This window comes from Pongo abelii, chromosome 12, assembly GCF_028885655.2.
Source record: "Pongo abelii isolate AG06213 chromosome 12, NHGRI_mPonAbe1-v2.0_pri, whole genome shotgun sequence".
NCBI lineage: Eukaryota > Metazoa > Chordata > Mammalia > Primates > Hominidae > Pongo > Pongo abelii.
The window spans coordinates 50,282,251-50,570,608 of NC_071997.2; the positions used below are offsets into that span (position 1 = coordinate 50,282,251).

Below are 288,358 nucleotides of genomic sequence, written 5' to 3' on the forward strand. Positions count from 1 at the left end.
GTCTGTAAAAGTTCTGTTCAGGTTTAACATTTTATACATATAGAAACAGAATGGTGATAACCAAATATGTGTGATTCAGTGAGAGGGCACACAAGATGTTTGGTGTCAATAATCAAGAGTCAGTTATAGTTATTTTATTTTCCTATCAATTTCCTCTCTTCTGCCCTTCTAGCAAAACAAAAACAGTCACAGAAAAAGTCTAAGATGAGGAAAAAGTGTGTTAAGTTTGAAGAAATGAACAGATTTAACTAGACAGAAGAATAAAAAATGACTTTCCATCAGCTGTCTTTTTAAGCTACTCTAAATAAACACATTATTTGTGTAAAATTGGTGTGCTTCCCTGAACAGAGTCAAGAGAAATTCCTGACAGTTCCTCTTCACCTGCTACACAAATTGCCATCTTTATATAAATATTGTCTCTGTTAAATCAACAAAAGTTCTTGATTGCTATTATAAGTCACTGGATATTTGGTGTGAATTTTCGGGTAAGAAATTCAGTTTGGCCACTATAGACAGTCCTTGACTTATGGTAGTTTGACTTGCAATCTTTTGACTTTATAATGGTGTGAAAGCAATACACATTCAATAGAAACTGTACTTTGAATTTTGAATCTTGACCTTTTCTCGGGCTAGTGATGTGCAGCAAGATACTCTCTGCTTATGCTAAGCAGAGACAGCAAGTGCAGCTCCCAGTTGCCTCCACAATCACAAGGGTAAACACCAGATCTCTACAGTGTACTGCATTGAGAGATGATTTTGTTCACCTGTAGGCTAATGCAGTTGTTCTGAGAATGTAGGTTAGGTGTATTGATATGGACAGGAGACAGGGAAATACTAGGCATAAGAGGGCAGTTCTCCAGCAAAGGTCTCACTCTCAAGCCTGGAGGCCCACAGCCCTAAGTGGGAACAGGCATTTCTGTTTTCACATGTCTTTCGGCCCCTCATGCACCCCTATTCTGTACCCACATAAATCCTGAACTCCAGGCTCCAGGAGCAGATGAGGAGACAAGGAAACAAGCAGATGAACAGCGTGATAGAGAATGAGAGAAGGGAAGAGATGTCTGAATGCCGAGAGAAGTTTGACTACCGGTGGTGGGTGGGAAGGGAGTTCAGCTGCTGAATGGCCAAACTCCAGGGGAAGATCATCTTCCCACTCTATCCCCCTTCCGGCTCCCCATCCATCCCACTGAGAGCCCCCTTCACCACTCAATAACACCCCACATTCACCCTTCAAGCCTGTGTGTGACCTGATTCTTCTGGGACACTGGGCAAGAGCTCAGGATACAGAAAGCTGTCACACCAGCCCTCTGACCTTGGGAAAAGGCAGAGGGTCCATTGAGCTGGTTAACACTTAAGCCATCTGCAGATGGCAAGGGTAAAAAAGCATTGTAACTCTGGGCCCTCAGGTACCCACCTCTAGACACTACTGCAGGGCTGGAGCCAAAAGCACTCACCCAGGCTTCCTGCACCTGTCCGTCTGCATGCTCCCCCTCCCATCAGGGGTTTGAACAGATAAGCCATGCTCCTTTTGCACATCCTGCAAGGGGATCAGGAAACTCTCCCATTTCAGTATTAAATACGTTTTTTAATTATAGTATGTTAAAGTTATCATAGGTTTATCAGGACATAACCTAATTGTCTGTAAGTCCAGAGCATGGGTAGTCAGTGTCTTCAGAAGCCTAGGGTTATTGTCCTATCTCAATATGGATGGGAAACCATTTTTGTCATTTCTAATGGACAGTGCACTTTTCTACCCCTCATTGGTAGAATTATCTAAAAGACTAAGGAGGGTACATATTCTGTTGTCTGCTGAACAGCTTTTCAGAGTAATTCATGGGAAAGATGGCGGAAGAAAAGGACAGAGGGCCAGGCATGGTGGTTCACACCTGTAATCCCAACACTTTGGGAGGCCGAGGCAGACAGATCATGAGGTCAGGAGTTTGAGACCAGGCTGGCAATATGGTGAAACTCCGTCTCTACTAAAAATGTAAAAAATTAGCTGGGTGTGGTGGCGCACCTGTAGTCCCAGCTATGCGGGAGGCTGAAGCAAGATAATTGCTTGAACCCAGGAGGTGGAGGTTGCAGTGAGCCAAGATCGTGCCACCACACTCCAGCCTGGGTGACAGAGTGAGACTCCATCTCAAAAAGAAAAAAAAAAAAAAAAGAAAAAAGAAAAGTACGAAAAGTATCTTCACTTTCTACTTGAGTGTGAGTCAATCTACCCTTCCCCCATAGCTCCTTGGAGGATAAAAGGAAAGAAAGAAAACTCTCACCACTCATATATACTGGTTAAGCAACCACGAGGGCTACTTTCTATTTTGCTGTGTGTGAACAAATAGTCTGGTGCTGAGAAAAACTGGTTTGTGTTTTCTTTTATTGTACTGCTGTAAAGCAATTTTGGTCTCTAATTGAACATTTCATTCTTCTTTTTGAATTTCACAATTGTTCTTTACCTCAAGTACTTAGGGTAGTCACACTTACATTTTTTGGAGAGAATATTTTTTCATATATAAGTGCTTATCATAAAGAACCTGGTACTTTTCAATACAAGGAATCCAGGCACAATAAGCTGGAAGTGGATACTTTGACTGTGAAAGGGCAATGCAGCACTTGTAAAATAGAGAGGGAGGAAAGGAGGAAGAAGAGCAAACTGACATAATGCATAGCAGATCAGTGTGATGCCTAATCAATGTGGCAAAAGGGTCAAGCCTTCATGGTTGAGATGTGGTTGATAACAGACTTCATGCCTCTCAACAGTCATTACAGAAAGAATGAATATGAACTCTGCTGAGGATACAAAGACACAAAATACATGTATAATAGATTGAAGGCCAAGTTTAAGTGTCACCTTTTCTGTCAAATCCTCTCTGACTACATCAGATCTCCCTGCTCTTCCTCTTCAATGAACGTATGTATTGCTTCCTTCAATGAGACACAATTGAATAGTTAACTATTTTCTTTCTATATTTATTCTTCTTTTCAACACTTTTGAATACCTAATGCTATTAGTTTAGGTAATCGGACCTTACTCCTCAACCAGCTTGAAAGATTTTAAGGACAGCAGCCATATCCTTAAAGAGATAAAATCATGTAATAGAATAATATTAATAGAACTGTGTTAATTGTATAAGGTATCAGTATTATACTTAAAACATATAATCTGCATTTCACGTGTTTATACAATTTGCTCAAATGTTGAAATTAAAATTTAAACTTAGATTTATAAAATCCTGCATCTTACAATTATTCTACCATAAAGAAACACTGAAATTCTACTCAATTGTATTCAGTTCTAGCCTGAATTCAACCCCCTTCTAGTTGTGCAACTGTAGACATTCACTTCCTCTTTATCAGCCTCATTTTTATCATCTATATTATGTATATAATGATATCTCTTTTGAAAACCTCTCATACAGTTGAAGTTTCAACAAAATCATAACCTATGAATAAATGTATAAATTAAAATGTATTATACAGATTAAAGTATGATACCACATATCTTCTTTTGTACCTGCCCTTTATCTAGTACCTAGCACAGTATTGATTGCAATACTTTCTGTTCTACCCCAAATGAGGGTCTGTATTGACCATTTTAATATAAGGGATTGAGTATTTTATTTATATATCTCCCAGAGAATTTGAAAGACTGCAGAAGAAGAGGAAAATTAGGAAAAAGAATGGCCAATTCTTGAGTTACAGAAAGTATTTACTTTTTTAAAAAAACTGAAAAAAAAGTTAATTATAAAAAAAGTCAATACTGGAAATAGCAGTGACACACTGTCTGTTTCAGGAAGGAGACCTTTAAGATATTTAATTAATTCTAGTGATTTTTTAAAAATTTAGTTTCAGGTATGTGTGTGTGTCTGTGTGTATGTGTGTGTGTTGTCTGTGTTTATTGTGTTGAGCAAGTGGGCTGGGTGGGAGAGGGATAGTTTGATGTCTAGAAATAACCACATTAGCAGACAAAATATCTAAGAAACCTATCAGTTCTGCAAAATTCAGTTATTAATACATCAGGGAAGAAAATTTAGCTATTGATTTGGTCAAAGTGGTACTTGCACCCCAGAAAATAATTACTAGAAACCAATATTCTTTGTTAAAAAACATTCTGGAACATTGCCTAATCCCTGTTTCCCGTGTATCCTTTCCATCACCCAACATGTATAGTAATTTAACTTTAATTCATTGATTTTTGTGTTTATTTTGAAGTTGTAATTATGAGAGATGTTAGATTGGTACCCCCCTATAATCCCTGTCTTCTGGCATTCAGACACTTAAATAGTTCTCTCCTGCACTAGTTCTGAGCTTGGCCACACAACTTGCTTTGATGAATGGGACATTGGCAAGTGTAGAGAAAGCACAGATTTGAGAAGTAATTGCACGTTTGGGCTTATCATCTTCAAATCCCTCCCTCCTGAAAGTCAGCCACCAACCTTTAAAGAAGTCAGATTAGATTACCTGAATACCCATAGGAGATACAGCAAGAGAGACACTTTGAAGGATAAGAGGTCATCTTGGAAATTCCAGTTCCAGGAAAGCTCATATTTGAATATAACTTCATGAGTGGCTTCAGGAAAAACTGAGGAGCAGAACCATCTACTGAATTGGGATAGGTAATGTCATTGTTTAAAGATACTAAATTTTGGGGGTGCCTTGTTTTGCTTCAATGAATAGCTAAAACACTAATAAAGATTCAAACATAGATATAACACACATTTCATCCTCTATTTTCATTTAATTGGCTGGTTTTCTCTCATATGTGAGTAGGAAGGTAAGCAGAAAGTAAGGTTTTCAGTCTCTTTTGACCTCACTGTACTGCCCTTTACTACCTGAAGCACAAGACTGTAACTTAGGAAGATTGATGCACCTTCTTCAAGGACTGCAGTAGAGACAGATGGAGGGCAAATTTGATTTTGTTTTAATACTGTTTTTCTTCAGCCTTTTAAGAAATATCACACCAAGAAGTGCAAATAACCATGAAGTTATTTCTGAGAAATTGAGCCAATGTAAAAAGTAAAACAGTATTGGAAAATTATTATGAAATGAGACTGCAAAGAAAATAGCTGAAGGACTCTACTCCTCTTCAAAGTTCCCTCTTATGGTGTAGGGTGGGTAGTAATATTTTCTAGCTTTGTATTTATGATCGACTTTCTCAAACACCTCAAAAACCTTTTAGTGTCTGGTCGACTCTCCTGCACTTTGGATAATCTCCACCTCTGTTACATAAAGGGACCTTACACTCTGAATCTCTTTTCCATCTCCCTCCTTTCTCCGTAAATGTACTCTTGACTCAGTTATCGTCCATAGATGGCACTTTGGGTTTTGGAAGGATTTTCAATTTTATCAGTGACCTCTCAAATTTCAAAGAATCACATTGGGAAACCAGAAGAGGGAAACAGAGAAGACATTTTGAATATGCATCTCAAGAGGTTCTTTGCAATATTTTCCTTGCAGTTAGTTGCAGAGAAGCTTCTTTGTTGTTGAACCTATTAAGCAGACACATGTACCCTTTTCCCAGAGTCACACATTTATTCTGGATCCTTCTACAATCTAAACTTATATCAGTGAGGACCATATTACCTTACTTGACTTGTAATCATTACAACAACTCTGGAATTAGTAAGCACGTGGATTTGCACAGTAGAATCATATAATGTATTTAATATATGACATTTCATATATGTCTTTCTGTACTACCCCAAGTGATGATTTGTATTGACCTTTTTCATATAAGGAATTAATATTATATTTATATCTCCCAGAGGATTTGAGAGGCTGCAGAAGAAGAAGAAAATAAGAAAAAAGAGTGCCCAAACTTGGAGTTACAGAAGGTATTTACTTAAAAAAAAAAGAAATAAAAATAGCCAATTATACAAAAACAGTCAATACTGGAAATAGCAGTGACTCACTTTCTATTTCAATTTCGAGTTACTTGAAGACCTTTTTGTTGTCCAAAGCTCTTGTTAATGTAAAATAAAATAAACCTTGAAAGTTTTTACTTTCCTTTCTGATTATTTTAACCTAATACTTATATTGACTTGGAAATCTGCAAGCTTAAATTACCTAAATAACAAAGATGAAAGTTATAATTACAGTAGTACCTTCTCCTGTATTCCCCCATTCTTAAGACCCTGGAATTGTTAAGGAGACTCATCTGGAAAAGTTACCACTTAAAAAAACTCCTTAGCTAATAGGTATTAGTAAACTTAGTAAACCTTTGGTTTTAGAATAAATTCAGATTTACAGAATAAATGCAAAGGTAATACAAAGAGTTCCTTATATACCCCACACCTAATTTACCAAATTATTAGCATCTTAGTATGGTATGTTTGTCCCAATTAATGAAAGATTATTGATATCTTATTATTAACTCAAATTTGTACTTTATTCAGATTTCCTTAATTTATCCCTAATGTTCCTTTTTCTCTTTCAGGATACAAAGTTAGGCCACTCTAGATGGTGATGGTTTCTCAGACTCTTCTCGTTTTTGATGACCTTGATAGTTTTGAGGAGTACTGGTATTCTGTAGAATAATATTCCGTTGAGATTTATCTAATGCTTTTCTCATGGTTAAACTCTGGTAATAGTTTTTGGGAAGAAGACCCCAGTAGTAAAGTACCATTCTTATATTCTATCAGCAAAACTTACTATCTGCGATGATTCTGTTGATGTTAATCTTGATCACCTGGCTTAAGACAGTAGTTTTCAAGTTTCTATGCCATACATTTACTCTTATTCCCACTTTCCTCTATACTATATCCTTTCAATAAAAATCATTATATAAATTTACAATTAAGGAGTGGGAATTTATGTCCTACCTCTTTGATGGTGACATATCTACGAAAATTACCTGGAGTTTTCTGAGGCAGATTTATCTATTCTCCTTCCGTCTATTATTTATTCAAGCATTTATTTATGTCAATGTCATAAAATTATTTAATACAGTTGCTGCCATGGCATCCATTTTTAGGCTTGACATGAGTTGTTTGAACCTAGTCGTACCCTGTCACCTTTAGCCTAGTTAAAACTTCCCCTCGCCATGTAGTTGTTTGGGGAGATGTAACTCACTTGTGCCTCATTTTATTGACCTCAGGCTCAACACATCCCACAGCTGCTGATCATGATGAAACTTAATGGTCAACACCAGGCATGTAATTAGGCTCCCCCTTTTCACCTGTTTTTTTAAAACTAGCCAATCCACACCCTAAGGGATACCCAAGGCCCCATGGACCTTAATAAAGGCACAGTCCCCCAGGTGCTCACTTGGGCTCTCTCTTGCTCTCTACGGACTGTTTGAGTACCCTGTTGTCTCCGGCCTTCTCTCAGGGGCAACCCTCTGCTCTTGTGGATCTGTGAGTAATAAGTACTTTGGCTATTTCATGTTTTGTTGTGCTGCCTCCTCCGTGTGTCACATAACAGGCACACCCATCCTAAGTTCCTCTCATCCCTAGGAAAGCTCCCTTAAAAAGTGACTATGATGGCTTATGGCCACTCTCAAGAGAGACACCTCCAGACCAAATTAGAACAAAATCACAAGCCATCATAAACTTTTGGATCTTTATTTTATATTTTGGGTTAAGATCCAAAACCACTTTACAGTTTTTGCCCAGATTATTCCAGCTTTGGCCACTGGACCTCTTTTAGTTATCTCCTGAGTCCACTGGCATACTCTCATTGTGTTTTGTTTGGTTTCGTTTTAACACTTCGTTATTTCCTGACACTGTGTGATACTCCAGGCTCATCTTGTATGGTTCTTTTCCAAGTCCTAGAATGAGTTATTTCTCCAAGGAGCCATGCAGGTTTGTTCTATTTAAGGGTCATATTAGAGACCAAATTTATGCACTAGCTGTGCTCATTGCTACTGATGTGTCACGTCTCTGAGCTGACAAAGCAAGGAAAGGTATGTGTGTATATGAACCTTTGTACTTACACATATTTATCTATATGTCCATATGTAATTATTGGCATGTATATTAAGCTAAAATGAGTTCATACTTATGCCTTTTACTTTAATCCACTACTACATGGATCATTCTAGCCTACTTCCTTGCTTATCTGTAACCTCCCACTCCCTGGAGTGTGATCACTGGCTTCTACCAGTTGCCGTTCATTTACTTAATTGCTCGGTTCCAGTATACATATATAGTAGTTTTAGCATGTTACCTCCATGGGAGAAGAAAATAAAAACTTTATTAACTAAAGTGCAGTGTTTGTACAGTTCCATTTGCCTTTTGTCCTGCAGACTCCACTCACTCCTGAAGTTACTTAGGTCAGCACCTTATTATATTTTCCCCTTCAGTGAAGTTGTTGCATACATTTGTAATATATTTAGCTTATTTGGTTGTGTTCTGCATTTCCTTCAGGATCATCTGATCCATAAAGTATGTACATTTTGCAATTTGAATGCATTAAGATTTACTCTTTGTTGTCAATTTCTGTGGGTTTTGACAAATGTTTAATGTCTTGAATCCACCATTATAGTATCATACAGGATAACTTCGTCACCCTGCAAAAAATCTCATGTGCTACACTTATTCAACCTTCACCCTCCAACTCCTGCCAAACTCTTCAATTAACCACTAGTGAGTTTCCCCACTATAATTTTTCCTTTTAAGAAATTTCATGTAACTTGAGCCCTATAGTATGTAGGCTTTTCATACTGGCTTCTTTCACATATGATATTCATTTAGGTTCAGCCATGACTTTGTGGCATGATAGCTCATCTAATTGTATTGCCAAAAATATTTTATAGCATGGATGCCCCACAGCTTGTTTATTCACCTATTGTAGGGCATCTTGGTTGCTTCCATTTTAGGCCATTGTAAGAGAAATTGCTATAATCTGTTATCTGCAGGTTGTTATATGGACACAACCCTCTGATTCAGTTGAGTAAATACCTAGGAGTATGCTAGGGGAATCATATAATAAGACTACCTTTAGCTTTGCAAGCAACTGTCAAACAGTTTTTCAAAGTGGCCGTACCATTTTGCTTTTCCACCAGCAATAAATGAGAGTTCCTCTGGCTCCCGATCCATACCAGCATTTTGTATTGTCAGTGTTTTGGATTTTAGCTGTCCTTATAGGTGTGTAGCACTATCTCATTGTTGCTTACATTTGCAGTTTCCTTATGAAAAATGATACTGAGCATTTTTTTCATATGATTCTTTTCCATCTGTACATCTTCTTTAGCAGATATGTTTTGTAAATGTTTTCTCTGGGTGTTTTTATTTTATTGTCTTTCACAGAGTAGAAGTTTCTAATTTTAATAAGCAACTTACCAATTCTTTCTTTCATGGATTATGCTAGTGGTGTCTTATTTTAAAAACCCATCACGAAATCCAAGATCATATAGATTTTCTCCCATGTTCAAAAAGTCTCATAGTTTTGTATTACATATTCTCTGTATTCTATTTTTGAGCTAATTTTTGTGTAGTATATAAGGTCTGTTTCTAAGTTCATGTTTTTGTCTGGAGAGGTCCAATTTCTCCAGCACCAGTTGACAAGATGATTCTTCCTCATTTGATGTGTCTTTCTCTATCAAAGATCAGTTGACTATGTTTGTGTAAGTCAGTTTCTAAGTCCTCTATTGTTATCTATGCATTTATTTTTTTCACCAATACTATACTGTCTCAACTACTGTGCCTTTATAATAAGTATTAAAATGAGGTATTGTGAGCCATTTAACTTTGTTCCACTTTGGTATTGTGTTTGCCTTTCTATAAAAAATTTTAGAATCAGTTTTTCAATATCAATAAATAGCCTGATAGGATTTTGAGTGGGGTTTCATTGAATCTCTAGATTAAGTTGGGAATAATTGTCAGTTTAGAAATACTGAGTCTCCAATTTGTGAACATCAGTGATCTGTTGTATCTGGATCTGTTTTAAATTGTTTCATCAATTTTTGTAAATAGTATTCATTTTAGAATTTCAAATTTCAATTGTTAATTGCTGGTATATAGGAAACAATTGAGTTTTGTACATTAACCTTGTATCTTGTGACTTTTTAATATTCACTTTTTAGGTTCAGAAATAATTTGTTGTTAACTCTTTGGGATTTTCCAGCTAGATAATTATGTCTATGAACAAGAGCTTATTATCCTTTATTTTGAAATTTGTAGAATTTTACTTGTTTTTCTTGTCTTGTACTAGCTAGAATTTCCAGTATGATATTGACTAGAAAGGGTAAAAGAAGACATTGTTGCCACCTTTCTAATCCTAGGGGAATTGCACCCAACCTTTCACCATTATATATGACGTTAGCTATAGGTTTATGTATATATTCTCTAACAAATGGAAAAAGTTTCTCTCTTCCCGTTTTGCAAAGAGTTTTTACTATGAAAGTCTGCTGGATTTAGTGGGGTTTTTTTTTTTCAGTGTCAGTTGATAGGATCGTTAGGTTTTCTTCATTAGTGTGTTAATGTAGTAGGCTACATTGATTTTTTTTTTTTTTTTTGTAATGTTGAACTAGCTTTACATACTAGAATAAGTTCCATGTGGTTGTAGTGTATAATTCTTTTTCTACATTGTTGGGTTTGATATGACAATATGTGCAGGGTGCAGTGTCAAAGTTTGATAGTTACTGGTTTGTAGTTTTTCTTTCTTTTTAATATCTTTATCTGGTTTTGGTATTAGGGAGATGCTGTCCTCATAGAGAGAGTGGGAAAGAGTTCTTTCTTCTATTTCCTGAAATATATTGTATAAAATTGGTGATAAAATACTTTGTGTTTGGTGGAATTCTATTAGTTTTGCTTCACATATTCTGATGCCATGTTAGGTCCTTGTCCATTTAAAAGTGTTATGTATTCTTGGAAAATTGGTCTCTTTATCATTATGTAATGTGCTATCCTCATTTTTCTGTTCTGAAACCTACTTTGCTTGAAATCAATACAGCTACTCCAACTTTGTTGGTTAATACTAGCACAGTATGGCTTTCTCTACCTCATTACTTTTAATCTATCAGCGCGTTTATATTCAGTGTGTGTTTCTTACGGGCAACATATAGGTAGGTCTTGTTTATTTATTTTATTTTGAGGTGGAGTCTCACTCTGTCACCCAGGCTGGAGTGCAATGCGTGATCTCGGCTCACTGCAACTTCTGCCTCCCGAGTTCAAGTGGTTCTCCTGCCTCAGCCTCAAGATTATGTGTGATTACAGGTTCCTGCCACCATGCCCGGCTAATTTTTGTATTTTTAGTAGAGACGGGGTTTCACCATGTTGGCCAGGCTGGTCTCGAACGCCTGACCTCAAGTTATCTGCCTGCCTCAGCCTCCCACATGGTTGTGTTTATTTTTATATACTCTGACAATCTTCTTAATTTGTGTATATAGAACGTTCACATTTACAGTTATTGTTGGTGTATTTGCATCAATCATCATGTAGCTGCTAACTTGTTGCCAAAGGTCTCTTTTTTTTTTTTTGCTTTCTCTTGTCTTAATTGAAAATTTTAGATGATTATATTTTATTTCTTGTTTATCAATTACACTCTAAAAAATTAGTGATTTCCTCAGTTTACATTCTAACTGATCTAACTCCATTTTCAAATAACACTATTCCATTACATTTGTAATGCTGATATCTTATAATAATTCTTAATTCCTCTCTCTCATTTATTCTAGCAGTATTGTTGGTTTTCTAACTTATCCGTATGTTATAATCATCATTTACATTTATATTTTAAGTGTCTTGTAGGTGAATTGTCTTTTAAACCCTTTTAAAAATAAGAAAAATAAAATATTTTTATCATATATTATCATTTATTCATTTCTGATCTATATTTTTCTTCCATAAAAGACAATCTTTTTGGTTATCAAAAGAAAGTTTTTGTCCTCTCTCTTGACTTTGGAAGGATAATTTTGCTGGATATAAAATACTACTCTTTTTCTTTTTTTGTTCAGAATTCCAAATATTTTATTCCACTTGCTTTTTCTTGCATGAATTATGATGAGAAATTTGCTGTAGCAATAATTATCCTTGTTCCTCTCTAGCTAAAGTGCTCTTCCTTCAGTCTTATTTCATGAGCCTTTTTTTGTCTTTGGTTTACTGGCGTTTAAATATAATATTTAATGGTTTAGTTTGGCATTTCTTCTGCTTGTTGTCCTTTGACATTCCTGGATATGAGACTTGATATATGCATTAATTTTAGAAAGTTTTTTTTACCTCAAATATTTCATCTACTCTCTTCTTTCTCCTTCTGATATTCCAATTATGCATGTGTTACTGGGTTTTTTTGTATATTTTTATATATTTTTTGAGATGGATTCTCGTTTTGTCATGCAGGCTGGAGTGCAGTGGCATGATCTTGGCTCACTGCAACCTCTGCCTCCTGGGTTCAAGCGATTCTCTTGCCTCAGCCTCCCGAGTAGCTGGGATTACAGGTGCCTGCCGCCATGCCCAGCTAATCTTTGTATTTTTAGTAGAGATGGGGTTTAGCCATATTGGCCAGGCTGGTCTCAAACACCTGGCTTCAAGTGATCCACCTGCCTCGGCCTCCCAAAGTGCTAGGATTACAGGTGTGAGCAACTGTGCCTGGATAGCATGTGTTACTTTTGAAATTGTCCCACTGTTTTTGGATGTTCTGGGGTTTTCTATTTAACCTTTTTACCATTTGCATTTTAATCTGGATAATTTCTGTTGAACTATTTTCAGACTCAATGATGCTGTGGAGTTGTGTCTACTGATAAGTCTATCTAAAAGGCATTCTTCATTTCTGTTACATATTCTTTGATTTCTAGCATTTCCTTTGACTCTTTCCTGGATATTTTATCTTTAATTTTATTATCCATTGTCCTTGTGTTATCTGCTTTTTTCCATTACAGCCCTTAAAATATTAATCAGTCATTGTCAATTCCCTGTCTGATTATTTTAACATCTGTGTTATATCTAATCTGGTTCTGATGTTTTCTTTGTCTCTTCAAATGGTGGATTCTTTTTTTTCTTGCCTTGTATTTTTTTTAATAACTAATATGTGTTTTCAGGTCATAGAAACTAAAGTAGATTTCTCTTAAGAAGATTTAAGTTGATCTAAATTTGCTTTGATTAATGCTTTCTGTAGCTATAGTTAACCAAATCCAGATTCCTCTTGTGTATTTGTTTTGGTATTTCCTCTTAACTTTGAGCTCCTATACATTCTCCTCCTTTAAAAAAAAACAGTAGGTTTATTGTAGTTCTTTCAGCTATAATCAACTATTATCACAATGGACCCCTGTTAATGTTGTATAAGATAAAGGGGAGTGAGAACTTTCTAAACTTTTCCAGTGAAATCTGTTTTTGTGTTGGCCTGTGTCTCTGGCCTTTACTTTCATCAGTATTTCTTTTTACACAGCTTTTCCACTCTCCTATCTCCTGGGTGAGACAGGAAGTCTGGGTAGGGCTGAATGGGAGGAATGCCTTTCTTCCCTGGCTCAGTGACATGGCTCTGGTAAAATTATTCCTCTGGAGAGTAGGCCTTTGATAGGAAGAAGAATATAAAATATTGTACAAAGATTACTCTTCTTTCCCCTACCAAGCTGAAGGTGATTAGCATACAAATTTTTAAAAACCTGGCACTTCCATTTGAATACAAACTGAAATTCTTGAAATATAAAATTAAACAATTATTCTTATTATTTTCTTTGATAAAAGAGCTCTCATTGGTCATTTTCTGGAATCCATAGACAAATAATTTAAAAAATAGAAACTTCAGACTCAGAATTTAGGATTCCTTTTAAATCTTGGCTACATCTTCTATCGTCACGTAAAACACAAGACTTTGAGTGTTTAGGATAGGAGATATTACAACATGTTGGCATAAGGATGATAATCCAGCTGAGATGGAAATCTTGATGATATGGTTATGAAATGGGTTGATTGCAGAAGGTGTATTCTTCGAGTCGATACGATTCAGTGTGAAAGTATGGAGGTTTGCCTACAAGAGAAATGGGATAATTTGACTACCATAATGGCCAAGTATAGCATGAATGGTAGATGTAGCTTTGGAAGAGCCTGAAAGTTATATTTGGTTTGTTGCTTTTTCGGTGATGTGAAAAACATACATATTTTTGAAGGGTCAAGAGTTGGGAAGCAGATTTGAAAGTTTAAGAATAGAAATTATTGTTTCTGATATAGGAAAAAATGGCTAGGGAGAATGAGCAGGTTTTCTCGGCAGCAATAAGAACTCACTTGAAACTAATACTTAAAAGCTAAAAATGATGTGTGCTATGGTTGTCTATTTTTCTCCATTTACATTTAGATAAGATGTTTCTGGTATTGCATAGGTGAAAAGTTATCAATCTGGGTTAACTCTGTATACCATGAAAGAATTCAAAGGTAAATGTGTTCGGGGTGAAGGAAAAATACCAGGATGTAGGGATATATGAGGATTCTTCAGGTACTGTGGGGAAGGTCATGAAGCTAATACAGCCATTTGTATGGACATTGCTATTACTTCCAAAGGAGCTGGCAGAGAAAGCCTGTAGAAGAAAACTGAACCACCTTAGTAAAATATCTTGCAAAATGAAAGAAAATGACCTAGTCAGTCAGATGATATAAGAAGGGGAGTAGAGTGGTTTAGCCAGGTGATATCTCAAAAGGAGAGGGAGGGGGCATTAGAATGTGGTGCTGGAGTTTTTTGTTTGTTTGTTTTAGAAGTAGCAGTGGTGTAAATGTTAATGTTTTTTCCTCTATCTGACATTTGTACATCAGGGCAAAAAAGTGTGTATATTTATTGAATATGCAGGAAATGATTGGGTGACTAGAGGAAATTTGTAACTTTAGTAGATTGTCATCAACTGAAGTCACTTTTGAAGACCAGCTTTAAATGTATAACATAGCATGACAGAAATTAAACTGAGAACATATTTTTACTGATTAGGCAAAATGGTCTCATAGAATAAGTAAGAAGTGGGCATATTCCTGGACAGAACAACATCCAGAGGCTTGTTCTGTTAGTCCAATAATAAGATGCAGACAGACTGGGAAAGAAAGTTTATTTCTACAACCAATTACAGGGAGAAGGTCAGAGTAACTCACCAGATGAACTGAAAGTTACAAGTTTGTTTTTGTATATATTCTAAGCCCGATGCCTACGTGTGGGAGTGTACCTACAAACGAGAGTGTTTCATTCAATCTATATCTAATTTTTAACTAGGATCTGGGGTCTGGAAAGCTTTCTCTATAGTCTTGAAAAATTTTTTAATCGTAAGTCGCTCTGGTACAAGGTGTATGTGTAAGAATGCTTTCATTATTCTATCAGACTTGAGGGTCTGAGAAAACCCAGGCAAGGTTCCAATGGGTTTGTTTTCATGTTCCAGACCTCATACTCAGGCAGCAGTTTCTCCTGTTCTTTAATGTTTAACTTATGCCTTCATCAAAATCATAGTAAAGGGTTAGTGGAAACTGATTCTTCTGGTTGCTAAGGGGAACCTGGCTTGCCACAGGTGGGAACGCAAATGGAAACAATCACTTTAGAGAACAATTTTGTGTTAATAAAGAGGTACATTCTCTGAGACCTGTCAATCAAAATTTACAGTCCTGAGAAACCCTGCTACAAGTGAAAGAGAAAGCAGACCCTCTTTCAGATGTTGTTCTGAACCCTTAGGATTACTGAAAAATGAAAAACAACATAAAAGGCAATTATTGGCCTGAATAAACGGTATTATAGTAGTATAATTGAAAGCAGGTAAAGAGAATAATGTACATTTACTTGTGTCACATATAAATCTCTAAAAATTTCATGCTAATGAAGACACCAGTTGCAGGAAAATATATACACAATGATACTAACGTAAGTAAACTATAAAATGTTTCGAGACAATATTCAATCTTAAGATTGTTTATATAGACATTTAGTAAATTTATAATTTCTGAAGGGAAAGATACATAGGAATTTCAAAATGAAGGTTACTTCTGATTTTAAAAGAATGACCATGGGACCAGAACAATGGTTGAAAGTTTTAATTATATCTCTTGGAATACATTTTATTTCCTTGCAGAAAGGAGAGAGGGGAGACGGATGAAATAGAAGTAGGAAAAAGGATGAGCTGAATAAGCAATCTAAAATCTGCCACAAAATGCTGGGTAGGAGGCCTTACCTAGTCTCTTGAGCTACTGAGTTGTTTTGCTTGGAGAAACGAGACCAGGAGAAGTCCTCTTTATCCATGACATCGATTTCTTATTTTTCCTGGATCAACTCCATTTTCTCTGTTTACAAAATACACAAAAAAATCTAGTTGTGCTACTTTTACATATTTTAATTTTGTCTAAATGTCAGAAGTATTGTTTTCTGAAACTATCAAGATCTTTTCATTCCAAATAGTGGTAGCTAAAATAAAAATAGCACACAATTGGGGAATTTAATGTAATAGTTAAGTGATGAAAATTTACTCTGTGCATCCAATGGAGAATGCATGCCAAATTCTGAGATTTATTTTTACTTAAAAACACAAAAACTGAATCAAAAAGCTTTCCTGTAAGCCTATAACCTTACATACTTTTCTGTATAAGACAAGCACAGGATCCTGAGGTTGCAGCTTCTTAATTAACTGCCATGGGAATGTTTACATGTGAAATTAGTCACCAGAGGGAGCCCATATTATTCCTCAAAAGCAATCTCAAAAGACTGAGGACAAATGAAAATATATGTAGAGATTGGGGCAGAGAAGTTCAAGGAGAGTACAGAGTGTTCTTTTACTGTTTCTTGAATTGCAGTTTCCTCCCAATTGCAGGCTTCAGAATGAACTATCTTTGATAGATGCAAAGGCTAATAGCAACAGCATAGAAGGAAACAAAATCCATTTTTTTCCCTTGGTGTCTATTCATCCATTGACCTTCACATTTATTTAACATGAAAATGACTTTTGCACATGCTGATTCAATTTACACAAGAATAAGATGTTTTATTAGGCTCCTGGGTAGGTTAACTGTGATAGTTTCTAAACAATGCGAGTGTCAATAATTTGCCCAATTCTTCTCAAAATGAAATCAATCTTGGCCATATATTTAGTAAGTAAAATTGTCTACACATTTTGGTCTTCTAATCAAGTATGAAAGATAGCAGGGTCTGAAAGCAGAAGAAACTCCTCACTCCAAAACACTTCTCATGGTAAAATTCTATGATTTTAGTATCCCGTGAAATGGGTAAATGGAATCTATAAATGGTTGTCAGTCAATGAATTCAAATTGGACAAACAATGAAGCTCTTTTTAAAGAAAACTCGGGCCAAAACCTCAAGCACGCATTTTGGTACTGTACAATTGAACCATTTTTATGCTTAACTAGACTGAAATGGAACAAAATGCCATATGCGGTATACCCTATGACCTCTACAGGCTTTTCTTACCCAGATTTTAAACTCAAAGAACTGGAGCAAAATCAGATTATTCGTATCTTTTAAACATTATATTTCTGTCACCAAGAATAACTTAAACTGTACTGGAACTTGTATGTCTGGTAAGTCTGCAATAATGACTTGAATTAACTGACCTGCTTTTCCACGTTGCATTCTGTATAAACTGTTTTAAAAAATGTCAGGCAAAAGAAAGTGAGAGCTGGCACTGCTGTGCAAACCCTCAACTTTTGAATCCTAAATGTTAGTTTATTTAACTATTGCTATCTGCTCATTTATTTACTTTACTTTTTTTTTACCATCTGTGATTGGAATAAGACAGTAGCTAAGGAGACTTTATGCATTTAGCCCATTTCTGAATCTATATGTTAAATACATTGTAATGATTATTGGATATGTGCCCTGGATTGAAAGACTTTAACTCCATCCAGATTCTAGTTGTGTGGCCTTGGGGGATGTACTTAATTTCTCCTTTCTTTTTCTTTTCTTATTTTTTTCTTTTTCTTCTTTTTTTTTTTTTTTTTTTTTGAGTCTCACACTGTCACCTAGGCTGGAGTGCAGTGGCACAGTCACTGCTCACTGCAACCTTGACTTCCCATCTCAGCCTCCAAAGTATCTGAGACCCCAGATGTACACTATCATTCCTGGCTAATTTTTTATAGAGATGGAGTCTCCCTATGTTGCCCAGGCTGGTGTTGAACTCCTGGAATCAAGTAATCCTCTCGCCTCAGCCTTCCAAAGTACTGAGATTACAGGTGTGAGCCACCACGCCTGGCCTGTTTTTCTGTTTTTAAACTGGGTTCCTGATAATTCTTACCTCATGGGAAGGTAGGGGGCATTAAATGAGGCATTAACATGTGAAGAATATTGTCAGGAACATGGGAAGTTCTCAATAAATGTTATTTATTATTGCTGCTGCTGATCTTTTGATCATTGCTCTTGGTGGTGGTATATTAGACAAAAAGCCTAATTATGACCATCTCATATTGTTTTTCTCTCCTCAAATTGAACTGACCTTGCTTTATTTTTAACTTCATTTTCTTGGTTTAAACTTCAGACTTGCATGAATAAATGAAATGTTGCTTTTTTCTTTCCAATTAGAATTCTTCCCCTAATGATTTTAAATGTTAGACTTGACCTCCTTTCCAAATATTTGCTTAGGTATAGATTCCAAAGTCATAGCTATCTATCCACTGCTATTAGAATGTGAAATGGGAGAGTATACATGAGGAAGCTTCTGTAACTTCATGCATTTGAAGCTATTTATAGGGAAATGCTGCTGTGGGAATTATATGGGCACGATTAGAAGTAAAGACCTTGATCTCAGTTTGAGGAACATTGGTTTATCGACTGGTGGTAGAGAAGATGGGAACAGTGCTGGAGGTGGCGGGGAACTAGAACATAACAGGATGATATGATCAAGAGATCATGGAATCTCTGAAAAGTTCACAGCCAGGACGTTTTTACTATGTGGCTGCTAGAAAGTGTTGTAGTTGATTGACCAAACTTGTTCCTAATGCAAATTTAAAACAACTAGAAAAGTTACAATGATGTGTATCTGAATTAAATGTGTAGCAATATAATGAATATATACATATAAATTTTTTTTTCAGAAATGCTATTCAAATAATTCTCCTGCCTTGTAGTTGTACATGACCAGAAATGTCACTTTAAAATATGAAACTCTATGTTCTTCCAATCTTATAAACTATTACTAGTAGTTCATTGACAGCACTATAGATATTTGCTGTCTAATTTTTATGGTATAGCATGTTTAAAAAATGATTGTTGTGAAGAGTGATAATGATAACATGTACAGGCAGTTCTCCCTTCTATGGTAGTGCCAGATCATAAACATGCCCATACAAATTAACCTGTGCAAATTGATCATAGCCAATAGAAAAACTATGATTGTTCCATGACCTTAAAAAAATTTGCCAAAACATCAAAAACTCCATACTGTCAGTTGTAAATACCTAGGGAGATTTTTAAAAATAGTAAAACTAGTTTATTTAGCATACTGTAATTTAAAATAAAAGAAATGAAAAATAAAGTAGTTATTTAAAAAAAAATCAAGAATAGTTTGAAAAATGATTGCCTTCCTTTTCATTTTATGACATCTGCAATGGAGTGAGTGCCTTTTCTATGCCTTGGTGAATCAGCATGCTTCTTTTTTTTATTTTCAATTTTTTTATGCTTGAATAATTTCCCAGGGATTTTTTTAATACTTCAAGTTCTGGGGTATGTGTGCACAACGTGCAGGTTTGTTAAGTAGGTCACTGGTCATTAGAGAAATGCAAATCAAAACCATCTCATCTCCAATGAGATACCGACACCATCTCACGCCAGTTAGAATGGCGATCATTTAAAAGTCAGGAAACAATAGATGCTGGAGAGGATGTGGAGAAATAGGAACACTTTTACACTGTTGGTGGGAGTGTAAATTAGTTCAACCATTGTGGAAGACATTGTGGCGCTTTCTCAAGGTTCTAGAACTAGAAATACCGTTTGACCCAGCATGCTTCTTACGTTAGGATCAGCTTCTAACATTTTATTGTTTGTGCTTCCAATGTTATGATATATTTTCAAGACTTTTAAAAACGTGAAGTTGTTTTTGTTTTGTTGTTGTTTGCTAGTGTCATTTCTTCTGGGACATCTTCATTCTTTGTTGCATCCACTTCATTTATGCTGAAAAAGAAGCCTTCAGTAAGTTCTTCTAGCTACATATCTAAAGCAGCAATGTCAATGTTTCCACAGTTAGCTATTGCTTCTATAACTGCATTTGTTTGATTAAAATTTCAGTCACTATATTATCACCCTTATCTTTCCTGCATTTTCATTTTTCTTGGCCTATTTTGATTTTTGTAAGATGGCATATGAATCTATAACTAGGAAACAAGGAGACAACACAACTGTGTGATTTGCTCTCTGTATGCAAACTGAGTAACAGATGTACAGGGCTCAAACCCAACAGACTTTGAAAGAAGTGATTGGTCTTTGATTATAATTCTTAACTGTTTTTTAGGTATTTGTGGACTGAAGAGCTATCAGAAAACTTTGCACTTTTTGCAGTTGTTTGCAGTGAATATACCTTGATAACTAAGGTTTGAATTGTGAAGGTAGGGAACTGGTTTTATCTAACTAAACTGTGCTAATTAAAACTTCGCAAAATTTAAACAATTAGTGCTTCTTGGACTTAATTTTGTTAGCCATTTACTTGCTATACCTATTGGCCCAGGCAGAATCTCAATATGCAGATTTCAATGGTCATAAAATATAAATCGCCTATCTCTAGGATAAATGGATAATATTACCTGCCCTCTCGGATGTCACAACATTTGGAGAGAGATATGAAAAATATAATATAAACCATAGATATTAAACAATATACTAAGTGGTAATTGCTACAACTGAGGAGTAGATGTTTAAACAAAACAGAAATGAAGTGTCCAGAATGTAGTCAACATTCAACACATTTTGTCTATTTTGTAATGAGAAAAATTACTTATGAGTAAATTCTAAGATTCAAAATCAATTGATTTGTTTTCTTTCACCAATTCAGGATAATTATGCTCCAGCTTTGTGAGGAAATAATTTCTCATTTGCATTAAATCTGGTTTACTACTGACTAGTCAAGTTATTTAAGACAGCCTTTGAAGCTGTCTCTCATTACGGTGTACTTGAGCTATCTCATTTTAATTTATCTGCTTTTGAATAGATGCAGATAAAGGATCTCAACACTTCTGAGACCCTTTAAGTGCAAGCAAATCATTGCTGGCAGAGTTAAATTTTTTCTTTTAGGGAAAAAAATTAGTGCATCTCCCTTCAGCTTTTCATTGAAAGACAGTAAGTTTCTTCCTAGTTTTTACCACTGCTGCCTGGAGAGAACTGTTTCTTAGCTTCTCCTTCTGTTTTGAGGTATGAAGTGTGCAAGGCCTGGCAGTATTTACTGGGTCTCCATGCAGTGTAGGCTCCCAATCCTCCATTCTCGTGTGCATTCTGTTTGGCCTGATCATGTGTGCATTTGTCACAGTGCTTGTAATAAAAAAATTAATTTCTTCCTTAGTATATTCTGTGGATGCTTCTCCCTCTGCCATGTGTTAAAGATTTGCCTGGTGTGATCAGCACAGAAATTAAGTAAAATGCCTTCATCTCCCAGAAGGACTGTATTTAATATCTCACATTTAATTTCAGATAGTATCTGAAGCATTTTAAGAGACACTCTTAGCTAATATAAAGAAATGATTTGAAAGTAGTTCCAACATGCTAAAGTTGACTACAGTAACGTAACGATAGTACCAAAAGAAGTGTTATAAGCCGGGCGTGGGGGCTCACGCCTGTAATCCCAGCACTTTGGGAGGCTAAGGCAGGTGGATCACGAGGTCAGGAGATCGAGACCATCCTGGCTAACATGGTGAAACCCCGTCTCTACTAAAAATACAAAAATTAGCCGGGCGTAGTGGTGGGTGCCTGTAGTCCCAGCTACTCAGGAGGCTAAGGCAGGAGAATGGCGTGAACCAGGGAGGCAGAACTTGCAGTGAGCTGAGATTGCGCCGCTGCACTCCAGTCTGGGGGACAAAGCGAGACTCCGTCTCCAAAAAAAAAGGTGTTACATTTTATATACTCAGACTTTTTTAGAATTTAATATTCCATTTAATCCAGATTGTCTTAGATGCTCATTAATAATTTCCAATTGAGATTCTTTTATTTGCAGGCAAGCAAATGAAAACGTAAACTAATAAACTATAAAAAAGTGCAATGTATATTTGTGGAAATAGAAAAATATATTTGAGCTAATGGCCTTATTTACATGGGATACTAAGTAATAACTATATTAAATGTGCTAATATTTAGAAAGACCTGCTTTTACCTAATAGTATGCTAAAAAAGCTTTGGATATAATAATAAACTTAGGCTCTAATTTCAATAAGAATAAATTCTTGGAAAAAATGTACTTGTCAACAAACATTTGAAATGTGCAACACTGAAAAGAAGTGGTGTCAGATGGCAGTTATCAACTTTCCACCTAGTCACGAGAGGTAGGCTGATGCAAGAGAGGGTCGTATCAAATGGGATAACTTTGCAGAGTTTGAATATGGAAAGGAACCTCACCTGAGACACAGGGTGAGTGAGAGGACAGGAGTAAGAGGGTTTGAGAAAGCATTTCAGGCCACAGCAACATTGAACAAAGGCAGAAGGGTGCCAAGCAGAACCGTGCCTTGCTGCACCAACAGTGGTACTGATGGAGCATTACAGTGATGTTGAGCAGAAGGTGAGGCTACTGAGGCAGTCGGTGAAGGCAATTTTGGAATTTTGGATGTACTATAATATGAGTATCAGAGGAACTTGGAACGGGTCTCAGAGGAGAGAGAATCTGAAGAGATGTAGCAATTCAAGGAATGTTGCTCTGTTCCTGTGTTAATTGTCTTAGGATTATAGCTTCCAGCTTCATTCATGTTACTGCAGAAGACATGATTTTATTCCTTTTCATGGCTGTGTAGTATTTCGTGGTATATATGAACCACGTTTTCTTTTTCCGATCTAACATTGACAGGAACCTTGGTTGATTCCATGTCTTTGCTATTGTGAACAGTGCAATGATGAACATATGGTGTATCTGTCTTTTTGGTGGAATGATTTATTTTCTTTTGGGTACACACCCAGTAATGAGATTGCTGAGTCAAATGGTAGCTCTGTTTTAAGTTCTTTGAGAAATCTCCAGACTGCTTTCCACAGTGGTTGAACTAATTCACATTTCCACCAGCAATACATAAGCGTTGTTTCTTCTCTGCAGCCTTGCCAGCATTTGTTGCTTGACTTTTAAATACTAGCCATTCTGACTAGTGTGAGATGGTATCTCATTGTGGTTTTGGTTTGCATTTCTCTGATTAGTGGTGCCAAGCATTTTTTTTTTCACATTTGTGGGCCACTTGTATGTCTCCTTTTGAGAAGTGTCTGTTCATGTCCTTTTCTAATTTTTAATAGGGTTATAAGTAGGAGTTAAGCATTGGGCACACATAGACATATAAGGGAACAGTAGACACTGGACTAGAAGAGAGTGGCGGGAAGGGGAGTTATAAAAAAATTACCTATTCAGTACTATGCTAACTATCAGGGTGATAAGATCTGTACTCCAAATCTCAGCATCACACGATATTCCCAGGTAACAAATCTACTCACATGTACCCTCTATTTAAAATAAAAGTTGAAATTAAAAAAAAAAATCTAGCTAAAAGTACTAGAATAAAACCATAATCCTCAGCAAACACAGGAAAATAAAGACACCACAAGTTCTCACTCATAAATGGGAGTTAAATAATGAAAACACAGGGACACACGGAGGGGAACATCACACACTGGGGCCTGTTAAGGGCTAGAGGGAAATGGGAGGGAGAGCATTGGGACAAATACCTAATGCATGCAGGACTTAAAACCTGGATGACAAATTCATAGGTGCAGCAAACCACCATGGCACTTGTATACCTATGGAACAAACCTGCACATTCACCACATGTATCCCAGAACTTAAAGTAAAATTTACAAAAAAAAAAAAAAAAAAAAAAAAAAATTCAACCACAAAAAGCTATTAGAGTATATTTTTGATAATTTGGGGTTAAAGAGTCACTACTTCTTATGGTTCAAACTAAGGCCATTTTATTTCAAAATATGGACATAAGTATTAGAAATTACACTAAACAAAAATAAACACAAAATATTAAACACAGCATAACAATTTACAGTCTAGTCACATTTTAGAAGTTATTTACTTCAGCTTCCTATAGAAGTACAGCATTTTACTAAGAGGAAAACCACTTTTTCAATCTCTCCTCTTCTATTTTTAAATTTTCTTTTGTTTTATGGTATTACTTTATATAGCAAACAAGATACTTTTTAAAAAAATGCAAATAGAACAAATATTCTCTGTACGTTTCTCCCTGTATATTTATGTACATACACATATTCACCAAGTTTTTAGTACTTTTATATGCCTAGTTTTAAACAAAATGGGCTCATAATTACAGATTTTTTGGTTTCTCTTAGAAAAACATAGCATGTTTTTCCCATTAACTTTCAAATATCATTTGTAAGTACATTTTCTAATCATATTATCACAGAAAGTATAAAATAATAGTGTAAACAAAACTTACTCTCATACCTCTTATCTCCCAGTCCTTTCTTTCAAAACCTATAACTTTTTTGGTATCATTCCAGTAATTTTAAGTGCATTCATCTGTGTAACAACATATTCTTTTACATGAACAAGTTGGTGCACAGTATATACAATATGACTTTACATGTAAAGGATCCTAGATTTTGACAAAATGAAGTAGCTAAATACAATTTAAAAATCCTAGATATTTTACCCTATTTGTGTGTGTGCGTGTGTGTGTGTCTGTCTTACACTTTCTTCTCAACTACTGATTATTATATTTTATAATGTTCCTTAGTATTTAGGTACATCTTAATTTGTTTCAGAATGCTGCAAATAAGTTTATATATACAGTTTTGCTTTCTTCTATATATCTGAATACTTTCATATAAATGAGTTGCTGTGTTATAGGGCATTTTAGATTTTGATATATGGTACCAATTAACTCTCCATGTACATTGAGTCAATTTACACTTCCATTGGTAAAAGAGAGGGGCTATGTCTTCATATCCCTATCTAGATCAGAGATCAGCAAACATTTTCTTCTTAGTCACTGTGGCGGTTAAGTAACTGTGAAATTCTATTCTATATATTTGGCTCTCATTTATTATCTAATCATCTTTCATATGTTAGTCACTTTTTTCTTTGAACTGCCTGCAAATACATTTTGCCTACTTTTTGTTCCATTCCTGTACTCATATTTTTATTTATGTAGTTGACAATACTTTTTAATGTCATAAGTTATTTTTCCTTATGTGTCTCCTTAATTTTGACTTTATTGGTGATTTTTAGCCTTTATAAATGGTTTTCATTTCTTACAAATATGGTCTGTGAATCTTCCATTTTGCAGAATATGCCTTTAGCGTCATGGTTAGAAAATCTAAATCATTTCGTTTAAAATAATTGATGTTCCACGAACTTTTATCGTCTATCTTTCCTCAAATCTTACTTGAAAAGACTGTAAATGAAGACCAAAAAAATGGAAATGAAAACTTCAGCAAACAAGCATTTCAATACTTTTTGGAAGACTGAATTCAGATAAATTAGGATAATTGGTTTAGCAGAAGGGAGTAGACTAGATGCTAATATTCTCGTAAATGGATTATTATGTTAGTGCAAAAGTAATTGCAGGTTTTACCATTTCTTTTAATGATGAAAACTGCAATTACTTTTGCACCAACCTAAAGTAAAGCCTGAAGAATGAGAACAGGAAGGAATGGGTACCTCAGACCTATTATACCTAGACCCAAACAGCGATATACCTCTAGCCTTAACCCTAAAAAGTCAGGAAGGAAACATGGTTTATCCTCAAGAGAATTTAAGTTACAGAGGCCCTACACTCAGGTGTCTCAGCCCAGCAATTGACAAAAAATAGCCTCAAAATGATAAGGATGTGGTCTGTGAAAGTCAACGCTGAGGCCGCCCAGAGTTTTTCCCCATGCTTTGGTTTTAGAAGTGGGGCAACCATCCTAATCTCCCAGACAAGAGGTTAGGGTATTCTCCTGTGGAAAACTAAATTGCTTCAGAAAAAGACCTTATAATACAAATATTTAGGGATTTCCTAATAAAAAGCTATTTTTAACATGAGATCTTCACTTGATGTCGAGAGTAAGTACTGCTTACACACTGGCTTTATCAGGAAGATCTTCAAAATATCACATGTAGGGGGAAAATCATAATTGTGAAGGTGGGGAGGGTTATGGTCTATAAAGGTATTATGAAGAAATTCATCAGAGATAAATCTATTCTACTTTAAATGAGAGCAAATAAGTGTTTATATTTTATAAAATAAAATATGATAATACAGGTTGAACATCCCTAATCTGAAATGCTCTAAAATTGGAAACTTTTTGAGTAACAACATGCCTCTAGTGAAAAATTCCAAACCTGCCTTCATGTGATAGATAATGTATATTACTGAAACTACTGTATACAATTATATTCAGACTATATATATCAAGTATATATGACACATAAGTGAATTTTGTGTTTAGACTTGGATCCCATCTCCAAGATATCTTATTATCTATATGCAAATACTCCAAAATCCAATGAAAATTGAAATTAGAAACATTTCTGGCTCCAAGCATTTCAAATAAGTAATTCTCAACCAGTATATTAATACTATTTAAAAATATATAGGTACAGATCAGAAAAAGCACCCGCACTTGGTGATCTGCTAATTTTTGTTTTAAATGTTATCTAAAATGTAGATAGCATTGATCTGATAAAGTCATATTGATAAAAAGTATTTCTATATAAATATTTTATATTTTCTTAGGCAACTTTTTTTGTTTTTCTTTCTTTTTCATTTACATCTTTGATCAGCATGAATTTCTTTTTTGATGAAAAAACATTTAAAGACCTACCTTTGTCTTTAATTCCAAAAAGTGAGTCAGCTGTATGATGAATACGTTCTAGAGATCTCATGTACAGAATGGTGACTATAGTTACTAATGATACATTGTTTATTTGAAATTTGCTAGAAGAGTATATCTTATGTTTCCACACACACGAACACACACACACACACACACGTGCACACAGCCACACACACACACACAGTAACAGTGTGGTGATAAATGTGTTGATTAATTTAATTGTGGTAATCATTATACAACACATATATCAAATCATCATATTGAATAGCTTAAATATACACAATTTTTGTCAATTATACCTCAAAACTTATTTGTTTTGCCAGGAAATCTCTCCAGATATCCACTTATTTCCTTCAATGCTGCTGCATTGAACCAGATCTTTAATTAAATGTTACTTGTCAATCATTACTTTCCTGATTATTCTATTAAAAAACCATGAGTTTTGTTCACATAGGAAAAAAAGTAGAAATTACTTAGAACATAAAGTAAAAAAGAAGAAGTCCACATCAAACACATGCAGACTAATTCCACAAGGGATAATCATTTCAGTATATAAATTTTCAGAAATTTTATGACTAAAGCTTTTGATAAAATATTCCTTTCTAAAAACCTCATTTATTTTCATTCTCCTGAGATAATCCTTTAAAATACACCATTTTCTTCCATAAAATTGTCCTTCAGGCGTTTAAAAGAATTGTCCCCACTTTATCTTCTTTTTCCAAAAAAAAATGCCCCTCTTTTTTACTGTCTTCTAATTCTGTATGCTTAGAAATAAAATACGTTGTCATTTTTTACTATATTTTCTCATCACTTTTAAGTAGAAATTGTATTTTTAGCTTTCCATTTTTAAATTCATTTAGTAGTCTGACAAACCTTTGTCTGAGCCCGCATACTAAAACAAGTTGGAACTGTTTTATATCCAAATTACGTTGAATTTCAATTTTCTATTTATCATGTTTTTTACCTTTTTGAACTTTCATTATATTCTTCTTGCAAGAGAATATTAAAACAAGGTTGAAGCTCATTTTGTCATCATACCATATTCTATTGATGATACATTGCTGCACCTTTTTTTCGAACAATGAACCTATCCCTTTCTCCTACTTAATGAAAGAAAAAACAAAATATATGTGAACAACGTTTCTAATACTTCACAAACTTTGATTCATTCTGGGTCTGGTCTTTTTTCAGGATCCTGGAATCATTTATCTACACCTTTTTCCATGGATAAAATCCATTTCATAATTTGCAGAATTGCCACAGGGCTTGAGTGTTTGCTTTGGTCAAATTACCCTTTTTTTTTCAGGAATTATTTGCTACTGTATAATGTAAATTTTATCCTTTAGTACTTTTAATATCTCTCTTATTCTATTTTCTCAGTTGAAAAGCCCATTTACTATTGTATTCCAAAAGCAAGGCTTGTAATCTAGATCTAGGTTCAATTCCTAGCTCTGATGCCTGTAAACTTGGACATGCCCTATAATCTCTGTGAGTCTTGGACTCTTTCTCTATAAAATGATGAAAATGATGTGTACCCTGAAATTTGTTCGTAATTTTGTTTGAACTAGTATTTTTACAACACTCTTGGACAAACTAGGTGTACAATAAACAGGTAATGATGACAGCCATGAGATTATATCTTTATAATGTTTAAAAATTCTTTCCCTGCTTTAAAACATATGTGAACTATAGCTCGGTTACTTCATTTTGTGCATGTATATTTTGTATTTTACTAAAAACCTCAAGATGTGATGTAATAATTGCCTTTTGTGATTGCTATTTATTCTTATTGATGTGAATTAGATCCAGATCAACAGGTTTCCTATTTTCCATTTCCACATTTCCATTCTTTTTCTGAAATGTGAATTTGCCAACATTTGTTAGTTGAGATGCTCTGATAAACTGAATTTTCAGTAGACTTACGAAGATTATAGTTCCCTAATTATTACAAGTCTTGTTTCTATGTGGGTGGTATGTTGTCTTTTAAATAAGCATGCCTTGATTGCCACCTTTAAAAAAAAAATTATCCTACTGAGATATTGCTTTTGCAGTATCACATCAAGTCATCCCTAAAACAAGGTCTTTCATTTGGAGAAACAAACTGGATTCTTTTCATGAGTCTGTAATTCTGGTCATGAAATCCATGTGATGGAAGAAAACAATTTCTAGCATTATACTCAGAGATCTAGGAGTAGAAAATTCCACATACATAAAAGAGGTGAAAATATCTTCTATCCCCGAGTATCCTACAGTTCTCTACTTACAACTGTAGAGTTGACTTGAATTTTTGGTTCTTTCGGTTCCATCCTTTGACCCCTTACTGTACCAGAAGATGAAGTGTTTATTCTTGTCAAAGGTGGTTTATCTTAAACTTGGCACATAAGGCTGGTCTGGTCATCATAACTATTTGCCACATGCTAGCTGTGTGACCTTGTCCAAGTAACTTTTCCTCCCCAAAGCCCAGTGTTCTCATCTGAAAGGGATGCCAGCATTCATACATAGGAAATATCATTGTTAACAGAAAGAGGTCCCAATCCAGACCCCAAGAGAGGGTTCTTGAATCTCATGCAAAAAATAATTCAGGGCGAGTCCACGGAGTCAAGTGAAAGCAAGTTTATTAAAGCAAAGGAATAAAATGACTACTCCATAAGCAGAGCAGCCCCAAGGGCTGCTGGTTTACTATTTTTATGATTTCTTCACAATATGCTAATCAAGGGGTGGATTATTCATGAGTTTCCCAGGAAAGGGTGGGGAAATTCCCAGAACAAATGGTTTCTCTTCTTTTTAGACCATATAGGGTAGCTTCTAGACATTGCTACGGCATTTGTAAACTGTTATGGTGCTGGTGGAAGTGTCTTTTAGCATGCTAATGCATTATAATTAGTGTATAGTGAGCAATGAGGATGACCAGAGGTCACCTTTGATGACATCTTGGTTTAGGCAGGTTTTTTTCAGCTTCTTTATTGCATCCTGTTTTATCAGCGGAGTCTTCATGACTTGTATCTTGTGATACCAGTCCTGCTCACCTCCTATCTCATCCTGTGACTTAGAATGCCTAACCTCCTCGGAATGCAGCCCAGCAGGCCTCAGCCTCATTTTACCCAGCTCCTATTCAAGATGGAGTCTCTCGGGTTTGAACACTGGTGCCATCATAATAATTACTTTTAAAAGCTTATTAAAGTCACCTAATAGAGTGCCTGTTAAATATGGTGCTAATTCTTTACTTAGTTTTTTTCCCTTTAATGTGCTGGACTTTCTCTAAAGTTTTAATGAGGAACCAAAGAGAACAAAAGATGAATCTGAATACTTGAGAAAATTAAGATTCCTGGGGTAGGGTCAGGGTACACAAGAATGACAATAGCTAACACATAGGGACTTACTGTATACTTGACATTCTCCTAAACTGTTTCATATATCTACCCATTTCATCTTCAAACAATCCCAGGAGGTAGGTGCCATTATCATTTCTTGTTTACGCCTGGGGAAATGAAGCACAGAAAGATGAAATATCCTCCCAAGTTTTAGGGATAGGAAGCAGTGGAACTGAAATTTGAACTCAGGAAGAATGGGTCTTATGGCTGTGCTCTGAATCATGACACTAAGGTGTCTTACTGTCAAAAGGACCCAAACCTCAGTATTTTAATCTTAATAGATGATTCTCTCAATCTAGTATACCAACAAAAAAATAGACAAAATTGGAATAGGAGCTATTCCATACCCCTAAAAATAGTACTGCTTTGATCTTTCTGTGCCAGGAAGAAATCACTGGCTAAGATCTTTGTGTTCCCAGCTCAGCTGTTTCTTTTTTAATCCTCTCCATTTTGGCAAGTAGACAAAGTCACAAAATACACAAGTGTCTCAATTTTATTTTTTATTTTAAGCTAGACTTCTGACCAGAGTCAGTGACATTTGTAGCTTTTTAATTATACACACATGCCCCTTTCATCTTGCATAATGCTGAGCAATAAAATCAAATGTGCCTTCTTACCTCTAGGTGTCTATTTGGAGCATAAAGCGTTTGTATTATGTGTTAATCAGAACATCCATATTTTGGTGGGGTAAATATGGACACAAAATGCAGGAGTTCACTTACTCTATTGTAATGAATTTTTAGTCCTGAAAAACCCACAAAGGGGTTAGAAAATGTTGGCTATTATGCTCTTTTAGGAAAATATATTGCCTAAGGGTATAGAAGTGCTGACTATTGGGAAACCAAACTGGATTTAAAGGAAGAAAATAGCATGACATAAAGTAACATTAAAATAACTTTTAAGAATTTGATCACGAGACATGGAAATTAAACAAGGAGGATAAGGAGAGCATTACTTGCAAATGAGTGCTTCTGGCAAAATTTAGAGATATGTCGGCTTTAAGAAACAGACAAACAGAAATTATATTTCAGTTGGTGCTTAGACCAAAACAAGCAAACAGAGTTTAAGGAGCAGGTTTGCATGTCTTATTTCATAATCCATATAGCAAAATTTTTGTATTGATTTGGCTATCTCCTAATGTGCCTTCTGATATGGTTTGGCTCTGTGTCCCCACCCAAATCTCATGTTGAATTGTGATCTGGAGTGCTGGGCCTGGTGATTATATCATGGGGGTGGTTTCTAATGATTTAGTACCATCCCTCTAGTGCTGTCTTGTGACTGAATTCTTACAAGATCTGCTTGTTTGAAAAGTTTGTAGCATTTCCCCACCACCACTCACCTGTATCTCCCTCCTGCCACCATGGGTTTGCTTCCCCTTTGCCCTTCTGCCATGCTTGTGAGTTTCCTATGGCCTCCCCAGCCATGCCTCCTGTACAGCCTGTGGAACTGTGAGTCAATTAAACCTCTTTTCTTTATAAATTACCCAGTCTCAGGTAGTTCTTTATAGCAGTGTGAGAATGGACTAATACAGCTTCCCTCCAAATTTTAGTACATTCTCTAATATGTCCTCAAAGGTTCTCTAAGAAATTATTTATCAGATAAGAAGTAATTTATTTTCATAAAATGTAGGAATCAGATAATTTAGAGTATTTCATAATTTTAAATAACTAGATTCAAGGCTATTTTGAATACCAAGAGTTTATTTCAAGTAAGCAAATATTGAAGTAGCTGAATGAAAAAACTATGTAAAATACTGTGCAAATTACTTCCGTTCATAGTATGTGCTCAACAAACATTGTTATTATTTTTCTTCAAGCTGAGTTTTATCTCCAAGTTAACTATTCAGGGTTACTTCTTGTTTTCTTTTTTTACTTGAGCTCTATATTTTTGTCAAATAGAAAATCTATTAATTTATAACTATATGAAACTATCTTAGATTCTGTGGTATAAAACAAAGATTTAACTTAATACTTCTAATAAATAAGTTCAAAGTCTAGTTGAGGACATAAGCTTAAAATAGGTTAAAAAATACATATCAAGGCAGTATGAAGTCATTTCCAAGTGATTAATGAATAATATCTCTAGGAGTTGATAGGAAGGAAAATAAATGGGGTTATCATGATCAGTGAGGACTTTATGATAAGTTTATCATTAACTGAGTCACAAGGATAGGCAAAGTCTACACAAAGAGAAATATTATTCAGTAATGTTACATAGGAAATATTTCATATAGCCATTGAATCTTAAATGTTATTTGAATAATTGGCTTGGAATTTTTTATTCAATAAAGAAGAGGTAGGACGGGATTTAGAATCAGAGATAGAATTTTAAAGGTTTGGGGCCATTAACTATTATATTATGTCATCTTATAAAAGGACTGGATATTCCTTCCTTGCAGATGCTGGTTGCCTTTTACCATGATACATTGTTGAATGTTAACTTGATATATGGTTCTTTTCTCCATATGTGATGCTTTCATACCTCCCATAGAGCTAGGCAGGAAATTGCTGTCAATGCCTTAATATTCTTGCTTCTCCATGGGGTAGACGGGAAAGTTCCATGCGCTAAGAGACTGTGCTTAGAATGGGACAGAGTTATCAAAGCACCACAAAACTCAAAGGAATATAGAAAAGAATTTATAAGATGGAAAAAATGTGATAACAGAAACTAAAAGAACAGCAATAGCAATAATTATACTTGTGTGACTTTCATCAAACATACAAAGATAAAACAGATAATTTTCAAGCTTTTGGACATAGCAGAATATTATATTTTGGCCATTTCTATAGACCATGTCAGAACTATTAAAAAGATTTATGTGATCTATATATTTGCTTCTTACTAATTAAATGTGAATTTAGTCAAAACAGTGAAATCATTAACAGTAAAAACATCTCTCTAAAATTCCCAATACAATCTTTAAAATGTTTTCAAATTAAAATTATAAGCCACACATTTAGCTTATAGTTTACACTTAAATGGACACCTAGCTTACATTTAGGAATACTAAATGTATTTTTGACTTAAATATTTAAGTCATACCAAAAATCATAGCTTAGCCTAGTCTACCCCAAATGTGCTCAGAAAACTTATATTAGCCTACAATTGAGCAAAGTTTATCTTATAATTAAGTATTGAATATCTCATGTAACTTAATGAATACTGTAGTCAAACTGTGATTTAGGCAGAACTGCCCTGAGTAGTGTTTAAAGAGGAAACTGGAGTTCTATCAGATGAGTAGAGTACAGAATAGACAGTATCTATTATCTGCGTAACAAACCACTCCAACATTTAGTGGCTTAAAGCCACAACAATTCTATTATTTTTTATAATTCTTTGTCCTGGACTAGATACAGTTTGTTAGTGGTTCTGCTCCTCATGGTATATGCTAGGGGTAGAATGTCCCAGGGATATTTCGCACTCACATGTTTTGTGCCTCGTGTGTAGCTCAAGCAGCTAGGGGTTTGCTGGTCATCTCTCTTTCTATGTTGCCTCTAACATGTTTATCTTGGGCTCTCTAAAAGAATAGTGATCTCCAGGTAATAAGATTTTTACATGACAACTACATTTCCAAGAGGATTTTTGCAGAAGGGCTGAAGCTGAAAGTTGCAAGTCTTTTACAGCTTGATGTTGGAAGTTAGAGTCACCTCCACCACATTGTCTTGGTTAAAGGAAGCTCTAAGACCAGCTCACACTCAAGAGAGTGGAAAGTAGATTGCACTTATTGATGGGTGCAGTGGTAACAGTTGCAGTCATCTGCCACAGAAATCTAGGCTCTTTTTAGCTGATTATAGTTATGCATTTCTTAAAGCTGGAAATACCTTCTGAGAAAGGCATTGTTAGGGGAATTTCATCATTGTGCCAGCATAAGAGAATTTATTTACCCATACCTAGATGGTATAGCCTACTATATGCCTAGGCTATATGACCTAACCTATTTTTCCTAGGCTACATACTTGTACAGCATGTTACTGTACTGAATACTGTAGGGAATTCTAACACAGTGGCCAGTATCTGTGTATCTAAATATATCTATACATAGAAAAAATAATCCATCACCAACAAAACATTGTTATGACACATGACTGTAGCTGTATAATTAGTATCCATTCCTAATGTAACCTCCTAGTATAAGATACCCGTATTTGCACCTGACTAGAAAGTGAAATGAAAAGGGAACACCCTTTCCTCAAAGGGCACATTGAAAATTGCCCTGACCACTTCTGATTTCCTCTTGTTAGCAGAACTTACTTGGATGACCGCATCCGGCTCTAAGGGAAGCTGAAAAACGTAGTATTCAGGCAGACATGTGCCCAGCTATCAAATCTGGGGCTATTTTTCTATTGAGGAAGGGTATATGACATTTTTGGAAAACTAGAAGTTTCTGCCACAAAACTTAGTAATGTTGAAATTTTATATTTTTCTTAATGTCCACAGGTAGAGACTGTGTCTATTTTGTTGCTGCCTACTCTGTAGGATATTCTTCAGAAACTGCAGTATGAAATAGTGCCAGATGACTGTGGAAAGGAAGGAGGCTTTACTGGAGGGTATTTCCTTTCAAAGGCATACCCAGTGAGAGAACCTGCTTTTTATAAACCTAGTTTCTGGATGGCAAGCTCCCATCCATCCTCTCCTAGGAGCTGTAGGCATTTTCCTAATTGCATGGTGTTCTTGGATAGATATGAGTACAGCCAATTGGGTCTCTGCATGCAAAATTCATCTGAGCTACCAGGAAAATACTGAGCCAATGTGTGTCTCTTCACAGTTTAACCATTATCTTAATAAATCTTGAAAATGTTTGCTTCCTATTCAATACTGACAATCCCTTTTCTTCACACACAAATGACTTGTTATAGGCATTTTATTTAGGGAGAACATGATGGTATCTGTCTGAATAAGAACAAAGTAATTTCCCTCAAAGCATTTGCCAAATGCCTTAGGAACACGTACTCCATCACTGGCCAATACACTCTTCAGTTCTCATTCCCTAAACTCATCCAGATAGTATATGCATCTAAAAAAGGCAAAATAGTTCTGAATTCAGTTTTTTCAATAATTTAAAATGAAGATTAAAAGGGAAAAGGAACCCAGAGGTCACTAGCTAAATTTTATAAATTGATTCCTAATATTATCATGATACTCAACATTTTCTTTACATTTTACCTACATATTTAAAATACTCTCCTTTTTGCTAGTTTCACGATAGTTTTGACAATTTACCTTAATCTTATTTTCCCAAGTTTTCTCACAATAGTGAACCTACACAGACCAACTGTTTAAGTGACTTTTTAGCATCCAAATGAATATTCTCTGCCCTGTGTTTTGCTTTTGAGGACCTGACTAGGTTTTTCTACCTCTGATTTTTTTATATTACGTTAATTCGGTTTAGTTTCCCAGAATCATCTTTTCTGCATGGTTCTGGGTTAGAGTTGTCCAAAAGAATTGACAATACATTTGAGGGAGGGCACTTAGGCAGCAGCTCTTATTCTTGGATGGTCACCAGGGTCACTTGCTGTAACAGGCAGATGCAGAGGTGCCAGTGGGTTCCTGTCCCACTCCCCTCTTCTATGTGTCTACCTTCTCAAACCCCACCCCAATTAACCAGCAGCAGCTCTAGGCCCTCTCAGAAGTTTGGCAATAGACCCACAAAGACAGTGGCTACACAGAAACAAGGTTTTTCATAGGCTTTTCTACCTACTTTTTCTATGGTCTCTCAACTCTCTCCTAGACATTTACTTCCCAGCTCTTTCCAGAATTATATAGTAACTAATTCCCATTGTATATCCCTTGATCATACTGATAGGATTCAACCATGGGTTCAAGTGTTTAAGCTGAAAAAGACTAACTGTTGGTTCTTTAGGTGGTAGGGAGCCACACCAGCAACTGGACTGACTGATTACCTCCAGATGACAAAAAATAAACATTTTGTAAAATTTAAGCTACTATTCATTTACTGGTGTCTGTTACTCACAGATAATGGTCAAAAGTAATATGCAGGCTCTCTAAAACTATTCCAAATAACATAATTTCCCTTAATGCCAAAATTATTCCTATCTTACCCTGGCTAATGTATAGAAAATCAATTTCATAGAATTAACTAGAAGTTCTATATTCAAGAACAATATAACAATATCTATTTCCTCACAACTGTATCCCTAACATATAACAATAAGAGATATATAGTCAAAGACGAGTAAAACACTTATTGAATAATGAAATGAATCCTTTTTGAAAATATAGTCCTTTATGGGTACAACATGGATAATTTGAAAAAATATAGTAAATATTTTACACCTCCAGGTATTTAGTTGCTGAAAAAGGAGTTCATTTTATGAATCACTTAAATATTAATGTGCAAATTTTCAATTGTACTTCCATAGCCTAGAGATTAAAATTAATTCAGATAATAAGTCCCACTGAAATTCCAAATTGGAAGTCATATTCCTTAAAGCCATGTTCTCTACTCTGAAGTTTATAGTCTTCTGAAGAGCAGGGGCCATCAGTTGTTGCAAGGAGTTCATAAATCCATGTAGGCATCAAATATTTTTAGAATATTAAAATGTCTAGTATAACATGAATTTTAAAAAGCATGTGAATGTTACGTGTGAATTAAACAGATTCACATATATTTAAGATTTACTAATACTGCCTTTTTACTATATTCTCTGAATCATTATCTACTAAAATCACAAGTACTGTCATTTCTCTTTACAAATCATTACAGAAAAACTTCTAATCAACTTAGTCATCCTCTCTCAAAATGGTAAAAGTGTATGTGTGTGTGTATTCTCATATATGTAAATACATGTATGAGATTCTATATCAGTACTGGGATACTGCCAAGGACATCATCTGCCAACCAAAAATTTCAAACAAGACTTATAAAAATATAGTTCAGATAAGACCAAATTAAGAAAAGGAAATTGTCTAGGAGTCATTAAATGTGGTAGTGGGGAAAACACTTGGATAATAGGTGGATGGATCATGCATTAGAAATCCAACAACATTTCTAGCGGTGGCAAGGTGGAGGTGATAAAATGGCTGTTGTTAGTGGGCAAATTTCAACCATATAAAGAAATGGCAAAACCTTACTTCAACACAATGGAGCAAGAATATGTTATGAGTCTCCTAATATGATATAATGTGAAATGTATTGGATCATCTGATGAATATTTTTCTCAGATACATTAATCTTGAATCGCCTTTGGCTTTTAGCTCTAGCTTGAGATTAAAAACAAAAAGAGTATCTTAAATCTCAACATGAGGAAACAGGAGAAAAACAACTCATAAAGTGAGATATTCTGTAAGGGTAGACTGGATATTTTCAGCAAATCAATTGCATGAGAAAAAGTAGACATGATAAGCCTTATATACATTAAAAATTACTCATGGACATAACTAAACAACAGTAGGTAGATCTTATTTGGATCACGATTTTAAAAAAATTGCTGGTACTGTGGGTACATAACATACCTTTAATTTTTAGAGATGAGTCACATATGGATGATATCTCTGTGGCAGGCAGAATAATGGCCCTCCAAAGTTGTCTGTATCCTAAATGTCCCTTTCTCAACTGTGAATATGTTGCGCTACAATGAAAAAGGATAATTAAGGCTACATGTGAAATTAAGGTTGCTAATAAGGTCACTTTAAAATAAAAAGATTATTCTGGGTTATTTGGATGGGCCCAATGTAATCACAAGGTCCTTTAAATGTAAAAGAGGTAAACATGCAGTGTCAGGTTGATATGATATAGTCCGGTCAACACCTTGATTTTTATCTGTGGGAGACTCATTTTGACTTATAATTCTGACCTCCAGAATTATAAGGTAATAAATCTTTGCTAGTTTAAGCCTCTAAATTTGTGGTAATATTTCACACAAGCAATGAAAAACTAGTACTCTGAGATTTGAATTAAACATTTTAGCGTAATAAGTTTAAAAATTTAAATAAAGCAAGCATAAGTAACTATTTTCTGCAGGAGGCCAGTTTTAGTCTTTGTATTTTTAGGTATGTTTGAAAAATATACAACTTCTATTTAAAGTTATCAATTCAATATATTATAAAAATTAAAAACTAAATAATATGAAGTGTTGGTGAGCTGTGAGAATATAAAAACTCTCATCCATTTCTCATGGAAAGTAGGCCATGATAGGCAGTCAGGAGATATACAAACAGACTATGTAACTGAAATTTGATTCTGGATATATACTGCAAAGAAAATCTCACACAGCTCCTTTCAAGGGTACGAATGATTATGGTTACTGAGGTATTTTTTATGATTAGGCTCAGTGGGTTGGTAGTCCATTATTAGCAGAATAAATAAGGTCGATTCATATAGAGGAAAACAGCAGTTATGTGCAACAACACAAGATGAGATAACACAAAGTTTTTTACATAAAAGTATACACTCATCAACGATATGCTTTTTAAGGAAATCATGACTTATCTGGAAGCATAGAAAAATAGAAAATTCAGGGTAAACTCATTAGGGATCTGTAATTGCCCAACAGATTTTTCCTGCCTGGTGCACAGATAAAACCAATTCACTGAGACCACAGTATTGCAGTAGAGAAAGAGTTTAATTAATGCAAGCCTGACCAAGTGTAAGCATTAGACTTTGTTATTGTTCAAATCTACCTCCCCGAGAACTCAGAGGCTAAAGTTTTAATAATTTAGTGGGCAGGGACCTAGAGAATGGGTACTGCTGATTGGTTTAGTGTGAAATCATAGAGGTGTGAGAAAGGGTCCTCTTGTGCTTAGTCCACCTCTGGGTGGGGTGGCCACAGGACCAGTTGAGTCATGAGTCATGGGTCTAGGTGGGGTCAGTTACCAGAAAGCAAAGTAAGAAAAACAAATTAAAATGTCAATATTATGTTCTACAATAGTGATTTTATATAGAGGAGCAATTGGTGAAGTCACAAATCTTGTGACCTCAGGCCACATGACTCATGGCTAGTAAGGGATTATAGAAACTATGCCTACATCTTAGCAGAATTTAGCCCTTTCCATAATCCTAATTATGTGGTTTTAATTAGTTTTGCAAAGGTGATGTCAGTCCCTCAAGGAGGGGGTTAGTTTTAGGAAGAGACTGTTGTCATCCTTGCTTCAAAGTTAAACTATAAATTCCTCCTATGGTTAGCTTGGCCTATACCCAGGAATGAGCAAGGACAGGCAACCTGTGAAGCTAGAAGTAAAAAGGAATCAGCCACACTATACTTCTGTCATAATCTTTGCAAATTTGTTAAAAATAAAAGGGATAACAATATTAATTTTTAAGTAGGTACATCTCAATTTCAGAGACTTAAATGAGAATAACTCCCTTCATTTATAAATGGTAGTAGAGCTTTAGCCCCTGAATATTCTTCTGACATCCAGTCTTGCCTGTCTTCTCCAAACCATCCTGCACATTGCACACGGATTTATTTGAAATAGGGGGAAAAATGGATCATATTGTTAAAACTGTTCACTTGTTCTTGGGAAACAATCCAGAATCCTTAGCCTGTCTTCCAGGCAGAGAATTAGCCTTGTGTGCTATCTGTCATTCTGTCCTTTTTCTCTCCACTCCAACCCTCTTTACTTCCTTTCATTTCTGAAGTTTCATGCTCCTCCTTGCTCAAGGCCTTCACACTTTTGCTTTTCCTTGGCCTGTAATTCTCATTCTGCCACCATCTTTTCCTCAACACACAAGTCCTAGGAAACCGTAGGTTATATAGCACCTAACACAAAAACAAAAAGGAAAAAATGTTCTGACTTTCCAGGTAAACTCCATTATTGCACATCTAAAGTACCCTATGTCTCCTTCACAGCCCTTGCATGAATTGAAATAAAACTATATAGTATATAAAGAGTTTGTTTCACTTTCTTTTGGTTTCCGTAAAATACTTCCCATCATGAGCACTTCATAGCAGCAGGTATTCTATATTATTTAAGGGGTAGAGACTAGGTGCTCCTGAAATATTTGCTGAATGAATTTTAAAAATCATTTATGTATCTAAACCTCTATTAAAATGAGTTTAGTCAGAAGTGTTAAGACAGCACCCTCCACTTTTGACAGATGAATTATGCAAAAAATAAGAATAAAAGTATTTGGTAATCATATATATAATATAATGAATATGAATCTATTTTAAGGTTTCTAAATGACATATATTGAAACTCTGTACATGGCTAAAAATGTACATTCTTTTTAAAATTTCTCATTGGTTTTCAAAAAAGGATTATATATCATTTTTACAGGGTTAGAAATTATACACAACACATTTTCTGAGTTCAGGGCAGAATATGCAAGATCAAAAACAACAGAAGAAAAGGCCCCCCCAAAAAAAAAAACACATCTGAAATACCCAGAAAGATGGAAAGCTCTTCTAAATATCTCATGGGTCAAAGAAGAGGTGATTATGGTAATTCTAGTCTATTTAGAAAATTACAAGTATGAGTTCCAAGAAAGATTCAAGAAAAAGAGCACATTGGCATATTTCAATATACTGAAATTAGCAAAATTGAACACAAGTAAAACTTTGAAGGGAGGATACTTCATTAACTAGAAAACAGAAAATTACTAAAATTCCAAACTGTCATCTGTTGTAATATAATTTGCATCAAATAAACAGAGGTCATGAGAAACTTACGTAGAGCAGGTATACAAAAACTTGTTCTGGAAAAGATTCTGTTTTACAGGCCATATATGCTCTTTATGGCAGCAACTAAATGCTGCTGTTATAGTGCTAAAGCGGACAGACAATAAGTAAATACATAGGTGGGGCTTGGTTTTAATAAAGCTTTTCTTCCCTCCCCCCCTTTTTTTTTTTTTTTTTTTGAGGCGAGGTCTCGGTCTGTCACCCAGACTGGATAAATTGGCTCAGTCTCTCAATCTTGGCCCACTAGAACCTTCAGCTTCCAGGTTCAAGCAATTCTTGTGCCTCAGGCTCCCAAGTAGCTGGGATTATAGGCATGTACCATTATGCTCAGTCTAATAAAGCTTTATTTATGGACACTAAAATTTAAAATTTTTTTTCACATCCAATTTTCTTATTTTACCTTTTCCAGCATTTAAAAGTATAAAAATAATTCAAAGCTCTCCAACTATACAGAAACAAGTAGAGGAAAAGGTGCTGTAGCTTGCCAATACCTGACAAACTTTCCCTCTATCAAATATAAACAGTAAAGATGACAATTTGGGTCTGGGAGCAATGCATAAAACAGGAACTATTCTGCAATTAAATTCCACAAGCAGTTGAATTTAGGTGTTCCTATACTTTATAGATGTGTGTTGTCTGACTGACAACACAGCATAAATACAATCTATTCTTTTTTTTTTTTTTTTTTTTCCTCTTTTCTTTGGACCAACATTTTTAACTGGAAGGAGTAAGTCCTGAAGATGGCAGTGGGCTGCAAGTAAAATATGATGTACTGTATTTCACTGATTTTTTTTAAGATTCACATTGTTTCAAATATCAAACATAAAATGGATTTTTATCTTATTGATGTCTTACAATCTTTGTCAGCCAATCAGGAGCCATAAAGTTGTTTTCATTGCCTTCATGTTCACAGACTTGACAATTGCTATTTTTTTCATTGCAATTGTTCTGTGTGCTGCATTGTTACTATATATACTAAGTTTAATTGCTTTTTAAAATGGTATCAGAAAGATTACACTGAGTCATTTTTTAAATGAAATGTTTGATTATGCAGGAGGGTTCAGAAACAAAGCAGCCATATTTATGATTAAATTTATAAAAACTTTTTTGTTCATAATCGTACATGAATTAGTGATGAGTCTTATAATCAATTAAGTGGCAAAATTAATGAAATATAGTAATTAACCTACAGGTAACCTTAAGGTGCCTTTCTAATGTCAACTTAGGGAAAATAAAACTTGCAATATATACATGAATGTGTAGATCATTATCTTTTCTCTTCTCCTGAAGATCATTCAATAGCCACAATTTTTGAAACTTGTTTCTAGCTGTTGGTTCTGGAAATCCTTCTCTCGTCTACGTGTATAAAAAATTTGTTTTAGCTTATACTATTTACATTTAAGTTCACATAAAGATACCAAAATACAGAGTACACATAATACAGAGACAAAAACTGGAAAACCCACTGTTGGGTTCTATAGTAGTCTAGAGTCCTTTCCCTTTTCTTTTTATTTTTTTAGAAATTGTAAATTTTTTTGTTTCTTACATTCTGTATTATTTTATCATTTTTTTAAGTTTCTGAGAATTAATAATTGTTCATACTTACCATGTTTATTTTTTCTCATTCATTGTGTTTGAAATGCTTGTTCCTTAGTGCCGTAAAGAAATAGCACTTGAACATAAATTTAATTTAGTAAAGCAATTTTTACCTCTTGCAGAAAGGGTACACTTGCCAGCAGTTTTGCCACGAGAGTACACTGAACAAAGGAGGAGACAGGGTCATTTATAACCTGACGCATGTACCCTACTGCTGTGTCCAGTTTCCATTGGCTGGAACGGAACCTCACATTCTGTATTTGTCTCGATTGGCTAGCAACTTAGAACCTTTTAAAAGAGGCAAAGGTAGATGAGAACAAAGGAAGGAGGAAGCAACTTGTGGAATGCTGAGAAAGGTAAACACACTTTTAAATAAGGAAGAGGAACAGGCTATGACCTAAAGCTTGCTTGGACCAGTATAAGCATGCCAGGGCAAATATTTAGGCTAAGGTGGGAGCTAAGAACATAAAGTACATTGACTTCTTTATCATGGCTAGCAGATATTTAAGAATGTTAGCACAGGTGTTTGAATAAATTTTGCTTCTATGAGAAGTTACTATTTATTCCTAATTAGACGGGGAGGAAAGTCTTTGAAGAAGAACCTCAACTTTCCTTTTTTTACAATTGACTTGTTTTACCTTTATCAAATTCTTACCTTCTCCCATCAATAAAATCAATCACCTTATAAAGCATGTCATCAATCAAGCTTCTGATGGAAATATTTTCTGATGTTTGTATCCAAGACATCTCCCCTAGGTTCCTCTTGACTCATTTACTCGCTCACTTTGGAAACAGCCAGATAACAATCCCTAATTGTCTTATCTAGTTCAGAGTCAGGTATTGTTCTAGTAAGTTTTCTTGTGTAAGCATATTCCAATAAATGAGTTATATAAATTGTGGATATAAAAATTGTCACTGGATCAGGAAATCTTAGAAAGTATAATAGGATGAATATATTAAAATAGAAAAAAACTCAAAAAGATGAGAAAATGGAGACATCTAAGTAAATGTGTTGCAAAGAAAAGGGACTGCTCTTGAAGTGGAAAACAATGAGACAATTTATGCAGATGTTCTCTATTCATTTGTTTAAAGAATGTCAGATAGCTGCATGTGAAGAACTTGTGAATGTCTGTAGTTATATCTGAGTAAACTATTTAAAGAAATGTAATACTGTCTGCCTGACCAATAAGAACAAACAGTTTAAAACAAATGTTTATTTAGATGAACAACAAAGAGACAAGCGTTTCTACTATAATGGAGACTGTGACTGTGTTGCCAAACCATCACATATGTGAAGGCTGTTGAAGGAGTAGACTGATTACGGAGAGCTGGGTGAGCTCAATCTAGGTGGGGGAAATAATATGATTTTAACATAAGGGACGGTCAAAAGTTACTGTTTTCTTTTTCTTTCTCTTTTATAAAGTTTTGCCTCACACTTCTGTGCATCTCAATATTGCACCCCCAATTTATTTTATCAGAATGTTTGGAGATGTTATTGCAACAGTTCATATGATGTCGGCTGTGTTGCTTTAACTGGATTGGGGCAAGTTATTTTGTCCCTCTGGGCCTTCGCATATTTAATGGTAAAATGAGTGATGCTGCCCAGGAAAAATCTCTAATGGCTAGTGTTACACAATCATGCTTGTGAATTTACCCTGGATGCATTTGGAAATACCTAGTAACACGGGGTGGGGGAGGGAGGTTGGGGAAGAAGTCAACAAAATAAAATTAAGAATTTAAAAGGTTAATAACATGCAGATTTGGGGAAGTTATGGGAAAACAGGTTCTGTGCTGTTGGCCAAAAAGAAGAAGAAAAAAAGTCAACCTAGCATCTGTACTGTTTTTTAGATGGGAACCAATAGGTTAAGTCAAGGTACAACTGTCTTGGACAGACAAAATACCATTTTTCTACTTCTCTCAAGAAATGAAGTTTCCTCTCAGGCTTCCATTCAAGGGAGGAATAAAAACAAAACTCCAAAAATAAAATCATTTTTATAATTTTTTAATATAAGTTGTGAAGGTCCTGCCCTCAAAAATCAGTTTTACCCTTAGGGGTTTGAATCTTAGTTTAGGTGCAAGCATATAAATTAATTGGAAGTAACAGGACTTGAAATGACACTAGATGCAGGGAAGAGCATCTGAGTGGGGTCAAGGGATGGAGGAAATAGATTTCAAGAATCCTAATGAGGCACGAGCTACATGGGAGGCAGAAGACATGGTATTATGATTTTGCTATGCCTCTCTAACCTGGTATAAAACCTTAAAATGTTCAATGCCTACTACTTTTTTCTGTTGAAATAAGGAAATAATACCTGATCTGCCTAACACATGAGATTGTTGCAAAGATTGGATTCTAAATATTGAAGGTACTTTATAACCACAAAGCATTGCACAAATGTGACCAATGAATATCTTATTACATTTACATTCAAGACTCAGGCTTCCACAACTCAATATATATTTCTGAGAATATATTGATTTTCCTGTTCTAATAGCTTACAAGAAACGCAGAAACCAAGTATAACATGTTTTCCCTTCCTTTAAGAAATTTTCACACTTCTTGAGAAGTCAATACATACTATCATAAAATGGATAGTATTCTGAAACAAGTTTGAGTAAGAAGGTGAGTGTAAGCCTAAGATCCACAGTTGTTCACTAAGTGATTAGAAAAATAGTAAATTGTACTACATATCTCTGTGTTCCACAGGAAGCTTAAACTTTACAGCTAAACTCATATTTACAAGGATTCTTGTTTTCTTTTTTTGAGACAGAATTTCGCTCTTGTTGCCCAGGTTGGAGTGCAAAGGTGCGATCTTGGCTCACTGCAACCTCTGCCTCCTGGATTCAAGCAATTCTCCTACCTCAGCCTTCCAAGTAGCTGGGATTACAGGTATGCACCACCATGCCTGGCTAATTTTGTATTTTTATTGGAGATGGGGTTTCACCATGTTAGTCAGGCTGATCTCAAACTCCTGACCTCAAGTGATCCACCTGCCTCGACCTCCCAAAGTGCTGGGATTACAGGCATGAGCCACTGTGCCTGGCCTTTACAAGGATTCTTATCCCCAAAAAACAAAATGCAGAATTCCATAGTATGATCTCCCTTGGTAAATGTTAACAGCATTAACAAGTCAGGCAGAAACCTTACAAAAACTTATACATGATCAGTCACCCACTTTTTTTAAGTCTATATCGTTTATCATTCTTTTTATGTTTAGGCCTTTATAAATTTTAACCTAAAGCAGTATAAAAAAATCTCGGTTATGGACTGTTATTTATGTCTTTCCAAAAATGCACATGTTGAGTCTCTAACCCCCAATGTGATGGTATTAGAGGGTAAAACTTTTGGGAGGTAATTAGGTTTAGATGAGGTCATGAGGGTGGGGCTCATGATGGGGTCTTTTAAGAAGAGGAAGAGACACCAGATCTTCCTTTTTCAGCCATGTGAGGACACAGTGAAAATGTAGTCATCTGAAACCCAGGAAGAGGACCCTCACCAAGAACTAAATCATCAGGCACCTTGATCTTAGACTTCCCGTCCTCCAGATTTTGAAAAGTAGCCTGTTTCAGTCACCTAGTCTATGGTATTTTGTTAGAGCAGCTTGAGCAGGCTGATACAATTACTATAGAGTTTTCTCACCTGAATTTTTTTTCCATTTTTTTTTACTACTTTAAACATTTCAGCTATTCCTCATACTTTCGGGATAAAAGTAACCCCCTAAAACTAAAACATAAGTCTCTTCCTCAACCGACCCTGGACACCTTGTGCAGTCTCATCTCTAGCTGTTCAGCTCAAATATTTTTTGCCGTAGCCGTCATTCAAAACCACATAGGGTCGCACATTCAACTATTTTGAGTGTCCATCTTTGTGACATGTCCTTCCCTATTTCTGCCTTTCATGGCCCAAAATCTGTCCTTTGGTATTAAATTCAAATTCATCAGCATCAATCCCGTTCTTACCAACAGATTTTTAAAAAATTTAAATCAAAATGAGTTTATTTCAACCACTGCTCTCTGCCAGACACTATGTAGGCATTGCTGATAAAGGCTAAATAAAGCAGGCATAGATACTTACCTTCATTGAACATAAAATGTATCTGACCTTCTACTTTATTCTAGTAACAATACATTATCTCAACTTTCACACTTCTTGCAAGTTTATCCCTTACACCAGCAGTCATAACGTTTTGTTTGCCTTTTTCTCATATCTGATACCTAATAAAAGTATCAGTGAAGCTTTTATTAAATAGGTTTTATGATTTTTGTGGATGAAATTGTTAGGAAAGTCTATATGAACTATATTGAATTTGAGTTTTCCTAAAATAGTTAATTTGGATTGTAGACAAAAGGAAGACACTGCAGAATGGGGACATAGCATTAAAAGCCAAATAAGAAAGTTTTAACTCAGCTTCTGGGGCACAGAGTAAAGTGTCCAATCTGACTAGGACCAAGAGGACTGGGACATGTGTTTAATGAGTTGATGCAGAACAAAAGATTTGAAATAAAATGTTCTAAAATTGATGGTAGCAATGGTTACAGATACCTCGTATTCTCAAAACTTAGTATAGATCCATGATCTTCTTTCTTAGTGCATCATTCTCAATTTTCTCCTTATTTCTAACCAAACACAAATTCTAAAATATTTGTGGTTGACCAAAGCCCTGTAAACATTAAGATAGCATAGGTTTAAAAGCCAAGTTTGAATTCAAACCCTACCCTTTACTAGATGAATAAACGTCTTCTCTTCAAAGTTGAGTTTCCCTCATCTTTGAAATGTAGGTAATGGCAATCTGAAGGGCTTATGGTAATATTAAATATTGCAGATACAAAATATATAGAACATGCCCCAGAAATGTGTTCCTTTTTTGCTTGTTTCAATTACCTCCTTTCCATAAATGAAATACTTAGTTAATATTTTGATCTGTTCTGAAGCACTCAGCTGACTCACCTGATAGGCCAATAACAGCTTGATGAATGCCAGGCCATCCTTGTTGTGTTCATCATTTAGAAGTCCACAGTAGATATTGCTAATCAATTGTTTCACTCCTTCCTGCTGAGAGTAGATAGAGCCTTAGTTAGAATGTAGCCCAAGTTGGCATGTGAGTTAAAACATATTTGCAATCCTTAATTAGGTTCCCAAGAGAAAGGCTTAAATTCATAGTAATAGCAGCAAAGATATGCTATTTATATTTGCAAAGCTTCTGGAGACAAGGCGTTTTCCTTTACTTTGTAATGCATATTGGATCTTCTTATTTTAGCCCACACCAGTTAGGAGTTAAAAGTCTAATAACAAAAGGAGCACACGGGAACAGGTTGAGATAGTAGAACATATATAGGTGGTCTCTTATGGTGGTTCAAATTAAGATTTTTAGACTTCATTAAGGTGCAAAACCATCACAATTTTGGCATAACACACAGTTTTCAATAACTACATGAGACATCCAATATTTTATTATAAAACAAGCTTTGTGTTGAATGATTTTGTGCAACTGTAGGCTAATATGTTTGAGCATGTTTTTTAAGGTAGGCTGAACAATATTTGGTAGGTTAGTTGTATTAAATGCATTTTCATCTTACCATATTTTCAACTTACAATGGGTTTATCAGGATGTAACCCCACTGAAAGTTGAGGAGCATATATATATATATATGTGTGTGTGTGTGTGTGTGTGTGTGTGTGTGTATATACTTATATGTATGCATAAGCACCTACTAATTGTATGCTAAATGTAATTTTGTGCTAAGATGACCAAATAGAATAAAATACAAACTGATTGACTTTAATTTCTAGGTAAATTAAATATGAAAGTTTAATGTAAGTCTTAATCAAATTGTAAGGACTAACAAAATGTAGACCTTGAGTTACACAGGCCTAGTATGCTTATAATATTTGGATATATGTTTAAAAGATGATGCCAATATTCTAAGATATAATAATTGCATGAGCAACTGATAATCCTATTTAGGATAAAGAAGATTCTACCATGGACTCGGGCTCTGAGGAAATGATAGTTACCAAAGCCCTAGATATATATCCAGAGATACATATTAGCAGTACAACACAAAGATATTGCAGACAAGTTATGATTTATCTCCATTTAAATGGTGAATATAAAATCCTGTTTATGTGATTTACGGAGTCTGAGAAATGCACATTTCCTTTTGGAGCACTAACAAATGACTGAGCGCTCTGGTCAAGAGAACCATTAATTTAGGAAGAGGATACACTTGATCTTGCTCTTAATCGAGAAACACATTTCCCTAGATTAAGAAAAGAATCCAAGAGAATTCGGAATGCAAGATTGTCTCCCATGCAGAAAAGTCAGAGCAAACCCAAGGCACTTTATAAAAATGGCAAGCTTGGCAGAACAGTACGCAATGCCTACCGTTTCCACAGCAGTGTTCAGGATGGCCAGGGGGAAGAGAGAGAAAGGATCTACTATGTTAATCTCTTGCTTAAAAGTCTCCAGTGATAACTTTTTTCTAAAGCAGAGGTTTTCAAACTTTTTCAAGCATCTGAAGGAGAATTTCTCAACCTTGGTGCTATACATATTTGGGCCCAGATAATGGTTATCAGGGCCTGTACCGTGTATTAGGGAGAGTTAGCAGCATCATTGGTGTCCACCCACTAAATGCCGGCAGCATTTCCACCCCTAGTCACACAATGACTCCAGGACTTTTCCTTGGGAAGGCAAAATTATTCCCACTGGAAAACTGCTGAACTAAGACTCATTCATATCCTCTCCACCTCAAAAGCATATCAATTACACGGCAGAAAAAAAGCAGAGTAGATTTCAAATCACTGTCACATATGGACTCCTTTTACTACCTATGTGCCCTAAGAAACGTATATCCCCTTCTCTTTTCTCATTCGACATGTCTATTACAATTCAGCTCAGATCCCAGTTCCTCTCAAAGCTGTCCCTGATGATGCCAGTTTCAATTAGCCGTCTGCTTTTTTTTTCTCACTCATATATCTTTACTGTTCATAGAACTTGTCATACTGCATTGCAATTTTTTGTTAACTTGCCTGCCTGAGTTTTTAGGCAGAGAACTCCTTAAGGTCAAGGAACCTCTTACCCAACTGTTTATGCATAAAGGCTTATGTAAGTGTTGTGGATAGGCTGACTGAAAAAATTACTGAGAAAATGAATTAATGGGAGATTCATGTCTCTTATGTAATGTGCAACTTAAAGAAATTGGAAATGTAGATATATATGTGGAATATAGTGATAAAATAAGTAAAATATTCAAAGGAAAAAGGAGTTAAAGACCCCAGGTGGGAGAAACTAAGTAAAATTTAGACTGACTGATACTTAAGGAATGCACAGAGAATATAATCACCATCTTCTGTTTCTCCTTTTGTGGCTGGGATTATATAAATATGAGCTGTATGTATAGTAGAAAATGCTGAATCAGTGTAAAGTCATTATGTGGACAAAACTTAAGATGGAAACTATTAGAGTTGAAATAAACATCCACAAATTTCTGACCCAACGTCTTCATAAGAATTTCCTTTATCAATGTCCTTATTATTTTACCAGCCTAGAAAACTCCTGTTGTGAGGATTTTATGTCTGTTACAAATGATCATTTAGTTTCCTTAAGATATTGTGGGAAGGCCATACAAAATTTTCTCTTTATTATTTTAAATATTTCTAGCACCTTCAACATTCTTCTTGTGGCCTGGTTTCTGAGCTCATCAAGGTATATTCAAATGAGCAAATGCTAGAAGTAAATTGTTGTGGTTGTCAATTTCCAGTTTAGGTATTAGTTGTACAAACTAGTAAGTGCCATTTCGAATGTCCAGTATTCTCCCTCCTTATCCATAAAGTTAAAATAGTTGTGATTTACACTCAGATTTTTATAAGAAATATTTGAAATAATGTAAACTTTCAAAGTGACACTTAGCAGGTGCTTAATAAATGTTAATTTCCATGCTTCCTCTTCATTCTGTGCTCCTCATCCTCATGTATTCTCATTTGATCTGTTATGACAAATTATCCTTCAGAATTGTCCTCACCATCCCCTCATACTGAGATGCTCAGAGAACCTTTTCTTCTACTAAGTACTGCTATTACTACAATAATAATTAAAAATAATGGAGACCTTAAGGTGCTTTCTGTAAGTCTGGCTTTTGAGGAAATACTCTAAGGTCTTCTTGCTACCCTCTGTCTTTCAAAGCATGCGTATTTTACTATGTTATGATATTAGGAAAGGGATTCACTTTGTTACAGACATAAGCCCACACCTGGAGATACAGGGGAACTAAAGCTGAGTGTGATCAGGCGGGCGAGAGAGTAGGGGAGCTCCACAATAACAAACTCAGGATTCAACAGGAGGTGCTTTATCCAATAGGGCACAAAGGAGTGGGAAGAGTGAAAAGAAAGGAAAGACAGAACTCTAAACAACTGGACTGTGACCCAGTGAGAGTAAAATTATTACTTCTAAACACAACCTGCTGGAGAACCAGAACTTATACATACTTACCAGCTATGTTGCCTTGGCTTTAGTGGTTCAAATGGTAAAATTTCACAGTTAGAAATTCAGAATTTAGATACTGAACTGTGTATAGCAGAAACTCTAATAACAAATTTATGGAGCACTATGTAAATAGCTATAGTAATACCTGGATATAAAAATGAATAACCCATATAAAAAACTTAAAAGACCACATGTAGTTTCCTTAGAATTCACTATGCTTGCTGAGAAATTAGTAGGCAGATATATACGCTAGGAAAATGTTCTTTTTAACCTTGCAATTTTTTTAACCCTGGAAAAATGTAAAAGCTAAATTAGTTATGTATTGCTATATAACTAATTATGCCAAAATGTAGTGGCTTATACTGGAAACATTTACTATTTTAGTTTCTCTCTGGCTTGGAGTGTCTCATATAATTTCCAATAAGCTGTCCACTGGGCTGCAGTCATCTAAGACTTAACTGATGGAGGGCCTGCTTTCTGATGGGTTACTCACTTGGCTCTTAGCTGGAGGTCCCAATTCCTTGTTATACGGACCTCTCCTCAGAGCAGCCTGTGTTTTCAAGACTGGGAAGCTGTGTTTGCTGGCATAAGTGACCCAAGAGAAAAATAGTAACCAAGACAGATGCCATAGAACCTTTTTATAGCCTACTCTGGGAAGTCACAGTCTGTTACATATGCTTCATTCTATTCATTAGAAACAAGTCAGTCAGTCCACATTCAAGAACGGTAAACATCCCTATCTATCACAATATACATGATCTAAAATAAAGAGTAAGAGAAGAAGAAAAGGGAGAGGAGACTGAATTTTATAATAGCAAAAACATCTAATAGTTCATTCACTGTGCACGTGGTAGGGGTCAGAATCACATTCACATACTGAAACTGAGATTGGTGGTAGAAGCTATAGGTTACTATTTTTTTTCCTTTAAAAAGAAAAGTTTAGACAAGTTTAGCAAGGTTTATCTGAGCAAAGAATGTTTCATAAATTGAGCAGCACGCTGAACCAGTAGAGATTCAAGTGGCTCCATACAGCAACATGAGCAGACACTATTTATAGACAGAAAAAGGAAGCAATATACAAAAACAGCTTGATTGATTACAGCTCAGCATTTCCTTATGTGAGTGTGATGTGATGAGGCATTTGCCTTATATGGACATGTTCTGTCAGTTGAAAGTCTGTGATTGGCTGAAACTCAATTGACATGATTGGCTAAGACTGGGCTGTCTTCTACAAGCACATAGTCTTAAGTTAGGTTTCAGTCTGCAAAGTCTGGAAGCAGCTCTTGCTCAAATTTGATTTAACACTATCAAACTTTTGGCACTCCTTTGATAAGATCTTGGACACGTCACGTTTTTTCACATTTTTTTTGTTTGTTTTTCTGTACAATCCTCAGTTTCCTCATCTATAAACCAAGATAGAATACAGTGATATTTTTTTCCACCTCCAATATTTTCAGAGTTGAGCTGCAAGAAGGGTATGAAAGATTTAAGGTAAGTGCACCTAGATCATGACATTTTAATTTGTTTTTTGTTTTTTGTTTTTGAGATGGAGTCTTGCTCTGTCACCCAGGTTGGGGTGCAGTGACATGATCTCAGCTCACTGCAACCTCCACCTCCCTGGTTCAAGCGATTCCCTTGCCTCAGCCTCCTGAGTAGCTGGGATTACAGGCGCCTGCCACCACACCCGGCTAATTTTTTTGTATTTTTAGTAGAGACGGAGTTTCACTATGTTGGCCAGACTGGTCTTGAAACACTGACCTTAGGCAATCTGCCTGCCTCGGCCTCCCAAAGTGCTGGGATTATAGGCATAAGCCACCGTGCCCAGACAACAATTTCTTAAAAAAAAAAGACAATTGGTAATCGGCATTTGACCTTTGAGTGATGTATTGCTGGGTATAAATATGTATGTGTTGCAGAAGAAAATATACCCAAAAATGTTCAACTCAAATAATTCTCTCACATAGTTCTATGGATTAGAGAACTCAGATGGGGTTATTTGATTGGAGTCAGATCTGAAGGTTTGCCTACACAGCACATAGGAGAAGGTTGACTCACAATTGATGTTTACTGTCACTGGCTGGAGTTCAGGGCAGGCAACAAGACACTCACATGTTCTCTCTAAGTGACTAAGAGTTCTCACATACTGCTGCTGGATTTTCAAAACCCAGGAAACAGAAGATTCTAGGCCAGTTTAGGGCTATACATAGGATTGTCAAAGTCTCACTTTCTCTTTATTCTACTGGCCACTTAGATTCTATGGAGTGAAGTTACAAACCTCACCTCTCAATGAGACAGTTGTAAGGTCACATTACAGAAGGAAAAGAAAGAAGAGAGATGTTTCTGCAGATATCTTTGGAAAATACAATAGACCACAATATAATTAAGAGACAGATATAAGGACCCTTTTTTCAGATTCTGAAAATATTTCATTACAAATAGGAGTCAGTTGTGAATCTTAATGTTGTCTATAATTAATCATTGATTACTGGTGGTGCATGGTCAGGAGAGGTGATTTAGCATCTCTTAGTTTGCAGATTTATGAGTTAAAATATAGCCAACACAATTAGGTTATCAATGTGGTCCACTAAAAGAATTTGGGGTTCATATAACCCTTTGAGAAATTTTCTTGTGAATGTATGTATGTGTTTGTGTGTCTGTGAACATAATCTATTTACTTTCCAAGTACTTAAGTAATTGTCACACAGATTTAGCAAAATTACTAGTGAACAACTTGACTTTTGGTTTCTTGAAATTGTTATTTAAATCAACAGTCAAAATTATAAATCCATAGATAGCAAAGATATCTTATAGTATTTCTATAGAAAGTTAATTAGGCTTCAAGTTTTTATAATTTTCCCTTATGTCTTGGCTATTTAACAAGAATATTTATAGCTCTACATTTGCTATGACAAATTCAAATGAACTTTGCCATTTTTCTTTAGCTATGTTTAAAAACTCACTCTGCAGTATTATTTTCCAAAACTTATAAAAAATTGTGTTGGCTTTGTCAAAAGTAAGGTTGTAACTTCTAGAAGAAAGCTAAATTTATAAGACCATGAAAAGCAGAAAATCTGTAATTAAATAAGGAGTTAACATTAGAATGTTTTAATGCTGCTTTTGCAGATTATTCTTCCTCCTTTATATTATTACATTTTTGATCTATGTTTTGAAATAGATGTGTAAAATCCTTTAAGTTCATATTTGGCTAAGACTATAGATACAGACAGATCAACTCCTTAAATGATGTGGAGGAGATTCCATTTCTAGCAGGAGCAGATGAGATTGGTTTGACCAGCCTTCCCAGAGAGAACAACTAGAAAATTAGACCAAAAAAAAAAAACATGTTTTAAAACATTGGAAATTTATCCATAGTAATAAGAAACTGTGATGCCAAGATCAACAGACGGAAACTTGCATAGCTGACCTTAACTTTTGCATTTTTCTAGGAGATAATTGTTAATACTGAGGATGGTTGCTGAGAAGATGAGCAGGGTATTCGGATTTGTGGGACTGGTGGTACAAAAATTATAGTTCACAGACTACCATGGCATATTAAAATAAGAACAATAACATCAACAAACACAGCAGATCCAGGTAAAGGAATGATTAGACACAAAAAACAAATGAGAATTGTGTTCTGGAAATAAAATACAAGATGAATAATTTCATGAGATAATGGAATGACTACAGAGAAGGATCAAATAGGATATCTAGAATTTTAAAAATATAAGTAAAAATTAAAGACAACTAAAGACAAAATTAAACTGGGAAACGTCAGAAAATAATATCTAAATTGAAGCATACAGATATAATGGAATGACAAATAATAAAAAAGGCAATAGACATAGAAGTCATTTAGAAAAAAAAATTTAGTCTCAAAAATCTGCAACCAGAGTCCCAGAAGGAGAATAAACAGATAATGGGGCAGAAGCAATCCTTGAGGACATTAGATATGAATTTTACAAAAAGAAATATAAAAACCCAGATTCAAAAAGCACTGCAAATCTTAAGCAAACTACAAACAAAAACAGTGAGAATATCGTATTAAAACTGCTAAAAAGCAAAGACAAGACAAAAACATTAAAATTAGTCAGAAAAAACACTGAATTTAGCCTATTTAGATAACAGACTTAAAAGCTGAGAATTCTACTCTTTTCCAAAAAGAAGAATCACAAAAATATTTTAATTTTAAGAGTTTAGTGAGAAGATTTTTTTTTCTGGGGATTAAGCACATAGTGGACTGTGGGTACAAGTCTTAGAAAGTGGTATATATCACTCTGATATGTTATGAGAATCATAGATTACCCCCTGTGGTTTCTGATAATCTAATAGATTTTACTAGAAAGAACACCTTTGATGAAAAGAAAGAAATCATTAAGATTCATGTTGTTATGTAGAGGACACTTAATTGTATACACTAGTATTTCTTTACATTTTACTATATATGATGTTTAAATATCTTGCAGTTCATTAGTTTCAGAAAGAACTCTATTGTTAAAGTAAAAGTATAATTAAGTAGTTAAACATATTAAGCTTGTTTGTGGGAAGCTATGGTTATAAAAATTCTGGATGGTGAATCAAAGCAATCATATCCCCTTGTGTCGAGTAATCTGCATAGCAAGTATCTTAACTGAAAAAAATAGGGTTGAAGAGCTGGTCATGAGAACCCAAGACTATAATGAGATGAAATATACTTCGGTTTTAGATGCAGATTAAAAAACAAACAGCTTGTTATTGAAACTCAAAGTTATTTTCTTATAAAAACCAATTTTTAACTAAGGAAGACATTAAAACTTAGCCAACACATATCTCATGCTGTAATGCAATTTCTTTTATTGTGCTCCCATTTTAATACTTTAGTTTCTGTGTGTAATCACCATTTATTCAAATATTTCTTTTCCATTAGTCTACTCTGCAGCAAATGAAGCAATTAGTGATACAGATATCATCAGTTTCTTCATTTTATAAGTAAAAATTTGAGGCTCAGAGTGCAAGCCCTAAGGTTATGGGCTCAGAAATTTACACACACAGGATTTAGCAGATGTTTTCTTGCTGTAAATCTTGACATTTTTCACAACAAAGAAGGTTGTTTGTTTGCATATTCAAATCACTATTGAATACATACTAAATTTTTTAAAAAGTGAGCGTGGGGCCTGACAACATAATTTGAGACAAGCTACTAGAGCTAAGAGACAGCTAGAACTAAGATATAAATATCATAAGAAAATGTGTTTTCGAGTAAACTTTAAAAATAAACATTTAATTCACTACAAAAATCTAAGTATATATGGCTGGAAATAGGAAATGATCAAATATAGAGACGTAGGCTAATTTCCTAGTAAGTTGTGGGTACTGTGTTAAAATAAAACTGAAGATCAAATTTCTTTGTTTTTTTTTCATTAGAACTTTTTCACACTCCAGATATTTTTGACTACTGATTTTTAATTGAACTCTGACTAGTTCAGTTAAACTGGCTTAGGATCTCTGAGGTGCAGTCAGACTCTAGGCTGGGGCTACAGTTATCTGGGACTGGAGGATCAACTTTGAGCTAATTCATAAAATTGTTGGCAGAACTTAGCTCTCCTCCACAGCTATCAGAGAATTCAGTTTCTTATCAATTAGGCCACAACAGCAACGTTGCATGTTGAAGCTGTTTCCTACAAAGCAAGTGACCAGAGCAAGAGGGAACAAACACACGAGAACCCCTAAGACATTTATAGCCTAATCTGAGAAGTGAGGTGTCTTCACGTCGACAATATGCTATTGGTCACATAGACAAACACTGGTATAATATGGAAAGGGATAGGGTGAAAGTTCCCTGGGGTGAATGATTGAGTACCATGCAGGACAAAGTCAAATCCTTTAAATGAGCTCTTAGGATCCATTAATATCTTCTTTTACATTTCAGTTCTATATTCAACACATTCCCTAAATTTTAGCAGTACATAAATTTTCTAGAATATCTTAATTCAAATTTAAGACATATTTTATCTATCAAACGTATTTAATATAGTATATAATCAATAGAAAAGAGCTTGTTTTAAATATAATACAATTATGAAACCTAAAAAATACAAAGTTTGCTTAATAGCATGCAATTTCCAGACTGGTTTTTCTGACTTGTTTCTCCAGTCCATAAAACTCCACATTATACATTACCTGTCTTTGCGGTCATCTCTGATTTCCACCTATTAAAATGGAAAAACTGTTCCTCTTCCTAGGAAAGGCCAATCTGTTTATTAGTGCTCTGGATTTTATTTGAATTTTATCTTCTCCGATCCTTCATCTATCTCTTGTAATGATTAATTTTGTTTATCAACTTGACTGGGCCACTGATGCCTAGATATTTGGTTAAATATGAGTCTGGGTGTTTGTGAGGTATCAACTTGACTGGGCCACTGATGCCTAGATATTTGGTTAAATATGAGTCTGGGTGTTTGTGAGGTTTTTGCTGGATGAAATTAACATTGGAATCAGTAGACTGAATAAACCAGATTGCCCTCTGTACTGTGGGTGGGACTTTTCCAATCAATTGAAGACCTGAATAGAACAAAAAAGCAGAATAAGAGGGAACTCCTGCTGCCTGACTGCTTTAGCTGGACTTTGGTCTTCTCCAGGCTTCAAATTCTAACTGAAACGTTGGCTCTTCTTGGATATTGAGACTGCTGGTTTTCAGCCTGGAACTTAAGCTGTCAAGTCTCCTAGGTCATATGTATTTGACTTAGGACTGAAACATACATCAGTTTTTCTAGGTCTACAGCTTGCCAACTGCAGATCTTGGGACTTCTCAGCTTCCCTAATGTGAGTCAATTCCTTGCTGTGTTGGTTCTGTTTCTCTGGGAAACCCTGACTAAGACATCTCCTTTTTTTTTTTTTTTTTTTTTTTTTTGCATCGTCACATTCTTCTCTACTAAACCATTTCCACTGGCCAATAAACAAGCTCTAACATCTCTGCCTTTAACCTCAGTTTCTCCTTCTGTTTACTGCTCCACTTGTTCTTACTCCTTAGGTCTACTACTTTGCCTTTTTTTTCTTTCTAGTAGTGTAATGTGAAGGAAATGGGGTAGAAGGAAGGGAGATAGAGATGGTACAGGAATTCAGAGCTTTAGGTGAGAAGTCCAGGTGATGACTAAGCATATCACCTATTTTTAATAAAATTCGAAAAATACAGAAAACGTTCCTTTTGCCATTTATTTGTCTTGTAATTTTACTAAATTGACCTAAGGCAACCATTTATTTCCCTACCTTAAGTCTATAGATTTTTTTTCCTTTTCTTAGAGGAAAGGATACTTAGTATTTCCTGATTCTTCTCCTTTTTTTCTATATTTAAGAAAATATCCTCTGGACAAATAGACAAGTTTTTAAACACCAATATTTTCTAAGTTTGATTTTAAAACTGTTCATCGTAGGATCTTGATGTAGCATGCCAGCATGACCACAAAATATATGTCAGCTCATGCACTAAGATGCCAGTGACATAGGCAAAAGCAAAGAACATGTAAACACACTGACATTTGGATTCAAACAAGTTTGAAAATGTTATTTCCAGTTGACGTATTTTGCCTTAATACAAAGATATCATTGAAAGTCATGTTCAGAGGATGACACTGTTCAATGTAGCAGACCGCATGGGTTGATGGCAGCTGTTTGACAAGTATTCAACTGTCTCTCTAAGCAGAAGTTATGTCTACTTTGTCTTTTGGAGAATGGTGTTGAAATGGCACCCATGTGTTGGGTAGCTGATGATGCTCTTTTTGACTCTGAATATTACCTTTTACCTCTCACTTTTTTTCAAGAGTAAGGTTTTATAGAAGTGGTGGCAAGATGCCAGCAAATGAAAGATATAATGACTATAAGCAGCTTAATAGCTTGACTTACACTTGAGTTTCACTTCTATTGGTAAATGGATGTTAGGGAAAGAACTGGTTCATATCCTGATACTTCTTCAGTATTATCTTTATTGAGTTATCTTGCTATTCTGGTCTGTTTTCTTTACAAAATGAAACAGTACTTACTTCTTCTTACTGTGAGGAATATAGGATATATGTAGTATATAGAATATGTATAAGTATATAGCCTAATCTCATATTTTAGTATATATTAAGCTCAGTAAAATCTAATCAATATAGTTATAATAAAATTTTAAATATTCTTATGTGTTTAATCTTTGCTCAGTAAATTTAATTTAATTTGGCAAAATACACATAAGATTTACCATCTTAATCAATTTTAAGTGTACAGGTCAATAGTGTTAAATACATTCATATTTTTGTGCAATCATCTCCATTAATCTGCAGAACTGACTTCATCTTGCAAAAGCTGAACCCTCTATACCCATTGAACATTAACTCCTCATGCCCTCTGATATAGCTTGAATATATGCCCCTGCCAAATCTCACGTTGAATTGTAGTCCCCATTGTTGGAGATGTGGCCTGGTAGGAGGTCATGGGTCATGGGGGTAGATCCCTCATTTCTTGATGCTGTCCTCATGACAGTGAGTGAGTTATCAGGAAAAGTATGTAGCACCTCCCCCAACTTCTTACCATGTAAGACACTGGCTTCCCCCATTGCTTCTGCCATTATTATTTTTCTTTTCTTTCTTTCTTTTTTTTTTTAAAAATGGAGTTTCGCTCTGTTGCCCAGGCTGGAGTGCAATGGCAAAGTCTCGGCTCACTGAAATCTCTGCCTCCTGGGTTCTAGCAATTCTCCTGCCTCAGCTTCCCAAGTAGTTGGGATTACAGGCATGTGCCACCATGCCTGGCTAATTTTTTTTTGTATTTAGTAGAGACGGAGTTTCACAATGTTGGTCAGGCTGGTCTCGAACTCCTGATCCCAGGTGATCTACCAGCTTTGGCTTCCCGAAGTACTGGGATAAAGGGGTGAGCCACCATGCAGTGCCCCTTCTGCCACTATTCAAAGCTTCATGAGGCCTTGGCAGATGCCACCACCAGGCTTCCTGTACAACAGAACCATGAGCCTTTTTCCTTTATAAATGACCCAATATCTGGTATTTCTTTATAGCAATGTAAGAACGGCCTGATACACCCTCCTTCCCCAAACTCCTGCCAGTCAGTATACTTTGTCTCTCTAAAGCTGACTACTCTTCATACCTCAAATAAGTGGAATTATACACTTTGTCTTTTAGCTAGATTGAGAAAAATGTCCTCAAAGCTTGTTCATGTCATAGCATGTGTCCAAATTATTTCCTTCCTCTTTAAGGCTGAATAATATTTCATGGTATGTCTATACCACAATTTGATTATCCAGTCATCTGTTGACGAACATTTGGGTTGTTTCTACCTTTTGGCTATCGTGAATAATGACTATTTCAGTGAGGATTGAAACAATGGCTCCTCATCTGTATCTGTATCTCTTCAATCAGAAGTAATTAGTAATCAGAGCACAGATACCTGATGTTTGGAGGTTAGGATCCTTATTGTTCACCCTGGCTCCCACAAACCATGTACAGGCTTCCTGTACAACAGAACCATGAGCCTTTTTCCTTTATAAATGACCCAATATCTGGTATTTCTTTGTACAAGCTGCTCCAGGAAGAGGCACACAGCTTCCTACCATGGCTAGGATTGGGGATGAGTAGCCACTACCCAATCAAAAGCTGAAACTCAACAAAATAAACAACTTACTATGCAAGCCATCCCTTGGAAGTAACAAGACTTCCACTTTGTATTTTCTTCATATTTATTCAATTCAGAACTTCAAAATAGTCACATCAAACAGATTCTGCCAGTACAGTTGTCTAGGTGGGGAAACACATTTCTGGGGATTTCCACTCTGCTATCTTCCCGGAGTCATTTTCTCAGTAAATATTTTGGGGAAAAATAAATTTAACAAAAATAAGCAACTTGCATTTTTTTCTTCCCATTTATTTAATTCATTCATTCATGGATTGAAGGTGTGCCATTTGATAGGCCTACAGGATTCTGAGGCAAATAAGTAACACAGCCTTCTAGTTTCCATAAGTTTTTAGTCTAATAAGAAAGAAAGATAAGCCAACAACTGCAATACCATGTGACTAGAACTTTAATTGAACACTGCAAAGGTTCAGGTGACATGCCTTCCTCTTGGTGTGAGGGGTAGATGTCAGGAGAGAGTAGAGAATATTTCATTTAATGCACCATCTCCTACATATGAGTAATTGGTAAAACAAGGATACCCCTCCTGCTGCCTTTCCACTTGGGCTGCTGAACCACCTCCAAGATCCTGTAAAGGAAGCAAACATGTATTAAATGGGGGAAACTGGGTAAACCATTAGTTTTTACTCACAACATCTGTTTAATCTCTTTACCTGTCTTTTTCAATAGTCCACTAACTTAATCAAGATATATCTTTTCTGTTTAATTCAAGTCTTCCTTTCTCGTGCTCATGAATTTATTCATGAATTTATTAATTCTATAAACATTTATTGAGCACCTACTATGCTCCAAGCACAACGCTAGGCATTTTGCTACTATTTGGCAATAGAACGGCAATAAAGACAACTTGCAAATATTCTCTGTACCATGCCACTTGTAGTCTAGTGAGAAATGTAGACATTAAATAAGTAAATCCAAGATGAATGCCATGTTTTCCTTTCTATCTCTGACACAAATCGTACACATGGCAAATTAAATGTTTTTATAGGTTTTGTGTTTTAATGGACTCAAAAAATAGGGTAAGTATGATTCTCTTTAAAAATTCCATTGAATGCTGCTAATTTTGTACCACCAGCCCATAAATACATTATGATTTTTATCCAATTTCTACATCTTGCCTGAGGTGGCACCTTGTCAATTGAGATGGGCCTTTGCAGCTCAGTTTGCTGTATTCTTTATTCTTCCACAAAGGATGGGCATGTAATCAGCTCCAAGCCTCAGTGGCTCCTATTCTTGTTATCCTGGATCAAATCTCCTTTTATACAAGGCTCAGGGATCAGGCCTTCACTGGAGGCAGCTTTGAAGAGCTTCTGACATCTCTGTTTCACAATGTTCCACATATGCTTAGTTTTTGTCCACTCACCAGGGACAGAAACAAAACATGGTATGACATCATGAATGGCATTATTTAGCAATGAGTGAGGAGGACACCCCTAGAGAAGAATGTAATTTTAAACTGGAAAAAAAATAATTAAGATCCATGTGTGTGAAAAGAGCAGCAGCAGATATTGTAAAACACTGGTAAGAAAGAAAGGTGACAGCTGAGAGTGATTCCATTTTCCTCAAGTCTTGCATCCTTACTCAATCATGCCAGATGGAGAAGCAATCTCTAAGACATGAGGTCCTGTTGGTCTCACTGCCCTTATCACCAGAGAACTAGTTTAAAATCTTTCCCAAAGCAGCATAATGATAAAAGTAAATGCAGTGTTTCATTTATTAATCAAGATTTGATTTATCTCACTCATTTGAGACAGCAAGCTGTGGTGGAAAGTAACAGACTTTGGATTACGGAGACATGCTTTTGAATCCTAATTATTTTAATTGCTACCTGAATGACCTTGATGGAATTTTTCTTTCTAAGACTTGGTATTCTCACTTATAAAAGATTAAGAGCTCACATTTATTGAGGCCTTACCTTGAGCTGGACATTATGCTGATCAAATTGTTTAATTGTCCCATTTAATCCTTCTAAAAAAAAATGTTTGCCCTATGTACTCTTTGCTGGTTTCTACAAAAGAAAAAAAAAATAGAAGATAATTTAAGGAGTTTAATTAACTTGCAAAGGTCAGCAACCAAATGTAAAAGTTAGGGGATTGAGTGACCAGGAAGATTTGCCTGAGTTCAAATCCCAGATTCATCATATAAGATTGGGCATCTTTTTAAACCTCCTTGTACCACAATTTCTTCATAGATAAATGCAGGTATTGAAAATAGCTGCATCATATAATGTCTTTGGAAGTAGATACAACAGTATAAGTGTTTTTAGTTTCATTCCTAGAACATAACTGTTGAATATGTTAATAGTTCGAATACTTTATTGTTACTATTTTATATTGAATCAATCAGTGTCTAAGAAATATCTAAATTTAAATCTAGGTCTATTGACCTTCAAAGCCCACACCATACTCACCTACACTGGTGAGTGTTCTTGTTGAGGGTTAAGTGCTAGAGCAATTAGTGGAAATCTTGGCAGTTATTAGGTGCTAAATATTTTGTGATTCCTCCTAGACCCTCTTTATTTTCCCTTCTAGCTGGCAAGAGAATAAAATCTTGGTTTTGATGAGGGATGCACATCTCTTAAGTTTTTCAATAAATTTCTCCAGTTACCATTGTATTCTTCAGGTGTCTGTGTTTTGTTTTGTTTTCCAAACCATTTTCTGGACTTTTTATCCTTATTCTACCTTGTAAATATTGATGATATTCGGGTTTACATACTTGGTAAAATTCCCTTCTCTTTTTTGCTTTCTCATACCAATTATATGTTAATTGCTCTGTCAAATACACAATAAATATGAACTGAGTAAGATACTTCATTCAGAAGGATTATTGAAAAGGGTTGGGGGAAGGGACTATTGTCATAAAAAAATGAGGACTATTGCAGTAGGGAGAACACTAAAACCAGAAAATATGAGTTTATCAAAAGTTAGGGAAAAGGTTTTTTTGTTTTTTTTTTTAATGGGAAAGAGTAAACAAAGATCAAAAGAACCAGATGTGGAAGTGAGATGAATAACAGTGTCATGATTCAGCAGATTAGGGAATGTTTTCTTGAGGCCAGCCTATTGGAAGTGACTGTTAAAGATGGGTTGTATGTTGTCATAAACTAAGATTACTCAAAGATAAAGGACTTGGAGGAAACAATCTTAAGCAAAGGTTGGTTAATAAACATTTTGTTTAGATTGATCAGTGGTGACAAAGAATTTACTAATTCTTTATCTGGCAAAGGATGGAAATTTGGAACAACCTTGTCTGATCTTGTCATAGGTAAATAAGGAAGCATGTTTGAGTCTCATCCAAGTTACTTAGGAAGGGTGGTTCTTGTCAGTAAGCCATTTCCAAAAACATAAAAGGTGAAAAGATTTTTTGACCTTCTGTTTTTCAGGATCACAGGGCTTGGGTCAATTTCAACAATGTCTAATTCAAAACATGATTTCCAGATATGGCTAAGTATATCAGAAAGACATGCTAAAAACTTAAGACAAATTTAACTTAACAGAGTTTAACTGAGTAAAGAATGATTCACAAATCAGACAGCCTCCACAACCAGGATAGATGCAGAGCAACTCCGTGGCTGCTATATGGTCAGATAACATTTATGGACAGAAAAAGGAGAGTGATGTATGATGTAGAGAAAATGGAAATGGGGTACAAAAGCAGCCAGATTGGTTACAGCTCAGTGGCTGCCTTTTTGACATGGTTTGAACAGTTGGCTGCCTGTGATTTGACCACTCTGTGATTAGTGCAAGGGTAGGTTATAGTCGGTTTACACATCCAGTTGTTACAGTTCATTATGTATGGAGAAAACTGTTGGTGGAACTTAAAATATGTAAGAGGGCAGCTTTAGGCTAAACTTTATGTCATTCCAGGGTTGCGATGTCTATTAAATAAACAGTTCTATTCAACATTTCCAAAATTAAAATCACCTTTCCTGCTAAAATTTATATTAGTTTTGGATTTTTTTCTTTTCTTAGTAGCACCTAGTTATCTAAGATAGAAATGTGAAAATGAAAACGAAAAAGGAGAATGGCTTTAATTAATCCAACCCCTCCTGGGCGTCTCATACAGTCAGTTCTCCATAACTACAGGTTCTGTATCCATGGGTTCTGCATTCACAAATTCAACTGCAGATTTAAAGTGTCCATGGGGAAACAAACATAAATCCAATATAATTAAAAATAATACAAATAAAATATAATAGAATATAACAACTACTTACATAGCAGTTACATGATATTAGGTATTATAAACACAGTAATCTAAAAATGATTTCAACTATACAGGAGGATACACATGGTTCATATGCAAACACTATACAAACTTATATAAGGGAATTGAGTGTTCGTGGATTTGGAAATGGGGCTCAGCTTCCTGGAACCAATCCTCCAGGCATATTAAGGGAAGACTGTATTTAACATACGAATTACTATAGAAGTATGTGGAAACAAATGACTAGAGTATTATAATAGCAGGAAGCTCAGTAATGAACAGACTTTTTCTAGAAATATATATTGAACTGGGTATTTTGTAATTTTTATAAAACCTTTTTTTCTCACTGAAAATACAACATGTTCTTATCAAATATATTTAATAAAAAGCATATATACACATAGAGATGTATAATAAAACAAGATCACTTTACACATGTATTTTGTAACTGCCATTCTTCTAGTTAAGAATGTGTAATGCCTATTTTCCAGTGACACAAAATTTAGTGGTATCATCTTGAGATTTCATGCTTTGTTAAAATACAGATGATCAGTATTCTTTTTCACTGGATGTCAATGTCATTTCCAGTTGTTTTATGTAAATATTTGTATAAATATATATTTTTTCTTGAGGATAAATTATTAGAATCAAAAGAAACAATCACTTTACCAATAGTTAGTAAAGTCAAATTATCTTATAGGAAATGACTATCACCTTGCAGGAAAAAGATGCAATTGTCTGTTTCCTTTCACAGTCATCTATAAGTATTGTACTTATAAATATATAATTAATTGGGTGGGTAATTTACATTTATTTGCCTTGCAAGTTTGAGCCTTTACTCATCTTTATTGTCCATCTGTATTTCAGTGTCGTGACTTGATCCACATTCTCATGTAAATGTACATTATATAGGTGGCTACATATATAATTTCCTATAAAGCCAAATTTTAAATCCTAATTCAAGACTGTTGCTCTAGCTAGGACTTCCAGTACTTTGCTGAATAGGAGTAGTGAAAGTGAACATCCTTGTCTTTTTCCAGTTCTTAAGGGAAATGCTTTCTACTTTTTCTCACTCAGTATGATGTTGGCTGTGTGTTACATATGGCTTTCATTACTTTGAGGTATATTCCCTCTATGAGTAATTTGTTAAGGGCTTTTATAAAGGGATGCTGAATTTCATCAAATGCTTTTTCTGCATCTATTGAAATGATCTGTGGTTTTAAAAAAAATTCTATTTATATTGTGCATCACATTTATTGATTTGTGTATGCTGAAACATCCTTGCATCCATGGAATAGAACCCATTTGATTGTGGCATATTCTTTTTGATGTGCTGTTAGATTTTGTTTCCTAGTATTCTGTTGAGGATATTAACAATATAGTTTGCTTTTTGTTGTTGCTTTCTTGCCTAATTAGAGTAATATCAGCTTCATAGAATGAGTTTGGGATGAATCCCTCCTCAATATTTTTGAACAGCTTCAGTCAGATTAGTATCAGTTTGTCTTTGTACACCTGTTAAAATGCAGCTATGAATCTGCCTGATCCTGGCCTGTTTTTCTGGGCATGGAAGAGGAAGTTTTTTATTGCTGATTCAATTTTATGACTAATTATTGGTTTGTTCATGACTTCTCTTTCTTCCTGGTTTTATCTTGGAAGGTCGTATGTTTTCCAGGAATTTATCCATTTCCTCTAGGTTTCCTAGTTTTTGTCCATAGGGAAGCACATAGAAATATCCGATCTTTGTGTTACTGTGGTATCAGTTGTAATGTCATCATTATCATTTCTGAATGTGCTTATTTGAATTTTCTGTTTACCTTTTCATATGTGTTCTGAGAATTCTTTATACATTCTGGACACAAGTTCTTCAATATTTGATGTGCAAGTACTTTCTCAAGTCTGTGTCTTCTTTTTTCATTTTCTTGACAGTGTTTTTTGCAGAATAAAGGTTATTTAATTTAATTAATTTATTTATTTTGAGATAGAGTCTCACTCTGTCACCCAGGCTGGAGTGCAGTGGCGCAATCTAGGCTCACTGCAAACTCCGCCTCCTGGGTTCAAGTGATTCTCCTGCCTCAGCCTCCTGAGTAGCTGGGATTACAGGCACCCACCACCATGCCCACCTAATTTTTGTATTTTTAGTAGAGATGGGGTTTCACCATGTTGGACAGGGTGGTTTCGAACTCCTGACCTCATGATCCACCTGCCCTGTCTTCCCAAAGTGCTGGGATTACAGGTGTGAGCCATAGCACCTGGCTTATTTATTTATTTATTTATTTATTTAAAGGAGGAAATTGAGGCAGTAATAAATAGCCCACCAATTTTAAAAATCCCAGCACCAGATGGGCTTTTTTTAGTTGACAGGCTATTATTCTTCTTTGCACCTCTACCAGAGGTGCAAAGAAGAGCTGGCACTATTTCTACTGAAACTATTCCAAAAATTTAAAAGGAGGGACTCCTCCATAACTCATTTTATGAGGCTAGCATTATCCTGCCATCAAAACCTGGCAGATATACAACACCAAAGATGAAAACTTTAGGCTATTATCCCTGATGAACATCAATGCAAAAATCTTCAATAAAATACTGGCAACCTGAATCCAGCAGCACATCAAAAAGCTTATCCACCACAATGAAGTTGGCTTTATTGCCAAAATGCAAGAAGGTTCAACATATACAGATCAATAAATGTAATTCATGACATAAGCAGAGAACTAAAGACAAAAACCACATGATTATCTCAATACATGCCGAAAAGGCCTTCAATAAAATTCAGCATCTCTTCATGTTAAAAGCTCTCAATAAACTAGATATTGAAGGAATGTACTCCAAAATAATAATAGCCATATATGACAAACCCACAGCCAACATCATACTAAATGGGCAAAAGCTGGAAGTATTCCCCTTGAAAACCAGCACAAGATAAAGATGCCCTCTCTCACCACTCCTATTCAACACAGTATTGGAAGTTCTGGTCAGGACAATCAGGCAAGAGAAAGAAATAAAAGCTATTCAAATAGGAAGAGAGGAAGTCAAATTATCTCAGTTTGCAGATGACATGACTCTATATCTAGAAAACCTCATTGTCTCAGCCCAAAGACTTCTTAAGCTGATAAGCAACTTCAGCAAAGTCTCAGGATACAAAATCAATGTACAAACTTTTCTAGCATTTATATACACAAAAAACAGGCAAGCAGAGATTGAAATCATGAATGAACTCCAATTCACAATTGCTACAAAGAATAAAATACTAGGAATACAGCTAACAAGGGAAGTGAAGGACCTTTTCAAAAAGAACTACAAACCACTGCTCAAGAAAATTGGAGAGAACACAAGTAGTAAAACATTTCATGCTCATGGATAGGAAAAAATATCTTGAAAATGGCTGTACTGCCCAAAGCAATTTATAGACTCAATGGTATTACCATTAAATTACCTTTGACATTCTTCACAGAATTAGAAGAAACTATTTTAAAATTCATGTGGAACCATAAAAGATCCTGTATAGCCAAAACAATCCTAAGCAAAAAGAATAAGGCTAGAGACATCATGCTACCTGACTTCAAACTATACTACAAGCCTATAGTAACCAAAATAGCATGATATTGGTACAAAAACAAACACATAGACTAATGGAACAGAATAGAGAACTCAGAAATAAGACTGAACACCTACATCCATCTGATCTTCGACAAACCTGACAAACACAACGGGGAAAGGATTCCCTATTCAATAAATGGTGCTGGCAGAATTGGCTAGCCACATGCAAATGATTGAAACTGGATTCCTTCCTTACATCTTATACAAAAATTAACTCAAGATGGATTAAGAACTTAACTGCAGAACCTAAAACTTTAAAAACCCTAGAAGAAAATCTAGGCAATACCATTCAAGACATAGGCACGAGCAAAGATTTCATGATGAAAATGCCAAAAACAATTGCAACAAAAGCCAAAATTGACAAATGAGATCTAATTAAGCCAAAGAGCTTCTATACAGCAAAAGAAACTATAATCCGAATGAACAGACAACCTACAGAATGGGAGAAAAGTTTTGCAATCTTTTCATCTGACAAAGGTCTAATACCTGAGTCTACAAGAAACTTTAACAAATTTACAAGAAAAAAGTAAACCCCATTAAAAAGAGGACAAAGGAGATGAACAGACACTTCTCCAAAGAAGACATTCATGAAACCAACAAATGTATAAAAAAAAGCTCAACATCATTGATCATTAGAGAAATGCAAATCAAAATCACAGTGAGATACCATCTCAGGCCAGTCATCATGGCAATTATTAAAAAGTCCAGAAACAACAGATGCTGGCAATGTTGCAGATAAAAGGAAATGCTTTTATGCTGTTGGTGGGAGTGTAAATTAGTTCAATCATTGTGGAAGACATTGTGGAAATTCCTCAAAGACCAAAGATCCTCAAAAATGGCAGAAATACCATTTGACCCAGCCATCTCATTTCTGGATATATACCCAAGGAAATATAAATCATTCTATTATAAAAACACATCCACACATATGTTCATTGCAGTGCTATTCACAACACAAAGACATCGAATCAACCCGAATGCCCTTCAGTGATAGACTGGATAAAGAAAATGTGGGACCTATATACCATGGAGTGCTATGCAGCCATAAAAAGAATGAGATCATGTCCTATGCAAGGGCATGGATGGAGTTGGAAGCCATTATCTTCAGCAAACTAACACAGGAACTGAAAACCAAATAACACATGTTTCTACTTATAAGTGGGAGCTGAATGATGAGAACACATGGACACATTGAGGGGATCAGTACACACTGGGGCATGTCAGAGTGAGGGGGCTGGGAGGGAGAGCATCAGGAAGAATAGCTAATGGATGCTGGAGTTAATACCTAGGTGATGGGTTGATCTGTGCAGCAAACCACCATGACACATGTTTACCTATGTAACAAACCGGTACATCCTGCACATATACCCCAGAACTTAAAAGTTGAAGAAAAAAAATAGCATATGTGACCTAGGCCTTGGTAATGAATTCTTTAGACATGACACCAAAAGCAATCAATCAAAGGTAAATTTTATTTCTTTTTAGAGCCAACTTTTTTTATTTAATTGATACCTTGTATTGCTTGTTGGTTTCAATATTATTTAGTTCTACTTCAATCTTTCTTTTTTCTTCCAGGTTTGCATTCGGTTTGTTCTTAAGGAATAGGTATACTTTATAATTTGAACTGCAAAGTAAACTAATTATATGATAATACATTTACTGAAATATCTTAAAGCCTTTTACATTATTTTTCTTAATTTTTCAAGTTTTATTTTTAATTGACAAAAGCTGCACATATTTGTGAAGTACAATGTGATGTTTCTATAAATGTATAGATTGTGGATTAACATATCCCTCGTCTCAAATACTGTTTTGTGGTGAGAACATTTAAAATTCATTCCTTTAGTTGTTTTAAAATATACAATATAGTAGGCCCCCCTTATTCACAGGGGATAACTTGGAAGACCCTCAGTGGATGCCTGAAACCTCTAATAATACCAAACTGTACATATGCCATATGCCTTTTATTTCTATAAACAAATAGATATAGTAAACTTTAACCTTTTTCCTTTAAGGACAAACTTTGTGGCTTCTCTTTAGCATATCTAAAATACCACGATCACTACTCTTGCACTTTGGAGCTATAAGTATTACTTGAACTACAATATCACAACGAGTGGTCTGATAATCCAGACAGCTACTAAGTGACTAATGGCTGAGCATCATATTTACCATGGATATGCTGGACAAAATGATTATTCATGTCTTGGGAAAGAGAGTGGAATGAGAGATTTCATTATGCTGCTCAGTATATCCTGTAATTTAAAACTTATGAATTGTGTCTGAATTTTTATTTAATGTTCTTTAACCATGGTTGACCATGTATAACTGAAACCAAGGAAAGTGAAACCACACATAAGTGGGTACTAGTGTACATTATTTTCATTGTTTTTAACTAGATATACCATGTTGTACAATAGATCACCAGAACCTAATTCTTCCACTCTGAGCATATCAGTGTTTCCTCTAGCCATGACCACCTTGGCTTGAGTAATCACTATTCTACACTCTCCTTCTATGAGTTCAATTTTTATTTTATACATGTAAGTGAGATCATGTGGTATTTGTCTTTCTGTGCCTAGCTTATTTTATGCAGTGTTATATATACCTAGTTTCATCCATGTTGTTGAAAATGACAGAATTTCCTGTACTTTTAGGACTGAATGGTATTTCATTGTATCTGAATACCACATTGTTTAATCCATTCATCCATTGATGGGCACTTCAGTTGTTTCCATATATTTGCTGCTAGGAATAATGTTTCAAAGAGTATGGGAGTACAAACATATTTTTGACATAGAGATTTTAATTCTTTGCATAGATACATAGAAATTAAATCATGTGTCATATAGTAAATCAATTTTTAGTTTGAGAAACGTTCATACTCTTTTCCAAAATGGCTATATTAATTTACATTTCTACGAACAGTACACAAGGTTTTCCTTTTCTTTACATCCTTGCCAATACTTGTTTTTCATCTTTTTGACAATAGCCAACCTAACAGGTGGGAAGTAATATCTCATTGTGGTTTTATTTGCATTTCTCTGACTAGAGATGTTTGCTGTTTTTTCATTTATCTGTTGGTTATTTGTATGTCATCTTCTGAGAGTCTATTCAATGTCTTTACTCAATTTAAATAGTTATTTGTTTACTTTTTATTGAGTAACTTGAGTTTCTTGTATCTTTTGAATATTAGTTTCTTATTCAAGGTATGATTTCTAAAATTATTTTCTACCTATCTGTAGGTTTTAAGTATCTCTTCACTCAGTTATTTCCTCTACTGTGAGAAAGTTCTCTAGTTTGATGCACTCTCATTTGTCTGTTTTTGCTTTGGTTGTCTATGCTTTAGGGGTAATGTGCACGGTGGCTCATGCTAATCCCAGCACTTTGGGAGGCCAAGGCAGGTGGATCACGAGGTCAGGAGATCGAGACCATCCTGGCTAACACAGTGAAACCCCATCTCTACTAAAAATACAAAAAATTAGCCGGCTTGGTGGCGGGCGCCTGTAGTCCCAGCTACTTGAGAGGCTGAGGCAGAAGAATGGTGTGAACCTGGGAGGCGGAGCTTACAGTGAGCCCAGATCATGCCACTGCACTCCAGCCTGGGTGACAGAGTGAGACTCTGTCTCAAAAAAAAAAATAAATAAATAAATAATTACTACCCAAACCAATGTCATGGAGTTTTGTAAGGTATGCTTTCTTCTAGTAGTTTTACAGTTTCAGATCTTACATTTATACCTTCAATTCATTTTAATTGATTCATATATAAAGGGTAAGAATCCATTTTCACTCTCTGCATGTGGATATCCAGTTTTCCCAATCCCATTTATTGAAGAGATTGTGTTTTCTTGGCTTGTCGAAAATCAGTTGAGCAAAGATGTATAAGTATGTTTCTGGGAACTCTATTTGGTTAGTCAATGTGTCTTTATGCCAGTACCATTGCTATTTTGATTATAGCTTTGTAATATATTTTGAAATTTACTAGTATGATGTCTTCAGCTTTGTTCTTTTTGGCTAAGACTGGTTTGACTATTCAGGGTCTTTTATAGTTCCATACAGATTTTAGGATTTTTTCATTTCTGTGAAGAATGACATTAGTCATTTTATAGAATTGCATTAAATCTGTTCTTTACTTTGGGTATTATAGTATGATCATCTTTACAATATTAATTTTTTCCAATCCATGAACATGGGATGTCTTTTCATTTTTGTGTGTGTGTTTTTTTTTTTTTTTTTACAAATGTTTTACAGTTTTTTATTGTAGAGTTCTTTTGCCACCTTTGTTAAATTCATTCCTAGGTGTGTGTGTGTGTTTGTTTTTTTTTTTGTAACTACTATAAATGGAATTGCTTTTTTATTTCCTTTTTAGCTATTTTATTGTTGGTATGTGGAAACACTTGATTTTGTAGCCTGCTATTATACTACATTTGTTTATTACTTTTGAGGTTTCTCGTGGTGTCTTTAGGTTTTCCTACATATGAGATTATGCCATCTGCACAGTTTACTTTGTCCTTCTCAATTTGGGTTCTCTTTATTTTTTGCTTGCCTGATTGCTCTGAATAGTGCTTTCAGTACTATGGTGAATAAATGTGTTAAAAATGGAAATCTTTCTTTTGTTCCAACTCTTAGAGGACGCTTTCAAAGTTTCCCTATTTAGTATGATATTAGCCATGGGTTTGTCATAAGTGGCCTTCATGGTTTTGAATATTTTTTGTGTGTGTACCCAATATATTGACAGTTTTTGTTATGGAGGGTTTTTGAACTTTAGCAAATGCTTTTTTGGCATTAATTGAAATAATATGTTTTTATTTTTTGATTCTGTAGATTTGATATAGCCTATTTGTTTTCTATTTAATTTATTTTAAATTTTTAATATATTTAGTGGTTATAAATGCAAGTTTCTTACATGTATATATTGTGTAGTGGTGAAGTCTGAGATTTTAGTGCACCCATCACCTGAATAGTGAACATTGTACCCAGTAGGTAATTTTTCAATGCTACTTTCCTCTTACCCTCCCACCTTTTGTAGTCTCCAGTGTTCATTATTTCTTTCTGTATGTCCATGTGTACCTACTGTTTAGCACCTATTTAAAAGTGAGAATATGAAGGCTGGGTGCAGTGGTTCATGCCTGTAATCTCAGCACTTTGGGAGGCCAAGGCAGGTGGGTCAGTTGAGCTCAGGAGTTCGAGACCAGCCTAGGCAACATGGCAAAACCCTGTCTCCACCAAAAATACAAACAAAATAAACAGGTTTGGTAGGACATGCCTGTGGTCCCAGCTACTCAGGAGGCTTGAAGTGGAAGGACTGCTTGAGCCCAGGAGGCAGAGGCTGCAGTGAATCGAGATCACGCCACTGCACTCCAGCCTGGGTGAGAGTGAGACTGTCTCAATAAAAAAATTAAAAAATTAAAATCGATAATATATGGCATTTCACTTTGTTTCTGAGTGATTTGAGGATAAAAATCACTAAATCACTAAATTGTTATTAGGATAAAAAGTCAGCCATAAAGCTATCTGGTACTGGGGTTTTCTTTGATGGGAGATATCTAATTACTGATTAAATATTCTTGCTTGTTATTATCCTGTTCAGATTTCCAGAGTATTCATGATTTAATATTGATAGGTTATATACTTCTAGCAATTTATCCATTTTTTTTCTAGGTTTTCCAATTTGTTGACACAATTGCTCCTAGTAATTTGTTATGATTCTTTGTATTTCTGCTAAGGGTTAGTCTGAGAAGGGTTGGTCAACTTTGTTCAGCTCTTCAAAAAACCATCTTTCAGTTTGTTGATCTTTTTCAGTTTTTTCATTGTCCTTATTTTAGTTACTTCTACTCTGAATTTTATTTTCTTTCAGCTAACTTTTGATTTACATTTGACCCTTAAACAGCATAGGGTTGAATTTCATGGATCCACTAATTTACAGAATATTTCAACCAAATGCAGATGAAAAATACACTACTTGTGGAACGTAAAACCTGCGTATACAGAGGACAACATTTTGTAACCAAGGGTTCTGCAGATCTGACTGTGGGATTTCAGTATGCAGATTTTGGTATACATAGGGGGTCCTGGAACCTATCCTCTCTGTATATCGAGGGATTGTTGTGTTTGGCTTTTTTTTTCCTTTTCTCTAGTTTCTTGAGGTATAATATTAGGTTGCTTATTTGAGATATTTCTTTTTTTCTTATTAAAGGCTTTTAGTGCTATGAATTTTCCTCCTAAAACTGCTTTGCTGCCTCCCATATATTTTAGTAAGTTGTGTTTCCATTTTCATTTGTCTCAACGTATGTTCAGCATTTCTCTTAATTTCTTCTTTGACTCAATAATTGTTCAGAAGCTTATTGTTGAAGTTCTGTTTATTTTTCCATGATTCCTTCTGTGATTGATTTGTTGTTTTATACCATTGTGGTCAGAAAAAAAAATACTTGACATAACTTCAATTTTTTAAAATGTGTAAAAACTTTTTTGTTGCGCAACATATAATCTATCCTGGAGAATATTCCTTCTGAACTTGGAAAAAAATATATTCTGTAACTGTTGGATGAAATATTCTGCCTGTGTTTGCTAGGTTCATTTCAACTAAAGTATGCTTTAAGTCCAATGTTTCTATATTGAGTTTCTGTCTGAATGATCTGTCTGGAGTTGAAAGTGGGTTACTTAAATCTCCTACTGTCATTGTGTCACAGTCTAGGTCTCACTTCACATCCTTTAATATTCATTTCATATATTTAAGTGCTCCAGTGTTGGGTGCATATGCTTCTCTATCACTATGTAATGACCTTATTTTTCTTTTTTTAATCTATTTTGACCTAACATTTACTTGGCCTGTTATAAGTATGGCAGGAGGAGGTATCCCCCTCCTGCCCTCCTTTGGTATCTATTTGCATGAATATTTTGTTCTGTCCTTTCACCTTCAGTCTATAAGTGTCCATTAAGGTAAAGTGAATCTCTTACGGGCAGCAACCTATAGTTACATCTTTTTTTATTTTTATTTATTTATTATTTTATGAGACGGAGTTTGGCCCTTTTTGCCCAGGATGGAGTGCAATGGCACGATCTCGGCTCACCACAACTTCTGCCTCCCGGGTTCAAGCGATTCTCCTGCCTCAGCCTCCCAAGTAGCTGGGATTACAGGCATGTGCCACCATGCCTGGCTAATTTTGTATTTTTTAGTAGAGACAGGGTTTCTCCATGTTGGCCAGGCTAGTCTCTAACTCCCAACCTCGGGTGATCAGCCTGTCTTGGCCTCCCAAAGTGATGGGATTACAGGTGTGAGCCACAGCGCCCAGCCAGTTTGTTTTATGAGACAGAGTCTCGCTCTGTTACCCAGGCTGGAGTGCAGTGGTGCGATCTCGGCTCACTGCAAGCTCTGCCTCCTGGGATCACTCCATTCTCCTGCCTCAGCCTCCCAAGTAGCTGGGACTACAGGTGCCCACCACCACGCCTGGCTAATTTTTTGTATTTTTAGTAGAGACTGGGTTTCACCATGTTAGCCAGGATGCTGTCGATCTCCTAACCTCATGATCCACCCGCCTTGGCCTCCCAAGGTGCTGGAATTACAGGCATAAGCCAGTGCGCCTGGCCCCTGTTTTGTTTTGTTTTAGTAGCCACTGTTTTTTTTCTTTTAATGCCTTTTGATTGGGAAATATAATCAATTTGTATGACTGACAGGTAAGGACTTATTCCTCTCATTTTGTTAGCTATTTCCTGGTTGTTATGTGTACCCTTTGTTTCTTTATTCTCCTCTCTTTTACTGTGTGGTCTGACAGCTTTCTATCATAATATGCTTTGGATCTTATCTTTTGTGTATCATATGCTTTTGCTTTGTAGTTACCTAGAGGATTAGATAATTACCATATACTGAACAAGCTACTTTATGCTGATAAAAACTTAATTTTTGATGGTATATACAGATTCTATACTCCCCCTCCTCTCATGTTTTATGTTTTCGGTGTTACAATTAACAATTTTTATAATTTGTATGTTTTCACAAATTGTTGTAGTTTCAGTTGCTTTTAATTTAGTTTTGCATTGTAACCTTAATTCTAGATATTTAATGGTGGTTTTACTAACCACCATTGCAGTATTAGCGTTTTGGATTTGACAATGTATTTTTATCAGTTTTTTTATTTCATATTTTGATATTATAATTTCATGTCTTCTTTCTTCAGCTTAAATAATTCCCTTTAGCATTTCCTATAATGTAGGTCTACTGGTGATATACTCTCTCACCTTCATTTGTCTGAGAATGTTTTATCAACAATTTTTTCTTTCAGGGTTGTGAATGTATCTTTCCACTCTCTTCTGTCCTGTAAGATTACAGATGAAAAATCTGCTGATAATACAACGAGAAGTTTCGTTTGTACGTAGTAATTCAGTTTTCTGTTACTGCTTTCAAAACTCTCCCTTTGTCTTCAAATTTTGACAATTCAATTATGACATGTCCTGGTTTGGGTCATTGCCATTATTTCTTTGATTGTGTTTTCTGTCTTTCTCTTCTTCTCCTGAAAACAAATATGTGTATGTTGTTTCGCTTGATGATGTCTCATATATCTCTAAAGCTATCTTCACTCATCATTCTTTTTTTTTCTTCTGCTGATCCAGATTAGAAGATTTTCTTGTATCTGTCTTCTAATTCACTGACTTTTCTTCTTGATTTGTCTGCTGTTGAAACCCTCTACTGAATTTTCTAGTTGTTATAGTTTCCTTCACTTCTATGATATCTGACTGGTATTTTTTTGTACTTTACTCTCTATCTTATTGTTGAAATTAATGGGATTTTTTCCTTGCATTGCTCTGCTGTCTTCGGAGGTCATCTTTGTTAAAGCAAACTAAATATGGCCTGAGAAGGACTCTGTGCTTCTATACTTGAGTCCCTGTGGATAAACTGTAACCTACCTTAATAGTCAGACAAAATTGAAAACCTAACTTAGGAGTATGCACCTATAACAATAACCGAGTCTTGGCCAATCCCAGCGGCAATACTTCAACCACTCATAGACTGCTAAGTGTTCAAACTGTGTTTAATAAGACAATGCCAACCTGTAATCAGTCCAGCTGTTTCTGTACCTCACTGCCTATTTCTGTACATCATTTCCTGTTTTTTGTCTATAAATCTTCTACCACATGACTGCCCTGGAGTCTCTCTGAATCTGCTGTGATTCTGGGGGTTGCCTGATTTGTGAATCACTCATTGCTCAGTTAAACTCCTTTAAATTTAATATGGCTAAAGTTTTTCTTTCATCATCTTTATGAGCATTATTTTGTGTTCCCTGTTGGGTAGCTTCATTCTACTAAGGCTGTTTTTTTTAGAGATTTATTTTTTCTTTTATTTGGAATATATTTCCATGTTTATTCCTTTTTCTTGATTTTTCTGTGTTGGTTTCTGCACATTATGTAAGAAATATGTCTCTCCCATTCTTTTCAGATTGTAGTTGCGTAGGAGAATGATCTCAGCAATCTATCTGGCCGGAAATTTTAAGATGCCTCTTCTAATATTTGTGTTTGTCTGAATTGCTTTTTCTGTTTTTGGTAGTCCTCAGAAGACTATGATGTGCAATGTCCCATCAGCACCCAAAGACTGATAAGTTAGAAACCAGTTTCTCTAGATATAGCTGGAAAGCCTGGAGTATAAAGTTTTCCTAGTTCCTTCTATCTTCATAATGAAGCTAAACACAGGTGATTGTCTCTCACTTTGCATTAAGCTGGGGAAAAAATGAGGGGAAGGTCCATATTCGTATTCATATTGTACCATCTGACCCTGAGGAGACAGCTACTGGAAGTTGTTCTGTTGTATGTCCAACCCTTTGTTTTCTGTGGTCTTAAGAGACTCAGAAAGACAAAGTCCTATAGACTCCCAGAACTAGATCATTAAGCAAACAGTCTCATGGGTGGAATCTAAAGTTGTGGCTTTGGTGCATGCATAAAGTTTTCCAGGTAGAATCGCTAGACATGGATTTATCACTGGGGTGAGCCAAAGAAAAGGCTTAGCATGTGCTGAGCTCCCACTCAGGCTGCTAGAGGGCTACTGTTGTGTCCCTGTATGGCTCCCTGAAGCAAGTTAGAAGCCAGGCCATCAAATAGCCTCTGGAAGATCGTATCATAAACCCCTACTGGAAAGAAACAGGAAGTTGTTTTCAAGCCCCGTCTCTGCATTGCTTTTAGGGGACAAGGCTCTTGAACATGTTTGCATGCTCATAAAAAACTGCGACTTTTTTCTCTGTAGTCTGGAGAGACTCACATATGCCTAATTTCCTCTGCTCTTGAAGTTGGTGAATTAACAGCCACACTGTAGTTAGAGTGCTATATGTGTTGTCCAAACCCTCATCTCCACAGAGAGAAGCAGGCTGTTTGGGATTCCTTCCTGATTTTATTTCACACACCGGGGTCCCTGGTCCATGCCTCAGTGTACCTCAGCTTTTTTTGCTGATTTGATACAAATGTTTTCTTAGTTGATAAGAAGAAGCCTCTTAACTCATTTCTGACTCTCTTAGATTGAATTAATATGTGAATAAATGTTTAGTCAGAGTGCCTACTGGTAGAGTCAGGAGCCTTCTATTCTGCCATGTTGCAGAATAGAAATCACCTCAAGCCTTCTACATTATTAACTTCCACAAAAAAACCTATGAGATGAATATTATTTTTCCCATTTGATAGACAAAAAATTTGTGACTAAGGAATGTCAAGTCAACTTCCACAGGTTACATATGTAATAGGTGATAGAGTGTATTAGTTCTCACATTGCTAAAAAGAGATAGCTGAGATTAAGTAATTTAAAAAGAGAAGAGGTTTAATTGGCTCATGATTCTGCAGGCTATATAGGAAGTATGGCTTGGGGCATTTGCTCAGCTTCTGGGGAGGCCTCAGGAAACCCACAATCATGGTGGAAGATGAAGGGGGAGCAGACATCATATACGGCAGGAGCAAGAGAAAGAGAACAAGATGCAACATACTTTTAAGCAGCCAGATTCAGAAGTCACTCACTATCATAAAGACAGCACCAAGGCGATGGTGCTAAACCATTATGAGAAATCCACCCCCGTAATCCAATCACCTCCCACTAGGCCCCACCTCCAATACTGAGGATTATAGTTCAATATGAGAGTTGGATGGGGACATATAACCATACTATATCATAGAACTTAATCAACTTTTGATAAACTCCTTATTGTATATGTTATAAAATGTCATTTGACTTCATACCTATTTAAGAGTTCTGAATAGTTTCTAAGGTTTTTACTTTTTTTTTTCTTATACAGTAACGTACTTTAGACTAGTAGATTTACAATGCAGGGATAAAGAAGTTTGACAAGTAGGACTGAGGGAGAAGAGTCATGATCAGAGAAAATGGATGCTAAATATATTCCTGTGTTACTCTTAGCATCATTGGTACCACATAGGTTTTCATAGCTTCAAAATGCTCAGATTCTAAGCAATAAACTAATGATTGTATCATTTCATTACTTAATATTAGATATGGTAATTTATAACTCTTAGGCCAACACTCCAGAGTTTTCATAAAATATTTACAGAATGATTTCCGTAAGCATATGGTTTTCTGTGATACTAGTTGATTGCCCTCCATGATGGCAACACCCTCAGGCTTTTGCATTAGGTTGACTGAGTGGCCTGACTTTTTAGTGGTTACAGTACCATTTTTTACATTTATCAGATAATCAAATTGCTTAAGAAATAATATCAAGTAGGATTACCCATGATCTATGTCCTGCTTTGGACCAACAGAGTATCTTAGAACCAGACTGTCTGGTTTGAAAAAGACAACTCAGTGATTTTCACAACTATGTATGGTCACCATCTTTCTGATGAGATGGACAGATATACAGGAAATATTAGGATAGATATATTAGGAAATATCTGGGTATAAAAGCAGCTCCTGCTACTAAGTGGTTGATTTTCCTTTCTGTTCTGACAACTGTGGGCTGTGTGTGAGGAGAAACATACATTGCCTTTGCTCTCACCTTCATACTATGAAATTAGATAGATATTCTCTTTACTGCTGGAAGAGAAAAAGTCAAATTGTTTTCTGTCATTCTCTATGATTAAAAACAGAGGGAAGAAGAGAGGGAGGGAGGAAAGAAGGTAGGAAAGAAGAAAAATGATAAAATACCCCATGTATTTGACATCCAAACTAACTTACCTCTGGCATACTGATTTAGGCAAGAGTCACCTTCTATGCTGAATTAGAAGGAATTGCTAATTATCATGTATTTTGAAGCATAAATCAGGAAGCCCCTGAGAAATCCAAAACCATTACCTGACTACATATGTAGCTGTAAGTAATGACTGTTTGTAAAAGACTTTGAAGATGAAAAGCAGTTTAATTGGAGTAACCCTCAATCATACAGAAGCAGGAAACCTAAGTAAATGAAAATATTAGAACATGAATGGATTATTTTAAACTAGAATAACAGGACTTTAAATGTGTGATTTTTTTTCTCTTTTCTTGGAATGTCAGTTAAAGTTACAAAGCTAAAATCAATATGCTAAGTTTCTAAATAGAGCTACAAACATATCCTATGGGACATAAGAAGAAAAGCTGCACTTGGTGGTTTGAGTATCATCTCTCCTGACATACCTTGAGCCTGTGTAAAAAAGAAAAGCTACTTTGAAAGGAATTTGTAGGACTAAATTTCCTTTTGGATTTTCTCTTCTCCCAAGAGAAGGAGGTATGTGCTCTGCTCTTCCCAAATCAAAGAAAGTAGATCTTGCTAAGAGAACTGCTCAAAGACATGGGGTGCTTGCAAAATTAAAAAGATGGGCATTTTACTCAATGGATGGAAAAAAAGAGACCTTTCTGTGGTCATTGGGAATAAAAAAGGGACAAATTGGCAAAGGTTATACATATATACACATCATTATTTTATTTTACCTTGGGACTTAGGGGATTTTGTGACAATAGAAATTTTGACCTACTTCCCCTATGAGCTCTGGTATCAGAAGTCTGACTAGAGCACGCAACAATGGCAGAAAGGAGAAAGAGCAACAAATACTAGACAAAATATATTTTTAATTATTTATCAGAGCAAATAGCCCCAAAATTAACTGACCCTAAAATGTGTTTTTCATAGAACTTAACACCAAACAAACTAGATTAGTTTTATTTTTGTTTTAGAAAGTATACTTTTTGAGATTTGACTTTAGGATATACTCATATTATTTTATAATCCATGTTAGGCATGATCAATAATTTAACCTGATTTCATTACTCACACCCAACTGCTTAGGAATTCATTCCCAAAATTAGTATTTGCTCTATTTTTTCCTTTCCACATTATGTGTATTCATTTTTTATATTTATAAATTTGCCAGATGCAAAAGTAGTAATCTCCACTGTTTTTGCTTAAACAAGTGGAGGTTTATTGCTAGTATGACACATTCACAATGGCAATAAACCTATATCAGCAGAGAGTGATCTTTAAAGACCTTCATGATCAGCAAGAAAACATCTTTCTGCCACTGCACAGTGGTTGGTGCAGCAACTTCCAGAGGGCAGCCAGGAAGGCATTTCAGAGGCTGACTTTCTGGTGGACATGAAAGCCACGGGTCCACTGTTGACTCCTTATTGCTTTGTTAATGTCAGTTTGTCAGTTTTTTTAATAGTGTTGGAAAGCTGGCATTCAGCAATTAGGGTAAGCATATAATACATTTCAACTCTGAAAATGGGGCAATACAATCAGATTCTGGTAGATCTGCAAACAAAATGCAAATATATGGCCTGGGCTACTACTGCTGGTGTTGTACTGACTAGTGATTCTGGTTGGCAGAGGAGGGACTAGAAATTACCTTGCGCGGAAATCTACACAATACCTATTCTAAAGAGAAACAAGGTTTCTTGACTACAAAGGTCATTTTATTACTATAAAGGTTAAGACGTTTGTTCCTTTCTAGAAGTTTATAATGACAAAGTATCAGCTTTGTGTAAATTTATACTTGAGTATGTGTATGTAAAATCTTTGTAACAGGTTTTGAAAATTATAACACTAACACCTCTAAATTTTTTACCTACTGGAAGCAGGAGCTTGACCTAACTTTATCAATTAAATCATCTGCCTCTTTTAGTCAAAACTAATGTGATTTTGTAATTACTTAACATTAATCAGTTTCTCGTAGTGTTTGATGTATTTGAATATTATGAGAATAATGTGAGGTTCTACTTTCTTGCATGGATTTCATGAGACACAATCTTGGGATGCTATTTTAAACCAGTGAAAACATAAGAGTAAGATCCAAAGTGACTTAGGGTCACATTTGGACTTTATTACCTACTAACTCTTATAGCCTCAATTCATTAATGAAAAAGAAATTTGATGCTTTTCAGATTTGTTGTGAGAATTAGATTAAAAGATTTTGTGCTTATGTGTCTGTATAAGATAGCTAATCAAATATTAAATCTGTTAATATTCTTAGTTTTAGATTTATTTTAAATTACCTAGCATAAGGCAAGATATCTTTCTTTGAAGTAAAATTTTAATGAGCTGTCTACTACCTTTTTTCCCTATGTGATCTGCTCTGATAGTTTAAATCAATTTCTTCAGCAAATATTTATTGAAAGTCCATGATGCTAAATACAGTGCTGTTAGTTACTGTAAACATTAAACAGATGAACTGAATACTGATTCCAGATTTTAAAATGTCATGGCCAGGTGTAGTGGCTCACATCTGTAATTCCAACATTTTAAAAGGCAAAGGCTGAATGATCCCTTAAGGCCAGGAGTTTGAAACCAGCCTGGGCAACATAGCAAGACCCCTTCTCTACAAAGATAAACCTGTTAGCTGGGCATCGTGGCACACACTTGTGGTTCTAGCTACTTGGGAATCTGAGGTGAGAGGATCACTTGAGCCCATGAGTTTGAGGATTCAGTGAGCTGTGATTGTGCCACTGTACACCAGCCTGGGTGATAGTGGAGGACCTCGTCTCTTAAAATAGTCAGAATTCAATATGAAAGCTGGGCATGCTGGTTCACGCCTGTAATCCCAGCACTTTGGGAGGCCAAGGTGGGAGGATCACGAGGTCAGGAGATCGAGACCATCATGGCTAACACGGTGAAACCCCATCTCTACTAAAAATATAAAACATTAGCCGGGCGTGGTGGCGGGTGCCTGTAGTCCTAGCTACTCGAGAGGCTGAGGCAGGAGCATGGCATGAACCCGGGAGGCGGAGCTTGCAGTGAGCCGAGATCGCACCACTGTACTCCAGCCTGGGTGACAGAGCAAGACTCTGTCTCAAAAAAAAAAGATTTCAATATGAAATATATTCATAAATATTTTTACTATAAACAAAAAAGGATATTAAAGCAAGAAAGGACATAAAATTTATAATGTGAAAAGAGATTAATTACAGCTGCAAGTAAATATGAAAGAAAAGTTTCTGGAGGCATGTAGGCATGAATAAAGAGGATATATATACAGGAAATTTTAATTACAGAGAAGGGTATATGTCTTAGTCTGTTTTTGCTGCTTTAAGACAATACCACAGACTGGCTAATTTACAAATTTACATAAATTAATGTCTCACATAGTTCTGGAGGCTGGGAAGTCCAAGATCAAGGTGTCAGCAGTTTTGTTGTCTCACGAGCTTTCAGTGTCTGCATACAAGGTGGTTCCTTGAATGCTGTCTTTCCTGAAGGAGAAAAATACTGTGCCCTTAATGTGGCAGAAGGGAGGAGGGCAAAAAAGGATGAAATTTCCATCAAGGTGTTTTTTATAAGGGCATATAATAATTCATGAGGGTGAAGCCCTCAATGCTCAATCCCCTCCTAAAGTTCACACTTTCTAATACTGTTTCATTGGGGATTGAATTTCAGCATGAACTTTAGAGAGGACAAAACATTCAAATCATAGCAGCATAAAAAAGACGAGAGAAAGCCTTGAAGGTAAATAGAAAACAGCAAAGTACTCTTTTTCTCTGAAGGAGATACGTTGTAGAGTAGATTAGAAGATGATATTGAAAGATAAGGTTTGGACAAGATCATAAAGATCCTGAAATGCTCATTTAAGTGGTGGTTTATACTTTTTTCCTCATAATATTAGGCACGAGGCAGTCAGTCTCCAAGATAGTCTTTAATTCTGCTCCCTGCTCTTATTCACTCTTTTGTGTACTCCTGTTCTACACTGAATTAGGGATAGCCTTGTGTGATATACAGTGGAATTACACAATGTGACTTCGGAGTCTAGATAATAAAAGGCATTCTAGCTTCCTCTTTGGTATCTTGGATCACCGGCTCAGAGAAAGCCTGTACCATGTCATGAGAATCCTTAAGGAGTCACATGGAGAGCTCCATGTGAAGAGAAACTGAGGCCTTTATCCAGCATTCAGAAAGCTACGCATTTCATAAGGGAGCCACCTTGGAAGTGCATCCTCCAGACCCAGTTAAGCCTTCATGTAAACCAAACCAAACAAAAACAAATAATCCAAGTCAGTATTTTTACAACTGCTAAGACTTAACAATAATCCATCTGTGTGCTATGATACATATACACACACTCACACCTCAATCTTAGCTCTAACATTGTATGGTGTTTTTTTGTTTCTTCTTCTTTTTTCTTTTTTTTTTTTTTTGAGACAGAATCTCACACTGTCGCCTGCGCTGGAGTGCAGTGGCATAATATCGGCTCACTGCAACCTCCACCTCCCAGGTTTAAGTGATTCTCCTTACCTCAGCCTCCCAAGTAGCTGGGATTACAGGCGCCTGCAACCACACCCGGCTAATTTTTTTGTATTTTTAGTAGAGACGGGGTTTCACTATGTTGGCCAGGTTGGTCTTGAACTCCTAATCTCATGGTCTGCTTGCCTCAGCCTCCCAAAGTGTTGAGATTGCAGATATGAACCACTGTGCCCATTGTATGTTTTAATGTTATACAGGAAGTTCCTGGTAGAAATTGAGAATGGAATATTACGTAAAATCCTTTCTAGGACAGTTTTTTCCCCCCCAGTGAGACCCAGAGAACTATAATATATATATAAGATATACATTATATACATAAATATATATGAAATATATATAAATATATTATATATTATATATTTTATAAAATATATATATTTTTATATATTATCTGTAATATATAAAAATATATATAATTGTGTTTGGAGAAAAATAAAATAAAATACAATGATTAGAGATGGAATCAGAGAGAGAAGGAAGGTTCTCCGGCCTGTCATGAATTTTCTATTGCTGTCTTCAAGTTTCACCAATATCTTGGTGGTAACACTTAAGAATGGTAGCTTTAGAAGAGACCAGAAAAATGGGGCACTTATTTTACCACAGCTCTTCAGGTAGTCCAGATCCTGCTGAAGTTGGTTAGATACAATTAGATTAACACTGTATCTGGGCTGATCCTCAAGACATGTCTGGAACCCAGGAAATGAAAGAAAATGATATATGGTGAGCACTAACCTATATGACAGTACTAAGCCAAGTGGGCAAGTATGCATTGTGAGACAGAAGCATTAGTGTTTCCTTCTTTTTTTTTTTTTTTTTTCTTGAGACGGAGTTTTGCTCTTGTTACCCAGGCTGGGGTGCAATGGCACAATCTTGACTCACCACAACCTCCGCCTCCTGGGTTTAAGCGATTCTTCTGCCTTAGCTTCCCAAGCTGCTGGGATTACAGGTGCCCACCACCACACCCAGCTAATACTTTGTATTTTTAGTAGAGACAGGGTTTCTCAATGTTGGCCAGCCTGGTCTCGAACACCTGACCTCAGGTGATCCACCCGCCTCAGCCTCTCAAAGTGCTACGATTACAGTGGTGAACCACCATGCCTGGCCTAGTGTTTCCTTCTATCACCTGTGGAAATCATACTATCATGTATCTATTATGTGGTCAGTCTTCAACAGTAGGTTTGACTGACTCAAAACCTTGGCATTCTTACACCTCCAGCATAAAGTCCTTGATATTCTCGCAACTCTAGCATGATTCTTCTGTTTCCTAAATCCTGGCTGTTTTCTAGGACCCAAGTAGCATTGAATTTTCTTAGTTCTGAGTGTCAGACTTCAGACTCAGCCTCTTCCATAAGCCTGAAAAATTTCTCTATTTCTATATTTACCTTATCCAATGTGATATTTTAATTTTTAAAAACTCTTTGCTAAAGCATAAAATGTTTGATAGACATGATACAAGGTCTTACTGAAATTCATTTGAAAGAGCCCCTTAAAAGTATAAAATAACCATACTTCTCTGATTAGCCACTAAAGCACTATTTCCTATTTTTCCGACTTTGACTACTTTCACACATCTAATTATGAGGTACAGGAAGATTTCTTGTGTGTAGAGCTCAATAGGAATGGTTTAAGGATGCTGGGAAACCAGTGCAGCTGTCATGGTGACACCTCTCCAGCTGTGAGGACAGAGAGAGTGGGATGGGAATAGTCTTCCCTCCTTGGAGCTTTCAGATGCCTGGCAGCAACCAATCTGTGCCCAGAATCCTAGGGGCAAAGAAGAGGAAGTAGCTAGGTAGCAGCCTAATAACATTTTCCTTAAGCCATCTGGTTCTAGAATGTGATACGCAATGCTTGAGGAATATAGAGTAGGCAGGAGAAATGAGGGCTTTTAACATCAATAAGAAAAAAAAATTCAATTTGAAAAATGTCCTAACTCACCTTTGGCTACCTTTCCTAAGCCCTCTTTAAGCCAACCCTGATTATTATTTAAAATATAACATTTTTACAGTAAATATATTTGATACTGGTAATCATATTAGTAACAGCAGTGGAATCGAACAACTGATTTGTAACTAGAGATTTGGTAATAAGGGAAGAAAGCCTTTGTATTTTGAAATAATCGTGACTATCTGTTAAAATAGTACTTCCAGGTTTTGTCATCATCCACCTCCTCATCACCCTTTTCCCAACCCCCAACCTGGGCAGGCCCTGATATAATCCCCTTCACTTTAATCAGGCAACCCTTTATAGAATGAAACTTCTTGTTGAGAAACTGCAGTTCTCTGTTTCAAAGAGCAATGGTGTAGACTGCATTTCCTTGGATCCTCTTGGATCCTCTTGTTGTTAGCAGTGGTAGTGTTACATGACATTTCAATCGACTATAACAAGGTTGCCCTTTTCTCCCTCCCTGCCCCTGCAAGAAAGGCGCTTGAGGGGAAAGAAGGTCAAATATATCAAGTCTACAAAAGTTTCAGACATATTCCTAATGAATATACTTCCAGATTATTTTGTCCATTATTTTCATAGTTTACTTTTGAGTATTAATGATAAACTATTACCCAAACATTAACTCACAATGATTCCCTAACCTAGGCTCTTGTGGAAGTAAACAAAAATGATCCCGGGAACTCTTAGGTAGCTAAGTGCACTTTTGTTAACTGAAGACTTACGAATCTTGATATTATTTGGATATTTGTCCCCACCCAAATCTCATGTGGGAGGTAGGGCCTGTGGGGAGGTGCTTGGGTCGTGGGAGCAGGTGCTGTCTTCCATATTGAGTTATCACAAGATCCGGTCATTTAAAAGCATGTGGCACCTCCCCACCCACCCTTTCTCTCACTTGGTCCTGCTTCTGCCATGTGATGTACCTGCTCCCCTTCGCCTTCCACCAAAATGTAAGCTTCCAGAGGCTCCCTAAAGCAGAGCAGATGCCAGCACCATGCTTCCTATAAAGCCTGAAGAACCATGAGCCAATTAAAACTCTTTTCTTTGTAAATTACCCACTCTCAGATATTTATTAATAGCAATGCAATAATGTCCTAACACAAATGTGCTCCTTGTATGCAGAGAATCCAAGAGAAAGGAGAGACATTCATTAGAACTGTGTGTGTATAGGGAGATGTGAGCATGTGGATGTTGGCATGCTTATTTGTGTTTGGGGAGGCAGGCAATTTTAGGAAAAGAAACAAGCGTAAATTGGGCACTGTATAATAATCCATCATTAAGGTCACTGGTAGAATTTCAGGGTAGTTGCAATCTTGATGAAGTCATAGATCTTAACCTCACTCAGTTTTTTAATTAAAACAGGTGTCATGCATGTGCAGTAAAAGTTAGAGAAGTCTTTATGTGTGAGTGCTTTGCAAAGTGTAAAACACATTAATAATGTTTTTAAGAAGCTATTATGTCTATTATCCTAAAGTATATATCCATCTTCTCTAACATTCAAATCAAATCCAAGAAAACAAAACAACACAAAAATATTTACTTTGAAAATCCTGGTGAACTTGTCTCTTCTCTAGCTTATCTTTGACTTCCCGCCAGAAAATTCACTGACTTAACATAAGAAACTTAACTTTAACCTTACAGGATTCTGGCTTAAGACTTAAATATATAAACTATTTGTTGAAGATATCTCCATAATTATGGGATAATAAGGTCTCAGAAGACAAGGATATTAACATCAACCTCATTCTATCTTAGGAGCACTGACTCAGAAGTTAGGTTGGCTAAATTTGAATCTTGTTCTTACCATTTGCTCTTGTATAATCTACCTAATATTTCCTTGCCTCAATTTTTGTCACCTGTATCTGAGAAATAAGAATTATTTCTAGGATTCTTGAAAAAAATTAATACATGTAACTCAATAATAGTGTCTAGTAAATAGTCAATTCTCAACATTTAGATTTATTATAAATTAAGTCTGTTTTCTACAACTTTTGAGTCTTTTCAACCTCCTCACCTTATGATCAATAGTCATAAGAGTGACATCAATATGAGTTTAATCCCCCTAATTCTTAAATTATTAAGGTTTGAGCAATGGTATTAATGCCCTGGTTTCCAGTTATTGACTTTGGCTTTGTAAAACACATCTATCTGAAGTATCTATCCAATAGCAGATGCATCTGAAGCTTTTCTGCATTAGTTTCTTAGATTCTGCTCTCCTAAGATGGCTGCAGATTTTCTGAACTGGTTCAATGCCTTTTTTCCTCTGGAATTTTAGCTTCACAAATTGTAGATATGATAAATCTATAAGAAATAGATGAGGAAATTAGAGGGCAGCCAGAACTTAATATGGTGCTGAGCATGAGAGAGTCTGAGGAAAACAGGATGAATTGATTAAAAAAATAAAATGCTCCAAATAATGTTTATGAAGGCAGTCAGAAGATTGTTTTATGAGCTCCAGGAAAACAATCTGAAACAGAGGAAGGAGCAAAGCAAGTCTGCAAGTGTGGTATTATATGCCAAAGAATTAGCAAAGACATCTTACCTTCACATTCTTTAGGAGCCGTCTCAGTGATTTAACATGTCACAGAGATTTTAATGACACAGTACTGCAGCTTTAATTAATTTTTTCATCCATATGCAAGCACTCAATTAAAGCTCTGCCTCCTCCCCATATGCTCTAAGACTTGCTAGTTACATTTCAATTTGATGCATTGGTGCAGTGGTATAAGGTTAGGAGTGGTTTTATTTACAAATGAGGTCAAAAGAATAAAAGATTTTTTAAGAATCTGAGTTGCTTAGTACAATGAGAAAGACACAAAACCTATTGCATCACTGGATCTCAATCAGGGATGATTTTCCTTCCCTTCTCTGGGGATATTTGGCAATGTCTACAGACACTTTTCATTATGACAACTGTGTCAGTCCTACTAGCATTTAGTGGGTAGAAGGCAGGTATGCTGCTAATCATTCTTTGGTGCACAGAACATCCTCTCACAACAAACTATCAGGGTCTTAGCAGTGCCAACATTACTACTACCCTGTAATAAGTAGTTCTTTACTCTGTGAAGCATTTACTCTGTACTGAATAAGCCCCATTATTTCTAACAATATATAAATAATAACTGTCTATTTTTAAATTTATTTCACTGGAAATCAAATGATCTAGTTGAGTTCAACTCTATAATAGGGCGAGGCAGGAGGTAGAGTGGGATAGAAGGAAGGGTTAGGAGTCTGTTTCTATCTCTATCAAATAGATAGTCTATATTAGAAATGAGAAATGGGGAAAAGAACACATTTTCTTATGATTTGATAATGAACATTTTGAAAATAATTGTAAGGAAGACAGAAATTCATGTTGAGGATGGCACCATTGCCTGCAATTATAACCAAAAGATTTAAGAAGGAATTGAAATTTTGCTTAGTACGTTTCTAAAAAATACTGTTATTTTAGTAGTCTTCTGGCACTTAAGTTTTTTTAAAAAAAAACTTTATATTTCTAGAAGGCTGATGTCACCTAAATATTGTCAGTGTAAGGAGTTACAGTTGAAGAGAATCAGCAAGAAGGGCTCCTGTTTCTTACTCACTATTGCCTTTGCACTCAGTATCTCTATGAATGAAAAGTGGGTGAATAAAATCTGACAGCAGATATAAAAACTTTCTATGAAGACAGATAAGATCGAACAAAGACAGATATATGCTTGAAAAAACTCTTCAAAATATTAGATCAGGAGTTTTTTCAGATATCTGAAATAACACATTGAGGCAAATACAAAGAAAATACTTTTTTGTCCCAATTTACTAGAAAGACAAGTAGAAAAAAGAATTCTAAAGCCTGTGACTTAAAAATTAGTTTATATAAGATTCTGCAAAGCTTGAATCATGCCCAGCCTCTTTTTTATCTTCAATGGTGCAGAATGCAGAAGATATAGACTCCCCACAAGCAAAGTCTCTTCTAGGGAAAATAAGAAATTAAGGATAAACACTTCCCCAAATTCCCTCCAATTTTGTTTATTTAAAAAAAAATGATAGATCTTCTTCTGTATAGGAGGAGGTCAATTTTAGAGACTAGTTCCACCTTAATGAGTTAATATCTCCAGTTTCAACCACTGCTCCTTATGAACCTTCCTGGAATCATGGGTTAGCAGTTTGGTTTTTGGGCTAAAACGTTCCCGAAGACTAATAAAATAACTTATATCAGTACATGATTTAAATTAACTCTAAGATCTCACTTTATATTAGATGATCTTCCCATCTTTATTTTTTATCCATATTGTCTAAGTTAATATATATTATATAATCTTATATACATTAAGTGGCAGAAATAATCCCAAGCTACAATGTCAACTATAGAGACATGCCCTTTATTTGTGCATGAACCTTCTAATTTTATCAAATTCAAAGGAGGAATTATGTAAAATTTATAAAAGTAAAAACTATCAAATTTATCTTGGAAGGTGAAATCTAAAGAAAGTACAAAAAAGTTCAATATTTATTATATTATGCATCAATCAATATAGTCTAGTATTACTGAGATACTCAGTTAAATTTCCTTCAAGTTTTTGTCCATTTCAGCACCTGTCAAGTTGAATGAATCACATATTCCATGCTGTTTAAAAAGTCTAAATATTTAAAGGCATACAAGATTAACACATTATTGGCCCTAAATTTCAACTGATAGACCTTAGAGCAGTTACCCTAAGGAAAATGACTTTCCCTGAAGCCAATACTTAGTCTAATCCAATTTATGCTTTTCATTGCCAAAGAACATAGACTCCATAATACAAGACTAGACTAAGAAACATTTTGTTTATATTTTCCAGTACATGCACCTGTGCCAGTTTTCCAGAGCTTATGGCCTGTAAAATTTTAGTAAGTTAAGAGAAATCACTTATTAAGAGGTTAATCATTGCATTGAGAATGAAAGATACCTATAGGGGAATAAAATACTGGGGTGATTAATGGTGATATTTAATATTTATTTTTTTCTTTTCTGGATACATGTTGAGATTACACTTTCTGGCACTCTTGTGGTAGTGTAGCTCCATAAGAGTGGTCATGGTTAATAATTTGTGAGCAAGAGTAATGTTTGTCACTTATGGGACCTTTATTTTTCAGTATAAAATTACCCTTTTTCTGCAAGACTCTTGGTAATACTCCAGATAGCAGGTGCTCTATCAGCCTGAGTCCCAGAGTAAAGAAGTAAAAAAGAAAACTGATTTTCGAGGCTGGAATAATGCTCTCCATGTTTTGAAGGGGCAAAGCCTTTGTCAAAACTATTGTTTGTGTTTATTTGGGAAGCAGATAAGGTACTGTAGTACACAAATTTATAGCCCCCTAAAGCTGTCAGCGTTCAAATCCTCAGAACCTGCAAAGAGGTTACCTTGAAGGGCAAAAGACTGTGGATGTGATGAAGTTAAGTTTCTTGAGATAAGGAGATTATCCTGGATTATCCAGGTAGTCCCAAAGTAATCAGAAGGGGATTTATAGAAAGAAAATGGGGGTAAAAATCGGAAGGGAAATATGAAAAATGCAGAAGTTGACATGATGCTCTTTGAAAATGGAAGAAGGGGGCACAAGCCTAGGAATGTAGGTTACCTCTAGAAACAAGAAAAAAACAAGAAAACAGATTATCTCCTGGAACCTCCAGTAAAAATGAAGCACTGATTTTAGTCCTGTAAGAACCATATAGAACTTCTAACCTCCAGAAATGTAAGATAGTATATTTGTGTCATCTAGCTGATTTGTTCTTCTTTGACAAGATTCTAAGCGTGATGGAACATCACGAAACACATGGATCCAGAAAGTACTTTCCAGGACCATGATGTAAACCAAGGAAAGCAGATAAAGATGAGAGAGTATTAAAGCCCATAGAGAATCAAGTTTCTTAATCAAAGATTATAGTAAAAGCAGCTGGGATAATTAAGAGGCCAAGAGGGAGATGAATAAGCTACCTTTGTGAGACAACCACCAATGCCACCAAGACATTCTGTGTCTCAAGGAGTAGATATATTTTTTAATCAAACTAAATCTTATGGTTACTAGAAGATAAACATTAGTGTTAGTAGCTCTTTGATCATTCTTTGATAGTCTTTCAGCTCATTTTTTGGTAGAGGAATATCAGAGTATGGTGTGCCAAGCCAGTAAAGCACACAACTGACCTTGTCTACTGTTTTCAGTAAGATGCAGTAACACACCACAGTGATGCTGGTACCAATAACATAGTACATGTGTGTAGATGCATTCACCAGTGTATATAATTGCCTGGCTCACTGTAGGTTCTCAATACATTTTTGGTGGCCACATGTATAACTTGTTTGACTAGAGAAGTGTGCAGTCTCTCAGGCTGTGTATTTTATTTCCTGCCAGATTGTTTCCAATTGCAGTCATAAGGCTGCACTAAAAAAAAAAGTGAGAGAGATTTGGCTCTATCACATTTCTTTGCTATAGTGTTTAGGTGCTGGTTTTCGCTTAACATACATTGAGAACAGAATTCAAATTGTTGACTGAGCAAGACAAGCTCCTATGTGAGTGGAATTTTTGGTTTTGCTTCATTAGGAGTGGGCGATTTTATTTCTCAGTGCGTGCGATATAGGGTTGTGATGCCATAATGATGCCTTCAGTTTCCAGTACTGTTAGGGATTATTCTCTAGAGTACAAGTCCCATAGGCAGAGATCACCTTTGCCGAAGGTTTTTTCTTATTTTAAGTTTCAGGGTACACGTGCAGGTTTGTTACATAGGTAAACATGTGCCATGGTGATTTTTAATGATAGGTTGGCAACTCTCAGTTATTGGAAGGATTATTTGTCATGGTGCAGCCATGAGTTAGGGTAGACAAATATTTTAATGGAGATGATCATACTTTTCATGTATGGGAATTGTTCAGTTGTAGCCAAAATCCAGTGTTATTCTGTAGTCTGTATTCAATATCATGTGTCCCCTATCCATAAGCATTTTGAGTTTAAAAAGAAAAAGATGCTGCCTGAGATACAGTAACCTGAAAAAAATCAAAATCTTTAATACTTTCAGATTTGGGGGATTTGCTACACAAAGCATGAGCCATGGAGGGACATCACTACATGGGAGCTTGTTAGAAATACAGAAATATATTTAAATCCTACACTGTGTTAGTGTGTTCTTGAATCACTGTAAAGAAACACCTGAGACTGGGTAATTTATAAAGAAAAGAGTTTGACTGGCTCATGGTTCTGCAGGCTGTAGCTTCTGGTTGGAAAGATTCCAGTCGTGGCAGAAGGTGAATGGGTGCAGGTGAGTCACATGGCAAAAGCCAGACCAAGGGGGTTATGGGAGGTGCTACATTATTTTAAACAACAAGATCCCATGTGAACTAATTCAGCAAGAACTCGCTTATCACCAAGGGGATGGTGTTAAATCATGAGGCATTTGTCCCATTTCAACATGAGATTTGGAGGACACAAATATCTAAATCATATCACACACCAAACTACTCCGAATCTGTATTTTAACCAAATCCCCAAGTGATTAATATGTACATTAAAATTTGATAACCATTCTTTTATACTTCTCATTCTAAGCAGTGACATTACTAATGAACATTGTATAAATGCACTCAACCACACAAAACAAGACACAAGAAAACTAGGTACTTTTATTCCAAGATTCAAGGCTGATTTTCTAAATGTTGGCTTAGAGGTGCTACTCTCAGACCAGAGGCCAGTGCATTCCTGAAGAAGCATGATGACTGAATGTAGACTGGGATTTCTCTCACTAATTGCTAGAAAGTGTTCATCTCAGTGGGCTAAGGAGAATCACCAGGTATGAGAGGTTGTCACAGACAAACTTAAAAAGCCATTTTCTTAACCTCCTTGTTTTGGACTAAAGTGAATTGAGTTACTTGCTTGGGGCATCAAATTAAAAGGAGGTGTGGAAAACTGAGATCAAGATATATAATATTTTAATGTAGCACCTTGTCCTCACTTGAATCACCCTAATCTTGGCCCTGACTGAGATGCTGACATGTCTAAAATCTCATTTATGGAAAGATCTAAAGATAAAACTTCCACAAATGTGGACATTCTTACTGACCTATGCATTGGTGTTACTATTTTAAAAAAAATACTTAACAATAATAAACTCTGCTGTCAAAATTCTCCATTTTTTTGCTAGTGAAAATCTAATAAACATTCTCTATATAATGCTTTTGAATCTTTATGGAATAGTAGACATTGGATTTAAAAATGTATTATTTAATGATTTAGCAAAGAAACCCTTTTAGATACCAGGTTTACTGCACTGTTACATTTTTAGTGTAACAAGTAAATCTTCTTTTAAAAAATTTTCCTAAAGATCTTTGTTCTTTTAATTTTCTAGAGTAGAAATATAGGTGAGATCAAGCCTGAGTGTATCTAGAAATCTAAGAAAGCAGTATTTAGAAGTGAAATTTAGGGTAGAGTTTACTGTTAAATGGTTGAGTGGTGAGTCCCCAGCCAATAGAGCCACAGGACTTTGATAAAACAGGTGATTGTCAAGAAGATGCTTATTTCACCAGCAGTGAGCATGCCATAAATAACCACACACATGAGAGGTAGAAGAAGCAAATACTATTGCTGCATGTCTTGGTCAATGATAGATCCAGGAGAATTTGCGAAGTTTTGTGGAACAATCAATACTATGATGTCATTGTAGAAGTCAGTGTACACTATGCTTAATTCAACTGCTATCCGAAGTAGATCCTGAGATGCTGAGTGTATTAGTCTGTTTTCATGCTGCTGAAAAAGACAGACCCAAAACTGGGAACAAAAAGAGGTCTAATTGGACTTACAGTTCCACATGGCTGGGGAGGCCTCAGAATCATGGTGGGAGGCAAAGGCACTTCTTACTTGTGGTGGCAAGACAAAATGAGCAGGAAGCAAAAGTGGTTTAAACCCTGATAAAACCCATCAGATCTCATCACACTTATTTACTATCATAAGAATACCACAGGAAAGACCAGCCCCCATGATTCAGTTACCTTCCCCTGGGTCACTCCTATAACATGTGGGAATTCTGGGAGATACAATTCAAGTTGATATTTGAATGGGGACACAGCCAAACCATATTAGTGAGGCAAAATTTTAGTGAGGTACATATATTGACTCATTTATCCTTATTTCAAGAAGGCATATGTTTTTCATCAGTAGGCATGATGTAGCTCAGAATGTGAACTGACTTAACATCACTGCATATATAGTCTTTCGGAGAGACCAATATTGTAATTCTTATTTGACTCCCCCATTTTTCAGTGACCCACCCTTTCTTTCTTCATGGACAAAATCTTGCCTATTGTCTGGTATAATGACACTTCACTGTGAGGCCTTAAAACATCTTTCTAACTTTATCTTCTGCTGCGGGAAGTCAGGGACCCCAAACGGAGGGACCAGCTGGAGCCGAGGCAGAAGAACATAAATTGTGAAGATTTCATGGACATTTATCAGTTCCCAAAATTAATACTTTTATAATTTCTTTGGCCTGCCTTTACTGCAATCTCTGAACATAAATTGTGAAGAGTTCATGGACATTTATCACTTCCCCAATCAATACCCTTAAACTTATGCCTGTCTTTACTTTAATCTCTTAATCCTGTTGTCTTCATAAGCTGAGAATGTACATCACCTCAGGACCACTATTGTACAAATTGATTGTAAAATATGTGTGTTTGAACAATATGAAATCAGTGCACCCCGATAAAAACAGAATAACAGCGATTTTCAGGGAACAAGGGAAGATAACCATAAGGTCTGACTGCCTGCGGGGTCGAGCAGAATAGATCCATATTTTTCTTCTCACAGAAAGCCTATAAACGGATTTGCGAGTAGGAGAAATATCGCTGAATTCTTTTCCCAGCAAGGAATAATAATAATTGATAACACTGGGGAAGGAATGCATTCCTGGGGGTAGGTCTATAGATGGCCGCTCTGGGAGTGTCTGTCTTATGCGTTGAGATAAGAACTGAAATATGCCCTGGTCTACTGCAGTACCCTCAGGCTTACTAGGATTGTGAAATTCCAGCCTGGTAAATTCTAGTCAGACCAGTTGTCTGCTCTCGAACCCTGTTTCCTGTTAAGATGTTTATCAAGACAATGCATGCACAGCAGGACATGGACCCTCATCAGTGATTCTAATTTTGCCTTGTCTTGTGATCTTTATTGCCCTTTGAAGCATGTGATCCTTGTGAGCTACTCCCTGTTCGTACACCCCCTCCCCTTTTAAAATCCCTAATAAAAACTTGCTGGTTTTGTGGCTCAGGGTTGCCATCACGGTCCTACCAATATGTGATAACACCCCCAGAGGCCCAGCTGTAAAATTTCTCTTTTTGTACTCTTTCTCTTTATTTCTCAGACAGGCCAACACTTAGGGAAAATAGAAAGAACCTATGTTGAACTATTGGGGGCTGGTTCCCCTGATAATCCATTATTTCCCAGTCTAAAATCTTCACACACGTAGCAATCAACTCATTGACTCTGCAGAATCTGATGTTTGTGTTTTCATAACAAAATTGCTCTTTCACAATATTCTATACTTATTTCTGAAATCTTGGTCTGACCAAGGCTTTTCCTCTTCCAGCTACAATTTTCTGACCATCCAAATACAAGGTGGTCTCATTCTCCTTTCATTTCTTATATATGAGCATTCACATAAGTAATAAGAATTTATTACCTTTTCAATAATGACATATTTTACTGTAATTTTGCTATTTTTTTTCCTAATAAGTGTGCTATATGCTTTTTCAACTGAAATGGAACACTTTCAAAGTTAGTCACATAGTCATCTTTCTTTATAATCTCCAAAATACATTTTGGGCTACAGTAGCACTAGGCTTTTCTCAGATCTTCAGCTCATAGAAATAAACCTCCATCCATCTAATTGACTCATTTTCCCTTCCCCTGCTATAAACCCATAAAAACTGAATTCCTTCCCCTGATGCCTTTCTCCTCCTTACATTCTACATACAATTTAGGTTTAGAATTTATTAATTAGATATTTCACTAAATATCTTCAAATGTCTTCCTTTCTATTCCCATTATCAGTATACTTAACCAACCACTTCCACTGTTTCCAGGGACTATTCTAATAGCTTAGAAATCAGTATTTTCCCAACCCATTATGCACACTACAGACAAAATGGTCATGTAAAAAACTTACTTGTTTGTGTCTTCTCTGATTTGTTTGAGCAATGTTTTATAATTCTCATTATAGAGATCCTTCACCTTCCTATAGTCCTACGAAGCTGTATTCCTTGGAAGAATCAGTATCATTAAAATGTCTATACTGCCCAAAGAAATGTACAGATTCAATACTATGCCTATCAAACTACCAATGATATTTTTCACAGAACTTGAAAAAATTATTTTAAAATGTATATGGAACCAAAAAAAAGAGCCTGAATAGCCAAGGCAATCCTAAGCAAAAAGAACAAAGCTGTAGGACTCACGTTACCCGACTTTATACTACGAGGCTACAGTGAGCAAAACAGCATGATATTCGTACAAAAACAGACACACAGACCAATGGAACAGAATAGAGAGCTCAGAAATAAGGCCACACATCTACAACCATCTGATCTTTGCCAAAGCTGTTAAAAACAAGCAATTGGGAAAAGACTCCTTATTCAATAAATGGTACTGAGATAACTGGCTAGCCATATGCAGAAGACTGAGGCTGGACTCTTTCCTTACTCAAGATGGATTAAAGACTTACATGCAAAACCCAAAACTATAAAAACCCTGAAAGACAACCTAGGCAATACCATCCTGGACACAGGAATAGGCAAAGATTTCATGACAAAGAAACCAAAAGCAATCACAACAAAAGCAAAATTGATAAATGAAATCTAATTAAACTTGATAATTTCTTTTGCTGGGCAGCTCTTAACAGAGTAAACAGACAACCTGTAGAATGGGAAAAATTACTAAGAAACTATGCATCTGACAAAGGTCTAATATTCAGCATCTATAAGGAACTTAAATTTATAGGAGAAAAACAAAACGTGGGCAAAAGACATCTCAAAAAATGACACACATGCAGCCAACAAATATATGGGGAAAAAGTTCAATATCACTGATTGTTAGAGAAATAGAAATCAAAACCATAATCAGATACCACCTCACACCAGTCAGAATGACCATTATGAAAAGAAACCCATATCCACTGTTGGTGGGAGTGTAAATTAGTTCAGCCATTTGTGGAAAGCAGTATGGTAATTTCTCAAAGAGCTACAAGCAGGACTACCATTTGACCCAGCAATCCCATTACTGGGTATATACCCAGAGGAATATAAGCCATTCTACCATAAAGACACATGCATGCAAATGTTCACTGCAGCACTGTCCACAATAGCAAAAACATGGAATGAACCTAAATGCCCATCAATGAAAAATTGGATAAAGAAAATGTGGTTCATATACCCCGTGAAGTATTATGCAATCATAAAGAACAAGATCATGTCTTTGCAGGAATGTGAATTGAGCTGGAGAATATCATCCCTAGCAAACTAATGCAGGAAGAGGAAAACAGATACCACATATTCTGACTTACAAGTGGAAGCTAAGTAAGAACTTACGAACACAAAGAAGGAAACAGACACTGGGGTCTACTTGAGGTAGGAGGGTGGGAGCAGGGTGAGGAGCAGAAAAGGTAACTATTGAGTGCTGGGCTTAATACTTGAGTGATGTGATAATATGTACAACAAACCATCACATGTACCCACAAACATAAAATATTAAACTTATCAGAGCAACTACATATATAAAGCAAATATTAACAGAACTGAAAGGAACAAAAAATAGCAATAAAATAATAGTAGAGAATTTCAGTACTCCCACTTTAAACAATGGATAGATTATTCAGGGAGAAAATCGGTAAAGAAACAGCAGATTTAAACAGCCTATACCAAATGGACCTACTGGATACATACAGAATGTTCTCTTCAACAGCAGCAGAATACACATTCTTTTCAAGTGCACACAGTAAAAAATTAAAAGGAAAAACAAAAACCTACCAAGTCAAAGTGCACACACAACATTCTCCAGGATACATCATATGTGAAGCCAATAAACAAGTCTTAACACATTTAAGAAAATTAAAATATTGAATACAGTTTCTGACCACAATGGTATTAAACTAGAAATTAATAAGAGGAAAACTGGAAAATTCTCAAATAGGTGGAAATTAAACAATAAACTTCTGAACAACCAGTGGGTCAAATAAGAAATTAAGAAAAATAAAATGTTGAGACATAAAAATAAAAACATGACATATCAAAATGTATCGGATGCAGCAAAAGCAGCTCTGAGAGAAGTGTATAGTAACAAATGCCTAAATTAAGAAAAAAAGAATGATCTCAAATAAGCAACCTAACTTTATAGAATAAAAAACTAGAGAACAAAGCAAATTTAAAAAAATTCAGTAGAATAAATCCAATAATAAAGATCAGAGCAGAAATTTGAAAAAACGGACTAGAAAAACAATAGAAAACATCACGGGAACTAAGGCCTTTATTGATAAACTTTTAGACTAAGAAAAGACTAAAACAAAATTATAAATGGAAGACTTCACAATTGACAGAACAAAAATGCAAGAGATCATGAGATACAAGGAACAATTATATACAAACCAATTAAGAGACCAAGAATAAACGGATACATTCATATTAATAGAAGCATGCAACTTAACAAGCCAAAATTAAGAAGAAATAGTAAATGTGAATGAAACAATAACTAATAAGGAGATTGAATCAGAAAGCAAAAACTTCGCAACAAAGAAAAGCCCAGGACCTGACCACTTCACTGGCAAATTAAAGAATAATTTAAAGAATAATTAGTACCAATTCTTCTCAAACGTCTCAAAAAGCCTGAAAAGGAGGGAAAATTCCCAATTCTTTTTACAAGGCCAATGTTTCCCTGATACAAAAGCCCAAAAAGGACACCACCAGAAAATTAAATTACAGGCCAATATCCCTGATGATCATAGATGCAAAAACTTCAAAAAAAATTCAGCAAATTGAATTCGGCCACAAGTAAAGAGAATTGTACAATATGATCAAGTGGGATTTATGCCTAGAAGACAAGGATGATTCAATAGATGCCAATGAAATATGATATACCACATTAACGAGATGAAAGATAATATCTTAATCTTAAGATGAAATATAATTTCCTTAATCTATTAAGATTATCTTAATAGAAACAGAAAAAGCATTTGACAAAATTCAACATTTTTTCATTATTTAAAAAAACTTTCAACAAATTAGATACAGGTGGAATGTAGCTCAACATAATGAAAGTCATGTATGACAAACCCACGGCTAACATCATACTCAACAACTAAAAGCCAAAGTCTTTTTTCCTTAAGATCAAGAATAAGACAAGGATACCCACTCTCACCACGTTTATTCAATATAGTACTTGAAATACAAGCCAGAACAATGAGGCAAGAAAGAAATAAAAGGCATCTAAATTGTAAATAAATAAAATTTTCAGTTTGCAGATGACATAATTTTATATACAGAAAATTTTAGATGTCACCAAAACACTATTATACTGATAAACAAATTAAGTAAAATTACAGGGTACAAAATCAACTGCCAAAATTAGTGCCCTTATGTACTAACAATGAACTATCTGAAAAAGAATTTTTTTAGAAATCCAATTTACAAAGCATCAAAAACAATAAAACCACTTAGGAATGAATTTAAGAGGGTAAAAGAAAAAAAGCTGTAAGCTGAAAATTAAAGAACTGACGAAAAATACTGAAGACACAAATAAATGGAAAGATACTCTGTGTTCATGAATTGGAAGACATAATACTGTTAAAACAGCCATACTACCCAATGCAGTCAGTACATTCAGTGCAATCCCTATAAAAATTCTAATGGCATGTTTCACAGAAATAGAAAAATATTCTAAAACCTGTATTGAACTATACACATATAAAACACAAATAGCCAAATCAATGTTGAGAAACAAGAACATAGCTTAGGGAATCACATTACCTGGTTTCAAAATATACTGAGTTACAGTAATCAGAGCAACACAGTACTGACATAAAAACAGATGTACAGGCCACTGGAACAGAATAGAGAGCCAAGAAGTAAATATACACGGTTATTGTCAATTGATATTTGACAAAGTTGCCAAGGCCTTTGAATGAGGAAAGAAAGAGTCTCTTTAATAAATGGTGTTGGGAAAACTGAGTGTCTATGTATAGAAGAATGACATTGGACACTTCACTGTTACACCTGAAACTGTAGAAGTAGTAGAAAACAAGGGAAAAGCTTCTTGACATTTGTCTTGGAAATGATTTTTTGGACATGACCTCAAAAGCACAGGCAACAAAAGCAAAAATGGACAATGAAATTGTATCAAATCAAATAACTTCTGCACAGCAAACAACAGAGTAAAAAGCCTATGGAATGTGAGAAAATATTTGTAAACCTTACTTCTGATAAGGCATTAATTTCCAAAATAAATAACAAACACACATCTCAACGTCAAGAAAACAACCCAATTAAAAATGGGAAAAAGACTTGAACAGATATTTTCCAAAAGAAAACATATAAATGGCCAAGAAGTATATGAAAAAATGCTCAACATCACTAATCATCAGGAAAATGCAAATTAAAACCACAATGACATACTGCCTCATACCTATTCCAATGTCTATTATAAAAAAGATAAATGATAAAGTCTTGGCAAGGATGTAGAGAGAAGAGAACCTTTGTATGTGGTTGGTGGGAAGGTAAATTAGTACAGCCACTGTAAATAGTATTGAGGTTCCTTTAAAAATTAAAAATAGAATTACCATGTTACCTAGCAATCCTACTCCTGCATACATATCTAAAGGAAATAACGTAAGGATGTTAAACAGATCTCTGTATTCCCATGTTCACTGCAGCATTATAACAGCTAAGATATATAATCAGCTTAAGTGTCCATGAGCAATAGATAAAGGAAATGTGATGTATATATAACATATTATTATTCAGCCTTACAGAAAATCCTGTCCTATGTGACCTCATGGCTGAACCTTGAGGATATTATGCTAAGCAGAATAAGCCAGACAAAGACAAATCCTATATTACCTCACTTATATGTGGAATCCAGACAAGCATAGAGTAGGGGGTGGGGGAAGGGAATGAGGAGTGATTAGCCAAAGTATATAAAGTTTCAGGTAGAGTGAATAAGCTCTGGTGATCTATTTGTGCAGCATGGTTACTACAGTTAGTAATAGTAAATTATATTCTCAATTACTGAGGAAATGCTAAATGTTCTCACCACAAAAAAATAAGAGGTGATGAGTAAGTTAATTAGCTTGATTAAATCATTTTACAATGTATACATATATCAAAACATCATATGGTATACTGTAAATATATATACTTCTTGCTTGTCAATTATACCCCAATTGGATTAGTCATTATAGAGTTTTAGTTTTGCAAGAAGAAAATGTTCAGTAGAGTTGTTGCACAATAATGTGAATGTACTTAACATTACTGAATTATACACTTAAATATAATTAAGATGGTACATTTTATTTTGTTTTTTCCAAAATTGCTTATTTGATTGTTATATCTGTATTTTAAAACAATAAATGGTGACTATTTCTCCTTCCAATGAAAATATAAAGTATCTACATTTCCTGGTACAACAGACATGGAGTTGTCTATGTGTTTCTTTAGCATTACCTTCTGATACTCTCTATCAAATGCTTCGTGTTCTAAATTTACTAGCTCTCATTAAGCTTCCTGAGTGAGCCAATATCCTTCCAACCTCGGGGATTTTAAATATTTTATTCTTGTCACCTATAATACTTCTCATGAGCAATCTCATTTACCTTTTTGGCTAGATCCTATTAATTTATGATAGGTCAGGTTAAAAGTAACATCCTCAGGCAAGCTTTGACATCTCTGAGAACAAGGCAGGAACATATATAGTTTATTCGCATGTATTACTTCTTTTTCTGCATGTATGAGTATGTGTATGTGTAAGAACGCCATAACAGCTGGAGCCCTTGAAGCTCTGTCTTTGCTGACTGGTTAACAGAACCAACACTTTCATTCTTAGTCATTATGAAATATGAATGTGTACATTTCTGATACTAACATTAGGAGTGAACTCATGAACCAAAATAGAATCATCAGAACATTTTAACCTCCTGGTCATAGTCTGATTAAAGGATGAGCATGTGACTCAATATAGAAAAGTAGTAATTAGAAAATCCCTTGTGATACTTTCTGGAATGATCATGAGAGAAGTCAACTGAGATTATGAATTATGTGTTAAACATAAACCTGGAAGGTAACAAATGCTATGGCCATTTTGTCTATGTACTATAGAGGAAGAAGAGCAGGAATATGGAGAAAATAGGGTAAACTTTGGAGAGTATTATTTTACTGGATCTCACCATAGCTGGAAGCAAAGGTTAACTGTACATTTTCTAGAGAAGTGAGTGAATAAATGACTTTCCACCCTTTTCCTTAATTTTAAATAGTTAAATTTGTTTCACTTTTTATCAAAGTAATCATAATATACTATTTTGGTGTCCCGAGTATGTAACCAAGTGCTGAGCACCTAGAATCTATTCAATCTATGCTGTTAACTGAGTAAATGAATAAATGCGTGAATCAAAAGATTTACGGTATCTATAGCAGTGATTTAACAGAACTTGTTATTCTGATCATATATATGGAATAACTTTCAAAACAGTGATTACAGTAACTTTAATATCATGTCCCATTGATTACATTCAGCTCTTGGCTTAAAAAACCCAATAAGGTCACAGTTGGAGATGGAGACTAATAGAAGGTTCAAGACCTAAAATAACAGGTCAAAATAAGAAATAAAAATCTTTAATTTCTAGTGTGGATTTTCTAGATAGTATTAAGGTATACAGAGTATTGATCAGTGAATAGTTCCCACATGCCATAATTTGAAAATATTGATATATTCTATCTTATATAGCCTTTTATATCAAGTGGATAAAGGAGTTTCAGCAAGTATGATTTCTTTAGTGAACTTAATATTATAGTCCAATACTGCTATGTAGGTGCCATCTATTGAAACTTCATAATGCTTAATGGCTTATGTTAAAAAGAAGTTTGTGTGGATGATAGAATTACATGAAGAATAGCATGCTAAAGGATGCCTAAATTTATCACACTCTGAAGCAAATGAGAAAAGTATTGGCAGGTGTAAATATGAGAGGGGGGAATGGGTGGATTTCTGGTGCGTGGAATCAGAATTTCCAATAGCTTCTCATTCCCCAGGGTTCTTAATACTAGCAAAGTGCAAAGCAACCTCAAGGATCATGAAATTTTTTCTGTTTAGGGGAGCAGAAAAGAGTCTACTTCAGATGTTTGTTTTATAACTGATAGAATCTATATAGAAAAGCTAAAATCACATATTTTTCTATTTATCTATTTCTATTCAATTAAAAACATTCCATTGCAGATAGAACTATGAAGAATCTTTTATCACGAAGGCTAATAAGTTTCCTCTGTAAACTGACTAACAAAGGCAAAATAGTAGGGAAGCAAATCTCCAAGTAAATCTCAATTTATCTATCGTTTTCAAGAATCTGGAGGTTGCAGAGTAGCAAGCATTTAAAAAAATATATTATTGTGATCTATTTTCTGAGGCCAAGAATATTGAAGAGTTTGACAGGAAAATACCTTAAGCTCTTCCCTACTCCCCCAAATGCACTTTTACGTTGGTTCTACATGTGCCTGTTGGTGCATAGTTTTGATAGAATTTCAGGGTCCCTGAACAAATAAACTGGTCCACACAGAGTTCAAAGCTGTGAAACCCTCATGGCAACAAATGTAATCAGCTGGTTTCAAATGAAGCTGAATCCCCAATATTATCATTCTAGCTAGGTGTCTCTATGTGATTGCTAGAATATCAATCCAATTCTTTCTTGTTCTCTAGAAAAATGTTCTTTATTGTGTTAGTGACAAAGCTGAATAGATTTTGAAGCCCTGTGTAATTTGACTCTGTTTCAACCATTAAATACCAAATGTACTTTCTTAGCCAAGTCACTCTGAAGTTTAGTTTTCTCACATGTAAGATGGATGTACTAATCATTACCACATTTAAATTTCTATTAGACAATGTAAAGAATGAACTAGTAAACTGAAAGATCTGTAGAACTTATTCAGAAAGCAGTAAAATATGATGGGATTAAAGGGAGATTGAATAAAAATATCTTTTGAATATTAATAGATCAAGAAGGAAAAAATAAATGAAGTTTAAAGGTGCTATGGAAGATTTAAACAACAAAATTAACATGGGATGCTGATCTTTGTATATCACCCATTTATATTCTTTTTTTACAACTCAGACTATAAAAATTGATCACAAGCTAAACCACAAAGCAGCTAAAATACACCTTAAATCTTATCTTACCAGATCATATTCATTGTTTGTTATAAAATTAAATTAGAAATAATAGAGGGAGAATAAAACTCTCATGTTTAAGAATTAGTAAGATTTCTAAACAACTTTGGGATCAAAGATAAAATTTTACATACATATTTTTAAATATATATTCTATTAATGTAGTCTATTACATTGATCAATTTGCATATGTTAAATTATATTGCTGAATTTGTTAGTATTTTGCTGAGAAATTTTGCATTAATATTTATAAGATATCTTGGCCTATAATTTTATTAGCATCCTTGTCTTAGATCAGAGTAATGTTGGCCTGATAGAGTAAATCGAGAAATATTTCCTGCTCTTCAGTTTTCCAGAAAACTTAAAGATTGGTGTTCTTCTTTAACTGTTTAGTATAATTCAACAAAGAAATAAGTTCACCAAAAAGCCCAGGTTTAGGGCTTTTTTTTTTTTTTTTTTTGGTCAGGAGATGTTTGATTATGAATATGAATTCAATCTCCTTAATAGTTATAGATTTATTTAGATTTTCTATTTTTTCATGAATCCCTCCTACTGGATTTTGTTTCTAGAAATGTGTTCATTTTATCTAGATTATCCAATTGTTGCTATGTGATTGTCCAGAGTCCTATTTTCTTTAGAAACAGGAGTAATATACACATTTTCAATTCTGATTTTAGCAATTTGAGTCTTTTCTTTTTTTTAATACTAGACTAATGTTTCATTCATTTTGTTCATCTTTTCAAAGAAATAACTTTTGGGTTTATTGATTTTTCTCTATTTTTCCTCTTCTGTTTATTTTGTAGTGACGTGTTTAAATTTCTTACTTCCTGTTGTATATATACATGTTACCATGTGGATCACATTTAACATTCTAAAGCTATAATATTCTATATTAACTTTATATCAACTTAACATGAATAACATGCAAAAACTTTGCAGCTTTGTACTCACCTCTTTTAGTCACTTATGTGATAGAATTACAGTGGTATACACTGCATGCCCCCAAACAAATGAATAATTCTTTTAAATGTATTAGTCTTAAATTATATTTTAAATAAACACAAAATGTGGAGTTACAAACTAAAGCTATAACAAAACTAGCCTTTAAAAATATTTTAATGTATTTATTAAATTATGTAGAAATCAAAAAGTGAAAGTACAAACCATTACAATAACACTAGTTTTACAATTGCTCATGTTCTTACCTTTGTTGACATCTTTATTTCTTTATATGGCTTCAAATTACTGTCTAGTGTTATTTCATTTTGTAGAAGTCCCTTGAAACTTTTCTGTAGAGTAGGTCTAGTGGTAATAAATTCCCTCAGCTTTGTTCATCTAAAAATGTCTTAATTTCTTACATTTGAAGGACAGATTTTCTATGGGATTCTTGGTTGACAGCATTTTTTGTGGCTATTTTGTTTTGTTTTGTTTTTGTGGGGTTTTTATTCTTTTAGCACTTGGGAGATTTTCGAGGTCCAATGTCTTCTGGCCTTCAAAATGTCTCATGAGAAATCTGATAATGGTATTGCTGATCTCTTGTATGTAAGTCGTTATCTTGCTGCTTTTAAGATCCTCTTTTTGTCTTTATCTTTCAAAAGATTGATTATAAAGTGTCTTAGTGTGGGTCTCTTTAATTTCATTTTGATGTGATTTGAATTTTTTTAATGTTCGTACTTGTATCTTTTTCATTTAAGAGGTTTTTAGCCATTATTTCTTTGAGTATTTTATACCATTTTCTTTTTCTTCTTCTTCAGGGATTCCCACAATGCACATGGTGGTCTGTTTGCTGTGTCCCACAGAATCTGTTCCTTTTTCTTCCAAAACTCAGTTTCCATTGTCTTATCTTCAAGTGCACTGATTTTTCTCCCTGTTCAAATATGGTTTGAAATCTGCATGACATAAGAAAATATGAAAGTTGTGTTAAGAGAAGAGAGTAATTGTGGGAAAAAAAAAATCAATGATTTTCTTAGATAAGAAAGGGAGCATTTTGCCCTACTTGGACCTAAGATTGAAATTGTTTACCATACTCAATTTGTACAAGCCTGATAATATATTAGATGATTGCTGGCCAGGAGTAGAGGCCCATGCCTATAATCCCAGCTCTTTGTGAGACTGAGGTAGGAGGACTGCTTGAGGACAGGAGTTCAAGTATAGCCTGGGCAACATTGCAAGGCCTTGCCACTCCATCATCCACCCTAAAAAAAGGATAATTACTTACAGTAATATAGTATTACATAGAATAGTATGAGTCATACAGGAAAAGTGTCAGGTGCAAACAAAAGTAGAATTGCCAGCATTCTATAGTGTATCTTTACTGCTTTAATAGTTGCCTTTATGTGTTAGACACATCTTCATCTACACTAGTATGTCTTCTGATATGAAAAACCAAAAATGGAGTAAATGAATAAACAAATGGAGTGATATCTCAACTTTGGCACTTACTATGTTCCATAGAAAGTTTTTGGGAGGAGACTATGGGGTTGCTACATCTGTCTTTAGTACTGCTATACCTACCTCTGTGCAAAACACCGCAAACACACATAAAACCCAAAATAAAAACATGGCTTTTGATCCATTAAGACCTGGGCCTATGCTCTGTCTCCACTGGCATCATTACTACCTATGTGAGTTTTATAAATTTTTTTTCAGCCTGTCTAGTCTCAGTTTCCCCATACAAATAATGAAGTGTCTTAGTCAGCTCAGCTGTTATAATGAAATACTATAGATAGAGAATGGGGTAGCTTAAACAACATAAATTTCTTTTTACTCTGAAGATTGGGAAGTCCAAGATTGGGATGCAAGAATGGTCAGGTTCTGGTGAAGGCCCTCTTAGTGAGTGGCTGATTGCCTTTTTGCTGTATCCTGACATGGCAAAAAAAAAAAAGTGCTGGTGGGGGAGTGAGCAAGACAAAGTATCCTCTCTTGTCTCTTATAAGGACACTAATCCCAACCTGAAGACCTCACCCTCATGATCTCATCTTAATGTAAGTATTTCTTTAAAGCCCTGTTTCCTAACAGCATTACATTAGGGGCTAAGGCTTTTATATTAGTCCATTTTTCACACTGCTGATAGAGAAATACCCAAGACTAGGCAATTTACAAAAGAAAGAGGTTTATTGGACTTACAGTTCCACATGGCTGGGGAGGCCTCTCAATCATGGCATAAGGCAAGGAGAAGCAAGTCACGTCATACATGGATGGCGGCCGGCAAAGACAACTTGTGCAGGGAAACTCTCATTTTAAAACCATCAGATCTCCTGAGACTCATTCACAAGAACAGTGCAGGAAAGACCCGCCCCCATAATTCAATCATCTCCCACCGGGTTCCTCCCACAACATGAAGGAATTGTGGGAGTTACAATTCAAGATGAGATTTGGGTAGGGAAACAGCATAGCCCCTCCCAAATCTCATGTCCACACATTTCAAAACCAACCATGTCTTCCTAACAGTCCCCCAAAGTCTTAACTCATTTCAGCATGAACTCAAAAGTCCACAGTCCAACATCTCATCTGAGACAAGGCAAGTTTCTTTCATCTATGAGCCTGTAAAATCAAAAGCAAGTTAGTTACTTCCTGTATACAATGGGGGTATGGGCATTGGGTAAATAGAGCCATTCCAAATGGGAGAAGTTGGACAAAACAAAGCGGCTACAGGCCCCATGCAATTCCAAAATCCAGCAGGACAGTAAAATCTTAAAGCTCCAAAATGATCTCCTTTGACTCCATGTCTAGAATCCAGGTCACACTGATGCAAGAGGTGGGTTCCCATGGTCTTGGGCAGCTCTGCCCCCATAGCTCTGCAGGGCACAGCCTCCCTCCTAGCTGCTTTCATGGGCTGGTGTTGAGTGTCTGCAGCTTTTCCAGGCACATGGTGCAAGCTGTCAGTGAATCTACCTTTCTGGGGCCTGGAGGATTGTGGCCCTCTACTCACAGCTCCACTAGGTGGTACCCCAGTAGGGACTCTGTAGGGGGGATCTGACCCCACATTTCCCTTCTGCAATGCCCTAGCAGAGGTTCTCCATGAATGCCCTGCCTCTGCAGCAAACTTCTGCCTGGCCATCCAGCCATTTCCATGTATCTTGTGAAATCTAGGTGGAGGTTCCCATACCCCAATTCTGGTATTTTGTGTACTTGCAGGCTCAATACGGCATGGAAGCTGCCAAGGCTTGGAGCTTGCATTCTCAGAAGCCACAGGCCAAGCTCTACATTGGACCCTTTCAGCCATGGCTGGAGTGGCTGAGGCACAGGGAACCAAGTCCCTAGGCTGCACATAGCATGGGGACCCTGGGCCTGATCCAGGAAACCCTGTTTTCTTTCTAGGCCTCCAGGCCTGTTATGGGAGGGACTGCCATGAAGACCTCTGACATGCCCTGGAGACCTTTTCCCTATTGTCTTGGGGATTAACATTCAGCTCCTCATTACTTATGCAGATTTCTGCAGCTGGCTTGAATTTTCTCTTAAGAAAATGGGATTTTCTTTTCAATCACATCGTTAGGCTGCAAATTTTTCAAACTTTTTTACTCTGCTTCCCTTGTAAAACTCAATGCCTTTAACAGTGCCTAAGTCACCTCTTGAAATGTTTTGCTGCTTAGAAATTTCTTCTGCCAGATACCCTAAATCATCTCTCTCAAGTTCAAAATTCCACAAATCTAGAGTAGGGGCAAAATGCCACCAGTCTCTTTGCTAAAACATAACAGGAGTTACCTTCACTCCAGTTCTCAATAAGTTCCTCATCTCCATCTGAGACCACCTCAGCCTGGACCTCATTGTTCATATCACTATGGGCATTTTTGTCAAAGCCATTCAACAAGTCTTTAGGAAGTTCCAAACTTTCCCACGTGTTTCTGCCCTCCAAAGTGTTCTGACTTCTGCCTGTTACCCAGTTCCAAAGTCGCTTCCACATTTTCAGGTATCTTTTCAGCAATACTCTACTGATATCAATTTACTGCATTAGACTGTATTCATGCTGCAGATAAAGACATACACGAGACTGGGCAATTTACGAAAGAAAGAGATTTATTGAACTTACAGTTCCTCATGGCTGGGGAGACCTGACAATTATGGTTGAAGGCAAGGAGGAGCAAGTCACATCATATGTGGATGGCAGCAGGCAAAGAAAGAGCTGCTTCAGAGAAATTCCCAGTTTTAAAATCATCAGATCTTGTGAGACTCATTCACTATCACAAGAACAGCACACGAAAGACCCATCTCCATAATTCAGTCACTTCCCACTGGGTTTCTTCCATGACGTGGGAATTGTGGAGTTACAATTCAAGATGAGATTTGAGTGGGGACACAGCCAAACCACCTCAGTCTTCAATTTATGAACTTTGTGGAGGATGCAAATATTCAGTCCATTAAATAGTGATAACGTATTTTAATGCAATATAATTATATTACAAAATATATAATATGGGATTTTAGTAAAGATTAAATGAGACAATGCTTGTATGGGATTTTAGTAAAGATTAAATGAGACAATGCTTGTAAGTCACTTAGCCTGGTGACAAGTGCACATAAAAATCATTTAACTACTATTTTTCTCATTGTTATAAATAGTAGTAGCAGTAGTTCTGTGAATGCTTTGTAATCACTTAATCATTTTAGACTTGTAAGGCATTACGTAGGGTCTGTTACTTACAGTGCAGTGTTCCTATGGCCTAAGTTTATATGCTCTTCCATGCTAGCTAGCAAATCACTTCCTATGATCTTCTCAGTGCTGACCATACAGGCATATTATATTATATACTGATTAATGTATATATTTATAATTTAGTTATGGGGATAAGCAGGTTGGTATAATAAACCAGCTCCACTTTGTTCACAGACATAAAGTTTTGAGGTGGGGGTTGGGGAGTAAAGCAAATGAAGTTTAGCAAACATCAGTTACCAAATTCCTAAGCAAGCTGAAGGTTATAATCTTCTCAAGACATTTTCCACCCACCATCAATTAAGGTGCACTGCTTTGACCTCTAAATGGGAAGTCAAACTGACAAACCGTCACCCTAGAAGAACAGAAAGCCATGGAGATAAATTAGCTTTGTCTGACCGCTGCATTAGCCCCACAAAAGTTGTTAAAATGTTTCTGGAGTTAGCGGAAACTTCCACTGACCTAACCAGTGAACCCAAATCCAAAAATCCTCCTAATCTGCTGAACCCTGAACCATAAGCATATGTGTGATTTTTTTTTATAATTGTTTTTAACACAATCATATTTAAAAAATAAATATTATCAAAAATCATTCCCTAATTCAGATAGTGGTAGCTTAGTTTATATATTTTCTAATTTAATGGAGAACTATATCACAATACTTTAAAATGCACAAACGTAAAGGAGAAGAGACAATTTAGACTGTGGGTAAAAAGGAAAATAAGCTAATCTTTTAAAATTTTCCCATAGATCTTCCACAAATAGGTGGATAACCAAAGTGAACAGGAGCAGAACTAGCCTTAAAAGCCAAATAGTCAAACACCACATGTTCCCACTTATAAGGGGGGAGCTGAAAAACGAGAACACATGAACACAGGGAGGCGAACAACACCTACTGGGGCCTTTGGGAAGGGATGGCGCAAGGGAGAGAGCATCAGGAAAAATAGCTAATGCATGCTGGGCTTAATACCTAGGTAATGGGTTGATAGGTGCAGCAAACCACCATGGCACACATTTACCTGTGTAACAAACCTGCACGTCCTGTACATATATTCTGGAACTTAATAAAATAAAAAGCATGAAATTTAAAAAGCCAAATATCCCCTTATCTTTATAATGTAAAGATTTCTACTGAAGGAACATTTGTCAAAGCTATGTATAATTTACTTCTAATCTTTTTCCTAGTGCTTTAGAGAATTTTAAGGCTTTTCCTGGTTTAAAGATTATTAAGTAATATACAAGTCCTATTTGAATGACAAAAAGTTAGCAATTAAGTTTTCACTGGGTAAAATTTGAGCATGATTAAATTTTCAATAGTGTCCATGAGCCAAAAGCTGCCACAAAAGCAATTGATAAGTTCTGGAAGAAGAATAGTAAAAACAGGAAAGAAGTATTGAAAAAGAAGGTTAGAAATTGATAATCTTTTCAAATGTTTGCTAGGACACATTTAAAATCAGTTGAAAAGCAGAGTTTTAACCATTGTAAGTAGATGTAGGCTGTTGTATAATTGGTTCCATTGAGATATTGTGATCAGGTAAAGAAAAAGAATGTAACTCAGGAGTTTTGGAGACCTTAATGACACCTACTATGAAGCTGAAATTGCCATCTTCAGAGGTGACAGGATCAAGAAAATGTAAAAAAAAAAAGTTGTTATAATGAGAGTTATTGAGTTAACATTATCAGGAGATGGTGGTGACGATGATATTGGTGGTATTTTTCAAAATAACCAACCTAATATATTAGTAGACATTAATAAATATTTATTTGAGTATAGGCTTATGCTGAATTCAAGAAGAGAAATGACTATCAGTTTGGAGAATAATCTGGGGGACATGCAAAATCCTCAGTTTAAAATCAGTTCTGCTATGGACTTGCTCAGTAACCTTACAAAAGACGCTCATTCCTTATTTGTAAGGCAAACAGCTTAGACTCCAAGGTATCTAAGGATTTCCTTTTTTACTTTATTTTGGGCATGAGGTCCTTCTTAAACTTGGGGTGGCCACTAGAGAGAAAGAGGATTTCACATGGAAGGGTATGTGTATGTATTTTGCTTTTGATAAGATGTTAATCTTATATAGAAACAAAGAAAATGTTTAATTCCAGACATAGGAGAAAGATTTTAAACATTCACATTAGGGTAATCAACTCGAGTAAAGAAAAAAAAAAGCAGCATCTGCCACAAAAGAGCAAACCCTGATCTTTGCTGGTCCTTTCTTATATACAGCAATGTTTATGGTATATGTTATTAGAGGAAAAATTGCATTCAATCTAAAAAATTATTATTTACAATGATATATAAGATCAAGTATGTGGAGGTCATGGTTAAAACTATGTAATTTGGGGCTAAACTGCTGTTGTTTAAATTGGAGTTCTGCTAATTACCATGTGAAACTGAGCTAATTATTTAACCTATTAATTGCTTGATTTCCTCATTATTAAATGAAGCATATATCTACTATGCAACACAGTGATCCCACTTATAGATAATATCCAAATATAAATGAAAAAAAGTCTCAGTAAATATATATTAATATAAAAAAGTCTGACACAATATTTTACTCTGGCTTTATTCATAATCACCAAAAAAAAAAAAAAAAAATCCAAATATCCATTACTTTGTGAGTGGGAAAACAAACTCTGGTGCATCTATATGCTGTGATATTATTCAAGAATTCCTTTAAAAATGAATTACAGATAACATCCAAGGAGGTTTGCATTGATAACAACATGGATAAATATCAAATGCATTATGCAAATGAAAAATCTAAAACTAAAAGGCTATATGTTGTATGATTCCATCTATATGGTATTACAGAAAAAGCAAAAGCAAAAGGACACAAAGCAAATCAGTGGTTACAACAAGCTCTAAAAGAGGAGAAAGGATTAATTCCAAAGATAGCAGAGAACTTTTTGGGGTAAAGAGACTGCTGACTGGACTGAGATTACATGACTTTATGCATTTGCCAAAGGTTCTAAAACTTTACCCCAACAAAGCATGACTTGTATGGCAATGAATTATGCTTCAAAACACCTGGAAAAAAAGTGACATGGTAGACCTACTTGATCAGGTAGTTGTGAGGATTAAGATAATGCATATAAAAATATTAAGCACTCGACAAATGCTATCACGGGTCCTTTGTAATCATAATGATTAATACTTTTCAAGTGAAAATTATTTCAAAATAAAAAGCCACTCTTTTGATTATGTCTTAAGAAAATGAAGGGCATTTTGTTTCCTAATAGGTTAGTTTGCAGTGAGACCAACCTGTTGCTAACACATTAAAGATAATCACAATACTTTCAGGGCTGTGTTTCCAAGAAAAATTTCCTTACTGAGGCTGCACATGAGTTTTAGTGACAAATGAGATAATCATGAGAAGAAATAAAATGACAAAGAATGTTGCTTGCTTCTCAGAGACAATCTTTCTTTTACAGTCCCCAAGCCTCTAGCCCAGAGACCAAGATAAGGACACTTTCTCCATTTTCCCAGGGCTTTGCTTTCTTTTGCTTCTATTTCTCACCACCTATCAGCTGCCATCTTCAGTAGAAACCTATACTATGTGTAGTAGACATGAGATTGCCTACCCCACATCTGTGTCTCATGCCTTCCAGTTACAGCCCAGTCTACACATCTACCTAGTTTTAGCAAGAATCTTGATTTGTTAAGCCAATTAAACTCATCTATTTTACTCAGTGCATGGTTCAGAGGTGGGTGATAATTTGATATTCCCCTGGTTATAGGTAGAGATCAGAGGAGAGTGTAGCAATTTTTCAGTAGTTCAGAGGAAGCTAGAAGATCTCTGTTTCTGGGCATTGATATGTATGTACATGGATAGATCCTGCAAATGCCACTATGAGGGAAGCCAGCTGAGATGAAAGCCAGCCTGACCCCAGTCTTTACTATTTCAGTGGCTGAAACTTACTTTGTTGCTTAAGCCATTTGGAGTGATGATGATGATGATGATTACTATTATTATTATTTTACAGGTAACTAAAATATCTGAAGCAATACATTTATTTTTCCTTTTACTATTTCAATTTTCCATGCCCACTGAAGTTCACAAAGAGCTCAAACCCAACTGATATGATAAATTACGTACATTAAGTCCTTAAACATTTTTAACAGACCATTCATAAGTCTTAGACTTTTTAAATGTAAATTTCATAAAATTTGGCAGATCTTATAAAAATGTTTTTAAAAAGCCATGAAAATGTCTACAAATACTATATTATACAATTTTTTATGGCTATTCCCCATCACAATTTCAAAATAGTAAAACACATGTAGTTCTCCACATCTGCTTTCTGATATCAAATACATGTTTGAAGGAGTTAAACGTATATAACTTTGGTTCATAAAAATTAAAATTTCTTACATTTTTATTAAGGATACCCAAACTGAGCAAAATTCTGATCTGATTTCACTTAATATTTCTCTTAAAAGTTTGGAATTTGTGCCAGAAATTTTAGTTTCTTGGGGTTTTTCTGGAGTGGAAATAAAAAGTTCTCTTCATTAATAAAAATAAAATGTATTATTAACAATAAATTAATTATCGTAGAATATCCCAGATTTTTTTCTTTTTTTACATCCTATCACTTCTGAATTTTTAGCAAGACCTCTGTATTTGCAAAACTTTCTTTCCTCTGACCTTACTTATACTTGAAATCTTACCATTGGAACATTTTCTCAATTAGTGTGAATACTTTTTCATTAGAAAGCTAAATACCCCATGAAAGAGTTAGCACCTTGCTTTTTTACTAGTTTTTAAAATTCAGTGCTAATGAATTTATCAGTTATTTCCTTAGATTAAGTGTTAAGTAATTAAGAACAAGTGAAGACACTGAACATTTGCTGAAACAGAAAAAAGGGAAGAAACAAACATAGATGCTCACAGTGAATAAATAAGTTAGGGAAAATAGAAAAAGAAAAGAGTAAAGGCAAATACTCCACTCCCAGGGTTTTCATCCTTCATCCTTTGGAAAATCTTGCTTCCCTGTCAAAGGAACCCACCAGGGGACCTCCAGGGAATCTTTCCAAGTGATCAGTGTTTTAGGAATAGAAAAGGTGTGAAACCTTTTCTTACCATTATAGGAGTCACAGCTCACACTCCTAAAACAAAAGACAGGTTAACAAGAGAAAAACATAATAGATGTATTTAACCAAAGTTTTACATGGCATGGGAGCTTTCAGAAGTTAAGACCTAGAGAAAATTGTCTATTTTTATGATTAGGTTTGATGAAGAATGGACATCCGTGTAGGAACACAATTGAAAAAAAGTAAATGATCTAATGGTGACAGGCTACATAAAGACATTCAGCAAGGCCTCTTTTCAGATTTTTCTTAGTCTTTCTGTGTGGCATTCCTTCTCTTGGGTATACGGCAGGACCCTGTCTAGAATAAAGGTTCTATGGTCTACTCTTAGACAAGGGAGATCAGATAATTTCTTTGTGGCCAGCTTTTACACAGAAAGGTGGGAGAAGTGATGCTTCTCCCTCAGCCTCCTGAGTACCTGGGACTACAGGCATACACCATCATGCCTGGCTAATTTTTAATTTTTTTGTTTTTGTAGAAATAGAGCCTCACTTTGCCCAGCCTGGTCTTGAACTCCTGGGCTCAAGTGATCTTCCCACCTGGGACTGCCAAAGTGCTGAGATTACAGGCATGAGCCACCATGCCCAGCCTCAGTATCTTTCTGTTAAAAGTACTCAGCATGTCAAAACACGATACTTGGGTATCATTTACTGAACCTCAGCAGTGTGCAAGATATAATTAGTGTGTGCAGAAGAGGAAAGATAAATCCTTGCCTTTGAAAAAATTAGCTGTCAAAAAAAAACTACAAACAAGAAACCAAATATATAGATTAAAATAAGTAAATTATACAAACTACCAAAAGAGGAGAGAGAGGAGAGAGAACCAGAAGATATCCTAAAGTTTGCCTAGTCCAGTGGTTCTCAATCTATGTACAATCCCAGCATCGATAAATACAAATATCATACACCTTCACTTAAGATTCGAATTTCAAATGTTGCTAGAATAAATCAAACAGAGACTCTTCCCTGCTTTATTTCTACCATACACAAACTTTCCTGAAATTCTCATATTACAACTCTCCTGTTCCACGGCATTTCCTCCATCTCTAATTTCAGAATAATCAATATGATTCTACTGTATCATTTTCAATTTAAAGAAGAGAAAAAGCAGACCGTGGACCCAACTGTATCACTGTGAAAGATATACCCAAGATCATCTAGATAGCAAGATACAGAACAGGAAATAAATCCTGTTTTCCTGATTGCCATATAGTCAACTTCTAGGTTGTGAGTAACAGACAGAACTACAAAAACATTCTAAGAAGTGAAAGACAGACTGATTAGGAGTACCCCCAAGTTAGACCTCCTGGTTCACATCAGGGTAACTGATGTGCTGTTCTGGGATATCAGGTAAGTGGGTAATTCCTAAATTCTAAGGGGACAGAGGAAACAAGGATCAGACATGGACAGATTTGAGAAGTCTTCTTTAAAAGTCTAGGTCAGGATCTCTTATATTTTCCTAATTAGCTAATTCAGTTGAAGTCAAAAGTATAATTTGTGATTACAACGGTAGAAATACAGAATTTGGTATTAATAGATATTTTATTCAATCTTAAGTTTATTAAGATATAAAAATATTTTTTTCTGACCAGCTAAGATCCCACTATATTAAGGACTTGAATAGTTCAGACATGAACATCACAGGCATCAGTAGCTAATAATTATTCGTTTGAACCTTATTTGGCATATGGTCTAATATTTATGTATAAGGTCCCTCTGCTGAAGTCATTGTTCCATTTTCATTTGTCATTTACTCCATCCTATAGACTGCATGAACATCAGCGTCAAAGTAGATCAAGCAGTGCTGCTAAAAACAAATGAATATAGTTGTGTGTTGATTTCGGATATTAAGTTAGAGAAAGAGAAAATGTGAGGTTGAAAGAACATGCAAAATGGGATAATCTATTTGAATAGAAACTTCATTCTTTTTAACAATCTTTTAGTTGTCTAGGTTTTTTTTGTTTTGTTTTGACTATGAAATTTCCAAAGTATATAGCAAACGGCTGATTACATGCTTGACTATACAGAGCTCTATGACTGAAGAAATTGAGGGTGTGAAGTTTCTGTTCTCTGGAGGCTGGAGATGCAGGGTGATTAGTTGTGACATTTTGAAGGGTGTGAATGGATTTAGAAGAAGAGTATAATAGACACAGATTGCATTTTCGGTTAGCTGCCAAATGGTTACAAAATCAGGAACCATCAACCAATGTATTTATCTTTCATTCTTCTAGAGATCAAACAAGAGTAGGAATATTGCATTAATTTGTTTAAAGGGTGATTGACACTAGATATTTTAAATAAATATCACAATTTCAGGGTGGACCATGACTTCACTCAAATGTAGACCTTGTAACTAAATGAGAAACTGATATTTTGTCTGTAATTTGGATATTTTTTGTTTCCCAACATTTGGGATAGTAGATGTCATGTGTACCCAAAATAAAATTGACTAGATACTTGGATGTTTTAAGGATTAGATTTTTCTCCCACCTGAAAGTCTTATTTTGATTACATATCACAAAATAAGTATGTTGCTTGATAGCTCAGGTACTCAAAGTAGCACTGGCTCATTGAAAGATTTAGCAATAGATCCCAGAAGCCCTATTCTTATTATTTACAAAACTGAAGCAGTTTGAAAACACTTGATTTCCTGTTAAATCAAAATCCTCCTGGCATCTAGAGATTTTCTAATCTGTTTGTGTTTCTTGTTTTGGCCCACATAATTGACTCAGCTCTCTTCTTAACTTCAGTTCCCCAGGTTAGTACTATGATTTCTCCAACTAATTTGGCCAGCTTTCTGAGCTGCCAGCTGGTACCTAGCCTGGCCCTAAGAGCTTGGCCACGGTGGTCAATATTCAACAGAAATAAGTCACAGAACATTAACCTCAGACAAGATAACTCTGTTATTCTGATGCATTGAGACCAAACAGGATGACACATTATTATATAGGAGCACAGCCAAAAACTAGAATTGTACAATGAAAAAACTGAACAAATATGTCTTTCTTCCACTGAACATAAGTAACTGCTTCTCCTTATCAATTACAGCGTTAGTCCTACACTGCACCTACCATTCCTAAATAAAAAATTGATGTACCTAATCATAAAATTACCCTTGTCTTTGGTTTGGATGCTATCAGAAAACAAGACCTACTTCTTTAGTCCATTCTCAAAATCACCTAACACCAAGTTTTATAACAAATTCCTCCAGACACTGAGGAATTTATAATTATGTTGTGACTACTGAAGCAGCCATCTTTAGCTCAGTGCAGTTTTGAAGGTCTAAAATCTAGACTGGAAAGCAATACAATTAAATGAAATTTAAAACTGTTCAGTGATTAAACTCTTATATAACAAGGCATCCAGAAAGGTATGTGGCTGAAGTTCTGGTTAGCACTGTTTCACTACAGATAATCCATTTTATTATTCACACAAGAAATGCAAAAAGAAGCTATCTAGGTATAGTAAATGAAACAAATGGGTTGCTATATTTGTGAACAATGGAGTAGGTGTAATTTATAGATTTACATATAAATAATAACTTTCATGTCAGGGGGATTCTATGTAGACACTTAACTACTTATTTATGGGATAATAAATCTTCACTTAGACTTTGTACTTAAATTTGGGAGAATGTCTTCCAGATGGTGGCATTTCCTATGATAGTCATGGGTTCATAAAACACCCACCAGAAAAGCTGGATTAAAATGAAATATGGTTCAAACAACCATGTGGTTATTTTGCCAGGACAAAACAAAAATTATTGTGAAAATGCTTAGGTGACAAATAAGAGACCTCCTCATAACAGGAGAAAGCCAATGAGAAACATTTTTAATAAAATCCTTAGTAACATTTCCTCTTTCTAAAAAATAGACCTGTTTTAAGCTTTACAAAGTCTAAAAGTATCATAAATATTATAATTCTTAGTCCTGATAATTTGGATTATAAATGATACTGACTGGCCTGAGGAAAAAATCAGGTATGATTTTGTTGTTCCAAAACAAGAGGCCCATATTTATTTAAATAGATAACAAAAAGTATAATAAATATTCATGGCAGTTCTTGGCATAGGCCTACTTCTTTCCCAAAAAGAATCTTTGTTGCTGACTTACATTTACTCATTCAGTCATGCATTTGTCAAATCCTTTCTGAAAGCCCAGTGAGAACCCAGTAGGTGAGGTTACAGAGTTCAGTCTATAAGGAAAGTCATTTGAGCCAGTTCTAATAGTGAGCATGCTCCTTAACTTATGTAGGCTGTCTCAGCTTCTTCCTAAGCAAGTGTCCCATAGTAGTCCCGGTGGAGGTTCAGCTGAGATGGGAGAGGTCACGTAATGGGGAGACACCAACAATTGTAAATTAGAAACCATTCAGGCTCACATTGCAACTACCACCTTAGACAAACAATTTCTAAAAAGTAATTCTACTCAGTGCAAAAGGTCACTTGCATATGCTTCTGGAGGGAGATGCAAAACAAGAGCATTTCCATAGAAAATGAAGATTATCAGCCTCTGCAGTAGAATAAAAATCCCAGGATTGTTTTCTTAAGCCAGCCATCAAGTGATAGTTATTAAAAACTTTCCTTAAAACAAACTACCAAAAAACTCCCACTTCTGATTACCACTCTGAATCAGAGAATAGTGCTTATAAACCAATTTATCTAAATGAATTACCTAATCAAGCCTTTTAATTATTAGAACAACTCCAAAACTGAGGCAGAGCCAAGTTCAATATTTTTGCCTAAGGTCAGAATGCCAGGAAATAGTTGACTTGAGATTTGAAACCAGAGACCACACTCTTTAATCCTTGTTATGTTTTGTGATATTTCAAGGGAATATGATTAAGATTGATGGATAAAATTTACACAGAGATACATTTCAATTCAAAATAAAATGTACTTTTAGCAAATTATAGTGCTACATTAATTGAGCATAGATTTTTGATGTCACAGCTTCATATCCTTAGGTTTTAGGTCCTGGGAGTATTAAAGCAGAAATTAGCTAGTCATTTCTCACAAATGGTGTATGTGGACCTGAGCTGTTTTATCAATGATGATAAATTATTGCAGTACTTAAAGGTTAAAACTCTCCAGAAGATCTCCTGGCATCATTTCCTGCCACAAAAGTAAAAGTCAAAATTTTTCAAAGACAAGAATACCACCCTGAATTCATGAGAACTCAGGAGAGAAGAGAAATCCACTGGGAGCACAGAATCAACAGAAGCCAGAATTAGTAAGAGGAATGGTCATTTCAAATTGCACCACTTTCTTTCCCAAGCAGGCATAATGATGCTAACATAATTTTTCTGGACCCAAGGTTTCTGAGGTGGGAGAAGAAAATTGGAGGTGGATGCTCAATATCCCCACCAGTTGGGAATCTTTGTGAGAAGCCCACTTAAGTCTCATTCCACAAGAACCATTATGAGTGCTGGAGGGCTGGAACACCTAGGATAAATTGGGGACAAAAAGCAATGATCACAGCAACTGGTATGTGGATCTTAGTGACTGCTCTGTGTCCCTATCAGCCATCCTAAAGAGACTGGTAGCTGCCATAGTTCTTCATGGAGCATGATCTTCAGGAAGACCTGAATTCCTGGCCAGATTTTCCACAAAGCCTGGTTGTTAATGTGGAAACTATCTCCGAAATAGAAACAACTAAAAAATTTGCAATTGAGTTTCAGCGCTTGCATAAATATTCCCCAGACAATGAGGAAACAATAGCAAGGCGGCATTCAAGTTCTGGTTCTTACTATAACTTTCCCTAGGCAAGAAACAACAGTAGCACTACTGTGTAATTTCAGTGCATCATTTAAGTTCTGATTCTCACTATAAATCTTACTGAGCCTGGAAACAACGGCACGCCAGCAATTAAGTTCTAATATTAAGTAGTACAAGCCGAACACCATGAAAAAAATGACTGCAAAAGCTAGAAAAGTTTTCTTTCTCCTCAAATTTGCAGGTATCAATGTGAAAATGCAGGATGGTGAAAAATAAGGGAAATATGATATCATCAAAAGAATCCAACCGAGGTCCAGTAACGGACCTATAAAAGTTAATGATATATGAATGTCTAACAAATTTCAGAATAATCCTTTCGAAGAACTTCAGAAAATCACAAGAATATACGAATAACTCTAAAAAAAAGTGGAAAACAATCCAGGAACAAACAAGAGAAACTTGAAAAATAAATAGAAACAATTTAAACAACCAAATATAAATTTTAGAAATAAAGAATACAATATCTAACCTGAGAAACGCATTAAAAAGCTTCAACAGTATATTTGATTAAGCAGAAGAAAGAATCAGAACAAAGACAGAACATATGAAATAACCCAATCAGCAGAGCAGAGAGAAAAAAAGAGTAAAGACCTATAAGAATTATGGGACACCAACCTCTACATAATAGGAGTTCCCAAAGGAGATGAGAAAAAGGCTTAGAAAGCATATTTAAGAAAATAAATGGCTGAAAAATTCCCAAATCTGGAGGAAGACATCAGCAGCTAAGTGCAGAAAACTCATAGGTCACCAAAAATCAAAGACAATAAAAAATATTTATAGCAGCAAGAGAAAATAAACATACCACATTCAAAGGAGCCCAAATATGGCTTTTAGCAGACTTCTGTACAGAAACTACATAAGGCCAGGAAAGAGTGGGATGATATGTCTAAAACGCTGAAGGCAAACTACAAATAAACTGCCCTCCAAGAATAATGTACCCAGCAAATCTATCTTTCCAGCATGAAAAACAGATAAAGGCTCTTGGACAAACAAAAGCTGAAAGAGTTCATCAACACCAGTCCTATCTTAGAAATGGTAAAGGGAGTTTTACCATATGAAAGAAAAGAATGCTAACATGTAACAAGAAAACATCTGAAGGCATAAAACTCACTGGTAAACATAATAAAGACGAATATATGCTAATACTGTAATTGTCGTATATACATTACATCTTAAGTATGAAGACCAAAAGACAAAACTATTAAAGACAATACTTAAAATAATTGGTTAAGAAAAGGGCATTATTTTAAAAATATATATTTTTTACTTTTCTTTGTGATAAACGTTGTCATTATGAGGTCCAAGTAACATGTTATAACTACAAGAATTTTTTATAAACCTTGTAGTAATTACAGAGCAAAAGCTAGTAATAGGCACACACAGTAAATGGTATAGAAGAATCAAAACATACACATAGAGGAAATCATTTAACTGCAAAAAAAGGCAGAGAAGAAAAAGAAAGTACCTACAAAACCAGAAAACAAGTAACAAAATGGCGTACTAAATCATTACCTTTTAATAATAACATTTAATGCAAATGAATTAAAGAATTTAATTAGAAGAAATAAAGTAGCTGAATTGGTTAAGACAAAACAAAATAACAAAGATCCAACTGTAAGTTGTCTAGAAGAAATTTATTTCACCTAAAAAGATACATATTGGCTGAAAGTGAAGGAAAAGGAAAAGGTATTCCATGCAAGTGGAAACCAAAAAGGAATAGGAGTATAGTAGACATAATAGACATCAAGCCAAGAAAGGTATTTAAAAAAAGACCAGGCCATAATCTCATGATAAAGAAATCAGTATAGCATGAGGATATAACAATTTTAAATATATGTATACTCAACACTGGGAAGCTTAATATGTAAAACAAATATTAAGAGACCTAAATGGAGACACTGAATATAACACAATAAAAGTAGGGGATTTCAACACCTCACTTTCAGCAATAGACAAATGATTCAGACAATATCAACAAAGAAATATCAGTTAAACTGCACTCTAGACCAAATGGATCTAACAGATGATTACAGAACATTCCATCCAACAGCTGCAGAATATACATTTTTCTCAGTAACACATAGAATATTCTCCAGAATAGTCCATATATTGAGTCACAAAACAAGTCAGAAAATTTTAAAATATTTAAATTATATCAGGTATCTTATATGACCTCAATAAGGTAAAACACAAAATCAGTAACAGAAGAATATTGGAAACTAAACAAATTTATGGATATTAAACAACATGCTCCTGAACAACAGATGAATCAATGAAGAACTTTAAAGGTAAATTTTAAAATTTCCTTAAAGTAATTGAAAATAGAAACACAACATACAAAAACTACCGTGATACAAAAAAAACAGTTTTAAGAGGGAAGTTTATAGAAATAAACACATCAAAAAAGTACAAATATCTCAAAGAAATTAATGATTGCATCTCAAGGAACTGGAAAACCAAGAACAACAACAACAACAACAAAACCCCACAAAATTAACAGAAGAAAAAATAATAAAGAAAAGGGCAGAAATAAATAGATGAAAAAACAATCCCAAAGATCAACAAAACAAAGAGTTGATTTTCTAAAAAGATAATATCAACAAACCTTTAGCTAGACTAAGAAAAAAGAGAAAATTAAAATAAAATCACAGATTAAAAAGGGAACATTACAACAGACACTATAAAAATACAAAAGATCATAAGAATATGAACAACTATCTACCAATAAATTCCAAAATCTAGATTAAATGGTTAAATTTTTGGACATATACAACATACTAAGCTTAAATCACAAAGAAATAGAAAAATTGAACATACCAACATTGAGTAACAAGATTGAATCAGTAGTAAAGACTCTCTCATCAAAAAAAAAGGACAGGACCTGATGGCTTCACAGCTCAATGCTACAAACATTTAAAGAACTAATATTGATTCTTCTCAAACTCTTAAAGAATTAAAAGGAGAAAATAATTCCAAACATACTCTATGAGGTCGATATTATCCTGACGTCAAAACCAGATAGAGACACAACAACAACATTACAGGACAATATCTTTGATGAACATAGAAGCACAAGTACAAAATAAAATACTAGCAAACCAAATTCAACAACACATTAAAAAGATCATTCAATATAGCATCAAGTGGAATTCATCCCAGGTATGCAAGGATGTTTTAACACATGCAAATTAGTAAATGTGATACATCCCATTAAGAGACTCGAGGGAAAAAACCCAAATGATTGTTTTAATAAATTCAGAAAAAGCATTTGATAATATCCAATGTCCCTTTCAAATAAAAACTCACAACAAATTGGGTATAGAAGAAATATACCTTAAAACAATAAAGGCCATATGTGACAAGCCCACAGCTGACATTATACCCAATGAAGAAAAGTGGAAAGCTTTTTTCTTTTTTTTGAGACAGAATCTCGCTCAGTCGCCCAGGCTGGAATGCAGTGGCACGATCTCGGCTCATGGCAAGCTCCGCCTCCTGGGTTCACGCCATTCTCCTGCCTCAGCCTCCCGAGTAGCTGGGACTACAGGCCCCTGCCGCTGCGCCCCGCTAATTTTTTTTTGTATTTTAAGTAGAGACGGGGTTTCACCCTGTTAGCCAGGACGGTCTCGATTTCCTGACCTCGTGATCCGCCCCTCTCGGCCTCCCAAAGTCCTGGGATTACACGCGTGAGCAACCGCGCCTGGCCGGAAAGCTTTTTTTCTAAGATCTGGGACAAGACAATGATACCCATTTTTGCCACTTTTATTTAACATAGTAGTGGAAGTTCTAGCTAGAGCAATTAGGCAAGAGAAAGAAGGATAGGGCATCCAAATTGGAAAGGAGGAAGACAAATTTTCCCTGTTTGCAGATGGCATGATCATTCATATATATAAAAATATATATGATATGATATAAAAATATATGAATAATGCCATCTGCAAACAGGGAAAATAATTTATGTGTATTTATTCAATATATATGAATATATATGTTATATATTGACATGTATATATACAGTTTTAATAGTCTTTAGAGTTCCATATATTCATATCACATAAATATATATTTCATAGGTATGAAATATAGTTTTCATATGTATATATTTATATGAAATATATATGAATATATGTGTGCATAAATATGTGTGTGTGTGTGTGTGTATATATATATATATATATATATATGAAAACTCTAAATACCACACAAAACTATAGGATTTATTACAGATTTATTATTCCTTGTTAAATATTTGGTAGAACTCACTAGTGAATCTATCTGGTTCTAGAATATTGTTTGTGGAGATTTGACTACAAGCTGAATTTTAAAAATAGTAGTTTGTCATTCAAAGAATTTGTCTATTTTACCTAATCAGTTGATTTTATTGGCATACATTTGTTTATATTAGCACTTTATTTTTCATATCTGTAGATTCTGTTGTTATGGTCCTATCTAAATCCAGGTGTTGCTAATAAGTGCCTTCTCTCATACTTTTCTCATTATGACTGGAAACCTCTCTATTGATCAAACAATTGGCTTTTGCTTTCATTTTTTTCTCATTAGGGTTTCTCTGGGTTGTGTTTAAACTATTTTGGCTCTTATTCATATTACTTCCTTTCTTCCATATATTTTTCTAGTTCATGAATTTAAGGCCTGCCTTTTTTTAGTAACATGCTATAAATTTCCCACTAAACATTTTTTAGTGGCATTCCATGCCTTTGATATGTTGTATTTTCATTTTTAGTTGAAAATGCTAATTTTCTTTGTGAATATTTTTTGAGCTGTAAGTTCTTTACTAGTATAATTTAGTGTACAAATAAATGGAAATTTTTCAGAGCTCTCTTGTCAATGATTTCTAATTTAATTTTACTGTCATCAGAGAACATTATTTGCATGAGTTGAATCTGTTTAAATTTACTAAAACTCTTTTGTCTTAGAATATGATTCTCACTTTGTAAATGCCCTATGTGGACTTGAATATTCATTCTATTGCTGTTTCATCAAATGTCTTACACATTTAAATCAGGTCAGGTTTGTTGAAATTGTTATTCAAGTCTTCTATATCTTTAGGTTTTTTTATTTATTGTGTTACATTAATTGCATACATGTTCAGAATTTGTATGTTATCTTAATAACCCAACACTTGATTGCTATAAAATGATTTTAAAATCTCAGATAATTTTCCTTGCTTCAAAATCTATTTTGTCTAATATTGATGGAGCCATTCCAACTTTCTTTTGATTAGTGTTAACAAGTGTTTTTTTCCCCAGTTAATTCACTTCTAGCCTATTTGTGTCTTTATATTAAAAGTATGTTTCAATGTAGACTGCATTTATTGGGACCTTATTCTTCAATCAGACATTCTCCAATGATTATATATGAGAATTGATGTGGTGAGTTTCAATACGTCAACTATTTGTTTTCTACTTCTCTCTCGTTTTCTTCTGTTTTTGTGCCTTTTAGGTTATTTTGTTAGTTTTCAATCTCTGCTAACCTAACAATAACTCTAATTTAATGTGGTTGCTTTAGAGTTTACAATATACATCTTTATCTTAGTAATTTGACCTTTAAGTAAGATCATATCAATTCAAATGTAGTTCAAGAATCTTATAATAATGCACTTCTGTGTCTCAATTCCTAGCCTTTATACTATTATTGTCATGGCTTTTTATAATATATATATGTTATAAGTTCCAGAGTACATTTCTATTTTTGTTTAAGCAGTCAATTATACTTTAAAGATATTTACCTCATACACCAAAAAACTAAATAATTATCCATGCTGTTACCGTTTTGTGTGTACTTTATTCCATTTTGTTTATCTAGTAACAGTTTTTTTGCCTGGAAGACTTTAATATTTTTCAAAATTGGTGTTTTCTGGTAATATATACTTTCAGCTTTTGTATGTCTGATAATGCTGCTATTTTACCTGTCTTTTAAAATGATATTTTTGCTGGGTATAGAATTGTAAGTTTTAAAGTTTTTAATTTTCCCCTCTAAAATGTTGTTCTACAATATTCACTCTTGTTGCTTCTTTGAAGATTTTTTTAATGGATTTCTGCTTCTCAGTCTGAGAAGTGAAAAGATTGAAATGTATCACTCTAATCCTTACAACAAGACAAAACATGAAGAACTGAATATCAGCAACTTCTTAGATTTATAAAAGAATTGAGGTTACAGGTCAAGTAAGTGCCCTGAAAACTGTAACAGCCATATATAGAGAAGCACATATTACCAGAGTAGAAACCACTGCAAGAGGGAGCGCCAGCCTTGGGTATGAATGCTTAAAGGATAGTTGACTAACTGCTGGTAATGGACTGTGGGCTAGCTCAAGAGATAAAAATTCCTGGAACCCTGACCTTGAGAGCTTCCCCATACGTTTTTTGAGTTTTACCTTCAGGAGCTCCACCAGGTTCTAACTGTAAAGATGTGAGATAGATCCCTCTCTGCTTCCAGCAGGAAAGGAGAAAAGTAGCTAATTTAAAAATAAAACCAAAACAGTTGGTAATCCTTAAAAAGGGTCTGTGCTCAAAGGAAACTCTTTTGCAGAGCCTAAACAATGTGGAGAATTGAAGTCCTCAACACTAGACCTCACTAACCTTCAGCATGAGGAAAGAGAAATACCCAACTCCAGCTTCCTCTGCCTTCAATGTGGGGGAAAGGAAATGGCCATCTCCAGCCCCCTCCAGTTTTTCACTCACTATGGGGTAAAATTTAAAAGATGAGAATCATTTAGAAAGGTCATTGCACTCGGGCAGAGAATTATTATAAGACTGATACTCAATCATAGAATTATAGAATGTTTCCTCTCCCCCACATTTTTACCACAACAAAAATTGGATTCCTGTAGAATAACAGATTACAGCTGAAAATAATTGCAAGACTCAGCCTCTATTTAAGAAATCCCTACAGAAACACAAAATCAACAGGGCAACAAAAAGGACACTAGAGTAAATTTTAGCCTCTGACACCTGCAGATACAGCAAATAGCAAAATGAACCTATCTCATAGCAGATAAACATAAAGCATCACTGTAAAGTTCTACTTACCTCTGTTCCTTTTAGGCAATATATCATTTCTGGCATTCAGTAAAAATGTACAAGGCATGTTAAAAGGTGAAAACAATAGTCTGAAAACATAGGACAAGCATTAAAACCAAAGTTAGACATGAAGGTGATTTTGAAATTATGAGACCAGGAAATTAAAATAAGTATTATACACTAAAGAATTTAATAGAGATTGACTACTAAGAGGTAATCAAAAGAAACTGATAGAAATTGTAAACTCCATAACAGAGATGAAGAATAACTGAGACATCAGACACAGACAGGAAAAGAATCAGTGAGCCTGAGCAGACAGCAACAGAAACTTTACAAAGAAAATAATGAAAAATATGAAACAATACCTAAACACTCTGAAACAATTACAAAGGTGTGCCATACATGCAAAGGGAATATAAAAACAAAAAGGAACAGAAGAAATATATTTGAAGCTGTAGTGGCTGAAAACTTTGCAAAATTATTGACAGACACAAAACCGTATGTCAGGGAAGCTCAGAGAATGCTAAGCAGGATAAATATCAAAAAATCTGTACCTAGTCATGTATTCAAACCATAGAAAGTCAAAGACAGAAAATCTTTAAAGAGGGCAGGGGTGGGTTAGGGCGAAAAAAACCTTACGTGTAGGGTACCAAGTTTAAAAGTTAACATCAAGCTTCTCTTCAGAAACCATGAAAGCAAGAAGAGAGTGGAGTGAAATGTTCAAAATGTTGAAAGCAAACAAAACCCCACCTTCTAGAATTCTATAAGCAGCAAAATTATTCTTCAAAAGTGCAGAGGAGATAAAGACTTTCTCAGATCTACAAAATCTGAGAGAATTTGTCACTAGTAAGTCTGCCTTGCATGACATGTTAAAAAGCTCTTCAGAGGGAAAGGAAATGATATAGGTTAGAAATTCAAATCTGCATAAAGGAAGGCCACTTGAAAAAAAAAAGGTAAAATAAAAATTTTTTTGTTCTTATTTTGAACACATAATAGTTTGTTCAATATTTTGTTGTCATTATTATTTTGAACAGTTATTTATGATTAAGTGAAATGTATGACAACAATGTTGTGAGGGACAGAAGGGAGGAAATGGAAATACTCAGCTATAATTTTCCTGAACAACCTAAGAGGTAGTATAATGTTATCTGAAAGTAGACTGATATTAGTTGTAAATGTATATTGCCTGCTTTGAATAAACAACTAAAAGTAAATTATATAAAATGCTTAATTAAAAACAGAGAATGAAAAATATGGCAGAAAAAGGAACACGAACAACAAATAGAAAACAGTTACAAATATGGTAGATATTACACAACTATGTCAATCATTTAAATTTAAATGTTCTTGATGTATATAACACATAATAGACCATCAAAATGGATACCAAATATATGCTATCTACAGTTACCTACTTTAATTATAAAGATGCATATAGATTAAAGGTAAAGAGATAAAGAATATGCTATGCTAAAATAAATAAAAAGAAATCTAGGGTAGCTACATCAATTTCAGACATAGCATATTTCAGAGCAAGTAAAATGATTTAGGGATAAACAGGAACATTACATAATGATAAAGGGATCATTTATTTACATAGACCATTGTTAATGTGTTTACACCTAACAACAGTGCATCAAAATTAGTGTTGAAAAACTGATAGAAATGAAAGGAGAAATAGAGAAATCCACTATTATAGTTGGACAATTTAAGCCTTTACATCAGTAACTGACAGATTCAGCAGGCAGAAAATTTGGAATTATATAGTTCAATTGAACATCAACTGAATCTAACGAAAATTTATAGAATATTTAATTTTAATTTTTTTAAGAGACAGTGTATTACTATTTTGCTCAGGCTGAACTCAAATTCCTGGGCTCAAGTGATCTTCCTGCCTCAGGCTCCTAAGTAGCGGAGACTACAGGCATGCACCACCACACCTGTCTCTATAGAATATTTCATCCAATAGCACGGAATACACATTATTCTAAAAGTTTATATGGAGCATTCACTAAAAGAGAACACATTCTAGACCACAAAATACAGCTTAGCAAATTTAAAATAAAAATCATATAAAGTACATTGTTAAGACCATAATGAAATTAAAGTAGAAATCTATAACAGATAAAAGCAAGAAAATTCCAAAGTGTTTTGTTATGTGGATATGTAAAGAACAGACTTCAAAGCAATAAATGCGTCAAAGATGATATATTAGAAATTTTAAAAATATATTTTGAACAAAATGGCATTAGAAATTATCAAATTTTGTGTGATATACCAAAAGTAATGCTTAGAGAGAATATATGATAATGTTGAATACATATACAAAAGGTGAAAAATCTAAAATCCGTGCTTCAATATTAACTTGAAAATGAAAAGAAAATGGAATTCAAAATAAGCAGAAAAAAGAAATAAAAATTACAGCAAAAAGTGGTGAAATCGTACACAGGAAATCAGTATAGAAAACCAATTAAACCAAAAGCTAGCTCTCAGAAAATATCAATAAAATTGATAACTCTTTAGCGTAGCCAAACAGGAGGAAAAAGACAATGATTATTAATATCATAAATGAAAGAGAGCCAACACAACTGATCCCATGGTTGTTAAAAGAATAATAAAGAAATATTATTAACTCTAAGCCTCAAAATTTGACAAGTTAGATGAAATCAAATTCTTTGAAAGAAATGACCTACTGAAACTGACACAAGGAGAAAGATAATTTGAATAGGTCTATGTCTATTAAAGAAATTGAACCCACAATTAATAACCTTCCAAAACAACAACAAAAAACAACAGGCCAGTTGGTCTCACTGAATTCTGTCAAATATTTGCAGAACAATACTAATTATCTACAATTTATTCCAGAAAAAAAGCAGCCGAGAGAATAATTTGTAACACATTGTGTGACTCCAAAGTTACCCTTATATCAAAAGCAAGGAAATATACTAATTGGGAAAATAATTCTATACAAATATCTTTCATGAATATACACACAAACATCCTCAACAAAATATTTATTAGCAAATTGAATTGAACTAAATATACATATTTTATATATATAAATAATTATATACCACAGACAAGTGGGATTTAGGCCAGGTATACAAAGTTGGTTCAACATTCAAAAGTCAATTACTCTAACACATCACATTCATAGGCTAAAGAAGAAAAATCACACCATAATATCAAAAAATGCAGAAAAAGCATTTGACAAATCAAATACCTGTACGTGATCAGAACTCTCAGCAAATCAGGAATGGATGGAACTTCATCAACTTGATAAAGAATATCTACAAAAAGCCCTAGAGCTAATATAGTACCTAATAGTGAGAAACTAAGTGTTTACCCCCTATAATAAAAAACATATTCTATATTTTCACCACTCCTATTCTACAAAGAGCTGGGCATTCTAGCTAATTCAATAAGACGAGAAAATAAATAAAAGACAAAGACGGAAGGAAGAGAAAGAAGAAAGAAAAAGAGTCTTTTTCACATATGGTATTATTGTCTACGTAGAAAATCACAAATAATTGACACACAAAAATCTGGAGCTAAAAAAAAAAAACAATGATATAGAAAAGTTACAGAATACAAAGTTAATATACAAAAGTCAATTGGTTTCTTACATGGCAATAATAAATTGAATTTGGAATTAAAAACAAAATAGTGTTCACATTAGCAACAAAAAATGAAATACTCCCATATAACTTAAAAATGTATAGTGCTATATGAGGAAAACTATAAAACTATGATGAAAGAAATCAAGATTTTATACAAATGGACAGTTATTCCATATTCTTGGATAGGAAGACTATATTAAGATGATAGTTCTTCCCAGCTTGACCTACACATTTAACACAATACCAATAAAAATCTCAGCAATTTAGTTTATGGATGTCAACAAACTGATTCTAAAGTGTACAAGAAAAGATAAGACGTAGCAAAGCCAAGGAGGCAATATTGACTACATGACTTCAAGACTTTCTATAAATCTATGGTGATCAAGATAGTATGTCAATCATGAAATAAACAAATACATGAATGGAACAGAATAGAGAGCCCAGAAATAGACCTACACATATATAGTCAACCGATTTTTGACAAAGGCAATTCTATGGAGTAAAAATAGTCATTTTAACAAATGTGGAAACAAGTGAAAATCCGCATTCTGTGTGTGTGTGTGTATGTGTTTGTGTGGAGAGAGAGAGAGAAAACCTTCCATAAAAGAAATTACCTCAGAATGAATCACAGATCTAACTTCAAAATTCAAACTGTTCAATTTCTAGAAGATAGGAAAAAATCTAGCTGACGTTAGATTGGACAATGACTTTTTAGATACAAAAAAACATAATTTATCAGAGAAAAAATGACGTAATAGTTCATTAAAATTAAAAAGTTCCACTTTTCAAAAGAACAGATGAAAGTAAAAAGAATTGCAACAGACAGAGAAAATTTTTCAAATAACATCTGATAACTGGTATTAGTATTAAGGGGTCTTAATACTTAAGGAAACAAACAATAAACAAATGGCAATAGATCTGAACAGACACCTCTAAGGAAGACATACACATGGAAAGCAAGCACAGAAAAAGATGCTCAGCATTGTATGTCAATAGGGAATTGTGAATTAAAACGTCATGGAGATGCTACTACACACCTATCAAATGGTTAAAATATAACACTGACAACACCAAATGCTGGCAAGGATGTGAAGCAACACATGTATTGCTGGTGGAAATGAAAAATGATACAGTGGAAATGCCAAATGACACTATTTGGCATTTTCTTACAAAGCTAATCCTGAGTTTACCATATGATCCTGCAATCACACTCCAGATGTTTACCCAAATGAGTTAAAAACATATATCCACGCAAAAACCTACACACAAATGTTTATAGCAGCTTTGTTCAGAACGTTCAAAAGGGAATAAATAAGTGAATTGTGGTACATCCATACCGAGGAGTTACTCAGCAACAACAAAAAAGCTATCAAAGAGGGAATTTAAATGCATAGTGCTTAGTCAAAGTATCAAATATGAAAAGTAACATACTGAATAATTACACTACATGACATTTTGAAAAGATAAAAGTGAAAAGATCAGTGGTTTCCAGGGGTTCACAGTAAGGGAAGTAGAAATGAACACGTGGAACACAGAGCATTTTTAGAGCAATAAAACTATTCTGTATCATACTGTAATGATGAACACATAACACTGTGCATTTCTGAAAAACATAGAACACAAAAAATAAGCTCTAATGTAAACCATGCAATTAGTTAATAATCAATGTTGGTATATTACTTATATTGCAAGATGTTAATAATAGAGAAACTGGGTATATCTCTGTGTTTGTGGAGGGGGGTGTGTATGACAACACTATACTTTTTGCACAGTTTTTCTGTAAACATAAAACTGATGGCTCGTGCTTGTAATCCCAGCACTTTGGGAGGCTGAGGCGGGTGGATCACAAGGTCGGGAGTTTGAGACCAGCCTGGCCAACATAGTGAAACCCTGTCTCTACTAAAAATACAAAAAATGTATAGTGCTATATGAGGAAAACTATAAAACTATGATGAAAGAAATCAAGATTTTATACAAATGGACAGTTATTCCATATTCTTGGATAGGAAGACTGTATTAAGATGATAGTTCTTCCCAGCTTGACCTACACATTTAACACAATACCAATAAAAATCTCAGCAATTTAGTTTATGGATATCAACAAACTGATTCTAAAGTGTACAAGAAAAGATAAGACGTAGCAAAGCCAAGGAGGCAATATTGACTACATGACTTCAAGACTTTCTATAAATCTATGGTGATCAAGATAGTATGTCAATCATGAAATAAACAAATACATGAATGGAACAGAATAGAGAGCCCAGAAATAGACCTACACATATATAGTCAACTGATTTTTTTACTATATTATAGTCAAAAATATAAAAAATTAACCAGGTGTGGTGGCTCGCGCCTGTAGCCTCAGCTACCTGGGAGGCTGAGGCAGGAGGATCACTACAACTCAGGAGGCAGAGGTTGCAGTGAGCTGAGATCCTGCCACTGCACTCCAGCCTGGGCAACAGAGTGAGGCTCCATCTCAAAAAAATAAAAAAATAAAAAAAAATAAAGTATAGTCTATTAAAAGCTTTAAAAAAAAGTTATTAAAAGAATTGGTATAACAGATGGGATTTTTATTTTATGTTATGGAAATAAACTTATGAATTTTATTTTAAAAACTGCCTATATAGTTTCATACATGAATCATTTATCTTAGAGTTAATTTATGTATGATTTTGCTTGTGTAGTCTGAAGGATAAAGCATGTGGAAGAAGAATGAGAGTGCTTATCATTCAGAATGTTGTTATTGCACCTTACTGACCACTACCCTGCTACAGTTTCTAAATCCTCATAAATTTCATTTGTTATATTTCATATATCTAATAGCTGATGATTACCTAACCATCATCCCTCTCTGTTTCCACTAGGAGTTCCATTATAATAGTTAAATAATGAAATATTAGAACAGGTTTTAGCAATATGAAGATAAAATGGTACTTAGAATCTGATTTTTTTAGAATTTCTACTTTATTTGGCATTCTAAGTATGCTTTCTCTCTAAACTACTTCAGGAATTTAAAATTATAAATTCCATAAGAATAAACAAAATGTTATAAATTATCAGTTCAACAGTTATTAACAAGACACCAAAAGAAAAATACTTGATATTGATTTGCCTCTTCCAGTAAGAAAATAAATATTATAATTCTAATGCATTACTGAGTCTTGAGATATGGTGATATCACTTATTCCCTTGAAGGGACTCAGAGTCTAAATTTTATGATTGTAAAAGTGGTCTGGCATGTTTGCTGCTTTGTAGATATATTAAACTTGTTAGAAGTGGTGGTCCTTAATGCAGATGAATCCCTCTTGGGCCTTATTCTGGTAATAGAAGTAGCTGCTGGTTGATATTGCATATGTGCACACAAATGGATTACTCAGTAGACAGCTAACTAACCTAGAGTTCAGAGCATTTGGTATTGAATGTAGTGCTGTATTAAAATAAATGTATTGTATTTTAACTCTGTATGGTTATACACTGAATATATGTAATTAAAATAATAATTACTATGTCTTGAGTCCTAACTATATTAGATATTTTACTCACACTTGACATATATTGTCATACTTAATATTCATTAAAATGCCATGGGGTAAATATCACTATCAGAATTTTGTGAATTAGAACTCTAAGGCTTATTTAGATTGCTCAAAAGTTCCACAGAGAGTAAGTAATAAGCAGCTGAGCAAGAATTTGAGCACAGTTTATTTGACTCAATTATTCATGTTCACAACAATTATATGCCGTTAGAGCAAAGTCTATTGGAAGAGGAATATTGAAAATAAACACACATGAGGCATATTTTCACAATGCTGTATAATAAAAAACTTCCCCAAATATCTTGATATGCAATCATCATAATTTCACTCATGTGTCTGTGGGTGAACTGGGGTATGGCTGATTTAAGCCTCTACTGTACTAGGTTCCAAGCTGCATGGTAGATCAAGTTCTGCTTTATGTAACTCTCAATTAGACCAGACTTTATTTGAAACATGTTCTTATGGCAAAATGCAGGGACTTCGAAAAGTAAACACAGCTGCACAGCCATTTTAAGCAAGCTCTACATTTCATTGGCTGATGTAGGTTACTGGCAAAACCCAATATCACTGACAAAGGAAAGTACCATTGTGGTCAACAGGGAGGTGAATATTTGCTATGTCATAATAGAATTAGCATGCATGTGTGCACACAAATACATACCACCATCACCCAATTCAATAGGCATATATTGCATATGAGTGTCTTCTTCCTTTCTAATCAAAGATTTCTGTTATTATTTAACTAAATCCACTGAATCTTCCACTGTTTCTCTGGCATTTAGTTGGGTTCATTGAGTATGAGATTCCAGTTCCAGCAAGCATCATATTTGTAACTGCAGTTCAAAGACAGAATTCTTGCTGCTTGCTGGACTTAACTGCACAACTATATTTTTGAAGGAGAAACAACTTATCACTCTTAAATGACTTAGTCTTATAATTTGAGGAAAAAAAAAGTAATGGGGTGAAGACAGATTCACACTCAAGTCTGAATAACTAATATCAGAGATATAGGCCAAAACCTTTTTGGCAATTAGCAAACCTGGCTGTTTACCACACAATTCACAAGCATTAATATATTTGCTAATCTAGTAAGAGTCTATGGAGTTTGATAATTTGATTTTTTTTAACTTTATGACTTTAGGACATAAGCCTTGTGGTTACATACGAAGATATATAGGTATTGATATATGGTATGGGGTTATTCAAACTAACAGATAAAGGCGGGGCTTTCTCAGTTTAAAGCTTTTTAGAATTGATTTTAATATGTCACGCTTCTGTGTGTCTGTAATCCCAAAATTCAGGAGGGGAAGTACAATTTGAGATTACAAGTTCAGGGTCACAGCATGATGAGCCATCTTCTTGCAGTGAGAGAAATATTTGCTTCATAAAAGCATTGAATGGTTTTAAAAGTCACATGGCAAACAGATTTGTCTTATGCAAGTGAGAATCAATTTAGAAAAGCTGCCCGTGCCTTCTCCACTACCACATGTTCAGCCTTACAAACTTATTTCTTAGTACTCAAAACAAACATTTTGGAAGATTCTGAGATTATTTGACACATTCTCCTCATTTTGCATTGCCATCTGGATGCAGAATCCAAAGCAGCACCATTTTGTCAAGAAAGCTATTCCTGGGAAACAGAAAGCTGAAGTTGAATTGAAGAATGCTCTGGTTTTAATGCTTAGTCTGACTTCATCAGAATTCCAGCCGGAATTCTTTTCAGAAACCTCAGAAGTCAGTCCAAGCTTAGTCATTTTTCAGCCACATGCTAGGGTAGAGATTCAATTCATGATTTTTTTTCTTTTGTTATTCAAGGCAAGGAAGTTACTAAGGACACTTGTCCTGTGTCTGCCATTCACAGGGACTCTGCAAAACTACAATAAGAACATATGAAAATAGATAATGCTGGAGTGAGATTATTATATTGGCGAAGAGAGAGGACAGATTTTTGCTTAGAAAAGACTAAAAACTTGTTACTACCCATTCTGAGAAGGATTTAAAAAATCAAAGCTAATACAGTTATGAAGGAGACGAAAAGTATGGACACAGCATCATCAAGGTCTGGAAGATGTGTTAAGGAGTCAGAGAGAAGCATGGCTATTCATACTTAAAGAATGTAGATTTGACCTAATTATATTTCCTATCAACCAGCAGTTGCATACCTAAAATTTATCATAAAGGCAATTTAGGCTGACATTGAAAATTTTTAAGAATGACTGTCATTTCTTTGTATCTCCCCTAGAAATTCTGTTGAACATGTTTTTCCTCAAGTCGAAGCTACACAATTCAGTACCCATTTTCAATTGTCCTGTACCTATCTACACAAACACACTTGCATCTATTAAGAATTGCCAGGTAGTGGTGCCCTAAAATTTATATTGTGGTTAAATATTATTCCTTAGCCTTTTCCAACTGGTATAATGATACATTTATCAGAGGTATCTGAAACACAAAAATCCCAATGAAAAACTGACTTCTGTCCTTCATAAAAACTTGTCCAGTCTCTAAAGGCTTTTAGCCTCCACCCAAGCCCTATCCCCAATGGTAAAGGTATAGAACACTCTGTCTCACGCATGCGTGCCCACACGTACAACCACACACACGGCTTAAACAATAATTAAATTATTGGAAAAGAGTGCTTTGCTTTCTCTTTCTTGGGTAATCCATGTTCAAAATAACCATTTTGTAGCTAGATCCTGTTTGTCATTTTGTTTCTATGCTGCCCATTGTTTTTATCCATTAAAATCAACCAAATTCATCTCTGATTAATGTTTCCTTAATTGGGAGTCCCACAGTAGGATTCCAGTCTCCAGATAAGAGCCTTTAATCATTCCAATTATAACTGCTGGGAACCTCCTTCCTTCAAAAATAATCCTCCCATCACCATCTTCACAGCTGCAGAACGGGACTTTTCCTCTCTCTGATGCTTTGGAAAACAGTATTTCAGATATTACCAATCCTGAAGATTTAGTCATACCTGGTTTACACTAAGCTCAATGTAAAGTCCATATCTAAGTATTTTTATTTCTGCCAAAGGGATAATGAAATGGGAAAAGTTCCCTTGTCCCCCTCACAGGTCATGTGATGGGGCTGTGGCTGGCTTCTTCAGTTCCCTGCTGCTCAGACCTCTATGGGAGCATATAGACAGGCAGGCTGTGGGGCTCCAAGCCCACGGCAGTGTATAGGAGTGAATATTTACAGCTGAAGCCCCAGTGGCCATGTGTTACATGGTGCTCTTTTAGTTTGTCGTCTATAGGCAGCTCGTGTTAACCAGCTCAGTTAGACCCTCTACCTTGTTGCAAGGACAGAGGGCTTTCTGTATCCCGGGTTCTTGCCTTGGGTGTACTAGAAAAATTGGATCACACGTAGGCTTGGAGAATGAGAGCAGTTTTATTGAGTGGAAGTAGCTCTCAGCTGATGGGGGAGCCAGAAGGGAGATGGCTTTTCCCTGGCGTTGGGCCCCTGGGCAGCCCCAGCTCTCCTCAGACTGCTCTGGCCAAACTCCACCTCCTCCCACCAGTCAACGGCCTGCTGGCATGCCAGTGTCTGTCTGTGTGCTGTTCTGTAGGCATGCTCCCCTCCACATTCTCTTGATGTCCAGCCGCTGTCTTCTTCCACTGATGTGTTCCTCTAACCATCCAGTAGCTTCTGTCTCTGCCTTGCTAGGGTCTTGGGTTTTTATAGGCCCAGGATGGGGGCATGGCAGGAGAGGGTGGTCTTGGAAAATGCAACATTTGGGTTCAAAGGCAGAAGTGCCTGTCCTTACCTAGGTCCATGGGGGTAGAGCCCTAGCCAGGGACCATGCCCTCCTCTACCCAGAACTTCCCTTCCCCCTTCTCTATCATTTAAAGGGACCACGCTTTTCCCTTCCCAGCACTCCTGTATCAATGACGTCGCCTTTATTTAACATAAACATGTAAGCTACAAGACTTACATACAGTGACTTATAGAGCCATTAAATGCTGCCTTCCCATGGAATGAAGTCCCTTTTCCTGGTGTTTCCTGTCAAGGCTTTTTCTTTTTTACTCCAGATACCACCGGAAGCAATGGGATTGATAGAATGGAAGTAGCAGCAAAGAGCCCCCCGAAATTTGAAGGAAAGAACCTGGAGTACCTCCTTACGTGCTATGGAACCTAAGAAAAGACAGTTTACAACCTCTTGCATTTAAAGAGCATACCAGTAATACCTTATTTTTTAAAATTTATTTTTTGTTTCAATAGGTTTTGGGGGAACAGGTGGTGTTTTGGCTACATGAACAAGTTATTTAGTGGTAATTTCTGAGATTTTGCTGCACCCCTCACCCAAGCAGTGTATACTGTACACAATGTGTAGTCTTTTCTCTCACCCTCTCCCATCCTTTCTCCCGAGTCTCCAAAGTCCATTGTATCATTATGATTCTAATGTACAACTTGCTTTTACAATGAACTAGCCTGTGTAAAAGCTTACGTTGTAAAGTTGCATTAAGAAAGTTTCATATATTAAATGTAAGATAAAATGATTTTGTTTTAAAATTCACCCCTTATTAGTTATAGCTTTCATAGCAGTATAAATGCAGAGTCTTAATATGAATTAGAAAATATGAATTATAGCTCTGCAAAGATGATTAAAATCATTGTTTCCATTTGCTTCTATCTAGGCCCTGTTGTAGCATGAGGAATCCCACCTGCCTCATTCTCTCCTACTTGAACAGATGGATCATAAAAGTGTGGGCTCACCAAGGAAAACTTAGTCTCATCCCATTACATCTGATGGCCATGGGAGAGATACAAAATAGACACTATCCAATTAATAGACTTATAACCATCCAAGAGAATGGTTCTGTGGGCCTTGCTGGCCAGCTGGGCTTATCCTAGGCTTTCTCCCAGTAATTATAGTAATTGCTGACCATCAAATATTACACATATGTGGGCACTAAGAAGTGTATCACTTATGGGTGCAAAAAGGAGGTAGATCTCTGATTAAAAAAAAAAAAATGTTCCTTACAGTTTCTGTAAGTCTTAGTTCGAAAAAATGGTCACTCTCAGACGTTAGGCATACTCATTGCTCCAGGGATTTCATGTTTTACAATTTAAGAAACATCATACACATGTGAAAACATATATCTGCAAGTATGGAAAATTCATTGTGATGCAAAATGATTTAAAACAAAAAATATATCAATGAAGGCAGGATTAATAAACTATGGTATGTATATACAATGAAATACCTAGAGGTCCGTTAATAATGAGTACAAGTGAAGTTACTGGCCTATAAATTTTTCCATGAAATATATCTGACTGAAAAAGCACATTGCATAATTTCTTATGATCCAAGTAATATAAAAGTCTAACTCATATGTAGATATCTAGAACTCACCAAAATGTTAATGATAAAAAATTTTAGTGACTTGATCTACTTACTCTCTGTAGTTTTCAGTATATTTGCATTATTTAAAAGGAGTATATGTCATATTTACCAAAAATGATAAACCTGATTTTAACATCATGCCAAACTACATATGTCTAAACAAAGAAAACAGATATAGTCCATTCATTCAACATGTTTATGTGCCTGATATGTCATAAAGGCCAGTTTCTCTTTTTTCCCCCTCAAATCTGTCAAGGAAAAATGTGGTAGAATAAGATAATGGTAAACATGTGAAATAGGATAAATAATAAACTATTGGAAATATTACATATATAGATATTATGGAAATACTGAGTTGCTTTAAAAAGTTTCTAAAATCTTAATTTGCTACCACTTGCTAACGGTAACACATAGGGTATAGTTCAGCACATGTCTGTAGACTACACTTTTGAGTACCACTGTTCTAGAAATAATGCCACATATCTACAACTATCTGATCTTTGACAAACCTGAAAAAAACAAGAAATGGGGAAAGGATTCCCTATTTAATAAATGGTGCTGGGAAAACTGGCTAGCCATATGTAGAAAGCTGAAACTGGATCCCTTCCTTACACCTTATACTAAAATTAATTCAAGATGGATTAAAGATTTAAATATTAGACCCAAAACCATAAAAACCCTAGAAGAAAACCTAGGCAATACCATTCAGGACACAGGCATGGGCAAGGACTTCATGTCTAAAACAACAAAAGCAATGGCAACAAAAGCCAAAATTGACAAATGGGATCTAATTAAACTAAAGAGCTTCTGCACAGCAAAAGAAACTACCATCAGAGTGAACAGGCAACCTACAAAATGGGAGAAAATTTTTGCAATCTACTCATCTGACAAAGGGCTAATATCCAGAATCTACAATGAACTCAGACAAATTTACAAGAAAAAACAACCCCATGGGCAAAGGATATCAACAGATACTTCTCAAAAGAAGACATTTATACAGCCAAAAGACACATGAAAAAATGCTCATCATCACTGGCCATCAGAGAAATGCAAATCAAAACCACAATGAGATACCATCTCACACCAGTTAGAATGGCAATCATTTAAAAAGTCAGGAAACAACAGGTGCTGGAGAGGATGTGGAGAAATAGGAACACTTTTACACTGTTGGTGGGACTGTAAACTAGTTCAACCATTGTGGAAGTCAGTGTGGTGACTCCTCAGGGATCTAGAACTAGAAATACCATTTGACCCAGCCACCCCATTACTGGGTATTACAAATCATGCTGCTATAAAGACACATGCACATGTATGTTTATTGCAGCACTGTTCACCATAGCAAAGACTTGGAACCAACCCAAATGTCCAACAATGATAGATTGGATTAAGAAAATGTGGCACATATACACCATGGAATACTATGCAGCCATAAAAAATGATGAGTTCATGTCCTTTGTAGGGACATGGATGAAGCTGGAAACCATTATTCTCAGCAAACTATCACAAGGACAAAAAACCAACCACCACATGTTCTCACTCATAGGTGGGAATTGAACAACGAGAACACATGGACACAGGAAAGGGAACATCACACATCGGGGCCTGTTGTGGGGTGGGGGTTGGGTGAGGGATAGCATTAGGAGATATACCTAATGTTAAATGATGAGTTAATGGGTGCAGCACACCAACATGGCACATGTATATATATGTAACAAACCTGCACGTTGTGCACATGTACCCTAAAACTTAAAATATAATAATAATAAAAATAAAAAGAATTAAAGCATGATATTTTTTAAAGGATATCTAGTTAAAATGCTGAGGTTAAAAAAAATCTTAGTGGCTTAAAATAATAAAGCATTCTTACTGAATTATTCAAGGCTGTGATCCTCTATCTTACAGCTTAAGCCACTTTGGATACTTGGCCTCCTCATCCTCATGACACAGGAAGAGAGATATGGAGGAATACTACTTCTCTGCCTCTTACAGTAAGGAATGCAGATCATTATTGTTGTTAGTGCATTAACCAGAATTGATTATATGATTCCAATCTAAGTACAATTAAAAGTGAGAAGCATAGGAAAGAATATGGATATTTGGTGATCACTAAATTTATGGAGGAGTCATTAATCTAAGTTACCTGACACGATCAAGATCAGAAAGCTGATAGGGTATTGAGATTAAAACTTGAATTTTTTAAATTCAAAATTTAGTATATATTTGTATCAATCAGGGTGTATTAGGTTACAGCTGAATTAAGAAACTGACCCTTACATCTCAGGAACTTAATACATAAAAATGTATGGCATACTCCATTTTGCGACTGGGCCATCTTGGTTTGGATTTTCCATGATGACAAGGACAAGAGAGGAGAGTGCCTGGAGAAGTTACACCCATCTTCTATATTTTGTCTTAGATGTGATACTTGCCACTGCCTCCCAGAGGTAATTGACAAGACCTGGTCACATAGACTCACAACTTCAGGGGGCTGGGCACTGAGGAAAAGCACATGTATGTCTCATGAACAGTATATCGATACATGTACACTGAATAATGTTCAACTAAAACTGGCTCTCAATAATTACAGTTTGGAAATTTCTACCTTTTCAGATGCAGCTATATGGAATGGTTGGATGAAATTTGGAAATTTTCTACTTTATCCCTTATATTTGATTCCTGAAATTAGGTGACTGTCAACCAACAGCCAATCAACCATTTTCCCTAAATTGTTCAATCCTGTAGAAAAAAATAAAATCAGTCAAAACTATTAGGTTATTTAAAAGACAGACAAATGTGTCCATCTAAAATCTATATAGATATCTTTATATTTCCATAGGTTTCTGGGGAACAGGTGGTTTTTGGTTACATGAATAAGTTCTTTAGTGGTGATTTCTGAGATTTTGGTACAGCCATCACCTGAGCAGTATATACTCTACCCAATTTATAGTCTTTTATCCCTCACCTCCCTCCAACTATACACCCAAGGCCCAAAAGTCCATTGTATCATTTTTATCCATTGCATCCTCATAACGTAGTTCCCACTTATGAGTGAGAACATAAAATATTTGGTTTTCCATTCCTAAGTCAATTTACTCATAATAATGGTCTCCAATTCCATCCAGATTGCTGCAAATGCCATTATTTTGTTCCTTTTTATTGCTGAATGGTATTCTATTGTGTATATATTCCAAAATTTCTTTATCTACTCATTGATTGATGGGAATTTTGAGTGGTTCCATATTTTTGCAATTGCAAATTGTGCTGCTATATACATGTGTGTGCAAGTGTCTTTTTCATATAAGAACTTCTTTTCCTCATGGTAAATTCCCAGTAATTGGATTGCTGGATCAAATGGTAGTTCTACTTTTAGTTCTTTAAGGAATCTCTACACTGTTTTCCATAGTGGTTGTACTAGTTTACATCCCCACCAGCAATGTAAAAGTGTTCCCTTTTCATGCATGCCTACCAACATCTTTTTTTAATTATTTTTTTATCATGGCCATTCTTGCAGGAGTAAGGTGGTGTCGCATTTGGTTTTGATTCGCATTTCTCTGATCATTAGTGATGTTGAGCATTCTTTTGTATGTTTGTTGGCCATTTGGATATCTTCTTTTAAGAATTGTCTAGTAATGTCTTTAGCCCATATTTTGATGGCATTGTTTTATTCTCACTAATTTATGTAAGTTCCTTGCAGATTGTGGATATTAGTCTTTGTCTAATGTGTAGATTGTGAAGATGTTCTCCTGCTCTGTGGTTTTTCTGTTTACTCTGCTGATTGTCTCTTTTGCTGTGCATGAACTTTTTAGTTAAATTAAGTCCCACCTATTTATCATCGTTTTTGTTGCATTTGCTTTTGGGTTCTTAGTTATGAAGTCTTTGCCTAAGCCAATGTCTAGAAGGATTTTTCTGATGTTACCTTCTACAATTTTTGTGGTTTCAGGTCTTATATTTAAGTCTTTGATTCATCTTGAGTTGATATTTGTATAAGGTGAGAAATGAGGATTCAGTTTCATTCTTCTACATGTGACTTGTCAATTATCCCAGCATAATTTGCTGAATAGGGTGTCCTTTCACCACTTATGTTTTTGTTTGCTTTGTAAAAGATCAAGTGGCTGTAAGTATTTGGCTTTATTTCTGTGTTCTCTATTCTGTTCCATTTGTCTATGTGCCTATTTTGATACCAGTACCAGGCTGTTTTGGTGACTATGGCCTTACTGTATAGTTTGAAGTCAGGTAACGTGATGCCTCCAGATTTGTCCCTTTTGCTTAAGTCTTGCTTTCCCTATTATGCAGGATCTTTTTTAGTTCCATATGAATTTTAGGATTGCCTTTTCTGGTTCTGTGAAGAATAATGGTGGTATTTTGGTGGGAATTGCAGTTAATTTGTAGATTGCTTTTGGCAGTATGGTCATTTTCACCACATTGATCCTACCCAACCATGAACATGGGATGTGTTTCCATTTGTTTGTATCGTCTACAATTTATTTCAGTAGTGTTTTGTAGCTTTTCTTGTATGGGTCTTTCATGTCCTTGGTTAGGTATATTCCTAAGTATTTTACTTTTTGGCAGTTATTGTAAAATGGGTTGAGTTTTTTACTTCTCAGCTTGGTTGCTTTAGGTTTCTAGCAGAGTTACTGATTTGTTTGCATTAATTTTGTATCCTGAAACTTGGCTGAATTCATTTATCAGTTCTCGGAGCTATTTGGAGGTGTCTTTAGGGTTTTCTAGGTATAACAATCACATCATCAGCAAACAGCACCACTTTGACTTCCTCTTTACCGATTTGGATGGTTTATGTCATTCTCTTGTCTGATTGTTCTGGTTAGGACTTCCAGTACTATGTTGAATAGAAGTGCTGAGAGTGGGTATCCTTGTCTTATTCTAGTTCTCAGAGAGAATGCTTTCAACTTTTCCCCATTCAGTCTTATATTGGCTATGGGTTTGTCATAGATGGATTTTATTACATTAAGGTATGTCTCTTCTATGTTGATTTTGCTGAGATTTTAATCATAAAGGATTCTGGATTCTGTCAAATGCTTTTTGTGCATCAATTGAGATGGTCATGTGAATTTTGTTTTTAATTCTGTTTATGTGAAGTATCACATTTATTGACTTGTGCATGTGAAACCATCCCTGCATCCTTGGTATGAAACCCACTTGATCCGGTGGATTATCTTTTTGATATGCTGTTGGATTCAGTTAGCTAGTATTTTGTTAGGGATTTTGGCATCTTTATTCATCAGGATATTGGTCTGTAGTGTGTTTTGTTATGTGCTTTTCTGGTTTTGGTTTTAGGGTGATGCTGGCTTCATAGAATGATTTAGGGAGGATTCCCTCTTTATCTTCTGAAATAATGTCAATAGGATTGGTACCAATTCTCTTTTGAATGTCTGATAGAATTCAGCTGTGAATTCATCTGTTCCTGGATATTTTTTTATTGACAATTTTATTATTACCATTTTAATCTCACTGCTTATTATTGGTCTGTTCTTCCTGGTTTAAGCTGGAGGGTTGTATATTTTCAGGAATATATCCATCTCCTCTAGGTTTTCTACATTATGTTTAAAGGAGATCACAGTAGCCTTGAATGATCTTTTGTATTTCTGTGATGTTGGGTTGTAATATCTCCTGTTTAATCTCTAATTTAGCTTATTTGGATCTTCTCTCTTCTGTTCTTGGTTCATCTTGCTAATGGTCTATCAGTTTATCTTTTCAAAGAACCAGCTTTTTGTTTCATTTATCTTTTGTTTTTGTTGTTGTTTCAATGTCATTTCGTTCTAATCTGATCTTGGTTCTTTCTTTTCTTCTACTGAGCTTGGGTTTTGTTTGTTCTTGTTTCTCTAATTCCTTGAAGTGTGACCTTAGATTGTCTATTTGTGCTGTTTCAGACTTTTTGATGTAGGTGTTTAAGGCTATGAACTTTCCTCTTATCACGGCCTTTGCTATATCCCAGAAGCTTTAATAGATTGTATCACTATTATTGTTCAGTTCAAAGAATTTTTCAATTTACATCTTGATTCCATTGTTAACCCAGTGATTCTTCAGGAGTGGGTTATTTAATTTCCATGTATTTGCATGGTTTTAAAGGTTCCTTGTGGAGTTGACCTCCAACTTTATTCTACTGTGGTTGGGGAGAGTACTTGATATAATTTCAATTTTCTTAAATTTATTGAGACTTGTTTAATGGCCTTCCCTATGGTCTACCTTGGAGAATGTTTCATGCACTGATGAATACAATGTATATACTGCAGTTGTTGAGTAGAATGTTTTGTTAATATCTGTTAAGTCCATTTGTTTTAGGGTAGAGTTTAAATCCATTGTTTCTCTGTTGACTTTCTGTCTTGACCACCTGTCTAGTGCTGTCAGTGGAATATTGGAGTCCCCCACTATTATTGTATTGCTGTCTATCTCATTTCATTTCTTAGATCTAGTAATAATTGTTTTATAAAATTGGGAGGTCCAGTGTTAGGTGTGTACATATTTAGGATCATGGTACTTTGGACAAGGCCTTTTATCATTGTACAATGTCCCCTTTTGTCTTTTTTAATTACTGTTGCTTTAAAGTTTGTTTTGTTTCATGTAGGAATAGCTACTCCTGCTTGCTTTTGCTGTCCATTTGCATGAAAATGTCTCTTTCCACCCCTTTACCTTAATTTTCTGTGAGTCCTTATATGTTAGGCGAGTTTCTTGAAGGCAGCAAATACTTGATTGGTGAATTCTTATCCATTCTGCCATTTTGTATCTTTTAAGGAGAGGATTTAGGCTATTTACGTTCAATGTTAGTATTGAGATGTGAGGTACCATTCTATTCACTGTGCTGTTTATTGCCTGAATACCTTGTTTTTGGTTTTTTTTTTTAATGTGTGTGTGTGTGTGTGTGTGTATGTGTGTGCTGTTGTTTTATAGGTCTTCTGAGATGTATGCTTTAAGCAGTATTTCAAGGATTTATTTCAAAACTTAGAGCTCCTTTTAGCAGCTGTTATAGTGCTGGTTTGGTAGTGGCATATTCTCTCAGCATTTGTTTGTCTGAAAATGACTATCTTTCCTTCATTTATAAAAGTTAGTTTCCCTGGATACAAAGACCTGGGCTGATAATTATTTTGTTTAAGGAGGCTGAATATAGGGCCCAATCCCTTCTAGTTTGCAGGGTTTCTGCTGAAAAATCTGCAGTTAATCTGATAGATTTTCCTTTATAGGTTACCTGGTGATTTTGCCTCACATCTCTTAATATTTTTTCCTTTGTCTTGAATGTAGATAACCCAATAACTGTGTGCCTAGGCAATGGTCTTTTTGTGATGAAGTTCCCAGGTGTTCTTTGAGCTTCTTGTATTTGGATGTCTAGATCTCTAGCAAGTCCAGGAAAGTTTTTTCTTGATTATTTTCCCAGATAGGTTTTCCAAACTTTTAGATTTCTCTTCTTTTTCAGGAATGCCAATTATTCTTAGATTTGGTCATTTAACATAATCTCAAACTTCCAGGAGGCTGTATAATTTTCTTATTCTTTTTTGTCTTTGTTGGATTGAGTTAATTCAAAAATCTTGTCTTCAAGCTCTGATGTTCTTTCTTCTGCTTGTTTGATTCTGTGGCTGAGACATTTTAGTGCATTTGCATTGCTATAAGTTTGTCCTTGATTTCCAGAAGTTCTGAATGTTTTTCACTTATCCTATATATCACTGAAGATTTCTTCCTTCATATTTTGTGATATGGTTTGGCTGTGTCCTCACCCAAATCTCAACTTGAATTGTATCTCCCAGAATTCTCATGTGTTGTGGGAGTGACTGAGGGGTAGGTAATTGAATCATGGGGGCCAATCTTTCCAGTTCTATTCTTGTGATAATGAATAAGTCTCGTGAGATCTGATGGATTTATCACGGGTTTCCACTTTTGCTTCTTCCTCATTTTCTCTTGCCGTCATGACATAAGAAGTGCCCTTCACCTCCAGCCATGATTTTGAAGCCTCCCTAGTCATGTGGAAATGTAAGTCAAATTAAACCTCTTTTTGTTCCCAGTTTTGTGTATGTTTCTATCAGCAGTGTGAAAATGGACTAATACTGTACCTTGGTACCGGTAGAGTAGGGCATTGCTGAAAAGATACCCAATAATGTGGAAGTGACTTTGGAACTGGGTAACAGGCAGAGGTTGCAACAGTTTGGAGGGCTCAGAAGAAGACAGGAAAATATGGGAAAGTTTGGAACCTCCTAGAGACTTGTTGAATGGCTTTGACCAAAATGCTGATAGTGATATGAACACTAAGGTCCAGGCTGAGGTGATCTTAGTTGGAGATAAGGAACTTGTTGGGAACTGGAGCAAAGTTGACTCTTGTTATGTTTTAGCAAAGAGAATGGTGGAAATTTGCCCCTGCCCTAGAGATTTGTGGAACTTGGACTTGAGAGAGATGATTTAGGGTATCCGGTAGAAGAAATTTCTAAGCAGCAAAGCATTCAAAATGTGACTTGGGTGCTCTTAAAAGCATTCTGTTTTAAAAGGGAAACACAGAATAAAAGTTCAGAAATTTGCAGCCTGACAATGCCACAGAAAAGGAAAACCCATTTTTTTGAGGAGAAATTCAAGCCGGCTGCAGAAATTTGCATAAGTAGCATGGAGGCTAATGTTAATCATCAAGACCATGGGGAAAATGTCTACAGGCCATGTCAGAGACCTTCATGGCAGTCCCTCCCATCACAGGCCAAGAGGCCGAGGAGGAAAATGTGGTTCCATGGGCCAGGCTGAGGGTCCCTGTGCTGTGTTCAGTCTAGGGACTTGGTGCCCTGGGTCCCAGCCACTCCAGCAGTGGTTGAAGGGAGCCAATGCAGAGCTCAGGTTGTGGCTTCAGAGGGTGCAAGCCCCAGCCTTGACAGTTTCCACATGGTGTTGAGCCTATGGGAACCTGTGAGTCAAGAATTGAGGTTTGGGAACCTCCACCTAGCTTTCAGAAGATGCAAGGAAACATTTGGATGCCCAGGCAAAAGTTTGCTGCAGGGGCAGGGACTTCATGGAGAACCTCTGCTAGGGCAGTGCAGAAAGAAAATGTGGGATCAGAACCCCACACAGAGTCCCTACTGGGGCACTGCCTAGTGGCGCTGTGAGAAGAGGACCACCGTCCTCCAGAATCCAGAACAGTAGATCCACCAACAGCTTGCACCATGCACCAGGAAAAGACACAGACACTCAATGCCACCCTGCGAAAGCAGCCAGGAGGTAGGCTGTACCCTGTCAAGTCACAGAGGCAGAGCTGCCCAAGGCCTTGGGAAGCCATCTCTTGCATCAGTGACCTGGATGTGAGACCTGGAGTCAAATAAAATCATTTTGAAGCTTTAAGATTTGACTGCACCATTGGATTTTGGACTTGCCTGGGACTTGTAACCAGTTTATTTTGGCCAATTATTCTCACTTGGAATGGCTGTATTTAACCAATACTTATATCCCCATTATATAAGTAAGAAGTAACTAGCTTGCACGTGATCTTGGCTCACTGCAAGCTCCGCCTCCTGGGTTCACACCATTCTCCCACCTCAGCCTCCCGAGTAGCTGGGACTACAGGCTCCTGCCACCACGTCCGGCTATTTTTTTTTTTTTTTTTTTCAGTAGAGACAGGGTTTCACCGTGTTAGCCAGGATGGTCTCAATCTCCTGACCTCGTGATCTGCCCACCTTGGCCTCCCAAAGTGCTGGGATTACAGCCATGAGCCACCATGCCCGGCCACTAGCTTGCTTTTGATTGTGCAGGCTTATAGGTGGAAAGGATTGTTTTGTCTTATATGAGACTTTGGACTGTGGACTTTTGGGTTAATATTGAAATGAGTTAAGATTTTGTGGGGACTGTTGGGAAGGCATGATTGGTTTTGAAATTGGAGGACATGAGATTTGGAGGGACTAGGGGTAGAGTGACTGGTTTGGCCGTGTCTCCACCCAAATCTCAAGTTGGATTGTATCTCCCAGGATTCCCATGTGTTGTGGGAGGCACCCAGGGAGATACAATTGAATCATGGGGATCATTCTTTCCCATGCTATTCTTATGACAGTAAATAAGTTTTATGAGATCTGGTGGGTTTATCAGGGGTTTCCACTTTGCTTCTTCTTCATTTTCTCTTGCCACCACCATATAAGAAGTGCCTTTCACCTCCTGCCATGATTCTAAAGCCAGGTGAAAATGTTAAGTCCAGTTAAACCTCTTTTTGTTCCCAGTTTTGGGTATGTGTTTTTCAGCCGTGTAAACACAGACTAATGCATCTTTATAATTTTTTTATTTCATTAAGTTGGACTTGACCTTTCTCTGGTGCCTCCTTGATTAGCTTAATAATCAATCTTCTGAATTCTTTTTCTGGAAAATCAGGGATTTCTTCTTGGTTTGGAGCCATTGCTCATGAGATAGTGTGGCTTATTGATGGTGTTAAAGAAATCCATTTTGTCATATTACCAGAATTATTTTTCTGGATTCTCCTCCTTTGAGTAGGCTATGTCAGAGGGAAGATCTCAGGCTAAAGGTCTGCTGTTCAGATTATTTTCTCCCTTGGGATGATCCTTTAATGTAGTACTCTCCCCATTTTCCTTCCTGAGAGCCAAACTGTGGTGATTGTTATTTTTCTTCTGGATCTAGCCATCCAGGGGGCTACTGGATTCTGGGCTGGTTTTTGGGGGGGGTGTCCACACAAAGTCCTGTGATGTGAACTGTGTTCCAGTTTCTCAGCCAATGTACAGCAGCACCTGCTTCAGTGGAGGTGCAAAAAGAGTGAAATGGACTTTGTGAGGGTCCTTAGTTGTATGATTGTTGTTTATTGCACTAGTTTTGTGCTGGTTTGCCTCCTGCAAAGAGGAGATGCTTTCAAGGGAGCATCAGCTGTGGTAGTATAGGATCAGGCACTGGGTGGAGCCCTAGAACTCCCAAGAGAAATGACCTTTGTCTTCAGTCACCAGGGCAGGTAGAGAAAGACCATCAGGTGGGGACAGGGTTAGGCATGTCTGAGGTCAGATTCTCCTTGGGCAGGGCTTGCTGTGGCTGCTGTCAGGGCTGGGGTGTCCTTCCCAGGTCATTGGAGTTATATTCCCGGGAGGATTCTGGCTGTCTCTGCTGTGTCATGCAGGTTTCCAGGAAAATTGGGGAAGCCAGCAGATACAGGCCTTACCCAACTCTCATGCAACCCAAAAGGCTGGTCTCACTCCCACTGTGTCCCACCCCAACAGCACCGAGTTTGTTTCCAGGCAATGGGCGAGTAGGGCTGATAACTTGCCCCAGGCTAACAGCCTCCCAGTTGAAAAAGCGAGCAGGGCTTCCAGGTTTCACGCCTCCTTGCCTGCTCACATCTATACTCTGGAGTCACCTCCTCCCCCAAATTCTGTCCAAGAAACTTTATGTTTAGTTGGAATTGTTACAAAGTTCAGCTGGAGGTTTCCTTTTCCATGTGATCTTTTCCCAGTTCCTCTGGCAGTCCTCCCCAAAGAACTCTGAGACAATGTCAGAAATGTCTTTTGTAGGGACCGAAAGTGCCCACAGGATTCTTCCTGCTGTTTCCTCTACTCCTGAATTTTGCTTGACTCTCTAAGTTATCTCAGCTCTAGGTAAGGTCAGATCCTTCTACTGTAACCTGGACCTTCAGACTCCCCAGTGAGGGTGTGTGTCTGGGGGCAGATGATCCCCCTTTTACACTTTCACACTTTGGGCTCTCACAGTATTTGGGCTGTCTCCAGGGTCCTGTAGGAGCAATCCATTTCCTTCAAAGGATCTGTAGATTCTCTCAGCTTTCCTGTTATGTTCCTACAGTAGTTCTTGGAGCAAAATTTCACAGTGGGAGTCTCCACACGCTGCTCTGAGTGGGAGCTGCAATTTAGTCCTGCCTCCTTTCTGGCACATTCCTCATATCATTTATATTACATTCTTTAGGTTTCTAATGATAAAAAGGGAAATAATGACATGCCTAACTATAGTTCTTTTTTTCTATAAACTGAAAATGGATATATCTTTTGTTGGCTTTAACATGACCTAGAGAATATGTGTAGGGCACTTACTTGTCAGAAACCCCTTTAGTTGAATCAGATTGTACATGAGACTTAATCCCTAGAGAATCCCCTGAAAAGATTACTCAAAGAAAGTATATTTAATTAACCAAAGAAAAAAGAGAGCCATCTGTCTTAGCTGATCTAGACATCTTGAAGTATGAAGCCACAGGAAGGACTAGGTATTTCTTTAGACAAATATTAGCTCAGAAGTACAATACTCAAAACCATATGCTTGATTTAGATTACAGTAATCACACAGGACTATCTCTCACCTTGAATATTCATTTTCCATCAAAAATGTAAGTTCAAAAATAACAGCAAGCTGATGTAGGAAAATGGTACCTACAGGTATACATGTGACATCAGATCACAAAACTTGTCAAGACCTTATAAAAGCGTGTGATGGTTTTCAGTCCTCTGCTTATCAAAATTCTATGTCTGTGGTGCCCTCCACCTGTCTTGGCTGGTGTGAGGATAAAACTATCAGTTCTTTAGTAGCATATGTTTTACTTCTCAGATGTTTGTTTATGGGAAAAATTAATGTAGCATGGAATTTGCAATTAATTTTTACACTGTCAATGACAGGTTCTCATAAAATGCTTTGCATTGAAATATGGAAACTGATGGCATTAATAAGGTTTATAGATGCTCATTCTCAGGGCTGCAAAAAGAGGCCAGATCAATAGAGTTTACCTGTAAAAATTGAGCCATTTGACAAGATTCCCAAGAATTTTGCAATGGGCCACCTCTTTGGTAACTTGAATATTAAGGAGTAATTTATGGCAGACATCTTTGATACAATTTGGCCATGGCGGTCACAGAGTGAGCAAAATAGTTACTTTTACTGATTTATGTGTGTCTACAATTATGGGGAGAGCTTCGGTTCATATTATATTGGAAAATTGCTCTGTACTTGGTCTGAAAGATACATATATGAGTAAGGCATGGTCCCTGTTCTCCAGGACACTAGTTACAACAATGACTCCTACACAAGTTCTAATTCATCAACTTGAGTTAGATCTAGGCACCTGCATTTTTTTTTAATAGAGATGAGGTCTCACTATTGCCCAGGTTGGTCTCGAACTCCTGGGCTCAAGCAAGCTTCCTGCCTTAGCCTCCCAAAGTGCTGGGATTACAAGCATGAGGCACTGCTCTTGGTGGGACCTGCATTTTTTTTTTTTTTCAGTCCTCATATATGTTGTAACTGTTAGATAAATAAGCTTTCTCATTTTTTAGCTAATTCCATTTTTATTCTTTAAATGTACTATTATCTCCACCTGAAGTGAGTCCCTCCAGTTTTTCACAGCCTACACAACTTAAAAAATCAATTTATGTAATATTTCTCATGACTCCTCAGATCACAGTTCCCAACATTTTCTGATCATCATTTTGTTCTCTAATTGGGGAAGATATATACAGAAGTAATTAGTGCTGAATACAGGACTAATTGTACTATAATAAAGTCATAAAATTCAGTGAGAATACAAAAGTTGGGTGTATTCTGACTTGCAAGTAATTTTAATGGGCATCTCGACAGAGTGAAGACTATCCAGACTTTGAGAGTTGGTGTAGATATTCTCAATTTCCTTTCTATGTCTAAGTACTACACTTCTGTTTCTTCTCCATGTCTGGAAGCCTGACTGCATCTTTAAGGGTCTTTTCAATTCCAGATTCTTGTTGAAGTTAACTGATTGGGAACACTGGCATGAGATCAGACACAAGAGGAAAGGACTTACTATTTATTCTTCCTTCCCTGTCACACCATGGATTGATGACTAGTCCTACTATAGGTCATAGCTGCTCTCCTACACTTGTGGTTTCCCTGGGAATCTAGCCAGTACTACCTCTTTCATCATTTTATATTAATATTCACCTTTTTAAAAATTATAATTCAATGAATTATAATATATTCACAGTTATACACCCATCACCACTCTCTAATCACAGAACATTTTTATCATCCTTAAGAGAATCTTTCTCAGTAGTCACTCCTCATTCTCTCTTGCCCCTATCCTCTTTCAACCATTAATCTACTTTATTTATTTATTTTTTTTTTTGAGAAGGAGTCTCACTCTGTTGCCCAGGCTGCAGTGCAGTGGTGTGATCTCGGCTCACTGCAACCTCTGCCTCCCAGGTTTAAGCAATTTTCCTGTCTCAGCCTCCCGAGTAGCTAGGATTACAGGTGTGTACCACTATGCCTGGCTAATTTTTGTATTTTTAGTAGAGACAGGGTTTTCCCATGTTGGCCAGGCTGGTCTCAAACTCTTGACCTCATGTGATCCACCCACCCTGGCCTCCCAATGTGCTGAGATTACAGGCATGAGCCACTGCACCCGGCTCTTCTTTATGTTTTTATAGATTTTCTATTCTAGACATTTCATATAAATAAAACCATGTAGTATATGGCCTTTTGTGTCTGGCTTCTTTCGCCATGCATACATTTCTTAAGGTTCATTCATATTGTAGCCTGAGTCAATATTCTTTATGTCTGAATGATATTCCATTTTATGGCTATACCATATATTGTTTAACCATTCAGCAGTTGACAAACATTTGCATTGTTTCCACATTTTGGCTATTATGAGTAATGCTCCTATCAACATTCATGTAAAAGTTTTTGTGTGGAAATATGTTTTAAATTCTTTGGTATGTACCCAGCAGTAGAAATCCTGAGTCATAGAGTGAGTTTAATCCTGTGAACAATTATCAGACTGTTTTATAAAGGGGCTTCATCATTTTACATATTCACTAGCAAAAGATTCCAGTTTCTCTTCACTCCTCCCAGGATTTGATATTATCTGTCTTTTGATCCTAGTGTGAGTAAAGTGGTATATATCATTGTGGGTTTGACCACAATATGTATTTCCCTATTGATTAATAACATTGGGTATCTTTTTATGAGCTTATCGGCCATCTGTATATCTTCTTTATAGAAATATGTATTATATCCATTTTAAATTAGGTTATTTTTTTTTATTATTGAGTTGTTAGTTCTTTAATATATTGTAGATATTAGATTCTTATTGGGTAAATTATTTGTAAATATTCCTACTATTCTAGGACTTACATTTTCACTTTTTAATAGTGTCTTTGAAGAACAAAATTTTTATCCTGATAAAGTCAAATTTATCTTTTTCTTTGTTGTTTTTGTGTGTGTGTCAATCTAGGAAATAATTACATAATCCATGTTAAGATTTATATCTATATGTTCTAAGAGTATTATTATTTTAGCTCTTAAATGCAGTTCTTTGATCAATTTTGAGTTAAATTTTGTGCATGTTGTGAGGTAGGATGATTTTGCATTTGGATATCCAGTTGTCCCGGCATTATTTGCTAAAAAAGAGGGTTCCTTTCCCATTTACTTGTCTTGGAAAACTTTTTGAAAATAAACTTACCAAAAACCTGAGTTTATCTCTGGACTTTCAATTCTATTCTTCTTGGTCTATATGTCTATCTTTATGTCAGTACCACACTGTTTTGAAAACAGTAGTTTCGAGGTAAGTCTTAAAATTGAAAAGTGTGTCTTTCACTTTTTGTTATTTTCAAGATTATTTTTGCTTTTCTGGGTCTTTGCATATCTGTATGACTTTTAGGATCAGCTTGCAAATTTCTACAAAAAAGACAGTTAGGATTTTGATGGGATTGAACTGAATGCATACATTAATTTAAATAACAACCATACAAGCCAGAAGAGACTGGGGGCCTTATTTTAGCCTTCATACAGGAAAAAAAAAAAATGCCAGCAAAGAATTTCATATTCTGCCAAACTAAGCTTCAACTAAGCTTCATACACAAAGGAGTAATAAAGTATTTTCCAGACAAGGATACACAAAGAGAATCTGTCTCCACCAGACTGACCTTACAGGAAGTGCACAAAGGAGTTCTAAACATTGAAACAAAAGAACAATACTTGCTAACATAAAGGTACATATGAATAGAAAGCTAAGAAATCCTATAAAGCTGTTACACAATTAAAACTACAAAATAGCTAACAAAACTATGACTGGAACAAAATCTCACATATCAATATTAACCTTGAACATAATAGGCTTAAATGCTCCATTTAAAAGATACAGAGTGGGAAATTGGATTAAAACAGAACAAAGCCTAACCTTCTGCTGCCTTTAAGAGATCCATCACACATGTAATGACACAATATGTTCAAAGTAAAGGGATGGAGAAAGATCATGCAAGTGGAAAACAAAAAAGAGCAGGTATTGCTGTTCTTGTGTCATATAAAACAAACTTTAAATAAAGCAAAAAAAGACAGAGAAGGGCAATTATATACTGATAAAGGGTTCGATTGAACCAGAAGATTTAACTCTTCTAAATATATATGCATTCAACTTCAGAGCACCCAGATTTCTGTAACAAACATCGCTAGACTTAGAAAAGAGATCAAAAGACATAATCATAGTGGGGAATTTCAACATCCCACCATTAGCACTAGGCAGATCATCAAGAAAGAAAATTAACAAACTCTGGACTTAAATTGGACTTTTGAACAAATGAACCTAATAAACATCTGCAAAATACTCCAACAAACAACCACAGAAAATATATGCTTCTCATCTGTGCATGGAACATTCTCTAAAATTGACTACCTGCTAGTAATAAAGTAAATCTCAAAGAATTCAAAAAAATCAAAATTATATAAAGCATCTTCTCAGACTACTGTGGAAGAAAAAAAATCGGTGAAAAAGAGGAAATTTCAAAAACTACGTAAGTATATGAAAACTAAACAACTTGCTCTGGAATGACTTTTGATAAATGGTGAAAGTAAGAAAGAAATAAGAAAACTGAAATTAATGAAAATAGAGATGACATACCAAAACCCCTGGGATACAGCAAAATAAGTATTAAGAGAAGAGTTTATAGCACTAAATGTCTACATGAAAAAGATAGAAAACTTTCAAATTAACAACCTAATGTCACACCTAAAGGAACTCAAAAAAACAAGAAAAAAAAACCAAAAAACCAAAGCTAGAAGAAAAGAAATTTAAAAGATTACAGCAAGACTAAATGAAATTGAGACCAGAAATACTATACAAAGAGGAAACAAAATTATAAGCTTAATCTTTGAAAGTATAATCAAAATTGGTAGACTGACAGCTATGTTAACCAAGAAAAAAGACAGACAATTCAAAATAGCATAGTCAGAAATGACAAAGGTGATATTCCAACCGATACCAAAGAAATACTACAGATACTTGGAGACTACTATAAACCTCTCTAAGTGTGCAAACTAGAAAACCTAGAGAAAATGGATAAATTCCTGGAAATATACAACCTCTCAAGATAAAACCGGGAAGAAATTGAAATCCTGAACAGATGAGTAGTAAATTAGTAGTAAAATTGAATCAGTAATAAAAATAATCTCCCAACAAAATAAAGCCCAGAACCAGACGAATTCACAGCCAAATTCTGACAGAAGTATAAAGAAGAGCTTTTACCAATCTTACTAAAAATATTCCAAAAGATTAAGGAGAGATTTCTCCTTAATTAAGTTTATAAAACCAGTATCATCCTGATACCAAAATATGGCAAGGAAAACAAACAAACAAAAAATAGACCAATGTTCCTGATGTGTAGAAATACAAAAATCCTCAACAAAATTCCAGCAAACCAAATGCAACAGCACGTAAAAAGATAATTTATCAAAATCAGTTGGGCTTTATTCCTGAAAATGCAAAAGTGGTTGAACATACACAAATCAATAGGGGTGATTAACCACATAAATAGAATTAAAAACAAAAACCATATGACTATCTCAATAGATACAGAAAAAATATTTTATGCAATCTAACATCCCTTCATGATGAAAAGCCTTCAACAAACTAGGCATCAATGGAACATACCTCAATGGAACATACCTAACAATCTATGACAAACCCAAAGCCAACATCATACTGAGTGGGCAAAAGTTGAAAACATTTCCCGTAAGAACTGGAACAAGACAAGAATACCCACTCTCACCGTTCCTATTCAACATAGTACTGGAGTTCTAGTCAGAGCAATCAGGCAAGAAAAGAAACTACTAAGTTTCCTACCAAGTAGGAAAAGAGAATGTTGTGTTATCTCTGCTCACTGATGACATGATCCTATGCCTAGAAAACGCCAAAAATTCTAAAAAACTACTAGACCTGATATACAACTTTAGTAAAATTTTAGGATACAAAATCAATGTGGAAAAATAAGTAGCATTTCTCTACACTAATAATGTTCAAGCTGAGAACCAAATCAAAAACTCAATTTACAATAGCCATACACAAAGATTAAAAATCTAGCAATACATTTATCCAAGGACGTGAAAGATGTGTACAAAGAGAACTATAAAACACTGATGAAAGAAAGCATAAATGACATAAACAAATGGAAATTCATTTTGTGCTCACGTATTAGAAGAATCAATATTGTTAAAATGGCCATGGTGCTCTAAGCAATCTATAGATTCAACACAATTCCTATCAAATTACCAACATCATTTTTTGCAGTATCATTAAAAATTCTAAAATTCATAGAACCATAGAAGAGCCAGAATTGCTAAAGCATTCCTAAGCAAAAGGAACAGAGCCAGAAGCATCACATTACCTGACTTCAAACTATACTACAAGCCTGTGGTAACCAAAACAGCATGGTACTGGTATAAACATAGGAACACAAGTCAATGTAATAGAATATAGAACCCAGAAATCAAACCAAACATCAAACACCTACAACCAATATTCAACAAATTCAACACAAATAAACAATGGGGAAAGGACACTCTATTAAATAAATGGTGCTGGGAAAACTGGCTAGCCACATTCAGCAGAAGGTAACTAGACCCTTATATTTCAACATATACAAAAATTAAATCACGATGGATTAAAGACTTAAGTGTAAGACTTTGAACTACAAAAACCCTAAGAAAACTCATAGGAAAACTCTCCTGGACATTGACCTAGGCAAAGAATGCATGAGTAAGACTTAGAAAGCAAATGCAAACAAAAGTAGACAAATGCGACTTAATTGAAGAGTTTTTGCATAGCATAAGAAACAATCAACAGAGTAAACAGATAACTTACAGAATGGGAGAATATATTTGCAAATCTATAAGGAATTTAATCAATAAGACAAAACAACATTAAAAATCTATAAGGAATTTAATCAATAAGACAAAACAACATTAAACAGACATTTCTCAAAAGATGACATACAAGTTGTAAAGAAACATGAAAACATGCTCAGGATCACTAATCATCAGAGATATGTGAATCAAAACCACAATGTAATACCATCTCACAATAGTCAGAATGGCTATTATTAACAAATCAGAAAATAACAGATTTTTGCCACAATGCAGAGAAAAGGGAATGCTTATACATTACTAGTGGGAATGTATATTAGTTCAACCACTATGGAAAACAGTACAGAGATTTCTTAAAGAACTACAAGCAGAACTACCATTCAACCCAGAAATCCTACTATAGGGTGTCTACCCAAAGGAAAAGAAATTGTTTGATCAAAAAACACTTGCACTGATGTGTTTATAACAGCACTATTAACAATAGCAATCTTAGTGTCCATCAGTGGTGGATTGGATTCAGAAAATGTGATATAGATACCAAGATATACTGTCCAGTTATAAAAAATGAAATCATGTCCTTTGCAGCCACATTGATGCAGCTGGAAGTTTTTCTAAGTGAAATAACCCAGAAACAGAAAATCAAATATCACATGTTACCACTTATAAGTTGAAGTTAAACAATGGATACACATGGACATAAAGATGGAAACAGCAGACACTGGGAACTGCAAAATGGGGGAGAGAGGAAGAGGGGCGAGGGCTGAAAAACTACCCATTATGTATTATGTTTACTATTTGGGTGAAGGGTTCACTAGAATCCCAAACTACCACCATTGTGCAATATACCCATGTAACAAACCTGCACAAGTACCCCCAATTTATGATTTTAAAAAAATTAGGTAATACACCACCTTAAAATGAAAAATTTCAATCCATGAATTTAGGATGCTTTCCTACTTATTTAGCTCTTCAATTTCCTTCAATAGTGTTTTGTGGTTTTCAGTGTACACATTTTGCATTTTTTGGGTTAAATTTCTACCTAAGTATTATTTTTTATGTTGTACATAAAATTATTTTTAATTTCACTTTTTGATGGTCCATTGCTAATATATAGAAAAATTTTATTTGTTTATATTAATCTTGTATCTAGCAACCTTGCTGAAATTATTTGGCCTGATGGTTGCATGTGTATTTCATACAATTTTCCATGTGTATTTCATGCCCTTTGCAAATAGAGATAATTTCACTTCTTTTCAATCTGGATGTCTTTTGTTTCATTTTCTTGCTGGCTTTATTACTCTGACTAGAAACTCAATGTCAAATAAAAATGGTAAGAGTGGACATCTTGTCCTGTTTCTGATCTTAGGGGGCAAGTTCAGTCTTCCAACATTAAATATGCCCTCATCAGGCTGAGAAAGTTTGCTTCTATTTCTGGCATGTTGAGTGTTTTGTTATGAAAAACTGTTGATTTTACCAAATCTTTTAAAGTCTCTATTGAGATAATTATGTTTTTTTACTTTTATTTTATTAACATGGTACTTTACATTGATTTTTATATGTTGAACTTACCCTGAATTTCTTAAATATACCCACTTGGTTATTGTGTATAATCATTTTTATAAATTGCTGGATTCTATTTGCTAGTATTTTGTTAAAGATTTTTGTGTCTATATTCATAAAGGATATTGGTCTGTAGTTTTCTTGGTTTCTTTACCTGGTATAGGTTATTGGATAATACTGGCCTCATAGAATGATTTTAGAAGTGTAAACTTCTCTTTCATTTTTGGAAAAGTTTGTGAAGGATTGGTGCCAATTATTTGGTGGATGTTTAGTAGAATTCACCAGAGAAACCAGCTGGTCTTGGGTTTTTCTGTAAGAGAATTTTCTTGATTTTTACTTCAGTCACTTTAATTTTTACACACATATTCATATTTTCTATTTCTTCTTGAGTTTCAGTAATTTATGTCTTTCCAGAAATTTTTTCATTCAATCCAGTTATTTAATTTTTTTAGATAACTTGCTTATAATTGTTTATAGTACAGTCGTCCTTTAATAAACACTGGGAATTGTTTCCAGGACACACAACTCTCCCTACCCCTGTATACCAAAATTCACATATATTCAAGTACTGAAGTAGGCCCGGGGAACCTGTGTATACAAAAAGTTTGCCCTTTGTATATATTCGGGTTTAACATCCTGAGAATACTGTATTTTCAATCCATGTTTGGTTGAAAAAAATCTACCTGTAAGTGAACCCATCAGTTCAAACCTGTGTTGCTCAATAATCAACCAGATTGCTTTATAATCCCTATTTATTTCTGTAAGGTTGGTAACATCATCTTCTCTCTCTCTTTTTTTTTTTTTTGAGACAGAATCTTGCTCTGTCACCCAGGCTGGAGTGCAGTGGCACGATCTCGGTTCACTGCAACCTCCACCTCCTGGGTTTAAGCGATTCTCCTGCCTCAGCCTTTTGAGTAGCTGGGATTACAGGTGTGCACCACCATGCCTGGCTAATTTATGTATTTTTAGTAGAGACAAGGTTTCACCATGTTGGTCAGGCTGGTCTCAAACTCCTGACCTTGTGATCTGCCTGCCTGGGCCTCCCAAAGTGCTGGGATTACAGGTGTGAGCCACCCCACCCGGCCCCCTTTCTTTCTCTATTGTAGTAATTTGGTCTGCTCTATTTTTCTTGGCCAGTCTAGCTAAAATTTTATCTATTTTGTTGATTAAAAAAAACAATTTGATTTTGCTGATGTTCTTGGTTTTTCATCAGCTATTTATTTCCTTTGCCATTATTTTCAATCTAATATGTATTATTTATTTCTTTCTGGTTACTTTCTGCTTATAATGTTCTTTTTCTGGTTTCCTTAGATGGAAAGTTAGGTTGTTGATTTGAGATCATTCTTATATTTATTACAGACACTTACAGCTATGCATTTCCCTCTAACCACTGCTCTAGCTACATCCCATAAGTTTTGGTATGCTGTATCTTCATTTTTGTATCTCAAAAATTTCTAATTTCCCTTGTGATTTCTTATTTGATTCACTATTTAGTAGTATGTTAATTCTCACATATCTGTGAACTTCTCTGACCCCTTTAAACTTAGGATTAATAAGTAATTTTGGCTATGAGTATTCCTGTTGTATAAGTTATTTCTCCTTTCCTCGTCTTATTCCAAACCTTTAGAAATATTCTCAAAATTTTAGTAGAGACAGGGTTTCACTGTGTTAACCAGGATGGTCTCGATCTCCTGACCTCGTGATCTGCCCACCTCGGCCTCCCAAAGTGCTGGGATTACAGGCGTGAGCCACCGCGCCCGGCTGCCAACTTGTTTCATAGCATTATATAAAATTTCTAACTTATTTTTGATGGTTCTTAAGTGTATATGACATTGTTTAATTATTACCCTTCAGTTTGGCATTTATATTGTTTACAATTTGTTAGTATAATGATGCTGTTAAAAGCAAATTTTGCATTTTATTTTGTAGAATTTAGGATTATTTTCTCAGAATACACACATTGAAATGAAATTACCTAGCCAGAGGGTAATAATATTTAAGACCCTTGACATATACTGCCAAATTATTTTACAAACATGCTAATCTCCATTGCAATATAAGTGTATCATTTCATATCGATATAAAATGATAGTGGACAGGTGGGGGTATTCACCACTATACCAATGAGGAATAAAATAATAGTTGAGTTTTAAAGTCAGAGGTCAACCAAATATTTTCATTGTACTTTCTATGTACAGAAATAAGAATACTTTTTATGTACAGTAATAAGAATACTTTCTCTGTATAGTAATAAATAATGATCTGAAAGCTAGAGAACTACATGATACTTATTCTTGATTAAGGGTTTGCAATATCATGAATTGCTAAAAAGTCATATAGTATATACTGTGTGTGCTTTGAAGGGCAGTGCATCATCCAGATGTTTCTTATAGTATTCTTGACTCCATGGTACTTTATGTAATTCATGGCAGCGTATTTCAAGTGCCAAATCAACGGTGGAGTCAAATCCTATGGGGATTCACAACAGTGAACAGGCATGCTGATTTGACTTTGTTTTGTACTTGTAAAGATTTACGGTAGAAAAGAAGATTAATTTGGTTATTAATTTGGAATATTTTGCAGAAAGCATAAGGAGACTATCCAGGGAGACAGAACATTGCAAATCAAAACGCAGATGTAAAACAAAGCTAAGATTTGGGGACAGGTGGATAAATTAAAGCAGTTTTTCAAAGTATATAATTCATATAAAAAAGAAGGGGATAGGTTAATCCAGCCCCCATTGGATTTACCTCAAATTAAAAACCTCCTCAATTTGAGCCTGTAAGTGTGCATGAATATCCTGTTTCTTCTCTTGGAGACATGCTAGGAAAGCCCTTTTTGAAGTTGACTGTGGCTGTAAGATTTGTATGAGGCAATGATTTACACCACATGTGAACAGAAGATTTGTGAATCAGAGTACAATCCTCCACATTTTTGTTCTTTGCCTTGCCAGATGAAACCTCATTTAGCCCATGTTTCTGAGTGACTACTCATATTAGTTTGATAGGGTTACCATAATAATTACCAAAGACTGGGCGGCTTAAACAACAAAAACATATTTTTTTCTCACAGTTTTGGAGGCTGGAAGTCTCGCATCAAGGTATCGGCAAAGTTGTTTTATCTAACACTTCTCTTCTTGGCTTGTACATGGCTGTCTTCTCCACGTGATCTTCTTTTTTCATCTGTCTGTGTCCTAATCTTTTCTTTTTTTTTTTTGGAGACGGAGTCTCGCTCTTTTGCCCAGGCTGGAGTGCAGTGGCGCGATCTCGGCTCACTGCAAGCTCCGCCTCTCGGGTTCACGCCATTCTCCTGCCTCAGCCTCCCGAGTAGCTGGGACTACGGTCGTCCGCCCCCACGCCTGGCTAATTTTTTTGTGTTTTTAGTACAGATGGGGTTTCACCATGTTAGCCAGGATGGTCTCGATCTCCTGACCTTGTGATCCGCCCGTCTCAGCCTCCCAAAGTGCTGGGATTACAGGAGTGAGCCACCGTGCCTGGCTAATCTCTTCTTATAAGGACTACAGGCATATTGGATTAAGGCCCATCTATGTGACTTCATTTTACCTTAATTACTTCTCTAAAGGAACTATCTCCAAATACAGTCCCACTTTGAGGTATTAAATATAAATATATAAATTTATATAAGTATATAAGTATAAATTTGGTGTAATGCAATTCCACCCATCACACTGACATTAGGTGGACTCATTGCTGACCCACCAGACAAGTAATATGAACAAAACTTTAACACTTTTTTGTACACATTGAGTAGGATTTGGATGCTTTACTTACTGCAGAATCATCTAGGGAATACTGAACGATATATTTTACTCAATAATAGTATCTTATAGGTCAATCTGTGCTAAGAACAGTGAGCAAAAACCCCACAATATTTCTGCTCTAGTAGACTTGCTTAAAATTTTAGTGTGTAGGGGTAACAACTGCTAAACAGAAAAAGTCTGATTGGGTAGATGGGGGGTTAAAAGCTTTTGTTATTTGTTATTCCAATTTGTTAACAAATTTGGAATTATGAACTTTTTTGAAAATTGATTCATGCATCCATATTAATTATATATTAAAACAATTTATATAAAAGTAATTGAAAACTATAAAACACTTTAAAAAGGTATTTACATTGTTGCCCTCTGTTACACAAATTGTGTATTTTATAAAACTAGGGCTTTATCTGTGGTGAATCTGAGGGCCAGAGAGCTTAATCAAATTATTTAACTTCACACAGCTAGATGGGAGAAAAATGTTAGGCCCATGAAAATGTGTGTTTCCAGACCTTGCATGTTTTTTCTAGTTCATCATTGCATTTTCACTTGATTTGTCTGACTCCAACTTCAATCTGAAGACAGCGAGTCCTTGCTTTAAATTCCTGAAGGATAGATGAACTCTTCTGCCCATGGACAATATAATTCTCCTTCTGTCCTGCATAATTAAGCACATAACTGGGTTTCTATTTCATATCTCTTAAATACACATTTTTTTGGTGTAAACTAGAGAACCCAATGCATCTAATCTATATGTTCTTCTGATACATAGATATTAATTCTTTAAGCTAAATTTCTAAAATATCTCGATTGACAAGAATTCACTTTTTACATCCTGAGAAGTTAAAGCATTGATAGACTTCAGCATTTTATAATTATAACTAACTTGATTTCTTTATAAATATAAAATTAAACCAGATATTGGCCTTTTTCTTTTTGTGTCTGTGGAATTGACAGGTTATTTTTTTGCCTTTATGGAAAGATATAATTATGAGATTATTAAAATCCTACTAATATATGTGGACACTCTACAAGATTAACAGTTTCTCTCTCTGTAGTAGTCAGTTACATGTTTTCCAAAGATTTTGCCTCTACCTGTGAGCAACATCTTGTATATTATACATGCCACCTGACAGTGTAACAGCCTGGTAGAATCCTGATTCAAAGATGGCAGTACAATAATAAAAAGTAGTCCAAAATATTCAATAAAAGAGAGAAAAGTAAATGAAAAATATTTGTTTCCTGTATACTTGAGCTTGCATTAGGAATTCTATAAATAATTTTTTACGACCACAGAGGTCAAGAACAGAACTCATTAATAAACATACAGAAATTCCAAATAACTAGGCTTGAGCTGCCTCACCCCATCCAAAAAAAAGAGAAAAAAATATTTAATTAAGACAAATTGGTATTTCCTGTGATTGAAAATTAAATGTAAGGTTGAAGAGATAAAGAACTTAATAAAGACTGTACTGTTTTGATTCTGGAAACAATTTGTAAATTAAAGTGAAATTCCCCCTATTAAATTTAATACATTATCTTTTACTGTTCTGAAGTAAGTTTATTCTCTCCAAATTTTGTTTATGGTGAAAGAAACAAAGATGTATTCATCATTACATTATCATATTTTCTATTTTCAAGTTCTTCTAGGAAGTTTTCAGAGAAACTCGTGGGCCTCTTTAGGTGTGCCCAGAACTTCCTAATAAAGGAAGCATCAGTAAACTTCTGAGGTCCATGAATAAGTGCTAGCTTATAGGTTATATAGCTACATCTGAAGGCTGATTAATGAGTTCTATTTTTTTTCCAATCATTTTCTTCAGCATTAAAAAAAGATCACATTTTTAATATGAGTAATTTTCCAGAAATTGGCACACTATTTTAATTTGGTAAATATTAATATCTTCCCTTAAATTAATTCAGATCACGTGAATCATCTAAAACCCAATTGATTTTGATATGTAGGTACAACATACATACATGTGATTAGTTTTGTTGATGTGGGTACTTTATTTTCCCCCCAAAAATTTAGACTACAGAGAGATTCTTGAGGTTTATACTATCAGATGTTCTGCAATCGTCTCAGGCCTCCCATAGTCTTGGATAGGTGGTCCTAATAACACTGTTTAAACCTCTTTGAGATTTAGTCCCCTCATTTTTAAAATAGAAATGATAAATCTTATTACCTACATACAGACAGACAATTTATTTCATAGAATTATCTTGTGATTTTTATCCCTTTTATCCTTTCCTAAATTAAACTAGTTTAGTTTGTGGATCCAGTTATGCATTATGGAGTCTCCAGAGTCGTTCAAAAGAGCTATATCTAGCTCATGTACCTTCTTTGCGTTACTTGATCTTATCATATTCCCCTATTAATCTCTGTAGCTGATCTTACCTTCCTTGTGAATCTTTATCCCACCGAGTAGATGAGAGTTAATTTCCCCAATCAAAAGCATCCTATTCTGTTGTAGTTTATATAATTTAAGTTTACATATTTAGCCTATTGAAAGCTTTCTCTCTCACATAATTATGGTAAATAGGCTTGAATGGATGATTCAGTGTATTTAGAGAAATTACTAATCTCTGAGTTCTGTTATCTTCTTTTAGTCCCCTTCATGATATCTGAACACATTAACATATAAGGACTTAACATATCTTGTAGTTGTGGGGAAAACAGGCTTGTATAAGGATTCAGTTTTTCTTGATTTTCACTGTTCTCTATTGCATATTGAGTAATTTGGGGTCATCCACTGGATTACTTAGTCCAAGGAATTTCTTATGATTGCTAAGCCACACCCCTGGTTTACTGGACCAGAATCTGAGCCTCTTTCAGCAAATTCATCAAAGATGCAGGACCCTGTGCTGCCCAGCATTCCACACATAGCTGAGAAAAAGCCAGGGACAAGGCATCAGTTTCATTTACACAAACATTTCACACCTACGGCACTAAACCTAGGCTTCTCAACCCTATTAGAAGTAGTAATTTGCACAGTTTCTCTTAAGGCTTGGGTGCCTTGGTCTGCAATGGTTTCAGACATCCCACAATCACCTGAATCTCTCTTCTTTCCCACCACCCCAAGAAAAAGGGAGGATATGTCTGCTCCTATGTGCCAGTCTCCTTCCGCTTCCATCAGATCTCTGATCTAGCAGGGGCAGATTCTTTACACACTCCACATTTTCTCCAGGAGCTTATCTTTCCTGGTAGGTGTAAACTCCAAGACGTAATATGGCCTGACATGAATGCCATTAATTAGATTTTAAATTTAGTATTTCTTATCTTACACTTTCATGTTAGCTTAAAAAAAAAAACCACTATCAACTATCAAAAGCCGTCAATTAAGTCAATGGCGTAGTAACCTCTTTTTCTTCAGAGACCCTACCTTCTCCTTCTCTTTCCTGGAGTGATAGTGTAATAGCTCAGCCTTAGGAGCATAAGGTTCTGAGAAAACCGATTCAATTGTGAAATAAAGGGAATAAACAATCTGTAGATTCGCACTGGCATTTTCATGATACTAAGCAATTTACACATATAAAATGATCTTGTATAATTCACGTGGGTTTTTATAGAATATAATTAAATGGAGAGTAAAAAAGAGCTTGAAATTATTATACCTAATAATTATATACATCTGCATGATTCATATGATAGCATAATTTAATGGGAAAAAAACTAAGAGTTATGTGATCTGCTTTCTGGGTTTGTTTCTGCTTTGCAGTTATCTTTAAAGGCAAAACTGCTAATTCAATAGCTGATAATTCTAAAACACTGCTTTAAAAAGCTTTAACATGTGCTTATGAGAATAAACTTGCTTCTCTTCCATTTATCAGTGAGTCTTGTCTCACTAATTCTAGGCTTGTACCAATTTTCTTGCATGTAGCATTACCTACTTGTGTCAACAAATGGGCAGCTCTATCTGACTTTTTTATTACGTGGCCATGCACACACTGGAAAATGTTATTATTTTTCAAAAATCAACTTGAACTTGGTATCTGTTAGCAGATGTCTTGGAAGATCAGGTTGGAAATGAACTAAATGATGAATTCTGACTAATTGTGATGCAGGAAGCAGAGTAATGCATGCAGATTGTATACTGCATAGTGAGTCAGCAATTTTGTTTATTCCTACTCATGTTCCCTGAACTTTTTTCATAAAATGATTGAACACTAGACATATATACTTAACCAGTATGAAAGCAGATGTTAAAAAAGCCGAAGAATATTCTGCCTACAATTGATCATTACCTAAAAAGACAGCACAATATCTTAGCAGATTGCTGTAAGTAATTAAATTGGTATACCTTCATCAATCAGCACTCCAATATCTCTGGAATAGATTCAGTTTCATTGGTACATGTCACATATGAAGGGCAAACACATTTCTCTGACCTCAAACTGCAGGGCATCTTTGCCTAATATTGGTGGCACCATTTCAGTATGTCAAAGCATTATATATTTATGGAACATTGTCAAAAACTGTTAAAACTTGAGCAAATCACTTGATCTTGAGCTTCCATTTTTTTTTTTTTGGGGGGCCAGCACTCTTTTCCTTGAGTTCTTACTCTGTGCCAGTCACTGTTATGTTTCACATGGATTATTTTCACAAGAACCCTAAACTACAGGTATGTAGTATTTTCTCATTTTATGAAAAAGGTAATGGAAATTAAACATATCTATTGGTTAAGAACTTAGAGTAAATAGATAAGCTCAGTATAATTCTAGGCAGTCTGACTTTAGAATTTGTTTTCACTACCATTATATCAGGCTCTAAGATTTCTCCTTGTTTCAATATTTGGTTGGACCATGGATAATAACATTTTGTCTAGATATCTTGCAATAATACCAGAACTACTCAGATAGATAGGGAAAGACTTACGTCTCAGGAAGCTAGCAAAGTTTACACCCAGGAGCCAAATCTGGCCCACTGACTATTGGAAATTAAATTTTATTAAAGTATAGCCATGCCCTTTTGTTTAGATATTATCTAGGGTTGCTTTTGTGTTACAGTCACAGAACTGAGTAGTTGTAATAGAGATTGGACCACAAAATAAAATATTTACTATCTGGGTTTTTATAGAAATTTAATGACCCTTATGGACTTTATTGCTGGCTTTTGAATCACTTGAAGTATAAACCTTTAGCTTTTGAATGTAGTCAAAGATTTTTAGACCTAGGTGGGGTAATGGGTTATGAGAAGTATCCAGCAGGCGATATACATATCACGGTGATTTTGGAGATACCAGGTAGAATACCAGGGCTAGAGGGAGATGGAGCTGGGAATCAGTGAAGTTGCATTCATTCATACATTACAACAAATTTTTAAGGAGTGCCTGATTTTTGACAAGGTTGGCAGTGGGTATTTAAGGTAGCATGGTGGAGAAGACAAAAATGTTTCTTGACTTCCTGTGGCCTAAGGGAGATCACTGAAAATGAGGGAGTACCTATTCATTATAATTCCTGGGGCTGACCATTTAAAACTACTTCTATCTTTAGTATTCCAGCTTGTGGAAGCAATGCTGTGTCCTTTCCTCTCTTCTCTACACTTCATACTCCTTCATTAGTGTTGTTTTCCTTTACAGATACTGTGAATTCCCCTCTATCCCCCAGCTGCTCACCGTAATTATTGCTCCTATTCTTGGCTGCTTCCCACCGTACTGCCCTGTTGTTCTGAGCCTAGGAATTTCACAAGGAGTTGAAGTGAAGCTGAAAGAGAAAGAACATCACAACAATCAAACTCACTGAGAATTATAGAATTATAGGATTAGTGCCTGAGAGTGTGCAGTGGATGCTATATATCTGGAATAAAGCAAAGAATTTGAGGAAGTGTCTCACGAAGCTTCACATATAAAATTACTTCAAATTACTTGGGAAAAGAACACTGTCAAACCGAGAATTGGTAAGGGCCTGAGAGGCAGAAACAAAGAACTTTAGTCTGAACTGTGTGGGGCTCACAAATATCTGAGCTTCTGTAAATTGATGGAGGATGGGATTCAGATATTTTTAGTAGTGAGTTATGGAAGAGAATGTTATATTTATTGCATATCAATATTTCTCTACCAATTTCTCTCCAGCTCTGCTCCTTGCCTATCAAAAAAAATAAAGAAAATCAATTATTTTCACGTGGACCAATTCTAAAACCATTGAAGCTCATGAGAATCGTAGATAACATTAGATCAAATCCAGGATGTAAATAAAGTTGTTTTTCTCTTTTCTCTCTGCATCCCCACTGTAGGTACTTCCTCCTGACAAATGTTCCATGTTCTAATTGTTATGCTTTGCTTCTACAGGTCTCTAAAACGGCTTTTCTCCTCCAAATCATCCCATTGCATTATCCTTTATTCTGTATCTGCTTTTCAGGCTTTATAGACTTGATTGTTTAAACAAATTCATTCTTAGCATCTCCTTCTCACCAACTGCCTACACCTGATCATTCACTTACGGCCCACTTTAAATTCATCACCATTTCCAATGTTGTTACTCCTGTCCACTGACTCTGCTGGAAGGAAATAGCACATAATTACTTGAATAGAGGGAAAGGATTCATCTAGCAAACATCTCAATGTTCCAGAGAGTTTGTTCAAACACCGATGACTGGGCCGCAGAGTTTCTGATTCAGGATTTCTGGGATGAAAAACAAAAATGAGAATTTGAATTTCTCATTTCTCAGTTGAGTTTCCAGGTTATGCTGATACTGCTGGTCTGGGGACGACAGTTGGAGAGGTGCTGCTGCAGGCCTTCAGGCTGTGTTTGCTGCCTTCTCCCACATTCCTTTGACTTTGCTGTCAGAAATAACTTTTAAATTCTGATAACATCAGCCCCTGATCACACTCCTAAGACAGAATTCAGAATAGACTGCTTCCCATGTAGGATCTCTAATAAATCCCAGCATTTTGTTCTAGTATCTCCTACTACTAATGATGCCCTCAGACCCCATCTGTCATATACTGTAAATTAACACCAAACTAATTTCAAATCTCTAGAGACTCCTTGCTTGGTCTTTCCATTGTCTCTACACATGCTGATTTCTTTTGTCTGCATGACAAACTGGCTCTCAGGCATTGGTGTACATAGACAATGTAATGTAACCTTTCCTGTAAAGCATTCACACTTACCCTGAAAATATTAGATACTTCATTCTCTACAGTTCTTGTATTTACATATGTTAGCCCAATGATGCCATTGTGTTGCAATCATTTTCTGGTTTGTCTTTCTCTAGGAAGGGATTACATATTCCTTTAATGTGCTAATATTGATGGTTTAATTGTCAATCTAGGTCTACATAGCCTTTTACCTGACACGTTTTAGACGCTGTCTCTATATAAACAATTATGTCCTCCATTATGACACTTTATCCCAGGTCAGCACTGTGGGCCAGATCTTTCCTTTCTTCTAAATGCTTCTTCTACAAATCTTAAAACTAACCAATGCATTATACTAGCACTAGGTATAGGGGGCAGAGGGCTTTTTCATAGCCTTCAAAACCCCATTAGAAGGGTCGTGGCTATACACCCCATGTAGAATCAACCTTAGAATAATGATATGATAATACTTTACAATAATGGCATATTTACTATTATTTCATTGAGAACTTTTTATGTGTTTGGAGATATCACAATTTATAGCTCGCAAATCTTCAAAATAATGTTATCATATGAGTACTGTTGTTAGTTCCATATTACAGATGGAAGAACGGAGAAACTAAGGTTTCCAGTATCGTTCAGAGTGTAAAAGGCAGTGGGTGATACAGGGTGAACTGGTCCAATTTTAGTACCCTGGATGAAAGGACCACTATCTCTCTAGACATGTGTTTAAATTCCACCCTTGCAGATTAACTTGTTTCAATATTTGCAAGGTTCCCAGGACAATTATGTATCCTTGAATTTAAAGTAGATTCCTTTCAAGAAGTACTTTTTCCTACATTCTGCATACAAGGGATGCCTTGTCCCAACTGCATATTGTAAGGCTTCTCAGTCGAGTGGCAGTCCAGTGTAACACACCTGTGAGGCAAGACTAGGTCCTTGACCCTTGGTTCTTGAGCAGAATTTGTAGTTTGGTTGAAGCACTGGGAGAATGCTCAGTCGAGTGGCAGTCCAGTGTAACACACCTGTGAGGCAAGACTAGGTCCTTGACCCTTGGTTCTTGAGCAGAATTTCTAGTTTGGTTGAAGCACTGGGAGAACGCAATTCCTTTTCTACTGCCAGAACCCAAAAATAGATGATGGAGCTTCTGGAAGACCTAAAATAGATTTTATGATTTAGAGGATCCTACAAGTCATGAAGTAGATGAAGTGAATGCAAAGGAACATGGAATAGAATGAGAGAGTGCTAGAATACAGGATATTCAATTGAGGATGTTCTGCTAGAATGATGATCTTGATTAGACAAAGGAACTCAATTTATCTAACAGATTGTATCCTTTCACAACAAAATTAGAGACGGACCTCATTTTGTCTTTGTGATCACTGTACTGCATTATTGTATACTTATTTGTATTCTTCTCTGACACCACTTAACAAAAGGTTTGATTTTCTCATCTAATTCTATCAGTATTCAAAACGCAGCCACATTAGCCTCTTTAAATTATGTAATCAAAATTATCTTTAAAATAATGTTCACCTGTTCAGTTAAGCATCTTCCTATAAATATTTATATGGTGAGTACTGTGGGTAAGTCCATGGACCAGGTACTTATCACAGATACGTGGATCAATAAGCCTCAGTCTCACTCCTAAAGAGTTTAACATTGAACAAAGGAGACTTCAGAGGATTTGATGTACTAAAAAAAAAAGTTTCAAATCAAGACAGTCAGTTGCCACGGGCCACAGTCAAAATCACTCCCTTACCTCCCTTAGTACTTGGGAATGATCCCTGAGAAGGGGACTGACATGACTGGACATACCTATGAGGAAGATTAGTCAGGAGTTCAGTGTTTAAGAAAATATAGCCTAGGAGGTGTGACCTGCAAAGAGATGGTATGGAGTAGAGTTCAAAAACTCAGACTTGTCTTATTTCAAATCCTAACATACTTTCTTGCTGTGTAATATGGAGCAATTTGTGAAACTTTTCTGAGCTTTATTTCCTTTACTGGTAAAATGAAGATACCGTCACCTCCCTCACAGTGTTGCTGTGATGATTCATATGAATTAAAGTGATTGGCAATTACCAAGTATTCAATGGTTGCTTACTATCAATACAATTGCACTATGATTATTTCATTGATTAGTGTTGGGGGAAGAAAGATATACATATTAGAGACATCATATATGTAGAACAAAAAAAAAAATACACTTGCCGTGATGTGAAGAGAAGTGGAAGAAGGAGGTGTCAATGTGACTTTAAAATATTGATTCTTGGTGAAGGGGAAAAGACAGCATCATTAATAAACATAAGAACCACAATGATTCCTGCTCCTTAAGCCATCTCCTGGCAATATAACTAACACTAACAAAATACAAAGAAGGTGATTCAGATTCAGCCTTTTATTAACTCATTTTCAGGTCCACGTATCCCCAAACAGGGAGCTCAGAACTCACTGACTCAGGAAGAGAGCATGACAGCATACCAACAAAATTATGCTGAGTGACCCTGTTTTAGGGTCAAAGCCACAGCCACTAAGGAAGCCAAAAAAAAGTCATTTGTATTTTTTTTTTTGGCAAATTACTTGTATCCATGTTTTTACTTTTCTTATTATTCATTCCTAACCTGTTAAATTCCCAGACTTTGCACATCCGATTCCAAAATATTCCTCCTCAAAGATGTTTTGTTGATAAATATGTCCTAAAGAATTCAATATTATGGACTTCTGACTGTAATTTAAGTATACAGCAATTTAGACAACACATTAAAAAATAAATAACAATATAACATACTTCATAGTCTTGAGGGAAAAAATATGAAATCTATGTTTTAGTAACTTTATGACTAATTAAAAATTAAGTGATTCTTAGCCACTTGATTAGTAGCCAAATTCACTTGATTAGTTTGTACTTCCCTGGGCCAAAGGAAGGGAATCAGTGTCAGCCAAAATTATAATTGACACCTCTTCAACACACAGGAAGACTTAATGGCAAAGCTTAAGCTTCCTCCTATATGAGATTATATGGAGTTGATTGTAAAAGCTACAAATTAACAGATGAAGCTACAATTACTCTCATTGCACAGAGAAAAATATACCTTATAATAACATATGTAAAGAAAATGGGTTTATAAAAATGGTGAAAAAAAGGTCTGTGTAAAGTAGCACAAAGAGAATATAAATTCTTGCCTTGACCTAGAATCCATCTGCTTCTGTGTGATGAACACCCAGGCACCTGCAGAGTACCCTTCCACTCTAGGAACCAACAGTGATAATAAGCCCACATAGTGATAGTATTTGATTAGAAAACCCTACTAGGCAGCTGTGTTGAACATGTCAAAAAATGTGTCCTGGACGTCCCTCCTGTGCATCTCTTATTGAAGCCAGATCTTATCACCTGCTCTTTTTATATCTGCGTCTCTTAGAAACGTAGGTTCTTCGGCCTGTTTCTTCCCATTCTGTAACCCAGCACTGTGGAGATGCTTGTCTATATCCAGCTAAATGACTATGTGCTGTTCTCTAGCCTTGTCTTTTCTGGTTCTTTGCTATGGATTGAGCTCCATGTTCATTACATTGTGCTTTCTTTTCAAGGAATTTTCTTGGGTTGGACCTTGATATTCCCATCAACTTGGCATTTTCAAAGCTGTATTTTCCCTTGCCCTTAGATTGCAAGGGCAATGTTTAGCTTGCTCTTTTTATTTGGCTATTTTGTTTGTTTGTTTTTGTGGGTTTTTTTTTTTTTTTTTGGCTAGGTTCAAGTTGTCTAGGTTCATATTTGGACATGGCATAATTTTTAAGTATTTGAGAGCTATTTTACTCAGCCCCTAACAGTCCCCACCCACCTCCCAAGTTCACATTCGCTCCCCCTCCTGTTCAATTTGATCCCTATCACTCTTAGGATGTTCTTCTGAGGCCCATTAAGCAAAAGGTTATCCTTAGCATTTAGCACTAGAAATTAGATGAAGAAGAATCAAAACTATTTCATGTAAATGAACATTTTGCTACACCACTACTCTGAATTTTCTGGAAACAAAATCACATTAAATGGCAAGTCACCATGGAGCCAAAGGAATCAAATGATCTGAAATAAAGCTTTCCAGAAACATCAATATTTGAAAATAAATAATAAATCATCAATTCAGGTATAGTAAGGATTCTGACATGATTCAAGTTTTTCTAGTTAACAGATCTGGATAAATGGTATGTATTGACTCTAAAGGATCCCTGAAATTTAAACAGGCAGTTTTGGCCCAGTGGTTATTTTTAATTCTATGGTAATTATATATTAGATATGAAGAACAGAATGTCTCTGTGAGAAGGTGGCGTGTACATGCACGTCAGGGACCGAGTGCATAAGCATGACCTCATAAGGACAGATACAATTTCATTGTGGTTAAATTTGCTAAACATTAAAACCACATACCCATTATTAAAATAACCTAGGGTTTACTTGTGGGCATTTAGGTTCCCTCTAATAGCTCCAACTTCAATGAACAATGCCAGAAAGTTTAACATTACATTAACCTAAATTCATGTGATACTTACATCTTGGTTAAAATGCATATTTTTTAAAATTATTCATATATTTAATTCCAGATTATTTTATGAGCATGAGATTTACTGAAAGTAGAAGAAAAGTGAGAACACAGCTGAATAAAATGGCTATCTTTTTTTTTTTTTTTTTTTTTTGAGACGGAGTTTTGCTCTGTCACCCAGTCTGGAGTGCAGTGGTGCCATCTCGGCTCACTGCCACCTCTGTCTCCCAGGTTCAAGCAATTCTCCTGCCTCAGCCTCCTGAGTAGCTGGGACTACAGGCGCCTGCCACCACGCCCAGCTAATTTTTGTATTTTTAGTAGAGATGGAGTTTCACCATATTGGCCAGGCTGCTCCACTGGCTATCTTAATAGTGTGGAGAAAGAAGATGGGGAGAAGAGGTGCAGAAAATGGAGTTCACAGCACTATACATTATTATAAACAAGACCTAATCCTCCTGCCTCTTGACCTCACCAAAAGACAAGCTCCTTCTGTGAAAATAAAATTACCAAATATTTTTTCTTTAGTTGTTTTCTATTCATCATTTTGCTCTTCTCCTTTCCAGACCCTAATGCTAATATTCCAGAATCAGCTTGACTTTTATTACAGATTCGTTATCTTTTGAGTCAGTCCATATTACTGTTGAACTACTCTAGCTTTGGAATATTATTTCTTAAATTAAGCTAAAATTTGACTCTCTTCTCTACTCTTTTCCTCTGAGGCAATTCAGAACAAGTCAAATCCTCGTTCTTGAGAGTTTTTCAAATAATTGATGGAACTGCCATGTTTTCCCGTAAGTCTTACCCTCTAGATATTTATTATTAATATTTTCCTGAGTTTAATATGACACTAAAACCCAGGTTGGCAGGCTCTTCACCAATATTGATCAAATCAATCTATTATTTTGGCATCATGCAGATATAACCCTATTAGTTTTTGAGATCAGTATGTTTTCTTCTTCAGAACTCCTGCCTAGAAGGAAATATTGCAGGCTGAGAAGGGTTTTAAACTTTGAGTGCAATCTTGAGATTATCAAGGGAAGTGGTAAAATCAGTTTTTCAAAGATTTTGAAGTTTATGGAGTCAGAAGAGCATAATATAGGAACAGATAGTCGAAAGTTGTAAGTTTAGTTATTGACCACAGAAAAGCAAATTTCAAAGATAAAAATAAAAACTTTTTAACTTCCTTAAATTGACTTCTCAAATTATTCAAATATATTTTGTGAGAAAATCTGTGTCCAAGTGATCTCATTGTTCAATTCCCACCTATGAGTGAGAACATGTGGTGTTTGGGTTTCTGTCCTTGTGATAGTTTGCTGAGAATGATGGTTTCCAGCTTCATCGATGTCCCTGCAAAGGACATAAACTCATCTTTTTTATGGCTGCATAGTATTCCATGGTGTATATGTGCCACATTTTCTTAATCTAAGTCTATTATTGATGGACATTTGGGTTGGTTCCAAGTCTTTGCTATTGTGAATAGTGCCAAATAAACATACATGTGCATGTGTCTTTGTAGCAGCACGATTTATAAACTTTGGGTATATACCCAGTAATGGGATTGCTGGGTCAAATGGTATTTCTAGTTTTAGATCCTTGAGGAATCACCACACTGTCTTCCACATGGTTAAATTAATTTACACTCCCACCAACAGTGTATAAGCATTCCTATTTCTCCACATCTTCTCCAGCATCTGTTGTTTCCTGACTTTTTAATGATTGCCATTCTAATTGGCATGAGATGATATCTCATTGTGGTTTTGATTTGCATTTCTCTGATGACCAGTGATGATGAGCATTTTTTCATGTGTCTGTTGGCTGCATAGATGTCTTCTTTTGAGAAGTGTGTGTTCATATCCTTTGCCCACTTTTTGATGGGGTTGTTTTTTTCTTGTAAATTTGAGTTCTTTGTAGATTCTGGATATTAGCCATTTGTCAGATGGATAGATTACAAAAATGTTCTCCCATTTTGTAGGTTGCCTGTTCACTCTGATGGTAGTTTCTTTTGCTGTGCAGAAGATCTTTAGTTTAATTAGATCCCATTTGTCAATTTTGGCTTTTGTTGCCATTGCTTTTGGTGTTTTAGTCATGAAGTCCTTGCCCATGCCTATGTCCTGAATGGTATTGCCTAGGTTTTCTTCTAGGGTTTTTATGGTTTTAGGTCTAACATTTAAGTCTTTGATCCATCTTGAATTAATTTTTGTATAAGGTGTAAGGAAGGGATCCAGTTTCAGCTTTCTACATATGGCTAGCCAGTTTTCCCAGCACCATTTATTAAATAGGGAATCCTTTTCCTATTTCTTATTTTTTGTCAGGTTTGTCAAAGATCAGATGATTGTAGATGTGTGGTGTTATTTCTGAGGGCTCTGTTCTGTTCCATTGGTCTATATCTCTGTTTTGGTACCAGTACCATGCTGTTTTGGTTACTGTAGTCTTGTAGTATAGTTTGAAGTCAGGTAGCATGATGCCTCCAGCTTTGTTCTTTTTGCTTAGGCTTGTCTTGGCAATGCAGGCTCTTTTTTGGTTCCATGTGAACTTTAAAGTAGTTTTTTCTAATTCTGTGGGGAAAGTCATTGGTACCTTGATGGGGATGGCATTGAATCTATAAATTACCTTGGGCAGTATGGCCATTTTCACAATATTGATTCTTCCTATCCATGAGCATGGAATGTTCTTCCATTTGTTTCTGTCTTCTTTTATTTTGTTGAACAGTGGTTTGTAGTTCTCCTTGAAGTGACCACTTTACAATAGCCTTAGTTCTTAGTCTAAGCTCTCTCTCAGTTTTGCGGTCATATGCATATCTTTCCCCTTTGTTATTATTTGGTTTTCCTCCTTTAATTTTGAGGAGAAAGGGAAGTTATCACGGGTGACAGAGCAAAACCAGATAGAAACATTTTAATAAATTAAGACATTGAAGTTATAGAAAAAGAAGTAATCAATATTATCTAAAAGACCAGAGTTGGTTGGTCGGTTTTTTTTTTTTTTTTTTTTTTTTACAACGAACATCAAACTATATGCAAGTTTTTCACTTGCCTCTAGAGTACAGCCAGGAGTGCAGAGGGGTAGGGGTTCCAGAGGAGGTGGGCAAAGAAAGGCAGAAGATGAAGAAAGGATTCCAAAGCACTATCTGCACTGACTGAAAAGAATCTCAGGGAAATAAGACAATTTTATGTCATTTTATGGTTGGCTACTAACTTGTTTCCTTTTTGTAATGGCTTATACCAGCATTTCTTTCTATGTATAAAAAAATTATGAAAGAACTAAAAATCAAAATTTTTGCTAGCCTGGACATGCCTATCTTCAGAATCACTGTTAAGGCATCAGTCAGGAAGAAAAAGTTACTGGAAGTAGGTGAAGCCGTCATAAAGCCATGGTGGACAGAATGGAATGCAAATCATCTAATTTCAAGCCCAGAGCTCTTTCTCATATATTTTATCTGTGTTTCTAAAAATGATAATATATTCCATGGCATTTTGTAAACTATAAAATACTAAACAAATCCACAGAATTAGTTTGTTGATATATCAGCTCTCCAGAAATAATCCCTTAGCTCCAAACACTGCATTATGCATTCAGTTTGGTCACTTGGTGGGCGATATATCAAATTCCAATTTATAGTTGAATGTTTCATTTAGAAAAACACAAAAACAGTGGCAAACTGGAAAACTGTCTTGCAAAATATGTAGCCTGACTTAGTCTTATTTAATGAAATTATACCATGCTTATCTGACAAATATTCCCCAACAGAAAACACTTAGGGAAATAGATTTATAGCTCAACTATCCTTGATCCAGCTTGTTGAAGGGAACTTTTAGCCTTCAGGGAGTAGAGTCAGATGTAGCCAAACTTTGGCAATACTCATCAGGCTCCTTATAACCTGTCACAATCTCCCTTAAGCCCTGGCTGCCAAGACTGCACAACTAAATTTATATTCAGTAACTCTATTAGCCAAAGCATTTGGCATATTTACATCCCATTCCCTCTATATATTTGAACTTAACATTACATTCAAGTGGTCTTATTCTAAATTTCCCTTACTGTAAGCAAGCTCAAAAACCTTTAAAGGAGATGGCCGGGCGTGGTGGCTCACTCTTGTAATCCCAGCACTTTGGGAGGCCGAGGCAGATGGATCACGAGGTCAGGAGATCGAGACCATCCTGGCTAACATGGTGAAACCCTGTCTCTACTAAAAATACAAAAAATTAGCCAGGTGTGGTGGCAGGTGCCTGTAGTCCCAGCTACTTGGGAGGCTGAGGCAGGAGAATGGTGTGAACCCGGGAGGTGGAGCTTGCAGTGAGCTGAGATCGAGATGGCGCCACTGCACTCCAGCCTGGGAGACAGCGAGACTCAGTCTCAAAAAAAAAAAAAAAGAAAAAAAAAAAACGTTTAAAGGGGATATAAATTAAAACTTCAATAAACAAAAATTAAATGAGTAAATACAGTTTTCAGGAGAGCGACAAGACCTGTCTATTACAATCATATACAGTGGTAGTTAGAAAAGGTCCTCACCTAAGAATGTGCTCAAAGAGTAGTTGTGAAAGGGAAGGAAGGGAAGAAAGAAGAAATAATAAAAACTGATGCTTTTCTAAAATACAAATATAGCCTTCATACCCCCTGAAGTTTTATTGAGTTTGAGGAGCTATTCCAATTGTCTCATATATTTTTACCTTATTTAATCCTCACACTAACATACCAGTAGACATTACTTGCAATTTGTTCGTAATAACGATGATGAAATTGTGAAGTAAAGGACCTCTTTCAGAGTCGTGGTAGAGTCAGGATTGACTATGGTGCTGTTTGACTGCAAAGCCCTTTTAAAATAATTGATTTCCAAAAAAAAATTAATGAAGATCATTATAGGTCAGGGTACTTTGGGATGGTTTCCTGGAGAAAATGACCCAAATTGTGAGGGCAGGCAGGATGTTTTAGACAGGAAAGCAGCATGATTAAGAGAGGCAGGAGTGTGGCATGCAGGTGTGTGCACCAATAAAACTTGGGGTAACAGGCAGACAGAATAATAAGTAATCCCAAGAGTGGGTCATTCACCTGATTTTTGTCAGATTTTATTATATTGGTGCATGAATTAAAATATGACTACTATTTTCTTTAAATGACACTTTTTTGTACTTGAATAGATTTATTTATAAACACTGTAGCATATCCACAAACAGAAACATGTTTTAATAGTAGGAAGCCATAAAATAAACTGAAAGCAAAAAAAGGTTTTGAATTCTAGCAAGGTATTGTCTACCAGCCTAAGATTCTGAGTCTGGAGTTTGCTTTTCCTTTTAACAGAAAATAATTATGATAGCAATAATGGGTAATAGAATTTGAGAATTTATCATATGAGAATGACTGTTTTTTGAGTGCCTTATGCCTGTGTAATGCCATATTTGATCATAACAACTGGTTAAGGTAGGAGCTTTTATTATCCCTTCTTTAGGAATAAAGAAACTGTAAAATGAAGAGTTTGTAAGTAGTGGATAGAAAGATGTTAAAGATGTACTAGCCATTAACTAAGTCTTCCGACTCCATCAACTAAAACAGCTGAAAGAACCTGAGAAAGGAGCTGACCTTCCAGCCACAACATTTAATGTTGTGCCCAGATAATACCTCTGGTCAGATGTCTCAACACTTAATCTAATCCGTCCTCTTACCAGTGGCACCTCCTTCATACTTGGGAGCATTAAGGGTGGGATTATACTACTAAAGTTATAACATCCTGTCTTTTGTGAGACAAAGAGTGGCATCATATCTGGTGTGCAAACACATTCGTATGAGTGGGTGTAGGGAATCAAGGACAGGTAGCTTGAGCGACTGTATACTTCTACTGATCTAAAGTTCACATTCCTCAGGAAACAGAAAGAAAATAAAGTATACAGGAACTTATAAAGGGTAACAGAAGAGAACCCCAGTAACAATTGTATGGATTTTTCTTATACCAAAAATGAGCACTGGGGAGATAGTTTACCAATTGAACAAGGAAATCATTCTTAAACATTCTGAAGTGACTTAATAGCATTCTCCCACCCCCACCTTTTAAATTTTTAAGTAATTTCTACAAAAATGCCTTTTTACTCTGATTTATGAAAAGTGTTTGTGTTTCTTTATAAATATCATTAGAATAGATTCATGTAAGATTTATGAATCACAAGGGTCCTGAATTGCAAAGGTGTGCAATCTTGATCAGTATCATGTCTGTGACACCATCACACAATTCGATTTACTAATGAGGAAAGGAAATGTATTAAAAAGCCCTCACTGCTTCTGTCTATTCTGAAAAAAAGAATTTGCAATGCGTCCTAAATCATAATCCCGAGTGGTATTGCAGTCTCCAGAGAAGAAAAGCACATTTTATGGTTCATGTGAGAGGAGCAATTCTTTCTGGGGAAAAAAAAAAGACAGTAAAATGCAAGTTTTCATCTTCCTAAGAAGAGCTGGCCTTAAACAAATGATATTTTATTAGTTGTGATATGAGGCCAGGCAAAGAGAATAGCTTGGTGACGGAGAAGGCTGCTTACCTTGTATAATTTGATATACACCAAAGTATATTATACAAAATGTCCTTTTGGTGTATGTCAAACACATCTTACCGTCGTGCCTTTAGACATTTATTAAATATAAAAGTGTAATAGCTGAGATATAATGCACTGAGCGTTGTCAGCAAACAGTATACTGCCATGGGAAAATTAGCAGCTCTGGGGATGATGCAGTCATTGAACAGGCACAGGAAGTAAGAGATATGGTTAGCATGAGATACTGCCGATCAGAAAATGCATAGGAAGTTGTCATACTGAAAAACATTGAGAGTACTACAACAGCTTTGTGGAGAAGAAGTGATCACTGAGAGGGAGAGAGGATACAGCTGGGCTGAAAACCATATTTATCCATCTTATATCTTTGTTAAGGGTACGGTCTGTATACTGTATGTACAGGCAATTAGACAGTTAATTCAATCTATGTAAGTATCAAGGATAGGAAAAATTCAGTCTCCATAAGTTATTTCTAGAAATAAGCTCTGCTAAAATTATTTTAGAAATATGTACCTACATAATTCAGAACCCATTTCTGTCAGCTAGCAAGGAGAATTATGAAAATGATAATCTTTTACTTATGTAAGTGAGCAATATTCACACACAATAATGGCTTGTTTCCTCCTGGGATAACTGTTCCTTATCCTCCAAGCATAGAGCAAGTTTTGTACCTACTGAGTCAGGTTTTACTCCTTTGTGCTATGACTGCAAACTTTTCTTGTTTCTATCATATCCTTAACAATTCAGCCTTATCATACAAAAAACAATAACCACAGAACAAGGCAGCCAAGTAAATGGTTCAAATATGAATTGTTACAAAACTTTGGAGCAGAAGTAATTTAAATCAATATGGTGTCCGGGAAACTTCACCAAGGAGCCAGTTAAACTAAGCATTGAGGAACGGGCATGGGATGTAGCAGAGAGAATACACCTGACTGCATTGATTACATGATCAAATGCCTAACAGTGGAGAAAAATAATGTCAAAAACTCCCTTTTCCTAGTTTATTTTCTTGATTAATATTCCCAAAGCATTTTTTAAAGTCTGTTTTTTGAAGTTTTTTTTTTTAAACTTCACAAATTAGAAAGCAGATCAAAGCAGAAGAAAAGACAAAACAATATGCATAAGTCATCTGGGCACTTGTGTTGCTAAGGCAACAGTTTCATACATGGAGGGAGGGAAGAAAACGTTACTTACCAGCAAATGATTGAATCATATCTACCTCTAATAAAAATGTGTTAGCTTGAGCTGTTCAAACCAATAAGTGCCTACAGTGCTGTGAATGTCTTCACAATTGTTTTGTGGATTCAGCTTTCTCTAACAAAGCCCAATTGATTTTATGCTAGCAACCAACAATTTGGTTTTCTTAATATACTCATATTGGCAATGAATTCTTACAGCAGCACCTTTCATTTTCTTCACTAGATAGATATAGGCAAGCATACAAGGGCATGAATATTCTAGACAGATCTATTCTTCTAACACCTGTTGAAACTGAAAGAAGGAGCATGCTTTCAAAAAGAGTTTTCCCAGCCTGGACAGTCACATACCTAACCATGGTGATTAAACCCACATTCAGTACTTTCCCCAAAGGTCTGTAAATGTCGGTATAAGTTCCGTAAACTGAAATACATTGCTGTAAAGTTAAGAGAATATCATTGTTAACGATGCCCCTTAGTGCACTTACAATTTCCTTCTAAGAGTTATTGGCTGAGGGACATTCCCAAGCCATATGGACATATATTCTCTAGTCATTATGGAAATTCCAGTGTGAGCACTGGTGTTCTCAAATCCTACTATGGGCTGCATGAGGGGCATAGAATGTCCTCAGTTTGCCTTTCTTTAAAAAAAAAATCATCTTCAGAGAGGACCAATGTGGCATACAAAATGAACTTCTTTTAATGCCAAAATTTCTTGGGAATGGTTCTGTACTACGTTTACGTTTATTTTCCATTTAGGCTGGATCATTAGGTCTTTTAAGTTGCCGTCATTCAAGACATTTTTATAACTTGGTGCCAGGTGGCTGCTCCTGGAAAACTCTTGGTCCCACTTTACACCTTAATATGCAAATTCCAATCATCAAGATCTTCAAGCAGTAAGAAGAATCAGCTCATGAATTTGGAAAAGGAAGATACTCCAGGGGGTTTTATCACAGAACAAGGCACTTGTACTCTAATGGAACAGGTCGGAGTGTTCCAAAAACTGTTCCAGATTCCCTATTAAGAATCCCATCAACAAATCCTACGCATTGCTGCTCAAGTTCCGCATTCCCTGTGAACCGGCCCGTGAGAATATCTATCCCACAGTAGTCTTTCTTATCTGAGCAGCTCCTATGTTTATGTTTAGCATGCTTGATCCTAACCCTATCTATTTCATGTTGGAAATAATTGAATCAATTTCTTTAGAGGAAAATTCATGTGTTTCTTTGGCATGCCCAACACCAAAATCTAATCCTAAAGAAATGTTTAAGAATGTAAGCCTTCTGTAAGCAATTTACCAACTAGTAAATGATATATAATTGTGTGTGTGTTTATACATCTCTTCTCCCCCTCAAATATAATTGCAGGAGAAATTTGGGTGAATTTTCAAGTTTACAGGACTAGAACCTGGCAAAGACAAGGCTTGAAGGCAGACAAATTATTTATAACTTCAGAGGGAGAAACCTAATAGCTATCTCATTAACTTTTGGAAAACCCTTGCATAACTCTGATATAAAATTGTGACAATATTTTGATACTTTACCCTTGACTCCTATCTGCAACCAATTGCCAATTTCTGTTAAATAATGGTATTATAGTCACCATTTACTGAAGGTCTAGGTGCTGGGCATTGTAATATGGATATTACATCGGTTGTCATATTTGATAATTTAAAGCAGGCTTCTGATGTAGGTAATATTATTCTCATTTTGCATCTGAGAATCTGAGGCTTGGAAGAGTTGAGATTTCTTCCTGTGTTCGTATTGCCATTAAGCCAAGGATCAGGGGAATCACCTGAGGTGTGTCTGTCTCTAAAACCTGAGCTTATCCCACTTTGCCACACTGCCTTGAATTCTCATCTTTTCACTATCCTATTCTTTCCATCCTCCTCTCATTTTATCAAGCTTTTGTCTCCTACCATTTCTGGACAGTTATCATTACACCTTGCAGGACTTGACGTATCCAGTGATTCATTATCCCAAAGCTCCCCATTGTCTGGGCAATTTCTCTAAAGCACAGCTCAGCTTCATTGCCCATTTTCCTAATAACAAGTTTTTAAGTGGTTGGTTCACTGATATTTGGTGAATACAATCTAAAATGTTTACCTTGATATTAAAGACCAATCCTAATGTTAATTCCAGATGCAGTTTTCTACAACACCATTCCACCTCCAAATTCCATTCAAACAGTAGGGCATATCAGGTATACAACTTGTGTGTACTTTGCACATCTCCTGCCCATTCTGATATCACATCTTCCATCTGCTTTCTTCCAAATATGCTTAATGACAAATCAATCATGCTTAAAATATCAGTTTCAATCCCTCCTTACTCATCTCACCGCAATTGGCAATTTTCTGCCATAATACTTGACTTTCTCCCCATAATACTTGATCTATTTTTCAGTTATGAAATGTATTACCATTTACTTTGCAACTCTTTGCACATGCATTATTCAATCCATGCTGAGCAGATTGTTGAATAACTGAGAACTTTGACTCTCCTGCCCACACTTATATTTCTGAATGTAGCTCATCTTACCACCTGACTTGTTTACCTTCTGTCTCAAGTTTAGCATACTCACCACTTGACTTTGCTTGCCTCATCCAGTTAGGCCATTCTGAGTATTGATTGCTTAGACTATGAACTTCTAGTTCACTCTATAGTGACAAACTATCTTGGCTTTCCTGGGACTGTACAACTTTCCTGGAATTGTCCTCATTTTAGCCCTACGTGATTATGTCTGGGGTAACTTTCTTAGTCCCAGGTAAACTAGGATGGTTTGCTGCTTACTTTTATCCAATAATTATGCCCTTCTCCCAATGTGGCTTTTAGTCAGCTGAGTGCTTACAAAATTCTGTTTGATTCATAACTTCTATTTTACTTTTCTAGACTACTCATACTATTGGATTCTGTATTCCAAACTCTGCCAATATGAACTGCTGAAATTTTCCCAGAGCCTGGTCCTTTTTTTTGCTTCCACAGTAATAACCTAGCTTCTTATCTTTTCTGTATTTTCAGGGATGATACTTTGATTTTGTGTGTGTGTGTTGTTGCAGCTTTGTTGATGTTTTATCAATTCTATATAACTCCAATCAGGATATTATTTTTGACATTATGCCGATCATAAAGATCTTTCAACTATGGGCATGGTAATCTGTAGTCTAATTTATATTTATTTCCAGAGTTCAGAGTTCCAACTTTAATGTCTTATCTCCTTCATGTTCTTTTCTCTTGAGGAAGACTGCCATATTTGAAACTTAATTCTAAGAACAGGCTTTCAACAGGTTGGCTGATGTCTCTCAGTTTCAGATTCATCATCTGTAGAATGTTAATAAAAACTTTCTATTGGCTCCTTAAAAATAATTAAAACTGGTGGAGAAATATAAATACATATTCCAATGTCTAGCATGCTATAAGTGCTCAATGAATCATAAATTATTATTAGAAAAGCATAAATCAGCGGAGGTGTCACTAACAAAAAGAGAAATGTCTAGTTTTCCAGTGACGCTGACTGCATTGCCAAACACCCTGAAGTGGCCTTTGAGCACTGGGCTACACAGGCCATGAGGGAGCCAACATCTGTGATAATGAAATGGGAGGGAGAGCAGTCAAGAAATCCCATCTCCTTGGCTGGAGTAATCTCATGCCCTCTCTGCTGATGATTCTTTTGCACATCAATTTTCTTTTTTGTTTGACATAATATATTATGATGAAGCTCACCCTGAATTCTATTGTAAGGTGACACAAAAACAAAATTGCTCAATCAACATCTAAAAATACCGCCTACAGACCCAGGACTAGGGTAAGACAAGTAAGATACTTGCCTCAGCCACATGATTTAAAAAGGTACCCCCAAAATCAGTAATCAAATAATATTTAACACAATTTTAAAAAATCAAAATTATTGGAAAAATTACAATGAGCAATAAGTTAAATTTTAAAATGTAGACATAGTATAATTGACTTTTTTCTTTTGCAGTTTCCAAAGTCTTCTCACATCCTTGATTCCAATACAAATACGGAAAACAGAAAATCTAGATTCATAAAGATACAGTTAAAAGTGATTATATTAAGTACAAGGATGGGAAATATTCTCAGGGTGACCTCAGCTCACAATTCTATGTATTTGGTTTCTGGGAGATAAATTATAGGAATCTTTTGGTAGGCTGTGTGGTGATTGTTGTCTCAGAATTAAATAACAATAGCAACCCCTCTAAATTAAGGGGGACTTAGGAAGGATTCTAACATTTCCCTGGGATCTGTTGCAGACACAGAGCTCTACATGTATCATCTTATTTGATCCTCATTACAACTTATTACTATTTTAAACACCAGAAAACTGAAATTCATGAAGGTGAAACAACTTTCTCAAATGGTAAGTGGCACAGACTTATCAAGATCTATCTAACTTCCAACCAACTGAAGTTTTCTCTACCACCTTTGAGATTATTCATGTCTTCCGGTAGTTGGAATAGAAGATGTCTAAGTAGACTAGAGGTCTCCTCTCATTTTCCCACTCTCTCTCCCTCATATTCTTCCTAGTCTAGTGGGCTTATAGGCCTTGGCAAATGTCATTGTCTCTCCCAGTATGTCTTCCCCTCTGTCTCCCATCTTATAACTTAATTCTTCCAAATACCCCATTAAGCAGATATCCAAAAATTCTGGACCATATTTCCTCATGGATGCCTACTAATTTCATAGAAGTTATTTTGTATTTCTTTCTAAATATTCCTCCAAATATCTCAATTAATTCTGACAGGCAAGACATCTTACTATTAATTCATTAACCTTTTCCTTTTATAACAAATGCAGTGCTATGGCACACTATAAGTTTAGTTTGGAGCTTAAATGATTTAATGAATCAATTATTCAATACTTTTATGATATTCTACAGTAATTTACTTGGATATTGAACAAAACTGTTTTTTTCCTTATCATAGAACTTTGCAGAGAATATTTGACTATTTTAATATTCTACTTAACGGGACATGATATCTTTATTTTGTCAAAGAAGATTTACTTCATCACTGGAATGAATCTCACCAGGGCCAGGAATTGTAAGCAGACTTGCCAAGTGACCTCAACTAGCTAAAATGGCCTACTCTTGGCCTTCTGCCACAGTGCAATGATGACATAACCATTTCAGAGAAATGACTTATCATGTGAAAAGAATCAAAGATTTTAGGATCCCAGGATGTCATTTTGCAAATTATATTCTTGAATGCTACACCTATGCCCTGTAAAGTTCTGAGAGAGTTGAATTGTCTTTGGAGAATGACAGATTGCTGCCTTAGGACAATTTACTCAACAGTGATAACACTAAAACTGAGATGGTGGACAAGCTGGAAAATAAATGATCATTGAATAAATGGCAATGATGGGAACATTGGCCTATCTTTTTTAGGAGACATTAAGACTCATCCCAAAGAGCTTGAATATTCTGGAAAGAGACTAGTCAGTCTCCACCAAACAAATGACAAAGAACCATACACTTTTTTTTTTGTTTTGTTTTGTTTTTTGTTTGACGCAGAGTTTCACTCTTGTTGCCCAGGCTGGAGTGCAATGGCACGATCTTGGCTCACTGCAACATCTGCCTCCCAGGTTCAAGTTATTCTCCTGCCTCAGCCTCTAGAGTAGCTGGGATTACAGGCACATGCCACCTTGCCCAGCTAATTTTTTATAATTTATTTTTAGTAGAACAATTCTAGACTTCAAATTGGATCTGTGAATGTTCTGATGTAATTTGCCCATTCCTCCTAGGTCTTTGGCTTATTAGCGAGACTGGATGACTAGCTTTCTAGCATAGATCTGAATGAAAAAATGCATCCTTACCATTATGTTGGGAAAAAAATGTAATAGATTAAGCTTGTGGTGATGACTGTAATGGTAAAGGTAAAAAAAGAAGTACAAAATCTAAAAGAAGATTAAGAGATTTATTCAGCAGTTTCTATCTTGTATTGAGAGAGCAATTGGTCGTGACGTATCTGATCATGAGTTTTATCTACACCTAAGCAAGAAAACAAACTTGATTTGGGAGCAATATAGTATGCAGAACTTACTTAATTCCAGGGCATCAGAAGACTTCATATCTAATTGTCAGCAAAGGGTACTCAATAATAAAATGATGCTGTAAAAATTCATTTATTTGTTCATTTATTCTTTCAAGAAATATTTATTTGATTGTTTACTATGTACCAGGCTCCCAACAAGCAGGATAAGTAGCTGAGTTCTAAATTCTATGCAATGAGAGGCTGAAGAGGCTGTACTACACTTCTTGTCTCTGTCAAGGCTGATTTCTATACAAACTTGTAGGTAAAGGTCACTAATGGACTTGGAAGAAGAGGTAAAGAAGCCAACAGAGAAAGTGAATAGGGATGGGGAGTGTAGGTGTAGCAGGAAATAGTCCATTAGATATTCTAGCAATTATTGAGGTAAACTTCCTCATTTGGGTGAACACATTCTTCATTTGGGTGTTTCACTCCAGCCCTTTTATTGAGTGACCTGAAAGGCTGCCAGTTTTGACGGGACTCCAGAACAGGAGAAGGCTCTGCAACAGGTCCAGGTTGCTGTGCAAGCTGCTCTGCCACTTGGGTGATATGACCCAGCAGACCCATGGTGCTTGAGGTGCCAGTGGCAGATAGGGATGCTATGTGGAGTCTTTGGCAGGCCCCCATAGGTGAATCACACCAGAGGCCTCTAGGATTTTGAAGCAAGGTCCTGCCATCTTCTGCAGATAACTACTCTCCTTTTGAGAGACAGCTGTTGGCCTGTTACTGGGCTTTCGTGAAAACTAAACGTTTGACTGTGGGTCATCAAGTCACCATGTGACCTGAACTGCCTATCATGAGCTGGGTGCTTTCTGATCCATCTAGTCATAAAGTGGGTCATGCACAGCAGTGTTCTAGCATCAAATGGAAGGGGTATATATGTGATCAGGATCCAGCAGTTCCTGAAGGCACAAGTAAGTTACATGAGGAAGTGGTTCAAATGTCCATGGTCTCTCACTTCTGTCACCCTGCCTTCTCTCACTCAGCCTGCACTGATGGCCTCATGGGGAGTTCCTTATGATCAGTTGACAGGGGAAGAGAAGACTAAGGCCTGGTTCACAGATGGTTCTGCACTATATGCAGACACCACCCGAAAGTGGACAGCTGCAGCACTACAGCCCCTTTCTAGGACATCCCTGAAGCATAGCAGTGAAGGGAAATCTTTCCAGTGGGCAGAACTTCAAGTGGTACACCTGGCTGTGCACTTTGCATGAAAGGAGAAATGACCAGATGTGTGATTATATAATGATTCATGGGCTGTAGCCAATGGTTTGCCTGGATGGTCAGTGACTTGGAAGAAGTGTGATTGGAAAATTGGTGACAAAGAAATTTGGGGAAGAGGTATGTGGATGGACTTCTCTGGTCAAAACCTGTGAAGATATTTGTATCTTGTGTGAGTGTTCACCAACAGGTGACCTCAGTAGAGGAGGATTTTAATAATCAAGTGGATAGGATGACCCGTTCTGTGGACACCACTCAGTATCTTTCCCCAGCCACCCCTGTCATTGCCCAGTGGGCCCATGAAAAAAGTAGCTATGGTGGCAGGGATGGAGGTTAAGCATGGGCTCAGCAACATGGACTTCTACTCACCAAGGCTGACCTGGCTATGGCCACTGCTTAGTGCCCAATTTCCTAGCAGCAGAAACCAACACTGAGCCCTCGATATGGCACCATTCCTCGGGGTGATCAGGCAGCTACCTGGTGGCAGGTTGATTACATTGGACCTCTCACATCATGGAAAGGGCAGAGTTTTGTCCTCTGGAATAGAAACTTACTCCAAATATGGGTTTGCCTATACTTCATGCAACGCTTCTGCCAAGAACACCATCCATGGACTCACAGAATGCCTTACCTACCATCATGGTATTCCACACAGCATTGCCTCTGACCAAAGCACTCACTTTGCAGCTGAAGAAGTGTAGCAGTGGGCTCATGCTCATGGAATTCGCTATTATTATGTTTCCCATCATCCTGAAGCAGCTGGATTGATAGAACAGTGGAATGGCCTTTTGAAGTCACAATTACAATGCCAACTAGGTGACAATACTTTGCAGGCCTGGGGCAAAGTTCTCCAGAAGGCCATGTATGCTCTGAATCAGCATTCAATATATGGTACTGTTTCTCTTGTAGCCCAGATTCACGGGTCCAGGAATCAAGGGGTGGAAATTGAAGTGGCATCACTCACCGTCACCCCTAGTGATCCACTAGCAAAATTTTTGCTTCCTGTTCCCAAGATATTATGTTCTGCCGGCCTAGAGGTCTTAGTTCCAGAGGGAGGAATGCTGCCCCCAGGAGACACAACAACAATTCCATTAAGCTGGAGGTTAAGATTGCCACCTGGGCACTTTGGGCTCCTCCTACCTTTAAGTCAGCAAGCTGAAAAGGGATTTACAGTGTTGGCTGAGGTGATCGGTCTGGACTATCAAGATGAAATCAGTCTACTACTCTACAATGGAGGTAAGGAAGAGTGTGCATGGAATACAGGAGATCTATTAGGGCTTCTCTTAGTATTACCATGCCCTGTGATTAAGATTAATGGGAAACTACAACAGCCCAATCCAAGTAGGACTACAAATGGTCCAGACCCCTTGGGAATGAAGGTTTGGGTCACTACACTAGGAAAAAACAACAAAAAACAAAGCAAAACAAAAAAAACACACACACAACCTGCTCAAGTGCTTGCTGAAGGCAAAGGGAATACAGAATGGGTAGTAGAAGGAAGTAGTCATCAATACCACCCATGACCACGTGATCGGCTGCAGAAAGGACCATAACTGTCATTAGTATTTCCTCCTTCTTTTGTTAAAAACATGTTTGTGAATGTGCACACTTGTACGAAGACAATATCTTCATTTTATTTTCTTTTTATAATGTGACAAATGATTTATTGACTTCATATCAGCATTTAAGTATTAACTTTATGTAATAGTATTTGGGTTGGGGATTGGTGCATTTCTGGTTGTACAAAAGATAGTTGTATTATGTTAGGTGTAATTATGACCTTATTGTCTTTATTTGAAGATTATATATGATCTCAGGAGCTGTGTATGGCTTCAACTTGACAAGGGGTGGACTTGTGATGGTTAATACTGAGTGTCAAGTTGATTAGATTGAAGGATGCAATATTGATCTTGGATGAGGGTATTGCCAAAGGAGATTAACATTTGAGTCAGTGGGCTGCGGAAGGCAGACCCTCTCTTAATCGGGTGGGCACCATCTAATCAGCCACCAGCAAATATAAAGCAGGCAGTAAAACTGGAAGAAGCAAGATGGGCCTAGCCTCCCAGCCTACATCTTTCTCCTGTGCTGGATGCTTCCTGCCTTCAAACATCAGACTCCAGGTTCTTTAGTTTTGGGGCTTGGACTCGCTCTCCTTGCTCCTCAGCAAGTAGATAGCCTATTGTGAAACTCTGTGATCATGTAAGTTAATACTTAATAAACTCTCCTAATATATATATATACATATATCTCCTATTAATTCTGTCCCTCTAAGAGAACCCTTATAATACAGGAGGCCTCAGGAAACTTACACTCATGGCAGAAAGGGTAGCAAACACATCCTTCTTCACATGGCGGCAGTAAGAAATACAGAGCAAAGGGGTGGAGGAAGCCCCTTACAAAACCATCAGATCTCATGAGAACTCATTCACTATCACAAGAACAGCATGGAGGTAACTGCTCCCATGATTCAATTACCTCCACTGGGTCCCTCTCATGACACATGGAGATTATGGGAACTACAATTCAAGATGAGATTTGGGTGGGGACACAGACAAACCATATCAATCACAAAGGTCAAGATGAGATTTAGGAGACTGTTTTTGCTGGGATAAATGACTGCAATAGTTATCAAGCCTGTGAAAGGTTTTCAAGTGTTTTGAATGCAAAAATCTTTCCTGAAAAACTCTTTTTAGGAGCCCACTATGTATAATACTTGGGGCTCTCTTGCGTACAATTTGTAGAATGCCTACTTTTTGTCCCAAATCCCTACTGGCTTCTAAGTATTCTCACTGGTTACTCCAAATCCAAATATAACTATTGTAAAAACAGTATATATCTATAATGTCTTAACTGATTTCAAATAGGATACTTATACTTTTAATATCTAATGTTGTCACCTGCCTGTCTAGTGTTACCTTCCAGGACAGTGTCAACACACTCTACTTTGTTTTTATAGTGAGTTTGCTTTCTATGTTTCAATATCTGAATTGTTAAGTAGGGCTAAGTCAGTAGTGCTCACCTTTTTTTTTTTTTTTTTTTTTCCAGATCAACCGATCAGGCAGATAAAGGCACTCTAAGTGAATGGAATATTAGATCCATCAGTTTTTAGTAAAACAAAAACAAAAGCAAGCAAACAAGCACAACACACCAGGTGAGAATTGAGACACCATACAAGAAATGTACATCTACATTGGAGAATAAAACTGACTAAGCAACAACTGAACTGTGTATATTGGATTTGTGAAAATAGCTATAGACATTAAAATTGAGTAAGAAAAAAACTATACCACTAACAACTTACAAAGTACATTTTTTGTAATACTATATAACAATAATGTTAAGTATAGAGAAAACTGTAAATATATCTTTGTTCTACCTGCATATCTTCTCTTAAGAACCAATGTGTTTTTAGATTATATAGTGCTTTATAGTTTACTAAGTATATTTAATTCTAAGAAAACCTTGTAGTAATATAAGTCTTATTGTTACTACATTATGGATGGGGAAATCAAAATTAGAGAAATTAATTTGGTAACCAAGCCACAAAATTAATGCATGGTCAATCTGGGAACTAGACTGTAAACTTTAATTGTACAGATCTTTTCAGAATTCTTTTGATTCTTGGAAGAAACAGAGGGTAACATCAAAGGAGAAAGAGCAGAAAGGGTTTGAAATATAGAATCCATAGTTTTAATCATAAATTTCCATGCCAACTATAATGATAAACACATTTGCAAGATTTAGAAACATTAAGGTCAATATTTTTACTAATAGAGTATTTAAAATCAACTAGAAAAGCAAGCAAAAACATGCACAGGAGGTAAATTCACCTATTTTTCCCACAATATCTATTGGTGGTAAATAGAGCTATGTGCTTTTTTCTTTTAACAGGAAACCAAATAGATGCTGATGGAGATTTTTAAAAACTCTCAAGATCTGTCAGTGGTCAAGTGGTGGAACCAGGATTTGAGTCAGTCTAATTCTAAGCATTGAACTTCTAAAAGCTATGCTGTGATATCTCTGCTGTAATACAATTCCTCTCCACTTAGTTCCCTGAATGGTAAAATGAGGCATAATATGTGTGAAGGTTTTTGTATAACGTGTGACTGGGGAATGCCACTGACATTTATTTCACAGAGGCCAGAGAAATGCTGACCCCAATGACTTCAAAGTCCCTTCTTGACTCTAGCTTTCTGTGAGTGAATTGATTTTTAATATAATATGTATAAATGTTAGACATTCAAAATGCATTTGCAAAATCCAAAGTGTAAAGTTCAGTGAATTATTTTGTTTACTAATATATTTGAATCCATATTTGACAAAATTTCTTAGATTTTAATTTTTAAGGGGTTTTAGTACATTTCTGATTAATTTTTATTTAAATTATTCTCTACTATAGACACATTAGCATCGCTTGTCTCACCAAGCCTCGTTACACTATTGTTTAAAAAGCTAATAACAGTTTTTTCTTTTTCTTTTCTTTTTTTTTCCTTTTAACAAGCCGGTCATCTGTAAAAAAGGCCCTTGTGACTCCAGAGATTGCAACCATCCTCAGGCCTTCTAGAAGTTAACAGGAGGTTTACAAATGACCTTTAGCTTCCTTCAACTAGGCTAGCAGATGACATAGAAGCTAATATCTCCCACTCTGTTCCCTGTGATTGGATCCTTGTTTACATCTAATAGAATAATTGGCATCCCCAGTTTGAAAGGGTCAAGGAAGTCTGAGAAATTCTGAATGTGTCAAACTGCCAAAAGGTAGGGATTTTCTCCTTAACCTCTTCAAGTAACTGGTATTGAGCATCATATAGGGTTTCCCAAAAGACTTTGAAGTGATTCCCAGGGAATTTTCTTCTGTTTTACAGGTAACCAGATGATGTCCTATATATCTAGTAAACCCATTTTCACACTACATTAGGAATGTATCAAAGCAAGCCAAATAGCTTCTCAACCCAAATGAAGGAATCTAGGGAAGATTTCATGGCTGTGCCTTGCTTTCTGTCTCACATAATGACTTATAATAACATGTCAGTATTTCTCAGAGCTCCTGTTGAGTTTACGCTTTTTTTTTTTTTTTTTTTTTGCTCATTTTCTATTCCAGAAAACAATAACAAACTCCTTAATCTCCGCAAAGCAATAACTACCACCTCACTAGGTTAGCACTGAATCAAGTTTTATCACTAAACTGTGGAATTTTCAGTGTTGGGTACCCAACTCCAGAGAAAAGTATTGAAAATGCTAAACTGTCACAGAAGTAAATGGAATATTATATGGAGTAGTATGTTTTCTGCTAAAGAAATCTCATCTCCATTTCAGAGAAAAATTAACATAATTTCAGCTATCGATCAACTCTATTGCAAAGTTTCTCATTTACTTATGTCAGTGTCTTTACAAATGGCATCAATTTAACTTGACTAATTCTTTTAAGCAGAAAGATGGGGAAAAATAATCTATGGAACAAGTGACTTGGCTGCTTCCTTTCATAAGAGCAGCATCTTTGTTGTAGTTCTTCCCTTCTGGAAAATTCATTCTCTTTGATTAATTTTGGTGTCAGTGGTACTTTGGGCAGGTGCAAATGCAGAAAGATCACTATGGAGGGTTATTACCGCAAGTGAAATCACCAGGAGCAGGGAAAGTGGGATGTCCCTCATGTCCACAGTTTTTCCCTCTCTGCCAGAGAGCTGAACACTTCCTTTTACATTTCACTTGGCTTACTCATGCCCCAGTGCCTGATGGCTTCATTTGCATTTAAACCTTCACCTAGGGGAAACCTGGAGAAACTACACATGTCCAATTGTAACCATTTTGATGAAAGCATTGGGGCTTTATAAGAAGGGTAAGCAAATAGCATGCAGGCCAAATCTATTCCACTGCCTGTTTATGTGCAGCTCATGAGCTAAGAATTGATTTTACAGATGACCCTCTGTAATCTATTTGATAGTAAAGAACACTAACATTGAAGCCCAATTAAGCAAAATGTTATCCACCCAAAAAGAATTCAATTCTCCTCACTTATAGATGTGTATTACCAAAAAATTACTCAATTCTTGTTATATTCTGAATTTGTTAATAAACATTCAGTAAAAATATGGTTTAACTGTTGTTACAAACACCTACGTAATAGCCTCATTTTTTTTCTTGGCCCCAAAGCCTAAAACATTAATTTACTGTCTGCTCTTATATAGAAAAATTAGTTGACCCCTGCTCTAGATGTCAAACAGAAACATCTGATACCTTACAAATATACTAAATCTGCCCTTTACTCTTCATCAATTAGCATAATGTATCTTGGGCAGGTGGCAGAATATCTCCAGTTATTCATATAATAAAAAGTATTTTGGCTACTTTTATCCAAGAATGGACTCAATCAGTATTTGAAATATTTATTTCTATAGAATAGTCAGAAGCTCAGTGTTGCACTTGAAGTTCCCCCCTGACCTCTTGGGCCTATATCAGGTGGTAACTGACTTTGGTGATGAGCTATGATTACATTATCTTCTATTTCACTACCTATGACATCCTCTTTTCACCTTCTCCCATTCACTAAGTGGTCCTCTTTCTGCAGGATTGAGAGAGGAAATACTCAGAGGTAAGTCCAGAAAATGTCTGGCGAGACTCATAGTCTTTGAGCTGGCTTTCCCCTTGGCCACTGCTTGAAGCTGTATCTGCCTTTCCTAGTGCTTTCCTGGATGACTCAGAGTTCTGCTTTTGAACACCTCTAGCTGGTACCACCTAGAAAATGGCCAAAGTCTCTTTTTTCGGTTGTCTGCCTGCTATCTCCCCTCAGCCTCTAATGAACCTCTAATGAATTCACCCTTTGCAGAAAAACCTCTCCGGCTTTTAAAACTTCCTCTGGCTAATACACCTACCACATCTGGTTCCCTAGAAACATGAAACTGTGACCTGCTTTCAGTCAAAGAGCATTTATTTTCCCCAAATAATCTTACAACCTGCTTCCACAGACCACTTTAGCCAGCCTCACAATGGTAGTCTTTTTCTTTCTACTTTATTTATTTTGTAATGCTCACGTCTCATGAAAGTCCACTCCAAGAGAACACACGATGCTCTCTAAAAAAATCTCCTGTAATCTTTTCACTAAGACTGAAATGAGAAAAAGCAAATCCCCACCTTTTCCATGGGAGAAAGATTTACTGCATACTTAGGACTCTCCCCACAAAAATATTCTCTTCCCCAGCTACTTGAGCTTAATAATCTTAGGCTCTCAACGTGGGGATTAGGCTAATCGTTACTGAACTGATTTTAGGCTGTTTTACTAAACCTACATAGATGATGATCACCATACATCTATATAAATACTCACTCTGTTTTGGCATCTGTGGAACTTAGCTGAAATTGACACAAAAGTGAATTTCATTTTTAACATTCAGTTGCACCAGGAATTCATTAACTGCTACCTACCACAGTTTACATTTAGAAAGGAATCCTGATAAAAGCAACAAAGAAATGAAATATTATTGGTAGAACTTGAAACATCAGATCATACTATATTATGGTTTCAATGAGTATGACATTTCATGTGTTCCTTCTATCCAGCTCCAACAAATATATTCAAAAAGCAATTTTTGCTTTGCTTCTTACTGATACAGTTGGTTCCACTTGTAGATAAATCTTCAGTGAAAAAAAAGTTTGATGACAAAGGATATCGTACATGTAAAATTGGTAGATAAAATAAAAGACATCCAGTTAAATTGAAGTTTCAAATAAACAAAATCTAATTTGGGGGTATAAATGCATTCCAGGCAATATTTGCGATATGCTTATTCTTTAAAAAAAAAAAAGCTGTTTATCTGAAATTTGAATTTAACTAGGCATTCTGCATTTTTACTTGCTAAATCTGTCAATGTTATTTACATGCCAAACACTCTCCCTTTTTCTTTGGGATTTACAGAAGTTAATAAATGACAAGCCCACCATTAGCATTTGGCCAAACCTGGGCAGAATCCTCATTTTGTAGTTCATCAGCCAGACAATTCCATTGTTTAAATCAGTGTAAATATAACCAATGAAGGCAGTTCTTGCCATAGTAATATATAGCTATCTAAGGATGTTGTGTGTAGATTCTATATTTTGGATGTGAAATGACCTCATAAACAAGAATAAGTTACAGGGGTGGTGAAATTAAATATTTGGCTCATTGTTAATTGGACAGATCTGTTACTGATTTACTGTGCAGTTTCAACTCAGTGCAGTCTGACTACAGAATTTATTATTATTTTGTAATCACTGTCTTTGATGATGCTCTGTGGCAGGGCTCTCGCAGCACAGGGGGAGAAGACAGGTCACATTTAGAGTTGACTTTAGAATGTGGAATAATTTGCATTCGGCTGTGGGCCCTAACATGAATTCTAGGCATAAGACCTATCCACTCAACTTATTAATTTATGTTTTTTGTTTTACTTTTTCTCAATGTTCCATATATATTCTCTTATTTTCCCACATTCATGTAGAGACTATGCCTAATTACCTCAGGGAAAAGCTGAAAGCACAAATAACAGGATAGTGTCCGAGCTTTCATTTTCAGCAGTGATTAGCAATGAAGGGAAAGGCATGACAGAAGTCAGAAAGAGAATAACTTGAGAAAAAGAGAATTGAGAGCAGAGCTGTCCCAGAATTATAGCAGATTCTTCCAGACTGAGGTCACAGTCCACCTAGCCCAGAGCCTTGAGGTGCTGACAGATCTTCCATCTACCCTGCTAGTCTTCTTAGACTCACCCTGAGGTAGGACAGCAGGTTTTGGCCACAAGGAAACAATGTGTCCTGGGAATGCTAAAAACTAGGTCCTTCTTCCTCCTGACTTTGCTAAGCCACCAAGTTCGCTAATACCCATGACTCATCCACCCACACCAAAAACACCCTCAGAATCTCAATGTTGTTTTGCTGATAGATTTCCCAGATGGAAAAAAAAAAAAAAAAAAAAAAAACAGGTTGAGTCAAGAACATGAGGCTCAGTTTTTCAAGGAATGTTACCTCACATTCATTATCTCTGAGTACAAAGACAGTAACACGTTTCTTGACTCATAAAGTTGAGACTCAGCCCTGTGCTTCACCTGGGAAAATTAGCCCATGAATCCCAGCTTTTTTTAGTTTGAGTGTCATAGCTAGGGACTTCATATAACTTAGAGTAGGCAATTGCTAGAGAAAAAACTTTAACTCCTTTTTAAAAAGCATTATATCCTGACCTTTAAAAAGTTATTTACAAAAATGTTTTTTAGAGACTAGGTCTTACTCTGTTGCCCAGGCTGGAGTGTAGTGTCATGATCATAACTCACTGCAGCCTTGAACTCCTTGGTTCAAACAATCTTCTTGATTCAGCCTCCCAAGTAGCTAAGACTACAGGCTTATGTCACTATGTCTCGATCTTTTAATTACTTCATCAGACTGTTTCCGTGTATAACCTCAATATATATTGCAATGAAAGGAGGAGCTGCTCTGAGTATTGGATTAGCAGACGAGCCAAGGGGTTGCAACTTGTCTTCCTCCTATAAACATCCACCCATCTTGTTATCCTGTCCCCTGGGGGATTTACAATGCCTTGTCTAAAAGGCCCTCCTGAAATTTTTAAGAAAATTGTCATAGTATATTTTTCATAGGGGAATATACATCTAACAATGGGTAATTAACTGTTCATTCATCCTGATAACTATTTTAGCTTGCTGTTAATCATATGATTTCCTAACCATCTGCTTGCCTTTAAACATAAACGTGATTGTAGATGAACAATTCTGGAGCTGGTAAAGACATTTAAAAACTTGATAGTATAAAACATTGAAAGAAATTTTTTTTGTTCATAGCTTTACAGGGAGGGAGATTGTAAAGAACATTCCTACATTGTTCCTCTGTTTCTATATTGTGTTTTTATATTGTAAATAGTACTTCTCTGTGGAAGAAAATTTAAAGCCTGTATTCTCTGTTCTGTTGTCATTCATTTCCTTTTCCAAAAGTAAATTCATTGTTGAGGCCCATATTGACGTATAGCCACATAGTCAACTACCATTTTTCAGTATTTCTTTCATCCAGTATTTCTTATACTATTATAAGAACTCTTCTCGCCCAAACTTTGTATGTGTATTAGAATAAAGGGAGGAAATCCAAAATTGGGATATGATGCTGTAAAATACCTCCTGAATGTGATCAATGGCCCTTTTAAGTCAATTTTCTTTCTTTACCTTGCTTAAACCCATATTTTTTTCAATTTGCTGCCACTGTATCATCTCAGTATCTAATATCCAATAGGTATTTAGTGGTTGAGTTTTAACTATTCATCTTCAAAAAAGTGGTTCTGTTATTCTGGATACGGAAAGATTAGTTTAATATTTGATTGTTGCAAGCATTCCTATTTTAGAATCACAGAGAAGGAAAGTCTAAATGAAAAGGCAACAATGGTAGAATTTTCATCACTGGCATGTAACTGTTGGGGGTAGAGAAATATACTGAGTCCAAATTACCTACCTAATATCCCAAGTATGGAATTCCTTAAATCAAAAAGTCCTTAAATTTTTTATGATTCCAGTATACTCCTTTAATACTAGACTTTAAAAACAATTCCTTGAAATATTTTTGCCATAGTTACAATTTTCTTTGTGTTTGTTACATTATCTGCAAACACAAAGAACTGTATATGCCACAATTTAAAAAATCACTATGCTGATTTTTGTGTATATCATTTCCTTGCTTTAGTTCATAGGGATGCTATATAAACACCCCTAAAAACATAGCTTGGTTTTGTGTGTTTTTTAACTTTATGCAAATTGATTCATATTATATATATTTTATGTCTTTCTTTTTTCACCTAACATTGTAAGATTACCCACACTTTTTTTGTAGATAAAATTTCTTTACTTTCAGTGCAGAAGTATTGCATTGAATGAATATATGGGTTTATATTAATATATAGCTATGGGTTTTTTTCTATTTTTAGATATTAGAACAATGTCATTCATGTATGTATAAATAAATATATATACACACACATATATACTACACGAGTACAATTATTTTCATGCTCAGAAATTTCTTTTTTGGTATATACTTAGAGGTGGGGAGCCTGGTATATTAATTTTCTATTTCTATGTCAAAAATTATCACAAACTTAGGGGTTTAAATCAACAAAAATTTCTTATCCCACAATTTTACAGGTTGGAAGCCTGCATTCACTCACCTGGGTTTGCTACTCAGGATATTATAAAGCCATAATCAAGGTATTAATTGAGCTTGACTTTTGGAAGATTTTGCTTTAGTTCTTGGTGGTGGTAGGACTGAGGTTCCTAAGGTTGTTAGGAGCCTCTCTCAGGCCCGGGAGACTAGTCACAGTACCACGTCATGACGTGTATGTATTTTTACAGCAAAGAACATCCCTGTTTTAAATCTTTGTCATGCTCTGAATCTTCTTCTGCCACCTGCTGGAGAAGACTTTACTCTAATGGGGTCACGTGTGATTTCACGACCCACCTAGATAATCTCCCCATCCTAAGAATACTGATTAGTAAATCTAAACGCATCTGTAAAATCCCTTTTGCCACGTAAGTTAACATAATCACGGGAGTAACAGTAAGGACCAAAGGTCATGAGTTATAGGTCATGAATTCTACATCTAGAATTCTGCCTACTATAGCAGGGCAATAGTGTTTGTATATCTTCAAATTTACCACATTAATTCCAACTTATTTTCTTTTTTTTTTTTTTTTTTTTGAGACAGAGTCTCACTCTGTCGCCCACGCTGGAGTGCAGTGGCCTGATCTCGGCTCACTGCAAGCTCCGCCTCCCGGGTTCATGCCATTCTCCTGCCTCAGCCTCCCGAGTAGCTAGGACTGCAGGTGCCCGCCACCACGCCTGGCTAATGTTTTGTATTTTTAGTAGAGACAGGGTTTCACCGTGTTAGCCAGGATGGTCTTGATCTCCTGACCTCATGATCTGCCCACATCGGCCTACCAAAGTGCTGGGATTACAGGAGTGAGCCACCGCGCCCGGCCAATTCCAACTTATTTTCTAACATGATTTAACCAATGTACACATCCAAAGACAACATATGAGACTTTGTATTGCTCTATAGCATCATTAGTACTTGGTATTATTAAACTTTTTAATTATTGCCAAACTGGCAGATATATCTTGTTAAATTTTGGGGACCATTTGACCACTATTTATTTGTATTTAAAATGTTTTCAAACTCCCAGAAAGGTTGGGAGACTGGTATAAAGACCTTTGTTAGTCCTAATCCATTGAGAAGTACCTTATTGACACGGTATCTCATCATCCCCAATTACTTCATTTATTTTTTCTATAACCAAGAACATTCTCCTATATAACTGTAACCATCTAAATGAAGAAGCTGACAATGGTTCATTACTGGTATGTAATCTATAGACTGTGTAAAAATTTTGCCAGTTATCACATTAACGTCATTTATTGAAAAAGATCCAACCCAGGATCAAAAGCTACACTGAACTGTTGTATTTATTTTGACTCCTTTGATTTGGAAGAATTCTTCAATCTTTCTTTGACTTTCATGATACTGACACTTTTGAAGATGACAGGCAAGTAGTTTTGAACAGTGTTCCCCATGTTTTCTCATGATTACCATTCAGATAATACATTTTTGAAAGAACATCCCAGAAGTATCATTATACTCTTCTCATTGCATCCCATTGTGTGGTCTACAATTTTGATTTGCCCATTACCTTCTGAAATTAACAGGTGACTTGATTAAGGAGATATTTTCCAGGTTTTCAAGTGAAACAAAATTACCCTTCTTTTCCCTTTATAATTAAAATGCATTTTTGTGAGGAAGTATTTTGAGATAGGAAAATACTGTTCTTCATGAAACTTTCACCCACCATTTTTTGCATCTACAGCTATCTCTTGGTACTCCTGGAAGATTGGTTCCAGCACTCCTGTCCCAATGCCAAAACCCTCTGAAGCTCACGTCCATGACATAAAATGTCATAGTATATGTATATAACCTATATGTATCTTCTTATATATTTTAAATCATCTTTAGGTTACTTAAAATATCAGTACAATGTAAATGCTATGTAGTTATTACCCTGTATGCTTTTTAAAATTTGTATTTTCTTCATTTATAATTTTACTTGTTTTTATTTTAAATATTTTCCACCCATGTTTGGATGAATATCTCCAGATGTGAAAGCAGTGGCTAAGGGAGGATGAATTGTATTGATATTTTTTGACCGAAATAAGTTTTTACTATGTTGGCTGATAAAAGCTGAATTTTAAGTTTTATTATTTCTTCTTGATTTACTATTTAATATTCACCTAAAACCAAACAAAATTTCATTGTTTTACATTGTTGATGTTAATAGAATCTTTCAGTGTTTCACTATTAATTATGATGGTTGTGAAAACTCTATCAAATAAAGGATATCTCCTAACTCCAAGTTTCCAAAAATTTGTTTTGTTCTCAAAATTGTTTGCGTTAAAATTATGTTGAATTTTTTCAATAGGTGTTTTTTCTACATAATTTGATATTGTCATGTTGTATCTTTTTATCCTTTTATATATTACATTGACTAATTTTTAATAATAAATCAAACTATGGTAAACCCATATTTGCACAATAAATTATGCTATTTATGTATTACTTGATTCATAATATTTTGCTTAAGAATTTTGCAGCTATGTTTATGAGTAAGATTAAACAGATATTTTCCATTCTTCTGTCATTTTTGACAATGTTTTATAGAATATCCTGGCTTCACAAAATGAGTTCTGAAATATACACTCATATGTAGTCACCTGGAAGTTTATGGCAAATACTGCATTCATTTTTATATGAATGTTAAATACAACTTGGTGATGATGTCAGCTAAACATAGGTTTTCAAATTCTGCCTGTGTCAATTTTTGAAAAGTTTTATTTTCTAGAAATTTTTTCAAAGTTTCAATTATTGAGTTATTCAAAATAGTATTTTAACATCTTCAGGATATGTAAGGTTCTTTTCATTCATATTATATACTTTTCTTAATCAAATATGAAGATCAATTTTAATAATCTTGTCAAAGAATCAGTGTTTGGTTTTGTTATTAATTTCCATTATATTAGGAATATCTTTTTTTATTAACTTAGGCTCTTTAAATTTTCTATGTTCTACTTATTTTTCATTATGTTTCTATTGTGTTAGATGCTTAACTCATTGAGTTTCAACTTTTCTTCTGTTCTTATTTGTAAAACAAGGTAATTATATCCTTACTGTGGCAGAAAAAGAGTACTTCCATAAGTTTCATTCTTAATATTTTTCCTGTTCATCCAAAAATATTGGTTGACTTATTTTTATCACTTGAAAAAATTTAACTTTTATTTTAAGTACATGGGTAAAAGCACAGGTTTGTTATGTAGGTTAGTCTGTGTCATTGGAATTTACTGTACAGATTATTTCATCACCTAGGTATTAAACCTAGTATGCATTAGTTATTTTTCCTGACCCTCTCCCTTCCCTCACCCTCTACCATCCAAAAGCCCCAGTGTGTGTTCTCATCATTTAGCTCCCATTTATAAGTGAGAACATGTGGTACTTGGTTTTCTGTTCCTGTGTTACTCTTTTAAGAATAATGGCCTCCAGTTCCATCCACGTCCCTGCAAAGGCATGATCTTATTCTTTTTTATGGCTTCATGGTATTCCACTGTGTATATGTACCACATTTTCTTTATCCAGTCTATCATTGATGGGCATTTAGGTTGATCCCATGTATTTGCTATTGTGAACAGTGTTGCGATAAACATATGTGTGCATGTGTCTTTATAATAGAACAATTTGTATTCATTTGGGTATATACCCAGTAATGGGATTGCTGGGTTGAATGTTATTTCTGCCTCTGGGTCTTTGAGGAATCACCACACTATCTTCCACAATGGTTGAACTAATTTACACTCCAACCAATAGAGGATAGTTTCTTTTGCTTTGCAGAAGCTCTTTAGTTTAATTAGATTCTATTTGTCAATTTTTGCTTTTGTTGCAACTGCTTTTGGTATTTTCGTCATGAAATTTTTGCCTGTTTCTATGTCCTGAATGGTATTGCCTAGGTTGTCTTTCAGGATTTTTATAGTTTTGAGTTTTAAAGCCTTTAATCCATCTTGAATGAATTTTGTATATGGTACAAGAAAGGGGTCCCATTTCAATCTTCTGTATATGGCTAGCCAGTTATCCCAGCACCATTTGTTGAATAGAGAATCTTTTCCCTATGGCTTGTTTTTGTTAGCATTTTTGAAGCTCAGATAGTTGTAGGTGTGTGGTCCTCTTTTGGGTTCTTTATTATGTTACATTAGTCTATGTGTCTTTTTTGTACCAGTACCAATCTGTTTTGGTTACTGTAGCCCTGTAATATAAAGTCAGGTAGCATGACGCCGTCAGCTTTGTTCTTTTTGCTTAGGATTGCCTTGGCTATTTGGGCATTTTTTTTGGTTCCATATGAATTTTAAAATAGTTTTTCTCTAGTTTTGAAAAGAATGTCAATGATAGTTTAATAGGAATGGCACTGAATCTATAACTTGCCTTGGGTCATATGGCCTTTTAACAATACTGGTTCTCAAGTTAACAAACTAACACAACAGAAAGAACTAGAGAACAAAGAGAAGACAAATAATGGGATTGTTGGGTCAAATGGCATTTCCATCTCTAGGTCCTAGAGGAATCGCCACACTGTCTTCCACAATGGTTGAACTAATTTACACTCCCACCAATAGTGTATAAACATTCCTTTCTCTCTACAACCACACTAGCCCCTGTTATTTTTTGACTTTTTAATAGTAGCCATTCTGACTGGTGTGAGATGGTATCCCATTGCGGTTTTGATTTGCATTTCTCTAATGTTCAGTGATGTCGAGCTTTCTTTCATATGATTGTTGGCCTCATGTATGTCTTCTTTTGAAAAGTGTCTGCTCATGTCCTTTGCCCACATTTTTATGGGGTTGCCTCAATTTGTTTAAGTTCTTTATAGCTGGTGTATATTAGGCCTTTGTCAGATACATAGTTAGCAAAACTTTTCTTCCATTTTGTAGGTTGTTTATTGATAGTTTCTTTGAGTGCAGAAGCTTTGCAGAAGCTCTTTAGTTTAATTAGACCCCACATGTCAATTTTTGCTTTTGTTGCAATTGTAAACCAGCTTGGAAAACATATTTCAGGATATCATCCATGAGATCCCTAACAGAGCTAGAGAGGCCAAGATTCCAATTCAGGAAATGCAGACAACTCCAGTAAGACACTTCGATAGAAGATTATCACCAAGACACAACCATCAGATTCTTCAAGGTTGAAATGAAAGAAAAAATCTAAAAGGCACGTAGAGAGAAAAGGCAGGTCACCTACAAAGGGAAGCCCATCAGACTAACAGTGGATCTCTCAGCTGAAATTCTATAAGCCAGAACACATTGAGAGCTAATATTTGATATTCTTAAAGAAATTTCAACCCAGAATTTCATATCTAGCTAAACTATGCTTCGTAAGTGAAGAAGAATTGAGACCCTCTTTAGACAAGAAAATGCTGAGGAAATTTGTTATCACCAGACATACCTTACAAGAGATCCTGAAGGAAACACTAAATATGGAAAGGAAAGACCATAACCAGCCACTACAAATACACACTGAAGTACACAGACCAGTGACACTATAAAGCAACCACATAAACAAGTCTGCAAAATAACCAGCTAACATTATGATGACAGAATCAAATTCACACATATCAATACTAATATTAAATGTAAATAGGCTCAATGCCCCAATTAAAAGACACAGAGTGGCAAGCTGGATAGAGAACCAAGACCCATTGATATGCTGTCTTCAAAAGACCAGATACCAGAAACATTTGATGTGTAAATTAGAATAGAGATGCTTATAAGTTACCCTATTGAGATGTTCAGTAGGTTTACCAAAACTTGACTCAAAATACTGGGTATCTATAAGGTCTGATAAAGTATAGCAAAGGAAACTTTTAGAAACTGCAAACATTGGTATCTTCAACTTAGTTATCTGTCACCATGTCTAGAAAGTGAGGCTGTAACATTGGAATATTTGAGCTGATTACAAAGATAGAGAAGTGAATATTCCAAAAAAGAGTGTCAATTAATTAATGGCAAGTCCATAAAGCTAAAACTTTATACTATTAACTTATTTATTTATTTATTTATTTATTTATTGAGACGGAGTCTCGCTCTGTTGCCCAGGCTGGAGTGCAGTAGCGCGACTCACTGCAAGCTCCGCCTCCTGGGTTCACGCCATTCTCCTGCCTCAGCCTCCCGAGTAGCTGGGACTACAGGTGACCACCACTGTGCCCGGCTAATTTTTTGTATTTTTAGTAGAGACAGGGTTTCACTATGGTCTCAATCTCCTGACCTTGTGATCCACCCACCTCAGCCTCCCAAAGTGCTGGGATTACAGGCATGAGCCACCACGCCTGGCCACTATTAACTTATTAATATAGCCTAATTTGTTATTATATAGTATAAAATAAGTTATTTTAATTTTATCATGGAAGCTTTGATAAATTAAACATTTGTATGTTTTGGGATTTATTTGTAGTAGCCATATATATGCTACCATTCTACAGATACCACGCTGGATAGATTTAAGACTTATAATCAACAAGGTATGATTATTCAAAGTCTTGCTGATCAAGCCTGAATATTAGCACAGAAGTTACGGAGGATCTAAAAAAGCATGAGGTTTGGATTCATACAGTCCAGATATGGCTTATGTATTTAACCATTATATGTTTAACTTCTCTGAGTATACATTTTCTAGTATGTAAGAACTGATAAAAATATTTAATTATAGCAGTTTTGTGAGGCTGTTAAAGCATACCGTTTCTATGTAGTGTCTGATGCATTATAGGCTCTCAATGTATACTTATGTTTGGTTTCGGTTTTACTCCAGATAGTAGGTAATATTTGTTCTCAAATGTTTTGAAATATAAAGGGAATGCTTCTAGATCCATAGCTTATCCAACTTGGAATGAGTTAATAAAACTCTTCTAATTTTGTCAGCACTCAGAGAGGTTAATTGAGGAAAACAGTCCTCAAGCAGTATTTTTTGCTGTTCATTATGCTGCCTATTTTAATAGGGCAGGACCAGGCAAAAAGAAGAATTAGTGTTAGTGATGGTCTGAAATTCAAGACAGCATGAGATTACACTGAATATTTTTTCAGTAAATAATCTGGAAAGTTCAGACCACAACCACAAAGTACCAAATATTTATGAAATGCATTAAGCAAGTGCTTGCAATTGCTGTATGATTATTGAGAAATGCAAAGCAACAGGACTTGGGCTGGTAGTAAGAAATTAAGGATAAAGTGCTAAATAAAGTGTGGAAATAAAGGAGTGGAGGAGCTAATACACTGTTGTTCTTTTGAATACAATATTTGATCTGACAATTAAAAAAGAGTGCTAAATGGCATAAACAAACTCTTCATTATGAATGCATCATTTTCGTATATTTGACCGATAGGGATGGGATGCTGCTAGCAAAATTCTGATGGCTGGTTTAACGCACATATTTAGGGCAGTGCTGTTGAAAATGGATGCAGTATAGTTATAGAAAACCACTGTGAGGGAGGCAATAAATAGTTGAAGAGGCAAGGGAAAACAAAGCTGCATGGAAACATTTAGCTCATGAGGGGGATCACGAAACATGGCTTGGTCAGCATTCATACTGAGAAAGGCAAAAAATGATCAGGAAGTTAGAGATGAATGAGTATCTTAGTTCACAAGGATTAAAAAAAAAATGAAAGGACAGTGAGATAGGAAAGTTTGAAGAGCATTACCATAAAAGAGGTGACCCTAGAAGGCATGGGGAATAAATGGTTGTTAAACACAAAAGAGTTTACAACCTTCACCAAATTAATATGCTATATAACTGGCATTGATCTCATAGGTGCAAAAATCAGCATGGGTAGATTTTTATTATTAGGAATTGTAGTACAGAATTCAAAAGTCTTTTATATATTTTTATCTTAGGATTTTGGTGGGTAAAACGCTGGCATTGATTCACCCAATTCAGGAAAAAGGCACCAAGAGACCTGTGAAGGCCGCTTGGGATGAAAACACAAATTTTAGTGAGCAGCCTAAATTCTATATTTAAAAATTATAGCAGTCTTCAATCAAAGTATGCAAGACTAAGAACCTAGCGTCTTAGATAAAGTAATGAAAAGTCCCCTGGTGGGCCTAATGACAGTGAAGGATCTGCAGCTGGGGTTCGGTGGGGTTGGGAGGGGGTGGTGGTAGAAATATTAGATATAATGGCAAAAGAGTAATGCATGCTTTATGTTCTACCATTGGACAATGTGACACAGAGAGAAATATGACCAGAGAGAAACAGAGAGAAACAGAAATATGCAACAGGGACATAATGCAGTTAAGCAGAGCAACTATGAGCATCAGAAGCATAACCAGAAATTCAAGGTTTGAGATTTGGAATCTGGAACTCTGGCAGAGGTAACCTTATGTCAGTATGGAGAAATCACCAAGCTTAAGGGAGCCTTTGATTTCAGCATTAGGATAACTCTTTCTGGGAATATTTAACATTAAGTCCTATCATATCACAGTCTAAAATATTATATACCCTCTTTAAGAAAGTAATCTGGATGCTTTATCAATTAGTGTTTTCTATTCTTGGTACATGTTTTGCTTTCCTAAATTTCACTCTTTTCTTCCAGGTGACTTGCCTATATAATTTGGTACAGTATCAATTATCCCTGCTATAACAACTGACCCCAACACTTTTCTCCTCTATTCTTACTTGGAAACTTGTTGCATAATTATAAACACCCAACAGATTTTCTGCAAGTCTAAATATGACAAGATGAAACCGCTGACTTCTTTCAAACACAGTTGATCCTCATTATTCATGAAATCTATATTTGTGAATTTGCCTACTCACTACAATTTATTTATATCCCCAAAGTCAATTCTCCTGGCACTTTCATCATTCGTGGGCATGCACAGAGTGCCAAAAAATTTGAGTCACCTAGTGTACGTGTTCTTAGCTGGTGTCAAAAAGGCAACACTCTTCTTATTTCAGCTCTCATAATATAAATGTATCCTTTATTGTGGTCTATTTAGCCTCACAGTTTTCACATTTTCATGCTGTTTGTTGAGGTTGTTGTTTAAATTGGCCCCCAGTTGTAGTGCTGAAGCACTGTCTAGTATGCCCAGCAGAAGACAACTGTGATGTGCCTAACAGAAAAGAATTATGTTAGCTAAGCTATGCTGAGGCATGAGTTACGGTACTGTTGCCTTTGAATTCAATGTTAATGAATCAAAACTGTATATTAAACAAGGTGTCTTTAAACATAAACACACAACAAGATTATGTGCTGATTGGTCATTTTAAATGTGGTGAATAGATGTTCAAGGAATGTAACTATTTCCACTAGGAACAATGCCTCAGTATTTGATAATTCAGTAATCTTGGTGACTTTATGGAACTATTGCAGATAACCAGAATTGATTATATATTACAGTTACATTAATTGTCTTCATTTTTGGTAACTTTGGTTTTGGTCCTCTTTTTCATCACACCGTGGATGAATGATCATAACAAAAATAAATTCTAGTTGTAGCCAGAAAATAAAATTATATATGTGCCATATATATGCTATATACATATATATGTGTGTGTGAGGCCCAAAAGCAAAATGAATGTTATAGTCTGAGTTCCTTAAAGATGGGCAGGCAAACATGAACTAAGAAACCTACAAGAAGAATGCAGCAAATGGAAATCAAATTTAAACAGCAATCTCAAGATCTGCAGGGGCTTCAGCACCAAGTTAAAGATGGGTAGAAGGTGATTCTGACAACAGTCATCAAGTGCGTCCTGCCTATGGTACATCACCCTGCCTTCAAGGCAGTCGGTGTGAAGACCTACATCACTCTTGATGTCCTTAGACTTGTATCTATTCTGCACTGTCAATTTTTTGTATGTCAGTAGTATATCTTCTGTCATCTCCAGCTTTCCTTCCTACCAAGCCTTGTCCCCTCTAAATGTGTTTCTATTAAAATGTTTCACATTGCCAAATATTTGCAGTTTGACCCTTGAGCCCTCCCTGTAAGAAGCCAACATTGTAAGGAGCCATGACCATCATTTTCTCTGTTCATATGTAAAGATACCAGCTACCTATATGTAGCATAGGATGGCTATGACAATGTTAGGGATCTGTGAGAAAATATTTCTGCCTATCTGTGGATTCTCATAGCTTTCATGCCTAGCCCCTTGGGGCTTCCCGATTGCCTGTTTATATCATGTTTCCAGAGAATAGATAGAAGTCAAAGCTCATTATTGATTATCTCCAATCAAAGGTATCTTGTCTGCAATCCCTAACCCTGTGTGGTGAATTTTATAGTCTGCTCAAAGGAAATATCTAGGGAAAGTCTAGATTGCCCTGTGAATTCCAAACTGTGTTCTGGAATGCTGAAACCATGTGAGGCAAAAGCTGTTATGGAGCAAAAGCTAACGGATCAGAGTTTGTAAAGATCTTTTAAATTGTATATCCTGGTACTAAGCCATTTTTTTCTCTACCTACTGACAATATTACAAACAAATACAATTCATTCTAGAGATGGAAATAAATGTGAGATTCCATTTTAATTGTTCCACACAACAACATGTGAACTTGGAATTTTTCAGTGCTAAATTGTGATAATTTGTTAGTACTGTACAATGGAACTTCAGCATCAGAACACTCATGCATATGGGTAGTAGGAGGTGATTTCATAGACTTGATAGGGCTGCAGCTTCAGCCCAAATAAGTAAAGATTAGATGTGTAAATGCCAAGTAAAAGATAATGCTGGGTGTGCAGTCAGCATGGACACATGCATGATGTGGGACTAAAAATATTTTCTGAATGCTACATTATGGCTTCCTGGGGAAAAGATGGGATTTATGCATAGGGGCAGATATATAAGGTAATTACAGAAACTTCTACTTGATTTAAGAGATAGTCACTCTGTTTTCTTAAGTAGATAAAAATATGTATCAGGCAAAGTAAGAACAGATTGGAAAGGTATAGGAGGAAGACTAAAAACAGAGCAACAAGCTGAGATGGTTTCTTAACCATTTCAGGTGTCCAGTCTGGAAAAAATGATACCCTGGCCCAATAGTTCTCATTGATTGAAGCTCCTGGGAACTTAGCTAAAATGTTTGGTATGAACTGGCATAGACATTTGCTTGTTTCTAGGTTCCATGGCCAATAATAACACCTTGAAAGTATTTATGTCATGGCTTCTAATCTCTCTTACTAAAATAAGCTCCTTAATGGTTTCCTATTCTTATGTGTTCATCAATTTATCTTCTGAAACCCCAAATCAGATGATGTTACTTCCCAAATTAGGTACATTATTTGTCCTGCAGCTTCATTGCCTGTTGAATGAAATTCATCACCCTTGGCATGCCCTGTGAGATTATTTACTATTTCAAAAAAAAAAAATTCTCTGTCATCACTTCTTGTTAAGAGCTGTATGCTAAATACACACTAAATTAGTATATTTCCTGATTATGTCATTCTTATCATGAATTTTTGCCTTTCCAATTTTCATTTCTTCGGTCTATAATAACCTCCCCTCCCCTCCCCTTAGGCATCTTGAAACATTCATGTCTAATGAATTTTCTAATGTTTTAATGTCTTTATTCATGAATTTTATTTATTTATTTTTTTGGAGACAGAGTCTCGCTCTGCTGCCAGGCTGTAGTACAGTGGTGCCATCTTGGCTCATTGCAACCTCTGCCTCCTGGGTTCAAGCGATTATCTTGCCTCAGCCTCCCAAGTAGCTGGGACTACAGGTGTGTGCCACCACACCCAGCTAATTTTTGTATTTTTTGTAGAGGCGGGGTTTCACCATGTTGGCCAGGATGGTCTCGATCTCTTGACCTCATGATCTGCCTGCCTCAGCCTCCCAAAGTGCTGGGATTACAGGCGTGAGCCAACATGCCCAGCCATGAAATCTTAATTCACTTAAGTTGAACTAGTTTCTACTCTGTGTCCTCAGAAGCAGCATACATGATTAAGAAAATTGACTTTATATTTGGACAGAACCACATTTAAATATATTCTATTTATCAACTGTGAGATTTGGCTTTATTGTTATCCTGGTTCTGTATCTCATCTATAATAACATCAATATATCATGTGCTTTGTGAACATTAAATGAGATAAAACATGACATGTGGGATATTAGATATATTTCAATAAAATCGCTAATTGTAACATAACAGGTGTCTCACTATTGTAATCAGTTTTTAATAACTTCCCCTATATCTGTATTACAGAATTATAAAAAGAGAGTTCTTTATTTTTCCATGTCTCCTAGTTTATATCACAGCATCTGTCACACAATAGGCGTTCAACAATTTTTTTTTACATCAATATGTAAAGTTCACAGAATTACACTTAACATGAATAATCTTATTTATAAAGTTAGAAAAAAAAACAAAGAAAAAGGCTTCAGAAGCCTAGTTCTCTATTATTTGTTCTTTAGTAGAATGTTCTAAGATGTGGTTTAGATAATCTGAGTCTTAAGACTATTTTCTTAGTCTTAAGAGGTCTCTGACCAAATAACAGTAGACATAGCACACTAAGTATTGTTTTTAATAACTTATAGTTACACATTAAACTCAAGGATTCATTTAGTAAGTGTTTAACACAGCATTTTCTAATATTACATGACCCTTATCCCTATGTTTGTGTGCATGAGTTGTGCCTAATCCCATCCACAGAAATAGTTTTCAAAGTCACATTCGTTGAGAATTTGTCACTGTAAGGTCAACTCTTTTTCAAATAAAATTCTTAGTTGAATCAGCTTTATTTTTCATCTAGATTTTAGTAAGTTTTTCTTGAGTTAAAAAAGCCCTTCTTACATCTGGATTTGGGTATTGCTAGCCTATGTTACAGGAGTATCCTGAAGAACTTGTTCCAATAATCATTTGTACCTCTCTACTTCTCACAATTTTTTGTAATTATTAGTTCCAAGAAAATTCTGTAAAGAACTATGGCTTAAAGTAAATTAGCATCAAAAGAAAACAGATGATTATTTGAAGAGATCTAACAAAGCTTTATCGGTCTTGAACACAAAACTAAAGACTATGAGTGATGTAATTAACTAATATTATTGCTAAGATTCTATACAAAAGTTTTTTTCTTAAGGAAAAAAACAAAAACTTTCTTATCTTTTGTGTGTTACTATGAGACATTTGTCTTATAGAAGTTATGTGTAAGGGATAGCACTGAACTAACATGATGACGTTTGAAAAAGAATTTTACATTCTCAACATGTTCCTTTTCCTTTTGATGTCTTTTTAAGAAAGCTACAAACTATCTACTCATTTTGTTTTCCCACAGAAAAACAGTGAAAACTTGATTGAAACTCAAGTTCTTCATAATGCTAAGGAGGCGCTTTGCATGAGAAGTATACCTGGAACCAACAAAAGCCACAGATAGAGAAATTGCTTATTCTTCAGAGGTAGATTCATGAAGATTATCCTTCCAGATGATAAAAACTTTGCCAACATTTTCTGTTCATGCTATAAATGACAGGATTATTGGAGGAGATGAACTGGTAATGGGGGAAGCAATTTCCATTTGAGAAGGTATAAGCGCATTTGAGATTAAATGATCTGAACCTTGGCAATGCTCTACTTTTTTCTCTGCAGCAAGAGCAGAAACAGACTGACCAACATGCATGACCTACAATGGCAGTGTTAGAAATGTATTCTTTGAGATTGTGAACTATAATTTAGATGTGTTATTAGAAACATGGTATTACCAAAAACTAAAGGTAATTATGGCAATGTGCATTCATTGTTGTTTACCAAGCAGTCTTGTTACACAACTGGTGAGTCTGGTAGCTTGGCAGGTGTCAACCCAATGACCATAACTAAGGAGAATTTAGCAAGGGGATTTTATTATTTATAACAAGTAAGGGGATTATCCCAGGGGTAATTTCCAAAGGAGTGTCTTCCTGGACCTGGGGATTAGGTCAGGTTTTATAGGGTAATGAGGCATGATCTGATTTGATCTTGCAATGAGGTAATGTCAGGTCACATGATCTGACTGGATTCTGCCATGGAGTGATGCCAGAGCTCCTTCTCATTGGATCCTGGATCCTGCCATGTGGTATCTGCTCTTAACTCAGTCTCCAATCCTCAGACTGAGCATTTAGGTTCCCACTGGAGTTGCACCCTTGGTTCATCTGGGCATGCTCAGGGTACATGATCTTAGGGTTCATGGCAACTAAAAAAACAACTGAAAACTTTGTTACATAAAAGTTGAACCACATTGGTTTTGTGTGGCTAGCCTCTTTCATATTTGATTATCTATAGCATTTTATTGATGAGCAGCAAATGCTTACTAAAATATTAGACTAGACGGCAAAATAATTCCATTTACACATTTTTTATTTGAATTTTTCCTATGTCCCCAACATAGGAATCCTATTAACTTACATATAAAAAATAGAATTTCAAAAATGTGGATAGAAATAAAACCATATGGTTGTTTTTTTTGATTGTTTTTGTTTTTGAAAAAAAAACACTGATTCACTTTTTGTCCTCAGGTAAGTCCCTTCAGCTTAATGAGAACCGTTGTTCTCACCTGTATTACTAATCAGTCAGAATGCAGTTTTTATAGCATACACATTCAATAAACTATGTCGAGAATGAGTTTTTTTAGTGCTTTAAAAAACTAAAATAGAGCCAATAAATGTAAAAGATAAATGTTTGCAAGCTGCATAAAAGTGTGATTTTACAAAATGTATACAATTCCCCATCATTAGCCTAGCACTCCTATCACATTTTTTTCTTCACAGTAATGTCATATATATTTTTCCTTCAAAAATCTATAATTAATTTTATGAATGCCATTACAACAAATGGTATAATTACTCATTAGAGTTGTAGGCAACCATTTAAAAAGCCATTAAGAGTTAGTCATTGTCCTTTATTTGATTTGTTAACTAGAAAATTATTAGGACTTTTTCCCAGAGGCAAAATTAGGGGGTAGAAATGTGTATTGTAGTATCTATTTTCATCTTCTGATTAAAAATAATTTTTAAGGTCATGTCTTCAGGGAGGAGATTTCCCATTCTATTCTTTTAAACCTGAAATGACTTAGTACTCACAAGCCCCATGAAGGTTCTTGCATAGTACCAACTATGTACTATTATTAGAATTCCTCCAGAACTTACTCACAGCTTTATAGAATGAGAGGCAACAGAATATCTTATAGATTATGTTTAAACTTCCTTGTTACACATGTAAAGAAACAGAAGGACAGTGAATGCCTTGGAAAATTATTTATTTACCAAGATGTTCTTCACATCCCTCTCAACTCTAGAAGTAACTGCCTTACTCCTATTCCTCAACTTGAATATTTCCTGTAATTCCTATAAATAAACCAGATTGGTCTCAGTCTTTCTTTTCACAATGCTATTCTGGAAATTAATGTAATATAACAATATACACACTCCCTCCACCCCCACGCACACATCTTATATTCCTAAACTATCCACATTACAGACTGTGCATTCCTAATGTGAAAGTCTGAAATTCAAAGTGCTCTAAAATTTGAAACTTTTTGAGTGCTAACGTGACCCCCCTCCCCAGTGGAAAATTCTGCATCTGACCTTGTGTGTTGGGTTGCAGTTAAAATGCAGTAAAATTTTTGTTTTATTCATAAAATTATTTAAAACATTATATAAAATTACCTTCAGGCTATGTGTATGATATATGTAAAACATAAATGAATTTCATGTTTAGGCTTGAGTCCTATCTCCAAGATATCTCATTATATATAGGCGAATATTCCAAAATTTGAAGAGAAAAAGAAACCCTGAAATGCAAAATACATCTGGTCCCTAAGCATTTTGGATGAGGAATACTCTACCTGCATATTCATTTTCCCAGGTCCAACACATGCCCTATCTTTCCATGGTGCCTTCTCTAATCATTCCAAATACTGATCTCCTCTTTCTTTCAATATTTGTAGTCTTGTATGTTTTCCTAATAGGAAAGAAAGAAAACATACAAGACTACAAATATTGAAGAAATACTCATTTATTACATATTTGTTCTGTTTGAATAAGTGGCTTATTATGTTTGACACCATGTATTATTCCTGGCATCATTATTTTGTACTGTTATTTAATCTTTTGTTTTATAATATTTGAAGGGACTATGCCAAAAATAAATCTAGGTTGTAAACTTCTTGAGGGAAAGGACCATGACCCCTGTAATACAATGTCACCTGGATATAGCATACTATAATGCACATAGTAGGTCGTTAATACCAAACTGTTGGCTGACTGGCAGCCAGATAAGTATCTACCCTTATCTTGATTGGTTTTACCAATGTCTGTCTAGTAACATTTTGGTTTTCTATTTTGTGAACAAGGTTAAATGAACCTCTTAAAATACTGATAAAAATATCAGAGAGGAAACTGCAGGGACAATGGGTCTTACTGGGTCTTTCCTTAATTCTTTTGGCTCACCTGCCATACAGCCTATGTTCACGTTTTTCCCCTTTCCATCTCTTTTTTCCTCAGGATAGTTTTTGTAAATATATACACATACAAAATTTATGTCTTAGTGATGTTATCCATCACTGTAGAATCGTTTTGTCTTTATTGCTGTAAGTTATCTTATTCTCATTTATTTTGATATGTTCTTATACCTTTTCACATAAAAGAAAGACTAAATAATGTTATCTGCTTACAATAAATCTAAATGCTATTAATATTTCTCTACCTGCTCACTTCAGGAAGAGTTTTACAAAACACATATGACTCAATCAGAAAAATTAACACTTTCTACTTTACCAGACACATAGAGAAACATGCAAAATAGGGTAGAAATAAACAAAAACATATATGTCAAAGCTTATATTTATATATCAGATGAACCACTAACAAACTAAAAATCATAAAAGAACATTTTCTTGTCATTTTCTAATTATTTCATGTAATGTATACCAATATTCACTTGTAAGTGAGAAATTATTTTTTTTTTCAAATGGTTTCCTTATGCCAAAGAGAAATTCTCGTCTGTAAAGTGGGGAGATTAAAATTTTGACACTAAAGAATACTACTGGGGAAAAGAGAGGGGTGTGGGATGAAAGGAAATTGAACCAGCTGTACACCTATAGGTAACCAGTGTAGATCATTAGAACACAGGCTTAACACTGCAAGCTGATCTGCAAAGTGAGGACATACCAGTGACAACTTTGGAATCTGCATCCAGCCACAGGTAACAGATGTATTGTACCAGACTCAGATCTAGATTTTGTGACGACTATATAATGAACTAGAAGTTCAAATTAGAGAAAGAAACAATTCAAAATCAGAAGAAAGGTAAAAGCAAGTGGCCACATGATCTCATTAAAAAAGAAAAAGGTAAATATCTCAGTAAGTACATCTGGCACACATAGTCAGAGGAAGCCAAGAAACTTGAAATTTAATTTGAAATGAGATATTTTTTAGTAAGAAGGATCATATCAGCAAGGCAAGGAGATAATATTTTAAAATTTTTGTTTTGTTTTCATGAAAGAAAAAAATATGATATTAAAAATCTAGAAAGTTCTTTCTTCTATGACAATTTTTATTTTTTTTTTTAATCCAGCAAAACACAGCTCTGTTCCTTGTGTGTAGTGTTCTTTATTGTTCTTTTATAAAAATGTAAAGTTCAGGCATGAGGGTTCACGCTTGTGATCCCAGCACTTTGGGAAGCCAAAGCAGGCAGATTGCTTGAGCCTAGGAATTTAAGGCCAGCCTGGGCAACATGATAAAACCTCCTCTCTACAAAAAATGAAACAATAACAAAAATTAGCTGGGTAGGCATGGTAGTGTGTGCCTGCAGTCCCAGCTACTCAGGAGACTGAGATGGGAGGATGGCTTGAGCTTGGGAGGTTGAGCCTGCAGTGAGCTGAGATCACACCACTGAACTGCAGATTGAGTGACAGAGTGAGACCCTGTCTCAAAATAAATGAAAGAATAAATAAATAAAAATATACTGTAGCTCTTTCAAGTCTGGTGGTGAAGAATGTCTTATTCAGTTTTGTATTTGAGGTTACACCACTGGTATATGGATCAAAGCTTCAACTATTCGTAATTTCTTCGCTGTATATTTCAGTTATGTCAGATATTTTTTGGCACTGCACCCAAAGTCCCAGCTACTCGAAAAGCTGAGGCAGAAGGACCACTTGAGCCTAGGAGTTCAAGACCAGCCTGGGCAACACAGTAAGATCCTCTCTCTTAAAAATTTTTTTTCAGTTTCATAAATCTCTGCTATATTTATGCCATAGATAGATAACAGCATATGGTAATCAGTTACATCTAGGACATGTTATAGGAACTAAAAGCTGATTAATTTACTCATTAGTTATTTCACAATTTAAAAATTTATTAATACTTGTACAAAATTATCTCTCCTAAATGTAAACAACCAAAGTTATGTTTTAGAGCAAATGGCCTTTATTGTTTTCATATATGTTAAAAATTATAAACATTTTGTTATCTTGTATATTCAAGTTTTATTTATACACTCAACATTTTAATTCACTGGATCATGTCTGTAATGTGTTATTATAAATATGAATATCTATAGTTTTATGTCTTCAATCATTTTAAGAAGTTTTTTCTTTATATATTGCTTGAAAAAATTATTTGTTTTTCAGTACACTGTTTCTAGAGATATTTTATAACTCTTTTATCAGAAATATGCTTATAAACATTTATAAAACATTCTGTCAAAGAGGGTTGTTGATAATTTGTAGAGTTTTCCCACTTTAGTAGTATAAATATTATACCATAGCTGATTTCAATCTACCAGTGTGACATAACTAAATGCACAGCTTGGTACAGATGTGCAAATTGGCGCTAGTACATCATTCAATTGAACATTTTTTGTATAAGGATGATCTTTGTTGTAGAATGTAAATATCTATATCTACCTCTGATAGTTTATTTAAGGTATATCATAAAAGAAGAAACACTATGTCAACTAGTTTATCATTTTTAAAGCTCTTTATCAATACTTTTGGAAGTGTACTAAAATACATTCTCATCATTGTTTTATGATATGAATTATTTTGTAGTTCCTTACTCTGATGAATCATACTTAAAATTTAAACAAAAAGTGTGTCCTATCTAATGGATATACATGGATCTCATTGTGCTTTTGTTTTTTTAAACCTGGGGATGAGAGGGAAGTCAATCATTATGTTTTATATCAAGGATTAGACAGGAAAGTCAGAAGTCTGATGATGGAAGGGATGAGAGAGAAAGAAAGAGATGCAAAGATGCTATCCAGTTGCTTTAAAACTGGAGGAAAGGCCAGGCGCAGTGGCTCACACCTGTAATCCCAGCACTTTGAGAGGCTGAGGCGGGCGGATCTCGAGGTCAGGAGATCGAGACCATCCTGGCTAACACGGTGAAACCCATCTCTACTAAAAATACAAAAAATTAGCCAGGCATGGTGGCGGGCGCCTGTAGTCCCAGCTACTCGGGAGGCTGAGGCAGGAGAACGGTGTGAACCCGGGAGGCAGAGCTTGCAGTGAGCCGAGATAGCGCCACTGCCCTCCAGCCTGGGTGACAGAGCGAGACTCCTTCTCAAAAAAAAAAAAAAAAACAAACAAAAAAAAACCTGGAGGAAAGCCCTCACAAACCAAGGGAGATAGCAAACCTCTAAGAACTGGAAAAAAGGGGAATAGATTATTCTGTAGAGCTTCAAGAAGAAATACAACCCTGCTGACTCATTTTACACTACTGCCTCCCTGAATTCTATGATACTAGAATTGTATTCATTATACCACTGAGTTTGTGATAATTTGTTAAAGCAGGTATAAGAAACTAATGCATGCTGTCTACAAGAAATTAACTTCAAAATATTGATATAGCGAGGTTGAAAGTAAATGGAAAGTAACCATACAATAATTATTCAAAATAATTATTTTGATATAGGATAAGCTATTTTAATATCAGAAAAAGTACACATTAGAGCAAAAAAAAAAAAAAAAAAAAAATGCCAGAGTCAGAGTTACATTATGTAATGTAAAATGTTCCACCAAGAACACAGGTCAATAAAAAACATATATCCAAACAACAGTGATACAAAATATATAAAGCAAAAAATGATAGAACTGAAAGAAGAAATAGACTAATCCACAATTATAGTTGGAGACTGCAACACCCTCTCTCTTAATAATTGATAGAACAAATAGAAAATCAGCAAGGATATAGAAGAATGAAACAAAAACACTATGATGTCAGGGGTCCACAAAGAAAATTCGCAGTCTTGCTGATTCCCTAGAAGGACTTAACAGACTAAAAAAGCTGTTACACTCATGTTTATATTTCCAATGAAATAATACGTATTAAATATGCAAGAAATTTTTTTCACATCTTGACAACTGTGAATAGTGTTGCAAAGAACGTCAAAGTGCTAACATCTCTTTGAGATCCCGATTTCAATTTTTTGGGATAAATACCCAAATTTATCCAAAATGCTAATAAATGCATTGCTGTATTATATGGAAGTTCTATTTTAATTTTTTTAATCAACCCCCATACTGTTTTCCATAGTGGCTGCAGCATTTGGCACTGATCACCAATATTATATAAGGATTCCAATTCTTCCACATCCCCACCAACACTTGTCTTTGGCTTTGTTTTCTTCTTCGGTAACAGTCTTTCTGACAGGTATGATGATTAGTGACATTAAATATCTTTTCAGAGGGGGAGGAGCCAAGATGGCCGAATAGGAACAGCTCCGGTCTACAGCTCCCAGCGCGAGCGACGCAGAAGACGGGTGATTTCTGCATTTCCATCTGAGGTACCGTGTTCATCTCACTAGGGAGTGCCAGACAGTGGGCGCAGGTCAGTGGGTGAGTGCACCGTGCGCCAGCCGAAGGAGGGGCGAGGCATTGCCTCACTCCGGAAGCGCAAGGGGTCAGGGAGTTCACTTTCCAGGGGTGACAGATGGCACCCGGAAAATCGGGCCACTCCCACCCGAATACTGTGCTTTTCCGACGGGCTTAGGAAACGGTGCCCCAGGAGAGTATAGCCCGCACCTGGCTCAGAGGGTCCTACGCCCACGGAGTCTCGCTGATTGCTAGCACAGCAGTCTGAGATCAAACAGCAAGTCGGCAGCGAGGCTGGGGGAGGGGCGCCCGCCATTGCCCAGGCTCGCTTAGGTAAACAAAGCAGCCTGGAAGCTTGAACTGGGTGGAGCCCACCACAGCTCAAGGAGGCCTGCCTGCCTCTGTAGGCTCCACCTCTGGGGGCAGGGCACAAACAAAAAGACAGCAGTAACCTCTGCAGACTTAAATGTCCCTGTCTGACAGCTTTGAGGAGAGCAGTGGTTCTCCCAGCACGCAGCTGGAGATCTGAGAACCTGCTGACTGCCTCCTCAAGTGGGTCCCTGACCCCTGACCCCCGAGCAGCCTAACTGGGAGGCACCCCCCAGCAGGGGTACACTGACACTTCACATGGCCGGCCAGGTACTCCAACAGACCTGCAGCTGAGGGTCCTGTCTGTTAGAAGGAAAACTAACAGAAAGGACATCCACACCAAAAACCCATCTGTACATCACCATCATCAAAGACCAAAAGTAGATAAAACCACAAAGATGGGGAAAAAACAGAGCAGAAAAACTGGAAACTCTAAAAAGCAGAGTACCTCTCCTCCTCCAAAGGAACGCAGCTCCTCACCAGCAACGGAACAAAGCTGGACGGAGAATGACTTTGACGAGCTGAGAGAAGAAGGCTTCAGACGATCAAATTACTCCGAGCTACGGGAGGATATTCAAACCAAAGGCAAAGAAGTTGAAAACTTTGAAAAAAATTTAGACGAATATATAACTAGAATAACCAATACAGACAAGTGCTTAAAGGAGCTGATGGAGCTGAAAACCAAGGCTCGAGAATTACGTGAAGAATGCAGAAGCCTCAGGAGCCGATGCGATCAAATGGAAGAAAGGGTATCAGCCCTGGAAGATGAAATGAATGAAATGAAGCGAGAAGGGAAGTTTAGAGAAAAAAGAATAAAAAGAAATGAGCAAAGCCTCCAAGAAATGTGGGACTATGTGAAAAGACCAAATCTACGTCTGATTGGTGTACCTGAAAGTGACGGGCAGAATGGAAACAAGTTGGAAAACACTCTGCAGGATATTATCCAGGAGAACTTCCCCAATCTAGCAAGGCAGGCCAACATTCAGATTCAGGAAATACAGAGAACGCCACAAAGATACTCCTCGAGAAGAGCAACTCCAAGACACATAATTGTCAGATTCACCAAAGTTGAAATGAAGGAAAAAATGTTAAGGGCAGCCAGAGAGAAAGGTCGGGTTACCATCAAAGGGAAGCCCATCAGACTAACAGCGGATCTCTCGGCAGAAACCCTACAAGCCAGAAGAGAGTGGGGGCCAATATTCAACATTCTTAAAGAAAAGAATTTTCAACCCAGAATTTCATATCCAGCCAAAGTAAGCTTCATAAGTGAAGGAGAAATAAAATACTTTACAGACAAGCAAATGCTGAAAGATTTTGTCACCACCAGGCCTGCCCTAAAAGAGCTCCTGAAGGAAGCGCTAAACATGGAAAGGCACAACCGGTACCAGCCACTGCAAAATCATACCGAAATGTAAAGACCATCGAGACTAGGAAGAGACTGCATCAACTAACGAGCAAAATAACCAGCTAACATCATAATCACAGGATCAGATTCACACATAACAATATTAACTTTAAATGTAAATGGACTAAATGCTCCAATTAAAAGACACAGACTGGCAAATTGGATAAAGACTCAAGACCCATCAGTGTGCTGTATTCAGGAGACCCATCTCACGTGCAGAGACACACATAGGCTCAAAATAAAAGGATGGAGGAAGATCTACCAAGCAAATGGAAAACAAAAAAAGGCAGGGGTTGCAATCCTAGTCTCTGATAAAACAGACTTTAAACCAACAAAGATCAAAAGAGACAAGGCCATTACATAATGGTAAAGGGATTAATTCAACAAGAAGAGCTAACTATCCTAAATATATATGCACCCAATACAGGAGCACCCAGATTCATAAAGCAAGTCCTGAGTGACCTACAAAGAGACTTAGACTCCCACACATTAATAATGGGAGACTTTAACACCCCACTGTCAACATTAGACAGATCAACGAGACAGAAAGTCAACAAGGAAACCCAGGAATTGAACTCAGCTCTGCACCAAGCAGACCTAATAGACATCTACAGAACTCTCCACCCCAAATCAACAGAATATACATTTTTTTCAGCACCACACCACACCTATTCCAAAATTGACCACATAGTTAGAAGTAAAGATCTCCTCAATAAATGTAAAAGAACAGAAATTATAACAAACTACCTCTCAGATCACAGTGCAATCAAGCTAGAACTCAGGATTAAGAATCTCACTCAAAACCGCTCAACTACGTGGAAACTGAACAACCTGCTCCTGAATGACTACTGGGTACATAACGAAATGAAGGCAGAAATAAAGATGTTCTTTGAAACCAACGAGAACCAAGACACAACATACCAGAATCTCTGGGATGCATTCAAAGCAGTGTGTAGAGGGAAATTTATAGCACTAAATGCCCACAAGAGAAAGCAGGAAAGATCCAAAATTGACACCCTAACATCACAATTAAAAGAACTAGAAAAGCAAGAGCAAACACATTCAAAAGCTAGCAGAAGGCAAGAAATAACTAAAATCAGAGCAGAACTGAAGGAAATAGAGACACAAAAAACCCTTCAAAAAATAAATGAATCCAGGAGCTGGTTTTTTGAAAGGATCAACAAAATTGATAGACTGATAGCAAGATTAATAAAGAAAAATAGAGAGAAGAATCAAATAGATGCAATAAAAAATGATAAAGGGGATATCACCACCAATCCCACAGAAATACAAACTACCATCAGAGAATATTACAAACACCTCTACGCAAATAAACTAGAAAATCTAGAAGAAATGGATACATTCCTCAACACATACACCCTCCCAAGACTAAACCAGGAAGAAGTTGAATCTCTGAATAGACCAATAACAGGAGCTGAAATTGTGGCAATAATCAATAGCTTACCAACCAAAAAAAGTCCAGGACCAGATGGGTTCACAGCCGAACTCTACCAGAGGTACAAGGAGGAGCTGGTACAATTCCTTCTGAAACTATTCCAATCAATAGAAAAAGAGGGAATCCTCCCTTACTCATTTTATGAGGCCAGCATCATCCTGATACCAAAGCCTGGCAGAGACACAACAAAAAAAGAGAATTTTAGACCAATATCCTTGATGAACATTGATGCAAAAATCCTCAATAAAATACTGGCAAACAGAATCCAGCAGCACATCAAAAAGCTTATCCACCATGATCAAGTGGGCTTCATCCCTGGGATGCAAGGCTGGTTCAATATATGCAAATCAATAAATGTAATCCAGCATATAAACAGAACCAAAGACAAAAACCACATGATTATCTCAATAGATGCAGAAAAGGCCTTTGACAAAATTCAACAACCCTTCATGCTAAAAACTCTCAATAAATTAGGTATTGATGGGATGTATCTCAAAATAATAAGAGCTATTTATGACAAACCCACAGCCAATATCATACTGAATGGGCAAAAACTGGAAGCATTCCCTTTGAAAACTGGCACAAGACAGGGATGCCCTCTCTCACCACTTCTATTCAACATAGTGTTGGAAGTTCTGGCCAGGGCAATTAGGCAAGAGAAGGAAATCAAGGGTATTCAATTAGGAAAAGAGGAAGTCAAATTGTCCCTGTTTGCAGATGACATGATAGTATATCTAGAAAACCCCATTGTCTCAGCCCAAAATCTCCTTAAGCTGATAAGCAACTTCAGCAAAGTCTCAGGATACAAAATCAATGTACAAAAATCACAAGCATTCTTATACATCAATAACAGACAAACAGAGAGCCAAATCATGAGTGAACTCCCATTCACAATTGCTTCAAAGAGAATAAAATATCTAGGAATCCAACTTACTAGGGATGTGAAGGACCTCTTCAAGGAGAACTACAAACCACTGCTCAAGGAAATAAAAGAGGATACAAACAAATGGAAGAACATTCCATGCTCATGGGTAGGAAGAATCAATATCATGAAAATGGCCATCCTTCCCAAGGTAATTTACAGATTCAATGCCATCCTCATCAAGTTACCAATGACTTTCTTCACAGAATTGGAAAAACCTGCTTTAAAGTTCATATGGAACCAAAAAAGAGCCCGCATTGCCAAGTCAATCCTAAGCCAAAAGAACAAAGCTGGAGGCATCACACTACCTGACTTCAAACTATACTACAAGGCTACAGTAACCAAAACAGCATGGTACTGGTACCAAAACAGAGATATAGATCAATGGAACAGAACAGAGCCGTCAGAAATAATGCCACATATCTACAACTATCTGATCTTTGACAAACCTGAGAAAAACAAGCAATGGGGAAAGGATTCCCTATTTAATAAATGGTGCTGGGAAAACTGGCTAGCCATATGGAGAAAGCTGAAACTGGATCCCTTCCTTACACCTTATACAAAAATCAATTCAACATGGATTAAAGACTTAAATGTTAGACCTAAAACCATAAAAACCCTAGAAGAAAACCTAGGCATTACCATTCAGGACATAGGCATGGGCAAGGACTTCATGTCTAAAACACCAAAAGCAATGGCAACAAAAGCCAAAATTGACAAATGGGATCTAATTAAACTAAAGAGCTTCTGCACAGCAAAGGAAACTACCATCAGAGTGAACAGGCAACCTACAAAATGGGAGAAAATTTTCGCAACCTACTCATCTGACAAAGGGCTAATATCCAGAATCTATAATGAACTCCAACAAATTTACAAGAAAAAAACAAACAACCCCATCAAAAAGTGGGCGAAGGACATGAACAGACACTTCTCAAAAGAAGACATTTATGCAGCCAAAAAACACATGAAAAAATGCTCACTATCACTGGCCATCAGAGAAATGCAAATCAAAACCACAATGAGATACCATCTCACACCAGTTAGAATGGCAATCATTAAAAAGTCAGGAAACAACAGGTGCTGGAGAGGATGTGGAGAAATAGGAACACTTTTACACTGTTGGTGGTACTGTAAACTAGTTCAACCCTTGTGGAAGTCAATGTGGCGATTCCTCAGGGATCTAGAACTAGAAATTCCATTTGACCCAGCCATCCCATTACTGGGTATATACCCAAAGGACTATAAATCATGCTGCTATAAAGACACATGCACACGTATGTTTATTGCGGCATTATTCACAATAGCAAAGACTTGGAACCAACCCAAATGTCCAACAATGATAGACTGGATTAAGAAAATGTGGCACATATACACCATGGAATACTATGCAGCCATAAAAAATGATGAGTTCATGTCCTTTGTAGGGACATGGATGAAATTGGAAATCATCATTCTCAGTAAACTATCGCAAGAACAAAAAACCAAACACCGCATATTCTCACTCATAGGTGGGAATTGAACAATGAGAACACATGGACACAGGAAGGGGAACATCACACTTCGGGGACTGTTGTGGGATGGGGGTAGGGGGGAGGGATAGCATTGGGAGATATACCTAATGCTAGATGACGAGTTGGTGGGTGCAGCGCACCAGCATGGCACATGTATACATATGTAACTTACCTGCACGTTGCGCACATGTACCATAGAGCCTAAAGTATAATAATAATAATAATAATAATAATAAATAAATAAATCAAAAAATCAAAAAAATAAAAAATAAAATAAAAAAATAAATAAAAAATAAATAAATAAATATCTTTTCAAATACCTATTGGCAATTTGTATGTCTTCTTTGGAGATATGCCTGTTTAAGTCTTTAACCCATTTTAAAATTAGATTATAAGTTTTTATTTTAATGTTTTGGGTTTTCTGTTTTAGTATTGAGGGTTTGAGTTTCTACATATTTTAGAACCATTTATCACATATATGGCTTGCAAATATTTTCTCTTACTCTATAGGTTTTGTTTTCACTGTGATTTTTTTCCATTCCTATGCAGAAGCTTTTTTAATTTGAGGTATCCTGATTTGTCTATTTTTGCTTGTGTTCCCTGTGCTTTCAGTGTCATATTCAGGAAAACACTGTCAAGAACAGTGTCATGAGTCTTTCCTTCTATGTTGTCTTCTGAAAGTTTTATATGGTCTCAGGTCTTACACTTAAGTCTTCACTCTATTTTGAGTTAATTTTTTGAGTGATATAAGAAAGAATCCAATTTCATTCTTTTTTCAGGTGGATATCCAGTTTTCTCATAAACATTTCTGGAAGAGTCTATCCTTTCTCTATCGTATATTCCTGGCTCCCTTGTTGAAGATCAGTTGATCATATATTCCTGAAGTTATTTCTGAGCTCTATTCTGTTTGATTGTTCTACTTATCATATCTTTATGCCAGTCCTATACTGTTTTCATTACTGTAGCTTTGTAATACATTTTGAAATCAGGAAGTATGAGGCCTCCATATTAGTTCTTTTTAAAGATTGGTTTGGCTATCTGGGGTCTTTTGGGATCCATATAAATTTTAGAATTTTTTTTGTATTTGTTAAAAAAAATACCACTGGGATTTCAACAGGTATCATATTTAATCTGTAGATTAATTTTGGTAGTATGGGCATTATAAATTATTAGACAGTGGTTGCCAGAGGATGGAAGGAGGGGAAAAAGAATCAATAAGAGTAAAGTTTCAGTTAAACAAGATGAATAAGTTTTAGAGATGTTCCACACAATATTGGGCTCATAGTTAATAATATTGTATTGTATTTTACACTCAAATTTGTTAAAAGGGTAGATCTTAAGTATTCTTACCACTAAAACAAAACAAAAACAAATCCTCATCAAAAGGCATTGCAAATTATTTAATCTTTAGTTATGTAAAAACAGTGAACAGCTGCATAATTGTTTTTATGTATAACTATGAAAATTTTATTTTTAATATCTACGATACCTTTAAGCAGCCTGTTTTTTAGCATTTTTCAGATTGTTTTCCATATATTAACTCATGCTTATGGTGTAATTTATATAGAAAGCTACTTTTTTGTTGAGTAATTTTTTTAAGTTCTGTGTTTTAATTATTTTTTGGTTTTATATTTATCATAATTAGAAACTCTTCTGCCAATTATCTGAATTTTTAAGTTTGCTGGTTTTTCAGCTTTTCTTTAGAGAGAAAAAGTAAAAGCCTTTCCTATTGTGAGAGTATATATTATTAAATATGTGATTCAAAAGAAAATAAATCTTAATGTTTACAAAGAGCTAAGGAAAAAGACGCCCAAGATAAAGCCCATGAGAGACCAGGTGCAAGTTTCTAGCTGTCTCTCTTAGAAGAATCACAGTTTTGCCTAACCATGGTAGGCAAAAACACTAGCAAATGTTATTAATCAGGGAAGCTCAGTGAGTCGTGGTATTGGGGTTTTTATTGGGAGATCGCTCACCCAGAGCAAAATAGGCATTCACTACAAACTTCATTGCTAGGAGAATGTATCTGATTAAAAATATACCTCATGGCCCAATGCTTCAGAAATACAAAAACCTGCTTGTCAGGCAGAATATTCCAAGGACTCAGAGCTCATCCCCGGGAGATAGGCAAAGCCAGTCCTGAACACAGGCCTTAATTAGAAATGTGCATGGTTTGGGCAACCTAGACCTGCTAAGTTACACTTTTCTGCATAAACATAACAAAAATATATTTATAGAACACCCAACAAAAGCAGAATACACATTTTTTTTCAAGTGCCCACTGAATATCTACCAAGATGGACTATATCCTGGGCCACAAAGCAAATCTTCATTGACCAGAATAGAATCACACTAGAGATCAATAACGAAAAGATAACAGGAAAACCTCCAAATGCTTGGAAACAAAACAACACACTAACAAATAATTCATGAGCCAAAGAGAAAACCTCAAGGGAAACAAAAATATACCCATAGATATGCTTACGTGTCAAACTGAATGAAAATGAACCCAATGGAAATGTTGTATAAGCCACCCAGTCCATGGCATTTTGTTACAGTAACCAGAGCTAAGCCAACACTCAAAACTCAACAGTAAAAAAATCAAGCAATACAATTATGGGCAAGAGACATAAAGAGACATTTCAATGAGGATGCTATACAAATGGCAAATAATTATATGAAAATATTTTCAATATCTGTCATTAGGAAAATGCAAATTAAAACCACAATGAAATGCCACTGAACACATAATGGCTAAAATTTTAAAAAAGTGACAATACCAAATTCTGACAAGGGTGTGGAAAAACTGGATCACTTATACATTGCTCATAAAAATGCCAAATGGTGTAGCACCTACAAAAAATAGTAATTTCTTAAATAAAACAACAAAAAGCTAAACATGAAACTACCATACGACCCAGCAATTACACTTATGAGCATTTATTCCATGAAATACTACTGATAGATGAAATGGAACTACAGATAGACTTGAAAATGCAGATGAATGTTTAAAGAATTATGTGAAGTGCAAGAAATATCTATCCCAAGATATAACATATTTTGTTATTCCATTTATATAACATTCTTGAAATGGCAAAATTATACAAATGGACTACTGATTAGCAGCTGACAAGTGTTAGGGAGAGGGTAGGTACAGGAAAGCAATGTTTCTTACTAGGCATATCTATACAAAGATAAAGGGAAGAATTCTTATGGTGATGGAAATGCTATCTTGGCTATATGGATGTCAATATCCTGGTTGTAACATTGTACTGTATCTTCCCAAGATGTTACCATTATGAGAATCTGAGTACACGGTACATAGGATCCTTTCTATTTCTTACAACTGCATGTGATTCTACAATTGTCTCAAAATGAAAGTTTAGTTAAAAAATAGAATTCTTATATAACAGAAACTGACACTCATTCGAAATATCTACAAAGTTTATACAAAACGAGAAAATAAATCCATTTTTTAAAAAGAACTTTGTGTGGCATATTTCAAAATATTATCAAAGCCCACAGTAGAAAAACTGTATGCCATTTCTCCATGAATGTCTAATGGAAAGACAATGTCAATATCATTAAGAAGTATTTCCACATTAATTTCTAATTTAGAGTAGTAAAATCACATCACCAATTGGGATTCAATAAACTTGATAATGTAATTTTAAAATTCATGTAGAAGATCACTAGGCCAATAAGAAGGGTTGTCAGATATATTAAGAGTTAAAATGTTTATAGTAATTAAAGCAATATTACATTCATAAAAGGAGGGACTAATCTCATGAAATACAATAGAATAGAAGCCCAAGAAACTATGAATTGTTTGGTGTATTACAGAGACTGCATAAAAGGAAATGGGAAAAGAATGGACTAGCCATTTAAGTGTCCTGAGTTATTCAGTGCATACATACATACATATATATATATGCATATATATAAAGCAATTAATGAATCAGATAATATATCAGATAAAGACATAAACATACACCCCCTCTACCCCCAATTATAGTGGAAGTAACATCTGCATGTAAAAAATGGAACTTAAAAGGCTTTAGAAGAAAATACGCAACAATTTTTCACTTTGAGTAATGAATTTTTTTTAACAGGTAGTATTTGTTTAAATAAAATGCTTTGAAGAATTCTGGATAGGGTTAAAATCTTATCCAAGGAGTACATTACAAAAAAAAATTTCAGAGTTATTATTTTAGTTTAAGGCAAGCACCAAAGCTACCCCTGTTAATTATGTACAAAGGTTAATGTGGTAAAAACAAGCTGTGGATATATTTAGATAATTAAATATTGTATTATATTCAGTTTTCCTTTTGGAGATATTCAGAGAGCAGGTTTTTAAGGCTGGGATGAAAATAAGCAATGGATAAAAATAGGTAGGAAAAAGCAGATCCTGTGAATAATTGAACTGAAATCAGCCAATTATTTTGATTTCCCCAATAACAATAAAAATATGTTATTAATTGCAATTTTTCATTCTTCTTCAATACAACCTCAGGAGACTCTTTTAAACTTCACGTCTTATTTTTTCTCAGTTTACTAAGGGTTAACTTAGTTACAAAAGTGCTGCACTAAGAGACAAGATGCCCATCGTCTAGCTGTGGCTGTGTTCCTAATATTTTTCCTGTGATAAGAGGCAAGTCATTTGTTTTTCAGAACTTCAGTTTCTTCATTTATAGGGAAAAAGTTTGTGATACTTCATTGGTTCTAACCTAATAAGTCCTAACACTCTCTTTTTGCCTCAGATTTATGGTGAAATTGCTTTATCATGAAATCGAAATAATAAAAATGTAACATGCATGTATTTTTAAACCATCAATATAACACTAACAATACTATAAAGATAAGATAAAAATAAACATTTATAATGATAATAATATATAATTTCTAAAGCTTGAGTACATTTAAAAACTCCCTTTAGGGGAAAGTACTGAAAGGATTTCCTAGATGTTTTCCAGTCCAAAATCTTATAATATGCATTCAAAACCTTTACCCTTGATATCACCACAATTATGCTGCATATATATATATATGCATCTATTAAATTTCTCTAAGAACAAACTTTTAATAATCCTATTGTATTTTTTTCTATTCTTCAATTAATACTAATTACAGTTTTGTTCTATGCATTTGTTGATGTGTGCTCAGAGAATGCAAACTGAAAAGCAAGGGAAAATATCTGTAAGATGATAAATTTGCTGAAAATATCTTACTCTATGAAATTAAAGTTTTTCAGAACTATAGATTCTCCCAAATGGCAAGGGTCTTCAAAGCTTATCTCTTGATAAACCCACACTATCCTAGACCACACATATATTCAACTTCCTCTTGAATGCATTCAGAAATGGTGAGCTTTCTAATCATGGGCTTTCAGGAGACGACAAATCACCCTGAACTCCAGAAATATGATCTTTTTTTTTTTCAAACTCAACACTTCCATGTGATTTTTGAAACCCTTCAGCAGAGAATGCTCCCTCAGTCCTCCTGGACATGTGGTCAGTCAGAAGGCAAATAACCACAGTTAAGCTGCCTTGAGGAATTGAAAATGACAGGCTATACCTAAATGTTCCCTCTTCTCCTGAATACATTTTTTCCCCTCTTCATGTTTAGCAACAGAGACTTGTATAATAAATGACTATATGATGTATGTCAACTCCTGAGCATTAAATTATGGCTTTTACCACAGGACTTATCATTCATAGAACATATAAAGTACCCAGAAGGTACTTCCTGTGAGCAATACTGCTTGCTAGTGCTGAACCAAATTTAAATCTCCCTAGACTCACAATGAAATTGCTTGTTCACCTGATGATTTTATTCAACTAATGATTTTGCAATATCACATTCAATTGAATAATTATACAAGGAGAGATGCTGAATGCCTATCTTTTCTAGATTAGAATAATTTATAAGTGCAGTTTTCCTATTCCAGTAAGCAGTACCACCTTTTAATGAGACATAAGCACAACAGGGCAACATAATGATATGGAACAAACAAGAGAAAGACAATGGATTTTAGGCAGGCAGAAATGTTACTGGAATATCTGCTAGGAAAAGGATTTTCATTATCAGAGAACAATATATCCAGAAGAGATCTTAGGACAATGCTCAAACACGTATTTATATTTATATATTTAACAATAAATAAATGGAAGTGTAGGAAATTGACATGCTTCTCATTTTGTATGGATGATTAGTAGCCGAGCCAAGTCTAAAAATTTTACATCAGGGCTTGGTTTCCTCATGAAATAGGCTGAGACCTGTTCTCAGAGCATGGATAATATGGGCATTTATGTCCCACTTGAGAATTTATGGAAAAAGTTATCTTTTCTGCCTTTTTTCCCATTATACCAAAGCCCCCAGTATGTTCTCCTGTTTTTGCCACGCTCCTTCTTTAAACTCAGTTTAAATCTGACAGTCCAGTGCTATTTATGAAGCCCCCTGGGATGCCAGATGGCAGAACTCTTCATCTCTCCTATGGGTGCTTGGCCATGGGCCATAGGTTATTCATTTCTGGTCTTTAGCTCAACTGTGAAATGAGAATTGGTTATAACATGCTACTTTTGAAATAGCAGCACCTATAATTTAAAATGGCCTTAATATAAGTGTACTAGTATAATTAATTAGGACAAAGTAGAAATATTTTACATTGTTTAAATGTTTATGGTTTTAAAAATATCTTAGTCACAAGAAATCTAGGTGCTTTTTTAGAAAAAAAAGATTTAAGTTTTGTATATGTATGAAAACTATAAATAGGAAGCTATTTCAGAACCATACTAATCATACATTTAAATCAGATAATCAGCTACATATTGTGCCTTTGTGTATACAGTGCTTCATATCAGGAGCCCATAACACATGATCTTTGATTCTATAATACCATTTAATTGCATACAGAAAGAAAAAACATACTTAAAAAAACTAAGTAATTGGTATTATAGACTAGTGGTTTATAACCTGTGATTTATGTGTGTGGATGTTACTGCAGGGATCAAGACTGGGGGGTTACTTATGGCTAGGTTTTTCCAATCCCCACTTCACCCAGAGCAGATTTTTTTTTATCTAGTTTGTGTATAAAACAGGGCCTGATTTTTGGAGGTGAGAAATAGTCTTTACTAAAGCCTATCAATTATTATTGAAACTTTATAATCCAGTCACTCTGGGGGTATCTGTGTTTCCTAGAGGAAAAAGGATTATGTATACATAACACTAAAATATTTTATTAATCTCAGGACCCATATAAGTCTCTACTATGAGATGTAGCTAAAATGGCCCCAAAGGAAGAAATTAGGAACTACACATTGGATCAGTGATCTGAATTGTGGACATTTCCCCAGTTTCAACAATGCCAAGATGCAGAGCACAGCATGAAGAAGTGGGCCAGAGAAAGCATTTCACAGATGCACAGCACACAGAGATTTAAAGCAAGGCAGTACTGTGCTGTGGTCAGTGGCTGAAGAGAGTGACCACCAGCAGGAGAGTCAGTCTGAAGAGGGGGCAGAGGTGTTCAGAGAGTATTTACCAAGCAGTAGTGATGCTCCTATGTGAGAAACGAAACACTAACTAATGCCATCTTATTTTTTCCACTACAGGCTAATGAGACCTAAGAATGTTCTGGTTGAATGTAATGATCAAAAGGGTTGTATTGCTCTGTGACTTGATATAAATTTTTGAAGACTAGAAAAAGTGGTTTTCTTTGAAAATGATGATGATTATTTGCTTCTAACAATGATAAGAACATTTGGAAAATGAGAAATTTTTAAAACAGTTTTGTCAATGCTGTTATTTTCTTAGTTAACCATGGCTTCTCTCTAGTCATAAACTACAATATATCATAAGTGGTATTGCTTTAAAGGTGACATTTTTACCCCAAATCTCCAAACAGCAAGACTGAATAAACTTCTAAAATTTTGGCCTGTCGTTGATCTGCATTCTATCCTCAGGCACATAGTTTATTAAGTATGTTTTTTAGAACATATGTTTTAATCCTTCTATGTCTTATTTTTATAATGGAGATGACTGTTATGAGGCAAATTCAAAAAAAAAGCACTTAATTCTGTGATTACTAATTCAATAAGTATAAAATAAGTCATAGCAATTGCTATTTTGTACTGAAAAAGAAAATCAAGTCTTCACTGAGGCTGTCTGGGTGGGACAATTTTAAAAAGGCATCTTCATAGACACTTTGAAATCTTACCACAGAGACAGATGTCAACTTTGCATAAGAGACACTCAATTTTGTTTTTGTTTCTTTCGCAATCAGCAGAACATGGAAGTATTAATTTTCTAATGAGTCTCATGCTGTAACCATTGTCTTCCACACATGTATATTTTAGGGTATTTCTTAGGATATTTTTATCATTGAAATAGGATAATTCCTGATATTTAGAGTTTATGCGGTTAGCTTAATGAATTTCTGTAGGATTCATTTTCAAAACATGAAATTCGTGAAATGTTAAAGCATGTCTCATTTATTTCAGAAAATGAACCACCCTGGTGTTGAAATTGCATAGTCACATCAGAAATGTCACAAAACGGACCATTTTCCTGTAATGTATCACTTTTCTGTTTAGATTGAAAGTGATAAAAGAGGGCAAAGCAAAATAATAGATGATATGCTTCATTCTTACTGCTTTTTTACTCTAAAAATTCCCCAGAGCCATCTGTTATCACACGTCAGGTTGTTGCAAGTGAGTGACATTTTTCTTTTTTATTTGAGAAGAAATTTATGGAAGTGCCGAGCAAAGTTAATTTAAAAACATATGGTGATATTAATAAAACACCTATTTAAATACTAAATCCTGATTATCTTTTGCATTTATGGACTTGGATTAGGTTTCTAGCTCTATAGTGTAAGCTTCAGAATAAGTCTTACTGCTCAAAGTAAAGTGGAAACTTAGACTGTGCAAGCAAGGTGAGATCAAAATTGTACCAATTTAAAAATATATATTTCTAGAACATTAAGCATATTCTCCCTGGAAAGTAGATTGAGGTTAACATGTAGCTTTTTCTAATTTTAGTAATGTATTTGCCTCTTGTCTCTTTCTTGTGTTTATATATATATCCTTGAGCACTCTAAAAACTGACATCGATGCATAAACATATTGAGTAAGGGAATGTGCAGTTAGAGATAAAGAAGAGCTTCTTTCTATTTAAGTTAGACCTGAAGTATTCTAGGGGTGGTTGATTTGACAGGTGAATGTTTTAGAGATTAAAGAAGATGATTCTTTTACAACATCTCCAGGATGTGAATGTAGAGTATTTTTTTTGTATTTCCTTATTAGAGAGACATGGTTGGTTAGACTTAACTAAACATAATTTATTTCAATTACATATAATTTAGTTCCTTTCCAACCACAGATTGGACTCCAATCAAAGCTGACTTATATGTAAGCAGAGTAGGTGGCCCCTTTGTGAGATATTATTTTAGAATCTCTAAGAAGCAATTATATACACAAACTTAGTGATGCCAGAAATTTGTAAAATGGGGATAATTATTTTTGTACCAAAATTTGAGTTAATGTTTTAAATAGATAGAAATAGAAAATTAATGACTCATCTGAAGTAAAATATTATATATAACATAATACTACTAATGTTGCTATGATTACATTCACATGAACAGATAAATTACTATTAAACTAGGTCATATCTAAGATCGAATTTTGTAGAAGGTATGGAAAGGCAGCCTAGGGGCTTATCAGATCCCTAAAGAGGGGATGGGGAGGATGGGCATCTAGGAGGAAATAGGCAGAGAACAAGAGCATCCATGAGATAGTAGCAGATTGTATTTAATGTGATTCTGGATGCCAGCTTTTTACATAAATAGCAAACAAAAAATGTGGACTTGAATTATTTTCTCTGTGAAATCCCAAATATTAATTCATCTCAGTCCTTTATATCACAATTGTCAGTAATATTGTATCCTATGAGAGGTTTTCAAAGAATTGCTTGTGAATTATACCCCATCAGCTCTACATGTCCCAGCCCTACTGGATAGTGTTTCCACTAAGATAAACATTTTGTCAAACTGGACATTTCATACAAATACAATTGTTTCCTTGGAGAATAAAGTTGTAATAATAATACTATTAAACCATTATCAGGAGATGTAAAATGCCATATAGGGAACAAGAGGGCACATAGCAAAAGGAAGAAAAATAGAAGTATGTAAAAGTGGAAGAGAGCTTCCACATAGTGACCAGTCTTCTGAATTTGCTTTATCCATGACTGATTGCACAATAACATTCTAAACATATCCACGGCTGAATTTTGCCTTTGAACTGTAACATTCAAGTAAAACAGCACGTACACACATTCCACAATTCCAAAGTTGAATGTCTGCTTTAGCTCTTATTTATCAGTTTTATCTCATATGTGATGATGAAAATACTTTCTAATTGAGCTCTTGAAAGGATTAATCTTATAGATACTAGCTCACTGCATGTCAATTAATATTAATATGTATCCAAGTGCTATTTCCTTCCATATTTTAATGTTATTTCTCAGGCAAAGTTTGTTTGCCATTTTCCACTCATATTATTTTTCCAAGGACAGAGAGAAAAAAGGCACCCATGATACTATGGTTTCTGACTAAATCTGGCAACTCTTCATGACAAAAGTCAAGCACAGAGCAGTGACTCAGGTGCTCCCAATTTGGAGATATAAGTAGCATAGGTTTTGAGCCGGAAGGAGTCAGCTTTAATTCCTACTTCTATTTCCTTGGGTAAAGAATATGTTTCCTCTGAGTTTCTGAATCATCATTTTTAAACTGAGGAAGATGATTCCTACCTTATAGAGATATTCAATTAATAAAAGTTGATAATTATTCTAAACATTTAGAATGCTGCCTAACATGAAGCACTTTCCTTTCATTCACTTGGAAAAATGGTATATCAGAGTTATGGAGATGGCTTTTAAAAACAAGTTTGATTTTTACCAACTCACTTAATGCTTTTAGATTTAATTTTCTCTATTATTGTAAACACTGACAATACAATAGTGCATGCTCTTCCCTAATCTATCATGGCATTACAGTTGAATCAATGAGACAGTAGATGTGCATGATTTTAGAAAAGCTCAGTGTTGTACTCATATGGAAAGTGATTGATATTATTTTATTTCTCACTGAGCTTTGGTTCAAACTTAATCATAAAAGCTGCTGACTTTATAAAAATAATTGTTATCAATTTAAAAACTTAAATAATGGTTCCTAAGAGATGCATGTTAAAATATTTAGATTTGAAATCTCAAGTCTACAACTTAGTTTCAAATAGTTTAGCAAAAACCATCTACCTACCTACCTATGCAGTCATCTATCAATAAATGAAGTTCATGTGGCAAAATATTGATGACAAATTATTTTAAAAGAGTGCAAATATTTACTGAAACAATTTTGACTTTTTTATAAGTTTGAAATTTTGCAAAATAATAGTGTTGGGGAAGCATGAATAAAAGTTACCTGTCTTTATTTGGTTGATAATTAGAACATTTTGGATGACTAGCTATTTAATCTTAATCTTCTATCATGTTTGTACCTACTGTGTGTGTCGCATACATTTATCATCTTATTTAACCCCTACAGTCCTAGAAGGAAGACATGATCACATTTTCCAAACGCAAAAACTGAAATCTCAAGAGGATTGATTGTCTCATAAGCAGCAGGGCCACATTCTACTGAGAGAGAGATAACTTAGTAAGGAGAAAGTCTATGTCAAACATCTTAAATTTTTGAAAATAGTTACTAAAGTTTTAAAATATAATTTCAGACTCAATATTACCTCTTAAAGAATACTATTGCAAAAAGTAAATGTCTATATAACAGATCAGATGAAGGCCTATAAAATACGTTTACTAAATCATTGTATTAATGGTCATCTCTTCTTATTCATGTTGCTCTATTTACCAGACATCCAAGTGTGATTCTCAGGAGATGTAGAGAATAGGGTAGGTGGACTGAGTTGTAGCTGAGGGTTGTTTTTGTTTTCAAAAATGTTTTATCACCTGGTAGTGAGGACTTACATCTTTCTTTCTTTGCTCAGTCATCTTTATTGAAAGTAAAGCAGAAGGAAATTAGGGCTATGGTACAGATATAACATCCTAGATCAAGAAATAAACAAAAACACCATGAGTGCTTCTGCTCCTGCCCTCTCTCTCTCTATCTCACACACACACACACACACACACACACACACACACACAGAGGGAGGGAGGGAGAGACAGATCTACTTCCTGATCTGGGTTGTAAACCATTTTTTTTCTACAGAATTTTCTTTCCAATTATAGGAAACTAAGAATATACTCCCAGAAATGACAAATTTTAATGTACCTATTTATGATACTGTGAAGGATTTATACAATAATCCTGCCTAACTTGAGATTCCTTTTTTCCACCTCATTCTTTATTTTGTTTATTTTGGCAAGTTATTCCAGAATTTTAGAAGGTCAAAAAACCAAAGTCTTAAAGAACCAGGTAGGAGTACAATTAAGACATATTTAGAAGCTATAGCAAATTTAAAAGTACAGTAATGGTGAAGGGATATACAAAGAGATGAAGGGAATAAGATTCAGAGTTCCCAAATGGTGTATCAGAACTCCTATTGGTCATCTGGGTAAAAGAACGAACTATTCAATAATGTTTAGATAATAATGGTATGTGTGGAAAAATAAATCTAACTTCTGTATTTCTTATAAAGCCGAGAAGAAAATTGTGAAAAGTAAAAGATTAGCAAAATATTCTCTAAGAATTATTAACTTTTTCATATTTTGTCATTTCTTTATGATTTGCCACTGATATTTAGATTAATGAGAAGTGTAAACACTTTTAACTCAAATTAGGTCGTTAAGGTACACTTGATTTTTAATAGGACTTGCTATTTGTATTCCCACTTCGTTTGTTAAAAATGAAAAATTTAACTTGTGCTAGAAATTAAGAGTGTTGTTAGGATAGAAGCAACTTAAATTATGTGACTAAAATAATTAACATGGAATAATTATATGCAGATATGTTAAGTATGATTTCTGAAATTATACAATAGAGGAGTCATTTTAGATTCCACAATGGAAACAATTAGTGAACTGTTTTTGAAATCTATTGCCATTGAGAACTGCTTTATTCTAACTAAAATACTCGTTTCAAACCTCCTCAGTCTTTTGCCCACGCTGAATATTATTTACCCAGAAATTTCTAAATCAACCTGAAATCTCAGTAAGACATATATCTCAGCTCAAATGCTACTTTATACTTCAATCCAGTTTCTCTGTCACTGAGATATACATGCAGAGAGAGAGGAGATAGAGATATATCCACACATACACATACATATAATTAACACTTTTCACATCTTATAATGTAAGTTTCTTAAGCATGTATTAGCTTAAGTGCACTAATATTCCTAGAAAGCATGTATTGAAACCAGCCTCCCAACGGAGAACTCATAATCAGGTCCATATTTGAAGAATGAAGATCAAGAATAGCTGAGGTTGAGGGATGCTACTACAATCCTAAAAACAAAGAACTTTTGCAATGAGGTGCCTAATCTAGATGTCATGATGAATCACATGAAATATCAGCATGATAGCATAAGTAACTGAAACTATAGCAGGCAAGGGTACTTAAGATACAACCAGCAATGAACTTTAAGTACACTAGATTTCAGCTATAATGTACCTTATGTCTGTGGTTCAGAGGGAAATTATCAAGTGAGTTTATGCTAAGGTCACAGAGAAATATCCTTATATAAAGAACCCAGATGGAATACACAATTTCACAATTCTGAAGATATTATGTTATACCTATACTGTTCACTAAATAAGGTCACTTTGGCAATGATTGGATTTTTGTATACTTTCAGTAATTGCATTTGAGCTGATAATAGTCACTTGTCTAAGTAAGGATAGTCTGCAAGTCAAAATGTCTTCCCCCTTACGTGATATTGCCTAACATGAGAAAAGCAATTCTCCAAACAAATGCATACTTTCCAAATTAAGCCTGAGTAACAAAATTAATCATGAGGATGATGCTGATATAATGATGATGGTGGGGATGATGATGGTGATCACAGTGATAAACTTGGGACTTTCCTGTATTCAAGGTATTATGTACTATACATACTTGGTCTCATTTAATTATTACAAAAATTCTAAAGAGATAATCACATCACTAATTTAGACAAAGAACTAAGACTTTGAAAATTGAAATAACTTGTGCAAGATTTAGCTGCTGATAAATGTCAAGGGTAAGATTCACACTTTAATCTGTTGGCTTTCAAAAGTCATGCTTTTTTATTACGCTATACTTATTATGCTGTCTAAAACTGGCACTAGTCACAATAAAACCCAGTTGTCACTTTTTCCCTTAAAACAAAGAAAAACTGAAAGGAAGGTAAGTATTTGCTGCACAGGTACTAGGACTCTTCCTTTTGCACCATGACCATCTCTTCAAGTAGCAGGGATCCCATATTTTGTTTCAGGGATGAGTGACTATGAGTATTCTGAATCATTGTCAAGAGGAGGAACCACACAAATGTAGATGGGGCTCAGCAACTCTCAAGGAATAAGCGGGCCACACGTCTGTAAATTAACCTACTATTATTAACAAGTGATAACCTATTATTATTAAGATCTGTATTAACAGATATCGATGGAGAGGATACCCAGTGGATATAGCTCCTTCGTGGAGATAGCATATGATGAATCCTTGAAAGATGAGGGACAAGTGATATTAAGTGTTGGCTCAGCCTCAAGCAGTTTCTATACCTGTCCCCCTGTAGCTGGTTGCATCCAAGACCATTAGTCACCAAGTTTTTCCCAAGTAAACCATCACCTTTCCCCATCTTAACCCAGGAGACTTTTGTGGATGTCCCAGATATTGGTTACTCTGGGCCTTTGGTTTTCTTTTCATTCTGTGGTTCATCACAGATTCTAAGATGTAGGTGTTTTTCATGTTTTAACATTTTTAAAATCAATAGGCACCTTTCAATCTGTAGAGTCTTAAAATCAGCTACACCGTGGTGATGATTTAGTTATCAGTACACATGTGAACTTTTTCATAGTTGTGCATGTTGTGATATAGACTTAAGGTATAAATTAGAAGAACTTTTTAAATGAATTTAAATAACATGGTAAGAAAATATTGTCATAAATTAATTTGCAGAATGTTTTTCTTGATGTACACAAAACAATGGCGTGACATAATCTATAACATGTCAGTATACAAAGAACAGTACTATTAAGGTACAAACTCTACAATTTGCTTCTTTCAGTACTTTCTTATTTTTATTTGCAATAGTCTTGCCTTTCAGTTAACAGCTTCATTGAGGCATACTTTACATAACATAAAATTTCTCCTTTTCAAATTTACAATTCAAAAATTTATAGTAAATTTAAAAAATTGTACAGGTATCAAAATTTACTTAAAAGATATTTTCACCACCCCAAGAAAATTTCTTATGTTCATTTGTAGCTGATTCCTAGTCCCCTACTCAAACTTAGGCAATTACTTTTATAGACTTGTCTTTTCTGTTAATTCCATATAAGTAGAATAATAAAATAAATGGTATTTCATGTCCAAACTCTTTCACTTAGCATAATATTGAGGTTTCTTTTGTAGCTTCCGTCAGGATCAATGGGTACCTTCACAACTGGGATAATTAGCACCACACCATTCTGTGACAGGCTGTCATGCTTCTATGCCTCAAGAACAGGTGGAAAGAGCATAGGCTTCACAATTAGAAGTAATTGCGTTTGAACTTTGGCCCCTGGAAAATGCATTTACTTTTATTTTTATTTTTTAAATGGAGTCTTGCTCTGTCCCAGGCTGGAGTACAGTGGCAAGATCTTGGCTCACTGCAACTTCTGCCTCCCAGGTTCAAGCTATTCTCCTCCCTCAGCCTCCCAAGTAGCTGGGATTACAGGTGTGTGCCACCACACCCAGCTAATTTTTGTATTTTTAGTAGAGACAGGGTTTCACCATGTTGGCCAGGCTGGTCTCAAACTCCTGACCTCTTGATCCACCAGCCTCAGCCTCCCAAAGTGCTGGGATTACAGGCGTGCACCACCATGCCCAGCTGCATTATATCTATTTAAGCACAGAGTTTCTTCATCAACAGAATAGAGAAAATTATACCTGACTTTCAGGATTGTTGTGACAATTAAGCAAAATTAAGCCTTAGTCTGATCTTAAGTAATGAAAGTTGTAACTATATTTTTGAATAGGATTTGTGATGAAGAGAACTTTGTACCAGAATTATCTTATCTAAGAGGACCAAAAACAAACAAAATGCAGTAAGTAATTTAAACAGCAATTTCTCTTCTTCTACCCCTATTTATATCTTCCCTAGTTTCTATCACTTTCTTTCACCCTTTCAAGAAAATTCAAAATTCTGCCACTGCCATAATCTCTGTTGTTTACCAAAAAAGATATTCGTGCTTTTTTCCTCTTAAGCCTCAGACGTTCTTAAAAATTGAAAGTATTTTTGAACAGGTATGAGTTAGACTTATTTAAATGAGAAAAAGCTGAGGGAGTTAGCAATATTTGCCTTGAAGGAGAAGTGATGAATAAGAAGCATGCAGCTGTCTCTAAATATATGTGAAGGGCTGTCTCAGGAAAGGGAAATTATACTTGCTTTGACTCCAACCTAAATGAAAAGATTGCAGAATGGTAGCCTTCATCCCAGTATTAGAAAAAATACTTTGTATCATTTAAAAAGTATTTATTATTTGACTCTTCTCATCATGTATTCAGATTGCTCTCCAATAATCAGAAATGTCCAACATCAGAATGGGCTGTCTTAGGACAGTAGATTCTTCATCATTGAAGGTCAGCTGTAAACAGTGGTTAATCATTTAAAAAGCAGTATTTCTTGAATGGCTTGGAAGACAAACTTACTTAATGGTAGTCCAGTTCTTCTCAGTCATAAAATCCCAATTCTACGGGGCTTTCTGTAGAAGATTTTAATGGCCTATACAATGGAGTTACAGATGGTGGAATCTCAGGATGGCAAGAAAAATATTTTGGAACATGAGTGTTTCCAACCAACTGCTTTTTTTTTTAATTTTTTCCCTGGCAAAACTATCAAAATATGAAACCTGCACCCCCAGAGATATGTTTATGTTACAGTTAACAAAAGGGAAGGCAACTATTTCTGAAAGTGAATGTTTTGCTTCAAGAATCTGAAATTAAATGTATGTATCTCAAGGGAAATAGAGAAAACCTATACAGTGTGGACATCTGTTCTATTTTATTTTATTTTTCTGCTAATCATACCAATCTCTTCTCAAAGCAAAACACTTATTCATTTGGGGGATTCACTTTCCTCATTTCCATGTAGGTCTCAGGAGGCTATCATTTGAGTGTCTTGTCTTTAGAAATAGGAATGCAACCTAATAATTGCTAATCATTATACCCTTCCCCCTTGTTTCTGCTTTCACAGCAATTGATCAAGGGATGGTTTCATTATCCACTGACTCCCTGAAAGTCTCCCTTTTCTCCTGGTTTATAAAACTCAGGTAACATAACCCTTTATTTCTTTAGGTAGCCAAGTTTCCCTTTATAAAACCAGGAAAAAATAAGGGCAAAAGTCAAGAGGATCTTGGAGAGCAAATGAATAACAGAATAAAAAAAAATTTAAATTATGTATTTTGTATTTGTGATGTTTCAGAGGCCAACTTAACCCCTTTTTTCCTCAGGTAAATGAGTTAATGCATTTTCAACTCTTTTCCACTTAGTTTCCTTGGAATAGATATCTTTCAGATGCAGCTTGCACTCTAATACAATGCTACCAGTGATGAAGAATATTAACTGTGTTAAGATGGGATGGCAGGAAATGAAAATTTCTTTATTCCTAAGGAATTGAATGATAATAATGATGCTTGTTATTGAATCATGTTTGAACTATCAACTCCTGAGCTTTCAAAGACCTTGTTAGAGATGCTTGAGTTTTAATAGCCAGAAATTTGGAGTGTGTAGGCTGCTTCTCACATCCTTTCAAAACATCCAATAGAAAACAGAAAGATTCTAAGTGAACACATTTGGGAGCAACAGGGAGGACCAGAGTTTTGATAAGATATGGACATTGAGGACAAAGATAAAAATGGGAACCTGATTTCCTTGGGTCCTCCCAAATATCTCCTGCTGAGCACCAAATTATGTAAAAAGGCAGTGATTCAACTGAAAGTTCCTTTCCTTGGGGGTGGGGCAGCAGAATAGCAGACACGACTTGCCAATGCCTTGCTGCTCTAGCCAAATACTTCTTTCACTTTATGTCTGAGCAAACTACAAACACAGAGACATTTGGTTGAGATCTAAGCACCTATCATTGACAAAAGACCAAAATTGCAAAAAAAAAAAAAAAAAAAAAAAGTAGGATATATGTTTAAGGTCCATTACCCAATAGGATTTCTGGCTATGATCCAATGGAGTACACTAGAATTGACACATAAGGCAGCTACAGTGCTTTCAGTGTTGGGTTGACCAATAAAACCCAAGCTTGTCAATAGTAACATCACTAAAGTAAGAGAAAGATGAGCTATCTGTACTATATGATATCAACATGGCAATAGGGAAGACTCATTTAAGTTATCCTCTTTTCCCTCCATTATTAGAATTGTGTTGTGATTTCAATGATCATTGATCCATTGATATCAAAATCAGATAGAATAAATCTGGATTATAGATCCAGGATTTGGTGCTAGATGTGGTAACTGAATATCCCCCTGTATGTTTTGTCTTGGGTTAAGTGCATATTTTTGTTATATTCAGAACAGATGTATTATAGAAGAGGAAATTTTTGAAAATATATTTATAAGAAAACAACTAGAAAATCCATTTTAAGTACAGATTTTATTTAATGTATCTCACAAAAAAAGACATTTATATTGCTGGAGAAATTTACACTAAATGCCAGTAATTATTCTTTAATGAGAGGATTTCAAGCATTCATCTGAAAGTATTCTGGTGCAAAAAAAAAAAAAAAGTTGCATTACCCTTAAAAATCAAACAATTTGGCAAGTATTACTCCACCGACAAAACTCAAGTTATGTTTCCCAAAAAAAGGCACAAAGAGGTTGTATCTTTAGACATGTGAATTTAAGTGTTTGGCAACAATATTACAGAAAACGCACACAGTTTCTAAGGGATATATGATTAAAGAGTGTGAAAACAATAAGACCTGTGAGAGAAGGCCAACAGAGTCCGGATGGGAAAAAAAAAATGAAGAATTTGTCTATGTATAGCAAAAGAGAAAACTTTCTGAAAACCAACTGAGATGGGACAATTGCATGCTAATTGCCTACCAATTACAAACAGTAAAATGATGTCAATGAGCTCCCTAAATTGCTGTTATTTTCTGTTTTCACTAAGGTTTTAAAATTATCCTTTTATTCCATTCACAGTTCTTTGCTGGCTACAGAATTTTATTACCCTCTTCATCCCCAAACACACACACTTTTTTTTTTTTTGAAATTATAGTTCAAATTCAAAAGCTTAGTTAGGAAAGAAGAATTTGAAGAACTCTGACAACTTCTTTTAAATAGAAAATTTTCTCACTGAGCAGTTTAGTCCATTCAAGATCAACCACAGCAAAGCTTTCCCTTAATGATCAATATTGTTCTCCACTAAGGCCCGGACCTCATCAGAGTAATTAGTCCTGCTTGATTGGAAACTTTCTTCCAAACAATTGTTTGAATTTTAATTATTTGCTGTCTAAAGGTATAACATCTCTGCCAGTAAATGTCACTACTTACGTAGATAGTGGGTGAGATTCAAGCTAAACCTAAAAATTTTTAAACAAAATCAGAGGCAGTTAATTTCCTTACAAATGAAGAATTCCAGGAGATCATCCTACTTGCCATTTGCTTCTATCACTATCACCATTTCTTCCCACTCCCTGGTTTCATACTGAGACTCTCTCCTGACTCAAGTTTAGCCAGGCTCCTGTGAGCTCTCTTTTCTACCAAGCCCTGCATTATGGGTTTCCTTGTTTCTTTCTTGTTGTTTTTTCTTTGAAGGCAAGAATCTTGCTAAGTCAGTTTAGGGAGAAGGGAATCCCCCATTCTGGATATCTCATCCTCCTAGATATCTAATCAAATTCCTCAGCTCCCACCCTTAATATCTAATCACTCTGGACTGTCTTCAGCCAGAATCCCCCCTTACTTCCATTGTTGCTCTTGGTGATTGTTCATCTGCTGACCTCCACTCTGATAGCTGGCTGTAAATCCTTGTTTGTTCTTACAGTATTTAGAATTAAGCCCAGTCCTATACTGGAGACTCTTCTAGCATATTGCAATAGTCCCTGAATAAAATCTCTTTGTAATGTCTAACTAAAATACTTCTCTGAATTTCTTTAACAATCTACTGAATGCTTGTTTTTTCCCCTGGTCAGTAAAACTAAACAGCCCCAAGCATGTACTACCCATGTATAATCTTCCCCTCTACTTCCAAATTCAATTTAAAAGTCTATATTCTTAAAGATAGTAAAGGGGCCCAGAATAAGCCACTGTGGCATAAAAACTATTTGAGCTGAAGGCATTTGAGTTTCTGAAAATTCCCATCTGCCTAAAAATGAATCCTCCAAAAGAAATCAACTGTCATAAATCTCCTCCCGTGGAGCAACTATAATCTTCTCGAGATAAGAATTCATTCAGCACCACTCTCAAAGAGACACTGTCACAAAACTATCATATCCCTCATCTATTCTCCTAAGGGCCCATTTACTTTTACAAAATGTCATTTGTTATTCCATAGGTGGCCTTTCTTCTCTCTTCCAAGTCATGTGTTTTTCCAGCAGTGCCCCTTGTCCCTTTCCATCCCTTATTAAGATATGAGCCCCCAATTCTAATCACTTTGAATCACATTTCTTCATGAACTTCCATGCAAACATAATCACATCTTTTTTTTTCTCTTGTGAATCTGTCTTTTGTAATTTTAATGCTTAATGTCTACACTTCCTAAATTTAAAAGGGTAAAGAGAAAGCTTTTTCTCCCCTAAATAGTATTTCAGGGCCAAACACTCCCCATAACATCCCCACATAGCCACAGCTAGAATCCTATCATAATGATTGATTGATAGATAGATAGATAGATAGATAGATAGATAGATAGATCTTATTTTATTATATTTATGCTACTGGGAAGTGTGGGGCCCTCAGTTCTTAGTCTTCTTAGAAGAATTTGGCCAAGAGACCAATTAGTAAAGTAAGCAAAAGGTTTATTAAGGAAGTCAGAGTATGCTCCAAGAGAGGAGCAGGCTAACCTAGCTGGGAACTATAAGAAGAGTTCTGCATTGTGGTTTTTATAATGTCAGGCTGCTTATTTAAGTTCCCACCTCTGCTGTAAGTCTCTGCTTTGTCTTTGTCTAGTTTCTCTGTCTTAAGACAGCTTAATGTCAGTTGATGCATGTGCATGGGGCCTGGTGATCAATATGAATTCTACCCAATGGAAGCACAGCTCATGACCACCACCCCTGGAAGGTCATATAGCAGTTAAATCTGTACTTATTGTGTCTCCATACCTCTTAGGAATTTCCCTTTGCCATTCTTCCTTTCTTGTTAGTATGTAGCTACATTCAGACAGGTTAACTGCAGAATGAGTCATTTTGGGGCATCTTAAGGGCATTTCAGAGCATTCCCTTCTGCATACGTATTTCCCCTCCTCTCTGCTCATATTTAGCATGCATGTTTCAGGTGGTCTCTCCAGTGTGAGATTTTTCAGAGCTTTCTCCGCCAGGGCCTCCCTTTCCTGCTCATGTCTAACTATCTGCTTACTCTAATGTTGATAAGGTACAAACTGTGTTTTTCTTCTTCCAATAAACTCCGAGTTTAAACATAAAAATTGTGTCATATTTATCGTTAAATTTCCTTTATTTCTTATAGAGTATATGAAACAAAGCATGCTTAATATCTGTTGAATGAAATACACAAATAAATGTATTTCTTGTCTCATAAAGGGACTGTCAGCACAGTCAAAACACTGCCCTATCTTCTAAGTTCCCTGATTTTAACACTGAGATTTGATAATTGTCAGTATTTGATCAACACAACATGGTATCTAAAACTTGCAACAATCCCAAAATCCTCTTAAGGATTTGTAGATTTTGTAGATTAAAGATATATGTGAACTATGTTATTTCATTTTATTATCTAGAGGATGGAACTATGAATGAACACATTTAATAAAATCATCTTTGACCAGTTGCTGTGATTTTTTTTAACATAATAATCCAAATCTTGTTTTCTTTGTTACACCTAAGATAAACTGTTTTTTTTTTTTGTCTACTTACAACCACCTTTTCAAAAATTGTAACAGTGAGAAAATTATTACTGTGAAAGGGATCTGACCTTACCAACTCCATCTTGCTTCTAACCAGTAGGATGTCCTTGTTCTAAGTTCTAGGATGTCCTTGTTCATTCTTGGGCATATGCCAAACTAACTTTGAGAGAAACTTATAGTTTAACTTTGAAACAAAGATAATGTTAAATATGAATTCTAAATTTCTCTTCAAAGAATATGTCAGTATGTTCAATTCTTTGCCTTCAACTTTTAAACTTAATTTCCTCATAAAACAACCTTTTCCGATTACCTGCTCCACCCTGACTCATTCTCCACCTTGACTCATTCCGATTACCTACTGCACCCTGACTCATTCTCCACCTTGACTCATTCCCATTACCTACTCCACCCTGACTCAGTCACCACCCTGACTCATTTCATAACCATTTTTCCTGCCAAACCACTCACTCTCTTTAAATTAGTCAATCGGAATTAGTTTAGCCTGTGCGGTCTAACCCTAGCCAATAGGGGAATGACACAGCTGTAAGGACCATGTGTGTCAGGAATAAGAACCCCTTTCCCTCCCTTGTCCAGGAGTGCACTCACCATTGCTCCATCTGTAAGGCCACACCCTTCTATAGAAGTACCTTGCCTTGCTGAGAATTAAAAAGAAAATTTTATATTTCAGTGCTATTGCTTTAGCAGCACCGAAACTTTATATATAACAATTTGGGGGCTCACCCATGATTACATTCCCCTCAGGGGATGGTCTCTGTTTCTCTCTTGTGAGGAGACACGTCCTGTCCTTTGTGGCAGCCTCAGGGGGGTAAAATCAGAACCCACCCAGTGCAAGGAATAACCTGAGCTCTCAGCAATGCAAAAAAAATAAATAACAAAAACAAAAACAAAAAAAACTGGCCAGCAACCTAGCTTAAAGGATCCTCACATACTGTGGTGACAACTCTGTGCACAGATCAAGGAAAGAGAAGCTGTGGGAGCTGGTAAAGTATTTCCTTGGTGGTCAGGACCAAGGTAAGAAAGTCACGGCGGCTTTGGGTGGGGGGCGGTGCTGAAGTACTCCTTGGTCAGGGTGGCTTAGAGGTTAAAAAGAGGTGAGACATCTCCACTGTGGGGGGATTGAACCTCACATGAAACTCCAATAGTAGAAAAGGCAAGAAATTTCCAGTGGGGGAGATTGAGCCTCACCCCAAAAGGTGAGAAATTTCCAGTAAGGGAAATTGAACCTTCAACTTTACCCCAAAACCATCAAGATGGGAAATACCCCAAGCAAGACAGGAAGCAAGGGGGATAAAGATGGTAACAAAGATATCTCCCCCAGATAGCCCCCGAGGTCTCATGCTAAAACACTGGAAAGATAATGAAAGGACTAAACATAGGAAAAAGCAACAAATGATAAAATATTGCTGTTTTATTTGGACTCAGGGACCCATCCTCAAACCCTCAATCTTCTGGCCACAGTTTGGGTTGAATGAGAATGTAATGTGTCAGCTTCTAATCCGATATGTTAATGATGTAAATCAGTGTCTCAAGAAGAACCAGGCTATGCCCTTTGTTGGAGGCAAGGACGTGCCCTCCTTTTTCCCTTAAAAACAAATAGGGAAAAACCCAATCTGGCACCTCAAAATGAAAAGTCAGAGGAGCCAGCTGTCATGCCTAAAGACTGCAGTTCATGGGATCCCCTAGACTATCTTCCCCTACTCAGTGTCCCCAATCTTTCCCCTCAGACAGCCACTGCTGCCTCAGATCCCATTCCAAATTTCCCCTCTACTCATGTTATCCCTCCTCCTTATAACCCTGACTCTTGGGAATTACCGTCCCACCAGCCTGTTCCCTCCAACCTAAAGACCGCTGTCTAAGAGGACTCCAGTGTGAGGTAGAACAATATAAAAAAGTATTCAGAATTTCCCATTTCCCTCTATATCTAAGAGGTGAGCCCCAATCCTCTTCCCTTTGAAAGAGGTACCACAAGGAGGGGGGGTGGCATTGGCTTTGTAAATGCTCCTTAACCAGTTCAGAAGTCCAGAATTTTAAAAAGGAGCTTAAACTGCTACTAGATGACCCTTATGGAGTGGCAGACCAAATTGACCAATTCTTAGGACCTCAGTTATACACTTGGGTCGAGTTAATGTCCATCTTGGGCATCCTCTTCTCAGAGGAAGAAAGGGGTACGACTCATAGGGCTGCTATGGTAGTTTGGGAATGTGAGCACCCTCCTAGTGAAAACGTTCCTGCCACGGACCAGAAATTCCTCCCCACTTGAGCCTTGGTGTGACAATAACAACGCAGATCACTGGGAAAATATGCAGGACCTAAGGGAGATAATAATAAAAGGAATTCGGGAATCAGTACTCCAAACCCAAACTCTTTCTAAAGCATTTGATATACAACAGGAAAAAGATGAAGGGCCTATGAGATTCCTAGACAGGCTGAGGGAACAAATGAGGCAACAAGCAGGCCTCAATTTGGATGATCCCCTTGGGCAAGGAATGTTGAAACTCCAACTTGTCGCTAAAAGTTGGTCAGATGTTTCAAAAAACTTACAAAAGATAGACAATTTGGAAGACCATCCCCCAAGTGAGCTTCTCAGGGAAGCTCAGAAAGTATACGTGAAAAGGGATGAAGAAAAACAGAAACAAAAGACAAAACTTATGTTTTCTACCTTCCAACAAATAGTTCCAAACCCACGTACTTCTAGACAGAGCTTCCAGGGAGCCAGAAACTATAAAGGGTCCGAACCCTCTTTTAAAGGACCCCACCCTCCATCTGGAGGACCAAGGTCCTCATCTACCAGGCCCCCTAAAGAGTATAGGGGAGCACGGGTAAAGAATCTCAGAACTAAGAGGGAGGAAGAACAAGATAGTTGCTATAGATGTGGAAGAACAGGCCACTTCAAGCAAGGATGTCCTGAACTAAAAAAGGAGAAAGAAGCCCCTCCAATCATGACTTTCGAGGAAGAATAGGGGGGTCAGGGGCTCTGTCTCTTTTATCTTGAGTCCCACCAGGAGCCCTTGATAAATTTGGAGGTGGGACCTTAACATGAGCTTATCACCTTTTTAGTCGATTCAGGGGCTGCTCGCTCCTCTGTTTGTTTTTCCCCATCTAAAATTATCTCCTCCTCAGAGGAACTTTTAGTCTCTGGGATAAAAGGGGAAGGATTTAGAGCAAAAATTTTAGAAAGCACAGAAGTTAGATACCAGGATAGCTCAGCTTGTATTCAGTTCTTGTTAATCCCTGAAGCCGGAACTAATTTACTGGGGAGGGATTTAATGTTAAAGTTGGGCATAGGTCTACAAGTCAGCCCAAGAGGATTCCTCACCTCATTAAACCTACTCACAACTACCGATGAAAAATATATTAATTCTAATGTCTGGTCCAAAGAAGGAAACCGAGGGAAGCTCCAAGTCCCTCCTATCCACATCAAGCTAAACACCCGGGGAGAAGTGGTAAGAAGAAAGCAATACCCTATTCCCCTAGAAGGTAGGATAGGGTTAAAACCTATAATCGAAGGCCTTTTTAAGGACAGGCTTCTCAAGCCCTGTATATCCCCTTATAACACCCCAATACTGCCAGTCAAGAAATCAGATGGGTCATACCAGCTAGTACAGGACCTTAGAGTGATCAACCAAATAGTCCAGACTACCAACCCCATTGTCCCCAAACCTTACACCATTCTTAGCTAGATTCCATATAATCATCAATGGTTCACTGCAATAGATTTGAAGGATGCTTTTTGGGCATGTCCGCTGGCTGAAGATAGCCAAGATATATTTCCTTTTGAGTGGGAGGATCCCTACTCAGGGTGGAAACAACAATATCAATGGACATTCTTGCCCCAAGGGTTCACAGACTCCCCTAATATTTTTGGCCAAATTTTAGAACAGCACTAGAAAAAGTTGTCATCCCAGAACAAATATGCCTTCTTCAGTACGTGGACGACATTCTTATATTTGGTGAAGATATAGAGAAGGTAACTGACTTCTCTACACATATTCTTAATCATCTGCAGTTTGAGGGGCTATGAGTCTCAAAAAGAAAGCTTCAGTACGTAGAGCCTAAAGTTAAATATTTAGGCCGCTTAATAAGTACAGGCAAGTGAAGAATAGGGCCTGAACAAATTGAGGGAATCATGTCCCTACCCTTGCCTCAAACTAAACAAGAACTCAGGAAATTTTTAGGGTTAGTTGGATACTGCCGCTTATGGATTGACTCATATGCACTGCACAGTAAACTGTTACATCAAAAACTTGCCCAGGAGAGGCCTAACCATCTCCTGTGGGCTTCTGAGGAAGTTGATCAGGTTGAGAAGCTGAAAGAAAGGCTCATAACTGCCCCCGTTTTAGCCTTACCCTCCCTAGAAAAGCCATTCCACCATTTTGTTAATGTGGACAGTGGGGTAGCTTTAGGAGTGCTGACTTAAGAACACGGAGGTCACCAGCAGCCTGTAGCCTTCCTATCAAAGGTCTTAGACCCAGTCACTTGTGGATGGCCTCAATGCATCCAGTCCATCATGGCTACGACGATACTAGTCGAGGAAAGTGGAAAGTTAATCTTTGGAGGAAAATCGACAGCATGCCTCACCAAGTTAGAACTATCTTAAACCAAAGAGTAGGGAGACGGCTTACTAACCCGAGAATCTTAAAGTATGACCATTTTGTTAGACAAGGATGATTTAACATTGACCACTGATAATTCACTCAACCCAGCAGGTTTCCTAACAGAAAATCCAAATCTAAGGAGGGAACACACATGTTTAGATTTAATTGATTACCATACGAAGGTTCAACCAGACTTAGGAGAAACTCCCTTCTGGACTGGACAGCACTTATTCATGGATGGTTCCTCCCGGGTGACTAAGGGAAAAAGACACAACGGGTATTCAGTGACTGATGGAGAAACTCTTGTAGAAATAGAGTCAGGAAAAATGCTCAACAGTTGGTCTGCTCAAATGTGTGAGCTGTTTGCACTCAGCCAAACATTAAAGTACTTACAGAACCAGGAAGGAACTATCTATACAGATTCAAGGTATGGCTTTGTAGTGGCCCATACGTTTGGGAAAATTTGGACTGAATGAGATCTCATTAATAGTAAAGGTCAAGACCTTGTTCACAAGGAGCTGATCACCCAAGTATTGAATAATCTTCAGTTGCAGGAAGACATAGCCATTGTCCATGTTCCTGGACACCAGAAAAGTCTTTTGAAAGTCGAGGAAATAACCTAGCAGATTAGGTAGCCAAGCAGGCTGCTATATCTTCTGAAATGCGTATTTTTTACTTAACTCCCTACCTCCCTCCTCCTACCATAACCCCCATTTCTTCTCCACCAAAAAAAGAGAAACTAATAAAAATAGGTACTAAAGAGAATTCAGAAGGAAAGTGGATACTGCCAGACCAGAGAGAAATGTCTAAACCCCTATGAGGGAAGTATTATCCCAGCTACATCAGGGGACCCACTGGGGACCCCAGGCCATGTGTGATACCGTTCTCAGAGTTCATGGTTGTATAGGAATTTATACCCTTGCCAAACAGGTTATAGATAGTTTCTTAGTATATAAGGAAACTAATAGACATACTATAAAAATATTACCTCTCAGGGGAAGGAATCTGGGCTTAAGGCCATTCCAAAATATCCAAGTTGATTACACAGAAATGCCTCCAATAGGCCATCTAAAATGTTTACTAGTGATAGTAGACCACCTCACTCACTGGGTTGAAGCTATTTCCTTTTCAAATGCAACAGCCAATAATCTAGTTAAAGCCCTAATTGAAAATATAGTACCCAGGTTTGGACTAATAGAAAATATTGACTCAGACAATGGAACTCATTTCACCACACACATTATTAAAAAGCTATCCCAAACATTAGACATTAGATGGTAATACCATACTCCCTGGTACCCACCTTCAACAGGGAGAGTAGAAAGAATGAATCAGACTCTAAAAAACCACATAACCAAATTAGTCTTAGAAACTCGATTGCCATGAACCAAGTGTCTTCCTATCACCCTGCTGAGAATTCTAACTGCACCACGGAAAGACATTCATCTTTCTCCTTATAAGATGCTCTATGGATTACCTTATTTGCACTCCACTGCTGATACTCTTACCTTTGAAGCAAAAGATCAATTCCTTAAAAATTATATACTTGATATATCTTCTACTTTCTCTTCTTTTAAAACTAAAGGTCTATTAGCACAGGCACCACCCTTGGAGTTCCCAGTACATCAACATCAGGCTGGGGATCACGTCCTCATCAACAGCTGGAAAGAGAAGAAGCTTTAGCCAGCCTGGGAAGGTCCTTACATAGTGCTCCTAACTACTGAAACCACAGTCTGCACAGCAGAGAGAGGATGGACTCACCACACTCAAGTCAAGAAAGCACCGCCCCCTCCAGAGTCATCGGCCATAGTCCCAGGAGAAAACCCTACCAAACTAAAGCTAAGAAGAATTTAACTCTCTTTCCTCTATTACTCTTTCTTCTTTCCTCACTCTATCGCTGACCATCTAGTTATTAACATAACCAAGTCAATTTCACTCCAAACTATTGCATTTGATGCTTGCCTTGTTATACCCTGTGGGGATTGGTCAAGTCAAAGACAGCTCTCTACTTCAGAACAGTACCTCTGTCCCTCCTGGCTCTCCTCAGACTGGGCATTAGTGAATTGGGACCATTTAATCTGGGGAGATTTCGATAAAGACCCCCTTGGCAACCAAGAGTCTTGACCCCATCCCTGATGTAGAGCTTTTATGCCATAGTTGGTCCAACCTTCTGTGGACCACCAAAAAGCAAAGATGGATTGCCCCAACCGGTTTTTGTAATTTCCTAAAACCATACATTAACTGTCAGCTAAACCAGGTGCAATCCTATACAGGTTATTATTTTGAGCCCCCAAAGTTCTTCTCCTTTTCTAAGCCGGTTTCCTTCTTTAAGCCGGTTTTATGGTATGGGGGCTGAGGTTTCAGGAATAGACCCTATTGGATTCTTTGAAATGCATTTCTTCGATCCCCTGCTGCCTGCACCTGCCTCTTAGCCTTTTTCCAAAACCTCTCACAGTGGAACCATTGTTCCTTCTCCATCTAATGACAAGGCAGAGATAGCGATGGTAGAAGTTAAAGACTTAAAACAAACTTTGGCAATTGAGATGGGATACCAAGCTGTAAATGCCTGCCTGGCATGGATCAAGTATTCTGTCCTCACATCAAACAAAAGCAATTGTTATGCTTGTGCACACAGCAAGCCAGAGGCCCAGATTGTCCCCTTTCCACTAGGGTGGTCCTCCAGTCAACCGAGCATGGGCTGCATGGTAGCTCTTTTCAAGGATTCTACAGCCTGGGGTAGCAAGTCATGCCAAGCTCTCTCTCTGCTATAACCCAAAGTCTGACAACCTGCGGGTTAGCCCCCAAGGGCCATCCAGCTTCCATCTCCCAACACTAAGTTCACTTCATGTCTCTCACGACTGAGAGGAAACAGTGTTCTTTGGAGACCTGAAAGGATGCAGTGAGCTTAAGAATTTTCAAGAGCTTAGCAATCAGTCAGCCCTTGTTCATTCCTGAGCAGATGTGTGGTGGTATTGTGGTGGACCTTTACTGGACACTCTGCTGAATAACTGGAGTGGCACTTGTGCTTTAGTCCAATTGGTTATCCCTTTCACCCTGGCATTTCATCAACTAGAGGAAGGAAAAATAAGACATCATAAAGCAAGAGAAGCCCCTTATGGGTCCTTCCACTCTCACGTCTATTTAGATGCAATTGGAGTCCCATGGGGAATACCAGATCAATTTAAAGCCTGAAATCAAATAGCTGCAGCATTTGAGTCAATATTTTGGTGGGCAAAAATTAATAAAAATGTAGATTGGATAAACTACATCTATTACAACCAAAGGCAATTTATTAACTACACTAGAGATGCTGTTAAAGGAATAGCTGAACAGTTAGGGGCTACTACCCAGATGGCTTGGGAAAATAGGATAGACTTAGACATGGTATTAGCAGATAGAGGAGGAGTTTGCATCATGATTATCAATGTTTCACCTTCATCCCAAACAACACTGCCCCTAGTGGAAGTATAACAAAGGCATTGCAAAGTCTGACTGCTTTATCCAATGAGGTAGCCAGCAACTCAGGGGTAAATGACCCCTTTGTAGGATGGCTAGAAAAGTGGTTAGGTAAATGGAAAGGAATAATAGCTTCAATTCTTACATCCCTCATAGCCGTAATAGGTGTACTTATTCCTGTTGGGTGCTGTGTGATACCATGCATCCGTAGGTTGGTACAGAGGCTCATAGAAATGGCACTTACTAAAACCTCCCTTAACTATCCTCCACCTTATCCAGAGAAGCTTCTTCTTTTGGAAAATCAAGGACAACAACTAAGTCAAGACATGTTAAATAAGTTTGAAGAGAAAGCTGTAAGAAAAATGTAAGAGGAGGAAGCTGTTAAATTCTAAATTACTCTTCAAAGAATACGTCAGTATGTTCAATTCTTTGCCTTCTACTTTTAAACTTAACTTCCTTGTAAGGCAACGTTTTCCGATTACCTACTCCATCCTGACTCATTCGCCACCCTGACTCATTTCATAACCATTTTTCCCGCCAAACCACTCACCCCGTCACTCTCTTTAAATTAGTCAATTGGAATTAGTTTAGCCGGTGTGATCTAACCCCAGCCAACAGGGGAACGATACAGCAGTAAGGACCACATGCATCAGGAATAAGAACCCCTTTCCCTCCCTTGTCCAGGTGTGTGCTCACCATTGCTCCATCTGTAAGGGGGCACCCTCCTATAGAAGTACCTTGCCTTGCTGAGAATTAAAAAGAAAATTTTATATTCGAGTGCTACTTCTTTTGCGGCACCAAAACTTTATATGTAAAAATTATAACTTCCTTTTTTCAAAATAAACCCCTTTCTTATCTGAGACCAGATTGCCTTTTTAGGACTAACAAAATAGCCACAAAATTAGAAATTACAGTTTAGGAGTCATGAAGCTAGAGACTCCAAGATTCTAATCCTCCCCCAATTGCTCCTAGGGATAACATACCTAGTATAAAACCTCAGATTGGTGATCAAAATATTTTTCAGCCCCTGCATGTTTTTCAGGGTCTGATATTTTTCACCAACTTATTCTCAAAAAACTCCAGTCTCAAAATATTTGGGGAGACCGATTTGAGTAATAATAAAACTCTGCTTTCCTGTTCAGCTGGCTCTGTGTGATTAAAAGTTTGTCTATCGCAATTTCCCTGTCTTGATAAATCAGCTATATGTGGGCAGTGGGCAAAATGAACCTGTTGAGAGGTTACATCTTTATGTTTCTTTCACTTGCCTCTACTCTTCCTAGAATGCAAAATTCACTAAGGCAGTAACAGGTATGTCTTCTATAACATTATACTCTAATTACTTAGTAGTGCATATAGAAGCTGTAATACATACAGCTTTAACAAAAAGAGTGAATAAGGAATAATTATTAATACTGATTACAAGTTATACTGCAAGAAATGTAACACTCTCGCAAGACTGTTTTTCTCCATTATTTCTCATGCATCTTCCTACAGTCTTACTGACTTACTGGACCTATGCTTACAACTTGAAGATGTTGGGGCTCAGAAAATGATACCCTAAAAGTATGGCATTTGGCATGCTGAGACCTTGAACTAAAATGGGAAGGCCTCAGAAACTATCTTAGAATCAAGAACTTTCTGACCTCTCCTATCTCCCCACACCAGCACATTTTACTTTGATATTCTCTTATCTGCCTTATGATCAAACCCTCCAAAAAGAAGACAATTGCCTTCTATCCCCTCCCTGAAGTTTTATTATCTATCCCAGGAAAACAGACTAAGAAATGTAACCACACCTAGATGGACATTGTTATAAACTATTTCTGCCTCTAGGACTCATTCAAATTTCAAAGAGAATCATTTACAAGCTAATTTCTGTTTCCCAGGTCTATTTATCTTTCCCAAAGTCATTTTCTACAGCTCTAAAAATTGTCACATTTCCCTCATCTCCCTTTCTCCTGCAAAGAAGGATCTCACTGAATAATTGGGTAATCATTTTTCTGCAATTCCCCTCTGTTTATATGCAATAAATTTATTTACATTTTCCTATTAATCTGCTTAGTGTCAGTTAATTTTTAGTGAACCTTCAGAGGGTAGAAGGAAAACCTGCACTTCACCCCTATAAAGAATTCTTATGCCACAGAATCTGCCTCATTACACACTCCTCCCTTTGGAATTCAGGCACAACTGACCAGCATTAACATTAAAACAGAATCTTAGGCCAGGCATGTGGTTGCTTATGCCTGTAATCCCAGAACTTTGGGTGGCCCAGGTGGGTGGATCACTTGAGGTCAGGAGTTTGAGACCAGCCTGGCCAACATGGTGAAACCCCATCTCTACTAAAAATACAAAAATTAGCCAGACGTGGTGTCAGGAGCCTGTAATCCCAGGTACTACAGAGGCTGAGGCAGTAGAATTGCTTGAAACTGGGAGGCAGAGATTGCCATAAGCCGAGATCACACTGCTGCACTCCAGCCTGGGCAACAGATTGAGACTCCATGTCAAACAAACAAACAAAAAACAAAAAGCAAACAAAAAAACCAAACATATCTTAAGACTGACCAAACAGACTCCTTATAGCAGCAAGATACATCATATGACAGACAGCAGGCCCTGAAAAAAATCAGAGTGTTTTACCCTGAAATATATTTCTTTGATGTATTTTAAAATGCCCTTGCAAAGCTGTCTTACAGGAAAAAAAAGTCTACATTCTGTAGATAATTCTCTTCCCTTTCCATGTATTTTCCTGATCTAGGAGAGATTAACTAAGAGCCTGGAAACTTTTTAAGTCTCACAAGAAACATTAAACATCTTTTCTCTCTGAAGCCTGATTCCTGGCAGCTTCATCTGCATAAGAAGCAGCTTGGTCTCCATAACCCCCCCCCCCATCTTAACTGAGACATTCCATTCTATTGGTGCCAGGTCTTTAGATAATAACTTAACTCTCTCAGCCAATTGCCAATCATAAAATATTTGAATCCACCTATGATCTGGAAGCTCCCCATTTGGAGTTGTCCCCCCTTTCCAAACCAAACCAGTGTATGCCTTACATGTATTGATTGACATCTGCCTGTAACTTCTGTCTCCCTAAAATGTATAAGATCAAGCTGTAAGCCAACCACCTTAGGCACATATTCTCAGGACCTCCTGAGTCTGTGTCATGGACAACCTTGACTAAATAAACCTCTAAATTGATTAAGAGCTGTGTCAGATACTGTTTTGTTTATAGTATCTAATGCATATTAGGAAAATCATTGTTATTATCTATACATTTTCAGTCACATTGTCTGAATTAGTTTATTTTGCAAGAATGCAGTGGGGTAGGGATTCTTAATTTCAGAGTAGAAAACTGAAGTCTGCATAGTGTAAATAATTTAAGACCATAAATCCTGTGAATCTTACTACTGGAATTCAAATATTTTAATTATAGTTTGCTTTTAAAGCAGTTTAATGAGTTTCCTCCTTCTTGTAGAACATAAATTTTGATTCTGTAATAAAACAATAGGAAACTGAAGAGATTTTTTCTTCATCTAGGAATTGGGGAGTTGAAGGAAGAAAAAACCTGCTAGGTTGCAGCTTAAACAAGTTGTTTTACCAGCTGCATTTCCTACAGAGAGTCCAATTCAGCAAAATAAGTGAATTTTGTTTCAAGATAAGAGTTTTCCAGTGTGATTAAACTTGAAAAAACTATTTCAGGAAAATAACTATTTTACATGAGTGTATCTTCCAAAGGAAGTATCAGTCAGGCCCGTTGCAGCCTAAGCAGTTCTATCCTCTTAAGAAAATATAAATAATTGATGAAGGAAACAGAGTAAACAAGGCTACAATGAATTAAGTAGCTATTTGGGAGCTGTCCTAGTTTGTTATCCTTGCTAAAGTACAATGAAAGGACACAGTGAGGAATTAGAGTGAAAGCAAGCAGAAGTATTATAAAGAAATTATACAAGAAAATTCCAGGCAGATTAGAAAAGACTCTAAAATATGAGGAGTATAGGAAATGTTCTTGCCGTAGGAAAGAGATGTGTAACTGGGATGAGGGGCTTTTGGTCAACAAGCTTATCATGCCACTCAAAAGTAAGGCAAGACATGGCACCATGAACTAGCCTACAAAAAATATCAAGTTGAGAAAAAAGACATACTGCAATGAGAATTTTTAAAGACTTAAAGAAAATGAATTTTCTAGTTATGTCCTGATTTAACATCTATTTCTCCAATGGCCCATAAGGAATAAAAAAAAACCTAATTTTACTAAAACCCACAGAAATGACGTGTTAAGAAATACTTTTTAGAAGTGACCTTTATATGTTTTTCTTAAATGTTAAAGTAGTGAGAACCAAGAGTAGGGAGGAATAATACTACCAGTTAGAGATGAGTGTCTTTTTTTAATATATGATTTTTATGTTTAAACATTTGCCTATATATGTCTGTTTAAAGGAGAGTATATTGTTTGTGAGCATATCATATCTTCCCTTGACAACATGTAATTATCATTCCATCAAATTATTAATATTTTTACTTGTACAAACTGTTAAAAGACCAATGAGATCTGCAGAGGCCAAAAGAGAACTTTATTTTCGAATAGCAATCTGCAGATTAGGGGACACAGTCTTTGGTGCAAAATGAAAGTGTGCTCCATGAGAAGGAGTCCAGGAGTAGGAAATTACAAAGGAATAAACCACAGGGGAAAAGAGAAAATTCAGGGGAGTCTCAAATCACCAGTTTCTAATTGAATGGTTTCAGGTGGTCAGTAGGTTGACATCACATGGTCTGTTGGTCAGTTGGGGAATTTCCACCTGCAGTCTATCTCAGCACCAACAACAAGAACTGCTTTGGGTTGATTGCAGAAATGGTGGTCTTGTGACACTTTTACAACATCTTTCAGAGAACACTATATCATTCTGCCAGCATACAGGGCATGTGACCACTCTCCCACCCAGATACAGCTGCCTGGTTCTGCTTTTTAACTTTTGAGTCACTGGGGCATAATTTGACATAACTTTCTAAATTATTTCACCTTATGAATGAATTTGTTTCATAAATATTTCTCTTATTAGGTTATGTCAGATTTTCCCCTACAACAAAAATACTTTCATATAAATCTGCATAGACATCAATGATTTTTTTTAAAATCTGGTTAAATTTTCAAAATTCTTGGGTTCAAATAATGCCTATTTGGACATGTTACACATCTTGCCTATTGCCCTTCTAGTGTACCTAATCTCTATCCACACTGCATCAATGGCTGGCCTGAACTCTCCTTAAGTTGATACATGCAGGTTACACCATTACTTTGCCCTCATTTGATAGCATCTAAGACAAATAATAAAACCTCAGACCACTGGTCTTGGAATACAAACAAGAACAACCATTTCTACTCTCCTCCCCACCGCTCCAAACTCTGGCTCATGTGTTTAAAGGACCAGCATTCACAGTCTGTGGTCAGTCCCTGAATTATACAATTCTCTTTCAAAGTTTGGGAAGAGAGAATGATAAGAAGTTGAGGCCTGAAGAGAGACTGGGATAATTTAGAATTGGAAGCAGAGACAGGTGGTTAAGATCTTCTCCAGTATCTGAAGAGATCCTTAGCCACAGAGTGAATGTCAAATTAATGCAGAAGTTGTTGGAAAAGTTTCAAAGCCAAGGTTCAGATGGGACATGAGTTAGCTGTGACAGCTTCTGTAGCACTAGTCTTCGTGCCAAAAATTTGGTAGAGCAAGATAATCCCTGCCAGTGGATTAAATTAATTTATAGGACTTTCCACGAACTCTCACGTGTTCATTGTCACCCCCTTTTTTCTGCTCTCCTCTACCTGCATAGGAAATTATGGAATATTAGGCTTTTGGATTCAGTGTTAGTTTCTGGGTAGTTTGGAAGTTCCAGAAAAGAGGAAAAGAATAAATTTGGGGCAGGTAACCAATGAAACCCACTTTGCACAGCACTCAGAACAGTCAATATGTGTGAATATTTTTAGGTATCATATCAAAGCAATATATATAGCATTTTAGAGAAAAACTGAGTAAAATTATGACACTTTTGTATTTTCTCCAGAGTGTTCTGTGTTAGTGAGTCCCTTACTCACCTTGAGACATGACAATGTCCCAGGTTACCACTTGGAAAACATATTCAGATTTAAGAATTCCATCTCAACTCTTGGTTCACCCATGCCATCTGCCTCTGATGGTGAACACCTTCATGCTAAATACTTCCAATGATGGAAGTATTTAGTGGAAAGAAACCAACCTCCAGGTACAGTGCTATCTGAGCCTCCCTTGAAGAACTGAAATAGGTATAAAACCCTCCCCCAAACATCCCCTGGTGTGGAAGCTAATGGCTAGAAACTCCCATGGGAGGACTGGCTGTGCATTAAAAGATGAGTCAATATATCCTGAGTCACTCCCTCAGGTCCACATGTTATCTGTGGATAGAAATCATCTTCCCTATATTTACAACACCCACCACAACACCACTCACAGACAAGCAGATGAATAAATGTGAATTGGGTTCCCATTAGAGGCAATTAGCTATTTATGTTAGAAAAAAAGGAGTCTAATCAATTTGGAAAAAAGGGTAAGAAATTAAGTTGTTTGTCTTTTATTGAGAAGATTTCAAGCATAGTTTAGCAGTTTTACATGTCTAGATTTTCACACTTCGACTTTGCTAATGAAGAGCAAACCTTATGTTATTACATGATTTTACATAATATTCTTTCTTTTTAACTTATACGGCTACATAGTAGGTATATATATTTATGGGGTAAAGGAAATGTTTTAATACAGACCTACAATGCATAATAATCACATAGAGAATGAGGTGTCTATCTCCTCAAGCATCTATCTTTTGTGTTACCAATTCAATTATACTGTTATTTTCAAATGTACAATTGAGATATTATTGACTATAGTCACTCTGTTGTGCAATCAAGTACTAGGTATTATTCATTCTATTTTTTTGTACCAATTAACCATCACCAACTATCCCCAGCCCCTTTTTCAGACTCCGCTAACCATCCTTATACTGTCTCCATGAGTTCAATTATTTTAATTTTTAGATTCCACAAATGAGTGAGAACATACAATGTTTGTCTGTGTTTGGCTTATTTCACCTAACATAATGATCTCCAGTTCCACCCATGTTATTGAAAATTACAGGATATCTTTTTATGGTTGAATATTACCCAGTTTTCCATATGTGACACATTTTCTTTATCTATTCATTTATGAATGGACACATAGGTTGCTTTCAAATCTTGGTTATTGTGAACAGTGCTGCAACAAACCCGGGAATGCAGATCTTTCTTCAATACATTATTTCCTTTCTTTTGGGTATATACCCAGCAGTGAGGTTGCTGGATCATATGGTAGCTCTATTTTTCATTTTTTGAGGAAGCTGAAAGCTGTTATCCATAGTGGTTGTATTAATTTACATTCCCACCTACAGTGTATAAGGGTTCCCTTTTCTCCTCATCCTTGTCAGCATTTGTTATTGCCTATCTTCTGGATAACTGAGGTGAGATGATACCTCATTGTAGTTTTGCCTTGCATTTCTCTGATGATCAATGATCTCAAATACCTTTTCACATGCCTGTCTGCCCTTTGTATGTTTCCTTTTGAGAAATGGCTGCTCAAATCTTTTGCCTGTTTTTTAATTGGGTTATTAGATTTTTTCCTATAGAGTTGTTTCAGCTCCTAATATGTTGCGGTTATTAATCCCTTGTCAGATGGGTAGCTTGCAAATGTTCCCCCATTATGTGGATTGTCTCTTCACTTTGTTGTTTCTTTTGTTGTACAAATGCTTTTTAACTTGATGCGATCCTATTTATTCATTTTGGCCTTGATTGATTGTGCTTGTGGGATATTACTCACAAAATTTTTGCCCATACCAATATCCTGGAGATTCCCCCCAATGTTTTCTTATAGTAGTTTCATAATCCGAGGTCTTAGATTTAAGACATTCATCCATTTTATTATGCTTTTTTACATAGTGAGAAATAGGGATCTAGTTTCATTCTTCTGCATATGGATATCCAGTTTTCCCAGCACCATTTATTGAATAGGCTGTCTTCCCCCCAATTTATGGATCTTGGCAGTCTTGTTGAAAATGCATTCACTGTAGGTATGTAGATTTGGTTTTGGGTTCTATATTCTGTTCCATTGGTCTATGTATCTGTTTTTATGCCAGTACCATTCTGTTTTGGTTTCTATAGCCAGGTAATGTGATTCCTCCAGTTTTGTTCTTTTACTTCGAATTGTTTTGAATATTCTGAGTCTTTGTGGTTCCATGTAAATTTTAAGGACTGTTTTTTCTGTTTCTTTGAAAAATTTCATTGGTGTTTAGGTAGGGACAGCATTGAATCTGTAGATTGTTTTAGGTAGGGTGAACATTTTAACAATATTGATTCTTCCAAAACATGAACATGGAATATCTATTTTTTGGTGTTCTCTTCAACTTCTTTAATCAGGGTTTTATACTGTTAATTATAGATATCTTTCACTTCTTTGGTTAATTTCTAGGTATTTCATTTTATTTCTAGCTATCCTAAATGGGATTACTTTTTTGATTTCCTTTTCACTGTTGGCATATAGAAATGCTACTGATTTTTGTATGTTGAAATTGTATCCTGCAAATTCAGTGAATTTGTTTATCAGTTCTAATAGATTTTGGGTGGAGTTTTTAGGCTTTTTGAAATATATCATATCATCTGCAAACAAGGATAATTTGACTTCTTTCCAATTTGGATGCCCTTTATTTCTACCACTTGTCTGATTACTCTGGTGAGAACTTCCAGTGCTATCTTGAATAACAGTGGTGAAAGTGGACATCCTTGTCATGTTCCAGATCTTAGAGGAAAGGCTTTCAGTTTTTCCTTATTCAATATGATGCTAGCTGTGTGTCTATCATACATTGCATTAATTATATTATGTTCCTTCTGGACCCATTTTTTTTTTTGCTTTTTATCATGAAGGGATGTTGAGTATTATCAAGTGCTTTTTCAGTATCAATTGAAATGATCCTATGATTTTTGTCCTTCATTCTACTGATATGATGTATCACACATTGATGGATTTGCATATGCTGAACCTTCCATGCACCCCTGGCATAAATCCTACTTGGTCATGATGAATGATCTTTTTAATGCATTGTTGAATTCAGTTAGCTAGTATTTTGTCAAAGTTTTTTGCATCAATATTCAGAGACAGTGGGCTGTAGTTTAAGGTGTCTGATTTTGGTGTCAGGGAAATACTGGCCTCATATAATGAGTTTGGAAGTATTCTCTCCTCCTTTATTTGGAGTAGGATTGGTATTAGCTCTTCTTTCAATGTTTGGAATAATTCAGCAGTGAAGTCATTGGGTCCTGGGCTTTTCTTTACTGGGAGACAATTTATTACAGCTTTGATCTTGTTATTTGTTATTGCTTAGTTTAGGTTTTGGATTTCTTTGTGGTTCAATCTTGATTGGCTGTATGTTTCTAGGAATTTGTTCATTTTTTGTAGATTTTCAAATTTATTGACACATAGTTGATCATAGTAGCCACTAATGATCCTTTGAATTTCTGCAGTATTAGCTGTAATGATTCCTTTTTCATTTCTAATTTTATTCATTTGGATCTTTTTTTCCTTAGTCTGGCTAAGGTTAAACCAAATTGGTTTAACTTCTCAAAAAATGGACTTTTTATTTCATTGACCTTTTGTATTGTTTTATTTCATATTCACTTATTTATTCTCAGATCTTTATTTCTGTTCTACTAATTTTGGGTTTGGTTTGCTCTTGCTTTTCTAGCTCTTTAAGATGCATTGTTAGTTTATTTGATGTTTTTTCTCTTTATGTAGACATTTGTAGCTAGAAAGTTCCCTCTTTGTACTGCTTTTGCTGTATCCCATAGGTTTTGGTGTGTTGTGTTTATTATTATTTGTTTCAAGACATTTTAAATTTCTGTCTTAATGTCTTCATTGACCCACCAGTCATTCAGGAGCATGTTTAATTTCCATATATATAACTAGTTTTCAGAATTCCTCCTGTTTTTCATTTCTAGCTTTATTCTTTTATGGTCAGAGAAGATACTTGATATTATTTCAGATTTTATGAGTGTTTTAAGGCTTGCTTTGTGACCTAACATATAGTCTATCCTTGAGAGTGATCCATGAGCTGAGAAGAATGTGTATTCTGCAGCCCTTGAATGAAATTTTCTGTAAATATCTATTGGGTCCATTTGGCCTATAGTACAGATTAAATCTGATGTTTCTTTATTGATTTGCTGTCTGGAAGATCTGTCCAATGCTGAAAGTGTAGTGTTGAAGTCGCCAGATATTGTTGCATTGGGGCCTATCTCTCTCTTTATCTCTTATATATTTGCTTTACATATCTGGGTGTTCCAGTGTTAGGTGTATATATATTTAAAGTTGTTATATTCTCTGGCTGAATTCACTCATTTATCATTATATAGTGACTTTTTTTATACTTTAAGTTCTAGGATACATATGCAGAAGGTGCAGGTTTGTTACATAGATAGACACATGCCATGGTGGTTTGCTGCACCCATCAACTCGTCATCTACATTAGATATTTCTCCTAATGCTATCCCTCCCGCAGCCTCCCACTCCTCGACAGGCCCTGGGGTGTGATGTTCCTTGCCCTGTGTCCATGTGTCCTCATTGTTCAGCTCCCACTTATCAATGAGAACATGCGGTGTTTGATTTTCTGTTCTTGTGTTAGTTTGCTGAGAATGATGGTTTCCAGCTTTATCCATGTCCCTGCAAAGGACATGAACTCAACATTTTTTATAGCTGCATAGTATTCCATGGTGTATATATGCCACATTTTCTTTATCCAGTCTATCATTGAGGGACATTTGGGTTGGTTCCAAGTCTTTGCTATTGCAAACAGTGCTGTAATAAACATACGGGTGCATGTGTCTTTATAGTAGAATGATTTATAATCCTTTGGGTACATACCCAGTAATGGGATTGCTGGATCAAATAGTATTTCTGGTTCTAGATCCTTGAGGAATCGCCACATTGTCTTCCACATGGTTGAAATCATTTACACTCCCACCAACAGTGTAAAAGCGTTCCTATTTCTCCACATCCTCTCCAGCATCTGTTGTTTCCTGACTTTTTAATGATCTCCATTCCAACTGGCATGAAATGGTATCTCATTGTGGTTTTGATTTGCATTTCTCTAATGACCAGTGATGATGAGCATTTTTTTCATATGTTTGTTGGTTGCGTATATGTCTTCTTTTGGGAAGAGTCTGTTTATATCCCTTGCCCACTTTTTCTCGTAAATTTGTTTAAGCTCTTTGTAGATTCTGGATATTAGCCCTTTGCCATATGAAGAGATTGCAAAAATTTTCTCCCATTGTGTAGGTTGCCTGTTCACTCTGATGATAGTTTCTATTGCTGTGCAGAAGCTCTTTAATTGATCATATTTGTCAATTTTGGCTTTTGTTGCAGTTACTTTTGGTGTTTTAGTCATGAAGTCTTTGCCCATGCCTATGTCCTGAATGGTATTGCCTAGGTTTTCTTCTAGAGTTTTTATGGTTTTAGCTCCTAAGTCTTTAATCCATTTTGAGTTAATTTTTGTATAAGGTGTAAGGAAGGGATCCAGTTTCAGTTTTCTTCATGTGGGCCAGTTTTCCCAACACCATTTATTAAATAGGGAATCCTTTCCCCATTGCTTATTTTTGTCAGATTTGTCAAAGATAAGATAGTTACAGATGTGTGGTGTTATTTCTGAGGCCTCTATTCTGTTACATTGGTCTATATATCTGTTTTAGTACCAGTACCATGCTGTTTTGGTTACTGTACCCTTTTAGTATAGTTTGAAGTCAGGTAGCATGATGCCTCCAGCTTTGTTCTTTTTGCTTAGGCTTGTATTGGCTATACAGGCTCTTTCTTGGTTCCATATGAAATTTAAAGTAGTTTTTTCTAATTCTGTGAAGAAAGACAATGGTAGCTTGATGGGGATAGCATTGAGTCTATAAAATACTTTGGGCAGTGTGGCCTTTTTCATGATATTGATTCTTTCTATCCATAAGCATGGAATGTTTTTTCCATTTGTTTTTGTCATCTCTTATTTCTTTGAGCAGTGGTTTGTAGTTCTCCTTGAAGAGGTCTTTCACATGTCTTGTGAGTTGTATTCCTAGGTATTTTATTCTTTTTGTAGCAATTGTGAATGGGAGTTCACTCATGATTTGGATCTCTATTGGTCTATTATTGGTGTGTAGGAAGGCTTGTGATTTTTTGCACAGTGATTTTGTATTCTGAGACTTTGCTGAAGTTGCTTATCAGCTTAAGGAGATTTTGGGCTGAGATGATGGGGTTTTCTAAATATACAATCATGTTATCTGTAAACAGAAACAACTTGACTTCCTCTTTTCCTAATCAAATACCCTTTATTTCTTTCTCTTGCCTGATTGCCCTGGCCAGAACTTCCAATACTATGTTGAAAAGGAGTGGTGAGAGAGGACATCTTTGTCTTGTCCCAGTTTTCAAAGGGAATGCTTCTAGCTTTTGCCCATTCAGTATGATATTGGCTGTGGGTTTGTTGTAAATAGCTCTTATTATTTTGAAATACGTTCCATCAATACCTAGTTTATTGAGAGTTTTTAGCATGAAGGGTTTTAGTTTTTAGTTGAATTTTATTGAAGTCTTTTTCTGCATCTATTAATATAATCATGTGGTTTTTGTCATTGCTTCTGTTTATGTGGTGGATTACATTTACTGATTTGCATATGTTGAACCAGCCTTGCATCCCAGGTATGAAGCCAACTTGATCATGGTGGATAAGCTTTTTGATGTACTGCTGGATTCGATTTGCCAGTATTAGAGGTAGCCAAAACAATCCTAAGCAAAAAGAACAAAGCTGGAGGCATCACGCTACCTGACTTCAAACTATACTAAAAGGCTACAGTAACCAAAACAGGATGGTACTGGTAGCAAAACATATATATAGACCAGTGGAACAGAACAGAGGTCTCAGAAATAACACCACACATCTGCAACTATCTTATCTTTGACAAACCTGACAAAAATAAGCAATGGGGAAAGGGTTCTGTTTTTAATAAATGGTGTTGGGAAAACTGGCTAGCCACATGCAGAAAACTGAAAATGGACCCCCTTCCTTACACCTTACACAAAAATTAACTCAAGATGGGCTAAAGACTTAAACATAGGACCTAAAACCATAAAAAAAACCCTAGAAGAAAACCTAGGCAATACCATTCAGGATATAGGCGTGGGGAAAGACTTCATGAATAAAACACCAAAAGCAATGGCCACAAAAGCCACCTTTGCTCCAGTTCCCAAAAAGTTCCTCATCTCCATCTGAGACCACCTCTGCCTGGATTTCATTGTCCATATCATTATCAGCATTTTAGTCAAAGCCATTCAATGAGTCTCTAGGAAGTTTCAAAATTTCCATGTTTTCATGTCTTCTTCTGAGCCCTCCAAACTGTTGCAACCTCTGCCTGTTATCCACCCAGTTCCAAGGTTGATTCCACACCTTTGGGTATCTTCTCAGCAGCACCCCACTCTACTGGTACCAATTTACTGTATTAGTTTGTTTTCATGTTGCTGATAAAGACCATAGGCAAGACTGGGCAATTTACAAAAGAGGTTTGAAATGGACTTATAGTTCCAAGGGCTGAGGAGGCCTCACAGTCATGGTGGAAGGTGAAAGGCATGTCTCAAATGGTGGCAGACAAAAGAAAACTTACGCAGGGAAACTCCCATTTTTATAACCATCAGATCTTGTGAGACTTATTCGCTGTCATGAGAACAGCACAGGAAAGACCTACCCCCATTATTCAATTAACTCTTACCACATTCCTCCCACAAGTGGAAATTGTGGGAGTTACAATTCAAGATAAGATTTGGGTGGGAACACAGCCAAACCATATCAGTGTATGTATGTCTTCATAGGTGAAACATGTTTCTTGTAGGCAATAGATCATTGGTTCCTTTTTTTAAAAAAAAATCTATTCAGCCATTCTATGTCTTTTGATTGGACAGTTTAGTTCATTTACATTTACATTTAATGTTATCATTGATAAGAACTTACTCCTGTCATTTTTGTTATTTGTTTTCTGATTTTTTTCTTTCCTTCCTATCTTCCTTTACTTAAGGTGATTTTCTCTAGTTACAGGATTTAGTTTCCTGCTTTTTATTTTGTGTATCCATTCTATGTTTTATTTGGTTTATGGTTACCATGAAACATTCAAATACTATATTACTAGTCTGATAACCACACTGTTGGCCTAACCAACAAAAAGGAAACCAAAAATTATGCCTTTACTTCACCCCCCCACTTCTTACCTTTTCCTTGTTTCTATTTGTTATTGTACTATACCTTAAAAATTGTAGTTATTATTTTTGATTGGTTCATTCTTTAGTCTTTCTACTTAGGATAAGAGTAGTTTACATACCACAGTTACAGTGTTCTAATATTCTGTGTTTTTCTGTCTCCTATTACCAATGAGTTTTGCACTGTAAGATTTCTTGCTCATCAACATCCATTCCTTCCAGATTGAAAAACTCCCTTTAGCATTTCTTGTAGGACAGGTGTGGTGTTGATGAAATCCCTTAGCTTTTGTTTGTCAGATAAGGTCTTTATTTCTCTTTCATGCTTGAAGGATATTCTCACCAGATATACTAGTCTAGGGTAAAAGGTTTTTCCTTCAGTATGATAAATATGTCGTGCCACTCTCTACTGGCCTGTAAGCCTTCTATGAAAAGTCTGATGTTAGTAGTATTGGAGTTTCATTGTGTGTTTTTGTTTTCTTCTTACTGCTTTTGTGATCCTTTCTTTATCTTTGATCTTTGGGAATTTGATTATTATATCCCTTGAGGTAATTGTCTTTGGGTTAAATCTGCTTGTTATTCTATAACCTTCTGGTATTAGAATATTGATATATTTCTCTAGGTTTGACAAGTTCTCTGATATTATCCCTTTAAATAAACTTTCTACTCCTATCTCTTCCTCTACCTCCTCTTTATGCCCAATAACTCTTAGATTTGCCATTTCGGGGATATTTTCTAGATCATATAGGCATGTTTCATTGTTTATTTTTTCTTTTATCTCTTTTGACCCCATATTTTCAAATAGCCTGTGTTCAGGCTCACTAATTCTTTCTTCTGCTTAATCAATTCTGATATTAAAAGACTCTGATGCATTCCTTCAGCATGTGAATTGTAATTTTTCAACTCAAGAACTTCTGCTTGTTTCTTTTTAATTATTTCCGTCTCTTTGATAGAATTCTGAACACCTTCTCTGTGTTATCTTGAATTTCTTTGAGTTTCCTCAAAATAGCTACTTCGAATTATCTGTCTAAAAGGTCACATATCTTTTTTCTCTAGAACTGGTCCCTGGTGCCTTATTTAGTTCATTTGGTGAGATCTTATTTTCCTGGAATGTTTTGATACTTGTACATATTTGTCTGTGTCCAAGCATTGAAGAGTTATTTATTTTAGTCTTCGCTGTCTGGGCTAGTTTGTACCCATCTTTCTTGGAAAGAATTTCCAAATATTCAAAAAAACCTTGAATGCTGTGATCTAAGCTGTATCTGGGCACCCCAAGCCCAGCAATGCTATGGTTCTTGTAGACTCATACAGGTACTATTTTGATAGTTTTAGTCATAATCCAGGAGAATTCTCTAGATTACCAGGCAAAGACTCTTGTACTCTTCCCTTATTTTCTTTCAAACACAGAAGAGTCTCTCCCTCTGTTCTAAACCACCTGAAGCTAGGGGTGGAGTGACACAAGCAACCCTGTGGCCATCATTACTATGCCTGCACTGGGTCAGACCTGAAGTCAGTACAGTGCTGGGTCTTACTCAAGTCCTGCTGTAAACACTACCTGGCTATTGCTTATTTTTGCTCAAGGCTCTGGGGCTCTACATTCAGCAGGTAGCAAAGTCAGTCAGACTTGTGTCCTTCCTTTTCATGCAGTGAGTACCCCCAGGTGCTGGGTGGGTCCAGAGGTGCTATCTGGGAGCCAGAGACTAGAATCAAAAGGCTTAGAAGTCTATCTGGTATTCTATTGTTCTGTGGTTGAGCTGGCACTCACTCCACAAGATGCAGTCCTTCCCACTTCTCCTTCTCCTTTCCAAAGGCACAGGAGCTCACTCTATGGCCACCACCACCACAGACCCACACAGAGTATCGCCAGCCTATCACCAATGTTCCCTTAAGTCCCAAGGGCTCTTCAGTCAACTTGTGGTGAATACTGTCTGGCCTGGGACTCACCCTTCTGGGCAGTGGGCTCCCCTCTGGTCAAAAGCATGTCCAGAAATGCCATCCAAGAGCCATGTTTTAAAATCAGGGAACCCAAGAGCCTACTTGGTGCTCTATCCTCTTGTGGACATTGTGGTCCTAAGGTGCAAGGCAAAGTCCCCTTTAGCCTTCTTTCTGCTTTTCTCAAGTGGAACAAGTCTTGCCCCATAGCCACTAAATCTGGGAATGTGCTGAGTCTCACCTAAAGCCAGCAAGTCTCAGAGGCTCACCCACGGCCCTCAACATAGTATCTGGGTATCACTGCTGGTTATTCCAGAACCAAAGGCTCCTCAATTAGCAGATAATGAATGCTACCAGGACTTGGTCCTTTCCTTCAAGGCAGCAGGTTCTCTTCTGGCCCAGGGCATGTCTAAAAAGGCCTTCCAGGAGCTAGGGCCTGGAAAGAGGGCCTCACAACTCTGACCAATACTCTATCTTGTGGCCAAACTGGGGGGTGGTCAGTAGTTCCAGACTATTTTCTTTTACCTCTTCAGCATCTCTTTCAGTGATACAAAGTTAAAAAACCAAGTACTATGAGTGTTCACCTGATTTTTATTCTTAGGAAGGAGTTTTCTTGTGTTGATAGTTGTTAAATTTGTGTCCTTGTGAGAAGGATGATTGGTGAAGACTTTTATTCTGCCATCTTGCTCTGCTTCTTATCTCAGATAATTTGTATTTTATTTTTGTTGACAATGGAATTAAAGATTCAGGTTAGGGTGTTTTAAGTTATCTTATTGAAAATACTGGGCAAGTTATCTGAGTCATATACAAAGCACATTGAAATTGAGAGAAAATGAACCTAGATATGCCAAGATTAAAGGCTTAAATTTAAATATGTGTCATGATTTTAATAAGATAAAGTTTGTTTTCTATTTTGTTGTACACCAATGCCCACTACATATTGCATCTCAATTAAGAGGATGTTCTTGAAGTAGGAAGCATATTTCATTCAGGTATCTGTTCATTATACCTTCATTATTATAAACTTTATAAAGTGGTCAGTAATTCAGACCCTAGTGGAATTTATACAGTTCTGCTTATTCTTGCTAAAATGGCTGTTTTATCTGCCTTGAGTTTATACACATCTGCTTATTCTCACTAAGGCAGTTGTTTTATCTGCCTTAGCCATGACAAACATGAATACATAAGAGAAAATAAAAAGTATTAGATGTTCTGTTCTACTCTTCATCTGAAAGCTTAAAAGCATTTTTATAGCAATAAAAATCCTGACCATAAGAGAACTCAGCATTGCTTTGCAATTCTTTTATTAAAAGTAATGCTACTAGCATTTTATTAAATGGTTACATTTCTTATGTACTTAAACTAGCCAGGTAGATTTAATTATTTGATTGTCATCTTAAATGAGCTTTAACATATAAAGTAGAGAAGAGATTTGGAAAGCACCCTGGACTCCTTCTTTTCTCCTTCTCTGTCCCATATTTAGTTCATTCCATGTGCCAAACTGATCCCACTACTGCCACCAATGCATTTCACCTAAACTATACGTCGTTTTCATATTTTATTTCCTCAACTTGAAAAAGTTGTTTCATACTTGGATATTTTGCACTAGTTGTGTCCTAGACCTGAGCACTTTGAATGGAGGACTTTATGAGGCCCTCTTTTGTCATCAAGTCTCAAAGTAATTATCATTCATCAGTGAGGGATTTCCCAATCAACTAATCTTCAAGAAAGTTGCCCCCCTGAGTCCCTATCATAACACCCCACTTTTATGTTTATAGAAAGAGATATAACCAAAATTATATTGTTCAACTATTTGTAATGAGAGTTTGAAAAGAACTGTAGAACAAGAGCATACCAAGATAGTAAAGAATTTTTATTTAATGAAGCTCATAAAATCCTTTATGAACTTACAGACCTTCCCTTCTGGATAGCACTGCAACTTAGACTGGCCACTTAACATCTGGATAGCACTGCAACTTAGACTGGCCACTTAACATTCCCTTTCATCAAGAATGCATTCTTACTGGATTCCATATTCTGTCTATTCATATCAGACATCAGGCAAACAGAGAGGCTTGGGTGATCTAGTTTGTTTTTAAATGCTCATTCACTATTCTGCACCCTGTCCTATCAACTTTCAAGATAGAGTCTAAATGCACAAGGAGGTTTACTGTGTCATTGTGGCATTAAAGTATCAGTATCTGGGGGTGAAATAGATAATATTTGTTCCCAGACACACAGAGATGTAACTGATCTTTCTGGATGTTTAAAATAGGGTTTGGAAACAACCACCAAAACCTGTGGTTCTTACTATGGTCTTAAATACATCTGTACATTATAGCATCTTCGTCCTGTTATCGGGCATATTATGGTCTGTTTTCCATCACAATTGTCACATATCAATGCCAGGTGTGTAAGATTTTCATGTACAGTTGTGTGCTGCATAGTGTATACAAAGGTGGTCCCTTAAGATTATGATACCTTATTTTTACTGTACCTTTTATACATTTATATATGCTTGGATACAAAAATATTTACCATTGTATTAAAATTGTCTATAGTATTCAGTACAACAACATGCTGTACAGCTTTGTGGCCTAACAGCAACAGGCTATACCATCTAGGTTTGTACAAGTACAGTTTATGATGTCCATGCAGTAATGAAATTGCCTAATGACAAATGTTTTTATAATATATCCTTGTCATTAAGAGATGCTGACTTTATCTATTTTCATGGAGAACCAGCTATACTAAATTATATTCATCCATCTGATTTCTTTCAGCTGTCACCTCCTCTGTGCTATATTAAATGTGGACAGCAACTTGCCTCGTGGTTCTTGAGTTTTAAGTCACCATGACTGATGCATTCAGGTTCTCACTTTTCTACACATTTTATTCAGATATAGGACTCCGAGAGTGTATAGAAAACAGTTAACAAAGCAAGTCTGAGATAACTATTCTTAGAATTATCTCCTTGCAAGGTGATCCTTTGGCTTCTGAGAACATTTGGAATGTTCCCAGTCAACAGCTGGCTCACTTGTGCTTAGACTATTCATGCAAACAATGTAATTTTTCCTGAATTCTTGTTTTTCTTCTGAGAGTCTGAAACTTTGGTACATGGAAGTTAGAAGGTGTCTACATGACCAAACTCCAATACATATTTTGGACAGTAATTGGAAAGTAAGTCAGTAATTGGTTTCCCTGGGTAGAAAGATCATACCCATGTTGTTGCATTTGCTGCTTGGAGGTGTATGCTTCATGTAAATCCTCATGAGAGAGAGAGAGAACACAAGGAAGCCAACATGATCCAGACTCAACCTGTGTCTTTTCCCTTATTATATGGCTATATATTCTTATGTCACTGTAATAAATCTTAGCCATAAGATGACTATAAGCTGAGCCCTGGGTATCCTTCTAGTGAATATTCAAATATGAAGATGATCTTAAGGACCTCCTGCCCCAAGACGAGTTGAGTAAGAAATGACAGTAAGAACAAAACAATGTCTAAGCTCCTTGCTTTCAATTTCAAAATCTTCTGGGGTTTGTAACCTAAGGGATATATTTTTTATTTGCCTTTCTTTGGGGAAAAATAATTTTCTTAGAAAAGCACTCAACAATTAGCCAGGAACTTGTGGATCATTTTTGAAGGATTGTATGCCCGTTAAAAGTTATTTGCCTTTTATTCCAGTAGAAAAAAAGTATGTCTGTGAAAGATTCCAGTAAAGGGACCACATGAAAATCTGAGGGAAAAACGCACAGTAAGTTGCATACGTAGGTAGATATTTAGGTTACTTATCTGATACAATAGTTTAGGATGAAAGTGGCCTGAACTAAGGTAGTCAGAGTGGAGAAAATATCTAAGAAATGTTTAAGAGTTACAATTTACATGCCCGCACAATGAACAACACCTGTCAGTTGCACATTGCGTGGTCTCTCCTATCACTTTACCTACCTGCCTTATATTAGGGATAATAAAGTTTGTGTGCCTGGAAGAAAAAAGAAAGTTAGACTTACTGTATAGCTTTATATCATAGAATATGACACAAAGCCAATGGTTTGTGTTTTCTTTAGATTTTACCTAGATTCTGCCAGAACCCTGTCCATTTTTATCCTATTACTCTCTTAAGCTTTACTATGTTCCATAAATGCAATTCTAAAGTTCTGAATACTATTGAGAAAAATGAATTGCACAAATGAGGTGTCCTCATTTCTAAGACATGGGGAAAAGAGAATTCTGAAGAGACTTAACTTCTCCAGTCTCTAAGGTTCACTTTTCCCTTCCTTTCTTACAATTTCTTCTAGCCATGCACTTTGGTAAATGTTGGCCATTAAAATAGGTAGGGATGAGGGGAAATATTTGCTGATTATACAGGAGCAGAGACTTGAGTAAGGACATGGATCAAGGATTCCGTTCAATGCTTACCAAATACACATTTTAAGCTTTTATCTTGAACCAGGCCACATGTCAGGTGGTGCAGGATTTTCAAAAGTAAATAAGGTATGAGCCTCACCTTAAATAAGTGGATAGTCTTTTGTGATTAGAGGATGTGAGAAACATGCCCATGGAAATCATTTGTTTTCTTCTAATCAAACAGATGTTAAGGTACCCTCTCCATGGCCTTTCTTAAAATGTATTTTTCAAAACACCGATCCATCTGGTCAGAAGGATGCTCTGACAGAGCTTCTACAGGCATGTATATTTAATAGGAGGCAACAATGTTTTCTGTGAATACATAATGAAAAATAATGAAAAGGGTTGGAGGGGAATAAGGTCCATGTTGTAATGTGGGAAAAAATAAATAGGACTTGAGAGTTGGGGAGCTGGGATTGGAAGAGGACATGATTCTTGTGTTAGAAGAACTTTAGTGCTCTCAGAAAAATTGAAAATTATAAGATGAAATAAAATGAGACATGCAGTTGAGAGAATTGAGAATGTTTGAGATTGTGTACTGTTGTAAATGGATCTAGTTTGATGCACTAAAGGGTCATCATAGTAAAAATAGAAAGTCAATATTTATTTTGGAGTTTGGCTATGAAACAGTAAATTCAATGTCAGGCAAGACCACTGACATAGTTCCAGTGTTGGCATGTAAAAATAGCTTAGATAGGCCTAATATGTGTGTGTGTACTTGTGTGTACATATACCCTACCTTTGTGTGAAACTGAACTCATGATCTCTGCTGATCTGGAAGAGATGTAGAGGTTTCTCTTCTACCATTTTTGGTAGAAATGATTAGACTCCCAATTTGGCCAAAGACCCAGGAGGCTATAACAAATCTACATATAACAAAACTACATGTAGCCTAGATTGTAACAAGGTGTGGGGGTGAAATTGAGGCACAAGCTTTATATTTTTAAAGAAAGTAAAAGTCAAAGACTGTGTCTTAATGGCAGTCAGTGAATAAAATGAAGGAAGTTTTGAGAGCTTCTGGAAGAGAGCTTAAGTACTTTAGCCACTTTAAAAATATTACATAGCATTGAAGCCCATGCAATGTTAGACAGCAAAAATGTTTAACTCAACACCCTTTTTTTTTTTTTTTTCTGTGAGATGCAGTCTCACTCTGTTGCCCAAGCTGAAGTGCAGTGACGTGATCTCGGCTCACTGCAACCTCTGTCTCCTAGGTTCACGCCATTCTCCTGCCTTAGCCTCCCAAGTAGCTGGGATTACAGGTGCCCACCACCATGCCCGGCTAATTTTTTGTATTTTTAGTAGAGACGAGGTTTCACTGTGTTAGCCAGGATGGTCTTGATCTCCTGACCTCATGATCCACCTGCCTCGGCCTCTCAAAGTTCTGGGATTACAGGCATGAACCACCGCAACTGGCCTCAACACCCTTTTATGATTGTCTGCAGCAGTTATTCACATGTAGAAAATGGCAAAAGAGGAAACATTGGTAAATTACTAAAGGATAAGGGTTAGCCATATGAGTACAAATGAAAAACAAAATTTTTAGAGTATATGATCTAGTAAGACACTCTTGATATGACAAATTGGGGTTTTTGGCTAAAAGAAGTGGCAAAGTCAAATCGGGATTGGTTAGTGAATGTGGAAGAAATGGAGACCAAAATATGGGTCAAGAGCAGTTTAAGTAAGGGCAGGAGTAGCAGACCTAATGACACTGTTACAGAAAGAACTTCAGAATCATTCTGAACATCTGCAGGTCATAAAGCGAAGTGAATATCAAATTACAGGAGTAGAAGAGCTTAAGAAACTAAGATCATCATGCTTAGAAAATGAATAGTAGGAAAAGCATTGACAAAATATCAAAGTGGAAAGGTTGTTGTAAAGGTTGATAGGCAATTCTAACACAGAAGTTTTAATCTTTGTTCTGCATAACCCTCACTAACTTCTTTTTCATTTCAGCTCTGATTGGATACGTATTTGTTCCATATCTGAAAGCGAGATCTGCAGGGGCAGAAAATATATTTTATCTTCCTTCACATCTGACATGTAAATAACACACATTTGTGGGAATGAATAAAATGCTTGGATGGATAAAATAATGAATGGATGAATGCATTAGTAAAAGTGTATGTCACAGGTATTAATACTACAGGAAAAATGTTACTAATACTTAGGGAATTACAATGATGTAAAATTGTCATTGGAAAGCCTATTGTATAGTAAAATATTCTTCAAAGAGTTGGAGAAATAAAAATAATTGTCTATTATTGAGAAGAAATTATAGGGAAGGAGTGCTGAAGAAAGGTATTTTTAAAGTTATATAAGATATTTTCTACTCCTCTGATTTTTTAAAATGATAATTTTGTTAATACATAGAAGATGTACATATGTTAGGGGTACATGTGATAATTTAATACATTCATATAATTTCTAAAGTTTGTATCAGTGTAATTGGAATATCCACCACCTTAAATATGTATCTTTTCTTTATGCTACAATCAGATTATTCTCTTTTGGCTATTTTTAAATATACAATAGATTGTTATTAACTAAAGCCACACTAATCTATCAAACACTAGTTTTTATTCCCCCTATCAAATTGTATATTTATACCCATTAATCAACCTCTCTTCATCCCTTCCCTCAACCCTACCTTTCCTGGTCTCTGATAAGCATTAACCTAATATATTCTCTATCTCCATGAGATCTATTTTTTCAGTTCCCATGTGTGAGCAAGAATGTGGTATTTTTCTGTGCTTGGCTTATTTCACTTAATATAATAACCTCCAGATCCAATCATGTTACTGCAATTGACAGAATTTTATTTTTCATGGCTGAATAATATTCCACTGTGTATATACACCACATTTTCTTTATCCATTCATCCATTAATGTGCACTTAGGTTAAGTCCGTATTTTGGCTGTGAATAATGCTGTAATAAACATAGGAGTGCAAATACCTGTTTCCTATATCAATTTATTTTCTTTTGTACGTATATCCAGTTGTGGAATTGCTGGTAGATCTACTTTTAGTTTTTTGAGAAGCCTCCAAACTGTTCTCCATGGTTGTTGTACTAATTTATATTCCCACCAACAGTATATGAGTATGCCCTTTACTCCACATCCTCACCAGCATCTGTTATTGCCTATCTTTTTGATAAATGCCATTTTAACTGGGGTGATCTTTTGTTGTGATTTTGACTTGTATTTCTCTGTAATCACTAATGTGATGCTGAAATTTTTTCATATGCCTATTAGCCATTTGTATGTCTTTCAGAAATGTCTGTTCAGATGTTTTTGTCCCTTTTTAAATCAAATTATTGTGTTTTGCTATTCAGTTGTCTGAATGCCTTATATATTCTAGTTATTAAGCCCTCATCAGATGGACAGATTGCAAATATTTTCTCCCATTTGTGGGTTGTGTCTTCATTTTGTTGACTATTTCCTTTGCTATGAGGGAAGGTAAAAGTTGAGAACAGCATTTATATAAAAGATAGGAGTAATCACCATCATTGAGTAGACTACTGAAAGAAAGTGAATGGGATAAGGAGTGTAGTTGAACTGGAATTAAAATAGCTTAAGAGGAGATAGAGAGGTGTAACTCATGCACAAGAAAGTGGGTGTGGGTTAGTGGGATGAAAGAGGCGGAAACCTAAACAGTGGGCAATAGGGAACAGAAGAACGGCCAAGCAAGCGATGAATAGCTACAATTAGCATTTGTTTTTAATATCAGATATTGGCAAAACTTCTTATAAAGGTTCAGATGAGCATATTAGATGAGACATGTGAGACTTTGTCATAACAAAAGCGGTAATAAACAATTGATAAATAAAAGAGCATGGCAATGTTCTAATAAAATTTAATTTTATGGATACTAACATTTGAATTCTATATAATTTTAATGTGTAAGGCACTATTATTTTGATGTTTTTAGCAACTAGAAATGTAAAAATCTTAACTTGTATGGAATAAAATAAGAATGGATATATCAAATTTGATTCATGTGCCATAGTAGGTATATGCATATGTATGTTTCTCTATAATTTGTCTAGTATATATGGATATCACTATTATATCTAATACATATGTAATATATTATTACATACATACATACCTTCTTTTTAAAGGTTTTATTCCATAAGTGTAATGAAATTTAAACTCTTAAGATTACTAAGTTTGATTAAAAAGGAGAAATTCTACTCTAATAGTTATGACACCTACCCAAGGTTTTCTTCTTAAGTGGCTGAATGGAATATGATCTTTCAGAGATGCCAGTGCCCTTTCAGCTGACCAATCATAACAAGGAGAAATAAAATGCTCAAACTTAAGTATACTAAAGAACTAATTAAATAATTTCAATCTCAGCCTCAGGTTGTTTTTTTTTGTTTGTTTTAAGATGGAGTCTCACTGTTGCCCAGGCTGGAGTGCAGTTGTGATCTTGGATCACTGCAACCTCCACCTCCCAGGTTCAAGCGATTCTCCTGCCTTAGCATCCTGAGTAACTGGGATTACAGGTACGTGCCAACGCGCCCGGCTAATTTTTGTATTTTTAGTAGAGACAGGGTTTCACCATGTTGGCCAGGCTGGTCTTGAATTCCTGACCTCAAGTGATCTGCCTGCCTCGGCCTCCCCAAGTGTTGGGAATACAGGCGTGAACCACTGCACCTGACTCAAGGTATTTTTCTTAATCCTCAAAGAAGTAATATCAATACTTAACAAGTATAACTTTTTCTTTTTTTTGCAGTGGACTGGAATAAAGTGCTTCTATTAACTCTATTAACAAATACAACTTCTATAAATAGTGCTTATAAATATCTATATAAGTTTAAATGTTGAAATTGTTCTATCCCTAGCATCCTCCCACCCAAGCAGTGGTGTAGCTAATAATTTTATGATTTGTACATTCTAAGTGTCTGGCTCCTAGCTTATGAACTTCTTACCCACAAAAGGTCCTTGGGAGACACTTTTCAATACACCATGGGTGAAAAACAAAACAACAACCACAACAACAACAACCAAAAAAACCACATACTCAACTCTAAAGCCTAGAAGAGCTGCCCAAACTATTCCTGGTGAGACAGTAGGGTGACATCAGATAAATTTAGGGAATACCCTAGGAAAAGGTTGTGATGCCAAGTTACTTAATATCAAACAAAAATCACCACCACCACCATTAACTGAATAGCTACAATATGCTAGACACTGAGGAAGAGTCATACATATATTTCTTTGCATTTGCAATGATTCTCAAGATCAATATTATCATTCCCTATGAGTAGTGAGTAGTAGAGCAGGGATTTAAGCCCAAGTTTGAATCTATATAATGTGTATCCAAAGCTCCCAAATGTCAGAAAATCAGGAGTGCTAATTACTGAAGGAGAGAAATCCAGGTGGTTTAAGAGACACTGCTAGATGGAGTTCAGATTATGGATTTAGATTTTAAAGTCAGCCAAACTAAACTCCTAATAGTGGTTAAATACCTTGTGGGAAGTTGTTTAACTTAGTTGTTTCCTAAATGAGGATAAAAGTACCTGAAATGAAGAGTGGTTATGAGCATTTGTTTTAAATCTTAATATAAATTACATAAAATATGTCCTAATGATTTACAGGTTCTCAATATGTGGAAGCTATCACACAGCTCCAGGCTGAAAGAAAGTAGAGCCACGGACTGAACCTTTGGGGCCAGGAGAAGAGAGCTTTGCAAAATTCTACTCTGGTTACACAAGAAGAGTTTGCCTTTACCTACTTTGGTTTATTCTAGGTACTTCCCTTTGAAATCCAAATACTAGCCTACCTCATTTTATTATGATTTGCTGTATTGTATTTCATAGACAGTGGGTTTTTCAGAAATTGAAGGTTTATTGCAACCATGTGTTAAACAAGTCTATTGGTGCCATTTTTCCAACAAAATGTGCTCGCTTTGTATCTGTTTCACACTTCAGTAATTCTTGCAATATTTGAAATTATCATCAATTGTTATGGTGATCTGTAATCTTACTATTATAATTGTTTGGGAGTGCAATAAACCACACACATATAAGATGGAAAAATTAATCTGTAAACACTGTATGTTTTGACTGCTCCATTAACTCGCTGTTCCCTGATTCACTCTTCCTAGGGCCTGTCCTGCCTGAGATAAAACCATATTAAAATTAGGCCATTTAATAACCCTACGATGGCTTCTGAATGTTCAGCTGAAGAATCCTATGTTTCTCCCTTAACATCAAAAGCTAAAAACAATTAAGCTTAGTGAGGAAGGCATTTCAAATGCTGAGACAGTCTGAAAGCTTAGACTCTTGTACCAATTAGACAAGCTGTGAATACAAAGGAAAAGTCTTTGAAGCAAATTAAAAGTGCTACT

General features: G+C 35.8%; 3 long non-coding RNA genes across 3 annotated transcripts; 1 reads left to right on the forward strand and 2 right to left on the reverse strand.

Moving 5' to 3' along the window:
* Window positions 1–13,676: 13,676 nt before the first annotated feature.
* On the reverse strand, window positions 13,677–42,665 carry LOC129057661 (uncharacterized). Its single transcript, XR_010136213.1, has 4 exons — window positions 42,468–42,665; window positions 37,695–37,810; window positions 16,067–16,175; window positions 13,677–13,902 (listed from the first exon to the last, which is right to left on the reverse strand). It is a non-coding gene; the product is annotated as an uncharacterized LOC129057661 (long non-coding RNA).
* Window positions 42,666–42,750: 85 nt separating this feature from the next.
* LOC129057662 (uncharacterized) lies at window positions 42,751–218,121 on the forward strand. The gene is made up of 8 exons (XR_008522328.1): window positions 42,751–42,813; window positions 43,679–43,789; window positions 45,229–45,347; window positions 144,387–144,472; window positions 196,531–196,636; window positions 197,377–197,680; window positions 197,987–198,240; window positions 217,841–218,121. It is a non-coding gene; the product is annotated as an uncharacterized LOC129057662 (long non-coding RNA).
* LOC129057663 (uncharacterized) lies at window positions 60,623–108,411 on the reverse strand. The gene is made up of 3 exons (XR_008522329.2): window positions 107,639–108,411; window positions 62,510–62,602; window positions 60,623–61,162 (listed from the first exon to the last, which is right to left on the reverse strand). It is a non-coding gene; the product is annotated as an uncharacterized LOC129057663 (long non-coding RNA).
* Window positions 218,122–288,358: the final 70,237 nt, after the last annotated feature.